Source organism: Lynx canadensis, chromosome D3, assembly GCF_007474595.2.
Source record: "Lynx canadensis isolate LIC74 chromosome D3, mLynCan4.pri.v2, whole genome shotgun sequence".
Taxonomy (NCBI): domain Eukaryota; kingdom Metazoa; phylum Chordata; class Mammalia; order Carnivora; family Felidae; genus Lynx; species Lynx canadensis.
Genome location: NC_044314.2, coordinates 91,759,156 through 92,020,702, shown reverse-complemented (window position 1 = coordinate 92,020,702; position 261,547 = coordinate 91,759,156). Strand labels below are relative to the sequence as shown.

Genomic DNA, 261,547 nt, shown 5'->3' with positions numbered 1-261,547 from the left:
AGCTTTAGTTACAGGTTTTCCGGAGACTAATCGTCATGCCACGTTCGGGTAGTGGCCTGGAGTGGAAAGGAGGACAGAAAAGGTGGCTCCGGTCTCAAGAAGGAAATCAACTAATTTTCCTTCTATATTTGAAGTTATCCGAGGCTCTGGGTTTCTGATGGACCGTTGGTTTAGGGGAGCCACCGTGAAAAGCCCCAGGCCTGGGTCAGTCCCTCCCAGGGACACGAGATAAGTTCTCTCATTTAGAGGTCCCCGAGGGCATTCAGGTCTCCAGTGATCGTCTCCATTTAAGGGGCACGGCTTGTGGGGTTTTCATTTTGGTTCTCATTTCACTGCTCCCAACGCCACATAAATGGCACCTGGTGCCAGGACCTCGGGAAGTCCAGTCTGGCAAAGTACGTAAGGTCACAACTAAGGCCTCAGTTTTTTTTAAGCCTCCTTTTTTTTTCTTTTTTTAAAAAAATTCTTCTCTTGATTTGGTTGTAATACACCCAGCTGGCAGCTCACAAGAGCACCTCCAGGGACCCTTCAAGGCCAACAGCCAATTTTTGCATTTTCTTTGAATATCTAGGGCTGAGTGAATGACAGATTTGTCCTTTAAAATCGTCTCAACCTCAAGGGTGTCAGGGGAGATAGCCGAATGTTTAGTGAGAGCCCCCCTTGCCTCTCCAGGAAGGCCATTGGGCTCTCGTATTCTGTTTGTAAAATAGTGGCTAATTTAGCATAATTTGAGGGCTAAATCTTAGATTTCCTTGATTTTTTTTTTTTTTTTTTTTTTTTTTTTTTTTGCAAAACATCTGTCTCATTAAGAGTCTGATTTAACAAAAGCATTATATCTTTCCAGGTCAGCTCAAAAACATATGTAATATTCTGAAAAGCCTTCATATACTTGTCTGATCAGAAAATTTACCTACATCTCCTTTTATCTGTACTAAACCCTGTAATGTCAAGGTTTCCTTCTGGCCTTCTAGCTTCTTGTAAGGGAAACATGCCTGTTGCATTACGGGGAGGGCCTGGATAAGGTGGGTAGCAGGGAGCAGAATTGTATTTATATATGTGTGTATATATATATATATATAGAGAGAGAGAGAGAGAGAGAGAGAGAGAGACAGAGACAGAGAGAGAGACAGAGAAAGAGAAAGAGAGAGACAAAGAGAGAGAGAGAGAGATTGAGGACCCGAGGAGGAGGTTGAGGTGGGAGGCTTCCCTTCCTCCTTCTCTAGGTCTGTTTTGGATACAGGTAAAGGGCCCTTAATTGCGTCCCCTCCAGATTGCCGGACTTCAGAAAGGGTTGCCATTAAATTAGGCTCCACCTCACATTGCTTACATATATCTCGATTTTTTCTTAAGGCCCCGAAACAATGAACATAGGGGAATTCTCCCCATTTCCCTTCACATTTGCAAAACCCGGTCCAGTTGTAGGATAGTATTGTCATTGATATTTCCCTCTGAAGGCCAAGTTCCCTCTTCCAGTTTGTATTGGGGCCAAGCCTTGGGGCAAAAGCAAATGAATCATAATGCATTCCAAAGGATCAGTGGCCTTGGTTGGGCAATTACCCATCCATAGGAAAAAGGAAGAAAGTTGTCCCTTGTCTCTATTTCCCATAGCTGGCCAGGAGAAACCTCATCTCCTGGCCCGCGTTTGGGCCGGCTGAGGGACTGGCTCCCAAAGGCCCTGTCAGTCTCTCGAGGGGCTGGGAGTAGTCACTCTTACCCAGGCTTGACTCTACCTCCGAGAGCTGGCCCGGCCTTTCCTGGTTTTTCTTACCCCTCTGTTTCCCACCTGTAGCACCTTGGGGGTATGGGGTGTGACCAAGCAAGATTTTCCCGGTTATCGGTTATCGTAGGAGGTACTGATTTGATTTTGGCCCAGTGGTAACTTACATACTGCACATTGGCCGTCGAGGGAGGGGGTTAAAGGGCCAGAGTCAAGGTCTATTCCCCTGCCTTTCTCAACAATGCCCACATAAATATGTCTCAGCCGTGTGGATATCCATTTTCGGCATACAGTGGGCCAAGTTTAGTAAAATGGCTCCCATGTATCTTAGTGAAAGCCCTTCACGTATCAGTCCCTCCCTCCTACGGCAGAGGCACCCAGTGCTCTGCTGCACGGGAACAACACGAACGCAGAGGATTTGGAGGCCGGCACCGAGGGTACTGCCGCCATTTTCCCAGCCTTTGGATCAAAGGATGAGGAGTTTTCATCTTAACCCCGTGTACTTTTAAAATCCATTTATGTTAACCTTAGCCCGTCCTGAGCACACATAAAATTTCTTTTTAAAGATTTTCCTTCACGAAACTTCCACACATTTTCTTTGCATTTAGATTTTGTCCCAAGCCATTTCTCTCCAAATAACCAGTCTCATTTAGGACTAAATTACTTTTTTTTTTTTTTTTACCTTTAACAAAAATGTATTTCCATTTCTTGTATCTTTCTTTCCTATCTCCTACTTTCCTACATGCAGCGTTGCTTTTCTTGTTTTTATCAGTTTTGACTACATTTAGCAGAATTTTAACTCTTCGAAACCTTAGTCTCCGGTGAAAACTAACTGGTAACCAATTGTGAACTCTGTGTTACATCAGAATTTTTTTTTAGACGGGAAACTTATGAATCCATTCAGCACAAAGCATGTATTTCCAACAGATCCAAAGATCCTTAGTTTTTTGCAACAAATCAGAAGCACAAACCTACATCTAGTTTAGTACTTTAGCCTCTTCTCTCATTAGATATTCAATCTCAATTTATCATGCAAGCAAAACGTTTTAGGTTACCAAGGACTTTGAGAGCTATCTTAACAATTACCCACGAAAACTTTGAGGCAGATGAAATCAGCCATCACTTTAAGCCATCCTTTTGCTGACAAATTGGGACGGAGATAACATGAGCTTATTTGACCCTCAGCAAATCTAGGTAGAATAAAAGTTTTTTGTTTTTTTGTTTTTTAATATCGGTAAACTTTGCCTATCTCAAACCAACAAACTCAAGTTAGCTTAAACACGGAATACGTTTTACTTGGGTCCACTGAGACAATTTGTTCCCGTTGTCTACTTTTCACCTGGGGCACCGGCGGGGAGATCTGAAGTGTGTGTGGTCTCACACGCGACCTCTGGGGGGAGGAGGGGCTGCCGGTGGCCTGGGCATCGAGGAACCAGTTCTGCAGGCCGCCCCCAAGTGGTGCAGAAACAGGAGGAAGGGAAGGAAAGGCAGAAGAGGGGAGGTGCCAGCAGAAGGCGGAGAAAGAGGGTTCCCAGTGGACCTACTAGGACAACTCCGGGAGGTGATCAGGCTCCCCTTCTGCCTCTTGTGGGGCGGGTCTGCCCAAACGAACCCGGTTCTTACCAGTCTTACGGGCAGTGCTCCCCGAGCTGGTTCCTGGGCCTCACAGGTTCCATTGGCGCACACGGGGTCCTCACCCCGGTGCCGGGAGGGCCAGTCTCCTGCGGATCAAGGGGTCCGCTGGCGCCGGGTGAGGCCACCTCACCCGGCGCCCAGAGGTTCGCATCCCTGGCGGCGAAGGAGGTGGAAACGCACCGTCCCTGAATCCCGGACGCGAGCCCCTAAGTAATGTAGCAGGATTCTCGCACAGAGAGTCGTGACACCGAGACTTTTCTTTCAGGAAGGAACTCTATTCCTGTCCGCACCGCCCAGTTGGGTTCGTACCCAAAGAACTGAGCCCCGAACGCCACGTGGCGTAGTTTTTTACACATTTTCCACTTCTGTGTCTCCCGTATACGGTAACACACGAACACGCGGTCCGATCAAGTGGTCTCGTGTTACGAGGTCGTGAGGGATGTTGTCACGTATGTGCATAACCGGGTTGGCTGGAGGTTTTCTTTCTTTCCGTTGGGAGGAGACCCGACCGCTGTACCATTTCCCACTCCTGCACGCGTCCAGACTCCGCGTCCTCACCGCGCTGGGTCAGGTCTCTGGAGAGGGTGTGTGTGCTGCCTCAGTGTGGTTTTCGTTGGCATTTCCCCACTGTTTCTCGCAGCCAGGCACCTTTCCGTGTGCTTATTAAGTCATTCCTAGGTCTGTTTGGGTGAAATACCCGTTCAAACCTCTTGCACGTTTTTAAAACTGGGCTGTCTCATTTTTTTTTTTTTAATTTTTTTTTTTTCAACGTTTATTTATTTTTGGGACAGAGAGAGACAGAACATGAACGGGGGAGGGGCAGAGAGAGAGGGAGACACAGAATCGGAAACAGGCTCCAGGCTCTGAGCCATCAGCCCAGAGCCCGACGCGGGGCTCGAACTCACGGACCGCGAGATCGTGACCTGGCTGAAGTCGGACGCTTAACCGACTGCGCCACCCAGGCGCCCCAAGGCTGTCTCATTTTTGAATCGTGAGAGTTCTTTGTGTAATCTGGTGAAATTGGTTTTCTTTTTTTTTATACAACTTGTGTCTTTCAAGGGCATTAAGAGAACAAAAGAGAAAAATGTGCTTAGAGCACCTTTGATATTAGCACTTGGGTTTACCATTTCTGGTGCTCTGTATTTCTTCCTACAGATGATCATCACTCCAAAGTCACTCTCAGCTCCAAGGACTTCCTTTAGTATTTCTTTTTATGTTTTATTTATTTTTGAGAGAGAGAGAGACCGAGCATGAGCGGGGGAGGGGATCCGAAGCAGGCTCCAGGCTTCGAGCTGTCAGCACAGAGCCCGACGCAGGGCTCGAACCCACAAACTGTGAGATCATGACCTGAGCTGAAGTCGGACGCTTAACCGACTGAGCCACCCAGGCGCTCCAGGACACGGAGTTTCTGTCCACTGTTTTTTTTTTTTTTTTTACCCCTGAGCAAGGACCTATCAACGTGAAGTGAATAAACCTTTATAAAACATTTAAAGAAAAAGGAAGAGAGTTTTATTCAAGCCCCAGTTAGGACAGCTGTCCAGGATACACAATCTTCATGGGGAAGAACGTGCTCTGGGGAACATTTGGTGCCAGGTTATGTGTGTATATAGGACATAAGGTTACAAATCATCGTGATGAAAGACATTCCAGAGAGTTGCAGACTATCTTATGTGTTTAGAATGTGCTAGGCTGCATCTTATGGGAACTTACCGAGCTTTTATCTTTATGCTTGAGCTTTTTTTTTTTTTTCTTTTCTTTTTTTTTTTAAGGTTATTTGCTCATGAAGCAGATGTTCAATGTGTGCCCAGGGCAGAAACAGAGCCCCTGCTTTGAAGTTAATGAGTCCGTCTGACCTTGGTAGATGTTAAAGGATAGCTTCACTGGGAGCCCAGGGGCAGGGCCCATGAACATAAAGTTGAAAGTTTCCTTGAAAATTTCCTTTGGGTGGGAATGCAAACTGGTGCAGCCGCTCTGGAAAACTGTGGAGATTCCTCAAAAAATAGATGTACCCTACGACCCAGCAATAGCACTGCTAGGAATGTACCCAAGGGATACAGGAGTGCTGATGTATAGGGGCACTTGTACCCCAATGCTTATGACAGCACTTTCAACAGTAGCCAAATTCTGGAAAGAGCCTAAATGTCCATCAACTAATGAATGCATTAAAAAATTGTGGTTTAGGGGCGCCTGGGTGGCGCAGTCGGTTAAGCGTCCGACTTCAGCCAGGTCACGATCTCGCGGTCCGGGAGTTCGAGCCCCGCGTCAGGCTCTGGGCTGATGGCTCGGAGCCTGGAGCCTGTTTCCAATTCTGTGTCTCCCTCTCTCTCTGCCCCTCCCCCGTTCATGCTCTGTCTCTCTCTGTCCCAAAAATGAATAAAACGTTGAAAAAAAAAATTAAAAAAAAAAAATTGTGGTTTATATACACAATGGAATACTATGTGGCAATGGGAAAGAATGAAATATGGCCTTTTGTAGCAATGTGGATGGAACTGGAGAATGTTATGCTGAGTGAAATAAGTCACACAGAGAAAGACGGATACCATGTTTTCACTCTTATGTGGATCCTGAGAAACTTAACAGAAGACCATGGGGGAGGGGAAGGAAAAAAAAAGGTTAGAGAGGGAGGGAAGCAAACCATAAGTCACTCTTAAAAAACTGAGAACAAACTGAGGGTTGATGGGGAGTGGGAGGGAGGGGAGGGTGGATGATGGGCATTGAGGAGGGCACCCGCTGGGATGAGCACTGGGTGTTGTATGGAAACCAATTTGACAATAAATTTCATATTAAAAAAAAAATTCCGTTGGGGCCACCTGGCTGGCTCAGTCATTGGAGGTGCAAGTCTTGGTCTCGGGGTTGTGAGTTCCAGCCCCACGATGGGCATAGAGATTACTTGAACTCTCAGAAAAGAAAAGAAAAGAAAAGGTCTTTATTTTATCAGCACCCACCTTAATGTTGCTTCACACGTCTTACAGTGTGTTGTTTAAAACCAGACCGGGCACCTGGGCGGCTCAGTCGATGAGGCGTCCTCCTCCGGATTTCAGCTCAGGTCATGATCTCATGGTTTTGTGGGATCGACCCTGTGTGGGGCTCCACACTGGCAGCACAGAGCCTGCTTGGGACTCTCTCTGTCTCTCCCTCTCCCTCCCTCTCTCCCTCTCCCTCTCCCTCTCTCTCTCTCTCTCTCTCTCTCTCTCCCTCCCCCCCCCCCCTTCCCCTCCCCGGCTTGTGCTATCTCTCTTTCAAAATAAATAAGTAAACTTAAAAAAAAAAGCTCAGAGATCTTAGATACTGTGTTTGTTCTCTCTGCATTTTGTACCCCTTCCAGGGCATCAGGTAACCGCGTTTTGACCCCACCCCGAGGTCCATGGGGGCTCGGCCTCTTTGCTGCCGACTTGTGTCGCTAAACCTGTGACATGTGCCCCGGGGTGTGCCGCTGCTGATATCCCCCCCCCCCCCCCCCCCGGCCAGTTCTGTTTCTTTACTTCTTGTTTTCCTGTCGAGCCTGCCTTCCCAAGGGCTGTTCCTTTGTCCGCTTGGGCTCCGGGCCAGCCAGTGACGGCACAGAGGTGGCTCAGTAGCCCGGAGCCAGGACCACCGTGGGCAGTGACTGCCAAGCTCCGGCTGTTCTCAGGTCGCCTCAGCCCTTCCTTTCTCCGCCCCCCCCACCCCCCAGGTAGTCCTGTGGCGGGCCGGGTGTACATGCCTGCAGGGCTCTGCCCACCCTCTCCTCTGCCCTCCTCTGGCCCCAGAGGTGACCCCCTCGGGCCACCTCACACAGCCTCAGGCCCTGTGATTTCTGGCCTGGTTCGGCCACTGGGAAACGCAGGGAGGAGGAGACGGTGGGGTGTGGCTTCCCCGTCCCCACCTTTGTTCAGGACCCCGTCTCTGTTAGCAGCCAGTGCAGACCAACACAGTAGACCTTTACTGTTCCCTGCTCTGGAGGTCGGAGGTCGGGAACAGGGTGACAGCGGACAGGGAGGGCCTCCTCCTGGTGGCCCACTTGGTCCCGTGGCCTCACGTGGCACGGAGGCCCCACCCTCGGGACGCGGTCACCTCCCGAAGGCTCCCCTGTGAACACCTAGGCGCCCCTTGCCTTTCATCACACACACACACACACACTCACACTTACACACTCACACACACACACACACGCTTACACTTAACACGAACACACACACACACACACACACACACACACGCACGACCTTGTTGATACCCTGACACCTTGCACATCCCAAACTGTGATATCCAGGAGAAGGCCCCAGACCAGGCCTTTGCCACTCACTCACTGGGTGATTATGGGTGTGGCCAAACCTCAGGGTCCGGTTTCCTTATCTGAAAATGTGGGGATTGGAAAGGTTGACCTCCTACCCGCCCCCCCCCCCCCCCCCCGCTCAGTTAGTTCCTGGGGGCTCCTGCACGTAATGCTCTGGAAGACCCCTCGGGAGCCTCCTCGTGGAGGGGGTCTATCACTGACACAGCTAGAACTACTAAAAAACCAGTTGAAATGACTTAAAGAAGGAAAGTTTAGGATTCCACAGAGTAAGAGATTTAGAGACAGGACAGGTCCGGATGGACTTAATTCTCTGAGTCCGTATCTCAGGCTGGCTCTCCTCATGGTCACAAGATGGCTGCCAGGGATCCAGGCACCGACTGATACGAAGTGTCCACGGGAACACATAAGATTTTCCCCCACGTCCCTCCTCCGCAGCCTTGCCCCGCAGACTTCCCCTAACGTCTCCGTGGCAGAATTCGACACATACCCCCCAGCCACGTCGGTTAGCAGGGGAAACGGAGTGGCCGTGGTTGGCTTTGATCAAACACGACGGAGCGGGGGCCACTGCCAGCCCCCGCACAAGGTCACGTTCTGAGGAGCGAGGCGGCCTCTGCGTTGGCGACCACACACGTGCAGGGAATAGGCCCTAACCGCATGGCTTCCTTGATGACTTTTCCTAGTTAAAATTCGATTTCTTTAATTTGTTGAGATATTCTTGGTGAGTTTGGTTTTGTCAGAGTCACTGTTTAGATTTCTTAAAAAGTTACCTCGAACATTTGCAAACTGGTCGGCTTTCACGTAGCCGGATTCCCGTTTCTCGCACGTCTGAGGGTCTGGCCGTGTGGGGTCGGCCGCTGCAGCCGGGAAGTGTCTGCCCCCCGGACGAGGCTCGGGCCTTGTGGCTTGCTGCGGTCCCCCCACTCCGCGTCATCTGTCGCGGTGCCCGCCTCACCCGGGGGCGTGTCCTGCCCGGCCCCCGCGGATGGTGCACTTTGCCGATGCTGGAACGGGCCGTGGTTTCGGGGGGCAGTGTGGTCAGTGGGCCGTGTGGCCACCACTCTTTGCTTCCCACTGTGCCGCCACGGGTAGGGGCTGCTTTACCAGTTCCCAGTGGAAGTGCCCTTGACCGTGGCCTGGTAATCCAGGCCCCCAGTCCCGGGCCCGTGACGATCCCAGTGATGTCCCGCCTCCCACAGGAAAGAGCGTCTTTTTTTACCCTCTTGAGCTGAAGGGTGATTCAGTGTCATCCTCAGCGTCTCAGACTTTAGAGCCAGACTTTGTGGGTTTGAATCCAGACTCTGCCACTCACTTGCTGTGTGGTGTTGAGCAAGTTACCTAACTACTCTGTGCCTCAGCTTTCTTATCTCTTAAATGGCTTCGCTAGGAGGACGAAATGAGCCATAAGGGTGCCGTGCTTAGGTGTGTGCCCGACACATAACGAGTGTATGTGCTATTATTATGATGTGCCTTTACTCTGTTTTTTTCTTTTAACTTTCTCATCGGGGAACAGGAGTTTGGTTTTACCTTTGTATTTCAACAAAAGGTCTATTAAAGTCATTTCCCCCAGACTGGGAAAAAGACATCCCTCCCGGGATGAATTCCTACAAGGGTTTCTCCCAAACTAGAAAAGATCACCGAGGGTGTGAACAGAAGAGTTGATCCCTGGTTCTGGGGACCCTATGGCCAGGGGCGGGTGTCCTGTCACCACAGCAGCACTGGGACACGACCCGCCTGCAGTGGTCCGGAGCTGACAGGTGGGGGCTGCGGTAGGGGTGCCGCCTTCCTGGGGCAGGGGGTCCCCCAGAGGGCAGCGGCCCTCCCTCCGTCTGCAGGGGACTGTCCGGGAGCCACACCCAGGACCTGGGAGATGAGTCCTGAAGGCAGAGGGGAGGTCGCAGGCACGAGCCTCTTCCCGGGCTCCTCGCCGCAGCCTGTCCCAGTGGGTTGGTGGACGCTCCGTGGCCACTTCTGGTGGCGTCTCTGCTGGAGGAGGTTTTGGTGGTTTCCATCTGTAGGTGAGGTCGAGGGCTTGCTCGCTTCCGTGGTCTGTGGCGGCCTGGCCGTTCAGTGGGAGGATACGGCCACGGGTCTTCCTGTGTCTCCGCCAAGAGGAGTTGTCACGGTCCCTGGACTGGGGCCTCCGGGAGCCTGCCATCTGATGGCCGCGATGTCCCGGGGGGGGGGGCGTGGAACTGGGGGCTCAGGGTGGGCAGCAGCATCTAGACTCCACGTGGACAGATTTGGGTGCCCTCCTTCCCCTGCCCTGGCTTCCGTGGATTCTTAGGAGCCACTTTTCCAGAGAGAAAATTCTGGGACACCTGTGATTCTGAGCGGCTGCGGTGGGCATCCGAACCGTCATCTTCGGGAAGAAGGGAGGGTGGGCTGCGAGCAGGCTGCAGGGGGAGGGGTGGGCAGACAAGGGAGGTGGGAACCCCCCGCCCCCCGGCTCACGCCTGCTCCCTGTGCAGAGGGAGTTTTCTGACTTTCCGTCTGAGCGGGAACCACAGACTCAGATCCTTCATCCGAAAACTTATGTGGTTTGTTTCACGTGCTTCTGAGCTTGTGGGCTTCTGACGTGAGAAACGGCCAGTGGTATTCTTCCCCCACAAAGAAACGGACATGCTCCCCACTCAAACATGAGGCTCTTTGGCCCGACAGGTGTGTGCAGGACGCCGGCCTGTCGGGCGGTATGGTGTGTGATGGGGACAGAGTGCTGAGCCGTCCGGGTAAAGTCCCTGTGCTCACAGGGCCTGTCATCTAGCGGAGGCAGACGGACAAGAACCAGTGATGAAGTAGAAAATGTAGCACGCTGGGTGTGGCGGAAGCCGCAGAAGGGGGTGAGGGGGGCTGGTGGGGACACCGTGCATTTGAATGTAGGACATTCTGGAAGGTCAGACTGAAAGGTGATACCCCAGCGACGGCATGAAACAGGAGCATCTGATCTGTTTGGATTCTGTGGGCAGGGGTTCCAGGCTGAGCAAGCAGCACGTGCAAAGGCCCTGAGGCCGGTGGCTGTCTTTGGTGTTGCAGGCCTGGCAGGTGGTGGGTCAGAGACAATAGTGTGTGTGCATGTTGGGGGCGAGTGGATGGGGAGCCCGTCACTCAGCGCCCCGCGGGCCTTCGCAGGAACCTTAGCCCACTGACGAAAATGGGAGCCTTGACGGTCACGTGCAGATGGTTGGTCTGGCTTTCTGGTGCTGGAGGCATTGCCGGACTCTGGTGTTGAGACCTGTCTAAGGGGCCAGTCGGGAGGTGATGGCAGTGCCTTTTACAGACTTCAGCAGAAGGACTGCTAGATCTGTATGCCGTGTAAGGAGATCCTTGGACACGCAGACATGCTGGCCACGGGCCCGGGGGCGGCTCCGAGGGCTCTGGCTCAGGGCACTTGCCGAGACCCTCCCTGCCGTGGGAGGCCGGTGCCCACGCCGGGCGGCTTGCGTGTAGGACACGCGTCTTTGCCCTCGCACCTGCCGTCTCCTGCTGGGGAAGGTGTCCTGCGGGAGCCCACTGTGCCGTGGACCTCTGCAGTCTGGCCCTGGGGGACATACGTGGCCGCACAGAATGGGACGGTCCCCGGTCCTGGGGTTAGCAGCTGGGCCGCTCTGTGAACAGGCCGACTCTCCCCACGTGCAGGGGAGCGAGAGCCTGGTTCCCACGGTGCACCTGCAGGAAGGTCCGGGGAGAGGTGGACAGAAAGAAGGAAACGGAGGGAGGGGCCCGCCCACCGAGGAACTGAGGTAGATGAGGCACAGGGAAGGGACAGGAGGGGCGTTGTTGGGGCCATGGGCCGTGTGGGCCTTAGTGAGAGCAAGGTTTCCAGATGCTCAGGGTCTGGGATGTTAGGAAGGACCCATGAGGCAATCGCCACAACTTCTCTGTAACTCTAGTTGCTCCAAAATAAAAAGTCAACTAAAAGAGGGGCTCCTGGGAGGCTCAGTCAGTTGAGCGTCCGACTTCGGTCAGGTCATGATGTTGCCATCTGTGAGTTCGAGGCCCACGTCAGGCTCTGTGCTGACAGCTTGGAGCCTGGAGCTGCTTCGGATTCTGCGTCTCCCTCTCTCTCTCTGCCCTTCCCCTGTTCACTCTCTGTCTCAAAAATAAGTAAAACATTTAAAAAATTAAAAATATATATATATAATAATAGGGGCGCCTGGGTGGCTCAGTCGGTTGAGCGTCCGACTTCGCTCAGGTCATGATGTTGCCATCTGTGAGTTCGAGGCCCACGTCTGGCTCTGTGCTGACAGCTCGGAGCCTGGAGCTGCTTCGGATTCTGCGTCTCCCTCTCTCTCTCCCCTTCTCTCTCTCTTTCTCAAAAATAAATAAACATTAAAAAAATTTTTTTAAAGTAGACTGAAAGCATTGCCACGGATTATGAGTCAGATACCCCGAAGGTGTTCTAAGAGGCCAACCCGGAGGCGGTGACAAAGCGTGTCCCCATGCGGCCAGCTCTGAGGGGCCGGTTAATGGCGTTTCTTCCTTCTATGACTTCCCACATTCTACCCTGTATTTGCCTTCAGAGGAAAGTTTGAGTGGCTCCTACCGAATTAGGACCAAACCACCGGTGACACAGCCAGGGTCACTGGCCTCGGTCACCTTTCTGGGGACATCTCTCCACCTCTTGTGATGCCTGGGAGGCCCCGAGAAGCGGTCTGAACCTCTCGGCAGTCACATAATTTTCCCATTGCCTGCAGGGTGGGCTCGCGGGTGGGTGGTGGCTGAGTCGGGGAGGGGAGGGGCGGGGGTCGGCGAGGGGCGGGCCAGATGTGCAGGTAGGGCCCGGTGAAGGGTATCGGGGGGACGTGCGGGGCCCTGGTTAGGTCTGGGGGAAGGCAGCCTAGGCCAGGGAGGCAGGAGGGGCCGAGAAGGATGGACGCGTCGTCTGGCCAATTCGGGAGCGGGGGGAGCAGCCTCGGTTCCGAGTCCGCTTTTACCTCCAGAAAAGCAGAGAAAGGAGGGGCCTCATCTCCAGCGGGAGAGGGTTTGGCAGCCAAACATTTTCTTAACATTGTGGTAAAACGCACGGGACGTAAAACTTAGCATTTTGGTTATTTCTCAGCGCACAGTTCAGGGGCGTTAGGCGCTCGTGTTGTTCTGTCGCTGTTCCCCAGCATCTCCAGGATGTCCCAGGCTCCCACGGGGACGCTCTGTCCCCCTGCATGTTAGCCTCAGACCCCCACCCGCTGCACCTGCACGGGGGCGGGGCACCTGGGACACGGGCCCCCACCCCCGCCCCTGCACAGTTGGGACACGCGCCCCTCCCCCCCACCCCCCGCACCTGCACGGGACACCCCCAGCGTCGAGTGCAGTACCCGCCACGGGACCCGTTCAGGGCTGTGCTCGTGGACAGCTCGGATGGATGGACGCAGGGCAGATGGAAGGAAACACCACTAAGCCTTCTCTCCGGTTTGTCTAGTTTTCGGCCCGTTTCCGCCCTCTGGGCCTCTGCCGGCTGGTGGGGAGGCCTCGCGGCAGAGCCCAGCGTTCCCCGGCCGCGCAGGTGCCCGGGACCCCGGCGGCTGTGGCTGCGCATCAGACGCGGGACGCGTCCACCACCACGCGGGGGCCGCCGGCAGCGCGGGGACCCCCGGGAAAGGGCAGGCGCGGCCTCTGTTTACCTTTCTGTCCCGGGCCTCCCCCCGCCCCCACCCCGAGGGAGCAGGTTCTCGTGGGTGGCGGGACAAGGAGTGAAACCACCTGCCGGTCCCCCGCGCTCCTGGGGCACAGCGCCACCTGGTGGTCCCCGCTTGTGTCTGCAGTCGCTGGGACCGGCTGTTCCTGGGGCAGCGCAGCGGGTGTGGGGTTCAGCTGCCCCCAGGAGGGCCCCCTGGACGGATGGGGCGGGACGCTGATGCCCACAGCCTGCGCGCTGGAGGTGCAGACGGACGTTGAGCCGTCACAAGCTGAGCGTCGTGCAGGATGCGGCCTCGGGATGCTTGTCCAGCGACGTCCCTGTTTTGCTGGGGGTGGGGGTGAGCAGGGAGGTGCGGGGACCTCTCAGAGCCGGACAGACCATCCGCCCACTCGTGATTCCCGGGGGTGAGGTTGGTATCAGCGCCACTGAGACCACGTGGATGAGAGGGGTTGGGGTGGCAGCAGGTGGAAAGTTTGGGGGCGAGTTCTAGAAGGGAGACTGTATCCTGAGTGGTCAGAAACAACACAGGGGAAGCATCGTACAGAAAGCAAACCGGTGCCCCACGTGGAGGTGCCCCCCTGACAGGCTGCTCTCTGCACAGACTGCAGGGGTCAGGGGTCTGGGCAGGTGGGGGCGGGGGCGGGGGTGGAGCATGACAAGCAGGAGGGAGCCCTCTGCCCAGTCCCTTTCCTCGGGTGCGACCAGCCGTTTACGTCACCGTGGTGCTCTGCGGGCGGCAGGACCAGGGAGGACAGCGAGCCCAGAGGAGCCCCTCACGCAGACGTCGCCTTCCCCACGTCCAGGCTTGTCTGGGATGGCTGGCGGGGTCAGGCAGGTGACGCACCCGGCCGGCGAGAGGCCCGCAGGAGGTGCCGCGTGGGCTCAGCTCCCGTGTCTGTCCTGCCAGAAGCAAGGCCGCCCTCCCGGAGCCCCGGAAACGGGGCCACCTGCCGGGGATGGCGGGGCCTCCGCGAGGCCCCACGCCCGGCGCCGAGCTCAGGCCCCATTTCATAAGGGAGAGACTGCTGGTCCCAACTCCAGTCCACACGACCAGGCACGGTCCACACCCAGCCTTCCTCCCTGGGGCCCAGCTCTGTCGCAGGGTTCGGACGTCCGGCGCCCCCCTGGAGCCCCCCATCTTCTCCTCGGTCTCCTCTTAGCGTCCTCCCTGGGGCGCCCCCATCCACACAGACACTCTGCAGAGAGCACTCCTTTCCCGACGGCACCAGCAAGTTCTGGGGTGACTCCCATCAGAAGACTTGGTGACGGGGAGGCGGGGCCGGCTTGGCCAGCCTGGGTCATGTGCGCGGCCTGGAGCCGGGCGGTGGGGTCAGCACCCCTTGCGTTCACGGATGGAGCGCGGCCGAAGCTGGCTCTCAAAGGGAGGAGAAGGAGGTGGGTACTGGGTGCAAGTTTGTGCACCCCAAATTCGTGTGTTGAGACCCGGCCACAAGTGTGATGCTCATCAGGTGGGGCCTGGGGCAAGGGATGAGGTCGTGAGGGCGGGGCCTCCCACCAGGGATTAGCGCCCTTGTCAAAGAGACCCCAGAGAGCACAGCGAGCAGAGGGCCGCCCCTGAGTCAGGAGGGACCCGCCTCTGGTCCTCGCAGCCTCCGGAGCCGTGAGAGGTCATTGTCTGCTGTCCTCGAGCCGCGCAGTCTGTGGGACGCGGTCCCAGCAGCCCGAGCGGATTAGGACGAGATACACACCCCGCGTGTCCACTTTGCTGTCTGTGACGACCCCTCCCTCGAGGATTTGCTGCCATGTGACAAGTAACCCATGATCCAGGGCTGACCGGTTCCCACCGCGCTCTCTCAGGAACGTCTGCGGTGGGGTCCGCGAGGAGGCCCCTTCCCTGCCATCTGGTGGTTCCTGGTGGCCGTCGCTGGGACCCGGTCGGGACAGCTGCGCGTGGCCTCTCTGTGTGTCCTGGGCTTCTGTGCGGGTCCCAGAGTGAGCGTCCTGGGCGGGGGGGGGCGGGCAGCCGCTGTTTCCCCTCTGTGACCTAGGCTTGGAGGTCACACGGCATCACTTCTGCGTGGTCGTCGGCCAGCCCGGGTTCGAGTGGCCGGAGCAGAGACCCCACCCCTGGATGGGAGCAGGGGCCACATCTTGTCAGGAGACCCTGGGGGGCAGGGGGGGCAGGGCCGGGCTTCCCGGGAAACAGGATCTGCCTTGTGTGCTCTCTGGTGGCCTGGTGGCCGGGAGCCCCCACAGCAACCTGCAGCCCCCAACAGCGTCTTCACGGCCCACGTTGGAGAACACTTGCTGGGGGGGGGTAAGTGGCGCCCCCTACCCGTGGAAATATATGTCCACGTACTGAACTGCGGGACCCGTGAGTGTGACCTTATTTGGGAATAGGGTCTTTGCACATGTGTTCATGTCACAGTGAGGTCCTGACCCAGGGGCTGGAGGCCTTCTAGGAAGAGGGGGTTTGCAGAGAAAGTCACAGGTGGAGAGGGGCCCTGCGAGGGCAGGGGCGGAGGGGACTCACCTCGAGCCAAGGAGCCCAGGGGCCCCCAGGGGCGGGGGGGGGGGCAGGGGAGGGTCCCCTACAGCCAGTGGGAGGTGCCTCCCACGTCCGGACTTTGCACTTTCAGCTTCCTGAACTATGGGAGACCATATCCTCCCTTCCCTCCTCCTTCCCTCCTCCCTCCCTCCCTTCCCTCCTCCCTCCCTCCCTTCCCTCCTGCCTCCCTCCCTCCCCTCCTCCCTCCCCTCCCCTCCCCTCCCCCTCCCCTCCCCTCCTCCCTTTCCTCCTCCCTCCCTTCCCTCCTCCCTTCCCTCCTCCCTTCTCTCCCTTCCTTCCCTCCCTCCCTTCCCTCCTCCCCCTCCTCCCTTCCCTCCTCCCTCCCCTCCTCCCTCCTCCCTCCCTCCCTTCCCTCCTTCCCCTCCTCCCTTCCCTCCTCCCTCCCCTCCTCCCTCCTCCCTCCCTTCCTTCCCTCCTCCCTCCCTCCCTTCCCTCCTCCCTTCTCTCCCCTTCTCTCTTCCCTCCTCCCTTCCCTTCTCCCTCCCCTCCTCCCTCCTCCCTCCCTTCCTTCCCTCCTCCCTCCCTCCCCTCCTCCCCCTCCTCCCTTCCCTCCTCCCTCCCCTCCTCCCTCCCTTCCTTCCCTCTTCCCTCCCTCCCCTCCTCCCTTCTCTCCCCTTCTCTCTTCCCTCCTCCCTTCTTTCCCTTCCTTCTCTCCCTCCCTTCCCTCCTCCCTTCCTTCCTCCCTTCTCTTGCTTCCCTCCCTCCCTTCCCTCCTCCCTCCCTCCCTTCCCTCCTCCCTCCCTCCCTTCACTCCTGCCTCCCTCCCTCCCCTCCTCCCTCCCCTCCCCCTCCCCTCCCCCTCCCCTCCCCTCCTCCCTTCCCTCCTCCCTCCCTTCTCTCCTCCCTTCCCTCCTCCCTTCTCTCCCTTCCTTCCCTCCCTTCCCTCCTCCCTCCCCTCCTCCCTCCTCCCTCCCTTCCTTCCCTCCTCCCTCCCTCCCTTCCCTCCTCCCTTCTCTCCCCTTCTCTCTTCCCTCCTCCCTTCTCTCCCTTCCTTCTCTCCCTTCCTTCCCTCCCTTCCTTCCCTCCCTTCCTTCCCTCCCTCCCCTCCTGCTCCTCCTCCCTTCCCTCCCCCCTCCCTCCGCTCCTCCCCTCCTCCCTTCCCTCCCCCCTCCCTCCCTTCCTTCCTTCCTTCTCTCCCTTCCTTCCCTCCCTTCCTCTTTTCCCTCCTCCCTCCCTTCCCTCCTCCCTCCCTCCCTTCCCTCCTCCCTTCTCCCCCCTCCTCCCTCCCTCCCTTCCTATAAGCAGCTCTGCAAAATACATTTTCACACGTGTCTTTGTTTCTTTTCTCCTCTTTTCTTCGCGACCCAGTGAAGGTGTTTGACGTGCTGTGAAAATGCTGCCGAGAAAGCTGTAAACTCACGTATCGTCTCCTGAGCAGCTCTGGTCCCGTTGGTGCCTGTTTGTGCTTCAGTCTTTCTTCTTCTTTCTTATTTATCCGTGTCCTTTGCCTTTGTCTCGGGTGGTTTTGCCCCGCCGTTTTCTTCTCCTCGAACGCCAGGGATCGCTCGTCGGTGCCGCCATTTGGTGCTGTTGTCTTTGGCTCCCGGCGCCTGAGATAAGGGCCTGATGCAGCTCTCTGTGACCGCGCCGAGTGCCTTTCGAGTGGCTTCACTCCTGACGTCCCCGAGAGACACGTGCCGTCGTCGTCCCCTGTGGTGCAGGCGGGCAGGCTTGGGGACGGTGGGCCCCGGCCCCTTGCCGTGTGCTCCTGGGTCTGGGGGTGGCCGAGCCGGGACCCCGGCCCCACGCCCTCGGCCTCCACACCTGCGTTCTCCACCACACACCCCTGCTCTGCCGAGCGGCTGCTCAGTCGCGTCCCCGTGCATGTACATGTGACGTGTGTGTGTTCACGTCCCATGGCCTGAAGCAGCCTCCCCGGGCGGCCGGGAAGCCGGACACCTTTGCCGGAGCGGGGAAAGCTGGGGTACGGTCTGCGGCCTGATCGGTGGTTCTGAGATCCCACTGGTTGATCTGTACTTTTAAACGCTCCGGGAATCGCACAGAGAGGGAAGGACGTTCCCGGGGAGGAGAACGTGGTGCCCGAGGGATGAGAAGTGAGCACGGACGAGCACCGTACCCGGGGCCACCCGACTGGACCTTCCGCGTTCTGCCCAGGACAGGGAACGAGTCAGGAAGAGCAGCCTGTGCAGACTGTGGCCCGGGAATCTCTGACACCCACTCGGGGTGGGGGGGGTCGAGAGAAGGGAGGGATTTCTCGCTCCGCGTCCAGGCGGGGCGGTCTGTCCCACGTTCCTCTCGGCCCTGCTTTCCTTTATGTCGACGGTCCTCAGCGTGGGGTTCCTGGGACACGGCCTTTACTTCCACATGGCAACTGTGTTTCCTCCCATTTTTGCTTCAAATACGTGGTCCTCTGGGGCTGCCTCGCCTCCCAATTTTGATAGATGTGAGTGTGGGAAACGTTTCATCTCATTCTAACCTGACGATGAGTAAAACCATCAGCTGGCAGATGGTCAGTGCCCAACCTCAGCGATGGGGAGGCAGCAGGGACTGGGGTGGGTTCCGGGAGGGGGGGGGGATGGCAAATGCAAGCCCCCTCAGAAGCTCCAGCTCCCTCTGCCAGCCAGCAATGTGGGATCGGTCCCAGCACCTCCGAGTTTCCAGAAGCTGGACATCGGGATCTTAATGTCAGCCCTCCTTGTGTGTAAATGTTGCAGCTGCGTTAATTTTTTAAAGAAAAACTGTCTTATATGGATCAAATGTGGGGCAGACTAGGGCTAACCTCTTTAAAAAAACTTTTTTAAATAACATTTAAAAAATGTTAAATTTTTTAACATTTAAAACATAAAAACATAAAAAACATAAAAACATAAAAAAATAAAAAACATAAAAAAACAAAAAAAATTTAAAAACATTAAATAACATTTAAAGAAATGTTTATTTTTGAGAGAGAGAGACAGAGTGGGGAGGGGCAGAGAAAGAAGGAGACACAAGATCCGAAGCAGACTCCAGGCTCCGAGCTGTCAGCACAGAGCCCGACGCGGGGCTAGAACTTGTGAACCGTGAGATCACCACCTGAGCTGAAGTCGGACACTCAACTGACTGAGCCACCCAGGCGCCCCTACTAGGGGTAACCTCTCAGATAGTGCCCTTAGCCCCCAGGGTGGGGAGAGTCCAGCAAAGGGATGAGTCCGTGGTAGGCAGGAGCGCGGGCCGTGTTGGCGGGGACACTGGACGTGGGAACTTGAAATGGAGTGGCCACTTCGGAGAGCGCTGTAGCTGTTTATCTGACCCAGAATTTACTCCTAGATATTTACCCAACACAGACTTGTATACAAACCTTTGTAGTAGCATTCATAAGAGCCCCAGACCGGAAACAACCCAAATGTCCACGGACAGGGGGAGGCGTATGAAGACGTGGCCCCTCCACACAATGAAACACTTCCAGCAGCCAGGGGAACGGAGCACTGGGACCCCAGCAGCACGGGAGCCTCGGAAGCTCAGCCCAGTGAAGGCAGCCGGGCACCAGAGGTCACTTGTCACAGATTTCCTGCACGTGAGGTTTCTTATCTCAGTTTCTCCATATTTACTTATTTAATTTAAATTTTAGTTAATATATGCTGCAGCGTTGGCTTCCGGAGTAGAACTCAGCGATTCGTCACTTACACACGCCTCTTCGTCAGGGAAATACGAACCCAAACCCCGATGGGACACGACCTCGCACCTGTCAGAGGCCAACAGCAACAACACAGGAAACGGGTGCTGGCGAGGATGCGGAGAGAGGGGACCCTCGTGCACTGCCGGTGGGAATGCAAACTGGTGCAGCTGCCTCTGGAGAACAGTGTGGAGGTTCCTCCAAAAGTTACAAATAGAACTACCCTACGACCCGGCAATCGCACCAGGAGGTGTTTATCCAAAGGATACAAAGCTGCTGATTCGAAGGGGCGCGTGCCCCACGTGTTTACAGCAGCGCTATGGACAAGAGCCAAAGTCTGGAAAGAGCCCAAATGTCCTAAAACAGGCAAGGTGTTTGCCTGAGGCTGGGGGTGGGGACTGGCCGCAGGTGGGACGGGGCCTTACAGAGGGTGAATTGTACGGTGTGCACATTACACCTCGACAGAAGTGCAGTTCAAGAAGCCACGTCGCCCCCCCACGCAGGACCTGGGAGTATGCATCGTCCTGGGGACACCTTCCGGAGTGTTCCCGGAGTTTGCTCGCGGCCTGCAGAGCACCGGATGGGCAGCAGAGGGCGCCCCACCACAGCCCCTGGGTCCAGGCTTTCCGCCCAGCTGTGGAATGTGGCTTCTTTTTGTCCTTGGCAACTGTTTTCTTAAAAACCTGGGGTTAATAGAATCTGTGTCAATCAAATCCCGTGTTCTCGCTGACCTGTGCGACCCTTTAAGAGCTGTTTATCACCGCTTCTGAAGGCGGCTGAGCCAGCAGTACATGAATAATTCGCAAACAATGGTTACCTGGAGGACGGCCCCGCGTGCAGGATCCCTGCTGCCAAGGCTTTTGTCGAACGGAGGCCATTCAGGCCCCGTGAGGGTCCCCGGACAGCGGGGACTCTGGTCGATACGTGGAATGAAAGGCTGGGTCTGTGCTTCAATAAGCCGGGCCTCCTGAGAAGGTGGCTTCGGGGAGTTTCCCACAATGCTCGGTGGTGCCCAGTGATCCCGCTGGAGATGGGGAGAGCGGGGCAGGGCGGAAAGGAACGCACAGGTGACCGTAGCGGGCACAGACGCGTCAGTGGTCGGCTTGTCCAGACCACTCCCTGTGGGAGCCTGAGCCACTCTAGAATTCCCAACGTGACAAATACAAAAACAAACCACCTGTGCCATGTCCATTTACTCAACGCCCCACAGCCGTCTTGTTAACGATCCTCCCTCCGTAAGCCCGGGGCCACCGGGTGGCAAAGATCGTGAGCTCCCTTCTTCGGTGGCGCCGGTGGGATGGGGCCGGGTGCCGGTGGTCATCTCCCCGTGGGGACCGAGGAGAAGCCGATCCAGGGCCGCTGCGGCATAGACGGCACGAGTTCCAAGCTGGAGGGAGAGGCCCAGGTGAGCCTGGACAGAGGGAGAACCAGGTTCTAGAAGACCACGTGATCCAGCTGAACTGAAGACGGTGGCTGGCGGTCAGATTCAAGGTGGCCTTGCCAAGGAGACAGAACGTGGTGGTGAGGGGAGCGGTGTGGCTGGAGCCCCCACCCCCTGCCTCGCCCCCAGGGTCGTCTTGCTGGAGGAAGCAGATTCATAAAGGGCAAGGCGGCCTGATTCCCGCGTTCAGAATCAGAGCAAAGAAATGAAACAGTGTATCAAAGCGGCTCCGGGTCTACCCTCTTCATGGCAACTTTCAAACATGTAAAACACGTGAAAGGATTGTACGCGAACAGAGATGTGCCCGCCGTCCAGATTCTACAATGAGCACGTCGCTATGTTTGCTTTGGCATAAATTTACCTACCTAGCCATCCCACTGTCCATCTGTGAATTCATCTTATTATTATTTAAAAAAAAGCTGGGGCGCCTGGGTGGCTCAGTCGGTTAAGCGTCCGACTTCGGCTCAGGTCATGATCTCACAGTCCATGAGTTCGAGCCCCGCGTCGGGCTCGAGGCCTGGAGCCTGCCTCGGGTTCTGTGTCTCCCTCTCTCTGACCCTCCCCTGCTCATGCTGTGTCTGTCTCTGTCTCAAAAATAAATAAAAACATTAAAAGGAATTAAAAAATAAGCTTTATTTATTTTGAGAGAGAGAGAGAGAGAGCAGGGGAGGGACAAGGAGAGAGAGGGAGAGAGAATCCCAGGCAGGCTCCGTGCTATCGGCAAAGAGCCAGACATGGGGCTTGAACTCATGAACCATGAGATCAGGCCCTGAGCCAAAACCAAGAGTCAGACGCTTAACCGACCGAGTCACCCACGCGCCCCTATTGTTATTTTTGATCAAAAACATCTTTTCCGATTCTAAAATGCCACACAATTGAAAGTTACTGGCTCGTGTCAGCATCCTAAAATCTTTTCCAGTCCACCGGGTCCAGTTTAGATCCAGTGTCCCTAACGGTAAATGTCCTGGGACCCAGTGTTGCTCGCAAATACATGACGCTGTTTCAGGATTGCTGCTGTGGGCCAGGGTAACGGAAGCAGCCCAGCTGAGCCGCGTGCTGAGAGAGCGCACGCCTCACCCCTGGCCGAGGGCCGCTGGGCAGGGCGGACATCCACCCAGTGCCACATACGAGGCCCTGCTCTCGGGCTTTCTGCGCACGGACCCATCTCAGGCTCATGCAAACTTGTGAGGCTGTCCGCCCATTTTACAGATGAGGGGACTGAGGCACAGATCGTTTCGGCGGCTTGCCCAAGTCTGCACGCCTGCCCGTCTGCCCGTGGCTGGTGTGTACAAGGCCCCCAACAGATGAACGCAAAGCAGTACCATTTCTGACCAGACTGGCTGCAGTTTTTGAAAAACGATGGTGCCAAACGTTGGCGAGGATGTTGGGGAGGAGGCGTCGCTCGTGGATGCAAACAGATGCGCCCTGGGAAGAGTTTGGCAAAGTAAGTCAAGAGCCGTAGAAACGCCCGTGTCAGTTGACCCAGGGGTTTGTTCCTAGGGACGCGTTGCGGTGAAATCAGGAAGGATATACAGCCGAGTTTACGTCCGGGAATGTCCACCGCAGGCTCGGCGATGTTCCGGGACGGCTCTATGAGGACCGTGTTCAAACGCCAGGACTGGAAAGGGAAGCTTACGTAACAAGTGAGTGTTAAGTAGGACAAATCTGGTTACAGAACGGAATCCAGGAGAAAGAAAGTAACAAGGATCTTCCTCTAATGTTACAGGTTGTAGAAAATAAGAGAATACACTTAAGAGAACACACGTAATAAAATAATAATACACTAATAATACACGTGACACATTGGAACAGTAGGTGCCAAAACCAGGAACAGTAATTATTTCAAAATGGGGCTGTCTGGGGGCAGGAGGTCACAGTACCGTTTATCCTTGGGCTTGTTCCTGTTTTCTGCAGCAGGTGCACGTTTACGCGCCACGTTAGGAATCGGATGCCGTCCCTCCCTCCCAGAATTGAGGTAAGAGAGAGGCAAGCAGCCCAGGCTTCGTTTGTTTTTTTTTCTCTCTTATTTTTTGAGAGTTAAGCAAGCTTCGGCAAGACGGGAGGGGAACCGGCAGGTGGCACCAGAGGGTCGTGAGGGTCTCCAGCTGTGACCGGTTCGGTGGGATGGTGTGCGGAGCCCCGTGGTGAGGACCAGTCCCAGGTCCCGGTGATGCGGGCAGAGCCAGGGATGGGGCCGACACGGGGAAATGCAGCTGGCAAGGGCCAACTCCTACCCTCACGCGCACCTGCGCGCGCCTCAGGTTTTATAAACCCTCACCTTTAAAAATCAGACAATCTTGGGGCGCCGGGGGGGGCTCAGTCAGCTAAGCGTCTGACTCTTGATTTCAGCTCAGGTCATGATCTCGAGGTTGGTGGGTTCGAGCCCCGTGTTGGGCTCTGTGCTGACTGCGGAGCCTGCTTGGGATTCTCTCTCTCCCTCCCTCTCTCACTCTCTCTCTCTGCCTCCCCCCCCCCCCAAGTAAATAAGTAAACCTAAAAAAATCAGATAATCTGAGGCAGGTGTGAAACAGTGGAAAAGGGAACTCAGGGTGGGGCAGAGCAGTGGTTCGTGGACATAAACAGTGGTGAGTGTTGCTCAGGATTTTTTGTTTCCGAGGGGAAGGGAGACGGACCCGGGAGAACCACAAGCGGACCTTGTTGGTCTAAGCCCTCACCCGGAGAGGACACCCAAGGAGCGGTAATAGTAACAGTCATAGCGGTCGGCAGGTGCGGTCAGAGCTGGAAGCAGGACCCGGAGACCTATGGGTCGGCCTCTGGGAAGAAATGGGACAGATTTCTTCTTCATTAACGAGCGTAGATACATCTGGTTCAGCTAGATTCTAGAAGCGTTCGCTGAATACCTTTGCAACGAAGGCGATGATGCACCATCATTTGCAGAAGGCCGTGCCGTGAGCTTCCCACATGAGTGCGTCCCGTTCCCGGCGGGCAGGCACGGTGTCGTCACCCCTGCACACAGACGAGGAACGGAATCCTGTCGAGGCGGAAGGGGGTTCCCCAGAGCTAGAATTTATTGCACGTGGAATCAGTGAGGATAGGTCAGCTCTTGCCTCGCCGGTTAACTCCGTGATTATTCCTCCCTCGTGCTGTGGGCCTGTCAGCCTGGAGGAGCGCCAGCTCAGTCACGTTCCGTGGGGAACCACGTGTGGACCCGGAACCGACATGCGCGCACGCACACACACACACACACACACACACACGGGACAAATCTGCACAGAGCGCTGGCCCGAGCACAGCACGTGTTCTGCCGAGTCATGGAGGGTGTTTAGCTGGTGCTTCTCCTCTTGTGAGAAAGGCAGGTGTATACTGTGCGGAGCTTGCACAACAGTGCTGTGTTAGGTCCTGTGAGTATTTCCGTTTTGTGCGAGAAGATGCCCCCCTTTTAAATTTTTTTTTTTCAACGTTTATTCATTTTTGGGACAGAGAGAGACAGAGCATGAACGGGGGAGGGGCAGAGAGAGAGGGAGACGCAGAATCGGAAACAGGCTCCAGGCTCCGAGCCATCAGCCCAGAGCCTGACGCGGGGCTCGAACTCACGGACCGCGAGATCGTGACCTGGCTGAAGTCGGGCGCTTAACCGACTGCGCCACCCAGGCGCCCCAGATGCCCCCCTTTTAAAACTATTTATGTATTTTGAGAGAGAGAGACAGAGTGCGAGCGGGGGAGGGGCAGAGACAGAGAGAGAGAGAGACACAGAATCCGAAGCAGGTTCCAGGCTCCGAGCTGTCAGCACAGAGCCCGACGCGGGGCTCGAACTCACGGACCTCGAGATCATCACCTGAGCCGAAGTCGGCTGCTTAACCGACTGAGCCACCCAGGCGCCCTGCCCAACTTTATTTTCTATCTAAGTATATGACACAAATATATCATTTCTTAGATATACGTTTAACAAGAAAATGTAAATTTTGGATCCCCCCCAAATTCAAGACAACATTTTGAGAAAAATAAGCGAACACAGTCTCAAATTGCACTGAAAGGTCAGTGGGCAGAACCTCGAAGTGGGTGTTTTGGAAAGGCTGCCCCGTGTCAGCAAAAGGGCTGAGCATCTCCGACATCCCGGAGGCACGTCCTTCAAAGCAGCCGTTACAAGAATTACACGACTTGTCGGACGGGAGTGATGTTTGATGAGGTTTTGCTAACATGACAGCTTGGTACGTCCTGGCAGGATTTCTGTTGTTTCTGAGTGACGTGGTGGGAACCCAGTTGGGGCATCTGGGTTGACGTGTAACCTGTAATACCTTTTCCCGTGTAAAATGATAGGAAATAGGTCTGGGGGGTACTTTGGCACAGAGTTTCTGACTGTTCCGGGAAGGGATTGTTGAGACGGTGAGTAAACGGCATCTATGCGGTGGTGTGGGCATTTGATGGGGCTGAAAAACCCGACAATCCGAGAGTCCCCGACTCCAGATAAAGGAGCTGAGACCACGCGTCTGGATGTGCTCTGGAGGCGTCCGTCCCAGCTCAGGAAAGAGGACGACCCGACCACTTGGAGGCCGAGGTCCCCGGGGCCGCAGTGGGCGCCCCGCGTATGCGGCCGTCCGGGAAGCAGCTTGCTGCCGCATCAGCTCCCATTGGGTGGCACACGGGTGTTCAGTTTATGAAAGTGTGACGGCACGCCCTGGGAAGTCACCACGCGAAGCGTGAAGTCCCCAGCGTCCCCACAGAGCGACTTTCTGCCGGTCCACAGGCACCGGGACTCGGAGGCACCGAGGAGGGCTGCTGTGCCCGAGGACAGAGCACAGACGTCTTTGCCCCCCTGCACAGCGCGGGCGGTCCAGCTCAGGCGAGGGACAGCGGCCGGTCAGCGGCCACCAATGGCGACTGTCACAGACCGGGGGCGGAGGGGGTTCCACGTCGACTCTCAGATGGGGGGTGGGCATGTGGAGGCCAAGTGCAGGTCAGCGGCGTGGCCTGGCTGCCCAGGGAGAGCTCTGCTGCACGCTCGGGGTCCAGGGAGGGTCTCTCCGCCTGTGTCGCTCGGGGGCGTGGGCCGAAGGCAGAGCTGCTGTCAAGGGCATGGTCCTCTTGTGACCGCACCGAGGATGCAAAGGACGGAGCTCGGGTGTGTGAACACCTTTCACGCATCTGACCCGGTCATGCCCCTGATGCTGCAAAGGTCACTGTCAGGGAGGCCCCCGCTCCCCTGGCGTCCCCCCGGCGTCCCCCTGGAACCCCCCTGGTGTCCCCCCTGGCGCCCTCCTGGTGCTCCCCGGTGTCCCTCTGGTGTCCCCCCTGGCGTCCACCATGGCATCCCCCTGGCACCCCCCTGGTGTCCCCTCTGGAGCCCCTCTGGTGTCCCCCTGGCCCCCCCGGCACTCCTGGTGTCCCCCTGGCGTCCCCCCGGCGTCCCCCTGGCGTCCCCCCTGGTGTCCCCCCTGGCGCCCCCCTAGTGTCCCCCCTGACGCCCCCCTGGTGTCCCCCCTGGCTCCCCCACGGCACTCCTGGTGCTCCCCTGGCGTCCCCCTGGTGTCCCCCCTGGCGCTCCTCAGGGTCTCTTAGGTGCGGTCTGTTCCCATAACCCCCACCCAGGCCCCAGACCTCTGCCAGTGACGCCTGTCCCGCTGACGCCACGGGAGTCTGTGCGATGAAACCTCCTCCACCCGGTACAGCAGTTGTTTTCCCACTTTTACCGGAACGTACCATTCTGTGCCCCGTTCCTCCGTGGTCAGCTCTGTGCCTTCTGTGATGAGAGCACTGGAAAGTTCCTGAGATCCCTCTCCTGTAATCTGTCTAGACAAATTCCCAATGATTTGGGCTTTCGGGGGTCGTAAGGTCTTAACCCAGATGAACACCCTCCGGGGGGAGAATTTTTGACCCACGAGAAACCAGCTGTTGCAGGAAACACATTTGCGCCGACGTTTCCTCGTGGGGCCCCCCCTCTGGCGTCCCCGTTGCCCTTCACGGTTTCTGCTCCCAGGAGTCCTCGGGCTCCGTCCCAGCCTCGTGTGTTTTAGTTACTCTTGTTCCTGGGTCACGCGGTATTGTCCGCGCCCCGTGTTGAGTCAGGCCACGGAGAATCCGCTTCTGGAAACAGCAGTCTTCCTTCTTCGCGTCTGTGTTGACAGCTTCTCGGTTGACGTGAACTCTTGTTATCCCCCACAGAGCCTTGGGCTCCTAATGTTTCTGACTGTGACCCTTCCTCCAGTCCTATCAGCCGGCTGGACAGACGGACCGGACGGGAGGACTGCCGGCAAAGTGAGACGCGTGTGCGAGAGCAGCTGGGCGGTCAGGGGAGACGGGCTCGAATAGCTCATTTTTTATTTATCAGCGTCATGGAAACCCTCGCTAGGGTTTTAAATATACTTTATGCCAGGGTCGCATCTTAAATATATCTGCAGCATATCAATAATTAAGCAGAAGTGGGAAATGTTCAGTTTGGGGAAGGAAAGTAGGAACGAAGGCTTAAGAATTAGTCCACAGTTTAGCTGAAAGTTCTCTTCTTGCGGCAGGGAGAGCAGGAAGGAGCCCTAGGAGAATATAATGCAGTGATTGCGATCACATAATAAAAAAGGAAAAAAAATACTGTTAAATGAATTGAAAATGGGTTTGACAAAAACAGTGCTCCGCTAACAGTCTCTTGAACAAATCAGGCTTTATTTTTCTCACGTGAGGAGACGTTTGAATGTAGCAGCTTCTGGCCATGATTTAACGGGTCAAGGATATCGGGGCTATCATCGTGGTTCTCTTGGCCTTTCTGTCATAATTGCAATATGGCTGCCACAGCTCCAGCCATTGCATCCGTATTGAGGACAGGAAATAGGAGAATGAGGGATAACACTGACTTCATCTGTCTCCCTTCGTCAGGAAAGCAAAGAACTTCCCAGGACGCCTCCTTCTTGACACCTGTCAGACTTGTGCTTACAGCTCATTGGCCAGAGTCACATAACTCAGCCTCCCCTAGCTCCAACAGAGTCTGGGTATATCGCCACCCTAAATTAATCAATGTCCTGCTTACACAGAGAAAAGGGTGAATGGATATCAGAAAGGATTCGCGGTGTGTGCCACACTGGCCAAACTTTGCACACCCCTGAGCGTCTCCCCTTGCTTGTTTTGGGAGAGCTACCTGGGGAAGAAGGCAGCCGCTCCAGGCGACTTCCCACCAAACCCGAGGTCCTGAGCCCTGCGGAGAAGCCCAGCCGTGTAGCGCAAGGATGCCGGGCCGGGGCACCCGGGAATCGGCGCTCGGCGTGGGGAACGAGAGCCTCCTGGCCGAGCCCCTCTGCGTTACTGGCCTGTCCTTAAACCCGACAGCTGGGACCACCAACAGTGATTCCAAGACAGGAGCTCTGTCCTTGCGGTGATGTGGGGATTTTTGTATTTTGTATTTTTGTGGGTTTTTTTTTTTTTGTATTTTTTCTTCTATTTTAGCATTTAAAAACCTGTTATGGCGACATGATTTAACATGCACAGCAAGAACTTCTTTGTTTAATGGTCTTTACCCTGATTCATCAATTGTTTGTAATTTGCCCCAGTTTCCTTATCATTTAGCCTCCCTACCCGACTATTGTCTATCCACGCGTAGGGAGACGGGGGAGGGAGACATTTGCCCCCAGAACCATCTACTTGAACATAGACTGCAGCTACTTCGACCCTTTATTCCTGAACATTTATTTTTTTGGGAACGAGGACGTTTTCTTACACAATCACGGTACAGTGATCGAAATCTGAAAATTTAACACGGGTGAAAAATGTTACCCGGTCTGCAGTCCGTGTTCTAATTTGATCGATTGCCCGAGAACGTCCTGCGATGCTACTGTGTTCCCGGCCCAGCCCCGACGCGGGACCCACGCTTCAGGCTCTCATGTCTCTTCAGTCTCCTTCAATCCGGAACGGACCCCAGCCCCTCCTCGTCTCCTGTGACCTTGACGTTTGTGAGGAGTACGGCTCAGTCCTGTGGACCGTCCCTTGGTTGGGGTTTTGCCCGATGTCTCCTCAGAGCGGATTTGGTGATGCCTTTTTGGCGTGGCTCCTGCAGAAGTGATGCGAGCTCTTCGGAGGCCATCGTGCCAAGAGGCACGTGGTTTCGGTCTGTCCTGCTTCTGGGGATGTTACTTTGGCTGCCTGGTCAAGGTGGTTCTTGCCAGAGGCTCTCCACCCTTACTATCCTACCCTTTGCAAGTAGGGAGTAATTTGTGTCTCATCCATACGTTAGGGTGATACTCACCCATAATCTCTTTTGTGGGGAGGGATATTCTATCAAAACAGTTGGAAACCTTCGTCCAGGGAATAGCAAACTTTTTCTTCTTTCTTTTCTTTTCTTCTTTTAAGTAGCCTCTACGCCCCAGTGGGGCTTGACCTCGCGACCCTGAGATTAACCTGGTGAGCCAACCAGCTGCCCCAGAACTTTTTCTGTCAAGGGTCAAACAGGAAACGTTTGAGGCTGTGTCGGCCACACAGTCTCTGTCACAAGTCTTCAGCCTTGCCATGACGGCGTGGAAGCCGCCGGACATATGTAAACAAATGGTTGTGGTAGCGTTCCAATAAAACTTTATTTACAAAAACAAGTGGTGGGCCAGATTTAGCCCGTGGGGCATGGTTGGTTGACCTACACCTTATACCATCAACTGGTCCACTCCTGAAAGCCAGGAGTTTTCTCTTATGGGTGATTTTCCTACTCTTAGAGGGTCTCACCTAGAAACTTTAGGGTCCCAGTTCTCAGTGCGTAGATTTTTCAAAGGACAAGTTGGATGGTGCAGTAGGCCGGTATATAATTTCCAAGGTGTTGAGGTCACAACGGCCCAGTCCCCTCTGGCTCTGTGAAGAGGTTTTCTCCTCAAGACTGTCAAGAGGAAGGACCCCAAGAAGAGCTCAAACGTGGGTTTTATTTGCTTTGCACAGTTTGAAATTAGTCTGGATTATTTTTGGTGGGGCTTGAACGCTCCTTCCCACATCGACGAGTTCTGCTTGACCCTGAAAACGTATTTATTTCCCACCCTTCAGTGAAATCTTGACAGTTAGAGGACCCCTTTCTAGAATTCCTCCTATCTCTTAGGCCGAGAATGCTAAATCCCAGATGGAAAATTCACCAAACCAGGATGTTCATATTTGGTGCTCCAATTAGCCACGTTCCAGGGACGGAAGCTTTGTCACACTCTGGGGAGCCTGCTGGCCTCGGAAGGATGTAGTCGTGAACTTAATCTGTTTAGTGTTTGGTTCTGCAGCACAGGCCGGCTCTGGACCACGGGGCTGTGCCGGCGGCCGCTTCTGGGTCGTTCCAGAGCCCAGGCTTCTAACCGCAAGCTGTTTGGGGACCGGCACCGGAAAGAAGGCAGCTGAGGGGAAGGCGTGTGAGCTGTGTCTTGGGAACAGGAGGGTTGAGTGCTGGCTGGGGACAGTCTGTTGGTTTATTTCGCAGGGAGGGAGGTTTGGGGAGCATTTGCACCATGGGATTAGCATGAGGTTATCATCCGTCAGGTACGTCCGACATGCTCTGCTAAGAGCGGGGTTCTCCTCCTTTTTTAAAAAAATTTAAATTCAAGTTAGTTAACATACAGTGTAGTCTTGGCTTCAGGAGCAGAGCCCAGTGATTCTCTTCTTACACCCAGTGCTCATCCCAACAGGTGCTCTCCTAATGCCCATCCCCCATCTAGCCCATTCCCCCCCCCCCCAGCAGCCCGCAGTTTGTTCTCTGTATTTAAGAGTCTCTTAGGGTTTGCCTCCCGCTCTGTTTTTCTCTTATTTTTCCTTCCCTTTCCCTATGTTCATGCGTTGTGTTTCTTAAATTCCACATACCAGGGAAATCATATGATATGTCTTTCTCTGCCTGACTAATTTCGCTTAGCGTAATACCCTCTAGTTTCATCCGTGTTGTTGCAAACGGCGAGGTTGCATTCTTTTTCATTGCCGAGTAATACTCCGTTGTATTTATAAACCACATCTTCCTTATCCATTCGTCAGCCGATGGACATTTGGGCTCTTTCCATACTTGGGCTGTTGTCGATAGCGCTGCTGAAAACGTTGGGGTGCGTGTGCCCCTTCGAACCAGCATTTCTGTATCCGTTGCATAAATGCCTAGTAGTGCCATTGCTGGGTCGCAGGGTAGTTCTGGTTTTGATTTTTTGAGGACCGTCCACACTGTTGTCCAGAGTGCCAAGTGGTGCAGCCTCTCGGAAGCTCATTTTTAAATGCTGCTTCGTTTTCACGTTCTGTGGCTTTGATTTTCGAGTTATTGGAATAATCCAGAAAAGGCTGAGTTGATTCCATTAAAAACCCAACTACAGGCTCTTCTCGCAAGGAAACGTGCTTTCTCAGGAGAGCCGGGGGCGTCCGGAAGGGAAGACTCCTCTCCACCAGAACTCGGGGAGCAGCTGTGTCCTCGCCGGGGGGCCCTGTCCACCTGCTCCCCACATCTGGGGCGTGGCTGTGCCCCTCCCCGCTCCGGCTGACTGCCGGTGCCCCACCGTGGTGGGCTTCTAGAATTGTGTCCCCCCCCCACATTCACATGTCGACGTCCTAACGCTCAGTCCCTCAGAACCCTGATTCAGGGTGACAGGTGTGCTGCTCAGATCTGACAGACACACGTGGGGGGGGAAAGACCACCAAGTGAGGATGTGGGGAGGGGGCCTCAGGACCTCAGGACCGCAGCCCTGCTGAGACCCTGCTCTCCACCTGCCTCCAGAACCGAGAGCAGAGCTCTGTTGTCCAAGCCCTCAGCCCGGGGTACTTAGTCCTGGCGGCCCCCGCACACCCATACCCTCGGCACCCCCTGCACACACCCCTGCCTGGGATCTAAGTATCCACACCATACCTGGTGTCCTCCCACCATTTTTATCACGGCAGAATTACGTGGCAAGTGACGTGGCCTGAAAAGTCATAAGGGAAGAGCCCCCTGGAGGGACCTAGGTTCTCACCCTCAGGCTGTTGCCCTCATTCGTTCCCTTGGTCGGCCCCCGGGGGCATCTGACTGGCAAACCCTGATTTAAGTCTTAGGCTGTTCTCCGAAGCCGCGTCTAGGAACAGTTAGCCCGTTTGATCTTAGCTTGCTGGGTTTCCCGGTTTGCTGGGCGAGCTGATGTTGCTTTCACGTCCGGGACCGTCTCTGCACTTGGCAAGACGCATGCAGATTTGAAATTCCTGGTGGAAGTTTCCCAACCAGCTAAAAACACCTGTCACGAAGTCTCTCCTCCAGCCCGTGGGCTGTTGGGTGGAACAGTCTCAACGCTCGTTTGTTTGTTTTTGCTTTTTGGTTTTTGTTTTCACGTGAGCAGGCGAGGCGGAGCTGAAATGATTCGGTGCTGCCCAAGACGGCCTGAAATGTCCCCGGTCCGTCCCGTGGAGGGCTCGCCAGTGCTGTGCTTGGTGGGCTTCAAGTCGCTCTTTCTATAAACTTCTGGAGACGTTCCAGATGCCGTCAACGACTCTCAGCGGCTGTGGACCGGGCGCCGCTCCTGATGACGCGCCCGGCGGCTGGGCTCCGGCAGGTTGGACCAGATGCCGGAACTGGCCCGTTTGCCACCCACGGCCAGGGCGGCGAGCACCGGAAAAGGCCTCCTGACTGTGTAATACCTGCGGTGAACACACTGAGGTGGAGAGACCAGCGTGGTCCTCAGGTGGACGCCGAGGGGGCGGAGATACTATCCTCTCTGGCTGCCTGTTCAGTCCGTGGCTCGGAGCAGGTGCTGGGACCAGGGCCCAGGACAGAGTTTCAGGCCCTGGGGTCCGCCCCGCAGCCAGGGTGGCTCTCCCGGCCCTGAGTCGCTGACCCGCCACCGCGCCCTGGGGGACCGTGCCTTCCCTAGCGCAGGAGGGGCCGCTGGGCCAGAGGCCTGCCCCCAAGAGCGGCTGGTGAGGTGGGCCCAGGGCTGTGGCTGCAGGGACCACGGGCCTCCCACCTGCCACGCTGGTGCCCACCTTCCAGACGCCGGCTGCAGGGGGAGAGGGGCCGTCTGAGGTTCCGGACCCCCAGGGCCGGTTTCAACTCAAACCTAGGTACCAACCTAGTGTGAAAAATTCACACTGTGCCAAAGGAAATGGGATCTCGAACACTCAAGCTCTTAGGTCCTTTGCCCCTCTCTCAAGAGGCCACCACTGTTACCATTGTGCGTGAACTTCCTGAAACATTAAGCATTCCTGTTTTATATGCAAACAAGGGAACACATACACACAGTCTTTTTTTTTTTAATTTTTTAATGTTTATTTTTTTTAAAGAAAGACAGAGCCTGAGTGGGGCAGGGGCAGAGAGAGAGGGAGACACAGAATCCGAAGCAGGCTCCAGGCTCCGAACTGTCAGCACAGAGCCCGACGTGGGGCTTGAACTCACGAACTGTGAGATCATGACCTGAGCTGAAGTCGGACGCTTATCCGACTGAGCCACCCAGGTGCCCCTGACAGTATTTGGGTTTTTTTTTCTTCTTTGTTTCACTTAATATGTATTGGACATTGTGTTGTAACAGCACCTCATTTTTTTATTGGGGTTGCTGTGCATTGATGTCCTTTTCCAATCTTTGTGTTGGATTGTTGGTCTCATTGATTTGTAAGAGCTCTTTATATATTAAGCAGTTTAGTCTTTAGTTTGTCAAGAGGCAGATTTATCATGAAACTGATGAAGTTCAGTTTTCAGAGACTCTCACTTGTATAAACCCTCACAGGACCCCGGAAAGGATTCACCCCAGTAAGTTATTGTCACTGCACTCTTCCAAGAGGATTGTACCCTCCTCCTGTTCTGGTGGGCGGTGGGCAGTCTTGAGATCCGGCCAAGAGGCGGTTCCGCTCGGGTTACGTTGAACTCGGATGACGTGGGATGTGTTTAGGGGGCTTTCTGTCACTTGTGGGTACAAAGATCACCGCTAGCCATTTTGAAAAGGGATGGCTTCCTGTAAGACTTCAAGCCATTTTGAAAAGGGATGGCTTCCTGTAAGACTTCACTCTTCTCTGTGCTGAATTCCCCTTCTCGGTCCTGCATGGCCAAATGCCGTACCACGATCTGGACACATATCCACGCATCTCGTGGAATTTGGCACTAGGATCACGTGGTAGTGGGTGAGGAGAGAGGTCTGAAGTGGTGGAGGCAGAAGCCAGTCCGTGGAAAAACCCCGGCAGCCCTCCAAAGTAAAACTTTTCCACGATGCCGTTCTCATCCACGTGTGGCCGACCGGGAATTCCTCCTGCAGGAACATTATCCCTGATAATCTAGCAAACACAGACATGATCCATCAGAAACCTAATTGACTTTTTTGCTGGTAATCAAATCAAATAGAATCTCTCAGAATTCTAGTACCTGGAACTTGTGTTCACACACCCAAGTACGTTTATTGTAATTTTATGTGAAAGAAATTTGTTAAAGAAAACTACCAATATTTAAAAGAACAAAATTTTATCGATTATTCTAAAATTTTTTTAATGTTTATTTCATTTTGAGAGAGACAGAGACAGAATGCAAGTGGGTTAGGGGCAGAGAGAGGGGGGACACAGAGTCTGAAGCAGGCTCCAGGCTCCCGAGCTGTCAGCACAGAGCCCGATGCAGGGCTTGAACTCACGGACTGTGAGATCATGACCCGAGCTGAAGTCAAGTGCCTAAATGAGCCACCCAGGTGCCCCATTTTGATAATTTTTTTAATGTTTATCTTAGAGAGACACAGAGAGAGAGAGAGACAGAGAGAGAGAGAGAGAGAGAGAGCACAAGCAGGGGAGGGGCAGAGAGAGAGGGGGGACACAGAATCTGAAGCAGGCTCCAGGCTCCGAGCTGTCAGCACAGAGCCCAACACGGGGCTCGAACCCCACGAACTGTGAGATCACGACCTGAACCAAGATCAAGAGTTGGATGTTTAACCAACTGTGCCATCCAGGTGCCCTGCAGCTAAAATAAAAAATACATATATATTACGGAGGTGTGTCAGACAGTTAATTAAAAAAACACAATGCCAGGAGCGCATGTGTGGCTCAGTTAAGCATCCGACTTCGACTTGGGTCATGATCGGGAGTTCGAGCCCCGTGTTGGGCTCTGTGCTGACAGCTTGGAGCCTGGAACCCGCTTCGGATTCTGTGTCTCCCTCTCTCTCTGCCCCTCCCCTGCTCACACTCTGTCTCTCTGTCTCTCAAAAAATGAATAAAGGTTGGGGCACCTGGGTGGTTCAGTTGGTTGAGCATCTGACTTCGGCTCAGGTCATGATCTCATGGTTTGTGAGTTCGAGCCCCGCGTCGGGCTCTGTGCTGACAGCTTGGAGCCTGGAGCCTCCTTCGGATTCTGTGTCTCTGTCTCTCTCTGCCCCTCCCCCACTGGTGCTCTGTCTCTCTATCAAAAATAAATAAAATGTAAAAAAAAAAATGAATAAAGGTTAAAAAAAGTTAAAAAAACCCACAGTGCCATTTTTGTGGATCTTGTGATGTTTGCAGGATCTGTTAGCTTTTTAAAGTGTAGGATTTGTTGCAGTTCATTTTCTCATTCTTTGTAAGTAATCGTGTTTGTGCTGTTTTGCATGGGATTTTTTCTTTTTCATTTTGTTTTTGTTTTTCTTAGACAGGGCTCCCCACGTGGAGTGAACTGCAGGCCCCACAAAACCCGGACCCACACCCGAGTCTGCAACTTGTGTCGCAAGTATTTTATCCCACTGTGTAAGTTACCTTTTGGTTTTGTTCGTGGCCTTTTCTTTACTGTGCAGAAGTTTTGAATTTCCACGTATCAGACGTAAAGGGGCTTCCCTTCCTTTATCTCTGGTGTGTCTGCTTTGCTTAAAATTCCCTTTTCGTGATTTCTCCTGGAAGTCTCATTTTTTCCCCCTTTTTATGTTTCAATACTTGATTCAGCTGAAATTGACTTTGAAATTGCATAAGAATATTTTCAAAAATTATCCAGGTTTATGAATATCATTTATTGAAGGACCAGTCTTTTCTTACTGATTACAAGCGCCACGCAGCACCCGGGAGGCTCAGGCAGCTGGGTGTTCGATTCCTGATTTCAGTTCAGGTCACGATCTCAAGGTTTGTGGAATTCCTGCTTGGGATTCTCTCTCTCCCTGTCTCTACCCCTCCCCTGCTTGCAAGTGTGCACGCTCTCTCTTTCTCTCTCAAAAATAAATAAACTCAAAAAAAAAAAGAAGTGCCACTTTATCGTACGTTAAATTCTCATCGGTAATTGGATCCATGTATCCAAGCCTGTCCTGTTGATTGATCTGTTCATGCAGCAGGACCAAGGACATTATTTACATACTGATAATATATGTTAATGTCTGGTAAGGCTAGCGCTCCTTCGTTGCTCTTTTTTTTAAATGTTTGTTTATTTCTGAGAGAGACACAGAGTGTGAATGGGGGAGGAGCAGAGAGAGAGGGAGACACAGAATCCGAAGCAGGCTCCAGGCTCCAAACTGTCAGCACAGAGCCCGATGCGGGGCTCGAACTCACGGACCGCGAGATCATGACCTGAGCCGAAGTTGTGTGCTCAACCCACTGAGCCACCTGGGAGCCCCTTTGTTTGCCATTTTAAAAGGGATTTTTTTCTTTCTTCGTCTTTTGTTTTTTAAATTTTTAATGTTTATTTATTATTGAGAGACAGAGCATGAGCATGGGAGGGGCAGAGAGAGAGAGGGAGACAGCATCCGAAGTAGGCTCCAGGCTCTGAGCTGTCAGCACAGAGCCCGACGCGGGGCTCGAACCCACAGACTGAGATCGTGACCTGAGCCGAAGTTGGATGCTCAACCGACTGAGCCCCCTGGGCGCCCCGATTTCTTTCCTGACTGGCTGTTCTTCTGTAAGAAAGCTATTGATTTTTACATGTTAATATATATAATAATACATAAATCATTTTTGCTGGTAAGGAAAATAACGTACGATTTGATTATAGAACATACACAGAGTTCTGTTCTAGTCTGTTCCATCCTCTGCTGTGCTGTGCTGTTCATTTGCAACAGGTTCCTGGGGCGCCTGGGTGTCCCCCCCGGATTATCGCACTGTCTCCGAGTCCCGCCTGCCTCCTGCCGTTCTGACTTCCCTGCACGCGGACAGGGTGCCGTGGGGTCTGTCCCAGACAGGGTCTGTCCCCGCCCAGTGCTGAGGTCCTGGTGACCGCCAGCCCTCCAGAGCCTGCTTGAAGCGGACGCACACACTGGTGGCCTTGGACTTGGCCTCAGAAAACTCGCTGTGCTTGGTGGAGGCTCAAGGCCCTGAGGCGCCACGGCGCTGGTGGTCGTGGTGGGTGCGGACCTGCTATTAGCGGTGGCCGGTTCTTCTGCTTTGACCTGGAGCCCTCAGAACCACGCAGCAGGCAAACGGCTGACATTTGCTCAGACGGCCGTCCGAAGTGGAAACTGCCCGGTCGTGCTTTCTCCGTGGGCACAACCGGAAAGCCCTCCGTGGCTGCCGTGGCTCCACACCTGGTGCGTCTCTGACATCTGGCAACATTGGTTGCATTCGTGGTTGGATAACCGCACGGCGCATTATTTATGGCAGCCTCGAGTAGCCGAGGAGGCCCGGCTAACAGCCGCGGCTTTGTGCGGTCTGTCTTCTGGTCAAGGGCTGGCGGGTGGCCCGTGACGGTCACAGAAAGGATGAGCTTCTCTGATTTCGTCAAGGAAGCTGGTCTCAGAGCCAGGGGCCCATTTCTCAGAACTGGGTAGCTCCTTGTCACTGCATTGGACACGTCCTTGTCCTTTACAGAGCGGGGACGGCTTCTTTCTCATTGTTAGTAACCCAAGAGCATCCCGGTGGAACCCCCTGGTCTGTTACATTTCCCAGCCTCTTATGCGCAACGTCTGCCTGATATTCATCAAACTAGAACATGACGTCCAGAGATGGAATCCCTGCTTTCCCTTTCTGATTTGACAGCGTGACTCCCAGCAGACATGGTTTCCTCTCCTGGCCTCGGCTTGCCTGGCCCACGAAATGGGCTCACACAGAGACCCTTGCGTGAGCAGAACCCACGAGCGTGAAATCCTATGGGAACAATTCTGTAGTCTTTTTTAATCTTTATTTATTATTGAGAGAAAGAGAGAGAGACAGAGCTCAAGCAGGGGAGGGGCAGAGAGAGAGGGAGACACAGAATCCGAAGCGGGCTCCAGGCTCCGAGCTGTCGGCACAGAGCCTGACGCGGGGCTTGAACCCACGGACCGTGAGATCATGACCTGAGCCAAAGTTGGACGCTCAACCGACTGAGCCACCCAGGGGCCCCTATTATTATATATATATATTTTAAATTTTTTAAATGTGTTATTTATTTTTGAGACAGAGAGTGAACAGGGGAGGGTCAGAGAGAGAGGGAGACAGAATCCGAAGCAGGCTCCAGGCTCCGAGCTGTCAGCACAGAGCCCGACGCGGGGCTCGGACTCACGGACCGTGAGATCATGACCTGAGCCGAAGTCGGACGTTCAACCGATGGAGCCACCCAGGCGCCCCAGATTAACCGTTTTGAAGTCAACAATTCCGTGGCGTTTGGTATGTGTGTGTGAACACTGCCTCTGTGTGGCTCCTGCCCAATGTCGTCCCCCAAGAAACCCTGTCGCCCTCCCTCCTGCCTCCTCCTCCCAGCCCCTGGCAACCACACCACCCGTCCGCTTTCTGTCGCTGCAGGTCTGCTGTTCAGGACGTCTACTCGGAGAACCACATGTGCCACGTTTACAAGACCCATCCATGTGGTAGCAGGTGTCAGGCTTCGTTCCTTTCGATGGCGGAAGGGTATTGCCCTGCACGGACCACGTTTTGTGGATCCGTCTGGCCATCAGCGGCCATCGGGCTGTGTGCACCTTCCAGTCGTCGTGACTAGCGCTGTGGACATAGGTGCCGGTCCCCCTCCGCGTTGCCATTGCGGGTGACAGCTTGCCCGCGGGAGGGACAGAAGTGCTGGGTGGTCCAGTACCTACTCCTGGTGTCAGCGCCACTCCTTGCTCAGCGGAGATGGGCTGGGGTTCCAGAACGCGGCTCTGAGAGAAGCCTCCACCTCGCAGGCAAATCCAGACGCTCTCCGTATTCGGGAAGCAGAGGTGAGTCCCGCCGAGAGAAGCTTCTGGTCAGCCCGTGGACTGTCGTGCCGGGGAAGTCGTCTGGGAAGGAGTCCCCCCGTGGCCATTTAGTTTTGGAGCATCGTGGCTCATTTGAAGCCCATTTTGGGACGAGCCTGTTTTGTGAAAGCCGTAACGTGAGTGTGTTAATTGGAGAAGCAACAGGAAGGTCCTCTGGGGAAGTCTCTGTGCGCAGTGGGTGTGCTGTCGCCCTCCTGGTCCCCGGACACGCAGGGACCAGGGCAGGTGGGGCCCGACGCCAGGGCTCTCCTGTTGCTGGGATAAATTCCTCAGCGCCTCTAAATAACACATGGTGGACTTTCTATCCTGGGAAGGGAGTGTGTGTGTGTGTGTGCGTGTGTGTGCACACGCGTGTGAAGTCCAGCACGTTCCTCGCCTTTTACTCTCTTGCACGCCCACGTTGCTAGGGAGCTGGTACATCCATGCAGCAGCCCCAAGTTCTGGGAGGAGGAAGGGACACAGCATTTTATTCTCTTTTTATCCTGGAGGCTCAGGGGCGGGGAGCCGGACCAGAGGGTAAACACCCAGCAGCTTGGGTGGTTCCACATAATCGCTTAATTCCTGGCCGCATTTGGGTCTCAGCTTCACGGGGGCAAACAGAGCGCGGCTGCCCAGCCCTGGGCCCTTGCGCAGGGGCCCCCGGGGCGCCCGCAGGGGAGACGCGCTGTGGCTCCCATCCAGGGAACACCACCGGCCCCCAGCCCTGCCCGGCTCTCCCGTCCCAGCTTTTGACCGCAGCAGCTCCGTGAAAAGGAAACTGACAACTGACTGACGGGGAGGGAGAGCCATCTTGGGGGTGTGTGTGCGCGTGTGCATGCGTGTGTGCGCGTGAGTGCGCGCCGAAACACGGACATTTCGTAGGCTCTGGGCATATATGCTTCATGGCGGCCGATCTCGGCTTCCTCCCGACCTGCCTGCCTGCGGAAAACTCATGAATCATTTCTGGCCGGATCCAAGCGGCACTGAGACACCGGTGCCCTCTCCGTCCCTCCCTCCCTCCCTCCGTCCCTCCCTCCCCCTCGCCTCCCCCCTCCGCTCCTCCCTCCCTCTGGCCCCCTGTTTGTAATCTGATACAGTAGACTGCAGTTGTCTGAGCCTGAACCTCCCCAGTCTTGGCACAGCTCGCTTCTAAGGTAGGCTGAGATTTATTTTTTTCTCCTAAAAATAGCTTCCCGCACCCGAGCCGCAGCGCGGTGATGGCAGGGTGGTAGCCGGAAACTCTCCGCCCTGACAAAGTTTATTTTCCAGCGGTTAGAGGATGCCCTTCAGCGTGGGGTCCAGGTAGCTGGGCTCCCGGCACCGGGGAGCCGCGGGGAAAGGAGAGACGTTTCCAGACCATTCCGCCTGCCCATGGTGGATGTCGCTGCTTGGTCTCTGAAGGGCAAGACCGGCTGCTTTCTCTCTCAGTGTGCGGTCACCTCACCCTTCCCACCCCCCCCCAGCGTCTTCGACAAGCCCCTCTGGGCGAAGGTTGACATCACACCGGGCAGTGCCTTTCCAGCCCAGGTGGAGGGGTGTGATGCGGCTCAGACCTAAGCCTCTGGGGCTTTGGAAGGGGTCTTGGCGGGGGCCGGGGCCGTGGAGGGGAAGGGGGTGTGGGCCCAGAAAAGGAGAGTTGCTTGTATCATTCACAGCTGGGCTCCGATTCGAGATGCTTTGAGCGAGGAGCCTCCATGTGGAGGGTTTGTCAATCCACGTCCCGTAGACTGACTTGAATAATTTGTTTGTCAAAACAGATGTTCCCGGCGGAATGTGCATGTGCGTGTGTGTGTGCCCATGTGCGTGAGCGTGTGCCCGTGTGCACGCGGCAGGCTGTTGGCTGGGGCGGGCACGCTCCCCACTGGAAATGCAGTGTTTCCGAGGCAGGAAGAGCTGCCAGCAGGAAGTTGGGTCTGGGAGAGCCGGGGCTGGGGGCAGGGGTGAGGCTTGCTCTCCCGCAGCCCAGGCCTCTGTGGAAGCAGGTCTGCTCCTGTCCCCAGGGGGCCGTGCTGACCGTCCCCACCGTGTGGGGCCCAGGGCTGGGTTCATGGGGCTCGCCACCACTTACGGGCCCTGGGGGAGGCGGGCCGCTGGGGGGTCCGGTAGGGATGGGGGGTGGGGGCTCCGCACGTCTTGCGCTGGGTCTTATCCATGCGGGTGCTTAGGGGTGAGTGAGGAGGGAGGCTCTTGGGGAGCGGGGCACGCAGGCTGGGACCTCCCTTCTTCCTGCGTCTGCCCCTTCGCTGGAGAGACCCCGCCTCACGGATGGACGGATGGACGGATGGGAGGTGCGGGTGGGAGGGGCCAAGCGCCGGGGGCTCGGAGGCTGGGAGGCTGGGAGACCAGGTGGCCTGTGTCCGCGGGGCACGGGGCACTCTCCTACATCCAGGTCCTGACCCGGAGTGGACGAGGCGCCCAGGGGAGGGACGCACGTCAAACCCACCACGCAGGCAAGTGAGCAGTGTGGGGGTCCTCGCAAAATAGCCAGCGCCCGCCCCCAGACACCTGGCCCCTCTGCTTTCTCCCGGCCCTGCTGGACTCGCCGGGACCTGGCTTGTGTCCGGCCGGGGTGCCGGTCCCTGGCGTTTGGGGTTCGTGTCTCAGAGTGTTGTGTGGGCAGCTGCGAGTTCGGGGCCTCCAGGCGGGACGGTTGTGCGGGGCCCAGCGCGGGCTGTGGTGTGGGGGGCGGGCCCGCAGCCGGCCCCACTCGCGGGGGGAGGTGACGGGGCTGTGCCCCACAGTCTGGGTCCCCCGGCAATTTGAGGTGACTCCAGGGGAGTGGCCGTCAGCTACTGTTTACCGCCCTCCCTTCTGAGAAGGTGACAGACCGGGTCGGGGAAGGGTCGGGCGTGCGCACCCCAGGGGCCCCTGCCCCCCACGCCCGTGTCCGCTTCCCCCTGGGGCGCGTCTGCAGGGACCAGGAGCCAGCCACGTCCGAATGATGCATGTGCGCTGGATGGTTTGCAAAGCCTCCCCGGTGAGGCCGAGCGCAGGCCGGGCTGTGAGGTCCTCGCAGTGGGGGAAAAGGGCAGGGAGCCACGGTGCCTTCCAGGTCCCTTCACTTTGCTCCCAGCGTGGCTGGCATGTGGGAGAGGACAGCGTGCGGTCAAAGGGGAGGGGCGCGCGGGGCGGGGGAGGGGCGAGCAGGGGGCTCTTCCCAGGCTCCGGAGCCCCCCTCCTTCGGGATTTCGGAATGAAGGCTGAGATTTAACGAGAGCCGTGGTTCTCAGACGCTGTGAGCATCAGGGTCCCCGGTGACAACAGAGGCTCTTGCCGAGCAGGCCTGGGCAGGGCCCGTGGTGCATTTCTCGCCTGCCCGGGGGCCAGGGCGGTGGTCCAGGGACCTGCTTTGAGAACCAGGGGGCTCGAGTGTGGCCACAGGGGCCTTACCTGTTCCGGGAGGCGTCCTCTGTTCTCTGGGGCTTGGGTTGAGGGTTAGGAGTGAGGCGTGACCCTCACAGAGCACCTGCCTCCCACGTGGGTCCAGACGCATCAGTGGTCAGACTTCCGTGGGCCACGGAGGCTTTTACTGCCGAGTTGCCTCGGCCTTTCCCACGTCTGTCTGCCGGAAGGCGGAAACCGTGTGGCTCTGGGAGCCCCGTGAAGGACCGGCCGCGCTGGCTGTACTGGTTGGTCTGTCTTGGCTGAGGCTGGTGGCTCACACCAGTTTCTAGAAAATTCCGTTCCTCATTTCTCTGCTTCCTTGTGAGTTAGATGGTCCTGGCCCACGACCTGTGTTTCCCTGTCCCCCCTCTGTGCTCCCACCTGTTTGGGAAGCTGTCGGTCCTGTTCAGGCGCCTGCCCCAGAACTCACCGGGGCTGCGTGCTGGGGAGCACGGATCTCGTTGGTGTCGCTGCTGCCTGGGGTGCAGAGGCCGCTCCTCGGTCCCCAGCATGCTGTCACCGCTGGCTCCTTGCCCTTCCCTCCCTTGGTCCTTCTGTCCCTCCCTGCCGACCGCCCACCTGCCCTCCCCTCTCTCCCCCCACTCGGCTCTTTCTTTCTCTCTCCTCCCGTTTACCACCCCCCGCCCCATCCTGTCCCTTTCCTTCTCTGTCACAGACCTTTCATGCTTCACACAGACCGTGGGTTTGCATTCAGTGGACCGCTCAACGCTGTTGTACTTGGAGGTGTTCTGAGGCTCACAAATCCAAGTGCCCTAGACCTTGATCTGAGTCCCGTGTTTCTCCATCCGCGCCACCGCATTCCCGGTGGGTGACGTCCAGGTGCCCCACGAGTCCCATGCTGCTCACGGCCCCCGTTTGCCCGCCGAGCCCCATTGAGGGCACCCGCGGTGGCCACAGAGCCGTGCTCCACGACCCAGGCTGTGGCCGAACCCGGGTGCGTGTGTCCCCTGCGGTCCCGTGTGGGAATCGTCCCCGATGCGTCTCAGAAGCGGACGGCAGGGCGAGGGGACGTGTCTGCTCCGTTTGGGCACGTTCCTCCCGTCGTGCCAGACTCTCTCCCCACCTTCTCGCCAACGCTCGGCATCGTCCAGCGCTCTGCCGTCACCGGCAATGTTCTCCAGCCCCCGGAGACCCACCCTCCTCCGCTGTCCCCTCCAGTGTCCCCAGGGTTTAGGAGACGTGGCAATTCCAAGTGCCCGGCTGTGTGGGAGGCAGCATGGGGACGGGGGAGCCTCCAGGTGAAGGGCAGGCAACTCTTTAGACATACTTGTCAGGTGTTGTGGGGTCCCCCTCATGGTCTGGGGGACCCCTTCATGGACTGGAGGCCCCCTCATGGTCTGGGGCGTCCCCCTTACAGACTGGGGCCCCCTTCATGGTCTGGGGGCCTCCCCGATGGTCTGGGCACCCCCCTCATGGTCTGGGGGCCCTCCTCACAGTCTGGGGGCCCCCCTCACGGACAGGGGGCCCCCCTCATAGTCTGGGCACCTCCCCTATCATGGTCTGGGGCCCCATCACGGTCTGGGGTCCGTCTGGCCATCCTCACAGTGACAAACACTCACACTAACCCTCACCTGTGGAACCTACGTTTTCATTCACCGAGAACGTCCGAGAATCTCGTGCGCCTTTACGCTTGGGCCCCCTGCCTGCGTGGGGCCTTCTCTCCTTTAAAACAATCCGTGTTTATCTTTGAACAGACCAGTGGCCTTGCAGGAGGGTTTGCTGGGTTACGAGTAATAACCCGCGACCTGGATGCCTGAAAAGGAGCATGTCATCCCAACACTGCATTTTGACATTTCTTAAGTTTCCACTGGACCAGGAACCTCGTAAAATGGAGGAAGCCGGGGCTCCCCCGGACTTCTGAGGGCCCAGGTCCTCTCTTCATCTTGCTCACCCGCACCGGCCAGGGGTGTGTCGTGACCCCCAGGGTCTATGCGGGGTCTGGGCCGTTGGGGATGATGTGGCCTGCGGAGAAGTGGGAGATCAGGGAGGTGCAGACTTTGATCTGAAATTTTGTTTGCTGACCCTGTTGTTGTCTGTCTTTCCACACAGACACATTGCACATAGTAGGTGGTCGGTAGAGATTTTTTCCGAAGGAACAAACCCAGGAAATGCGATGGTTTGCACAGTGTCTAGGCCGGGGTGGGCTCCCCGCCCATGAGTCCTGGCTACTAGCCTGCACCTTGTCTCCTCGTCCCCTTCAGGAAGCAGACGTGCACTTATCTGTTCCTGTGACAGCCCTTCCGGTAGAATTAAGCTTCCGGAAGGCAGTCTCTATCTCTGTGTGCCCAGTGACTAAGGCAGTGCACTTGTTTATTCATTCAACAAACATTTGAGTAACTATTAAATACTAAGTAGCCTTTTAGGTGCTAAGCATAGAGCAGGGAACAAGGTGCATGAGGTCCTTGCTGTCATGGAGATGACTGTGTGTGTGTGTGTGTGGCCACAAGCAGGTGAATAAATAACGCGATGAAGAGATGGCCACACGGAAGTAGAGGCAGAGGATTACAACAGCCTGATGAGAGCCTGGGACTGGGTGATCCTGGAAGGCCTCATGGAGGAGGTGATGTTTAGGCTGAGCCACGAATGGTGAGCTTCCAGCTGTGCGGACACCAGGGCAAAAGTCCTGAATATCCGAAGGCAGGAGGTTGCCCCCGAGGCTTCGGTTCCCGTAGAATGTGGTTCTGGAGGCGTTCACGGGATGCTACGGGGACAGGCGGGTCGGCCGGGACCCGTGGACCCTCAGCGTCAGCGTCTGCAAACCAGCCAGCAGTGCCCTGTGTCAACTCTGTCTACGGGGAGCCGGCCGTGGGGGTCCCTTCGTGGAGGGGCCAAGGTTCCCTCCCGCCACCCCCCCGCGACCCACCCCTGCCCCGCGCCACCCCGCACCCAGCCCAACGCCTGTTGCCGCCGCTGCTCTGGGAACAGAGGCCTTCCGCGTGGATCTTGGAGATGTTGGCTAACCTAGCAGATCTGGCGGTGGGACTTCGGTGAGATTCCCTCCGATTAGCCGCTCCTGTTGCCAAAACCCAGCATGTACTCTGTGATGACAATATTTAGAATTGGCGGCTGCAGTTGGTTCAACAGAGCGGGTGTGCACGGCGCTGTTATTCATGGTTCCTACTGACTTCCCGCCTCGGAGCGGGAGAAACACCCCTGCACGCCTGCATTGTTTGCCTCGGGAGAGCTGCAGAGAGCAAGCTCGGCAACAGGTTTGCTTCCTGGTTTCTGACACCTCCCTCCAAGAAGGGCCCCCCCCCCCCCCGCCACCGCCCCGGGCACCAGGAAGCCGTGTTTGGGCTGCTTTCTGGGGTCCAGGGTCTGCTCCGGATGCCTGCCTTGGTGAGGCCGCCCGCTCCGGTGAGAAGCAAGCATCCAGGCCCCCCCCCCCCCCCCCCCCCGCTCACAGCCCGGGCCCCGCGTCTCCAGCCTTTCTGTGCTCTGATCCTGAATCAGCCTTGCCGCTTTGCTGTGAGCGGGCCAGGAGGTGCGAGAAAAGCACGAATAACAAAACAATGTGCTCATAAGCTTGTCACCCGGAGACCCCATTGTTGATGCTGGTATTTTATTCCAGATTCTTCTCCGTGAGGATCTGAATGGTGTTAAAATTTCTCCTTGTGAAACTGCAGACACGCACTTTGTGGGGGCAAAACACCCTGACCGAGGCCGTCCCGCAGCCGTGACCCTTCTCGTTGTTCCCCATGGTTACAAACAACGTCTGGCCGCCATACCAGTCTGCTGTTTTCCTGCCTGAAACACGGGCGAGACGCTGGACATGGGCTCGGGCTGCATTTCACAGCAGGGTCCCCTGGGCGCAGAGCGGCCGCAGGGGAGAGGCTGGAGCTGGCCGCAGGCGGAAATTATGACGCAGCGACAGCCGGCCTTGTCTCCCCTCCGACCTCTCCCCTTCCTCCTGAATTCTCTGGGCATTGATTGCCTAGTCCCACCCCCCACCCCACACATCCCAGCTTGAGAACTGGGGGTCACTCTGGATTTCTCCTTGCCCACCCCCATCCAGATGAACTGTTGGAACCTGCGTGGATTTGTTCAGTGGCTGGCAAGTGGCTGGCACGTAGTAGGTGTTGAACAACGATGAGCGAAGTGGGCAGGCATAGCCAGCTCGGTCCAGCAATGGCTGAGTGCACTGGTCACCTCGGGATAGTCCCCAAGCGCCCCCCGGCCCTGCGTATGGTCCCTCTTCCCTTTCTGGGCCACTTCTCAGGCAAGAAATAAACAAGAGAATTTTGTAAACGGATCTTCAAGCCACGGATGTAGCAATACCGTCTGCCGTTGGCTCGGCGTCACTGAGGGCCCTCTTTACGCGCACGACACGGAGGCTTTGAGACGCGGGCATTGTCGCTAGTTCAGACCCGTTTTTCAGATGAGACAATCGTGTAAGAGATGAAGGGGCTCGTCCCAGGTCATGCAGCTGGGGTGAGATGGGCCAGGTTTCCAACCACATACACCCCCTGGGAGGAAGGGCCAGCAGGCCCCCGTGTGCAGAGGCTGGTGAGGGGACGGGGTAGCAGTGAAGGGGGGGGGGCAGGACCAGGTCTCAGTAAGAACGAGGGCAATCAGGAGGCTCCCTTGGGAGTGGCATGGCCTGTCTGGGTTCAGCAGGGTCCCTCTGGCTGCTGGGTGGGGGCTGGGCTGTAGAGTGGCGGGACCCCGGGGGCTGGGGGGGCTGGGACAGCGGGGTCTCAGCCCAGACCGAGGGGGCGGCAGTGGCCATCGTGAGGAGAGGTCAGATTCGGGACGTGGCGGGAAGGAGGGGGCACACTGGTGGACACGAGGCTGGGGTGCAGCCGGGAAGGGGCGCTCAGTGGGGGGGAGGGGAGGCGAGGCGTGTGCACTTAATGTGCGTCTCTGTCCGCAGCAGTGTTTCTCGGGGCTTTTGCACACCACTGATGCCTGCAGGTGGGCAAGCCGTGGTCTGTCCACGCGTGGGAAGGAGGAAGCGCTGTCACGGCTGCCACGTGTTGAGCACGGCGTTTGGTGGAAGGAGCCCGACACGAAAGGCCGCATACTGCGTGATTCCGTTCATGTGAAATGTCCAGGGGCAGAAAGTGGATTCGCGGCCGTCCAGGGCTGGGGGGGGGGAGCTGGGGGGACACAGGCATGTAGCGAAAGGTGCAGGTTTCTCTCCGAGGCGGCGAAAATGTTCTGACCTTGGCTGTGGTGGTGTGTACCTGGGAATATGCTCAAAACCATTGCATTGTAGACTTCACTTTGTGCTTTTTAAGTTTGCTTGTTAATTTATTTGGAGAGAGAGGCGGGGAGGGGCAGAGAAAGGGAGAGAGAGAGAGAGAGAATCCCAAGCAGGCTGTGCACTGTCAGCACAGAGCCTGACTTGGGGCTCGAACTCAGGAACCTGGAGATCATGACCTGAGCTGAAATCAAGAGTCAGACGCTAAACCGACCGAGCCTGATGTGTGAATTTTATCTCAATAAGTTCATTTAAGGCGTGTGGATACCCACACGCCATCCCAGGGCACCTCCTCCAAGAGGCTTGAGTGAGCCCTGAGCTCAGGGAGTTTTCGAAAGCCCCCAGGGCCCGCCTCATGCTATCTGCACCTGCAGGGCAGGGGTGGGCCCCCCATGTGCTCTGTGGCTTCCTCAAGGGGGCCCCTGGTGGGGGTGCAGGAACCCCCAGGCAGACGCAGCTCCTGCCCAGGCCGGCGTCCCCCGGAGGGCGAGGCCCTGACGGGTGTGCGGACGGCGGGCGCAGGGTCGGGAAAGCCAGCAAGGTCAGCGCACTGACGTGGGCGGTGCGTGATCCCTGCCGTGTCTACACCACCCGTGGCTGCCTTACCGTCTGCAGCTCAGCGGTTCCCGCTCTCTGCTTTTTCTCAAGAGCAGAAAAGTCAATCTTGTCACTTGAGGACAAATTCAGTTACTTGGTGTTTTCCTGGTCACTTCGGGATTTCGCACCGTTAATTTCTGTTCCCTGGCGTGGGCGGGGGGCAGAGGGTGGGGTGTGCGGCGGGCACAGGTGGCTGGGGTCAGCTTTGCCGGCAGAGGCGAGGTCGGGCATGTATGAGCTGATCCCGTACGTTCTGTCCGCCTCCCCGGGACCCCGGGGGTGCGGGGAGGAGGCCTCGTTAACATCTCAGAATGCCACACTGGGGACCAGTGGTGTTTTCTGAGTAATGGCATTGTGGATCAGTAATAATTCACTATCGATTAATAGTTCCACTAATGATCAGTCTGCTTGGAGTCCAGTAAGAGTAGCTGTAAGTCAGCCCCTGTTCTAAACGCGTCATGGCGGTCCCCTCATTTAGTGGCCACAACGCCCCTACAAGGCAGACGCTGTCCTCGTCTTGCAGATGGCGGACTGAGGCCCAGGGGGCGGAGGCTGGGGCCCTAATCACGCAGCCGGCGAGCGTCACAGCCAGGATTCGCCATGGAGCTTTGGGCAGAACCCACGCCAGAGCCACGGGGCCTCCGCCAGTAAGGAGGTGCGTGTACCCACTTCTCTCCCCGCAGCATCTGCAGGAGGGACCAGATCCAGGAGCGGACCTCTCTAAACGGCCTTCAGTAGGCGGCCTTTGGCCAGGTCGGAGGGCAGAATCGAGAGCCACACTGGCTATTCTGATGTCGGCTTGGCGATTTCTGTCTGTGTGACCACGGATGTGTTTCTTAACCTCTCTGTGCCTCCATATGCTTATGTATAAAATGGGAAAACAGGGGCACCTGGGTGGCGCAGTCGGTTGGGCGTCTAGCTTCGTCTCAGGTCACCATCTCACGGTTCATGAGTTCGAGCCCCGTGTCGGGCTCTGTGCTGACAGCTCGGGGCCTGGAGCCTGCTTCGGATTCTGTGTCTCCCTCTCTCTCTCTCTCTCTCTCTGCCCCTTCACTGCTCACGCTCTGTCTCTCTCTCAAAAAAACCCCAAAAAACAAACAAAAAAACCCAACAGTGGTATCTTGTTTCCTCCTCAAGGGGCCGCTGTTTTCACCAACCCGGTACTTAGCGGCTCTGACGCTGTTCTCCGTCAGACGCAGAGGCCGCGGATGGGCGTTTCGATGGTTAAAGGAATTAAATGATATGAACCATTTAGAACAGGGCCTGGCATACAGTGAGTGTTCAATACACGTGAGCTGTTATTACCGCCATTATTATTGGACTGCACGCAGACTAGCCTTTGAGATGATGACGGAGTTCGGGCGGTGATAGCAATAGTCCCAAATGTGACGGGATCCCATTCCCTTGGGAACCTTCTCTGTTCGACCGGCGCCCAGAGGGGGTATTTTCCGTATCCTCCGCGTCTGCGCTTTCAGCCGGCCCCGCGGTGCGCTCCCCACCCCGTCACCAGGGCCCTCATCTAGACCACGTTAGAATGTCTCACTGCCCCCTGATGTGCATGGCGTGACCTGTGTGTCCAAGCCCCCACGCTGTGTCCTTGTGACCGGCGGCCTGAGGGAGGAGCCTGGGGGCGCTGTGGTTGGCTCCCGCGTGGCTTCTTTATGAAATGCCAGCCGTTGCCTTAACCTGAGTGGCGGCTCCTTTAAAGGCCGGGACTCCGAGAGGCTCAGCTCGGGTCAGAATCAGGCTTTGTATTCTGGACTCACCAATTCCCGTGGGTCTCAATGGGTCTCAATGGCCCGGAGCACGGCCCTTTGAAGCTGGTTTTCCCTTCGTCTCCTGGGCAGGGCAGCCCAGATTTTTTGTAGAAGCTTCTGCAATTTATTTGTTTTTCCTTTCTTAGCACAGGACTGCCTAAAACGTGCAGGGGGAGAGCGGCCGTGGTGGGAGGAGACCTCAGTGGGGAATGAGCCGGTGCTGGATGAGAGGCCCGGGCAGCCGGGCTCAGGCCTCCCTTTGTGTCGGCCTCGAGCCACGGGGAAGACAGGACGTTTCTGCAGGCTGGGCGAGCCCCAGGCTCCGCAGCCCTCTCTGCCCATTCCGGCTGGAAGCTTGTGGCATTCCGGAAGGACAGGGCGGGGACAGGCAGGCAGCAGGCAGGCACGGAGGCCACCAGCACCGTGGAGTGTGCAGAAAACGCCCGTGTTGATTTTCATCAGTGAGGAGCACTCAGAACGGTGATTAACAGGGGCGCCGACTGCTTCGTGGGTGGGCCTGGCCCATGGGGTGGCTGCTCTCGGCCAGCAGTGTCCCTGCCCGGCCGCCCCTCCCCCAAGGATGGCTCTGTGGCTCCCGATCTTGGACACCCCAGTAGGAGACTGTGACCGCTTCCTCCCCAGGAGTACCGGCGCCCTGGGAAGTGCTGTTCAGCTGCCCCAGACTCCCAGGTTCTCTTCTTCATTTGAAATTAACAGTGTGGGGCTCTGGCAGGTCACTTCCTGTCACATCGGCGCTTCCCGACTCCGTGCAGGCAGCCCCCCCGCCTTGTGTGCTGAGCGGACGGGCCCTGGTGGTTTGTGGGGCCGGCTGGACCCACACTCCCCCTTTTCCCCGGTAACCTTCAGGGGGCCTTTCTGCCCCCGTTGTCGGGCCGAGAGGACTGCTGACTTAATATCTTTTCTCAATGGGCTCATTTTTCTTTCAAAAGACATTTAGACAAATGTCTGGAAAGAAAATAAAAGTTTAAAATAAAAGCTAAAAATAAAAGCTTATGAGATGACCGTAAGCGGACCCCTTTATCATCTTAGGTGACGTCAGCCTGAAAAGGGATATGGTGGATCTAACCATCTCTAGCCTCCCTCCTGCTTGCACCTGCCGGTGTGTCCTGGGGCCCGGCCTCTTCTCACAACCGGGGGGGGGGGGCGGGGGGGTGGTGAGCGAGCACCGGGAGGTGTGGGGACACCCTGGCACCTGCCTGAGCTTCCTCCCGGAGGAGCTCTCGGAGGAGAATGGAAATGACAGTCATTTCTCACTGTCTGAGTTAATGCTCTTTAATTCACCCTGAATATTAATAACAGACGACGATCACAGTGACGGTAACAGCCCACGCTCTGCCGGAGGACAGGGGCCTGCAGCTCTCACCGAGCACCGAGGGCGTTGTGCCGGCTTCTGGCTCCTGGCTGCATCTCCCCCGTTAAAGCGGCCGGAAGCGGCTGGATGAGGCCCCCAAGGTCCCAATCCCTGGCTCAGGGACTGTTACCTTTTGCGAGAAAAGAGCGGTATCGCCTGTGCAGCAGTAGATGTGGTTAAGTCAAATATCTTTGAGAAAGAGAGGTTGTTATCCTGGATCGTCTCGGGGCGGGCGGTCCTGGCTGCTGCCACACGTTTGTAAGAGAGGGCAGACGGAGCTTTGAGATACACAGCCGCCCAGGGGAGGAGACCACATGACCTTGAGGACAGGTGCAGTGATGTGGCCACAAGCCAAGGAGTGCCTGGAGGGCCAGAACGTGCAAGAAACAGGAAGGATCCTCCCGTAAGCCCCCAAGACCTTGATTTCAGACTTCTGGCCTCCGATCAATGAGAGAATGAATTTCTGTGGTTTTAAGCCACTGAGTCTGCTATAGTCCGTGGCCGCAGCCCCAGGAACTCACACAGGAGGCTTTTCTGTTATCTCTACTGCGTAGACGAAGGGCTGGGACACAGAGCGGCCAAGTAACTATCCTGGAGTCACGCAGCCAGACGGTGGCCAAGCTGGGATTTGAACCAGGTGGTTGAACCCCCACTTTGGGAACCCTAGCCGCCCCCCCCCCCCGGGCTGCACCCCCAGGCCTGTCGGGAGCTGAGGGCGGAGGCAGGTGGGTGGATTCTTCAGACTTAACCCAGGGAATTCTTCCAGGAAGCACTTCAGAAAATGGAAAGCACCACATGGCAGGTTTCTTCTGGGTTTAAAAACTGCTATTTGCGGGTAGCTTTGTTTGTATTTTCAAGCAGGAGGCTGGGGCTCAGCCTTTCTGAAAGCCTGGGGGGAAGGGGGGCCGGCCTGATCAGGAGACTGCAGGGGCCCTTCCACCCCACCTCCGCCTCCCGGCCCCTCTGGTCCCCTCCTGTGGTCCCACTGCAGGAAGCATCCGTGTGGCCGTGAGCTGTGTCCCCCTCCCCCGCTTGAAGCCAGGGCACAGAGCAGGAGCACTTCGGGCATAGAGGGGAGATGTTGCGGGGGGCTGGGAGCTGGGGACCTGCCCAGTGTGTAGCAGAGGGACCCCGTCCTCCTCCTCCCGAGGGTGGGAGGTCGAGTGGGGCCCAGGCCTCTGCACCACGTGAGGAGTCACCGTGGGATTTGGGTCGCTTCCCCTCCTGCATCCGGACCTCTTTCCCTGCCGCCCACTCTGCAGTCCTAGGCTGCCAGTCGTGGGTGCCGTTTTCTTTCCTTCTCCCCCCACCCCGGGAAGCCGCTTAAAAGCACCCATTGAACGGCCGAGCCTTATCAGGACGCAGGCAGACACTGAGCCCCGAGCAGGCAGCAGGCAGCAGCTTGTGTGTGGGCACCGGGCGGGAGGGGAGCAGGTCACGTGGGGGCTAATGCTCCTCAGATCCCGATTACACGGGGATCTGACTCAGCCCTGCTCGGAGCCCGGCTGCAGACCCCAGGCCGGCTCAGCGGGCGGGGGTCCGCCCTCCCCAGACCACAGGGACCGAGGGGGGGCCGGCTGGAGGAGAGGGTGCCACACGGCAAAGGGAATGTCCGCTCCGTGTATAAAACCACGATCACTTAGAAAGGCCTTTCCTGCCTCAATCCTCAGGGCACTTTTCAAGCCCCAGTGTTAAGCGTGATTTTCTCATTAGTGACTTAAGGATTCCCGAGCGGCCTGTGTTATAAGTGGAGGGTGACCCGAACACGTACGGGGCAGCGAGGGGCGCCCGCGGGTGATAATGGCCGTTGCAGAAGGCAGACGAAGGGGGGTGGGCGCTGTATTCCCGGTGGGTGGCACCGAGTTGGACGCCTTGGTACCCGTGGCAGTGATTTCAGGCTTCTGGGCAGACGGTGCAGCCGGGACCCACCGTGGTGACCCAGTGACCCGCAAGCATTACGGAAGATCCTATTAGAGTGGATTCCAGAAGCACAGCAGTGTTTCACCGCGGGAAACCCAATGCCAGCCTCCCGGCCCCGGGGAAGAGGGGAAGCATGTGGTCACGATGCTCTCGACCCGGAAGGAGCCTGGTCCTTCCTAAGCTCTTTGAGTTCTTGATTTTACTGAAGTCCCACAAAGTCCCGTTATTAATTCTGACGGTGTGGATGGAGCGGACGGAGGAAGCCGAGGTGCCGAGAATTTATGTAACTGGCCCACGGTCGCACGGTGCGTAACCGGGGGTCCGAGCTCGAGTCTAGGCCATCCGGTTGCACAGTCTTCCCCGTTGACCGACACGCGGTGCTTCTTCCTGGAGGAGACGAACAGTCGAAGACGGGTTCCGTGGAAGGAAGGGGGTCCTCGCGCTCTGTGTCTGTCTCTCTCTCTCTCACGCCCCATTCCTACCGTTTCCTGCTCCCGCACCCTGTGCGTGCTTATTTCGTTGTCGGTTGTGCTCGTGGCGGCTTTGGATTTTACCCCAAAGCACACTGCAGAGAGCTCTCTGTAGGTCGGGTCCTGCCGGCGCCTTCCTCTCTTGGGAAGAGTCGTTCTGGGCACTGGGATCATGGACCTTCCTTGCACCGGCTTATCGGCTGGAGCCCCAGCAGAGAAGCATTGTCTCCAGACCTCTCGAAGCCCGTGTGACGTTTTGTGGGGGCCCTTTGCCTGCCATGCTGTATCCTAGAGCTTCCGACCCCCTGCAAGGACACGGGTGAGGGTCAAATGTGCATCTCACGGGGCCAGGGATGTGCACGGCACGTCTCCTTTCCGTGGCTGGGAAAGGAGAGCTGACAGGACAGGGCACATGTGGGGACAGCTCTGTCTCCCTTCTATTTTAAGGTCACGCCGTTGGCTGTAGCCTGTCTTGCCCACTGGGCTCGAGGATCCGTTGTTGAAAGATGTGCTGTTATGTGGCCCAAGGACCTTGAAAAAACAAATGAATTACTGATTTGGGTCCTGCTGCTTTAAGGGGCTGGACTTGGCCGCCAAATGCTGTAACCACAGCCTCAGACCAGTCCTCCCCTTGCCTTTTATGGCACCGAGGTGGAGAGGGTCCCCGTGTGTCTAAAGGGAACCACCTGTGATAAGTAGGTTTTCTGGTTGACTCTCCCTGTCACAGCTTGTCATTCTCCCAGAATTAGTGTGTGTATGTGCACGTGTGCAAGTGTGTCCACGCACATATATGCACACACGTGCACGCACGCACACGTGCAAAGTGCATCTGCATTATGTATGTGTGTGTCCATGTGCACATGTTGTGTACGTACACACACGTGTGCACACTCAGACTTTTCCCAATTGTCTGCCTTTAAATTTTTTTTTAATGTTTTATTTTATTTTTGAGAGAGAGACAGAGCGCAAGCAGGGGTGGGGCAGAGAGAGAGGGAGGCACGGAATCGGAAGCGGGCTCCAGGTTCTGAGCTGTCAGCACAGAGCCCGACGTGGGGCTCAAACTCATGAACTGTAAGATCGTGCCCTGAGCCGAAGTCGGACGCTTAACCGACTGAATCACCCAGGTGCCCCCAAATTATTTATCTTTACAAAGAAAGTTCCAGGATCTGCATTTAAAAAAAACTGTGATTCAGGGGCACCTGGGTGGCTCAGTCGGTTGAGCGTCCGACTTCGGCTCAGGTCATGATCTCCCGGTTCCTGGGTTCGAGCCCCGTGTCGGGCTCTCTGCTGACAGCTCAGAGCCTGGAGCCTGCTTCACATTCTGTGTCTCCCTCTCTCTCTCTCTCTGCCCCTCCCCTGCTTGCACTCTCTCTGTGGCAAAAATAAATAAACATTAAAGTAAATAAACTGATCTCACGTGACGTCATCTGCAAACTGCTGCCTTGGGTGGGGATGTAAAGGCATCATTATGTGCGTCCCCTCAGGACCCCAGCTCTGTGATTGCTCGCTGTTTCAGGATTGAAGCTGCCAGAGAAAAGCGGAGATTGAATTGAGATCACTTTGCACTTTTCTTCACATTTTCTTCATTCATTCATTAGACCAGTCCTTTAATCACATTGTGGTGTGACTGCTGCCCGCCAGAGTGCGCGTCCTGTCGCTCGGAGCTGACGGGCAGGAGGGGCAGGCAGGGGGCGGGTTCTGAGAAGCGCTGTGGTGTACGTGTGGCGGTGAGCCTGGGGGCCCCGGGACACGGTTCCGGGTTCAAATCAGGTCTTAGGTGCCTGCCCACGGAGTGACCTTCACTCTCAGGGAACCTGCGTGTGAAGCGGAGGATAGTTCCTCGCTTACTGTAAGTGTGTGGTCTTTGTCATTCTAGGACACCATTCCCTTCCATTCCCTTCCATTCCGTTCTATTCGGTTCCATTTGGTTCTGTTTTATTTACAAACGGGTGTGGAGCCCTGAACTAATCCCACGCACCGGGCTTTGAAGTTCGGTCGACTCTTTTCCGGAATCCCACGCGTAGCAGCGCTGGGGCGACGTGGACGGTGGCCGGGTCGGGCGTCGGGCACCTCCCTCACCCCAAGGGAGACTGCCAGGGTCTTGGTGCGGCAGGGCAGGTGCCTTTAAAGCAGTTTTTCGTCACAATTTCACACATAAAAGGAGAACAAAGGGCTCATCAAATCCTTCTTCCTGTTTGCTGCAGCTGAGAGGTCCTGGTTACAGACAGGCGGCCGGAGGAGAGGGAGGCAGGCAGGAGGGGCTCAGAGACGGGGCGCGTGAGGAGGGGGCTAGGCGGCAGGTGGGAGCTGGGCCTGGGGGACCCCCGGGGGCCCGACCCACCCGGCCAGACTGTACACCTTCCCACCCGCCCCTCGAGGCCATCCATCTAGTGCTGGTCTCCTCTACCCGCGCCCACAGGGCGTCACTCCAGGGGCAGGACGGACCCCGGGGCCGCGGCCTCCCCGTCTGCCTGCTCACGGGTGGGCGTGTGGGGGGAGGCGTGGCGGCCTCTGTCCGTTCTGACCACTGCCGACAGGACGCTCCCCGTTTCGTGCCCGGAGCCCTCCGGGCCCCCACTGACCGCATCTCCCAGGTAGCTGCGAACCTCCACGTCTGTCGGCAGGAAAGATTTCCGGGCTCCCTGCGACGTTCCGGATGCAGCGAGGGGGCGGGGGGGGGGCACGGAGAAGGAGCCACCCTTCAGTTTCCAGCCGGTGTTTACCAAAGAGTGATTCTCTACCACGTCCGAGCTGGGTGTGCGGGCTCTCCACGTGCTTGCCAAGCTGCTTTTGTCCCTCGAGGGCTGCGTGGGCCTGAACGAGGACCAGCTTCTCAGGCCAACCAGGCCTGCTGGCAAGTCCCCTCCCCCGGCCTCTTAGGAAGGGTGGGAGGGGGGACAGACGGAAGGGTGCTGACGCCCCACTTGTCCGCACGTGGTCTGTGCCACAAGGGAGACCTGCCCACGGCCGCTTGCACGGCTCTATGCACCGTTGATGGCTCTGGGAGTCCCCGCTGGGGCGTCCAGCCTCTGCCCCCGATGTGTGAGCTGCATCCTGGCCAAAGGAACACTCAGCCCTCGAGGCTTCTGGATGGCGGAGCCCCCGGCGCCAGCCTGGAACGCGGTAACGGTCCAGTCATCTCGCTCAGGGTGGGTGACCGCAAGGGGACGGAGAGCCCTTCCTTCCCAGACCAGAGTGAGCGGAAAGGGGAGGGGCGGGCTGGAGCCATGGAGGAATCTGGGAGGGGAGGGTGTCCAGCACCCCCAGGGGCACCAGAAGGAAGAGTCTCCTTCCCGCCCCTGGTGGCAGAACGGCCACCAGCCCCGGAGCCCCGGTCTGTCAGGCTTCCAGTCGGCAGGGTTCCAAACGTGCCCCAGTGAGACCCCATGTCTGCTCCCCGGAACCCGGGCGTTGATGGCGATGAGGCACTGACGGGAGGCGTCGCGCACCTGCACCGAGGACTTGGGGCCGGGAACCCGGTGAGCCGCCCGGACCGGACGTCTGGCCTCCAGGACTGCTCGCTGGCTGTGGTGCGTCCACGGCCCTTCGTTACGAGGCGTGGGAAGCTTACGCGGCCTCTCTGCTGAGCCCCCCTGGGGCACAGAGACGGGCTGATTGGTGGGCTCTGTGGGGTCCCGTGGTCCCTGAATCCGTCAGCACCTGGGTTTCAACCTCGAATCGCTGGACGGTGGACCCCCACCCCCCGCCCCCCTGCCCCGAGCCAGCCTCGGTGGTACACACACGTCCACCTGCTTTGCTCACGCCCCTGTGGGCCCCTCTGGGTCCTGCTGCTTCTTCCTCTTCTCCCGCGGCCCCTGCTTCTTCTGCGTCGGGTGCCGTGCGAGGTCGGGGTGACTTTGTTGCACCCCTACACGCCCCACACTGCTCTGGCCCCGGTGTGTCTGTCGCCTCGTGTGCGCCTCTCGGAAGCCCCTCGGTCTGCTGGGGCCGTGTCAGGTTGCAGGGAACGTGGCTGGAGGGATTTGGTTCCCGAGTGAGGAGCAGGGGCCCCAGGGCTTTTCAGACTAGGTCACAGCCCATCACCGAGTCGGGAACCAGCACGCTTCCAAACGTGGGAGAGCCGGGAAAATGGCCACGTGCCCTGCACACGCTCTGGCTCACGGAACCCTTGTCTGTCTGGGTCTCACGGGCCTGCGTACTGCGTGTGTTGACGTTTTGAGTCGACTCAAGACGCTGAGACTGACCAAGGAAGCAGCTGGAATCGGGGTTTGGGGAAAGGCTGGTGTCTGTGGGCAGCAGGTGGTTCTGTGCTTGTCTGAGCCCCGTTTTGGGGTCTTTCTCTAGAATGTGGGGTGCTCTTTGCCCCTGCCTTTGTGGGCCACCTGCCTCCGGTCACGTTTCCTGGGTGACCGGAAAGGCCTTCTCAGCTTCCTTTACAGCCTCTCCAAGTCAGGGACCCCGAGGGGTGGTCGCTCAGGAGGCGAGCGTGAGTCCCGTTTGGAAGCGAGTTCCCCGAGTCATGTGGACACTGTCGGGGAAGCGTGCATTTGTGCATTCACTGGGTCTGTCCTGAGCACCTGCCGCTAGGCCCTGTGCGAGGGGGCCACTGTGAGCACAGGGATGTCTGGGGGTGACTCCAGGGGCTTGGCAGGGTCCCTTAGGTCTGGGGAACAGCGTTTGGACAGAGAGTGGGGCAGTGGGAGGGAGTGCTGTGAGAGCTCCCGAGTGCTCTAGAATGTTCCGTCTGCCCCCTGGTATCTGGAGCAAGCAGTGTGTTGGAAGGGAAGCTGGAAAGTGTGGTGGAGAGAGGTGGGGGGGGAGGGGAGGCCGTGGGTGGAAGGCCGCTGTGAGATCTGGAGGGACCGTGAGCCTGCTGCCAGGAGGACCCGCCAAGTCTGGGGGGAGGAGGAGGCGGAGGGGTCTGCCGTAGGAGACCTGGTGGGAGTCACGTCGTGGTCCAAGTTGGGAGCTGGGAACAGTGTCTGGAACAGCAGCAAAGCCTGAGGGAGGTGGGCCTGGTTTCTTCCGATGCCTGACTCCACAGGGCGTCCCTCCTCCCCTCAGCGTGGGTCACGTCAGGCAGCTGACCTGACCCGTCGGCTGGGGTCATTCGGGTCCTTGGGCTCTTCTCACTGGGTCTCACGGCGATGATTTTCCAGCATCGCATTTTACTTTGAGGGCTGTTTTCATTCACCCCTGGATTCGCATTCGGGGCCTCATTGCTGGACTCCTCAACCCCTGAGCCCCCCAGGCCCGACGCTTAACTGGAGGTTCGAGGAAGGCTTGTATCAGTGAATCAAAGCAGGCCGTTTGCACACCCTGTTGGCGAAGGCCCGCACGGTGTCCACCAGCGAATGTGGGTGCAGGGCGTCTGGACGCCTGACCCGTTTGCCCAGGTCACCCGGGAGCTTCCGAGAAAGAAGTAAACGAGTCAAACGAACACCATGGAGCCACGTGGAACTCGGTCCCCTTAACGTTCCTCTAGTTTGTGAAAAAACCCCGGCAGACTGAACCGTGCGGAGACAACGCAGGTGTTATTCAATAACCTGAAAGAGACTGCAACAATGTGTTCGCTTTCAGGAGGTTAGAAGATTCACGGGGAAGAAAGCGTGTCCTCTCTGCATGAGGATTTCGTCTGGAAACTGGTCTCCAGTCGGGACAGCATCCAGGCCGCAGACGCTTTGGAGCGGGCGTGCGCGTGTTCTGTGCCGCAGGGGGGCTGGCGCCGGCCCCCGGCGCCCCTCTGCCTGTCAGGGTCCCTCTGGGTGCCCCCGTCCTCTCCCGTTTCTGCTCCCAGAGCTCGTGCAGCCATCTGGTCCCCGGCCCCTCACGTGGCGTCCAGCCAGCTGGCAGGTGCACTCGGGCCGCGGGTGGTTCTGGAAGTGGCGGCCGGGCCCCGACAGCGCCTCTCCGCCCCCCACTGCCGTGCAAGCCGGCCCGCTAAACGCCTGGCCGCGGGCGCCCGTGGGCCCCGGGCCCAGCGCGGCTGCACCAGTGATTTGCTTCATCATCAAATCCTCGTCTTGGCAGATGGCGCCCCTCTCTTGGCACAGCCGTCTCATTTAACCTCGGCAGTGATTTAAATGTGTAACCGTCGGCGGCCCCGACTGCCACCCGTCAGGTCCGGCAGAACCGCGTGGCTCCGACGTCCCCCTTCCTCGTTTGCATTTCCTTCTCGTGTGGCCCGGAGGTGTGGTGGCCTCTCGGGTTCTGTGGGCAGGGTGTTCGTGGGGTTCTGGGCTCCGCGTAGCCGTGGGAGAGGGGTGGGGCATGTGCTGTCCCCTTGGCAAAGGACAAAGGGAGGGCGAGATGTTTGCTAACACCCTGATCCCCGGTCGCACGAGTTTGCAACGCGTGTCAAGTGGGAAACAAGTCTGGGCCTTGAAGGAGGGTCTTTGCTGGACAGGACTCCTGCCATGGGGCAGCGGGGGGGGGGGGGGGGGGGGGTTGCTGGGTCGAGGTGCAGGTGTCCCGGAGGAGGGCAGAGCGGTGTTTGCTTTCCAGGGAGGGGTGCACGAGGCTGGGAGGACGTGGCATGGGGCCGTGGGCTGGAAGGCCGGATAGCACACCGGACAGGGTTTTCTCCGGAGGCCGGCCTGTTCCCGGGGGAGGGGGGGCGGTCTGCAGGCCCAGCGGGAGGGTGGGGGGGAAGGGGGCAGGCCCGACGGGCGGCCGAGCAGCAGTTTGCTCCCCCAGATCAGCGGGTCTGGCGGCTCTTCTCGCCTCTCTGAGGCCCGGTTGTCTGTGCCGTGCGGCCGAACAGACACAGGTCTCCGGGGGGGGCCTTCGGGAGCGTCCGATGGAGGCGTCCAGGGCTCAGGGCGGGGGGAGGAGCGGGGACCCCAGGGCTGTCACTGCAGAGGGCACACCCAGAGAGCACGGGGACATCCCGGTCAGGGCCGTGGCGGGCGGCGTGGCACGGGGGGCAGGGAGCCTCTGACACGGTCAGGGCTGGTGGCAGGCGAGTGGGGAGTCCAGAGCAGCCCGGCCTTTCTGCCCCGAGGCCCGGCTGACTGAGGCTGCGGCAGCGGAACGGGCGCCACGGAGCTGAGAACGGGGCGGGACCCGCTGTCTCCTTTCGACGGCTATTTGGGGGCCGACCGGGTGGGGTTTCAGGGACGCCTGGGCTCCGCCCCGTGTGGTCGGTCTTCAGACCGCCGTTCTGGTCCCTTGGAACTTTGCTCCGTGTCTGCGGCATCTATGAAATGCGCGTAACAGGGTCGAGCCACGGAGGGGACCAGACGGGGCGTGAGCACAAAGCCCACCAGGTGCCCGTCCGTGCCCGACCGAGGGCACGAAGCATGTTCCTTCCTGCGGTGTGGACCGTGCTCAGCCACAAAGAGCAACAAAGCTCTGCCCCCACGCGGGTGAGCCTCGAAAATGCGCTCAGTGAGAGACGCCAGACGCCAAAGGCCACGTGGTGGGTGAAGAGCCCAGGGGGGCGAGTCCTTAGAGGCAGGAAGCAGATTGGTGATTGTGGGGGCTGAGTGGGGGGAGGGGGTCTGTCGGGCCGGTGCACGCGGGACTGGACAGCGGTGACGCCCGCCAAGCAGCGTGAGCCACGTGACACGCACTGAAATGGTTCAGGTGGTCGCTTCCACGTCGTGTGTGTTTTGCCCTAATTAAAAAACGACCCCTGGAGTAATGACACCAAATACACGTGGGGGGCGGGTCTGGTGGCTCGGGGGAGACACCACCCCCATTCTGTCTAACCTGGCCTTGCGGCTTAGAGCGGGGTGCCCCGGCCTGCAGGGGTGTTGCCCTGCCCTCCCCGCCCCCGTGTGGCCCCCACGCTTTGCCCCTGCAGGTCCGAGGGCAGGTGAACCGCCCGGGAATGTAGCGCAGTGAGAGTGGTGGCTCGCATCCTCGCTTTGCTTGGCGTTGGGTTTTGGGGTGCCGATCGCATGTTGAGGGCTCCCCCGAGTGGGCTTCTGGGCTGTTCGTGCCTAAGACAGAAGGAGGGGCGCCTGCTCTAGGTGGAGGGGGGTGGCACCTTCTGCAGAACTGGCCGGCCAGCCCCGGACACAGGACCGGGGAGGCGGGTGGCACCCAGATGGCCTGCCAGGCTGGTACCCAGCCCCTCCGCCAAGAACAGTCCCTGCATTTGCTGGGAACCTGCACAGGGAGTCATTCTGTGGATGTGCTAGCAGTTTGGCCCAAACCGTGTCCCCCCGTGAAGATCAGAACAGGCACTGGTTCTCAGATTCCCAAGTGGGAGCCGTGCCTCTCGGGAATCTCGTGTTCCTTTTCTAATACAGGCTGTCCTTTCCTTGGGGGACTTCCTTGTTTTCCTGAGGGCGGAACACATCCCTAGGTGAAAAGCAGACAGTCCCTTGAAGACGCTCTTGAGGAATGTAGGAGTGCAGGGAGAAACAGGGTGAAGGTCACAACGTGTTGGTCTAAACGCCCTGATAAGGTCTGCAGACATGTTGTGTTTTCGGTTTTGAGTTCGTCACCAGCGTTTAAAAGCAAAAGTGCACAAATTTCCCATAATATTCCAGCTCTCTGGCAGTCTTCTTGAAAGAAATCAGAGGTTCTCGCACCACCGTCTCTGCTTCTGTGTGGTCATAGTCACCCTGCACTGACGGCCGGCTGTCCTCTCTTCGGTTCTCTACAGCCTCCCCTTCCTACTTTGTTCATCTTCGCTCCTGGCCCGCCACGCTGGCCTCTGTGTTTTTGACCCGGCATAGGATTTGCCGTTAAACTCTCACGTTTTTGTTAAATCACTCATTTGGTGACTTAGCTGAGCTGTGGAAGCCCCCTTGGCTTCCCTTCCCGGCCTGGAAAAGGAGATATGGCAAGACCGTGAGGGGATGTGTGGCGTGCTGGACAGACCTGAGGGCGCTGGCAGAAGTGAGAGATGCTTCAGTCCGCCCAAACCGTGTGACCATGAACTCAGCTCACCCGCCGGTTCGGAGACGGTGTTTAGCTGATAGGACATGATTTCCTATTTCCATAAATAATCCTGCCAGGCAAGTGATGTAATTGGTTTAATGAGTCGTGCTGCGGGAGTCGGGCCTGGCTGAGGGTGCGTGTTTATTTCCGTCTCCCTCGGTGGAAATTTCCTGGGGACCGGAGCGTCGTGGCCTTAGTGCGGGATCTGGGGCTTTGACTGAAGTTGTCTCAGCACCCTCGGAGCGTGGACGGAGAGATGGAGACCGGTTCTGAGCGAGCAGCCGTGGAAATCCCATTGGACGTGCAGGATCTGAAAACGCGACCCTCTTCCAGCCTGAGGCCACATCATGTCACGTCCCAAATTATGTGCCAGGGCGAGCGAACCCAGATGCTGGCCCGATGGTTGTTTCTAATCGGATGCACTTGACAATAAATGGCTGTCTCCTTAGTGGCATTTTCTCTTGAGATTCTCTGTCATCATCTCTCAGAATGAGGTCATCACTATGTGCACTTAGAAGAGGGCCATCCATCCATCCACTCATCCGTCCACCCACCCACTTATCATCCCTCCCTCCCTCCCTCCTCCTTCCTTCCCTCAATCTTTCCATCCATCCATCCATCCATCTTTCCATCCATCCATCCATCCATCCATCCATCCATCTTTCCATCCATCCATCCATCCATCCATCCATCCATCTTTCCATCCATCCATCCATCTTTCCATCCATCATCCATCCATCCATCCATCATCCATCCATCCATCCATCTTCCATCCATCCATCCATCTTTCCATCCATCCATCCATCTTTCCATCCATCCATCCATCTTTCCATCCATCCATCCATCCATCCATCCATCCATCCATCCATCCATCTTTCCATCCATCCATCCATCCATCCATCCATCCATCCATCCATCCATCTTTCCATCCATCCATCTATCCATCCATCCATCCATCCATCCATCTATCTTTCCATCCATCCATCCATCCATCCATCCATCCAACCATGTGTTTGGCAAGCCCGCAGCTCTCAACCAGGGGGTTTGCCACCAGGGGACACTGGCTGTCACTGGGGATGGCATGCTGCTGGCATTTAGTTGGTAGAGGCCAGTGTTGCTGACAAGGGTCCTGCAGTGCACACGGTAGCCCCGAGCAACAGGTAATTACCCAGCCTCAAATTTTGATGGTGCTGAGGTTGAATATCAAACAAATCCTCATTGAGTGTGTCCTTCTCCACGGGCGGGCGCTGGTCTAGGCATCGGGGACAAGGTGGTGAATAGGAGGGAGGATGTCCTTGTCCTCAGGGAACCTATATTCCAGTGGTGGGGGGAGAGGATCGCAGATAGTAAGTTAACAATGTAACTTTAGTTCACGCAGCAAGGGGAATGAGTGAAGGTAACGTGGTAGAGATGTCTGGAGAGCACAACGTTATCGGAGTGTTTTGGAAGTCCTCTTTGGTGAGGAAATGTATCGGCTGGGAATTACATCATGTAAAAGTAAGAAAATGTGACTTGCTGTGGCTTAAATGAATGGGTGGAGGTGGGGTGGGGTTCATTTTTCATCAAGAAGCCCAAAAGTAGGGAGCTACTGGCAGTGATTCAGGGCTGGGGTCTCTGTCATTCTCTTGGGTTTTTTTTTTCCCCCCTCCAGGTCACAAAATGGCGGTTGTGGCTCCAGCCACCACATCTGTGCTCACGCTGGGAAAAATGGCACCAGCCCCTTGTAGCTCTCCTGTCCGGGAGGTAAAAGCTGTCATAAAAGCTCCCTCAACAGACCTCTTCTTATGAGCTGGTGGGCAGATCCGAGGCCAGTGATCCTTTGTAGCCTCTTCAGTGGAGGCAGGTGTGGGAGGAAGGCCCCCAGGGGGGCAGGCCACCGGTGACACTGAGCTGAGCCAGCATTGGTGGAGAGCCGGCCGTCTGAAAACCTGGGCAGGCGTCTGTGGCCTTCGATCACGGTGCCGGGAGGACAGGCCTCCCTCTGGAGGCTCTCGGGAGACTGTTCCTGGCCACCCCCAGCTTCTGGACTCGTGGCCGTGTCCCTGCAATGAGTCCCCTCCTCCTCTGTCTGTGTGTCTGTCCCAGGGACGGCAGTCATTAGGGGTAGGGTTCACCTGGGTAATTCGACGTGAGGTCGTCTCAAGAACCCCAAGTATCTGCCAAGACCTTTCCCCAAACAGCATCACGTTCGCGGTTATTCCGTGGATCGGGACGCGGATACGCGTATTTGAGGGCCAGCTTTCCAGCGGGCAGGTCCGGGAGCAGGTGTCTGAAGAACCACTTGCTACTTCCGGATGGTGGTCGCGGTCCGCGAATCCCTCGTTACTCTGACCACAGGGCCCGGGGCAGACTGCCGGCACTCCCGACGCGTGTGCCCTCGGATCCCACCCGCTGACGTCCAGCCCAGCGTCTAGGGTGTCAAACCGGGTCCGGACCATCTGCCCGCGCTTGCTGTGCGTGTTCTGCGGCCCACGCGCCGGTCAGCCCGGATCCCCGGCCTCGGCCCAGGCTGCTGTCTCGCTCCAGATGGGCCGCCTCTCAGCTCCGCGCCAGGCTCTGGGCCCTTCCCCGCGGAGGGTGGTCCTCCCCGTTGTCTCCGCCCACTCGCGTCCCTCCTGGCCACCGAGAGAAGAGCCGCGGGGCCGTCTGCCCGTCTCCGCCTTGTGTGCTGGGTGGGTTCGAATCCCAGATGGCCCTCTGTCGGAGACACAGCCTCCTCGCCACAGGTCTGGAGGTCGGGGCGCCACGGGGCAGCTCCCCACACGCGGTCTGTGGGGTGAAACTAGTGGGAAACAGAGACCCCCGTGGAAGCTCCCCCTCCCTTCTCCCTCCTCCTCTCCTCCCCCTTGCTCCCTCCCCTCTCCCCTTCCTGGCCCTCCCCTTCCTGGCCCTCCCCTCCTTCTCCCTCCTCCCTCCCTCCCCTCCCTCTCCCTCCCTTCCTCCTTCCTCCTTCTCTGCCCCCTTCCTCCCTCTCCCTCCCCATCTCTCCTTTTCCCTCCTCCCTCCTTCCCCTTCCTTTCCCTCCCTTTCCTCTCCCTCCCCTCCCTCTTCCCTCCTCCTCCTTCCCTTCTCCCTTCTCCCCTCCCCCTTCATCTGATAACCAGTGTGTGTGTGGGGGGGGGGGCTCTGTCCCTGATGCAGGGACCTTTCTCTTCCCTGCAGGCCTCAGGCTGAGCCCAGGCAGGCACCAGGGAAACAGAGATGGGCCAATGGGGTGTGATCAATATTCTGGGATCTTAGATCCAAACTCTTCTTACAAAAGTCCTGCCTCTTGGAACGTGAGGACAACTAAAGAGCGGGATGCTTGTGGCCAGCAGTGCCCTGCGGCCGGTGGGGACGGACGCGGGAGCCCCATGGCAGGACCTCCCGTCCAGGATGCCCCTGCCCTCATGCTCCTGCCGAGCCCTCACTTCTGTTTGTTTTAAAGCTTCTAGTATAGGGACACCTGGGTGGCTCAGTCGGTTAAGCGTCCGACTTGGGCTCAGGTCATGATCTCACAGTTCGTGGGTTCAAGCCCAGGAAATTTAGCACCGATGCAATCGCATTCAGGTTTTGCGTCCTGGCAGGAATGACGTTCGGGTGACGTTGCCTCCTGGGGCGCCAGTCCTCGCGAACACAGGCCGCGGGTTTGTCCCATCGTGGAGGATGCGTGTGCACGGGTCACTTGGCTGAGGGGTCGCCACTGAGTTCTTTGCAGTAAGATCGCCAAGGTCTCCTTTGTGATTGGCAAGTAGCTTGTGGGGAGGTCCACGGAGGCCACGTGGCAGGAAATAGCTGTTTTGCATCAAGCTCCTCAGGGTTGTAGCCTCGATTGCTGTTATTTGTATCAATTACTCTTACGACAGTTACAACGTGGCGATTTTTGTGTGAGTCCTTCCATCCTTGTTGGTTGGTTTTTCTCCTCGAGGAAAAGCTTTCCTCTTTCTCCCCATTCATATATTTATATTTATATTTACTTTTGTTAGTATCGATTAATAGACTGTTGCTTTGTTCAGCGGTTAGACGTATTACCGTCACGGATTTCAATGCCCAGAGGAAAGGGCTGAGGGGGCCTCCCTCCAGGTCCAGGCGCTCCGTGAGGCTCAGAGTTCTGGGCTAATACGATGCTCGAGGCTCATCTGCTACTTTCCCTGCCCCGGTCCCAGAATTAGCCACTTCGTGACGGACCCTCGTTTCCTCTGGTGGAGAACGACGTTTAGCCGCCAAGACCTGGGTGCTGGGTGTGAGCACAGTGGCTGGGGCCTCGCTGCTTCTGGTGTCCCGGCAGACAGAGCGGAGAATGTAGTGATGTTCCCTCCTGTCCGCGATGCTTTTCCCTCCTGTGGGAAGCCGGGAGCTCAGGGTGCCCGTGAGGGACCCTCCCAAGCGGGGACGCGGGCCTCTCCCTGCACAGACCCTCCCGGGAGGTGAACTGGGTTCCTTCCTGTCAGATGGTCGCAGCCTGGCCCCTATTGGACTAGGCGACCGCAAGGGGCCCTTACAGCGCTTGCCCATAAATATTTAAACGGCGGCTCAGCTTTCAGACAAAGTGCATCAGTGGTAAAGATCAAGCTTTTTGACCTTTCTTCAATTTACTCAGTGAAACATGATCCTCCCCGTGTCTGTTTTTTCCAAAAGGTTGACTCCTTTTTTCATAGTTGAAAGGGGCCGCGTTTTCTCCAAAGGCAGAGCAGAGAAGATTCGAGAGTTTTCTTGCCTCTTAGAAATATATCAACACAGATAAGAAAATTCCCATGCCTGCCCGCCCGCACGCACGAGCGAGACGCTTGTCACGCCTCAGGGACCGCGTGGCGTTTCAGAACCGGAGGCATCTGGCTGGCACCTGGTGCGGCCGGCAGAAGGTTGTAGAATTTGCTGAAGGGGGATGGGCGGGGGAGAGGGGCCAGCTGAAGTCACAAGGCGAGCCCTCGCTGTGCCGGCTGTGCCCACACCCAGCCTGGCCTCACCAGGCCCCCCTGCGCCCCGGGGACCGTGGCTCCTTCCTCTTGCAAAGTCTCTTGAGCCGTTAGTGTGGTCTTTTCAAGCGCTGGGGGGTCCGGTGCAGTAGTAGAGACAGGACGGGGAATAGAGCAAGCACCTTGGGCTAGGCATCCCGTGGTAACGCTCTCTGCTCCTAAATATATCCGCGTTCGAAATACGGTCTGGCTTATGACCAGCTCTTCATTCTCTGATTTTGAATATTCTCAGCATGGGCGTATTTGAAGCGAGGTAAAACAGATACCGATAGGGACGTTTAATTTAAAATTTGTTAACGTTTTATTTATTATTGAGAGGCAGAGCATGAGCGGGGGAGGGGCAGAGAGACAGGGAGACGCAGAATCCGAAGCAGGCTCCAGGCTCCGAGCCATCTGCACAGAGCCCGATGCGGGGCTCGAACCCACGGACGGCGAGATCGTGACCTGAAGCAAAGTCGGACGCCCAACCGACTGAGCCACCCAGGAGCCCCTGAAAGGGACGTTTAAAAAGCAGCACATTGGTAGCTCCTTCAAAGGAACATCACAGACTGGAGATCATGTTCTCGGTTAAAGACAATGAGAGAGGCCACACCCTCTCCTCCGGGTCCTTCTTCCCGGTCCCGGGGTTGCGGGTGGGGAGCCCGTGGGTGGCTGCCGTGGGTTTTTCCCAGATGGCCCCTGTCCAACCTCACGTAAGCTGGAGGCCTGTCCTGTCTCCCTGCAGGGCCTGATTTGGGTGGGGGTGCCTGAGGCGCGTCACACACGCTGGTCCCAGAGGGTCTGTGACAGAGAGAGACCCAGCTCCAGGCCGTCCCCGGAGAACTGGGTGTCGCCCGCGGCCACCATCACACCCCCTGTCTTGCACTTTGCCCCAGCGATGCCTTCATTTGGGCCTGACTTTCTGAGCCCTGGGGGCCCCCCTGGGGCAGCCAGTGTGACCGACCCCTCTGCGCCCCGCCCAGCGGCACTCCACGCGGAGGTACACGGAAGGTCTCTGTGGGACGCGTGAAGGCAATGATCCCCCCCAAAAAGCCCCTCTCGGCTGTGACACTCCTAAGTGAGAGGCCAGGGCTGGAGCCACAGCCCAGACCCAGGCGGGGACTCCTCTCTGCTCTCAGAAGCAGCGGGGCTCCGCCCAACCTTCCCAACCTCCGCCTGGCAGCCGCCCTGTGACATTTACAAAGCAGGTGGGGATTTTTTTTTTTTTTTTTAACAAGGCTGTGTAAATTTTGTTCAAGAAAACACTGCTTGAAATCTCTTTGATATTTTCCGGCAGGGTCAGGAGGCTCGCATTTATTCACGGCAATTTCCTTTTGGGGCGCAGGCCTGAATTATAAATTACAGGAGCAAATTGCTTGTTTTGAAGGGAACTATCTCTCCCCGTCACCCCCCCCCCCCCGATGCTGCGCCCCAGAAAGCAGTGATGGGTTCAGAAAACAAGCCCTCCCTGGGTTCCTGGGCTGCGGGAGAGGGGTCTTCAGACAGCTGGGTAACTGGGCTTTCCTGGGCAAAGGGTTGCTGTTAGCGTGGATGTTTGAGAGAGCGATGCTTTGGATTTGGGGTGCCAAGACGGTGCAGGGGGGGCACTTGGGCGCACGGGTCTGAATGTGCTGGTGGCAGGTCCCCGCCCGGGCCAGTCTCCGTGGGAGCAAATGCTCACACTTAGCAGAGGGCTGCGTCCAGTAGGAAGAGCACAGAGGTGGTGTCGAAGGCAGTTCTGTGTGGAGCCCGGACAGTGAGCTGGCGACACGCTGCTCCCACGTGCCCAGGGCGGGCGGGGGTTTAAGGACGGAATCGGCAACTGTGGGGGGCGGCGGGCGCGACATGGCCCCAGGGAGCACGCAGCACGGGAGGGGTGAAACACAGCCCGGGGACAGCTTGCCAGGAATCGCCCCTCACGTCTGGTGCAGAGGGGCAGACGCTCTTTTCTGCCTGTCTCCCCTCCCGGCACCCCGGTCTCCTCGAGCCGGTGATCACACCCACCGAGGGTTTGCCCACACCGCCCACGTGCTGGGCTCCTGTGCAGCCCCATCTCTGCACGGGCTTTGACTCGGTCCTGCTCCGTACCCGACTTTGGGTCATCCCGAGCCCAGGGGCACAAGCGGTGGCGGGGGGTGGGGGGGGTCGGCTGCACCTGCCGCTGTGGAGCCCCCGCGTGGAATCGTGGCATGCTCCCACGACCCCTGTTCCTCGTCTTGCGGGGGGGGGGGCGGGCAGCTGGGCCTCAGACCCTCCCCGTCGAGGCCGTCGCCTCGTTCGTGCCACCAGGACGGGAGCACCACTCACTCCCCTCGTTTCCCCTGGGTGGAAGGGACTCCCGGTCGCCATGAGGAGTCCACCGCTGGGGGTGGACGTTTTCTCCGTGGCGTCAGGTGGTGGCAGGAAGCTGCTTGTCAGCTGGGAGCTCCTTTCCCGGCAGCCCTGGTCCTGTGGGCTGAGAGGAGGGACGTGGTGGCTGTACCTCCCGGTCCAGGAGATGGGAGTGCTGACGCCTGTGGGCTCCTGGGGATGGGGAGCCGATGGCGGGGACCTGGCCCCCTGAGTTGCAGCCCTAGGGAGGGGCGGGGGGGGGGACCTGCACCCAACTGGGAGCACCTGCATCGATCGGTTTTGTAAGAAATAAGCGCCCATGACATCCCACCCCACACTCAGTGCCTGACGGGGGCCAGGAGCTGGTGTGGTGCTTCCTTAGCCCCGTCTGTCTCCCATTACGCCCTCGTCCGCCAGCCTACAGCTCACGGCCGCTGTGCGGGCGGAAAACCAGGAGGCCGTATGTCCACGGAGAACCACGGGGTCCACACTGCTGTGCCCTCAGCGTTAAAAACAGGTGCAGCGTCTTCACTGTTTAACTCTTTAAGCAGCAAAAATTACCACGCACGTTCTGTTTCTCTTTGTAATTACGGTAATTCTAGGCTGTTTTTACTTGACGAGTAACGTTTACCCATCGTAGAAATTATTTTAAAGCGTAGGAAATAACTCAGAAGAAACTTAAATCACCCGTAGAGACATCCCATCAAAGCCATCACGGGTAACATTCAGTGTTCGTAAGCTTGACTCTCGTGTTGTGGAGACAGTTGGGAAATGTGGTTTAAAAGGCTGACCGTGTTTTGGGGGGGTATTAGGTCGGTTCTGTTCTCTCTGTTATGCTTTATCTGTTTTCTTTTCTGTAAACAATGCCTACAGGACTTACCCCATTCTGCAAGAGGTGTGGATTCCGTCACATCTGTTATTGTTATTTTTTTAATTAATTATTTTTTTAATGTTTACTTATTTTTTGAGAGACAGAGAGAGACAGAGCACAAGCAGGGGAAGGGCAGAGAGAGAGGGAGACACAGAACCCGAAGCAGGCTCCAGGCTCCGAGCTGTCAGCACGGAGCCCAACGTGGGGCTCGAACCCACGAACCTTGAGATCACGACCTGAGCCGAAGTCGGACGCTTTGCCAACCGAACCCCCAGACGTCCTGCCGGCACCTCCATTATTACCCTTCCAGATAAACTTACAGAAGTGGCCTTTCTGGGTCAAACACCCGTTGTTGTGGCGTTGGTGATAAACGGGCCGGGTGCCTCGCACGGAGCCGTTCTCTCTCCTGTTGGAGGGAACGAAATGTGCTTTCTCGACTCTTCTCTTGAGACCCTTGAGGACACAAGGTGTGATATCTGTCATTACTTATTATAGAAAAGTTAGAAAGGCAACATGTGTCCAAACTCAGGACATAATGATTAGTGACGCATGCACTCTGTGCTCACTTCTGCCGGCCTGTGGACGGTGCGCTCGGGTCCACACGAACACAGAGCTAAGTGTGTGTGTGTGTGTGTGTGTGTGTGTGCGCGTGCGTGCACGGGCGTGAGTCCTGTGAGAGTCGCAAGGGCTAAGACTGGTCCCCGGACCCGGAGGTGGCAGTGGGTGTTGTTGGCAAACCCCAATTTCACTCTTCTGGGGGTGGGAGCACCTGGGCTGGGCTGCCCTCAGTCCCTGGAGTCAGGAGGCCCCAGGCCCGGCTCGGGGCGTTCGAGTTGTGTGACTGTCCAGTGACTCGTTCCATCCTGGAGCCTGTTTCTGTTTTGAACCCTCCTTTCATGCCCACTCCCCTTGTTTAGAGCCCAGGGCACCTGGGGGGTGGGGGCGTCAGTCGGTGAAGCGTCCGTCTCTTGATTTCAGCTCAGGTCACGATCTCACAGTTCATGAGTTCGAGCCCCGCATCAGGCTCTGTGGGTGGACCCTGCTTGGGATTCTCTCTCTGCCTCTCTCTCTGCCCCTCCCTATTTAATGTTTAAAAAATTTTTTTAATGTTTATTTATTCTTGAGACAGAGACAGAGCATGAACAGGGGAGGGACAGAGAGAGAGGGAGACACAGAATCCGAAGCAGCTCCAGGCTCTGAGCTGTCAGCACAGAGCCCGACGCGGGGCCTGAATCTGAACCGTGAGATCGTGACCTGAGCCCAAGTCAGACACTCCACCGACTGAGCCCCCCAGGCGCCCGCCCCTCTGCAGTGTCTTTTAGAAAAGCACAAATCCCCCGTTCACGAGGCCCCGCCCTCACACCCAGTCACCTCCCAAAAGGCCTTGCCTTGTGACACCACCACCTTGGGGGTTAGGACTGCAACACAGGAATTTTGGAGGGACACAGACTTTTGGTCCACCACGTTGCGGTGTCGGAGGAGGCAGCGGTGAGTTCGGGGTGCGGAGGCAGAGACCCCACAACATACTGCTGCAGGATTCCTAATTCTTGCCTATAGTCTCGTCCCTGTCGCACAAGTGGGCTAGGAGGGTGGTGTGCCGGTGGACCGGCTGGCTGGGGGAGAAGCAAACCGCTGCTGTGTGGTCTCTCCTGGTCCCGTGGGGTGGGACCCCCAGCACAGCAGATCCCAGGCCCCCCCTGGCCAACAGCGGGCTCGCTCCTGCGGGTTTCACCCCCGCGTGCTGGCGGCTGGCCCAGGCACACCCCCGGGAGAGTCTGTCCCAGGTCAGCTGCTCTACTGGCCAACCTGCAACCCGCGGGTCAGTCAGGGTTTGGGTCGGGCCAGACGTGCAGGCAGCTTCCCCCACACCTCGGCGAACGCTTTTCTGTGCGCGCTGACCGTGGCCGTCCGTGGGCAGAAGTCCCTTCCGTGACTCCTGGGCGCCACCCACAGGTGTTAGGTGGGGTGCGGGTGGGGCGCTTTGCACACATTAATTTGCGCTTGGTGTTAAGGCCCCTTGGAAGCGATACTGTTCATCTTCCCACCCCACGTGCGGAGATCCTGTCCGACGGCTCAGCCTCCTGGACTGGATGATGAGTAGGGCGACTGGCGGGTCTGGGTCAGTGTCAACCCAGGGCTGGGTTTACTGCCCTCTTCACCGAGGTTACACGTGTCTGCCCCATAGCTCAGACGCCGGCAGCTGTGAGGCTGCATTGGAGGGACGGGCCTCTCCTCCCCGCCTTCTTGGGTTTCCCATCCGGAGCAAGGACTTTGAGCCACTTAGAGGCCCTCAGAGTGAAGTCGGCCTCTGCACTTCCTCTCCTTTGTCTAAAAGGAGGAGGCAACAGACCCCTCAGTCCCACAGCCCAGCTCCTCTGGCAGTGAGAGGTGGAATCTTCAGTGGGAGAGTCTGCCTCAGGGCCTTTGCACATGCTGTGCTCTCTGCCTGGGACTCTCTCTCTGTGTCTCAGCCAACTGCTCCTCACTCATCACTTCAGCCTTCGTCATGGGACACCTCCTCCAAGAGGCCTGCCCTGCCCACCCCACCCCTTCCTCTCATACCCTCTTACGCTATTTTCCTCCCAGTGCATGTGCGAGCTGGCATGGTCCTATTTGTGGGAATATTTGTTGTCTCCATCTTGCCCACCGGAGTGTGACCTTGGGAGGGTTCCCGCTGTGGGTTCCATCAGTTTGGGGCCGAGCACCTGAGTGTGGAGGGCAGCAGACATCCACTTCCAGGATGTGACCTGGGCGGGCTCTCCTTCCGTCCACGTTTAAGGGGTGTGGTTTCCCGTCTGTGAGACGATTTCGGTAGAGACCCGCTTTCTTCCGCGCAGCTCGTGGGACGGTCCCCGGGCTTCCTTGTTGTGCACCGTGACCGTTCCCACGGGCTCCATCATTGTCTGCCGGCCGCCCGGGCCCTTACTTCGTGTTCACACCAGCCGCGTGGCCCTCACGGCCATTGGGGAGGTGCTGCTGTGGCCTCTGTGGCCGTGGCCAGTGAGAGCGTGGGTGCCACGAATCCCACGTGGTCGAGCGCCCAGGCAGGAGCTCTGCCGTCCGCTCGGAGCACGAGTTTGGTGCCCGGCAGCAGGCGGCCACCGGGGGACCGCTTCATCTTCAAGACCACCGGCCGGTCCACAGGCGTGCAGGTCACAGAGGTCTAGAGAACGGGGGATTTGGGGGTGGATCTGGTCCACGCCTCACACTCAGAAGCGAGGGTCAGGCGAGGGCTGTGGATGTGTGAGGTCGAGCAGGGTCTGCGAGCGTCAGTGGTGGTCCCCTGAGGAGGCTGCTGGCTTCCTGCCGGCCCCCCACCCGCAGGGGGAGGCCGCGTGGCTCCCGTGGTGGTCCCAGCACCGTCCGGCCGAGGGAGGCTGCCGGGCTCAGCCGTGTGGTCTCCAGCAAGGCCAAAAAATGGCCGTGATCACAGGACTCACTCGTTAGGCCGTCGCCCCCAGGAGTAAACGTGTTCAGTGGGGCCTGGCACTCAGAACACGTCTGTAGATGTCAGCTGATGTTGGCTGTTAAAGAGACACATGTCACCATTCGCCCAGGGACAGTCTGGCTTCCAGGACTGACCTCAGAGCTCCGGGCAGAGCAAGGGCCTCCCTGAAGTTCAGGGCTCCCTTGGGGCACCTGGACAGGGGCCCATCTTCTCTCTTATGATCAGACTTTATTTTTAATTTATTTACAACACGTTTCTTTCACTGTAAGAACACCAAACATGAGATCTACCGTCTGAACAAAATTTCTAGCGCACAGCTCAGTCGTCCACGCCAGGGGCACTGTGTCCGCAGCAGGCCTCCGGGACTCACTCACCCTGCACGGCGGACACAGGCAGGGTCCAGACATGAAGGCACGCACACACGGCTGGTCTTTGACGAGGGGGCCCGGGCTACGCGATGGGGGAGGGGCAGCCCTTCCTTCCACAAATGTTGGCAAAACCAGATCCCACGTGTCAAGACCGACTCAAAATGCACGGGACGGTGCGACGCGAGACCGAGAGCCGTCGGAGTGCTGGAGGCAAACGGGGAAACTCCATGGCGTCGGGCTCGGCCCTTGTCGGGGCACCAAGGCAGGGGCTGTGGGGTGCAGTGGTCAGACGCGGCTCCGACTCTGGGCTCTGCTCTGTCCGAGAGCCTCGGTGCCTCAGCCGTGGGGACGGGAACAGAGCAGCGCGTGTGGCCTGATGGGAACGGGCCCGGGGAACGCTGGCCGCTGCCAGAGTCGTCGGCCGTGGTGGTGGGAGGGCCCGGGTCTGGTGCGGCCCCTCCGAACAACCCTCGCTGTGCGGACCGCTCCCCCCGGGGCTCCTGGGAGGCTCCCTCCCCGCCATGGGGCTAGCGCGCGGAGTGAGCGTCCTCACGCGTGACTCATTTTCCAGTGCTCCCCCAGCAGGGCCACCCTCTTTGTTCCCCACGACTCCAGGACCAACAGAGCCCAGTTTGTTTTTCTGTTTCAGTGAATTCCCAGGCGCTAATGGGCGCCTCCCAGCCCACGAGGCTGATTGTAAGAGGAGAGCTGAGGGCCGCAATCACGGTGCGGAGGGAAGGAGAGGCGGCCGGGGTCCGGGCCAAACACGAGGTGGCGTGAGGTCGGGAAGTCGTCTGTCGGGAGGAAGCGTCCTCAGTCCCTGGGCGGCCTGTCCCCGAGGCGCGGGCCGCGAGGCCTGATCTGGCTGATGACTTAGCTTTCTGTCGGACGCGGCAGACCGCAGAGCGGGAAGCGGGACTGCTTGACCCGCTCTGTGATCCTGTACTGATGACGCGGCATCTTTCCGTGGCTCGGGACAAACCACGAGGGCCGTGTTGCAGCCGGTTGACACGGAGGGTCTTCCCAGCTTGTGGCAGCACCCCAGGGGGCGTCTCCCCACCCCTGCTCGCCACGTTCCCGGGAGCTGGTCCGGAACGTTCTCAGGGTAGCGGTTCCCAGGGCCCATGCGGGTATTTCTCACGTATCGGAAAGGAAATTTGATTTTTCCCTGAAGACACTGGCCGTGGGCGTGATACCCTTTTCCGTCGGTCTCCACGGACCGTCTGGCGTTCGGGGCGGTGCTGAACCTCCAGGCCGCGGCCTCGAACCCGGACCCCTCACCCCCCAGACTGTGGGACGCGCCGGGCGAGTGGCTTCCATGGGGGGGGGGGCTTCCTCACGGGTCGGGGGCTTCCGAGATCCAGCCATCGCTCCGCGTCAGACGCTTGGAGCAGGGCTGGGTATGGAATGGGCGCTTGGAGGCGAGCGGCTGCTGTTAATGCCAGTAATTGGTAATTAACACACAAACAGACAAGCGAATTCCTGAAGCAATTTCGTTTTAGAAAGTCACTCCATACTTTAAAGTTCGGTTTGGAGATAAAGACGAGGCAAGGCTGAAGGAGGGCCGCGTCCGTGACCGAGGTTTCCACGGGTGGCTCGTCTGGGGCCTTAAGCGAGAGCAAAATCGGTTTTCACGGAAGGGGATTACTCCGGTGAGATTGCTCGTGAACAGTAAATGTGTTTAATTCTAGGCAAGGCCCCGCCCTGGGGCCCCGATCGCTGGTACACGCGGTCCCCGGGGTGTGGGGCCCTGCTGTCTTGCCCCTCAGAGCCTTTGTCTCTGGGCGACGGTGAGGTTTCGGATGGCGGTTCCTGCCCCCTCTTCCCTCACGGCTGAGAGGCTAGGATCTGGGAGAAACTGTGAGAAAGCCCGCACGAGGGGGGCAGCACGGGGGTGTGTGATCAGCCCACAGAAACAGCAGGTGCTCAAGGTGGGGTTAACCCTTCAGACCAACGGGCATCGGGGACAGAGCGAGCGAGGTGGGCACATGGCCTCGAACCCGGGGCGGAAACGCCGGCCGCAGAGGCCCCCTCGCACACCACTAATTTATAGAGCTGTCTGCATGTCTCTGGCTCTCTAGAATTTCTTTTATTGACTTGCGTCTCTGGAGGACTTAGCAGACCTCACTACTCTTCCTGGGGGAGGTTTTTGAGCTCGGCTTTCAATTTTCACTTGTTAATGTTCTGTCATTCATGGCCAAGCGGAAACGCAGGAAAATGAATGTCTTTTATGTGACAGCTGGTTAGGACGCCCTGTCTGGGGGCCGGCTGCCTCTCTGGGGGCTGGGGAGGTGGCCGTGAGCACAGTCGTCCCACACGCCTGCCCTCAGACAGCGGGTCCCAGCCAGCAGGTACCGACGAGCTCAACGTGGCAAAGGGGAAGAAATCCACGGACCCCCCGGACCCTGGGTGGTGTAGATGCGTGTTGTCTACACAAGGATAGCAGTGAAGGTGGTGGGGTACTTTGGGGTCAGTTTTAACTTTTTAACTTAATTTACTTTTTAAATGTTTATTTTTGAGAGAGTGCACGTGCACACTTGAGCAGGGGAGAGGGACGAGGAACAGAGGGAGAGAGAGAGGGGATCCCAAGCAGGCTGCGTGCTGTCGGCTCAGAGCCAGACGTGGGGCTCAAACCCACGAACTGTGAGATCAGGACCTGAGCCGAAACCAAGAGCCGGGACACGGAACTGACTGAGCCACCCAGGGGCCCCTGGGGTCCGGTTTTTAAAAATTCCTTTTTTAAAAAGGCAAGTTGTAGAGTTACAGAAAACTTGATCAGAGAGTGAGACTCCCCACGTGCTTCGTGTCCCTTCCCCGCAGGGTTTCCCCACTGCTCACAGCTGGTGGGACCTGAGTGCATTTGCTACAATTGATGAGCCACTGTTGACACATTGTTGCTAAGTAGGGCTCACTCAGTGTTATCCATTCTGGGGGGTTGGACAAATGTATAATGACATGTATCCTCCATCACAGTATCGAGAAAGTGGCTCAGCGCCCCCCAAATCCCCTGTGCTCGTCCCTCATGGTTGACGGCTCATCTTGGTGCTGAATGAGATTCCACCGTCTGGTGGACCCCAGTCTGTTTATCTGTCCGCCTCCTGGAAGGCTCCTTGGCTGCTTGTGAAGGTACTTTTCAGCAGATCCGGACCAGTGGGGATTTTCCCAAGTGGGCAATTCATAAGTACGGATCCAGGGAGACCTTGGAGAAACCAGGAGGGGGAGTCGCTGGGGTGTCTATGCTCCTAGACACAAGGTGAATAACTTGCACGTTACTCATCAAATGCCATCTTGTAGCAAATAGACACGGGTTATATTGTTATACCAAGGAAGGCAAGGGTACATTTCAGGGGTCATCGTAACGTATGGTCGTTTTCTTACCACAGACTCGGTTTTCTCAACCTGTCCATCCCATGCTAACACATTAGCCAGATTCACCAGATAATCAAAACATTTTCAGGAAATACTAATAGCCAGAGTCAGTAGAGCTGACGTGACACAGGGCACTGATAATGTTTACGCTCATTCTCCCCCTTCTCGTGAGCTGTGCACTGAGAGGCCCCGGTCTGGGTGGGAAGTTTGCGGGATAGACCACGAATACGAGAACAGACACAGATCTCTTTGGGGGGTTTGCTCGGTTATTCGTGAGAATTGTTTCTGATCAAGTGTGATAAATATTTTCTCCCAGCAAAGAGTGCAGAGAAGACTTTGACAAATCCTCATTGTCATTAATTTCAGGATTCCTTATCCGAGCCCCAAAGCTTCTGTTATAATTGTGTTACTCTTACTACGTGATCTCAGAGCAGGGATTATATCATAGTGCTTCACATTTGGTGGGACTGCTTCTTGAACACGCTCATTTTATAATTAAAAAAATTTTTTTTTCTTATTTATTTTTGAGACAGAGAGAGACAGAGCACGAGTGGGGGAGGGGCAGAGAGAGAGGGAGACACAGAATCCGAAACAGGCTCCAGGCTCTGAGCTGTCAGCCCAGAGCCCGACACGGGGCTCGAACTCACGGACCGCGAGATCATGACCTGAGCCGAAGTCGGACGCTCAACCCACTGAGCCACACAAACGCCCCTAATTTTATAATTAATTACACCAAAATATTGTGGTTCCTCCAGTGTAATACGCTGTTTTTTAAAAGTTTATTTCTTTTGAGAGAGCAAGGAGGGAAGGGGGAGAGAGAGAGAGAGAGAGAGAGAGAGAGAGAGAGAGAGAGAGAGAATCTGAAGCAGGCTCCAGGCTCTGAGATGTCAGCACAGAGCCTGACGCGGGGCTCGAACCCACGAACCAGGAGATCATGATCTGAGCTGAAATCAAGAGTCGGACACTTAACTGACTGAGCCACCCAGGTGCCCCATAAAATGCTATTTTATTCATTCATCCTTTTATTGGACAAATGTTTATGGAGCATTTCCTCTGTCCCTGGGGGCACAGCGGGCAGTGAGACGGATGGGAGCCCGGCCCTCAGAGACCTTGCTTTCTAATGGGCATCTGATGGTGAGCATTTTAAAATGGTGAGGGTAGGGGTGGGCACAGCCTCCTCGGAGAAGTGATGTCGGCACCAGGACCGGAAGACAGGAAAGGAACGGGGTGGGCAAAATGGGAAGCTTCGTTCAGCCGAACATCAGTGCAGAACTCCAATGTCTGTGTGCTGTGGGAGTTTTATTTATACCGCTCCAAACTCTGTCCTATTTTCTATTTCTGGCTCCGTCAGTCTGGGGCCCAGAGTGAGAATGGTGTGAGCAGAGCCACAGCCGATGCCCCACAGATACAGAGGATGAGTGAGAAATAGAGCCCCGTCATTGTAGGCCACGGAAATTTGAGGGTTATTTGTTACTACAGCATAACCCAGCCCACCCTGACTGATGCGTATTCCAAGGCACGTGACGTCGCAGGCTTCAATCATTTGGTATTTCCGCAATTGTTTGAGGAGCTACTCTGGCTGGACCCTGTGCAGGTGCTTAGAATACAACACAGAACATTAGAGGCGCGGCGCCCGCCCCCTGGAGCCGGGGGACAGCGGCACGTCAGTGGCCAGCGGACTGGCCTGCCTCAGTGCCGGACCCTCTGGGCTGCTGGGGCCCGAGAACCAGGGGATATACCCGCGGGAGTGTGGTTCCCGGGGCCGGGTCCAAGCTGCAGGGGTGAGGGAGCGAAGAGAGGAAGGGGCGTGTCGCAGGGGCCGAGCGGAGGAGAGAGCGGGGGATGGTTAGCCATGAGGCTTCACGTGGCTGAGAGACAAGGCCGTCGGATGAAATGCAGGTTTTATAACCCCGAGAAAATGTTGCCAGGAGGCCGGAGCCTCCGCCAGGTGGGATGTGCGGGGAGCCAGAGCCACCGGCCCCCCTCCCGGCCTGGTTCTCAGGCCCTTCTTTGGAGTCGAGGGCTTAGTTAGCGCCATCATTTCCTGGCGCCCGAGCCCCCGCTGTTACCGTGATCTCGCCCGTGAAGCCCTGAACCACATAAACCCAGGCAGGGCTGGACCCTTTCCTCTGGCGTCCTCGTCCCGGAGTTTTTTCTTGCCGATTCCCCAGCGTCTCCGCCTTCTGTCTCTCCAGACGTGCCCGCTTCTGTCACGGGAGCGGGGCGCCTGTGTGGCCCCCTTACTCCTTCCCCCGACGGTACACCCCGTAGGTGATTCCCTCTCCGTCACGCGTCTCACTGGGAGTGTTCGGGGTGGGGGGGCTCGGGGGGAGACGTCGAGGCAGAGAAGGTGGTGCCCTCTAACAGTACCTGCTGTCAGAACATAACTTTCACCGGTGGCTCCGAAAGCCGTGTTCTTTTTATCTGCGTGACTCATTATGACAGATAGGCCCTGTGCTGAACAGGTCCCATTTGGAGATTGAATTACCGTCCTATTCAGCTGACACAAAGCAGTTCCTGGCCGGCTCGGGCAGCCCATGAATAAGTAATAGCCTTCCAGCTTCACGGCGAGCCCAAGCCTCGGAGGTGCCGAGGGGCTGGCATCCGGGGGGGTAGAGGCTGGTGGCGTCTCCGTGTGGGTGGCCCCAGCTACGGCATCTGACCCGCTCGAGCGTCCGTCCCTGGCGTCTTGTGAGTACCGCCGTTGGGCTGGGGGGGGGGGGTGTGGAGAATCTGAGGGGTTCGCGAGATGCGGCTTAGACAGCGAGGCAGGGAAGCCAGCCTCCTGGAGTCAGCCGGCTGGAGAACGGACAAGTGTCCTCACGCACTGCGAGGCCTCGGACTGTGTGACAGAGTCCCGGCCTGAGAGCCGCTGGGTGTGAAGGGTGGCTCAGATGGCCGCTGTTCCCCGTGGGGGCTTTGTTCCAAACCTGTCCCGGCCCGATTTCAGGTCCTGAAGGAGTCTCTGCTCCAAGGGTCAGTCCCCTGAGGGAGCGGAGCAGGACAGAGCACAGAGCGAGGTTCCCTTGCCACAGGCTTGGGCGTCCCCCCCCCCCCCGCCCCGGGCTCAACCTCGCTCCCTCCGGAAGCCTGTGCCCCTCGAAACCGAGTTCGCTTTTTGCCCGGTTAACCACCCCGTGATCGACGTTCAAAACAGCACGTTTTCAAAGTTATGATGTCTCCAGTGACAGTTTTCACTCTGGCTTCGCATAAGATCTTGGGGCAGTGTTTTCCAATTCTTTAAGCCCAGCCAACGAGACCAGGTTTAGTTGGCGTCGTGAAACCCTTAGGTGATGATGATGGACGCCGTTGTGGCATTTTCAGTGTGTAGATGTCCAACATTTGTCAAAATAATAACTGTGAATGTGTCACTAAGCCCATGTTTGCCGAATTCCCTTTCAACTGTTCCACGTAGGGAGAGCCTCGTAGGAAATGGTTGATGCGAACTGAGTTTATTCCTAACGTTCTATAGCACAAGGTGGATCTTCCCTCGGGGCACAAGGGTTTATTTTGTGCTCCGTGAGGAGCGTGTCTGAGCCTGCGGCCCAGGGTGCATCAGTAAAATCATTGCCTGCCTTTCCCCCTCTGCCCAAACAGCGCTGTTAATTAAAACTTTGTACGAAGTGACGGTTGAACCCTCCGTTCAGTTTTCCTTCAGAGTCCCTAGCATCGGTCACGCGCGGTCCCTCAAAGGCATCATCTTGCTGGACCACTTTTGGATTAATAATAATCATACTTCACGTGTAACCGGAGAGGGGGGTTCTTCATGCTTTGGGACCATTAACGCGTTCTCCGGTCAGGCTGCTCAGATGCGGGGGGGGGGGGGGCTCCCCGGTCCCTTTGACGGGGGGCTCCGGAGGAGGGCCAGAGAGCGACAGGTGGAGGGCGGTTAAAGCAACGGAGCCCCCGGGCCCAGAAAGACGAACGGAGAAAAAGAGGAGGACGGACTCGGTCTCCGCCAAGAGCACCGAAATTCATTAAATGCCGAGAGAGGGCGAGGGCTACTGTCCCACCTAAAAATGTGTTTCTTTTTTATGGAATTAGGAAATATTTTTCGTAAGTTGCAAGTTATCACACTTGTCCGCATTCTTATTTTTAAACGCCATCCTTAACTATTTCCCCGAGAGAACACTATTCCCTAGAGGGACAAGACAGGGTGTGGGTGGGTGGCCGTAAGGCCGCGGGGGATTCGTGTCAGAAGGAGGCAGTCACACGTGTGTAGGGTTCTTCTGCCGGGGGGTGGGGGGCTCCCATGGGAGGCCTCTGTGCCTTGACTCACTTTCCACTCGTTCCATCTGCTTGTGTGCCGAGACCTCCCTACGCTCTCGTGTCTTATTCATTCCCACAGTGTAGTCGGTGGATCAAAAATGTTACATCAACTGATGTTAGGAGGTGTCTTGATATTTTATAAAAAGACGTTATTTGATAAATGCGTTTCAGGTAATTTAGAGAAAAGGCATAAGCATATCGAGTAAGTTCATGTAAGAGTATAAGATTTCCTTACACAAAGACTTCAGTGACGTCCCAAAGTAGGCGTAAGCTTGCCGGTTTTTGTTTGTTTGTTTGCTTTGTAGCTTCAACTGCATGTTAAAATTTAAAGTGCACACACACAATTTAAAAAGTTAATGCTGGCCAAATTTCCCATCTTGGCACCGGTTCATTGCCCAGTTCCTTCACTCTCCTTTTCCTTCTTTAACAATTTTTTTAAAAAAATGTTTATTTATTTTTGAAAGAGAGTGAGACAGAGCACGAGCGGGGGAGGAGCAGAGACAGAGGGAGACACAGAATCTGAAGCAGGCTCCAGGTTCGGAGCCGTCAGCACAGAGCCCGACGCGGGGCTCGAACTCACGAACTGTGAGATCATGACCTGAGCCGAAGTCGGATGCTTAACTGAATGAGCCACCCAGGCACACCCCCCTTCACTCTCCTTTTAATACTTGCATTAATTTCTTCTTTAAATTACTTCAGTATTCCTAAATAATATGCCTCCTCTGCTATTGTTGACTTATCAATTTTCATAAGTCAAAAGTAGCACTTTCTGTTATGGTAGATAAGTGGTTCGCAAGCAGGGGGAATTCTTCCCCCAGAGGTCATGGCTGAGATATTTTTATTTGTCACAACTTGGAGGTGGGGGTTATGCTACTGACATCTGGTGGGTGGAGGCCAGGGATGCTGCTAAACATCCCACAATGCTCATGATGCCCCCACTAAAGCATTATCTAGTCCCAAATATCTATAGTGCTGAGGTTCAGAAGTCCTGTGGTAGATGAGGGTTTAGTTCTTTTAGACCCCACCCACAACATACACATATAGTTACATTGCTACTTTAGTTAAGTCAATAATGAGTGTTTACATTGTTATTATGTATGTGTATATAATATATGTGTGTGTATATATATGTGTATATATATATATACATACACACATATATAGTTTGTTTTTTCTTAATGAGAGTTTATTATTTTTTTAAGTTTATTTATTTTGAGAAAGGGAGAGAGAGAGAGAGAAAGGGAGATAACATGAGCAGGGGAGGGGCAGAGAGAGATGGAGAGAGAGAGAATATCCCAAGCAGGCTCTGTGCTCAGCGCAGAGCCTGACTCAGGGTTCCATCCCATGAACCGTAAGATCATGACCTGAGCTGAAATCAAGAGTTGGACACTTAACTAACTGGACCACCCAGGTGCCCCTATATATATTGTTAACTAGGACCAATTAGTGACTGTGATTACATTTCTTTCCTTGTGTAGCTTTTTGCTTTTCCTGGAGTTATTAATTGCCTCATTTTTTAATGGTGCCATTTGTAATCCACATACTGAAAATTCTTTCCCATTTCTTTGACATATCAAAAAGTGCTTTCAACTCTCCTTTTTCACATGATACTTTACTGGTAAAAAACCTCTGTCTTCTTGCTCCAAACTGATTACTCAAGCTCTGAGACTCAACTGTCACCCTGGAGTTTCTCTTTGTCACTGTTCAGTAGGATCTACTGTTTCTCAGATTCTATGGCTTTTTCTTTTAGGTTTTCCCCACTTATTTTACTGAAGCTTATTTATTTTCCCCACTTATTTTACTTATCCTCTAGTAATTTCCTAAGAAAGAACACATTGGAAGTAAATTTTATGATCCTTCGCATATATGGCAATATCTCCTTTCCCCTCCCACTTGATCAACTGCTTCTCTCTCCCTGTCTCTTTGCCCCTCTCCCCTGCTCATGCTCTCTCTCTCTCTCTCAAAAAAAAAAAAAAAGAATCTTAAATTGGAAATGATATTCAATCAGACTTTTAAAGGCATCCTGCTGGCTTCCAAGATTGCTGCTGAGAAGTTTGATGCCCTAACCTATTTTTGGTTCCTTTTAAAAATTTCATTTCTCGGGGCGCCTGGGTGGCGCAGTCGGTTAAGCGTCTGACTTCAGCCAGGTCACGATCTCACGCTCCGTGAGTTCGAGCCCCGCGTCGGGCTCTGGGCTGATGGCTCAGAGCCTGGAGCCTGTTTCCGATTCTGTGTCTCCCTCTCTCTCTGCCCCTCCCCCGTTCATGCTCTGTCTCTCTCTGTCCCAAAAATAAATAAAACGTTGAAAAAAAATTAAAAAAAAATTTCATTTCTCTCTCTCTCTCTCTCTCTCTCTCTCTTTCTCTTTCTCTCTCCCCTTGTATTTAAGATCTTTGCTTTATCATTTATCTTCTCAAATCTCATGATGCTCTTTGGTGTGAGACCTTATCTTCCACATCTCCCATTTAAGTTAAATTCCGTTTTAGCAACCATCTTTTTTCATCTGCAAGAACCCTTTTTATCCTTCACTGCCCTTTCCGTGGCATCTTGTTCTCTTTCTGTTTGTAAAGCTTCGTTTGGTTGCCTGCACCATTTCCTTCTTCTGGGTTTTATTCTTGTACACGTCGATTATAATCTTCCATATTGGAGGTTTTGTAATGTAGTGAGTAATCTTTGGTTGGTATTTGGTTTAGCAGGAAGGTCTCGATGGCTTGGGGGACGCCAGCGGGGCTTCTTTGTGGTAGGCTTACCCGCCACTAATTGCAGGGAACTGAGCATTTTGTGGTGGATGTTCCTAATGTTGTCGTATGAAGGTTTTTGCTTGTGATTATTTCCTACCAAAATGAAATTTCCAGTCTCCTGCCAAGTTTGAGGGTCGTGGGGCGGGGGGGGAGGGTATGTCCAACCACCTGCACTATGCATGTGGGCTGGGGAAGGGTCTACACAAGCAGACGCTCATTATGGTGCTTCACTGCTCTGAGCCCTACCTGCTGCCTCTGTGTCCTGACTGTCTCATCAGCTGCCTCAGGAAATAAGAGTCCAATCTCCTGTCTAGACATCTTCCCCTCGTATCTCGTCTGCACATCATCCTAAATCTTATTAAGGTCTAGCTTGAATAAAGTTATACATGCATGTTCCAGCCTCTGCTGTCAGACTGTGGGTCCTGGAAAGACTCGATCTTATTTACTTTGGGGTCTAACAAGGGCCAGGAACTTGATAGGTACTTAGAAAATGCTTGCTACTTTGAAACAAATTGAATTTTGCTCATACAGACTGTTTTCCGGTTCCAAATTGCAGGCTGCAGCCCAAATTACTTCCACGTGTTCTCCCCCCATCCATGTGGTTACTCCGAACACTGGACACTTACATACTTTTGGATAAAACCTAAGATAATTCAACCTCTCGTTTTATTCTGTGATTCTAGGAGGTTTGAAAACATCTTATTAACAAAGCAAGAGAGAAGTAAAAGAACTTCTGATATTTTGATGGCTTATGTCAATTGAAGGTCTACTGAAATATGAGAATTTCAATTTTTAAATATTTGGTGGTAAGATGGGAATTCCTAGAGGGGCGCCTGGGTGGCACAGTCGGTTGAGTGTCTGACTTCGGCTCAGGTCGTGATCTCACGGTTTGTGGGTTCGAGCCCCGCGTCGGGCTCCTTGCTGAGAGCTCAGAGCCTGGAGCCCGCTTCGGATTCTGTGTGTCCCTCCCTCTCTGCCCCTCCCCTGGTCACGCTCTGTCTCTCTCTGCTTCTCAAAAATAAAGAAATGTAATAAAAAAATTAATTTAAAAAAAGATGGGAATTTGTAGAGAGTCTGACACAAGCAGTGCGCTCGTTGGTTTTTATACTGATTTTTATTCATGAATTTGACTTCTGGTAACACTTCTCCTAACCCACAGGGCATCAGTCACGTTTATATAATTAAGGATGTGTCTAGAGCAAGCCTGCATGGCTCGTGGTCTCCATTCTGTGCCCCGTTGCCATCTGTGCCCCACTTACGCAAGGAGGACAATTAGCCCTCGCCACCATTTCTCTGGGCACCTTTGGGAGCTTGGAATTTTACTCAGAGCCTCACGGAAGCTTTGTGTCAGGGTGTGCATGTAGCTGTGTGTTGTTCTACCCCAGGACCTTTGGTTGAAGGGGAAGCAAAGTGTCAGGCTGGGAAGGCTGTGTGTTCGGTCTCGCTTACTTAGCCCTCAGTGCTGCGGGCTGGAAAGTGATAGCGTGTTCCCTGAGTTTCCCTGCATCTTTGGCAGAGAGGGGTCTGAATGAGGCAGAAAAGCCAATTTACAAGCCATCCTTTTGGGATGGAAGATCATGGATATTTATTTATTTATTTATTTATTTATTTATATTTTAATTTAATTTTTATTTGTTTACAGTTTAGAAACGGCCCATCGTTCCCGAAGCCCGTGGGTCCGGAAGACACAGTTGATAAGACCCAGCCTTTGGAGGGTCCGCTTGGGAATTTCCCACTTTGTGTCCTGAGACTAGGAGCCCAGTGGTGGGGACTTTGTGGTGAGTTGTCCTTTCTTCCTGCTGAGGCTCTATCCCCCCGTGCCAGTCGGCGGCTGTGTCCGTTGCTTCCTTGTTGAATGGTCTATTCAAGACGTGTTTATCAACGCCAGCGATATGTCGGTTCGTTGGGGAGGGCCGAATGCCGAGCAAAGCAAACGTCTGTACCTTCGTGGAGGTTAGCGGTCTCACCAGGGAACAGCAGTGCAGAGGCCCAGAGGCACGGAAGCGCTGTATGCGTGGAAAGTGGGCATCCAGCCAGAGGCTGGGGCAGCCCATCGGTGACCTTATGGGCTCTGGGTATGGAGTTCACATCTCATGAGCAGTGGTCAGGTGGCAGTGACAGATTTCAGGGAGAGAGTGACGTACTCAAATCTGCCTCCTCAAAGGGTCACACCAGATCTGGGTGGGGGTGGAGGCAGCGTGGAAGCAAGGAGCATCTGGAGGCTACCGTGTAGTCCAGACGGGGGGCAGTGGTGGCTTGGCCCAGGGTGTTAGTGGCGGAGGTGAGGGACACTGCAGAGCTTCTAGATGGATTGGAGCAGCAGGGGCGGCCCGCCGTTGTGTTGGGCTGGAAAGGAAGAGGCGTGAGAAGCGGTGACGAGCACGGCTTTCGGATTTCGAGTGGAGACAACACAGCGGAGGGGGGAGTCCCATTTCCTCAGATGAGAAAGACTGAAAAAGAAGCATGTTTACGGGTCAGATCCGGATTCAGTGTTGCACCGAGGCTCAGCTTTGGGCTTGGGTTACACCTAAACACGGGGAAATTAGCAGATGGCCAGGTCCAGAGCTCAGGAGAAAAATCTGGGCTGGCTTGCTCATTCTTTTCTTCGTTGTTCCCATGTGGAGGCATGATCTAAACACCGGGCAGTAATTCGCGTCGTGTCATCGTGAGATGATTTTGGGCGGTAAGAATAACAGCTGGTTCTTTCTGCAAAAGGCTTCCGTGCTGTAAGTGGCTGTCCGGGCACTGGTCGCTGTGGGTGTTAGTCACGCATTTTGAGCACGAAGCAGAAGGTGAACCAGGTGAATCGTTCGTGAGCCTGGGTAGGCTTTGTATTGGGGTTGGTGCTGATAAAAAAAGTGGGTCTGGGTCTCATATTCCAGTAAACAGGATGGTAGGGGTGGTGGTGATGGTGGACATGGTGATGATGGGGGTGATGGTGATGGTGGTGATGATGGTGATGGTGATGGAGGTGATGGTGATGGTGATGATGATGGTGATGATGATGATGATGAAAATGTTGGTGATGGTGATGGTGATGGTGATGGTGATGATGATGGTGATGAAAATGTTGGTGATGATGATGGTGGTGATGGTGATGGTGGTGATGGTGGTGATGGTGATGGTGATGGAGGTGATGGTGACAGTGACAGTGATGGTGATGGTGGTGATAATGTTGGTGATAATGGTGATGATGATGGTGATGATGAAAATGTTGGTGGTGATGGTGATGATGGTGATGATGATGATGGTGATAATGTTGGTGATGATGATGGTGGTGATGGTGTTGATGGTGATGGTGATGATGATGGTAGTGATGTGATGGTGGTGATGATGGTGGTGATGGTGATGGTGGCGATGGTGATGGTGGTGGAAGTCGCAGTCATGGTGGGGTTGGTGATGATGGTGGTAGGAATGAACCCAGCCGGTACGTGTTCAGTAGATTGAAGTTCGCACCCAGTCCTCTGATTTCTATTTTATGTGTTCATTTTCCTGGCAGGAGGCAGAAAGAGTCTGTGTGTGAAACTCTGCTGTTTCAGATACAGGGTATGTGCTTGGTAACCATTTGTTCTCGTTACTACAGAGCCAAAAACATTTTGTCATTCAGTTAGTGAATGCAGGGCCCTTGCATGTGGGAATGTGCCTGGAAAACATTCCCCAACCTTTTCTTTCATCATTATCAATATAACGGTGTCTGTTTCTTCAATTGATATCATTTATAGTGAGAGATACTTATCTGCATGGCCTCAAGAGACAAATTGTGTCATTAAGAACACTTTCGTAGAGGATGTGTCTCAACTGAGTGATGGGGGTTATTACTGGTTGTGTGAGTTTGTCAAATTCATTTATTCTACACGGCTTATGGGACTCAGAAGTTACTCTGCTCTCTGAGGGGTAACAGGTGGGTTATTTCGAGAGCTTATTACTTTTTTGATGTTTTTTTATTTTGGTCGTTCTGGGGTTGAAAGCGACAGAGGGGAGTGATATGCATTTGTGTGAATCTTTCCTATATTTGGAATGGGCTGATCTTTTTTTTTTTTTTTTTTTTTGATAGATTGTTGGCTGCTTGGAATTGCAGATGCATCATTAAGTTATTGCATTTAAATTTAGCTCTTCTTGTCACTTTGGAAGGGAATGGAACGTTTGAATTATTTCACCATGAAGGGAGAGCAATTAGAAAATAGATCCTCAGGGCTTTTCAAAACGGGGGGTGTAGCCAGTGAGTCTCAGTGGCGGCTGTGTATTTGACTCAGAGGAAGGGGTTTGCTGAGAGGTCCTTCGGTCCACAGGGTATTGGAACGACCTTAAACATAGCTTAGCGATCACTGGGGTGTAAGCTCTCCGAGGGCAGCATTTTATACCCAAATCGTGATGATCCTTATTCTCAATACAGCTGTGCCCATCCCTGTGACAGGGGTCAGGGCCTCTCTGTGTCAATAAATCATTAAACTGTTTATGTATACACCAAGTTGGAGAAGTGATGTCACCAATAACGCTTCCCCAGAGGCTTGAGTAATGACAGCATCTTGGAAATCATGCTCCTTTGTCCCGTTTCAGGGGCAGCGGTACTTGTTGGGGTCACATCTCACCGGGACGTGCAAGGTCAAAAGCTGAAACCCATGTATAACGTTCCCATTCCAAACCCGGTTGGCCGGCACCGGTAACGATTGGGTGTTTCCTTTTCTCAGTTTTCAGGCTCCCCCCCCCCCCCCCCACGCAGACACAAACACACGCGCAGACGCGGCGTGTCGGTTTGTGGACGCGTGTGCACGCAGAGCGGGGTCTGCACGCGTTTCAAGTGCTTACAGACGCTGTCCTGCAGCTTTCACAATCGATTTTTCATTCCTCAAGCTGTCTGCTGATACTTCGGATTTGCAAAAACTCAAGTGTCTTTTGACCTTCCCTTGCACCGAGCTAACCACTGTCAACAGTTTGGTCTCCTGGACCCTTTTCGACATACGTGTGCGCGTGTAGCCGCAGAAAGTCTATCGTAACTTTGCACGTGCTTTAAAGAAAACCATGTGGGTTTTCCTGCAGACTGGTATCTTTCTGTTTCCAGAATATTTGGTAGAGATCTTTCCACGGGAGTATTTTAGCACACTGCCTCATTCTTTAAACATTTCTACTTGTTATCCGATGGTGTCCCTGTACCACGGGGTCTTGGCTCGATCCTCCCGGAGCAGACCCAACATGGGGATTCCAGTCGAAGTGGCCTGTTTGCCAAGCGATGCCAGGAAACTTCGGGAGGTGGCGGGGTGCCAGTCAGGGAAGGGCACGCCATCCAGCCGGTGTCCGCTGGGGCCAGCGGGGCTCCTCTGTCCTGGAGACGGTGGGGCACCCCCTGGACCCACCCCACTCGAGGGAGGAGCGTCTGGGGTATTTACCCACCGCCGTCCCCCTGCCGCTGTTTGCCGAGGGGGTCCCTCTAACACGTGCGTGAACATCCCGTCAGCTCTTGCCGCGGGCGTTGGCGGTAAGCGGTTTTACTGCGTGTGGGCTTGGAAAGCAAGGGGCTCGGGGCGGCCTGTGCCTCCCACCGAGGGCCTGATGGTGCTTGCTCGTGTTTAACAACCCGCTGACATTGAACCGTTTATGGCCAGTTAACCAGCCGCTACCCTAACCACGTGTAAGGTTACCAGCATCGCTCACCTGTGTACACGTGACTCTAGAACATTCATAGAAAAGTTAAAATTTTAAAAAGGGGGGAGGTGCGTGCGTGTGTGTGGTCCAACCACCTGACTTTGTACGTCATAGATGTTCAGTCAATATTTGTAGACACCACGAGCTGTTGACACGGGAAGGAAATGACCTCTCCGTATCTTGGAAGCGTGGCCCACGGCATCTGTTCTTTTACCGCGTCTCACAGAGAAGTTACGTGGCTCCTTCTGCCTGGGGCTGGCGGGCAGGACCTGTTTCCTCAGTGCCGTGAGCTCTCAGAGCAGAGAGTGGCTCAGAGAGAGCGCGACTTTGTCTTCCCTGCCTTGGTGGAGAATTTTGTCTGGACAGGCTCAGGACAGGCCCTGACTGTCAGGCTGGTGAAGGCGGTGCCTAAATCCATCCACCAATGCAGTATTTCCAGAGCGTTCTGCAGGTTACGGAATAGACAAAAGCGGCTGACGAAACCCAGATACAGACATATGTTTACTGCGAAAAAATAGGATCATGTATTAGAAAACAGATTTTTATTATGTTTTGATTGAAAAATTTTTTAGTGTTTATTTCTGAGAGAGAGGGAGAGGGAGAGGGAGAGGGAAAGAGAGAGAGAGAGAGAGAGAAAGAGAGAGAGAGAATCCAAAGCAGGCTCCAGGCTCTGAGCTGTCAGCACAGAGCCCGACGCGGGGCTTGAACTCATGAACCGGGAGATCATGACCTGAGCTGAGGTCAGCCACTCAACCGACTGAGCCACCCAGGCTCCCCATTAGAAAAAATTTAACTATCACATAACCAATGATTTCACGGTGGCAACATGAAGTTTCCTTTTCAATATCTTCATGTCCATAAAACATGTGTGCTTGTTTAAGGAGAAAGAGTGCGTTAATAATTGGGGCACAGAAATGGCAAAACTCACGAAGTTTGGGGAAACCCAGTTCGCTATGGCCTCAGAGATGCACCCTGTGAGCTGCAGGCCGCTCCTGGGCCCCTGGACTGAGCCCAGGTCAGTCCCCAGACGTCTCCGCCCCACCGATTCTGGGGCCTCGCTTTCCGTCAGGGCTGCAGGACAGACCGTCTCCGCGTAACGTTGTTTGTGTGGAAATGTCTAGTTAAAACAGCTCTTAATGTCATTATGCTTCATGACTAAAGTAATTATTTTAAATTCCTCGTTCGTTCGTTCTTTCTTTCTTTTTTTCTTTCTTTCTTTCTCTTCCTTCCTTCCTTCTTTCCTTTCCTTTCCTTTCTTTTCCTTTCCTTTCCTTTCTTTTCTTTCCTTTCCTTTCCTTCCTCCTTTCCTTTTCTTTCTTTCTTTATTTCTTTCTTTCTTTCTTTCTTTCTTTCTTTCTTTCCTTTCCTTTCCTTTCCTTTCCTTTCCTTTCCTTTCCTTTTCTTTCCTTCCTTCCTTTCCTTTCCTTTCCTTTCCTTTTTTCCTTCCTTTCCTTTCCTTTCCTTTCCTTTCCTTTCCTTCCTTCTTCCTTCCCTTCCTTCCTTCTTCCTTCCCTTCCCTTCCCTTCCCTTCCCTTCCCTTCCCTTCCCTTCCCTTCCCTTCCCTTCCTTCTTCCTTTCCTTCCTTCTTCCTCTCCTCTCCTCTCCTCTCCTCTCCTCTCCTCTCCTCTCCTCTCCTCTCCTCTCCTCTTTCCTTCTTTCTTTCTTTCAACAGGCAAGTCAACATAGAATGGGCTCTGTTGAGCTCGAAATCTCAGTGCCAGTTAGAGTCAGACAATCCCTTCGGTGCTGCTGGGCCTGTCAGGGCACGTGTGACACTGGGGGGCCATCGGCACACGCGGCCGGTGCGGTAATGGCCCTCTGCTTGCCCACAAGACCAACAAAAAGCGAAAAGGGAGTCCACGTGCATTTGGCAGGGTCTTCGGGAACCGCTGTGGAACTCACACTTTCCGCCGTGGCATTCGGGTCTTGGTAGTGTCTGTTTCTCTCCGGTGTCTTGCCAAACCCGGGCCCTGGAATGAAGTTTACGTGGCTCCTTTTTCCCTACAGAGGAAGGAGGCTGTGGACGTAGCTGAGGAGGGTCTTTGGGGGAGCCCAGCCCTATGCCATTGTGTCTGTCAGGGCGAGTTAAGGGACCGGTGTAACTGAGGAGAGAGTAGTGTTAACTTCAGGAACGGCTTGATCCAGAAGCTCAAGCAACGTTTTGGGAATCCCAGTTTCCCCTGTGTTGGTTTCACTTTGAAGCAGGGCCCCTTAATCGTGTGCTTTGTACCATCACGGCTTGGGCTTCCTGCCTTGCGCTCTTGGAGGGATCCACCTGGGGTCGGTCACGTTGACGCTCGTCTTTCGGAAGTCCCGTTTCCTGAAGCCCTGATCAGGCTGAAGAGATTCCAGGTTCCCCTACGGTTGTTACTCCCCGTGTAAGGATGACCAGGCGCCCCGGGAAAGAGGCCTCCTTACCGTGAGGCTGCCTCTTCCTCCCCTGGCCGTGTTTGTGCCCTCGCAGACGTCCTGTGCTCACCGGACTGTCTGGGGTGCCCCGCTCTGGATCACACAGACCGTTGTCTGCTGTGGGTTGAATTGTTCCCGCAAAGATGTCGGAGTCCTAACACCCGAGACCTCAGAACGTGACTGTATTTGGAGACCGGGTCTTTACAGGGGTCGAGTTAAAGCGAGGCCATTTGTGGGGGACCTAATCCAGTGTGACCGGTGTCCTCATAAAAGGGGAAACGCCACCCAGACAGGTGTGCAGGGAGAGCGTCACGTGAAGGGAGAGCCAGCGGTGCTGCATCTACAAACCACGGAACACCACGGACTGCTGGCCACTGCTGTCGCTGGGAGGGAGGCCTGGGCCACACCCTCCCTCGTGGCCCCCAGAACCTGCTGAGTCTCCGTCTCAGACTCGGGGCCTCCAGAGCTGCGGGACGGTTCGTGTCTGGGGCTTTGTTAAGCAGCCGCGGGGCACGAATGCAGGTCCCTGGGCACCAACACCCAATCTGATTCTGGCTCAAGAAGAACGATTTCCCAGGGGAAACGATGGGAAGGGGAAGGCCCTGGGAACCCACGGGGCAGGTGGACAGGGATGGCCCCTCTGTGAGACCTGCCGGGGAGAGTCCGCTCCGAGCACCGGCGTTGGTCTTTGAGTGCCTCCGCTCAAGACTGAAATTCAAGGTGCTGATCGTTTCGTCGTTGCCTGACTTGGCTGGAGGACCGAGGGCGGGCGCCTAGACCGCCCCTCCCGCCAGACGCTTCAAAGCGAAGCCGCTGTGCCTGGCCGGAAGGCGTGTGAGCGGGGCCCCCTCAGTCCTGTGCACCTGCCGTCGGTCGCGTGCACCCGGGAGCCTGTTTCTCCTCGGCTGCACTGAGTCACCGGGTGGGTGCAGGTTCCAGAGGAACGCGGCCACGCCGTGCGTCTCCGTGAGCCGGCCCGTGGCGCATCCCAGAGCCCACGGCGCTGACAGTTCTGTCCCACGTGGCCCTTTGTTTGCTCCTGGGAACAAAGGGCCAAGGACAGCGAGCTCGCGCAGGGCCACCTCTTAGTGACAGCGTCAGGTCACCGTGTCCGGCGTTCGGGTGTTTTGGACCTGCCGTCCGGTCAGGGCTTGTCCCTGTCACTAGTTAGTAACCAGGCAGCAGGACATTTGTCACCACAGCAGAGTGCAGCCGAACGAACAGAGGGGCTTTGGTTTCGAGAGGAGATTGATAAGGGAGCATTAGCACAGGTGGAGCTTAATTTTTAACCCGTGGCCGCGGAATATGTCTGGTTCCCATGACGACACGGCTTTGTTAGATTCAGGATCCTGGCTAATCAGTCACCGCAGGGAGAAGTGCATTTCCCACGTCACATGAGAGCCTCCCGGGCTCCTTAGTGCGGAACGGTGGCTCTCTACAACCTCCCCTCGGTCTCGTTCCCCGCTGGCCCGGCGGAGGGGACCACTCCCCAAACCGGGCAGGGCTGGGGTTCTTAGGACTTGGCGGGTGTGTTTCCTGGGGAACTAAGAAACCCGCAGGGACACGGTGGGCAAAGGGCCCTATTCCAGTCCCGGAAGAGAAGCCGACAAAGGCCCTCGGTCGTGGGCCACGGCGATTGGTTTCTCGGAGCCGTTGGCTCACTTCACACCACGTCCATCTGTCCACCTGTCCGCCTGTCCGTCTGGTGTGTGGGACCCGCTGGGATGTAACCCCCATGAGGGCAGGGGTTTAGCCTTATTACACCGTATCTCCCGCAACCGGGATGTTTCTCTGACACCCAGGAAGCCGGTTCCATACTCGCTCGGTCGACTGTAACCTAGTGGCAAACATGTTTCTTTTTCCAGTTTTGCCAACTTGATGTGCCATAATTTGCAGGTAGCTTCCTACAAGGTAATTGGTGTTTCAAACGTAGCAGCTGCATCAGCAAGAAGTCTGCTAACCTGTGGATTTTAGACAGACTCCTCTCTGATGGAAGTCTGGGTGGACGTTCAGATGGCTGCTTCCCCGTCCCCAGGCGGGCTGCATGTGACCTTGGGACTGCCTGTGCCCAAGGGTCTCCCCCACCTTCCCCCCCACCCCCAGCCTTCTCCTTGCTTTGTGTTGCTGGGATTGTCCCTTCCAGGTTATTTACATATTTACATTACAAAGCTATAGAAAATAGTCCCATCTCAACGCTGTTGAAGAAGGATGTTTACCTGAACTCCCTTTTTGAAACTCTATCACCTTCAGGATGTTTGTTCACGTGGCCTCGAAGCCCCCTGGGGAGGGGTGGGGAGAGCCCCCTGGGGAGGGGTGGGGAGAGCTCTGGGAGAAAGCAGTCAGCTCACGCTCCCCCTCCGCCCCCTTCCGGGGCTGAGCAGACCCCACACCCCACACCAGACAAGTGCAGGATGGAAAAGCTAACTAAGCTCAAAGAGGACCCGGTCTGCGTGTCTCACTGAGAGGAGAGGGCAGGTGGCCTTGGGGTCCCCGTCACTGTGCCCAGAACCTGTCCTGCTTTGGGGCTGCCTTCCTACCCTCCTGAGATCTGTACCTTGGGAAACTCCATGCCCATTTTAGTTACAGTGCTTTTTGCTAAAAATAATAGAAAACACATTCAAATTGGCGTCAATAAGAACGACCACTTTGGGGGGCAAAGGCGAGGGAAGTCCAGGTGTCTCCTTCGCCTTGCAAGGTGCTGGCTTTGCCCTGAGACTTACGGTCCCAGTAATCACAAGATGGCAGCTGTAAGCGGTTGAATTTCATACACCTCTATCCCCAAATAAAGATATATTCAAATCTGAACCCCGGGACCCGTGAATGTAACCTTATTGAGAAATAGAGTCCTTGCTGCTATAATGACGATGCGAGTTAAGATAAGGTCGGGTGGGCCCCAGATCCGGAGACTGCTATCCCTCTAAGACGGCCGCGTGAAGACAGAGTGGCCGTCTCTGTTCACATGGTTAAGGACAGACAAGATGGACTTTCGGGGTTCAGAGGTGGTTAGCCACAACTGTTTTGCTTTCAAGGTGACGAACAGTCAGCCCATTCTGGCTTTGGCAAAACAGGCATTTGTTGCAGGGAGGTTTTCAGGCATGGTTGCATTCAGAGGCTGAAGTGATGCCATCAGGAGGTGGTCGTTTTCCTTTTCTTGACCCCCTTTTTCTTGCCCCAGCTTCACCTCAGCAGGCTCTTTCCACGTGGCTGCCACCAGCACCTCTCTTTCTAGCAACTTCCGTGGGAAGAAGAGAAGAGCTTGCCTCTTACTGGTAGGCCAGCAGAAGCCCCAAGATCGTCCCTGATGGGACGAGTGTGCCCATCAACACGAGACACAGTCTGTTCCTTGAACAGTTATTTGGCTGAGGGCAGATGGCACTTTGGCCAGGCCGGGGTCAGGTGCCCACTGTGGATGGAACAGAAGCGTGGTAATTTCCCGGAGGGACTTTGGGATATTAGAGCTGGAAGGAAGGGGAGTGTGTGCGGAGCAAACCAAGATAGATTCTTCATGGCGATAGAGATGTTATGGGTCCGGGTGATCAAGGAGGGCTTCCTGGAGGAGGAGGAGGAGCAGAGGCCCTCGGGAGGAGGTTGAATTCGCAAGGGTGGATAGAGCGACTGAGTTATCCCACGTTACCTGGTGCACCTGCTCTGTGTACTGGGGAAGATTTAGGAACGGGGGAGGCATCACCAGCTGCTGAGTGAATCTGAAATTGTAGGAAGGCAGCGTGGGTTCAGAAAAGCGGTGACCAGACACGCTGCCCGTGCACGAAGGTGGGAAGCCAGCAGGATCGTGCAGGACCCTTGGAGCAGGGGGCTGGGAGCCTGTGGGCTTGGAGGACAGATCCTGTGTTCACTTGGCCCCCAGATACTTATCTGTGAGAACCACCGCCTCCCTGGAGGCAGCCCTGTCTGCCCCCAAACTCCCCCCCCCCCCACTTACGATACTGTTCTACGTTCTCCGCATTAGCGCACTGCTTAAATCTACTTGGAAAAGAAACAGTCTGTCACTAGATTAAGTAGGAAATCCTGCTGGAAACAGAAGGTAAAACATAGTAGGAGAAGGCAACACAGGGAAGGCAACACTGTTACTCGGATCCCGCCGGATTCTGGGGACCGGCTTACACCCCAAAGGACACAGCACCAAATATTACGGGTATCAAGTGCGTCACCACCAACAGAGCCCTCGTCGTTGAAAAAAGTAAATAAATAGGAGAGAGAATACCAAGATGTTGGTGGTCATACGCTCTATAAACCGATGATCGATGAAGTATCTGCTGGGTGTGCACCTGAAAACAACCTTGGGTCACGAAGGGCCATCCTGTGCCCACCGGAGGTTTGGTGACGGAGGCGGAGGGGGCTGCACGTCACGCCTTCAGGTTGGGTTCTACGCTCTGCCAGTCATAACGGGCGCCTTCAGTCTTCCAAGGTCTACAGAGAGACCCAAATTCCCAACGAATGGGAGGTGCACACATTCAGTCACGTCAGCGGAGCGGACCCCAGCTTAGCTGTCTGGGCGGCTTGGAGATGTTGTCCGATGGTCAGAAAGATGTGAACTTCTCAGCGGATCTCTGGGTCTTTCCCGAACCCCGAGAAGCTCGTGGGATCCCTAAAGCTATTTTGCAGATGAAGAGTTAAGGATGTTCTCCGGGGCCCTGAGTTAACAGTTTGCCCATGTCTGTATCGGTGACGGGGCTTAATCCAGCGACTAAACAATCATCTGTGCCTCTTTTGTAATCGGCACTCAGTGCTTCCCTTAATCACATTCACTGCTCGTGGGATCAGGTCAACGTGAGACCTTCTCAGAGAAAAACCGGGTTCAACGTTAATGACAAATACCCTTTGAGAAAGGACATATAGAGGCTGGGTCTATCGTAGGGCATCTTGTCTCCCTCCACGGGCCGGGATCCCTCCATTACTGCCTCCGTGCCTCCACGGGCTGGGTCCCGCGCCGATGACAAACGTGGAGACCAACTATGTAGGGATGTCAACCTCCTTCCTCACGTTCACCCCCTCTGTCTGCAGAGGTAGAGATACGGAGTAAAGGAGCCAAGAGCCAGAGAGGAGGGTCTCCTGGGTTCTGCCCCCACCAGCCCATTTCATGCACGGGGGTGCCGGGGGGGAGGCGCCGTGTCTCACGCCCACATTCTCCTGGGCTGGGTGGATAAGCCTCCAGGGGAGCGGTGTCACATGCTGGGGGTGGTGCCTGTTCACACCCCATTAGTCTTCCCATGGCTCCCTGTGGTTTCTCGATTCACGAGGCAGGAAGCCGACTTTACCCCAGTCTAGGGATAGAACATGTGGCCTGGGCTGGCTGTGAGGTGCCTTCTGCCTCTGTAGACACTGTCAGAGCCATACATGTGGCCTAAGTCAGTGCAATCAGAGCGGCTCTGGGGATCGCTACCACCCCATAGAGGTATTTTCCATCTCTGGCTGGATGTGGATAAGAAAGCTGAAAACACATGGGCCTATCAGCAGCTAGCCTGGAATCCTGTGGGGAGTCAGGTACCGAAGCCCACTCTGAGGAAGGCAGCCCAGAACCATGGGGAGACACTGAGCAGCGTCATCTGAGCGACTCGATCTAGCCCTACCTGAAGCCCTTTGCACTGCCCTTTGCAACCTAAGATACCCTAACTGATACACATGACGCTCCTCGACCCCTGGCCCACGGCCCACGGCCCACGTCACTGATTCTCCGCGTGCCCTTTCCTGCCAAGCCTGGCCTCAGCCTCCGAGTCCCCAACGCTGCGCTCCAGGCCGCCTCTAGCATTAAGTGAAGCTGACGCAGGATGAAGCCCGTCACTTCGGCCCACAGATGGAACTGGCATGTCCTTAGAGCCAGCGTGACCAGAGCTTTTACTGAACTCCCAGCTCACACCCCAGGGCGGTGTTTGCGAGGAAAACAGTGCAGTCCGGTGAAGGGGGAGACATGCCATTTGGGTGTGGACAGACCTGGGTTTAAACCCTGCTTGCAGCTCTCACCAGCTCAGGGACGTGGGCTTGTGCCCCAGCGTCCCCGAACCTCACACCTGCATGTTTACCAACCCCTGCGTGTTTACGGGCAGGGTTTCCTTCTTCTCTCGGAGGAGGTGGACGCCACAGGGCCCGGAACCGCCCCCGGGTGTGGGCAGGCAGCCGACCGCAGGTCTGGGGACCAGAGTCCATGGCGGCTGGCCCTACGGTCCTTCCTTACTGGGCGGGGTTTCTGTCAAGCTCGGTGTGGCTTCCACTCTGGGAAAAAAAGACCACCCTTTCTTTGCTTCTCCTTCTTCGGGTCCTGTTTCCTGCCCAGCTCTTCGCTCGAGAACAACCTTGTTGCGTTTTCCCGCCCCTGCGGGCTCGGCCCTGTATGAACCGAGCACGGCCGGTCCTTGGCCTCTGCGGGTCTTGTTTGCTGCTGCCTGGAATAGCATCGGGCACAGAGTGGGCGCTTCCCCTAGGCATGTAGTGACTGGCTAATGGGTTTTTCCTGCGTCCGTTTCCTTGGATGTTAACAGCGCAGGTCTAGGGATTTAACAATAGTGCTCATCTCAGAAGGCTTGAGAACGAAAGAGCGACACTCAGTAGACGCTGCCGTGCTGGTATTCCGGTGATTCTGCACCAGCTTCAGGTGTGAGGGCCACTGACGGTGCAAGAACCAGAAGTGGCAGTGAGGGAAGGGGCAGGGGGGAAGGAGGAGGGGCGGCCAGTGCCAGAGACCGAATGTTTGTGCGTGCACGTGCTTGTGTGTGCACGTGGGTGTACGTGCACGTGTGCATGTGTGTGCGTGCATGTGCTTGTGTGTGCATGTGCTTGCGCGTGTGCATGCATGTACGTGCAGGTGTGAGGGCATGTGCTTGTGTGTACGTGCACGTGTGCATGTGTGTGCGTTCATGTGCTTGTGTGCATGTGTGTGCATGTGCTTGTGCGTGTGCATGCATGTACGTGCATGTGTGAGGGCACGTGCTTGTGTGCATGTGCGTGTGTCTGGCCCCCTTCAGGCGTCTAGTATGGAACAGGACACCCTGGATGTCCCGCAGGGCGTGTGCAGAGTATCTAGTCTGTAACAGTACATAGGCTCTGCTCTTGGCGACAGAATACAGCCTGTAGTTTCGTTTAAAAATTGACATGTTTCAGGGGCGCCTGGGGGCTCAGTCGGTTAAGCGTCCGACTCTTGATTTCCGCTCAGGTCACGACCTCACCGTTCGTGAGTTCGAGCCCCACGTCGGGCTCTGTGCCGACAGTGCGGAACCTGCTTGGGATTGTCTCCCTCTCTCTCTAAGTAAATAAGGTAACTTAAAAAACAATTAACGTGTTCGTGTGAGTGTTCTGCTGCTGGGCAGTAAGACGCACGTCTGTGGAAGGGGAGGAAGCCGACGCCTTCGTCCGGAGCAGGGGGCAGGGGGGCCGAGGGGCCGGGGGCCTTGCAGGCGTGCGGGCGGAGGTTTGACACCTTTGCGTCTCGCCACAGGGGGACGCCTGTCTCTGTTCGCGAAGAATGCTGCTCCTTGTGTTTCTGAGGCCTGTCTTCCTAGTTCCCCGTCGGAATTCTTCCCTCCGACTCCTTACCCTCAGGTGACGCGCGAATCTTCCTCCACGCTGTTCCCCCCATTATGTAAGCAGATGCGACCCCTGCGGTTCATTCGGGCCCTGTGGGGTTTTGTTGCTTTGTGTATTAAAAGTAAGACCGGCTGTGTTTTTTCATGCGGATTATGGAATACGCTGCGCGGACTATGTAGAGCGGGAGGCGGGGCATTTCCGGCCGCCCCACTGGCCCTCGCGCCTCCGTGTTGGTCCCCGCCCCCTGCCCCGTGGCGCCGTGACACCCAAATTCTCCCCAGTCGCCTCTGACGGCTTGTTTTGACCCGGGTGCTGACAGGTGCAGCCGCGTGAAGGGTTACTGCACCTGTGGGTCGGGAACGTGGGAGCCTCGCTCGCCCGCAGGGGGCTGGCACGTGGGCGTGGGGATGGGGTCAGACCGAGCAGGCCGGCCCCACCGACCAAGTCACGGGCTCGTGTCCTCATCCGGGGTTGGCGGTAAGTTCTGGGCTTGGGCGAGGGGCGAAGGCGGGCCTCTGGGCTGCAGGGGGGCGGGGGGCAGGAGAGCTAGCCTGGCCGAGCCCCGGCCCCTCCCGGACGGCCCTCCCCAGACCTTGCCCTCACGCCGCCGCGTCTCTCCCTCGTTGTCCGAACTGTCCCGTGAACACGGAGACGTGAAAACTCTTGTCAAAACACCCCTTTCTCACGACGCGCCCCGGGCGGCCCTCAGTCCTGCTTCTGGCCCGCCGCGGGTCCGTTGTGGGGGGGACGGAACGAGTCCCGGAGGGAGCAGGGGATACCTGGTGCATACAGATCACCCGCCCCGTCCAGGTGCGCCTGGGGCCGGAGGGGGCGGGGTCCTTTGCAGACTGCGGGGCGCGCGTGTTCTCCCTGAGACACTGGGGTCTCGTTGCTGTAGAGAACGAGGTGACAGTCAGAGTCTGAGACAACAGTGTGTTTATTAAACCCGCATAGAGGGGACACAGGAAGGGTCCCTGAGTGCCCAGAGCTGGTTGCCAAGGCAGCCGAGCGGACGCCGTTCTCACAAGCAGGACACATGCCGCGAGGCTTTGCTTCCTCGCGTAGCTTGCGGCGGGCGTGGCGTGCGGGACACGGGAGCGCGCGTCTCTCCTCTGGGAGCCCTGGCAGGGCAGGGAGGGGCCTGTGCACAGGAGAGCTCCCTGCTAGGCCCGAAGCTGTCAGTCCTGAGCAGACAGGCCTGCTGGTGAGGCCGGCCCGTGGCTGGCAGCTGGGACCTTGGATTCTGGGAGCCCCCCACTCCCTAAGAGAGAAGAGGGCCCGCCGCGTCCAGGCTGCACGACCGTGGTTTATGCCGACCACCTGCCTCCCGGTGGGCAGTCTGGAGTCCCGGATGCGCCAGCAGCTGGTGCCTATGTGACCGCCCCACAGACACCCTGGGCCGTGTCCGTGGGCGTCCCCGGTGGCGGCTTCTCACGCGTGTTGTCACAGCTCCACGTGTGACTCCGGAAGACTCTGGAAGCTTGCTCTGGTCTCGCTCGGACCTGCCCCCACACCTTTGCCCTTTGTTGACTTTGCTTTGGGTCCCTTTGCGGCGGGAACTCACAGCCACGAGCGTGGCTGTGTGCGGAGTCCTGTGAGCCCTGCGGGGGTTCCCTGTACCCCAGGGTGGCCTCAGGGACCCTGACACAGGGCTGCTTTCCATCTGCGGAGAAGTTGGCCCGAGCCGCTTCTGGAGCAGAGATTGGTACGCAGCAGAGAAGCCGGCATCCGGAGACCCTCACTCTGTGCCCTAGGGTTCGTCAGAAGCCAGTAAACAGAGGAACAGGAGAAAAGGTGGCACTTTATAAGAAATCCAAATAATTGTTAAAAAGTCATTTCAGTGCAGATGAGAAAAAAGCCTCCCCCCCCCCCCCCGGCCGACTGAGATACCCTTGGGCCACACTCAGGCATCAGACCACGGGAAGGTGACCGCCTGGCCTGCAGGCTGGACCCCGTTTGCCGTCTTCAGTCCACAGGCGTGAGCTGCCTCCGCCCCCTCGAGCCGTCTAGGGAAGGCTTGGGTGTGAGTCTGCTTTGCTGCAGGCCCCACGGCCTCTTGTGGCCGGAGGCCCGTGACTCCCCGAACCCTCCGGGACTGGGCTTCTCAGAGGACACCCTGCGCCTGTTTTGGGCGTCAGAGGCCAGCCCTTCTGTCTTCCCTGGCTCCCTCCTTCCTCTGGTCTGGAGTCGCTCCCTCCACCCCTGGTCTGGAGGTGCCCTGCAGGACAGAGAGCCTCTCAATCAGAGCATTTAAGGAGGCTGTGGGTAAGCAGTGGGCAGACACGCCTCCTGGCTCCTGTTTGAGGCACGAGCTGTTCATCAAGTGTGCAGTTCGTGGCATTTTGAGCAAGAATCCGGGACCTCGTCTCGTGTGTGCCGGGTTGGAACAGAGCCGTCTGAGGACACGGTGGTCGATGCATTTGCAGACTAAGGGCCTTCTAAAATCACGCCGGTGTAAACCTCAGAACTTTCCACGGTACTGCCCCCTCCCCGCCCTCCCAGCAGTAAGCCCTGCCTCTCTGGGTGGCTCCACTCCCAGCACCGTTAATATCTGCAACTTAACACCTGCAGGGGAGGCCTGGGACCCACAGTCACGTCTGCCAGCCGAGGACCAGAGGGCAGCGCCGGGGACAAATAAAGCACCCGGACGCTCAGTCTCCTGGTGTGCTGGGGGTTGCAGGGACCGTGGAGCCGGCCCCGGGGTTTATGCGTGTCGGGGCTGTGGCCAGACGGGCCGAGGGGAGAAGGCTCCACCAGAGCCCAGTGCTGACCGCCTCCTTGATGCTCCCCGGGTGAGGGGAGGGGAGCGAGTTCCAGGAAGTCTGGCGTCTCTGGGCCCCCGTGCGCCTGGGCACATCACTGCCCCACTGGCCTCAGTGAGTGAGTGCTTGGATTAGGTGATTCTGACTGTGCTTTGCTTGAATCTTCTATGAGCCCGTTGTGCCAGAGGCTTTAGGAATAAGTGAGCCCCCAGTCATGGGTTGACTGAGACTTCTTTCTTTCTTTTTTAAAAAAAATTTTATTTATTTTGAGAGAGAGAGAGAGAGAGAGCATGTGCACAGGGGAGGGGCAGAGAGAGGGAGAGAGAGAGAATCCCAAGCAGGCTCCGTGCTGTCAGTGCAGAGCCGGACTCAGGGCTCGACCTCAGGAACTGAGATCATTCATTACGTGAGCCGAAATCAGGAGACTGAGCCCCCCCAGGTGCCCCTCTTGTGATGAGAACTTTAAAAAAAAATTTTTTTTTAACATTTATTCATTTTTGAGAGACAGAGAGAGACAGAGCATGAGTGGGGGAGGGGCAGAGAGCGAGGGAGACGCAGAATCAGAAGCAGGATCCAGGCTCCGAGCCATTAGCACAGAGCCCGATGCGGGGCTCGAACCCACGAACCAGGAGATATGACCTGAGCTGAAGTTGGATGCTCAACCAACTGAGCCACCCAGGCGCCCCTCTCCCTCACTTTTTTTAAATGTTTATTTATTTTTGAGAGAGATAGAGACCAAGTGCAAGTGAGGGAGGGGCAGAGAGAGAGGGAGACACAGAATCCGAAGCAGCTCCAGGCTCTGAGCTGTCGGCACAGAGCCCGATGCGGGGCTCGAACCCACGAACCGTGAGGTTGTGTCCTGAGCCAAAGTCGGACGCTCAGCCGACTGAGCCCCCCAGGCGCGTCTGTGATGAGAACTTTTAAGACCCACTCGGCAACTTTCAAATATGCAAAACACTATTATTAACTATGGTTGATGATGATATCATTTATGGTTTATGAGTCCCAGAGTGTTCATCTCTGGTAGACTGCAAGGAAATATTACTTGGTTTTGACCCTTTTGTTTTTGCTTATCAAAGAGGCAGGTGTTCACGGATTTAAAAATTGTATTAAGTATAGGTGAGCATGGTGAGGTTTTAAAACATCCGACTTTGGGTTCACACAAGACGGTGTAGACCCTAACCCACTACGTACAACTAGAAACCCCAGAGAGGAAGCCAGAGGCAAGCAGAGCGGGACCCCGAAAGGAGGAGGAGGAAGCGGGGCTGGGTGGGGCCCCGGGAGTGGAGGGCATTTCATGTCCCCCCACCCGAGGGAAGAAGGAGGCCCAGATCTGGTGTTTCCTGAACCTCGTCAGCAGCAGAAGGCAGCCAGTGAGGGTTCAGGGGGCCAGCTGTCCCTCCTGCGGGGCCTGCAGACAGGCGTGTGCAGAACCTGGGAGAGGCGTGTGCCCGCGAAGGGTGTAAGGAGGCGGTGTGTCCACAGCTTTGTCAAAGAAACTCACAGGCCACGAATGAGCCGGGCGTCCACGTGGAGTGTGTAGAAACGTGGTCCTGGGTATGGAGACGTTGCAGGAATCCTGGGGAGGAAGTCACAGGCGCTCAAACAGGGACGCTTAGCTGGGCCGTGTCGGCACATCTCCGGAAAGCCACGGAACGGAGGTCTTGTGATGTGAGCGCACGCGGGGACGGCGTCCAACACCCCGTCAGAGTTTTTCGGGTGCTCGGGCTCATGGCTGAATGCTGTGCACGTGCCGATTGCGGGATTTAAACTGTGCCTACAGACCGAAGTTAAACTTCCCGCATCTCCTGAGTCGGGACAGGCGTGTTTACATCAGTCGTCTGCTGTGTTTGGCTGGACGATCTCTTGTGGCCTTTCTGCACTTCACGTTATGTTTTGACTTTGCTTAAACAAAAGCCATCCTCTGGTAGCAGGACCAAGACCCGCGCAGGTCGTGATTTGGAAACGGGAAGAAAGTTCTAGAGTATCTTACGTCTGTGGTCCGTCGAGGGCTCTGGAAATGTGCCTGTCACCAAGTGCAGGCTTTGAGATGAGGTTTGGGCGGGAGCTGAGACCCTCCTTGCTTTGGAAGAAGAATAAAGAGACGCTTGGCAGGGTCCGCTCCGGAGCGGGCACTTCCAGCTTCTGCCTGTCTGTCCGCACATCTCCCCAACCCCAGGTTCATGCAGTTGGGGAGCTAAGAGGATGAAGGAATTCCTTCCCACGAGCCTTGCTTCTGCAGAAACGCGGGGCTTCCCTTGTGCGGTGAGTGGTGGAAAAGTGTTGAGGTGGTGTTCCCAGGAATACAAGGTTCTCGGTGCTGTTTTTAGGTCGGCTTTTTTTTTTTGAAAAAGGAACGTATAGAGAAGAAAATAGCACACGTGCGTTTCCCATCACACAGAATCACAGGGCCGGGATTTTACTGTGTCTGCCCCCAGTCATTTTGATTGTTTGTGCTTTCAAAAAGTGACACGTTGCCTTTACCTTTTAACTTTTTCTTATAGAAGATGCCAAATGTATTGAGAAAGTGAAACCATAGTGCAAAGAACCTTCACGCACACACCTCCTGGACTCAATCATTTAAAAAATTCGTCATGTTTGGGGCACCTGGGGGGCTCAGCTGGTTAAGCGTCCCACTTCAGCTCAGGTCGTGATCTCGCAGTCAGTGAGTTCGAGCCCCGCGTCGGGCTCTTTGCTGACAGCTCAGAGCCTGGAGCCTGCTTCGGATTATGTGTCTCCCTTTCTCTCTGCCCCTCCTCTGCTTACGCTCTGTCTCTCTCTCTCAAAAATAAGCGAACATTAAAAAAATAAAAAAAAAAAAGTAATGCAGCATTATAAAAAAAAGCTAAATTCCTCTTTAGTTTATGGAATCTATCCCTATACCAGCCTCAGAGCCCAGAAGCGTCCATTGTATCATTAGGATATTGTTTCCATATTTTAAAATATATCTTTGCCTGTATCTATATACTTACAAGCCTGTGTCCACCTGTCTCGTTAGAAAATATGTGGTGTTTTCACGTAGGTTTTTTCGTAACTGTAACGTACTGGCTCCAAGATCCCATAGCTAGCTGTTCTCCCTCTCACTGTGTCTTTGAGATGGAGTTGGGCTGATGGGCTGTCCTTATCCAGCTTCGTACTGGGGCTTCTCCCTTTCTCTGTGACGGACCTTCTCACACCCGCCTCCTTAAGCACACGCGTGTGTGAGTCCGGCTGAAACATCCGGGGACCGTCACAGGGCCTGCACACGTCTTGTCTAGCAGATTCTGCCCCCGGCCCTCTCGTGAGTGGACCAGTCTCCTCTCCCGCCAGTACCCTGTGAGCGGACAAGCTCCCCACCTCGCAGCACCCGACGCAGTCAGATTTGTGTGTTTTTGCACATCCGATGGGAGGTGCATTTGCAGATCCTTGAGGAGATGCATGGGTGAGGGTGAACGTCTTCGTGCATTTATTAGTAATCTGAAGTTGACTTGTGCCCATCGATTTCCATTTCTACATGGAAGATGTTTTGATAGACTCTGAATATGAATCACAGTGTCAATTTTGGCTTTAAAGTAATGACAAGATAGACAAGTGACTGTTGTGTCAGCTGAACGATGCCACAGCTGGAGACCTCGTCTGTGTAAGTGAGAACCACGTCCTTCCCCTTCCTCGGGAGGTAAATTGCTCCCGACCAACCACCCTTGGCGGGGGAGGGGGGGGATTCTCATATTCTCATAGATAAAAACGTATAATTGCAATCATTCCATTTCTGATGTGCCAGATAACACTTCCCCGTCGGTGCTCAGAGAACACCGAATCCTATTAAAAGTGGACACAAGTCCTTACCACTGTCCATCACCATGAGACCGTCTGGGAATTCTTCTCTCATGGCCGTCTCCCTCGTTTGTTTCTCCCGTGGCCATTAGGTGTCCACGCTCGACTCAGCGGTCACAAAGCATCATGTTTGCCAAAAGCAAAGAAAAGTTAGCGGGAGTCCTGAGCCTGAGTCTGCTCCCCAGAATGGAAAGAGGGCGTTAAGGGACCTCCCTCACGTCTCCAACGCTGTGTCTGGAATGTGAGGAGCCCGGTTCATGATGCAGAACGCCCCCTGACAGCAGTAGGTGACTAGGGTAGATGCGGTTGTGGAGGGAGATGGGCAAGACAGTCCCCGTCTTGTCAGGTGCAGGATGAGACCAGTACGATGGGAGTTAGCAGTGAGGACGTGGCTATTAGCTCGTGTAAACGTGGCCTAAAGAAAGCAAGCAGGACCTCCCTTGGCCAGAGGCTATGCGGGAGTAATAACCTGGCTCACTGGCGCCCCTCAGCTTGGCGGACCACTGCTCGTTTTCCGGGGGACGTGCCGCGCTCGTTTGCGAACCGAGCCTGCAGTAGCTGCTGAATTAAATGCTTTGCTTCGTGACCGTGTTTCTCCAGAGGCCGGCTGTCCCACGATAGGACCGGGCTCCCCGTCTTCCCCTTTGGAGACACGTTGACCAAGGGCGTCTTTGAAGATCAGTTAACTGTATTCCAGCTCCATACGCCTGAGGACCCAGGGCGAGTTCAGAGTGACCCTGGAGAGAAACTTTCTGCGCATGCCGGGGGATAATCGGGTCACAGAGCTCATCAAGCTCGCCCCAGACGCCGGGGCCTGGAGGCCGGACTAAAGCTACGCCTCGGAGCTCAGCTCCGCTGTCACAACAAAATTCAATTAAGGCATCAACGCTGGAAGCCAGGCTGGATGGTAAATGAATTTTTAACCCATGGACGTAGCTTGCTTTTCAGTCTGATGGATGTGCTGCAACCCAGGGGCGGCCAACCCAACGAGAAATAAAAAGACACAATCACATTTGCCAGTGAGTTTGCTTCCTGCCCCTCGCCCGGCCCCCCCCACCCCTAGCCGTTGATGGGGTGTGTCTGGTTTCACACAGGTCAAGGGCCCTGGCCACCTAGACCGGCTCCGTTTGGTCAGTGGCCTTAATATTGCTGCTGGTTGTTCTTGGAGTTGGTCAAATCTCACGGCGAGTGGGCCTCGGCACGAGGGCCAGCCTCACCCCCACACACGCCCGCCCAGCGGCCAGGGCATCGATTTTTCGACGACGTGTGGGCTCCGTTAAGAGAACCAGTGGTGGCTGCTGATGCAACCCGGCTCTGGCGGCTGGAGGCCGCCACCATCCCTGAAGGGAAGGGGAAGCAAGGGTGAAGGCTCAGGCTGTTGACCGTGGAGCTGAGGACAGGGCGTGATGCAACAGAGCCGTGGCCGCAGAAGCGAGAAAGCAGGACGGTGCCCAGGCAGAGCGGGCGCGGGAAATGGGTCCTCCGCCCTGTGTGTCCACCTGTGATCTGCTGGTGCCTCCGGCCGACCTGCCAACCCCTGTCCCCGTGGGGTCCCTCTCGGTAGGTCTCCTGCAGGGCGAGGGTCTGCTACGGAGCCGTGGTTGTGAACGGGAGTCTAGAGCCCCATGGTTTGGGCTCCCATCCCAGTCTTGCAACTGTGTGGCATTGCGGAGGGGGGGGTCCCCCGAGCCTGGTTCCCTCGCCCGAGACATGGGGGCTGACCTGGACCTGTGAGTATTCTGCGAGGCAATGCAGGCGGTGCCCGTGGCATGGTGACCAGCACACAATAAGTGCTCAATAAATGTGCTCGTTGGTGTTATCGTCCTCGGCTTCTTTGCAAATAGATTCTTGTGCGTCTGTTGACTGCTGCCCCCGCTGCCTGCAGTCGGCCGTGAATTCAAGCTGAATCAGCGGAGTAGGTAGGACTGTGTGTAGGTTAAGAGTGAGCGGGTCCCGAGGGAGGGTCTGAGGGGGTCCTCAGGAGCACACGCTGAACGCAGTCGGGGCACAGCTTTGCCACTTCTGCTCTGGTGATGCAGAGGGACTTCTGGCCGCCTTCTCGGCCAGAGCAGCGTATTCCGGAGAGGTAAGGTCGCCCTGAGACAGGTTTTCCGAGAGGGGAGGTGTGAGGCACGGGGGAGGTGTCAGGTGTCTGTCTGGGTTGGTAAATGCCACCAAGTTTTCCGTACCTGCACGCCAGCCCATCTGTTCTAAAGCCTCTGTTGCTCTTTCTTTCTAGAACTCCAGCCTCTTGGAGCCTTAGCTGCGAGGGCGTCTGCCCTCCTCAGTAGCAGGGGGCCCGGTTGGAGCCACAGTCTTGTTTTTTTTTGTTTTTAGTTTATTTTCAGAGAGAGAGAGAGAGCGAGCCAGCAGGACAGAGAGGGAGAGAGAATCCCAAGCAGGCTCCACACTGTCAGCGCAGAGCCTGATGCAGGGCTTGAACTCACAAACCGTGAGATGCTGACCTGAGACCAAACCAAGAGTCGGATGCTTGACCGACTGAGCCCCCGGGACGCCCCGGAGCCACAGTCTCGAAGGTGGTATTTTCATTTCCTTCTTCTGGTGTATGAGCACGTACACCTGTCTCTAACACAAGCCTCTCTGCCAATTCCAAAGCGATCACAGCTGTTAACTCTTCAAGGCAACTCGAAAAGTTTGTTAAAGGCTGTGATTTTAATAGGCTCAGTTTAGCTGCAGGGCACAGATGGGGACTCTGGCTGGGTTTGTCTCGAGAGGCTGTGAGAGCTGGTCGTGAGGTCGGGCTGTGCAGCTGGGCTTCCTGGGGCCGAGTCCAGGCCCTGACCCCAACTAGCCACAAGCCTTTGCGTGCATTATTATTATTTTTAATGTTTATTTATTATAAATTTTGAGAGAGAGAGAGAGAGGGGGGGAGCTCGTGTGAGCAGGGGAAGGTACAGAGAGGGAGAGGGAATCCCAAAAAGGCTCTGCACTGTCAGCACAGAGCCCAGTGCGGGGCTCGAGCCCACAAACCGTGAGGTCGTGACCTGAGCCGAGATCAGGACTCAGACGCTTAATTAACCGCCTGAGCCCCCCAGGCGCCACCCAGTGCATTATTGAACTTCGCTGTGTTTGCAGGGGCTCACAGGTATGCCTGCGTGTGCCTCATAGGGTAGTAACAGTTGCAAAGGCCCTGCTGACTCCACGGAAGCGTTACAGCAGCCCCTGTGGTGCCCAGAGTTTTCCTAGCTGCGGCTGCTGTCGTCATTGTAACCACTGGGGCCGTGGATCAGCCCTTGTTACTACTGGGGAACGTCGTGTATCAGTTGGTCGCGTTACTACTGGGGAACGTCGTGTATCAGTTGTGTTACTACCGGGGAACGTTGTGTATCTGCTGTGTTACTGCTGGGGAGCGTCGTCATGTACCAGTCGTGTGACTATTGGGGAACAGTAGCTTTCTCGGGACATTATCTCCCACCCAAATGAGAGGGAAGAGGTGAATCCAAAAGTTCTCGGGATTTGTAACTTCCGCAGTGATTTTTCAGGCATTTTTGCCCCTGAGTCATGGAAGACGCACACAGGGGGTACAGGGAGGTGGCATTTCACGTGCATGCACACCTTGGAAGGCAAGTCCCCCATCTGCCCTGCTCAGTGCATTCACGTCTGCAACCTCTGTTCCACTCTGTTCTGTTCTGTCCTTGTTTGTCTGCAAAATGCTGCTCACGACCCCTCAGCTGATACAGCTGGCCCCAATGGGCCATGTTTTCCTCACTTGGAGGAGCCCCCCTGTGGTATCGGTCGCGTGGTGAGAAGCTGGGACTGAGGGTCGGGCCCCTTCGCCGAGGCCTGGCCACCAAAGAGCTGGCACTTTGGTCCCGGGCCCTGCCCCTGACAGATGCTCGCTCTGCTTGCTAGGTGAGGGAAGGAACAGATCACGCGTGTCTGAGGGTCCACGACGGACACCCATGCTTTCTTCACTGCCCCCCCCCCCACCCAAGCTGTTTCAGGGATACAAGGGTATTGTTGCTGTCGGGGCTTTGTGGATTACAGACACAGGCTTTCGGTATTATGGATTATCGCAACCACAGTGCCATGCAGGTGGGGTGTGGACCCCGCAGGAGTCCACGCCAGCCACGCTGCGAACCCGCCACGGGAAAAGTACCGTAAGTGGAAACCCCAAACGTAGAGGTTGGGGCAGGAAAGCAGGAGGCGCTCTGGAGATGCCGGCCGGACGGAGCGGCTCGTGACGAGCCTGCGCCTGTGACTGCTTGTCCTACCCACCACACGCACCGGGGACTCCCATCCAGCCGTCCGTGAGCGGGGTCCTGCCCTCCGACAGTGGTGCTGTCCTTGACACGCACAGCGCTTGAAAGAGAAAGAATGCTCACATTTGCACGTCGAGAGACTTCACAGAAACGTCAGCATTTCCGGATTTCCTCGAGAAGTGAGAAGATCTGACACGTGCCGTAGACGGGTCCACACACATCACGGTGCACCTGCCCGTCACCACCCACCGGGCTCCGCTGCCTGCCGAGGACGGCGTCCCAGTCTCCCCGCCGCAGCCGGGCGAGGTGGCCGTCCTGTGGTCCGTGCTCTGGGCGATCCGGGAGAATGGGCTCGGTCTCTGAATTCCGGTGTGTTCATCCAGCACCTGCAGTGTGCCCGCCGCTGTGCCCGCCGCCGTGGGATGCCCTGGGGGCCTGAGCAGACACAGCCATCGTCTGCTCAGCTCTTCCGGGTTTCTGGTGGCTGAGCGGTGTCAGCGCAGCCCCGTCATATGGACCTGGTTGGCTCTGTGATGCTGAGCATCTCAGGCCGCCCTGAGCGAGCGAGACGCGAGAGATTACTTTAACAGGGGAAAACCCCCCTCCTTAGGGAGGATAGACCTTACGTGATTTCACCACCTGCACAAAAAGGTAACGGTGAGGTGGTGGCGATGCCCGTCAGCCTGATCTGGTGATCATTTCACAACGTACACACGTGTCAAAACATCACGCTGTCCACCCCGAATGTATATGGTGTTTACTTGTTAATTCCATAAATGAACCCTCCTTAGGAGGTACCCCCTGGGCTCGCACATCAGGCACGGGTGGGAATCGTCCAGGCGGAGGGACTTGACAGGACAGGTGCGCTCCAGGGGCCGGGGCCCCGACGGCACCTGTACTCAGTGGTGACAGAAGCGGGTGTGGAGGGCTAGGCCGGAGGGTGAGGTGGCCGGGGCTGGCTTGTGACCTTCCCTCCGGCTGCAGAGACGAGGGGACCCGGGTAGCAGCCGTGGGCCTTGCTCCAGGCAACGCGGCATCCCGGCGACTCCGCTCCCCGGATGGGCCCTTCTCACAGATGTGCCCGACGGGCCGGCACGTCGGCCACGGCCCTGTTCTCCATGCCGCCTCTGTGGCGGCCGGAGGGCACGCTCACCGCGGAAGAGATGGGGGCCGGAGAGGCTGGGCTGAGAACAGAGGGGAGAGTTCTGTTCCCTTCTGCTTCCTTCCCTGTGCTCACCGAGACTCAGGGACGATGGGGACTTTCCAGATAACCCCGCGGGCTGACGGTGGCAGGTGGGAAGGGAGGAGCCTGTGCCGGCTCAGCTTTGCAGGTGCAGCAGGTCACCGACACACCCAGATCTGCCCCCTCTTGTGACGCAGTCGCGTGACGGCACGGCACCCCTCGCGTCCTGCTGGCGGAGACACAGCTGACAGCCAGCCCCACAGCCCCTGGCCCGGTGCCGACCGAGTTCACCTGCAGACACGGTGGCGAGTTCCTGCGCGTGGTGCTGGCCGCCGGGCAAACACAGTCTTCTCCCTGCTTCTCCGCCGCTCGGCCCCCGGGAAATGCCGAGACTCCTCACCTCCGTAGGAGCCCAGCTGAATCTGAGTTTTAGAACAACAGATAATTTTCACATGTCTGCAGTGGGTTGAATGATGGCTTCCCCAAATCTATGTCCATGCTCAAACCCCAGAACTTGTGAATTTACCTCCTCTGGGAAGAGGGTCTTTGCAGATACAATTAAGTCATGGCTCTAGATGAGCTCACCCTGGAACGTCTGGGTGGGCCCTCGATCCAGTGGCGATGTCCTTGTAAGAGATGAAGAGAAGGACACAGGCAGAGGCTGGAGCTGTGGGACGAGGCAGGAATGACTCTCCCCTGGGGCCTCTGGAGGGAGCGTGGCCCTGCCCCGCCTGGATCTCAGGCTCCTGGCCTCCCGAATGGGGAGAGAATAAATTGCTGGCTTTTTTCAGCCACTACGTTAGAAGGTACGGCAGCCCTGTACCTTCACAGAGAAGTGACCTTAATCTTGGGTTAGGACATGATTTAAAAACCATTTTTTTAAATGTTTGTTTAGTTTTGAGAGACAGAGGGGTGGGGAGGGCCGAGAGAGAGGGAGACACAGAATCCAAAGCAGCTCCAGGCTCCGAGCTGTCAGCCCAGAGCCCCACGCGGGGCTCGAACCCACGAACCGTGAGGTCATGACCCGAGCTGAAGTCGGACGCTCAACCGACTGAGCCACCCAGGCACAGGATTTTTATTCTCAGATGTCCCCCAAATACTCTGGTTGTGGGAGCTCCGATGTTCTCTATTCTCCACTTCTCAACGCTTCAGAAGAGTGGGCAAACCGCGAGCCAAATCCAGCCCAATAAAGTTTTATCGAAACACAGCCACGCCTGTCTGCCCACGGATCATCCACAGCGGCATTCGCCGGGCAACGGTGGCATTCAGTCTAGTGTGCGCGATCTGGGAGTACGTACGTCGCCCGCCGTTTCCAGGGAAAGCTTGCCGACCCTGCTCTGCACGGGGACGCGCTGTCTCTGGTTCACGTATGCTCTGTCCGTGTGAGAGCCGGCAGGAGTCGCTGAGCATTTCGTCGCGCTGTCTGTTAACCTAGAGCGAGTGTCTGTCTGTACTCAGGACCCTGGCGCATCAGGCTTCAGCCACGACTCCGTGCGGACGCCGCGTGCGGGGACCTGCGGCCCTGTTTCCTCGGGGTGGGAGCCTGCCCCCCACATGGGGGGCTCGTGCGCCTGGCGCCCAGGGCTGCGGCTCACGGGGTGAGGGACGTCTTGCTGGTAAAACGGAAGCTGGAGCCCTTGCGATCGCGGCCTTTCCAGGATGACGTTTTCGAGCTGCGTTGCTTGAAAAGTATCAGAGACAAACTGGAAGGTGGAATCTTCTGACTGTTCCCCCAGCAGGAGGCGGTCTCCACCAGGAGCGCGGACCCGGTCTCTGTCCGGGAGCATCGCAAGCCCCTCCGTGTGGAAACTTGGTGTGGATGTGCACCTTTCATGTCTGTCTCTAGCCCAAAGACGCACGCCTTCCCCTGCCGGCCAAGGGCTGCAGGGAGCCTCTGTGGTGCCTCGAGGGGATTATTTCCCCGGCAGGGGCTGAAGCGCAGGGGACGGGCGGTTGCTCTGGGCTGTCTGGCCTCTGTGCGTCCTCGCAGGGGAGTCTATCACCCGGTCTCCGGGGGGGGGGGGGGGGGGTGGCTGCTAATTAGGAACAATTATGCGTCTTCTCCGCCAGCGAATGGGAATGACCGAGGCTTCAGCCGAGGTCAGGACGACGCTCTTCAGTCGGGCGTCTATCTCCTGGGTGCTCGGTGTCGCTGAGAGCCCTCATTACCGAGACGGTTTCTTACTGGGCGAGTCAGCGGTGAGCCTCCCTTGTTTTTCGGTGTGGGGTCTGCCATCCCGGTGCAGGTGCTTCTACGTAGAACATCTTTCCATGAGTTTCCCGTAAAGACAGGAAGGCCCAGTGGGCTGTGTCACAATGTCAGAGCCCCAATCCTTCCCGGAAGGCGACTTGAGAACAGCGTTCCTGAGCAGGCCCGTCCCTCCCCCCGCAGCCCGACTGAGCTGGGCTGGGGTGTGGCCGGGGCCCCCCGTAATTCCAACGTGCGGGCGAGTCTGGGGTGTCCACAGGGAGGACATTTCTTCACGGAGACGACAGAGCCTCGTGGGCTCAGACCAGACTCACCTTCCCTCTGGAGCGCCCATCCACCCCTGTCCCAGCCTGCTCTCCCCCAGACCTTCCCCCCCACCCGGGCCTTCCCTCCCCTTTGGGGGCCCTGGGTTGAGATCCGCTGCTTTGAACTGTCTACGCTTCAGTGTCCCTGCTGATAAAACGGGGTGAACCACGCATAACCGTGTATATGCCCACCACAGCCTGGCACAGAGCACGTGTTCAGTAAAGGCTGCCTGTTGTTAGTATTAGCTCACGGACGAATTTGGTCCCTGGGACTGTTTCATTTCAGATCGCTGGTGAGACGAACGCGGTTCCCTGCACGGAGCTGGGCGTGAGCACCTGTGTAACCGATCTGAACAACACGTGCTGTCACATTCCTTCTCCAGACCTCACAGCAAAACAAGTTCCAGATGGACTAAAGGTCTGATGCTACAAAATAAATCTCTAAACCTATAAAAATGCTGGAAGACTTCGCAGGGACTTTTTCCAGAGAGGAGAGTGGGTGCTGTCTGCATGTTTTGTAACAGGAGGAGAGTTGCCGGGGGGCGGGGGGGGGGGCGCGCGGTGCCGTTCGTGGGCCCTCTGTCGCGTGCAGGCAGGACGGGGGACCACGCGGGTCTGACTTCCCAAAGTCCCTGGGAGGCGGATTGTAGAGCCGTGAAAGGGGCCGCAGGCCAAGGCAGAGCAGGGAGCGCCCGCTGGTAGGAGGGCTGGTTTGTGGGGTGGGGCGGGGGGTGCGGTCGGTGAGGCCCAGTAAATGCAGGGCGGGGGCACAGAGGGTGTTTCGGGGGGAAGCAGCTCCCGCAGAGGCAGGATCTCCGGGGGTGGGGGGGAGGTTCGTGTTGTTTCCCAACAGGGAGGGCCCCCCTCAGTCCCAGGCGAAGCAGGGCGGTGGGCAGGGGCCCGCTGGAGCGCATGGTGGGGGTCGGGGAGCTGGGTGGTTAACGCGTGCCCCGTCGGGTCCCGGGCCGTTGGGAATGACTTGCTTGTGAACAAGGGGCTGAAACGCACAGCTTGCCCTGGTCTCGGGGCCGAGGCTTTCCTCCAGCTGACATTTCAGAGGACCCTCGTTGGGGCAGCTGGGGAGCTTTGTTTGCAGAAAGAAACCTGATTCCTTGAAGCATAAATGAGGGCTTTTCACCGGGAGCTTTTTTTTTTTTTTTTAAAACACAAGTCTGTTCCTACTCGTTTTAGCAGAAAGCAACGCAAAACAGAGCCAAGAAGTGTGTGCTTGTAGGCTTGTGAAGGTGCGTGTGAGTCCGCCTCACCTTGCTGGGGTTGATGGGGTTGGTGGCCCCGCCAGGGACTTCCTGAGAGGGATCGTGTGTTTCACGGCTCCGGTCGTTGACGGTGGCTGAACAGCATGGTACAGTTGCTGGGGACGAGAACATTGCTTTTCCGTCACTGGTGAGCAAGTCTGAGCTCCGTAGGTCACCGACCTTCTCAGGGAGGGCATAGGACTCAAGGCCAGTCTGCACAGTGTTGAGCCCAGGTCGCTCTGCACAAAAGTCGGAGGGGATTCATTTCAGACGAGTCCCCGATCCCTTCGTGGCAAATGCCCCCTGGGGCTTGCAGGTACCAGAGACGAATTTTAATTGTGTTTGGGACGCCCGTGTCGTCAAACTGTACACGGTATTGAGTATCTTCTGAGGGCTCAACCGTGTGGTTGCCTTGGAGGACGCCGGGTGCCGGGGGTGGGGGGGGGAAGCCGTTGTCCGTGGTGCTAACGGTTTCATTTGGGAACGAAACAAGACATCCATATGTTAAACAGGTGACGGAATAAAATGGTGTGTGTACCAGGTGAGGCTATGGACGTGGCCCCAGACACTCTGGGTGACATTCGGTCACATGGCATCTAGTCTCCCGCAACCTTTCTGTTTCTGAAAATGGGGGCGTCTGGGGTGGGTGCTGACGCGTCTGTACAGGGTCCCTCTCCCTGTGGCTCTTGTGTGAGGGGAGGTCCCGGGTGCAGGGACTGGGGCGGAATAAGGTTAGCTGAGATTGACCTGAGGTGTAGCTGGTGTGTGTGTTTCTGGTCACCGTTTAGAGTCCAAGATTCTCCATTTCAGTGCCGTGAGAGCCCGTCTCCTTGAGGTGGGTTTGTTTGCAGAAGCGTTAAAAGCAAGTGACTCGATTTGGATGAAAACCACTTTCATATGAACAGAGTAGATGGTATGTGTCTGTGGCACAGGGGGTGAAGGGGAACCTTCACCGGAGCTCGGGGCACGAGGAGGGACTGGAGGCTCAGCGGGGACAGGAGGGCTTCCTGGAGGAGGTGGGGCTCGTGCTGGGTTTTGAAGCTTGCAGAGGCGAGAATGGGGGAGGGGGGGAAGGCATTTCAGACGGAATGGGGGCGGAGCGGGTGCGGAGGCTTGAGACCCCGGGGCCGTGCCAGCGCGTTCCGCGGGCACCGCTGATGGGAGGCCCTGGCCGGTGGCGTGGGATCACCCATGGCACGCTGCGATCCACGTGGGCAGCCGCCAGCCCTCCGGGTGTGAGACACTGTAGGGCACCAGTGCCCCCGACCCTTCCCTGTCTTAATTTATGAATTCCCCTCAGGGCCAGACGGGGTTATGAAAAATAACGATTTTGGAAGAGACAGGCTAATTGCATATTCCCTGGCTGAAAGCGCTCGTGGTCATTTTAATAACTACTTTCCCAATACTTTTAAGCGACTGAAACACATCTCACCAAGAGTGAGGAAATCAATAGCAGAAAAACAATTAGCCGCGCCCACACTCTTTACCGTGGTCTGTTTCCTCTCGGTCTTTTTTTTTTTTAGTATGAAATTTATTGTCAAGTTGGTTTCCGTGCAACACCCAGTGCTCGTCCCAGCAGGTGCCCTCCTCCCCCCTCTCCTCTCGGTCTTTTCTTACTGACATGGGTTTTGTGATGTCAGACCTTGCAGACTCACAGGCCTGCTGGGGCCGGGTGGTAACGAGCGGCCCGGGCAGCGCTGGCGGGACAGGGGGAGAGGGGCCCGCTGGGGCCGCCACGGGACTTGGCCGGCCTGGCGTCGCTGCATCTCCTCAACCCGAGGGTGTGGACCCAGCTCCGGAGACAGCGACGGGGTGGGTCATCCTCCCAGGTCGCCTGGCCCGTCCCGACCAGGTGGGCCAACGCAGGGCTGGGCCTCCCTTCAGCCTCCCGCGAGGTCTGGGCCGCCCTTCGCTGCCCTCTGTGTTCATTGTTGTCCTCAGGCTGCTGTGTGGCCTGTCCACACCCAGCCGTGGTTTTTAGGCTGTTTCGACAAGAGGCTCTTGGCCCCCGGGCCCCGCGCCTCCCCTCACTGGGATGGAAACAGGCCATCCCGCCATCTCCCTCCTGGCGTGAGTCGTTCAGGACGCGGGGCCACCAGACAGCCCCACATATGGTGGCGCACGCATATGCCTCTTGGCTCCCGGGCCGGGCTCCCACGTGTGGCTCCGGGACGTCACTCCCGCCCTGCCAGCTCTCTCTTAATCCCCAGCTCGCTCTGTTTTCCAGGCCCAGTGAGACGAAGGCTTGCCCACCACTTGGCAAGGACGCAGGAACAGTTTGGTTCGATTCTCTTTTTTGGGCGATGGCTGCGGTCCTGGATATGAGCAAGCGTGCAGGCACGTGCACACGCGGGGACCGTCTGCTGCCTCCCCGGGGCGCTGCTCAGGGCGGAGGCACCGGCCGCTGGGCTGCACTGGAGGCGGGCTGCTGAGGGCTCGGGGGGGGGGGGGGGGGGGGGGCCACCCTGCTGGGCCCCCAGACACAGGAGCCCGGTTCGCCTCTCGGGCAGGGCGGAGCCCAGGAAATGCTCGTGTCCCTGGACCTGAAACCACGTTATCCTCTCCTGCTGCCTTGCCTTTCTTTTCTTTGTTTATCCTCTGACTACTGCCGGCTTCCAGTGGAAGGCGTTCCTGGAAAGATAATAGGTAACTGTTACACATAAATACATACAGTGCAGCATTGTTTGTAACAGCGAGAAAACAAAACCGCGCCTGGAAACATCTTGGGTTTTTATTGAGAGAGGATGCGGCTGTGACCGAAACTTCACACGCGTGTTGCTGCGACTTCGGGGTAGTAGAAATCTCAGGCTGGAAAGCTGAGATCACACTGCAGGAACAGGTGTTTCCCGATCTCGGCGGCTGATCTCCTGCTCAAGCTGCACGGCCGTCCTGGGTTCGCAGCGCTCTCTGCTCCCTGCGGCACCTCGGGGCCCGGCAGGTCTGGTAACCAGCCGCCGACGCTTGCCGGCTGCCTCTCCGGAGGCGTGTGAGTGTGGAGCGCCAGCCATGAAGTCCTGGGGCCCAGAGGTGCCTCTGCTCGCAGCTCATTGGTCAGAGCCGGTCACACGCTGCCACCGGATGCAGGGACCTGGGCGGGTGTGTGTGTACGTGTGTGGGTGTCAGTCTTCCCTGTGAGTGGAAGGAGCGGAGAGCCAGTCCCCGTGCGTGGCGTGGCTGAGAGAGGGCCGTGCCCGTGCCCAGGAAGTGGCATCAGAATGATGCGGGAGGCCTGCGTGTCGGGTGGGGCGGCCCCCGGGTGTCCTTCCTAGCATCCAGGCGGGAAGCCACAGGCCACACCCTGCGTGTGCCCAGGCGTGTCCCTCCCCGTGCGCCACAGATGGTCCAGCCCACGAGCCTCTGTGTCCCCAGAACTCTGGGAACGTGCAGCTGTCTGTGGGCTGCAGCTTAGACCCCGCGGTCTGGCCTCCGAGGGCGCACCTGCGAGGAGCGTCCCAGGCGGAGTGGCACAGACGTCCTCACGCGCACACACTCAGAATGGTGTCTGTGCAAAAGATACAGTGACAGAGCAGAAATTCCGTTAAAGGAAATACTTTGCCACAGAAGCCCCTTCTCTCTCTGGGAGCAGAACAGATGTGCCCCGGGCGCTCTCGCGTGAGGATTTCCTGACGCTGACTGGGGCCGAGGGCGTCGCCCTCCCCGTCTGCGTTTCTGGGTGTTGGTGGCTCTCCCGCGTGGCACGTTCCCTCGGGTGACGCGGGGCAGAGGCGTGTGTGTGACGGCCGCCCGCCGGGGCCGCGCCTCGGGCTTGTCTTTCTACGGCCTGAAACCACGTGCTGTGTGTGACGGGATTTTACGTTAAACTTTCTGATGGAGGTTTTTAGACCCCATTTTGGCGATTTCCTTGTTAGCTGGTTACGTTTCACTAGAAATCCTCTCGAAGGGAGAAAAATGAAAGCCCGGCCGTGTTGCACGAGCACCACCTCAGTGGGAGGAAAATCCACGTGAAAGAAAATTCGCGAGGAGGCCGCGGCCCCAGCGGCTTGGCTCCCTGCTTGCGACTTTTTTTTTTTTTAAATTTTTTTTTTTTTTCAACGTTTATTTATTTTTGGGACAGAGAGAGACAGAGCATGAACGGGGGAGGGGCAGAGAGAGAGGGAGACACAGAATCGGAAACAGGCTCCAGGCTCCGAGCCATCAGCCCAGAGCCCGACGCGGGGCTCGAACTCACGGACCGCGAGATCGTGACCTGGCTGAAGTCGGACGCTTAGCCGACTGCGCCATCCAGGCGCCCCTCTGCTTGCGACTTTTAATTCCCTTCAGGAACAGCAGCCCCGCTTCCTCTGGGACGTCTGAGTCCCGTCCTGGGCCTGCAGGGGCGTGGGCGTGGCTGGAAGGAGAGCCGAGAGGGAGTGCGCGTGTGCGTGGGGGGTCTCTGCACGGGACAGTTGGCCCTGAGGCCTGGAGCGGCCGCGGGAGGCGTCAGCACCACTCACGTCTCAGAGGCCTGTGGGCTCGAGGAGCCGCCTGGACCTCCCTGCCCGTTCTCGCTGCACGAGCCCCCCCCGCACCGCGAGGCCCCCTCACGCCTCGGCCAGGGGGCCGGGAGGACACGGGTCGGGACCCAGATCCTCAGGGTCAGGCACCGGTCTGTACCTGCGTCACCTGTGGACGTCACACCTGTGCACGCACGGGCCTCTGCGTGATCCTGCTGATGAGAAAGAACAGTGATTAAAAATGGTTTTTAGTATTAACTTTGAGAGAGAGAGAGAGTGAACGGGGAGAGGGGAAGAGGGAGAGAGAGAATCCCAAGCAGGTTCCGCACTCAGCACAGAGCCCCACGCGGGGCTCGATCCCGCGACCCCGGGATCATGACCTGAGCTGAATTAAGAGTCAGACACTTTACTGGATTGAGCCACCCAGGGGCCCGATAAAGGACATTTTAAATGATTTCTTTACACATTTTATTTATTTATTTTTTTTTGAGAGAGAGACAGAGCACAAGTGGGGGAGGGGCAGAGAGAAGGAGACCCAGAATCCAAAGCAGGCTCCAGACTCCGAGCTGTCAGCACAGAGCCCCATGTGGGGCTCGAACCCACGAACCGTGAGGTCATGACCTGAGCCAAAGTCGGATGCTCAACCGACTCAGCCACCCAGGCGCCCCTATTATTATATATATATATATTTTTTTAAACGTTTTTTTTTAAATGTTTTATTCACTTTTGAGACAGAGCATGAGCAGGGGAGGGGCAGAGAGAGAGGGAGACACAGAATCCGAAGCAGGCTGTAGGCTCCGAGCTGTCAGCACAGAGCCCGACGTGGGGCTCGAACTCATGGACTGCGAGATCATGACCTGAGCTGAAGTGGGACGCTTAACCGGCTGAGCCACCCAGGCACCCCTTTTTAATTTTTTTTAATGTTTTATTTATTTTTGAGACAGAGAGTGAACAGGGGAAGGGCAGAGAGAGAGAGGGAGACACAGAATCCGAAGCAGGCTCCAGACTCCGAGCTGTCAGCACAGAGCCCGAGGCGGGGCCCAAACTCAGGAACTGTGAGATCATGACCTGAGCCGAAGTCGGACGCTCAACCAACTGAGCCACCCATGTGCCCCAAGAACATTTTTAAATACAGGAGCGTAGTAACTTCTGACCCTGCCCCAATCAATCTATATATTCATATTTTAATGTATTCATATATTACAAAATAATAAAGTTATATAGTATGTGTTGCAAGAACAGATATTTTTATACGTGTATATTTGTTGTGATTTGCTTTTCCTGACGAGGCCGTGGCCCCGAGCACCCAAGTTGCCGTCTGGCTGGCCCTCGGGTGCTGGTCCTCACCTCGTGTCTGAGAGGCGCTGAGTGGCCACGGGAGCCCATGTGCACGGCCAAGGTGCAGCGGCAGGTGTATTTCCTGCCCCGGGGCTTCCACACCGCCCTCCCGGTCCCGCCCGCTCCCCCCTCCCTTCCCATTGCCCCAGGTTCACAGACAGGCCGCTGGCCGCTCTCCCGGCCTGTGGAAGTGACCACAGTCGATTTTCACTTCAGGCGGTGTTTTTGTCCTCCGTCTCTGCCACACGTTCAGCCCCAGGCTGCACAAAGGCGGGGGGGCTCGGCCTGTTTGCCCCCACGTTTGGTTCCCGGTGAGTCTGATGGTGGCCGGCACCCAGTAGGCACTCAGCAAGTGTTTGCCGAGTGGATCATCACCTTTTCTCCGGACTTGACCACACCCGTCTGCTGTTTGCTGCTACTGCTCCCACGTAACCGCTGTGGCCGCCAGCACGTGGTCATCGCTGTCCCCACGCGCTCAGGGGTGAGCCGCCCTGCCCAGCGCCACCCATCGCCTCGCGGGGTCTCACGACGCCAGTGGTGGGCACCGTCAGGGCAGATACAAGGACGTGGGTGCTCAGACGGGCTTCCGAGGCCCCTCCCGGGACGACAGCGGGAGCTGGCACCTTGGTGGAGCCTCTCGCGAATCGGGGGGTCCCGGCCCCCCACGCACGGCCTTACGCTGCATCCCGGCCCCCGCTGCCGTCCTTCAGGTGCTGACACGCCAACCTTTCTCTCCTTCCTCGTGTTCATGCCAATGGGAGGCTTAAGACGTCAAGTTTTAGTGAGTCACACGTGGGGGACGGACAGGAGGTGTCCCATGCCTTCCCTCCCACAGCATCCGTAATTGTAGGAGCGACTGAGAGGTGTCATTTTGAGGCGAACAGAGCGGCGGTCCTTTCCTGTTCGGTTGTGCCCCAAGTGGATTTATGTGGGGAGACTGGCGTTCTTTGAGGTCGTTACTTATAGAAATGCTTCTGTCGATGCCTTCTGAACGCCAGCCATGCCCGGTCTACACAGACTGGATTTCTGTGCACGCTGGGAACCAGGCCTGCAGGTTCTGTGGCCTGGCCGTGGCTCGTTCAGGAGAGTGGACGGAACGGGGCGGGCTTTGTGCAGAACAAGGATTTAGTCTGTTAGGTGGCCCAGGGGCTAAGATGACAGACGTCCCCTCCCCTGCGGGAGGGCCCTTCCTGATCCCGACCGCCTGTCCCTGTTCCCAGTGGTTCTCCGTGTGCGTGAGGCGTCCCGCCCGGACCTGCGGTCAGAGACGTGCAGGGACGCCTGCCCGAGCTGCTCGGTGCCGGCCGCTGGCAGGGGGATGGCCACCGGGGGTTCCCGTCGCCCATCAGCAGCTCAGGGGTTGAGGCTGGTGGTGCAGGGAGGGATATATGCACTTTAGAAACCAACCCTAGGGATTTCTACGGTTTTTCTCATTGGATGACACCCTCCCGTCCAGCAGTTTTTACCCCTCTGTGAACGCCTGTATGATATTCAGGATGATCTTCCTGCCTCGTAGGATCTCGCTGAAAGAAAGAGGTCGCGAAAGAGCGTGTATCAAATCATTTTATACATTAAAAAAAATTTTTTTTAACGTTTATTTATTTTTGAGACAGAGAGAGACAGAGCATGAACGGGGGAGGGGCAGAGAGAGTGGGAGACACAGAATCGGAAGCAGGCTCCGGGCTCCGAGCTGTCAGCGCAGAGCCCGACGCGGGGCTCGAACTCATGGACCACGAGATCGTGACCTGGCTGAAGTCGGACGCTTAACCGACTGAGCCACCCAGGCGCCCCTACATTTCTTGATTTAAGTATATTTATTTATCTTTGAGAGAGACACAGTGTGAGAGGGGGAGGGGCAGAGAGAGAGAGAGAGAGAGAGAGAACCCCAAGCAGGCTCCACACTGTCAGCACAGAGCCCCGCGTGGGGCTCAGTCTCATGAACTGTGAGATCAAGACCTGAGCTGAAATCAAGCGTCAGATGCTTAACCGAATGAACCCCCCAGGCGCCCCTGCAGCAGATCATTTGCATGGGATTTGACTCTGGGGTTGGAGAACAGAAATGTTTGTTTCCAAGCAAAGCGTTTAGCTGTAAGCACTGGGGAGGGGCAGGTGCACAAAGCCTGAGAGTGTGTGCGTGTGACAGGTACCCTGAGTGGCCCTGGCGTCTGGGGGGCCGCTGAGCAGTCTCCTCGCTGCTCCCCAGCTTCCCGCAGAGGGCGTGACGTCTTCGCCTGGTATTAGGAATCAGGATCAAAGGGCCGAGTATCTGGTTTCCATTCTTTGGCTTTGGCTCCAGGGTCCTGTGGTCACCATGAGACCCCGCCCACTTGTAGGGGCTGATTTGAGCAGAGACGCCACAGATCCGAGCCTGGCCACCCGATTCGGGCTCCTGGGAATTTACTGTCGAGAACCGAAGGTGTTCAGGAGCTGAAGCGCAAGAATTGCAGCCTTCTGGAAAGTTCTCAAACTCGTCCGGTGAGCCCCTGAGATATCCCGGGTTTCCCCTGTCGCCAGGTTGGCTGCTGAACTCTGCTTCGGCTGTTAGGAGAGGCCCCGCCAGCCTGCGGGGAACTTGCCTGCAGCATAAGATCGCCCACGGCCATTTCTGTTGCCTACAACCCTCAGAGCCTCACCTGACGTGCCAGGCAGGGAGAGGCCAGTGTTAGATTTCAGATCCCCGGGAAATCTCCGGGAGGAAACATGACACATGATGGCTCTGTGACGGCCGCTCCCGTCTTTCCTCCTTGACGTGTGGCAGGCGGTGTTGACAAGATAGCTCCGAGGCACCCTCGGAGAGGGTAGGAGAGACTGAGGCTTGTTTGAGAGACCCAGGTGCGTCCCTGGGGCCGAGGCAGGAGACTGAGACCACGCCAGTCCTTCTGCAGAGAGAACGTCACGTGTATACGCAGAACTGCTACTCAGACGGCACAGGGGTGCCCAATGGTTAGCCCCCCCAGTGCTGGGTTGTCAGAGCTCACACACATGGTGGGTGGGCCCGTGAGCGGGATGCTGGCCGCCCCGGGAAGAATGGGGGGGGGAAATGCACATGGGAGTCAGCTGCGGCCACTGGGCTCTCTGCCCCTTCCTGGTTGTGCCCTACAGGGACCTGGGTGACAGGAAACTCAAGGGGTGGCCCCTCCCTCCATCCTTCCCGTGCCCTAGTGTCCCCCCTGGCAGAGTCAGAGAGGGGGCCGAGGACAGACTGGGGGGGGGGTTTGGGTAAGAGGTGATATCCCCCCCCCCCAACCAGGGGACATCGGAAGACCAATGAGGGGCAGTCACAAAACAGTGACGTTATAGAACCCAATTTATAAGAAACAAGTTGGTAAATATTAGCCCATTTAATCGGTAGAAACAGAGCTGCTGTGGGGCGGTGACCGTTTTCATGCTCTTGTATTTCAGAACCCACGCCTGAAAACCTCACGTCTCAAGCCTGCTTTTTTGTATTTTTAAATCACTACTGTTTTTTATGAATCTGTAGGGAATAATTATACCAATACATTCATTTTAAAAAAAAATTTTTTTTAACGTTTTATTTATTTTTGAGACAGAGAGAGACAGAGCATGAACGGGGGAGGGGCAGAGAGAGAGGGAGACACAGAATCCGAAACAGGCTCCAGGCTCTGAGCGGTCAGCCCAGAGCCCGACGCGGGGCTCGAACTCGCGGACTGCGAGATCGTGACCTGAGCTGAAGTCGGACGCTTAACCGACTGAGCCACCCAGGCGCCCCTACATTCATTTTTTTTTAACGTTTATTTATTTTGAGAGAGCTAGAGAGAGAGCGTGAGCTGGGGAGGGTCAGAGAGAGAGGGAGAGAGAGAATCCCAAGCAGCCTCCACGTTGTCAGCACGGAGCCCGACATGGGACCTGAACTCACGAACCGCAAGATCATTGACCTGAGTTGAGACCAAGAGTCCGACGCTTAACAAGCTGAATATATGCTTCTGAAATTTTCAGCAGTTTAGATATTTCAAAAGTGTCCTTTGCTCTAGAGAATTTTAGTTTTCCTGGACTATGTTCTGTGTTTCGGGCTTCCCCAGAGGGAACCACTGTTCACATAAGCCGGTTCAATCTGGCCTCTGCTGTATTTACCAACTTTCTCGCTTGTGCTGTCTTTACACATCCCTCACTCTCTGCCTTTAGAGAGACTTTATTCTTTTCTGTCCTATCTCTTCACCCACCCAACCACCCACCTCGTGGGTGTGGCCGCAGCTCAGGCCATTCACAGAGGCAACCCTTTCTGTTGATGACGAATTTCTATCGCGTGGTTCTCACCGAGAGCTTTAATAAGACTGCTGGACATGGGGCGCCTGGGGGGCTCAGTCGGTTGAGCGTCTGACTTCGGCTCATGTCATGGTCTCACAGTTCGTGAGTTTGAGCCCCACTGTGCTGACAGCTCAGAGCCTGGAGCTGCTTCGGATTCTGTGTCTTCCTCTCTCTCTGCTTCTCCCCTGCTCGCACTTTGTCTCTCTGTCTCTCTGTTTCTCTCTCTCAAAAATAAATAAACATTAAAAAAAAAAAAAAGACTGCTGGACAGAAAGTGCATCATCTCCAATGTGGGTTTTCAGATTTTTATCTCTCCTTTTTCAGAGTAAAAACAATATTATCCAAAAGACAATTGAATGTCCCCACTCCCACTTTTCCAGCAAAGTCGGAATGCTGTATGGCTACGACTTGGAAGTAAATGGTTTCGATTCATTGACTGTTAATTTTCGCCTTAGCTTTTATGCTGCTGTGTGGACAAGTGTGGCTCCAATACTCTAAAAGATCTACTGAGTCAGACACTTAAGGGACTGAGTCACTCAGGCGTCCCCTCATCTCAATGATTAAAAAGTGTTAACAAAGTAAAAGATGTTGCATGTTTCAACGTGAGATGCTTTGGGAAAAAATATAGTGTTAAGAAGGGGGGGGTGTGCCTGGGAGGTTTAAAATTTTGTAAAAGGGGGTCAGAGTGGCCTCCGTGAAGGATGAAATTTGAGCAAAAGTCTTGGGACAGAGAGAGACAGAGCATGAACGGGGGAGGGGCAGAGAGAGAGGGAGACACAGAATCGGAAACAGGCTCCAGGCTCCGAGCCATCAGCCCACAGCCTGACGCGGGGCTCGAACTCACGGACCGCGAGATCGTGACCTGGCTGAAGTCGGACGCTTAACCGACTGCGCCACCCAGGCGCCCCGAGCAAAAGTCTTGAAGGGCGGGCGAGCGCACTGAGTAGGTACCTGGGGAGGAACTTCCCGGGGGCAGGGACAGCCAGTGCAAAGGCCCTGAGGTAGGGACCACAGGCTCACTTTGAGAACAGTGAGAGGAGTGCAGCTGCAGCCGGTGAGCTGGGAGAGAAGTAACAGGAAATGAGGAGTCGGATGGATCACATAACGCCTTGGAGGCCTAGGAAGGACTTTGGCTTTTTTTGTATAATTGCAACAGAAAACCATTGCAGGGTTATAAATGCAAGAGGGACATAAGCTGACTTCTGTCTCACAAGGTCCCTCTGGAGACTGAGCCGTGGAGGGAGAGACAGTGGTGTGTGAGCTGGGCACCCCGTCAGCTCGTGTGCAGGGTCACTTAGCCAGCGTTTTGCAACGGCGAGCTGGTGTAAGAAAACATCACAGAAGGGCTCCTGGGGGGCTCAGTCGGTTGAGCGTCCAACTCTTGACTTTGGCTCAGGTTGTGATCTCAGGGTTCGTGGGTTCAAGCCCCGTGCCGGGCTCTTCGCTGACAGTGCGGAGCCTGCTTGGAATTCTGTCTCTCCCTCTCTCTCTGCCCCTCCCCTGCTTCTCTCAATCTCTCTCAAAATAAATAAACATTAAAAAAGAAAAAAAAAAGAAAACATCATGGAAAAAAAATAATTGCACGTCAATAAAGCCCTTGCCGCAGTAGGGTGTATTTGTTTATCCTTTCAAAGGATGCTGGCATTAAAGTGTGAGTCCATTGGAGTCTCAACCAGGAGTCTCCCTTTTCGAGTTCTCGCGCTCATCGCTCGCGGCAACTTCATTACTAACTGGAGACGAAACCCGAACTTTCCCCGTTAACTTCAGATCTGGAAATTCAGCCTCCCTGACATTCAGACGCACATTTGACCTTCTCTTCCACTTTGTGTTTGAACCAATTTACCTTCCTCACGTTTGAGCTGATTACCGGACTTCGAGGTGGGGACGCCGGCCACCCGAGCGTCTCATGGGGGAGAGGGGCTCAGCAGGACACGGGAAAGTGTTTCAAATGTCTGGCAACTCATCCATTTGCGGGAGGAAAAGGTCGACCGGCCAAAAGGACAAGGCAAAGAGTTGATGGGGCGGGCCCTTCGGTGGCCCTTGCACCCAAGACTTTTAAACGGTTCTTGAGAAGGCCTCGTAGACCTAGAACCGATAGCGGGGTAACCGTTTCCCACCAGATACACTCGTTCTCCGTGGCGAGCGTGGGCTCTCGGCGTCTGGCGTGGTCCTCAGCTGGAGAGAAAGAGTAGATCAGTCAAAAGCTGTCTCCCCCAGCCATCAGTCACACCGCGTTATGCTTTCAGAGATTTCTGTTTAGACTTTATTTAATGCACCGTGAGTCACTCCTGCTCAGTCCCTGTCACTCTCCAAGGTGCCCCGCGGAATTCTGACAAGCTGTCAGACACAGACAACTGCTGCAGAGTCGAGGGGACAGTTGGCCGTCTAGGAACATCCATCTTGCTCCCGCCAAACGTAGCCCGGTGTTATTTAGGTAGCCACTGCTTTCCCGGTGGCCCGCGGCCGGGGCGCAGCTCCGCCGGACTCGGAGACGCCCTCCGCCCTGGGACAGCGCGCCCTGGACGGCGGGTGGGGTGTCCGAGGTCAGGAAAGGCCTACAGGTGGCTTCTGGAAGAGACTTTCCTTTCTCCTGAGCGAGCTTCGAGAGGTCGCCTCCCTCTGGCTTCCCTCGGACGCCGTGTGGGCAAGTGGAGTGGACGGAGCCCGTCTTGATTTCAGATCAGGGCAGGTTTGGGACTCAGGAGAGCAGAGACGCAGGCCTGCAAAGCGTGGGGCCCTGGATCAGGCCGGCCCTGAAGGCCGCCGCATCTCCCACTGCTTGTTAGGTGAGCTCCTCATTTTCCTGTCTGCGTTCAGTTTACCAGAAAAATCACAGCTGGGAGAGACCAGCTCTGGGCCCCGAGAGAGTAAGGGCTCAAGCGTCCGCTCCGGAGGAGAACGTGTTGATCAGGGTCGGGATGGCTTGTACCCTTCGGTCGGATTCCCAGTTCATCCCACCCTGCTGTCTGACCGCCTTGATGCGGGCCCGGGGCGTCCCTACCTGTGTTCAGGTGAGCCCTGGTTGGCGGCAGGAGAGACGTCGGTGAAGATCACAGCATGCCGGGCCCCGGGCCAGCAGGGCTCCCGTCCACCGGCGTCCTGGGGCTGCCGCAGCACAAACTCCTGTGAGCTGCGCAGGTCCAGTTTTCTCTCACGGTTCCTGAGGCTGGAAGGCTGGAAGGCTGGAAGGCTGGGTCTGGTTGGGTTCCTTCTGGGGTCGTGGAGGATTTACCCTTGTTTCTCTCCCGTGTCTGAGGGTCCGCTGGCCGCCCCTAATGTTCCGGGGCTTGTAGAAGCACATCCCGAAATCTGCCTCGTGTCCCTGCCCCTGTGTCTGCACCCACTGTTCCCCCTTTTCTTTATTTTTTATTTTTTTATTTTTTTATTTTAACGTTTATTTATTTTTGAGACAGAGAGAGACAGAGCATGAATGGGAGAGGGTCAGAGAGAGAGAGGGAGACACAGAATCTGAAACAGGCTCCAGGCTCCGAGCTGTCAGCACAGAGCCCGACGCGGGGCTCGAACTCACGAACCGCGAGATCATGACCTGAGCCGAAGTCGGACGCTGAACCGACTGAGCCACCCAGCCACCCCAGATTGAATTATATTTCAAACACTCAATACTAAGTAGCATTTATGGCAATGTTTAGTGGAGACTCTCTTGAAAAAAACAAGTTTTGATTTAAGTTTAGAGTTTTCCTCTAATTCATCATGGTCATAGAATCTCTCCCGAGATGCTGTTTTCTTTTGGATCACTTGCCTCATATTTCTCCCTGGGATCTTGCACTGTTTTCTGGTCTTATGGAATTCTTGGTCTTCAGTTAATGTGGAAGACCAATCATCCATTATGAATCTTATCATTTTCACTGCACTGGAGGATTTTTCCTTACAAATATTCTGCTTAAGAGTGGAGTCTTTTAAGTTGAATTTACTAGACTGGATAGGTGCCTTGGAGAATTCGCTTTGTCATAGTTTATATATATATATATATATATATATATATATATATTTTTTTTTTTTTTTTTTTTTTTGAGACAGAGAGAGACAGAGCACGAGTGGAGGAGGGGTAGAGAGAGAGGGAGACACAGAATCCGAAACGGACTCCAGGCTCCGAGCTGTCAGCACAGAGCCCGACGCGGGGCTCGAACTCACGAACCGTGAGGTCACGACCTGAGCCGAAGTCGGACGCTGAACCGACTGAGCCACCCAGGCGCCCCCGCACTGTTCCCCTTTTATGAGACACCAGTCACGTTGGATTCGGGTTTGCCCTACACCAGTGTGACTTTCGATTACCCCCGCGGGGGCCCTGTTTCCAGGTAATAAGGTCCCATTCCGAGGCTCAGAGGGTTAGTGAGGATTTCAACTGCGGTTTTTGGGAGGACACCACTCAACCTGGAACACCAGATTCCAAAGAAATTCCAGTCTGTTTTCTTCAGGGGTGGGAAAGCGACGAGAATTTCTGGGCTGTCTGAAAGACTGACGTATCGCACTCGAGCACTTCTTGCGGACGTAGGGCTACACTTGGTTTAGACGAACGTGATTTATGAGTTGCTCCCCTAACTCGTTAAAGTGGATCACGGAAAAGACAAGTCTGGTAATGGGGACAGTGGCTCTAGGTGAGTCCCGGGGTTCTCAAGGTGGGGGTGGGGAGGCTGTCTGTCTAGAGACAGTTTGGTTGTCGCCGCTGGTGGGGGAGGGGTACCGTGCACCGAGTAGAGGAAGACCAGGGATGGTATGAAAGGTCCTGGGCTGCACCCCACAGTCGCTCCCAGCAGAGACTCACCCAGCCCAGGTGCCAGCAATGCCGAGGTCAAGAAACCCAGAGTTAGATGCTCCCCTCTAAAATATTAAATCTGCAATGAGGGGTGCCTGGGTGGCTCGGTCGGTTGAGCATCTGGCTTCGGCTCAGGTCGTGATCTCACAGTTCGTGGGTTCGAGCCCCACGTCGGGCTCTGTGCTGACAGCTCGGAGCCCAGAGCCTGCTTCGGATTCTGTGTCTCCCTCTCTCTCTGCCCCTCCCTCGCTTGCCCTCTGTCTCTCTCTCTCTCTCTCTCTCTCTCTCTCTCTCAAAAAATAAACATTAAAAAATTTTTTAAAAAATCTGCCGTGAAATTAGAAAGGGAAATAAAGTTTAGTTGAGGAGAGCGGTTGCTAAGGGTAACGGAGCCTGGAATCTGGCCCCCAGGAGCTCTTCCGCACATTGACTGAGCATAGTGGGGAAGTGGAAATTCTACCTGCGGCAGCTCTCTGCACCTCGCTGGCTCCGTCTGTGAGGGTCGTAATTCCCACGTCTTGTATTAAACAAGACCCCAGGCTTTGGCATCGGGTCGTATTTGAATTCCACGTCTGCCGTGTGCCAGCCCTTTGCTCTTATGCAAAGTATTGCTAAGAGCTCTGCGTAGACGTGCACACACGGGGGGTCGGTAAACAACCTCTTCAGAGGAGTATTATCATCCCTCACTTTACAGTTGGCAAGTCTGAGGCACGGAGCGGTTAGGTCGCCTGCTTGAGGCCATCTAGTTAGAAAGCAGCGGAGTCGCCGAGCGTCTGTCCGCCTACGAAGGGATCGGTGTCTGTACGTGATGGAATAGCGTCCAGCCGCGAGAGAGGAGAGCCCGCCGTTTGCAGCAACACGGCTGGACCTTGACCTTATGCTCAGTGAGGTTAGCTCAGCTCATTGTGGTAATCATATTGCGGGATTTACATGTATCAGATCATCACGCTGTGTGCACCTTAAAGTTGCACAGTGTTTCGTGTGGTTAACTGTATCTCAGCAGAGCTGGGGGGAAAAGAAGGCGGCACCAGGTGGGATTTGTGGCTTCCAAGGCAGGATCCTGGTCAGTCGGTGAGTTGCGGGTGCGAGGCCTGGGAGCTGCCGGGTAAACGGGGACCTCGGCGCCGTGCCCCGCCCACGGTCCGCCCTCCACAAGCAGGTTCTGGCTTACTTGACAGTTTCAATGTTGTGACCAAGTAAATACGTTATTTGAAAAAACACCGTGTTGCCAGTAAAATGCAACCTCGCGTCATGTCCGCAAGGACAGATGTTCACCTGGGAGCGTGTTGGAAAAGCAGAATCACAGGCTCTCCTTGCAAGACCTGCTTGAGGAGAATCTTTGTTTTCACAAAGCAATTCGAGAGCCTGCTGAATCCTGGACAGGACCCGCGAGGCCGGGGTGTTGGGGCACCTGCCTCAGTCCCGGGCTGGCTCTGGGCCACGTCGCTGCCCACACACTCCCGAGCAGGGCCCTCCTTGGGAGAAGGGGCCCGGGGCTGATGTCTCTGCCACCGTCTCTGCGAGGAGACGCCCGTGCTGAGTCTCAGGAGTACGAAAGCACAGCCCCACCCTGGCAGCTGTGTTTGTTTGCACGGAGAGGTGTGTCTGTTGGCGATCGCAAAATATTATGAGCCCATATGTCCAAGCTGATCATAACTGCGGAGACGTTTATTTTCAGATTTATCTGTGGTGCTAATGGCTCCCGTGTCATTAGGGAGCTGTTCTCCCAAGACAGCACGAGAGCGACCGGGTGGGCGTGGCCGGGAGCCACCGGGAGCACCCTGTCCTTGTGAAGTTCGGTTGGTGGGCAGAATCAAATACCCCTAACAGTGGCAGTGGTGACAGGAGTAATCCGGGAGCAGGTGAGTGAGCCCGGGGTGGCCTCCTGACCTGCTCGTGGGCCCTGGTCTGGGCATTGCCCCCTGCACACACTACACCTGTTCGCTTACTTCTCCCAGCAACCCGATGAGATAGATGCTGTCCTCGCCCTCACTTTTCAGGTGAGGAAACTGGATCATGGGGTGAAAGTCTTGCTCAGACCAGCCACTAGGTGGGCGGAGGCAGAAACGGGGGACACGTCTGACTCGCGTCCACGACGATTTGTTCCCAAATGAAGGTGGGTGTTGAGCAAGGTCACAGTGCTGTGTACCCGCAGCTCCGGGGTCAAAACATGATTGAAATTATTTTTCATCAGTCTCTCAAGGTAGCTTTATTAGTCACCCAGTGCCTAAAATCAATGGCATGAAACAGCACACATTTACTGTTTACTGTGTCATAGTTTCTGATGGTCCGGCATCCGGGTACAATGTAGCTGGGTCCTCGGACTCAGGGTCCACTGTGAGTTTGTAGTCAAGGTGCCCACTGGGGCTGGAGCGTCTATAGGGGACCGTCTGCCTTCCAGCCCGCTCACCTGGCTGCGGGCGGGTCAGGAGGTCCCCCCCAGTCCCTCACCTGGCTGTGGTCGGGTCAGGAGGTCCCCCCCAGTCCCTCATCTGGCTGCGGGCACTCCTAGAAATCACGAGTCTTTGCTGGGGAGGCCACTGCCCGGTGGCCCCTCAGGAGCTCAGGCTGTGGGGTTTAGGTCTCCCCCCCACCTGCTAGTGTGTGCATTGGGCAGGGTTTCTCTCTGTGTCTGGCTTTCTCTGTTGATGAGCTTTGGATAATGATAGTGCCCTCCTTGTTGTGTCCTGCAGATTTCGACAGATAAGAATAAAAGCTCAGAACGGGACCCACGTAGGGGCCCAGCTCCTGTCAGGCGCTGTCCCGCGTCTCCAGGGGGACGAGGGCGGCAGCAGAGGGCTCAAGGGGACCTGCCATCTCTCCTGCCGTCGGAGAGAAAGGGGCCTCTGGAAACATCCCGTGTCGTTTGGGGGGAGGGGAGGGTGGTAAGTCGTGGAAGTCTGAGTGCATTCCGTGTCCCGCCCCCTCTTCAGACCTTCCAGTCGACGCGGCTTAGCCCGCAGAGCCCACGAATACAGCTCATGTTGCCTGTGCTTTCCCGTGGGTGCCTCGTACCCTGAGCCACAGACCCGAGGCTCCTGTGGACAGGCTGCTGGCACGTGTGTTGGTGCACAAGGTGGGGGCTCACTCACGTTCTCCCCTCCTCCCGCACGACCTCGTCTGAACTGGTTATATCCGCAGGGGCCCCATTGGAAAAAGAGCATCACAGGGGCGCCTGGTGGCTCCGCGGGTTGAGCGTCCGACTCTTGATCCCAGCTCAGGTCTTGATTGCAAGTTGTGAGTTCAAGCCCCGTGTTGGGCTCCACTCTGGGCATGAAGCCTACTTTAAGGAAAGAAAAAAGCAGCACATTCTGGGTTTCTGGGGATTAGGGCTTCTGCATAAGGATTTTGAGGATACAATTCAACCCACAACACGATTTGGCTACTTCATCTGGATCAGGTCACAGAGACTCACGGAGGAGGGACGGCTTCTGAGCCCGTCTCTCGAGTCCTCGAGTGAGTGCTGGCTCACACTCTATGCACGGTGCCCCAGCCGCGTCCCCACCACCCCCCCGACTACTCTGTGTCCTTGTCCATCCTGTCCATGTCCCGGGGGGGGGGGGCTGGCCCCATGCACCTGCCCCCCCCACCCGGGCACCTTCCCGCTGGGCTCTGCTGCTGGGAGGGGCCGGGCTCGTCCCCTCCCTGTCCTTCCTGAGTGTGGTGTTCCTCAGCTCCACCTCATCCCTTCCCACCAGGCAGCCCCCCCCCAATGGTCCTGGGCTGCACCCTGCCCACCCTCCTCCAAACGCTTCCCTCCCTAACTCTCCGCACTCCAACCTGCGGGAGCCATCTGTTCCCAGACAGCACCCTGATTGATACTGCTCCCGGAGTTCCAGTCGTTTGTCTTAGACAAAGGGTAAGAGGAACAGTGCGGAGAGCTGGGATGGATTACAGGTCTCCGGGGGCCTCTTGGAAGCCACCTTGATTCATTGGCAACGAATGGATCCTGCACAAGCCGAGTGAGAGGAGGTCTCCATTCCACTGCTCCCTATTCCTTAGCCGGTGCGCGCAGATTTGGCCGGACAGCGTGCGTAGCCACACCACCAGGGCAGTCCTGCTAAGGTGTGGTCCCCCCCACCCCCTGCCACACACACCTTTTTAAATTTTTTTTTTTTCAATGTTTATTTATTTTTGGGACAGAGAGAGACAGAGCATGAACGGGGGAGGGGCAGAGAGAGAGGGAGACACAGAATTGGAAACAGGCTCCAGGCTCCGAGCCATCAGCCCGGAGCCTGACGCGGGGCTCGAACTCCCGGACCGCGAGATCGTGACCTGGCTGAAGTCGGACGCTTAACCGACTGCGCCACCCAGGCGCCCCCACACACACCTTTTTAAAAATAGAATCTCTCGAGGCCGGGAACCAAAGTACAGCAGGCTTTGAACCCTTGTCAGAATCAAACACAACGCTGTTGATTCTGTTCGCGTCCCCCCCTCCCCCTTTCCCGAAGTACGAGGGGGCAGAGACTCACCTGCCGTGCCATGCGGTTGCCATGACAACCACCGTGCTCCCGTTCTTTGTACGTCGCAATGAGCCTGGCTCCTGGAAATGTACTTCTGTGAGCTGCCCGCACAGTCACCTTTTATGATTATTGCTCAGAACGGAACCAGATGATTATTGAGTTTCGCCAGACGTGGAGCATGGCTTTCAAGGTCTCAAACGACCCCCCCCCCCCCCCACTCCTCCAGGTTATGTGACCGGCTTTTTGCATGAGCCGCTTCACACCTTTGCTGTTTTGTGTAGAAATCCTTCCAAGGTCAAAGTCATGAAAACATCCTAAGAATTCCTCTCGTGAGTCAGAGGTGGGCCTGCTGGTTGACGAGCTCACTCCCCGCCCTCTTAGATGGCTTCCTTGCTAAATGTTAAGACGTTTAGATTTTTTTTTTCCTGGGCAATAGACATCTTTACAGTTTCATTAATTGCCACTTCATGCACTTTCAGTAATATAATCATCCGTCTGCCCTCAAATGAGATGCAGTGTTCAGAGCTGCATTTACGATGCTGGGGTTCATTAAACGGAATAACCTTTAGAGGCACAAATAGAAATGTTGAAGGTCATTTGTGTCCAAGACGGTGAGTGGTGCATGATGTGAACTCCATTCCATCCCTTATTTCAGCGAACAGCCCCAGAACCAGAAGCTGGCGTCAGCTTTTGGAAGCATTTTTTTCCTGCTAACCCTTTATGCTGAATCTGTGTCTGGCAGAAGCTGCTTCCTGAGTTATCTCCGCAGGGGCAGGCGTTAGCAGAGGGCAGCTGAAAACAGGGTAGTGGGTGAGCGCCCAGACCCTGGAGCCGGGTTATGCCCGTGTTCAAGTCCCAGTGTGGGGACGCAGGCAAGCCATTTAGCCAATCCTGCCTCGTTTTCCGCTCCATAAAACGGAGGTAACATGACAGCTACTTCATATGATCCTGGAACAGACCAATGTTTACAAAATGTGCAGAACAGCACAGGACAAGTGCATTAAAATACTTGTTAAAGGAAGAAAATAAATATTTAAGAATTCTGTCCAATGGTGCCTTCACTAACAACTTCTCCCATTTTTAGTTTTATTCTTTTTAAAAAATGTTTATTAATTTTGTGTGTGTGTGAGAGAGAGAGAGACAGAGACAGAGAGACAGACAGAGAGAGAGAGGGAAAGAGAATCCCAAGCAGCTTCTGCACTGTCAGAGCAGAGACCAGCATGGGGCTTGAACTCATGAACCATGAGATCGTGACCTGAGCCGAAACCAAGAGTCAGACATTTAACCAACTGAGCCACCCAGGTGCACCCAGTTTTATTCCTGAGCTTAGATAACTGTCACTGAATCATGACAGTGATGTTAATATGGGCATGTTAGGAGGACATGATATTGTATACATTTCCCACAAATCTCATCCACAAATACGAGATTTCACACCTAGTTTGTATTCTTTCTCTCTTTTTTTTTAACCTCAGGAGAGTCACCAATGATACCTGAATGATGGGACAGAATGGTAATAACTTGTAGCATTTTTCTGAGTACTTGGTATGTGGCTGGGCACTGTAGCAAGTGTTTGATCTGAATTAGGTCATTGGGGCTCCAGAAAAAGCCTATGAGGTGGTTAAGAATTGAGGGGACTGAAGCTCACTGACCCAGGATCACCGAGCTAGTAGGTTGTAGATCAGGGATGTGAAATCGGGATTACTGTGTCTTCTCCCAGAGTCCCTGTTCTTTATTGTTACATATATTTCCCTGTTTGGGCTCAACTCTCTGCTGCCCCAAATCAATGCATTAACTGACTGTCACCTGTTTATACTTGGAACACAGCTGGCCCACAATAAGTGCTGGATATATGAATGATTATTGATCCCTTTCCTTCTTGAAAGTTTTACTGTGACCTCATAAATCTGAAGTCCTGAAATCCCATGTATTGTCAATATTCTTAGATCCACCACCAACCAAGGGAATTTATGTATGTTTCCACTCAGCTTCTCCATCTTGCCGTAGAGTTTGGTGGGGGGGAGAGATTTTTAGTTGAGGTCTTAGAATTACCACTTGGTGGGGCGCGTGGGTGGCTCAGTCAGTTAAGCGTCCGACTTTGGCTCAGGTCATGATCTCGCGGTTCATGAGTTTGAGCCCCGCGTCGGGCTCTGTGCTGACGACTCGGAGCCTGGAGCCTCCTTCAGATTCTGTGACTCCCTCTCTCTCTCTGCTCCTCTCCCGCTCACGGTCTGTCTCTCAAAAATAAATAAATGCTAAAAAGAAATTACCACTTGGTAGCTCCATGACTTTGGCCAAGTTATTTGGCCCCCCTAGTACTCAAGTTCTGTGTATGGAAATTGGGATAATGATATTAGCTGTCTTATAAGATTATTGTAAATGTTAAAGAAAAAACGTGGGACACCTGTTGGACACAGCAGCTGGTACACAGAGACATTCAGTAAGTGTTCATTATTATACTAATGTGAGTTATATCTTGTTAAAAGCCTCTTTGGTGTGGAGCTGGCCAAATATATGTCGTCCACTATTTTGTGGAATGTTTGTATGAATCCGAGATGACCTGTATCACTTACTCTGAGGTAACTCGTGTCATGGAACGGGATGGCCTCGGTTGTCTAATCAGCACCTTGGACAGCACACGAGGCTCTGTTGTGCATGGGGAGCACAATCTCACACTCAGAGAAAACGAACGTGATCCTTTGTAATCACTGATTTGTCTACTGATTTTATACTGGTAGAGCCAACAAGTTGTTCTGTTATGAAAATATGACCTTGCTGTATTAACTCCTAGTGTCAGGACTAATGATGCCCACTTCCTTATCAGCTCACCAACAGCTTTCAAGATGTCATATTTTAGCAGAGTATTATTTTGGAAAACAACACGCTCATTACTGTTGTAGTCATTATTTTCATTGACATTATTATTACCCCTTACGTTTCGGACACAGATCTTGTCCTAACTTACCGCGATTGTGTGGTCATCTTGGAAAATATATGTATACGCTAATTTTAATTCCTGAATTTTTTTTTACTTATCAAGTTACTTTTGGAAAGAAGAGATAATTTGTGGCAGAGGTAGCTCTGTTTAGGTAATTACTGCATCAAAGAAAAAAAATGTGTTTTTTTTTTAAACTGAGCCTGTGTAGACTTCCCACCCCCCACCCCATCTCCAACTAACCAAAATTATTCCAGAGAATGTGGACTTCATGGGTTCTCCAGTAAAGGACACAGACAAGTGTTACTCTTTCATTTATCAGAAGCTCTCTTATTGATTTTTGCTTTACCATTATGCCTTAGCCTCATGTCAGTGAACACATTTATAGGCATTGAAGCAATTAATAGCACAAGCAACCCATTACTCAGTTTAAGCCATGCCTTGGAACCTACTATAACAGCAGTTTAATGATTCATGGAGTTAATGTGGGATCTGAAATTCCTGAATGCCCTTCTGTCAGTTGGAACCTTTTCTTTTCAGCTTGTAATTCATACTTAATTCTAATGTTAAATGGAATTGCTAGACTGTTTGTTATGTTGGGAGGCTAATGTTTGAATACAATGCTTAGGATAACTGGAATATCCCTTTGTGGAAAAGAATCGACTTCACCCGGAAATTTCCCTGGAATGTGCTCTGCATCTTTGCGACACTGGAGAGACCTATTGGGATGCTTCCATATTGAGTTCCTGCTCTGTTTTCTCCGGTTCCCATCTCCCCTTACTATATGTATGAATTTCCTTTTGTCAAGAATACATACTTATATTTTCAAGTTTATTTATTTTGAGAGAGAGAGCAAGGTAGGGGAGAGGCAGAGAGAGAAGGAAGGGAGGAAGGGAGGAAGGGAGGGAGGAAGGGAGGGAGGGAGGAAGGGAGGAAGGAAGGAAGGGAGGGAGGGAGGGAGGGAGGAAGGAAGGAATTAATTCCAAGCAGGCTCGGAACACTCAGTGCAGAGCCTGATGTGGGGGCAAACTCACCCTGTGAGATCATGACCTGAGCCAAAGCTGGTTGCTTAACTGACTGAGTCACTCAGGCACCCCGAGAATGCATACTTCTATTAATTGGACAGCGATAACTCATCAGGCTTACAACTCACTGTTGCCTGAGCAACCCTTGCCAAAGCAATAAAAGAAGAAAAACAATTACGAATTATAAGAATTGGTAAGAAAAAAACAGAATTATCATTATTTGTATTCTATTACTTTTTTAAATAACAAGCTAAGCAAAAGTTGTTTATTTTTTAAATTAACGTTTCTTCATGCCGCATTTGAATGCCTGTGAACACGTACACGTGAACACAGGAGAGATGAAGTGAGAAATATTTCGTATGAATTAAGCCATGGGAAACATATTGTGAGGCTCTGGGGAGATGGCACAATTATATAAATTTTCTTCCCGGGATTCCAGCCCCTCTCTCCTCTGCTGCCGGCATATTCCCACTCACCTCTGCAAATGTGATGTGGCAGGCACTCCGGCAGAGACTCTGTTTCCCAGGTGTGGCTTGAGTTTCCACACCTGGAGTTGCCCCTCAGGTCACCCCTTTTTTGTCACTCCTGATTCATATCCAGTCACTCACTTAATAAAGATGGCCTCAGTGATTTTTGTGGGTCAGGCAAGGTAAAGGTCGGAAATGAACAGCACATAAACACAACCTCCGGATGGTCACAGCACAGCAAGCTGTCACTTTTAGCGTGTGCACACATGCTTTCTTTCCATTGAACGTGCTACATCCACTTGTCATCTCACCAGTGACTCCTATGCAGCCTTGTAATGTCACTTATGTTCCATACATATCACTTAAAATGTTACCTGTATTTGTGGACTCTGTTTTTCCAAGTAGACCATAAGCTCCTTGAGGACACAGGCTACCTCTCACGTCTTATAGTATCTCCCACAGAACTTAGTATCTTACCTTCGGACCAGTAGGAGAACCATGTGTATTTGTTAAATCAGGGACTAACTGGCAGAGAACAGCCCATGTCCTGTCTGGTGTTTTGTAGTTTAATTTTTAAAGACTTGTTTTGGAATAAGCTTAGGCTCGCGTAGGCATCACAAAAATAGTGGTGAGCTCCTGTGTACCCTTTACCCAGCTTATCCCAGAGACTACATACATCCTTCATAACCGTGGCCCACTTACCAAAAGTTGACATTGACACAATACAGTTAACTATGGCACAGATATTTTTCAGAATTACTTTAATCTGAGTTTAAAATTTTCAGCCTATCTTCATCTTTTCTATGAGATCATTTTTACCATTATCCAGATGCAAATGTTCCTGGGTCTTTGTGTTCATTTTGAGAAGCCTCTGAACACCCTTGCTTTGCTCTCTGAGTGCCTTTTACGCTGAAACTTTCGACGGGGGCAAGTTGGAGGTCTCTAGGAGTCGGACTCCGAGGTGCAGCGCGTTCACGGGCATCGTGCAGAAGTGGCAGTCGAGACGCACACGTTCCGCCCCACTTGGGATAAACATGCTTACTTATCCTCTTTCTCTTACCCTTGTCCAAACGTAAATCATAGCTGCACGTTGTTTCAAGGGGCACTTGAATGGCTTTGCTGTCATAGTATGCTGTGCTCGCTCATCATTGTAGCTGCAGACCAATGATAAGTCCCAAGTGCTCACGCTAATTTAGGAACTATTGTCACATCAGCCCCCAGGAGGGGCACAGGTGCCAGCTCAGTCTGTAGATGAGAGGAAATTTTGGATTTTGTTTGGATTGGCCTGTCCTCCCCCAGATGGCGATGGGCACTGAATAAAATGTATTCTACTAGCATTTCTTACAAGTTTGCTAGACTGTTTGATGAGGGGGGAATGAAACTACTGGCACAGATGTGCGTTTTCTCAGAGATACTTTAGCAGAACCATCGGTACCCGCTCAATTTTGCCAAGGTCCTTTGAGAAATAGCCCACCACACCCTGCCAACCGAGAGCCACTATCCCAAGAGGATAGAGCGCTGATTAGAGCTAAGTCCAAGAGGTCGCATGGGCCAGAGCAGCATGGATCCCAAGAAGGGTCAGAGATGGCATCCTCAGGGCAGTGTCGTGGAAGTGATAGAAAGCTTGTTCGAAAACATCCTGAGGTCTGATAGGCAGGAGATCAAACTCTTAGCTTCCACTGTGGCATTGAAAATAAAATAAGGCATTGGAGTAAGATACATAATAAGTAAAAGGCATTGAAATAAGAGACATAATTTTAGGGGCGCCTGGGTGGCTCAGTCGGTTGAGCGTCCGACTTCTGCTCAGGTCATGATCTCACGGTCTGTGAGTTCGAGCCCCGCGTCGGGCTCTGTGCTGACAGCTCGGAGCCTGGAGCCTGTTTCGGATTCTGTGTCTCCCTCTCTCTCTCTGCCCCTCCCCCACTTGTGCTCTGACTCTCAAAAATAAAATAAATGTAAAAAAAAAATTAAGATACATAATTTTAAACTGGCCACCGTATTTTGCCCACAAAGACAGGACGCGGAGATCATGCCACAAAGTAGTGGCACGGGTGGCAGACCAGAAATCACTGAGATCAGGAAGGTATTCCAGCACGCTGCCTCAGTTTACATTCTACCCCACCCTTCATATTCCAGACTGTATCTGTGACTCACAGCCAAATTCTTAATGTCACAGCGCAGCGAAATGAGTCAGACTTCTCGTCTTCTCTGGTGTCCAAGATGAGTGTGCTCTTTAGTCTGATGGTTCTTGGGTGGTGGCCAACCACTGGGGGGGGGGGGCGACCAGCCAGTGATTCTGTCCACGGTGGTTGCCACATAAGACATGAGTGTCTTTGGCCTTGTCACAGGAAGACCGGAGGCACCGACAACACAATAAAGTTACTCAGTAGGACGAAGGAGATAGAAGGGAGAGATTAGGTCTTTCTTGGTAGAAACCTCCTGCTTAGCGACTCAAATGGTTATTTCTTAAAAAAAGTGAGTTTCTCTTGGGGCGCCTGGGTGGCGCAGTCGGTTAAGCGTCCGACTTCAGCCAGGTCACGATCTCGCGGTCAGGGAGTTCGAGCCCCGCGTCAGGCTCTGGGCTGATGGCTCAGAGCCTGGAGCCTGTTTCCGATTCTGTGTCTCCCTCTCTCTGTGCCCCTCCCCCATTCACGCTCTGTCTCTCTCTGTCCCAAAAATAAATAAAAATGTTGAAAAAAAAAAAAGTGAGTTTCTCTTGTCTGTTCACTGAGAAGAAGAAGAACAAGAAAAAGGTTTCGGACCGGGAAGCAGCTTGCGCAGTTTTCCGAGATCGTGTTTTTCTCAGCGATCCCCCCTGGCATCAGGAAGAGAGTTACTGAGAGCCAAGTTGGCAACGGCTAATGAGGCAGCCACGTCTTGAATCCTCCCTGTTCCGGGGTTGATGTGAGAGAGTAGCCCAGGCATTCATTTCCCTGGTGCAGCGGGGAGCCATGTAATCTCCCGCATCTTGTTGCCGGCTCAGGATTGCTTCTGTTGGGTTTTATTACGTCCCAAGGCCTCCAAATGGAAACTGCTGGAAAGCAATTTCTGCAGCCAGTGTTAGCATGAAGTGTAGACCTTCAATTAACATTATACTAAGTCCACTAACAAAGTCATAAACTAGGGTAGTGAGGAAACAGTCTGCCTCTGGTCTCTATGTTACAACTGGAATTTATACCAATAGCTCAAGAGTGGGTGTTTCTACGCAACGCACGGAACTGGAGTCAGGAGACTTTCCCCCGTTTTTTGGCCTGAAAATCAGCTATGCGAAGTCATGTTAGAGAAGCCCAAGGCTTAGCGGATCCTTTGCATATGAATAGACACAGGCTTAAAAATACGTTTTGTTATCTTCAGTGGAAAAAGCCTAACCATCTCGGATTTTGCTGTATGAGAGGAAAACAGACAGAAGTATCTTCATTCAAAGACTATAACAGAGAGCACACAGACGCAAGAAACAGATTTCCTGGTCTGCACTCTTCTATTCACAAGCTCCGAGGAAGGATGCTTGGTGGGAAATGTGCTCATAATGTGAGAAACATAACTGCACGTGTGCTGAGGATGTTGGTGGGGGTTCCCCGCTGCAGACCCAGCCCAGCAGGTGCCATTATGCGGTGGGGGGGGGGGTGGATCTGACCACACCTGCTAACACTTCCAGTGTTTCGAGAAGTCAGAAACTCGGGGCGCCTGGGGGGCTCAGTCGGTTGAGCGTCCGACTCCGGCTCGGGTCATGATCTCACGGTTCGTGGGATCGAGCCCCGCGTCGGGCTCTGTGCTGACAGCTCGGAGCCTGGAGCTGCTTCGGATTCTGTGTCTCCCCCTCTCTCTGCCCCTCCCCTGCTTGCATTCTCTCTCTCTCTCTCTCTCAAAAATAAATAAACATTAAAAAAAATTAGAAGTCATTAACTCAGGTAGATGTGTTTTTTTTTTTACATGAATTGTTTGGATTTTGAAATATTGGCAGATAGCTCCAGTTAAAAAATGAACAACCAATAAAAAAAACAACAGGATGCCAGCCTTCCATTCTTAACTGTGGACATAGCCAACTTCGCTTTGCCCAAAAAGGAGGTTGGTTGCCTCAGGGCAGAACAAGAAGAAATGATCACGTTTTCTTAATCCTGAGCCAAAGAAAACCTTGACAGGGAGAAACCAGGAGTGATGGGTCTAAGGGCTCAGCGCCGTCCTGGAAGGCAACACGACTCTGTTCCGGCAGGAGAACGCGTCATGTCAAAGCCTTGTTGCTTAGGGGCGTTTTATTTATTTCTTTACACAAGCTGTGTTCAATTTTGTTTTTTCCTACCAAGACAGTGTGCTAAAGAATGGAACTAAGTCCTTTTTGATGAACCCTGAATCCTGCAGCTTTTTTTTTTTCCCCACAATGTCATAAACTAGAGAAAAAGGATAAGGGCACAGTGTATTTTTAACATCTGTGTAAAAATAAAATTAAGACATCCACGTCCTAGCCCGCCTACACTGGTGATGAGATGGCATGAATTGCTGATAGAGATGGGGGGGGCTTTTTCACAGGGGCTGCAAAATGATACTTTCCTTTCCTCCCACTGATGCGATATTTTATGGTCGTTCTGAATTGGGTTTGCCCCCCTGTGACATCCTCCCAGCCAGGGTCTAGGGGAGCACTGTCTGATAAAAATACAGCAGAAGCCCCGAATGTGAGCGGCAAATATAATTTTAAATTTTCTAGTAGCCGCATCACAGAACGTAGGGAGAAACAGGTGAAATGAATTTGAATAATATATTTGTACTTAACCGAGCATACTTAAGTATTATCACTTGGATATGTAATTGGTATAAAATGGTTAATACTTTATTTTACCTCTTTTTTTTTCTTTTTTGCTTAAGTCGTGAAAATCTGGTGTGTCCTTTACACCTAGAGCACATCTCAGTTGGGACTGGCCACAGGACAAGTGCTCAACAGGCAGAGGTCCTTAGCGGCCACCGCCCTGGACCGCAGAGATTCGCATGGGGTTCGGAGACAGGCCGAATCTCTCGCGATCCACATTGTGCGGGGTCCTGGGGAGTCTGTGGGAGGAGATTTTGCTGTTATGGACCTTGTAGTCTTGTGGGTTCTTTTTTTTTTTTTGTTATTACAAGTGAAACAGTTGGAGACCATGCTAAATACATACAGCTCGGTCCCAGGAACCCCTTCCTGCCACACCTGCTTCTCCCAGTTGTTCCTGAGACAGACGGACATGCAGGGGGCAGACGGGGTGCCCTGGCCCAGCGTGGTCACTGCCCCGAGTCTTGACTCCACGGCCCAGGACCCTTTGGTTCCAGAGCGTTGCCCCCTCTCTGCAGCCACTGTGTATATGCTGAGGACACAGCGGGCACCTCAAACCTGCCACAGGCTGCAGATTGTAGTTATTTTATTTTATTTTATTTTATATATAATTTATTGTCAAACTGGCGAACATACAGCGTATACAGCGTGATCTTGGTTTTGGGGGTAGATTCCCATGGTTCATCGCTTACATACGACACCCAGTGCTCCTCCCCACAAGTGCCCTCCTCGGTGCCCATCTCCCATCTGCCCATCTGCTCTCAGTTTGTTCTCTGTATTTAAGAGTCTTTTATTTTAGGAGGATAGTTTACAACCTAGGGGAATGCTTCTGGGATTTAAATGTCTTTTTTTAAGTTTACTTATCCATTTTGAGAGAGAGAGAGAGAGAGAGAGAGAGAGAGAGAGAGAGAGAACAGGAGGGGCAGAGAGAGGGAGAGAGAATCCCAAGCAGGCTTTGCACTGTCAGCCCAGAGTCTGATTCGGGGCTTGAGCTCATGAACCGTGAGATCATGACCTGAGCTGAGATCGAGCGTTGGACGCTTAACTGACTGAGCCACCCAGGCGCCCGCTAGTATTTTAAAACAGCTTAAACAATATGACCTTAATTTTGTAAAAAAGAGTATTAATATTTAGGTGTCTGGAGAGAAAAAGCACTGACAGGAAGTACAATTTAATGTTAAGAATGTTATCACCAAGTGGTGGAAATGCAGCCGACTTTTCTACATTTTTCTGGATTTCAATTTTGCTTATGATGAAATGTGTCATTTTCAAAAGAAAATTTGTTATATATACTTTAGTGCGTTTGCTCCCCGGCTTACTTTCGACAGGTCTTCCAAGAAAGAAAGAAGTAATTTCTTCATTGACAAACATACGGAACTTCTCCGAGTCAAACAGCGGCATCCCGTAGTGTGTGTGTCACATCTTATGATCTTCAGAGTGGCTTCGTGTGCCTCCTATGACCCAGGGCCCAGGACCATGAAGGGTTTCAAACACAGGCAATGCATTCAGCACGCGGCCACTCTGTTAGGTTTAGCACGTAGGTCCTGGGCTGCTTCTGTGGGCCGGTTGCAAGGACAATTTGGTTTTTCAGAACACTCACCGCGCTGTTTTGGTCTGTGTGCTTTGCCTGACGTCCCTTGGGCAGTGCCGTTGGTATACCTGCTGGGTGGAAGTGGAAGGACCTTCCCTGGCCGGGCTGCCTGGTGTCTCTTGGCCAGGTGTACTCGGGTGAATGGTGTTCCGTCAAAATTCGTGTCCACCAGAGCCTGTGAAAGTGACCTCATTTGGAAATAGGGTCTTTGGGGCGCCTGGGTGGCTCAGTCAGTTGGGCGTCCGACTTCGGCTCAGGTCATGATCTCGCGGTCCGTGAGTTCGAGCCCCGCGTCGGGCTCTGTGTGCTGACAGCTCAGAGCCTGGAGCCTGTTTCAGATTCTGTGTCTCCCTCTCTCTCTGACCCTCCCCTGTTCATGCTCTGTCTCTCCCTGTCTCAAAAATGAATAAAACGTTAAAAAAAATTTAAAAAATAAAAATAAAACAGGCTGTTTTTCCCTTTTGCAATTTAAAAAATCCCCTTGGAAACCTGGGGTCTCATCGGATGAAATTCATTGTCTCTGACATTAAGGAGCGTTCAAGTCAGATCATGTCCTGGGGCCGCGGGGAGCTGGCGGTGGCCTCGTGGCGCTCACTTCTGGCTGTGGGAGTTAGGATATCGTTGTCCTGCAGAGGACATCCTTTTTGATAAGAATGGCATCATTTCTGTCATACTTCTTTCAGACGGTGTAGTCCGGGAACTCCCCTTCATCCACCACCCTCTCTTCTCAGCTTCAATTTGCCAGTTTCTTTTTCTGCAACAAGAGTATGGGTGTTTTCTAAGGCAAGGGGTCAAGCAGATACTCTGATAAAAATTCACGTTGGGCTCCCGGAGCGTCAGAGAATCGAGGGAGTCGGTTGGGAGTCTAGCGGGGTGCCTTAGGCTGGAGACCTGCTTCCGGGAGCGCACACACACGCGGGGGGCCTCTGCCCTGCTCCGGGTCCCAGGTGCTTCGTCCCTCGCCCTCCCCCAATCCTGCGTTTTTCGCTCTTTCTGTTCCGGTGTCTCCATCTTCACCCTTTGCCGCGCTGCCCTGTCTGCCTGGCATGCCTTCCGGGACCTTCCGGGACCTTCCGGGGCATATCCACATGGCTTGTTCCCACTCTTCATTAGGTCTCTGCCTACGTGTATCATCTGATACCTTCTCCGACCTCTTTTTCTAGAAATCTCTATATCTGTTTCCTGCTTTACTTTTCTGCATACACAAGGCTATGTAGACAAATAAATACTATACAAGTTATATATATCCAGAATATAGTAGAATACACAAATTCTCCCCAAAGCTCCGTAAGATCGGGATTTTTAGAAGTGAATTAGCATGGCTGTGTTCCAATAAAACTTTATTCCCAAAAACAGGAGGCAGGCTGGATTTGGCATGGCGGCTGTGGTTTGCTGACTCCTGCCGTAGAAAGCCACCAAAGACCATTAACTCGCCCCCGGGCACGTGCTGGGTCGATCCCCCTCGGTCTCCGCCTGCCCAGCTCCCTGCCACCTGCTTCCTCTCCCCTCACTCGGTGCAGCGTGTGCACAGCGGTGCCCCCGCACCCCCTGCAGCACATATAAGAACGGGAGGGAGAAGCCCCGCCTGCCGCTGCCCTCGGTCTGAGAGCCTGGCCAGTGGGAAACAGGCCTCTCTGGGTTCTCGGCCGCCCGGCCCAGCAGGTCTGCACTGCTCGTGACTCACTGCATCAATGCGAATCCTGCAAAGTCTACTTTGCCACTTGAGAAACCACGCTTGCTTATTATAGCTCAGATGTTGAAGAGCTACGGCGTGTAGACTGTGGTGTGCAGGGCGTCACAGAGGCTGTGCACAACCGCATGCTGATGCGGTGTAGGGCCAGCCTCACACCTGGGGTCGAGGCGGGAGGGGGTGCGGGAGGAAGGGCGGCCAATGCGCGGGTGAAGCTCTGGGCCCTGGAAGGGGTCGCCTGTGTGCGTCCACCCACCCGGAAATGAGGAGGGACAGTCAGGACCAGAGACAGAAGCGTGCAGGTTTATGGCTAGCTGTGACCATTGGCATATGGGGCTGCCAAGTTTTCTGATTTTTGTTTTTAACCAGGAAGTGTAAATCCTCATTTTTACATAAAATTTCCTATTTTTATTTTTTTAATGTTTATTTATTTTTGAGAGAGAGAGAGAGAGAGAGAGAGAGAGAACGACCGGGGGGGGGGGCAGAGAGAGAGGGAGACACAGAATCCGAAGGAGGTTCCAGGCTCTGAGATGTCAGCACAGAGCCCAACATGGGGCTCGAACTCGTGAACCGTGAGATTGTGACCGGAGCCAAAGTCGGGTGCTTAACTGACTGAGCCCCCCAGGCGCCCCTAAAATTTCCTGTTTTTAATGTTGATAACTACTTAGATATCTTGGGGCCACATAAAACATAGTGTGGGGGCAAATCCACTCACATGCCACCGTTCTGAGTAATCTCCCTCATACGACACGGGGAGAAACGTAGAAAGTGTCAGGTTTTATTCACATCGAGGGATTCTACAGATATGCACTGCTTTGCATTTGTCAGCTTTCGGGGCTCAGAGATCCTGCATGAATGAAAACGGAAGCAGCACATTTGTTGACAGCTCCGTCCGGAGAGACGGAGCAAGAGCGAGCGCGCTTTTAAACGGATTTCACCCTGAGTTCAGCCTGCGTGGAAGCACCAGTTTTTAAAAAGGACCCGGGCTTGGTTCTGAGCACTCGATGCAGACCTTCTAGTGACTTCTGCGCGCTGGGCAGAGAGGCAGTCTCGTTTCCTCCCATCAGAAGGAATCAGGATGCTTGTGCTGGTCCCCGGGGCTGACGAGTTTGTGCGAGTTTGTGCGAGGGAAAGGTTTTCTTGTGCAGATAGAGACGCCTGGGGGGAGGGTTCTGCGGGGGGAGATCAGAAGCTTACGTGCGCTTTCTTTCCAGTATGTGCCAGGATCTTTGACACGGGCTGCTGACTTCAATCTTCCCAGCTACCCTGCGAGGGTGGGGGTCGTGGTGCTCATTTCCGCAGGTGAGATTAAATAATTTGCCAGCCAGCGGGAGAGCTGGGGGCTTCCAAAGCCGAGTCTCAGCCTGCCTTTTCTGGAGCTTTGCCGACCTTGTACTTTGGACACGAAACGCTGCCTTCTTCCCGGCCCTGCGCCCGGTGTCTCGCACTTGCCGGTGGCAAAACGGGATTCACGGATCCTAAGTTCTGTTCAGAATGTCAGCTACGGAGGCGGAAAGTAGAACTTCCGGGGCAAAGCCCACGAGGTAAATCACGGCCTCGTGTCAGCCCAGAGAGATTCCACGGGACCGATCTCCGCATTTGCAGACGTACGGCCCCAGCTCACTAGTTAGAGCTGGGAATAGAATAGAAAAGGCACCGTACTTGTGTCCCAGGATCCCGTCCAGGACGCCACACCGCAGGCATCCGCCGACCTGGATTTGCCAGAGTTTCTCACTTCCTCCTTGTCTACTGTAACCTTGACGCTTCTGAATAGTGTTGTCCAAATCTCAGATGGTCTGTCTCCCAGTTGGGGTTGTCTGATGTCTTCTCATGATTCCACTGGGGTTATAGATTCTGGGGGGAAAGAAACACAGGAAAAAAACACCATGTCTCATTGGCGACGTTGACCTTGTTCACTTGGTCAAGGTGGTGCCTGCCACGTTTCTCCTCAACTGTTACTTTTCTTCTCTTCCCATATTCTAGTGTTTGGAAGCAGGTCACGGAGTCCAGCCCACACGCAGGAGGAGGGGACTAAGCCCTCTGTGCTAGAATCTTGTTTGGTTTAAACCAACTTAAATTTAAAAAATTTTTTTTTTTCAACGTTTATTTATTTTTGGGACAGAGAGAGACAGAGCATGAACGGGGGAGGGGCAGAGAGAGAGGGAGACACAGAATCGGAAACAGGCTCCAGGCTCCGAGCCGTCAGCCCAGAGCCTGACGCGGGGCTCGAACTCCCGGACCGCGAGATCGTGACCTGGCTGAAGTCGGACGCTTAACCGACTGCGCCACCCAGGCGCCCCTTTTTTTTTTTTCTTTTTTTTTTAAACCAACTTAAATTTTAAAATGAAACAGCCAGTATGGTGGCTACCGTATTATACGGAGCAGGCCTAGAGCAACTTCTGAGTTAGGGCTCCGGTATCGGGGCTGGCCAGGGGATAACTATTGCACAGTCAGTCAGTCCACAAGTGCCCCGAAGAAATGAAAGTCCAGATACTATCGTATAATTGGGGTGTGATGGAGAATTTTTTTTCGATGCTAACCTAGGACTCCCAAGCCCTTCTGGAAACTGTTCCCAGAGGATTCATAAAATCAAGTAAGAGCTGGCTCTTCCTTCCTGAGCTTCTATTTTGGGTTAGATAGAGCCAATCACTCTGACAGATAGGGATCAAAAGTGTCAACCTATTCGGGACCCGTCTGTGTTTCGGAAGGCAACAGCCACAGCATGATTTTTTTTTTTTTTTTGACCCAAAATAACATGTAAGTGGGTGGCGATGTTCTCCCAGCTCCGTAAGCCAGTCTGTCTGTCTCATTCTTCTACACATCCCTGGCTCTGTCACATGGTTGTCCCGTGCCTCAATTTCCCCATCTGCAAAACGGGGGCAGAAATAGTGACCCATTTAAGGGCTTGCCGCGAGGCACCAGTGAATCATTGGCTGGATTCACGTCCGGTGCCACCTTAGTCACTATTCCTATCGTCCCAGCTTCACTGTTTGCGCGGCTTCAATACAACCATCACCGTCACCCTCTCCAAGACACATTGTCAATGAACGCGTTCAAGTCGTTTCACCCATAAACTAAATGTCATTTTAAAAGGACCTTCGTATCGTTATTATAAAATGGAAACCCGTATTGCTTTTTGTATATTCAGTCTAACTGGAGAAATGAAAAGGAGACAGAAGGCAACCTTTGAAGTTCTGTAAGCGGTGGCCTGCCCATGGCTCAGAGCCTGCGGCCCACTTTCTATTTGTAGATGCGCCGAGCCAGGAGCCTAGCACCTGCTGAGACACCCTGCGGAAGGACTTCAAAGGGTTGAGGACAAGGGGGAGCTTTCTCAGGATGTGAGTCAGTCGTTTAAGGTGCCGGGTCCACGCACCACGTAAAATGATCGGAGAGACACGCTCAGTCTGGGGAAAGCTTTGCTAAGTGACCCTGAGGGCGGTTTTGCCAACTCACCCCAGCCTTTACCTGAGTCCGAGCCCACGGGAGGCATGGGCCCTGCAGACACGGCCAGGCTTGTACGGAGACGGAGCGAAGGCATCAGACTGTGCAGCCTGGACTCCGACCTCTGCTTCCACGCTTCCCAGGACCCTACGTCGTGTTGAGTCGTATCTGTCTTTCCACATCCGCAGAGGGTGTGCTCGCTTGAGCAAGGGGATTCAGGCAGATCCTTGCAGGGGCGGGATATGGTTCACATAAGACACCTTAGTCTTTAAAAAATAACCTTCGAGTTAAAGGAATTTGGAGATGCGAAGTTTGGAGAGTCAAAACGAGTGGCATCTGATCTCTGACTGAGAGACCAACCGCTCTGCCTGCAAATGAGACGGTCCCACTGAAGAGCTGGGCGGCGGCCGTTCATGACGGAGGGGGCTGGAAAAACCCAGAGCCCCTCACTGAAGGGAGCCTGTCTGAGGTCCTGTCGACGGTGAGGTGAGCATGAGTTGGTGTGCAAACTGTTGAGCGGAGCTGGTGGCGTGTGGTCCGTGGCCACCAAACAGGTCTAAGCAGGTTCTCTTTAGTTGCCTTCACATTCAAAACTTCAGATTTGGGGAGATTTTACAAAACGCTGTCCGTTTCTAATAGAAGACTTGGCAATGCCAGCCCACGTCGGCTGTTGGCGGTGGTCGCTTGGGGCTGCGAAATGGCACCCTCCCTGAGAGGCCACACACCCTTCTCTTTGCCCCGGTCTGAACCACCACTGATCTTCAGCCCCGGGCTGCTTCACGTGCTGGTGTAACTCCTAGGCTTTTGGGCCATCCGGTGTGAGGTCTGCCTTGAAGGTCATCTCTACCAGGACCTCTGAATCCACTGTCCGCTGACTTCTAGAAGAAGAGCTCTGACTTCGGTGAGCTTTGCTGTCGTCATCCATCTGAAGGGCACCACCATGCCCCACTGGCATGGCCAGCCCGGAGGAGAACCATGGGTGCCACGTGTTGGTGAGGACTCCCGACGCTCCTCGCTGCCCAGAACTGTCTGGCGGTTTCTATAAAACCTGAACGCCCGCATATGCCACGATCCAGCAGCAACATCCCCAGGCAAATATTCGTCAGGAGATACACACATCCGCCAAGAGACATGTTCCAGAATATTCTTTGCAGCATTATTTTTAAAGGCTCCAGATCGGGGTCAACCTTGGTGTTCAACAGGAGCCGAATATGAAGAAATAAGTTTTGGAATATTTATGCAAGATGTGAAGTGCTGAAGCAGTGTTTCACAGCCATGGGTGAATCGTGGACAAAATATTGAGAGAAATACCCAGACGCCAAAAAGATGTCTCTGTTCCATTTACACCGAATGAACAAAGAGGCATAACAGATTTGTGGACCTAGAAATCACAACAGTGGTCACTTTGGGGGAGGGATTGACTGGGAGGAAGGCAGGAGAGAAATTTGGTGCTCCTGGAAATGGTCTCTTTCTTGGTCTGGGTTATGCTATGCTGATGTGTGCCCTTTGTAGAAATTAACAGACTTGTACGCCTATGGCATGTGCTCTCCTGTGTATGTATGCTTTTTTTTAATCTAAACAATTAACTTAAAAATACCTGAAAACATCCACGTGGGAAAGGAATTTGGTCTGTTTTCCATGGTGTCAGATGTACCGCGTTGTGAACAGAAGACAGATGTGGATCTAAAACTAAGGACATATTTTCTAACACCTGGAGGGCCCTGAGTCATGAGGCGAATTCTGTCAGTGTTAATGGAAGTGATCTGTCTTTGGGGAAAGAAAGTTAGTCTTACTGAGTCAATGTTTGGGTAACACAGAGAGCTCCTTAATTCGTCCAAATTTATAGCCTGACTCTGCCTCGTTGGGCCATGTTTCAGAAGAACCGTTTTCAAAGAAAAAATTTTTATGTGTATTTATATTTTGAAAGAGACAGAGAGACAGAGAATGAGAGGGGGAGGGGCAGAGAGAGAGAGAGAGAGAGAGAGAGAGAGAGAAAGAGAGAGAGCACGCAAGCAACAGCATCTGAAGCAGGCTCCAGGCTCTGAGCTGTCAGCACAGAGCCCAACGCAAGGCTTGAACTCATGAACCACGAGATCATGACCTGAGCTGAAGTCGGATGCTTAACCGACTGAGCCACTCAGGCGCCCCTAGAAGCACCATTTTCATTTGCTCATATAACTCAAGGTTCCTGTGATCAAGAATTTGAGACTTGGTGGAGGAAGGTCTCTGGTTGGAGGGAGAGAGGGAAGCACTGACATCCTCAAGGCAATAGTGCGTGTTGTAACAATACTGATAAATCATCTCTTGAAAAAGCAAGACGCCTTTTTTAAAAGGCACTTAAATATTTTACATTGCTGGGTGATTCGTGGAAGGATCCTAGGAGGCTCATCCTTTACATTAACAAAGTTATAATTGATACATTTTCTTTCTCGCATTAGCAGCTGGCGAGCTCAGTACTCAAATGTGATATTCAATCAATGGGTAACAATCTTCTTTATGTGATTTCCTTGGCATGTAGTTTTCCACATATTGTTCTCTTTTTCTTTTTTTAAAATCATTATTCTTAACTGCCTTATTGCATAAGTATTTTCATTACAGACATTCTCAAACCCTTTTTTTTTAAGAGTAGGTGAATGCAGTTTATAAGTTATTATGCATTGCACACACTGAACGAGCGTATGGTGGAGACAGATTTTATGCGGGATTCGGTTCTGAAGTCAGCAGGTTATCCTGAAATCACGTATGGGAAAACTGACCCTGAAAGTCGCCTTCGGTAAGAGCTGTACTGGAGATAGACCTTACAAGTGCTGGCCTTGCCTGCTAGCCTTGGAGAGACTGCTGTTTCTCGGTTGAGGACCAGATGTGCTGGTAGTTTGCCTCTGGGGACCAGTTGTCCCACGTGGCACTCGGAAGAAGAAGCTCTTGGATGCGTGGCGGGGACATGTTTGCCTCTGTTCAGGCTCTGTTGCAGGAGACATGTGTGACACCTTTTGCGTCATAAAACTAGCCATTTTACAGTGAACAATCCAGTGGTGGTTAGCACATTCAGTGTTTTACAGCCACCACTTCTGTCCCGTTCCAGAACACTCACCCTACCCCAGAGGAGACCCCATACCCACCAACAGCCACTGTTTATCCTCTCCTCCCTCAGCCCCTGGCCACCATCAGTATGCTTTCTGTCTCATTTGCTGTTTCTGACATTTCCTATCAAATACAGACAATGGACACACAACATTTTATGTGGTGAAAAGGGGCTCCTTTCACTCAGCATGTCTTCAAGCTTCGTCTGTGTTGTAGCAGACATCAGTCCTTCACGCCTTTTTATGGCTGACTAGTATTCTGTTGAATGGATAGACCACTTTTCGTTCATCTGTTCATCAGACGATGGACGTCTGGGTTTCCACCTTTTGGCTGCTGACAGTAGCACTGCTCTCAACACTGATATACGAGTATTTGTTTGTTTGAACACTGGTTTTCAGTTCTTCGGGGGTAAATACCAGGAGTGGGATTATTGGGTCACATGGTAATTCTGTTTCACTTTTCTCAAGAATGGTCAAACTGTTTTCCACAACAGGTGCAGCATTTTATATACCCCCCCTTCCCCAGCAGTGCACGAAAGTTCCAGCTTTTCTGCACCCCTGGACAGGTGGCATGATAACTGTTCTCTTCCTCTCTGCTTGCTCCCCAACCTTGTGAATCTTAGGTAGAAGAATTCTGGGGGCACCTGGGTGGCTCAGTTATTTAAGTGGCCGACTTCTGTTCAGGTCATGATCTCATGGTTCATGAGTTTGAGCCCCACGTCGGGTTCTGTGCTGACAGCTCAGAGCTGCCCCTCCCCCCTTTCAAAAATGAACATTAAAAAGAAGAAGAATTCTTATAGGTTTGACCCCATTGTTTTTGGTAGAGAAGAGCTGAGCTGTCTTTGGGGCAGCCTGTGTTCTGATGAGAGTGAACAATGGGAGGCAAACAAATTTTTAACTGTATTTATTTTCCATCATTAGGACAGAGCATATGTTGCAGGTACATGTAAGTTGGTGAAATACTTTTATGGAGAGCAGCTTTATTTAAAATTCAGATGTGTCTGGTTCATGAGCTAGCATTAGAACCTGCTTTGTGTGTTATATTTTTCTGCTTAAGCTTGTCTCTAACCTGTGTTAGAAAAATACCTTTTAAATAGCACAGTGTGCTTCTCTGTAATTGCATTATCGGCGTATGTATTATGCCTGAATGTCAAACAGGTCTGGAAGAGCATGTGTCTGTCACAGTTAAAGCAAGTGCACATTTATAGATTTTTCTGAATATAGAAAGGAACTTAGGGTTTGACTCTCCCCTCCTCAGACCTGAGGATTACAGGAAACCAGATACAGTTATTTCAGTAACAGTCTCTTTATTGGTATAACAATCTTTCACACTCAAATGGCCCTTTCCAGTTTGCAAAGTGCATGTATACACATTCCCTCATTTAAATCACTCTTGGTGATTTAGTGATTCAGCACTTATATTACACTATATTACACTATGTTAACTAACCAGACTTTAAATTAAAATTTGAAACAAACAAACAAATGGACACTTGGTAAGTGTTAGAATTAGGCCTCAAACCCAAGTCCTCCAGGCCCCAATGATTTCTCCATGTAACATGATGACTTAACCAATTGTCCTGGCCTTGAGTGCAAGGGCAGGAATGGGGCTCAGACCCTGGACAGCACCCCAGACAGCAGCCCCCCAGGCAGCACCTTGGACAGCACCTTGCCCAGCACCTTGGACAGCACCCAGGGGGCAACTCACTCCTTCCATTCTGTATTTTTCACCTTCTTCCTTTGCTTCAAATGCTGTCACCCCAAGGAACCCCCCTCCCCTGCACATACACATGCACACACACCCACCCACACACACTCACACACTCAGACTCCCTTTTCCTTCCTTTCCTCCGTCCTCCTGGTCACTCCTCTAGGTGAGAACCACTCATGAAGCCTTTTCAGAAAGAAAAGCACTATCAAGCACATCCCAGTGTTGACTTAAATTATTTTTATTATATTTTATTATAGTTAATAATTATACCCTCATTTTACTAGACTTGAATATTATAACTACACAGTCTATATATTTGAACATAATATTATATATTTATAATTCATAGTTACATGTGCCCAGTGATAAAACTGGTTTATAAAATTTTTACAGCTTTCTTAAATTGTAAAGCCAAAGTGAATGAACATATTTGAGGGAAACAAATGTGTGAGGCCAATACAATCCAAACTCAAACTTGTAATTTAGTATGTCAGATATTATTTTACTTAAATTTTCCTTTGTAGTGAAGATAGCACCATTTGACAGTTGGCTGAACGGTGATTCACTGAATCTTTCAAGGGAGAGAGTGGCCGTCTTGAACCATTGAAATGTGGATTTAATTACAGTTCCTGGTGCGGATGAGGTGGGGCTCCTGAAGACCCAGGTACCCCCTCGCTCGGCCCTGGAGCTGCTCTTGGGAGCTTTGTGGAAACTCTGGCTGTATCTCAGTGTTTCAGGCAGGGGCTGTGTCTCAGCTTGGGAAGCCGTGACAAGATACCACAGACTAGGCAGCAGCAGCTTTATTTTCTCATGGTCCTGGAGGCTGGAGTTCAAGGTGCTGGCATGGCCTGTGTCTGGAGAGGGTTCTGCTCCTGGTCTGTAGGTGGCCCCCTTCTAGCTGTGACCTCACATGGCCTTTCCTTGGCACGTGTGTGGAGAGAGAGCTCTCTGCTGACTCTTCTTATAAAGACACCAGTCCCACCAGATGAAAGCCCCACCCCGTGACCTCATTTAATTACTTCCCTAAAGGCTCCATCGCCAAATGGGCGATTAGGGCTTCAATATGTGAATCTGGGGAGACACGTTTCAGTGCATAGCGGGTAGGTAAGGCAACATAGTGGGTAGGTGTAAGTGGGCAAATTTATCTTTGGTGAACCTATGCTTCTCCTTTCACTTCTTGCACCCAGGGAATGCACTTCACCCCCATCCCACCTCCACCTCAACCCACCCACCCTTCATTCCAATCAGGTCTGACTTCTTTCACAAAGTGCCCCATTTTTAAGCCAACATTTTTAAGACCTATCTGTTATGGGAAGGAGCACACAGTGTATGTTTTTGTCTCAGTTAAGAGCCAACATTTAAAAACAGGGATGTTTCAGATAGGAACCCGGACCTCCAGTTCCTAAAAACCTGGAACAGCTGGGTTCTCTCTCCTGCCTTGCATCAACAGGTTGGGGACAGTTTGCTGCTGACTTCTTTAGATGGGGGCATGAACCTTGCCAATCTCTGCATTTCTTATCACTCTAGAATGTTCTTCTTTCTGGCCCAATCTACCCCTTTATATTGCCTGCTCACTCCCTGGGGTGTTAGAATTTGTAACTCTTGCAGGGACCCTTCTCTTTCGGCTTTATCCTTATCAGGATTCGTTCCCCCTCCCCATATTTTTGCTAAACAAGAGATAAAAAATCAAATACAGCTATTTCAGTTTCGTGCATTAGTGGGTATTAATGGATTAAAAAAACGCCTCGACTGGCACTTTCTGTAGTTGCCCTTTGAGGGAGGCTTCAGGGGTTACAGGGTGCCAGCAGTTCCTCAGATCGGATCCCAGAACTCCGGTCGGCCCACCGGGAGCTGGTCCTAACTTCTGTATGTCCCTCTATGACGCAGAAATAGGACTGCGCCCCTTCCTTTCTGTGTTTGCAGGCAGGTGGCACTCTGACTCTTGCAGGGGAGGCCCTCTGTCACTAGGCATCCACCGTCTGGCAAATCCGAAACCCTCTTCCTTTGTGTGGCTTTACGTTTAAAGGGTCTAAGACTCAAACTGTTCCCTTTGCAATACTCAAGCCCTCCCGTGGAAAGGACAGCTGTGACGTTTGTGCAGGAGCGAGCAGATACACAGATGCGGGTTGTTCTCTCTTCACGCCGTTATTTCAGGTCAGGAGTGCTGAGCCAGAGGGTGATTTCATCCAGCAGTGCTCGGAAAGTTCTTCATTATCTCAGTCCTGGTGATGCGTGAGTCACCAGATCCCTGTCTTCAGGCCGTGGGTGTGTGTCGTCAAACTCAGTTCCTGGCTTTCAGATGTGGTCCACGGTGCACAGTGTCCAACCCGCACAACAGGGGCCGCGAGCGGGGGCCCTGCTTCACCATCGCGTGGAGCGGGTGTGTGCACCTGGCACCCCAGGCGCCGCTGTGGCTGGCCGCTTACCCCAGGCTGCGGAGAGCCTCGCGACTCAGGCAGGCCTGTCAGGTTATGTTAAATCCACTCCGTCCTCCTCCTCCTCCCCCTCCTGAGAACTGTCATAGCTGGAGCCACCCGCGCGCCTGTTGGGAGACTCTCATTTTGTCGTGTTGCGACCACAAGCCCACATCTTTTGGGGGCCTGCTGGTCTCAAGCATGCGACCAATACACAAGGTGATCTGTATTTTGCTTGGTGGCATTTCTTCGGTGGTGCTGATTAACTCAGAAAGGAGTCCTCTAGTTGGAGCGGGGACAGCATCCCTGGGTGGGCGGCTCTGGTCCTGCACAGTGTCAATGATGAGAGCTTCCAGGGTAAGTCTTCTTACTTTGCAGCATCCAAATAGGACCCGAAGCACGGACAGCAGGCATTTTCTGAATCTTCCCTTAAGTACTGCAAATACATGCATGTCAGAGCAGCACCGTGCCCCGGGGCGACAGGGGGTGAAGTCTGCAGGAACTGTAGCGCTTGGGACAAGACCCCCGGACCCGCCCTCCCACCCCCACTCCTGCAACCGGCCCCATCGCTCCCCGCCCCCAGCCACCTCTGCACTTTCTCCGGGGGTAAACAGCAAGCGTGGATAAAGTGAGATACCCATAATTTGGAGAATAAATCACATAGGTTTGCAGGTTCAAACTGGTATCTTCTTTTTTCTTTGGGCCTTTGCTGGGTGTCTTTGCCAATGAATAGGCTTCTGTCGGCATCATTGTGTGGAGGGCTTTGACACGCTGCGCAGGTATTTTGTGATTATCTAAGTGTAGGGCAGAGGATTGTTTGTTTGGGAATGGTTTTGTTTTCAGCAGCTCTTTCTGTGGTTGGCCTTCTTGCTGGGGGCGGGGGCGGGTCACCAGGATAGTAAGTGGTGCCCAAAGTGCCAACTCATGCTTCAACCGATCTGGAGAAATGGCATTGGGAAGAGACGGTGGTAATTCTTTTCTTTTGCCTGGCGACATCGTGAATCAGTGCTTCTTGGACAGCATTTAGATCTTGAGCTGTTTCTCTTGGGAAGACGGATTTCATCAGGTTAAGCGGCTGACCTGGAGTCACTGAGAAGGAACATAAAATAAGTGAATGGAACTTTTATGTAGCCTCCAAAAAATTGGGTGAACGAGCCAGTGCTGTTTCCTTCCCCTGAGTTTCCTTTTCTGCAGTCAACTCTTCCAAGTGAGGTGCAGAGAGGTGATGTCATGAGCGAAGGGGTCATTTGGTGGTAGAAAGTAGAAGATGGGAAGATGTAGGCAAAGGTGGTCGTGCTTTCAATAGGGAAGGGACCACCTTTTTGAGCCGTGATTGTGTGCGGGGGAGTGTGCTTAGTGTTCCGGGAGAATTACTGCACTTAAATCTCCACACCGTCTGATCGTGTAGGCATCTTTACATCCTCAGACCTCAGAGAGCTGTGCAGCTGTCAGACAGCCTGCGCGAGGCCACACGGCTTACGAGGGGAAGGCCTAGAGGTTGTATTTAGGCAGTTTGACCTCAGAACCCATACTCCTCTCCCTATAGCCCCAATGTTTCTCCTATGATCCTCTGAGATACTGTGCCTTTGTCTACCGTGGGGCACATAAGGTCTCCAAGGTCAGGACCCTGGTGTTTCGATAAGTACACCCATACCCTTCAGATCGCCGGTGTTATGGGGAGTATCCCCGAGGAGGCAATGTGACTGCTATATTGTCAAGCTCATTCCCATAGGTTGGGGAATCATTGTTCCCAGAACAAAGCACCATTGATATGGTGTGTTGGGAAGGCGTGTAGGGTTGCTTCCTTGTGTTTTGTCACCATGGAAACAAGGTAGGTACCAAAGAGCGGAGAAGCTCCTGATGATGGAGAGGAAGGGACGTTGACTGAAACATGGGACCTGAAAATAGTCAGGAGGAGACTCCTTCCTGTGGGAAGTGTCTGAAACCACAGGACTCTGCCCTTTTCCTGTTGGGAGGGTGAATGGAGTGTAGAGGAGAGTCACCAGATCAGTTCCAGACGTGGGTGGCCTGCAGATATTGACTCACTGAGGAGTGAATGGAGGACAAACCTGAAGGACCAGGCAAACAAGAAAATTGCAGACTTGACTGGTGGAGGCTGATGAATTGCCAGGCACCTTCCACTGTGGCCATTAGTTGTCTCTATTGCCTCTTTCTTGTTCTTTTGGATGGATGTCATTCCTTCTCCCTCTTTGTGAGAACCCTCAACATACGTATTGAAGTCATTTTCAGATTGCTTTATTATTTTTATTTCCTCTGGTGTCAATGCATCCTGATTACTGATTTTGTCACATCCGTATAGTACTGTGAGTTTTTCTTTTAAATGTGTTTTGGCATTTCCATTTTCAGGCTTTTCTTTAATGGGGAGAATTACCCCCAATTTCTCTTTCTGTGCTCAGCCCCACTCTATCTTACCTCTCTGCAGTTACTATGCTACACCCTGAATGCCCCCAGTCTCGAATTAGGTTTGGTGACTGGTAGCTCACAGTTCTCTTAGTAGGTGATACGAGGGCATAACACAGTGCACACACTGAGCCAGCGGGCCTGCTCCCTCTCTGTCTCTGGGTGTGTTACCTTACATAAGCTGGAACTCTGGGCAGACGTCACTTATATTCAGCTTTCTTTGGGGTCTGGGGCTGGACCGGCCTCAGGGCGGGTGGTAAGCTTTGCTCAGATATATTGCCTCATGCATGAAATTCCAGTCCCACATACACTGAAAACAAGTAAACAAACAAACAAACAAACAAAACCTGGACTTCCAATTCTGTGCCTGAGAATCTGGCCTGAGTGTCCCACTCACCATGGGTGTTCCAGTCATTTGTAGTCCTCATAGATTTTTTTTACCCCATTTTTGAGCAGGGCAAAGCCTTTCAGATCTCCTCTAATGTTATTTTGGCAATGTGTTTGGACCGGTGTTTGTGAGGAAAGGGTCAGTTCAAAGCTTTACTTACCAAGATTGCCTTGTTAGGATGCAAACGTGCAATACAGGTCAACGTGCCACATACTGTGGGTGATTTATCCGCTGGGAATCTCACTACACCCTTAATATATATTATTTTATTATAATCTTATAACGCCATGTGGAGGAGTGTTACTCCCGTTTTATAGAGTAGGACACTCACGGCTCAGAAAGAAGAAGGAAGCCGCTCCCACATCACACGGTGTTTGCAGAACCACCTCTCATCCAGGGGCTAACTTCCTAATCAGAAACCTCAGCTACCATGCTCTGCCGTGTCCCTGAAGTTGGGGAGTCATCTCATGACGCCCTTTCCTTCTGTCCTAGGAAAAGGAACTGAAGGATGCCATCCAGGGGAAGCACCACCTGAGACCCCACTATGCAGGCCTTCCCGCACGGGGCTGGCAGCCTCACAAGGTAACTGGAAGCGGGGTGGCAGGGAGGGGTCTCGGGGAAGGAGGGGCGGGGGAGAGGGAATCACCCAACTCCACCCAGTGCGTGGGTGGCCAGTTCCTGGGTCGCATCCCTTTTATTCCTCTGTGCGATGCCCGTACCCAGCACTTAGCGGCATCTCGTTCACCGTCCACTAGTTGTCTCCACGTGGAAGTCTGTTGGGATCATACCCTTAACAACGAGCCCAGAGCAAACCAGTTGGGGTCCCTCAAACCTGCCCACACCAGGTCCCCCGCCCCCAGCCCCCTGCCGGCTTCTCTCAGCCCAGCAGATGGAAGGTACCATCCACACGACTGCCCAGGGCAAGGCGCCACCCGGATCCTTCCCTCACCTCATGCCTACATCCCGCATGCCAACAAGCCACGTCAGAACTTCCTCCCCGTCACAGCCTCCAGGCCACCACTTTCTCCTGCTGCTATCGTCCCCTAAGTGGCCCATCGCCCTTCTGATCATCCTAGGTCATTTTCTGGCAGCAGCTAGACTGGTCTAGTGACAGGACCAGGTCACGTGGCTCCTCTGAGCAAACTTCCGATGCCTCCCATAAACGGCAGCGGCAGTCCTTCCCGTGGTGCCATCTTGGTCAACCTTACCAGCCACCCCACCTTTGGCTCATCAAGTTCTGGCCACTCCGAACCTTCTGTTCGTCAGACCACCAAGCTTGTCTCAGCGCTGGATAATTTTCCCTGCTAAGAATTCTACTTCCTCGTCTCCAAATACCCGGCAGTTTCTGGGCATCCATTCCTAAGAGGTACCTTCTCGGCAACACCTCTATTGCTGCACATTGGTGGCCCTCTCTCCCCCCTCCTCTGGTCTTGGCGACCTCGCTGGGTTTGGTTTTCTCGTATCGCTTACCACATGGTCGATCACACGTCTTCATTTCTGTGCCCGCCTGTCTTCCTGCGACGAGAACGCCAGCTCCAAGGGGGCACAGGCCATTGCTGTCACATCCAGTAGTGTTTCCCCAGCACCAGCAACAGTGCACACAGTAGGTGCTCAAAGAGTATTTGTTGACGATTGGCAGTTTGCAGCTGCTAATTTCACAGGTGTACTAACATGTATTTCAAAGAACGGAGTTCTAACAGTTCACAAAAAAATTAGAGCTTTCTTGATTTGACACTTTTCTGCCTTCCAGTTGGCCAATTTTTTTTTAAAAGATGTGCTTTTCAGAAAATAAGTGTTAGCAAGGATGTGGAGAAGTTGGAACCCTCGTGCACCATTGATGGGAATGGAAAACGGTACAGCTGTTGTGGAAAACAGGACGGTGATTTCTTAAACAATGAAAAATAGAACGACCAGATGATCCGATACTTCTGCTTCTGGGTATATATCCAAAAGAACCAAAAGTGGGGTCTTGAAGAGATGTTTGTGTAGCGGTGTTCACAGCAGCACCATTTGCCCTGGCGAAAATGTGGAAGCAACCCAAGGGTCCGTCACCAGACACACGCATCAACAAAATGCGGTCTCTATGACAACGGAATACCATTCCGCCTTAAAAAGAAGGAAATTCTGACACCTGCCACAACCCGGATGAGCCTGGAGGACACGATGCTTAATGAGATAAGCCAGTCATAGAAGACAGATACTGTATGATCCCACTTAGGTCCCCAGAAATTCAGGAACCCAGATCCCCAGAGTCAGAGAGTCAAAGGGCGGGAGCCAAGGGCTGGAAAGGGAGGGTTAGTGTTTGATGGGGACAGAGTCTCGGTTTGGGGAAGATGAAAAGAATTCTGGAGACGGATGGAGGGATGACTGCATAGCAGTGTGAATGTATCTCGTGCCACTGAGCTGTACTTAGGAATGGTTACGATGGTTCAGTTCTACGGGATGTGCGTTTTACCACTATTCTCTAAAAAGACGTGTGCTCAGTGCATCCCAGCTTTCCAAGCAGTGCCCTTCCCCTCATATTCCCACCGGCCCCCACTCTCTCTGCCCTCTTTCTTTCCAAACCTCTCAGGAAAGACTCTGACAAACTCAATCTCGCTGAGGCGTCAATGCTGAATGACGCTTAGCGGCCCCCTCTGCCCAGGAGTATGTCTATTTCAACAGGAACGGCCGTGTAACATAATGGTGGTGTTTCAGGCAGCAGAGGCAGGCTGAGCAGGGCGGTGGGACCTGGCTGTAGGGAGGACTGAACTTGGGGTGGCTTTCTCGTGCACTTGTGTCCCCTCCTAAGCGGGGCTCCTGTGCCTGGAGAGGTGATTCCAGCTTTGGAGGGGCTCAGAGAGACAGCAGGAGCGGGGACGATGGTACTTCCCGGAGGCATCCGGCCAAGCCAGTGCTGGTCAGCAATGGGTTAGAGTCCTGGTTCTTGGCGTCACCATCCAGGCAAGGGCTCCTGTCCGGGACCTGGCTGGATGGCTGTGCTGATGGGCCACCCTGGTCATCCTAGGGGATCCTCACAGAGTCCAACACTTTTTCACGGAAGGTTGGAAACGTCTTCCTGGGCTGCATCCCCGCCTTGACTTTTTACACAAGGCTGCTGGGCACAGACGAGAGCTTACGTTCCTTCCAGCTTTGCAGAGGTGTGTGAGGGCGCCCAGTGACTCACCGGCACAGACGGGAATAGCAGAGCTTTGAGAGAGAAGGCAGGGAGACTGGCAGGGCCATGCAGCTCTGTCCTGCCCCTCTACCAGCTTTGCAGGCTCAGTGTGAGTTCAGAGTGCCTGGGCTGGCTGGCTGAGATGGGGGTGGGGGTGGCGGTGGAGAGGGGGGTGGAGGGGTGAGGGGGTGGGTTGGAGGTTGATCGGGGATGGAGAGGGACCGAGGGAGGGAGAAGGCCTGGGAAACAGCAGTTCTCACAAGACCGTCCTTGGAGCCCGGGTGTGTGTCCAGCGTAAGCAGGGGAGGCGGAAGGGACCGGGTTGGTTAAATGATGCCCAAGTAAGTATTGAACCCCAGCACCAGACTCCTGGATGGGGGAGCTGTCCCTGTGACCCTGCAGAAACACAAGGAACCCTCCTGGTTGTCGGGACGATGCCCGGAAATTCCCAATTCCCCCATCTGATTCTGGCCTGGGTTTGCAATGTGCTTCTCAGGATCCCCGATTAAGGAAGCAGTAGTAATGACCCGAGCTCTTAATTGTGGAAGCAGAAAGATGCATCGTCACTGTCGTCCCCGGAGCCTGCCCAGAAATGATTGCCTCTCGGGTGCAAAATCTGACGTGGGCTTCTTGGGAAAACCGGGTTGAATATCGGACTGGGGCAGGCAGCCCTGTGCAAGGAAACGAATGAGCTGGGAATCCAGGGCACGGGGCACAGAATGTGTTCAGGGTCCTTTACGCTGGCAAACCCGACTTTTCCCCGATTGAAGAAAAATAATTCAGATTTCCCATTTGCCTCGGTCCAAGGGGGCCTATGAAACTCCCCCCACCCCAAACTGGGCAGCTGTTCCTGGGGCCAGTGGGAGGTTCGGGCGCATTCCCAGGGCATCACCAGATGCCTCAGGCTGCACTTCCCCCTGGTGCCCCTGGTCTGCCCCCAGGCCTGTGTTCTGAAATGGAAATGAGTCAACTGGCTGGATCTGGTGCCCCAGGTGTTAAGGGGCTGCATCCGTGTGCAGTGGGACGGTCCCAGGGCAGCGTGGAAACCTGGCATCCCCTGCGTCCTGCAGCCAAGTTCTGGGCAGGAGGTGAAGTCCATGACCTATGAACCCATCACCCGTGAACTCCGCTTACCTCCTGGCCAGAAATCTGAGGGTGGCAGGAATTCTGGGTCCGGTTATGAATCACTGGTACGAACAACAGTCATCCTACTTACTAGCTGTTCTCACTCTTCGTCTAGTAAGAGAAAATTATGGGTGTTGATAAGGACAACACCTGTAGACATCCGCGGTTTGTGAGGCTAAGAGCCCTGGCTGGAAAGAGAGGGCCCTGGCCCCGGGCGGGGGTCACACCTGTATATCATCCGTTTTTCCTCAGAACAAAATCCGCTAGGAGTGAGCACATTGTTAGATTTCTATTCGACCAGAACAAAAGAAGAACAGTCCGGGCTCCCGACTTTGAACATCTCAGAACCTTTCCCAATGCGTTTCTTTGTTTTTTTGTGGGGTCGTAGTTTCTGTGTCTTAGTGAAAAGCCCTTTATGTCCTTTCTGCTATTCTGAGAACTCTTTCTCCGCGCCTGGCTCTGTTCCCGGGAGCACGTTCTTGTCCAAGTGCAGGGACGTGGGGGGGATGTGGGTCGGCCCCGGGAGAGCTCTCTGCCTGTGGGAGTGCCCGGCTTTGAGCTAGACGGCAGGCAGCGGGATCCAGGGAAGTGGTAGGCCAGGGGGCTTCTCCACGGAGGCTTCTGGAACCATCAAGGGCTGGGAAGGCCCACTGGGCAGCGTGGTGAGGCCTCAGGCTCCAGCCCCACGTACCCGCCCCCAGCCAGCTGACATTTACGGTGCTTTTTGTTTGGAGGCATCTGTTTCCAGGCGGGATCAGCTACTACCGAACCAGAAAGAATGACGCCCTCTCTGGGTTTGTCAGCTGGGATTCTTTCCAGCTGCCTGTAGCAGGGACCCAAGCTTGGTGGCATAAACACCCGGGGGGCATTATCGCTCTCGTGCACGAAGATGTGAGGAGCCCGGGGCAGAGGCAGCTGCGGAGACGCAAGAGGGCCCGGGCTCTGCTCCTCCCCAGTGCCGTCGTGCTGGGGCCGTGATGTGTCATCTCCGCGACACGGTGGCTACTCCGTCCCTCAGCGTCACTTCCTCGCTGGAGCTGGAAGAGGAGGAGCAGACCGAGCCTCTCTCAGGAAGTGTTGTGTTCAGGAAGGGTCACCGTCCCCCAGAGATTTCTGCTCAGTGTCATGTGGCGTCTCCACTGGGGGGCCCGGCGGGGAAGAGACTGCACCCCCAAGGCTGTTCACACAGGTGTGGCCAGTAGGGGAGCCGGCAGCCGGCCCCAGCCGAGGCCTCGGTGCTGGGGACAGACAGGAGATTGTCAGGCAAAGGCATCTTCCAGGGGACAGCTTGGTGTTTGCGGTTTCTGAGACGCTTTTTAGCTTACCGTCGCCTTTGTTCTCCTTCTTTGGTCGTGGGGTCTCTGGAGCCAGGCTGCCTGGGGTCAGAAGTCCTAAAGCGAAGGTGTGGGCAGGCCGCACTCTTCCTGGAGGCTCTAAGGGAGAAGACGTTTCCTCGCCGTTTCTGGCTTCTGGAGGCGCCCCCATCCCTTGGCTTGTGGGCCCTTCCTCCACCAAAGCCAGAACAGCGTCTTCAAAATCTCCCTTTTAGACGCTGATGCTCCTGCCGCCCTCCTGTAAGGACCCCTGTGATCCCACCGGCCCACCTGGACTGTCGGGGACGAGGCCTGGACACTCAGTCACCTCTGCAAAGTCCCTTCTGCTGTGTAAGGTTCCGGGGACTTGGGTGTGGACAGCCTGCTGCAATCTTCAGTCACGCCTTTGCTTACCTCCCCTCCCTACCAACAGACCCTCTTGCCCTCCTCGGAAAGACCGGAGCGATGCCCTTAATCATTCTGGTAAACATACGGGGGAGACTCTGGCAAGTTTTAGGTGCGAGAAATACCGATCCTGGCGTGAGGTGAGGTCTGTGACAGAATCAATGCCAGCCACTTCTAGAACCTTCTAGTTGTCCAGACGTCCCCTGCATTTTCTTCCTCGTCCATTTCAACTTTCCTTCAAAGCACTGACTTCCAGACCGATAAAACTTGTTCCCACCCCCCCCCCCAACGTTATCGCTTTCTCTCGTGCTGCTGTAGTCACCTGCACTATTTTCAGGAACCAAAGTACAGCAGCCTGGCTCCACGTGGGGGGAGGGGGGTTACGGCACACGCGGGCCTCGCACATCTGCCCCAACCTCATCTGCAGCATCCCGGCGGGAGGGCGGGGGTCTGGCGCCTGCCAGTAGGTTCCAGACGCACAGCTGGACTGTGACTGTCCCCAGGTTGGGGACTGTCCATTGTCAACCACGGCCCCCGCTCGGCGCCCCTTGGGGCGTGATTCCCGACTGCCCCAGCTCTTGTGGGGACAGTTCACGTCGCCTTCCGCACAGGGAGCCCGAAACCCACCCCGGCTTCCCGACAGAGCAAACGTGCTTCTCGGAAACGCCTCACTCATGTTGAACCCTTTGTTCTGTGTCTCTACTGTGGGAACGTTGTCTTCTTTCGAGAATTAGTCCACTGGAGTCCCAGTAGGAACAGTTGGCCCCTTCGAGGTGGGGGACGGAGGAGATACTGCTCACAGAGCTGTGGGTGCGGCTCCGGGAACCAGGCGGGGTGGTGGGGGCAGAAGGCAGCGGCGGCCAGGCCGCTGGGCGAGCAGCCCCGGGGACCAGGGCAAGAGCGCAGCTGTAGGCAGGGGGACACCGCGTCGGGTCCCTGGGACCGCCCAAGGTGCCGCGACTCGCGACGGAGACTCGTGGGACTCCGTGTGCAGACGCGCTCGTGGCCACGATTCATCACGGCGAAAGGATACGAAGTGCCGTCGGCGCAGGGAAAGCACGTGAGCAACACCCGGGGGCGGGCGGGCTCCAGCCTCCACCAGTGACACGGGACGCGCTCCGTTCTAGCGGCACGTCGTCACGGCGCGTGCGAAGGGTCGCCGCGGGAAGCCCGGCAGGGACTCGGCGTCCAGGGTCACCGTCTCCCTGGCGCGTCCCAGAGCCCCGCCCCCTCGAAGGAGAGCGGGGTCGGGGGGGGGGGTCAGCAGTAACCACGTGGTTTGCGCAGAGTCTGGACACGGGGAGGCCCTCCCATCGGTGAGAAACGGGGAGGGCGTCCTCCTGCAATCCACATTCCCAGCCGCCAGCCACCGGCCAGCCTGGCCAGCAGGCCCCTTCCAGGGACAGCAGCGTCAGGCCTGCGGACAGAACTCTGTGTCCGAACAGCCCCAGCCGTGGTGGCGACGGCGTTAACCCCAGCCTATCTCTGCTCCAGCCCCCGGCTTCCTGCTGGCATCTCCCGCGGCCAAACTTCACTAGGAAACGGACAAGCTGGGAGAGCAGCGATGGGCGTGTGGGTGGCCAGCAGACCTGGGTGGACCCGCAGAACTGATTTCCCCGGGAACACAGCCACCTTGCATTTGACCGTCTTCCCCTGATGCCTTTCCATTCCTGGAACCCTGGCTGTGCCAGGCAGCCTTCCAGGCACTGGGGACAGAGAACTGGGTCACAGGGACAAGTCCTGTGCAACTGGGACTTAGACTCTAACAAGGAGCCACCGCAGGGAAATGTAAACAGCTACGCAGGATCATTCCAGATAGTGAGACAAAGCACCGCAAGGCACTGAGGGCGCTGGGGGCAGACGAGGGGAGGAGCGTTTTGTTATCTCAAGCATGCTGGGAGGGCCTGATGAGGAAGTGGCATAAATGATGAGCAGGAGCCAGACCCACCAGGATCTGGGGTGGAGGGAGGGGTGGGTAGGGGCTTGCTGTGGTGCAGGCAGCACGTGCAAAGGCCCTGGGGTGGGTGGGACTGAGTTCGGCTTGTTTACAGGACAGTCGGAGCATGAGAGTGGTGGTAATGGGGCCTCAGGTGAGAACGGAGAGCTGGCGGGTCAGAGGCTGCAGAAGCGTGCCGACCAGCCAGGAGTCTGTATCCCATTCTCATTTCCACGGCAGCTATGGGACATCTCAGTCGGAGAGAGGCAAGCCTTGAGTTACATCTGGGCCTGTGCTGGCTGCCGTGGGAGACCGGCCTTAGAGCACTGGACGTAACTCACGGGTCACAATTTCTTGATGAGTCAGAACATGGGAAGTGGTGGTGTCACCAAGGCTGTGCCCCGGTGCTGGGGTTCAGGTGTGAGTTCTGTTTAGTTCCATTAGGTCACGACTTGTTCACCTGGTGCGTCTGAATTTTTTCCCTAAGCTCGCGGCCTGACGCTTCATGCTGTCGCAAAATGGCACAAGAACACTCCTGTGAGTCAGACCTCTGTACGACCTCTTAATAACAGCCTCCCCGTGACCCTGTGCCGTTCAGGAGCTCCAAGTGGGTGCCTTTCTTTCTCCTGGTGTCACGGAGATTGTCAGGTTAAACGCACACACTGCACAGAGGGCGTGTGAAACGGAAAGGACCTCTTTTAAAGCTGACAAATACGACCTTGTGACAGCCTGTCATCGAAGCCCTAATTCATGCTGTAACATCTGGGGAGGAGGGAAAGAAACGAAAAGGCCGCGTTTCGGTTCAAGTATGCCGCACAACGAAAATTAATGGGGAATAAACCAAGGTATCTTCCCTCATCATGGCATGTCCTTCCTGGTTTCCAAAAAGCCACAGGAGAGATTGAGAGTAACTGGTGCCCTCCACACCCCCCCCCCCCCGCCCCAAGTAAATTCAAAACTTGGTTCTCAAGGGGTCTGTGGTCTGAGACTGGACCTGGTGTCTGAGGTTCTTAGAGCATCCGTCATCATAAAGCACACAGAGCCTTGTGGCCATTTTTGTCCACTTGTAAAACAAAAGTGGAATTTTCAGACAAAAGAATTCGCATCCTGAACAACTTGGGTAACGCTTTGTATCTGTTAGGGGTGTCTGTTCAAAGGAACAGAAAATGATTCAGCTTGGTGTAAGCAGACAAAAGGAATTGGGCTGTGTGACTGGAAAAGAAAATATTAGCTTCAGGCACAGCTTGATCTAGGTGCTCAAATTATGGCGTCAGGATCCTGCTTCTCTCTCTGCTTCTCTTGGCTGTCTTGTTGGCTCTGTTCTCAGATGGACTCTCCCTTCCTGATGGCAACTGGGGCTCCAGACCCATCCTTTTGTCTTCAGCTTTCCTAGTCCGGGGGGCAAAAGAGGAAGTGTCTTCCCAGGCTTCCATACCAGTCCGGTGTCTCATTCTCCACAGATGCAACGGGGTCTCGTGGCCCTTCCAACCAGTCGCTGTATCAGGGGGTGGGATAGCACTGATTGGCCAGGCCCGGGTCACATTCCCATTACTCCTGAGCTGCTCACTGTCACTGTGGTGGGGAGGCAGGAGGAAGAGGGATGTTGTGTGCTAATTCTCCAGCCTGGGGCACATGCGTTCACCCCGACGGGGCTGGACCCGCCACGAAGTCCGTGATCCAGGGTGAGGGAGGGGAAGGCTCCCTGAAGAGTCACGGAGGAGAAAGTGGCAGACGCCAGCTGAAGACAAACCCCACAGATGGGGTGCGTGTTACAAACGGCCCCCCTCTCTCTCCCCCTGCTACTTGTAGGTGAAAACAGAGCATGCCTGGCTGCAGCACGTGCTCGCCATAGTGACCAGAGAACGCGATTTGGCCGTGAAGGAGAAACGCCAGCTCCAAGCCAAGCTGGAGAACCTAGAACAGGTCCTAAAGGTAGGAGGGGACCCTCTGCCTCCCTTAGGGTCAGCGCGAGGAACGAGGCTGAGGAGCGGAAGGCGGATGAAACCCTGTTTGAAGCCATCATCCAAATTCAGGGCTCTCGGGGCTGTTTTTACCCTTTCCGTGGCATCAAGAGCGATAAATAAAAAAAATTCAAATGTTTCTGGAAGCGGTCCCGTGAAACCAATGACGCATTCCCATCTCTTAGGATGCTAAACACAGCTGAGCGAGAGACACCAGGCGGGGCTCTGAGCAGAAATGGAGCTTCCTCGCGGTGAGGACCAGGGGCGTCTACGCCGGTCCCAAACTTCGTAAATTTTAAGCCGCTCCTCAGAGGTTGAATGACCTTTGTTATAAAGAGAACAGCTAAGTTGGAAAATGGCTTCATCAGGGTGCAGGGAACTGGACAGTCCTCGTGCATTTCTGACGCACTGGGCACCCCGTCAATGTTTAACGGGAGTGGGGGGGGGGTTGCTACCGATGGTGCGGAGTGAAGCTGAATGAATTCTCATTGAAGAAAAGTGTTGTAAAACGTAAAAGAATAAATTAGTCCTCACCCGCGGTCCTGCAATGTGGCACCTCCGTGGCCTGGGTCCTTTGTGGTTCCCACGCCACGCCCAGCACCCACTGCCCCCGCCCCCAATCAAGAAGGGATTGTAATTCTGTCTAGGGCCCCGTCTGGGGAAGCAGTTGGATCTCCAAGGGAAGCAGATTGGTGGCTGGGAGGGACTGGGGTGAGGTGGGAAATGGGGAGCGGCTGCTTTTCTTTCGGGGTGACAGAACGTGCTGGAATTTGTGTGACGGTTACCCACCCTCGCGAATTTACCGAAACCCCTGCTCTGTACGCGTCCGAGGGTGAGCCTGATGGTGTGGGAGCGCTGTCTCACCTAAAGGTAGAGATGGCTGGGGGCTCAGTGGGTTAAGCTCTGGGTTTCCGCTCAGGTCATGACCTCGTGGTTTGTGAGTTCGAGCCCCACACCAGGCTCTGTGCTGACAGCTCGGAGCTTGCTTGGGATTCTCTCTGCCCCTCCCGTGCTCACACACTCTCTCAAAATAAAAATAAAAAAAAGAGACGGCCTGCTCGCCGGTGGTCATAAGGGGTAACCCAGCTGCATATGTGGCGGTCAGCCTGTGCCCACCTCGCCTTCCCTGAAGGACGGGCCGGGCTGGCTCGGACCTCCTGCCTCCCACCGTGTGTCGTACGTCGAGAGCATCACCCTGGACAGATGAGGCCCTGTCGGGCAGTCGTTCATCTCCACAGCGCAGACTACCGCCTGAGGTCTCTGAAGCCACGAGGCGTGCTCTGTCCCACTCTGCCTTTGGTGCGGGACAGAGTCGGTGTTGGGTGAACCCCGTGGCGGCTGGGCTGGGAATCCCCGGCCATGCCCTGGGGCTCTGCCGACAGCCTGCTGGATTGGCGTCGTCGTGAAGGGTAGTGCAGAGCAGCGGTTCTCAGCAGCGGTGACTCTGCCGCCCAGGGGACGTCTGGCGGTCTGGAGGCGTTTGTGATCGGCGCGACTGGGGAGGGGGCTCTGGGTGTCCAGCAGGCACGGACCCCCACGAGCACAGGGCAGGCGATCAAGTGGTGCTGAGGCGGATAAACCCCGTGGGTAAGCTTCCCACTGCTGGGGTAACAGAGGCTGCGGCCCGAACCCAAGTGTCCTACGGTCCAGGGGGCCCGGCGTCCCAAATCCGGGCGTGGGCAGGGCACTCCTTTCCGAAGGCTTTGCGGGGACTCTTCCATGACTTTTCCACCTTCTTCTGGCTGCACACGGCCCCTACCGCCACCTGCAAACCAGCGATGGGGCGTCTTCTTTGCTCTCTGACACCCGCCTCCCGCGTGCACGGACCCTGTGGTCACGCTGGGCCCATCGTGTGGTCACGGTTTCCCCTCAACACCCTTCGTTACACCTGCAGGGTCCTTGTGCCGTGGGACGCGACACACTCCCGGGCCCCAGGGACTGGGAGGGACGCGTCGTTGTCGGCCGACCCCACCCACAATAAGGCCGGTCCTCTCTGTGGGCAGAGGAGGCCTCATTTATGGCTTCAGGTGTGTGAAATTCCCAAGTGTCCAAACCTCCGTGTGTCCCCGCCTGCCTCTGCAGCGGGTGGACGGTCCTGGGTCTCGACAGCGGCGTGGAGCCCGCCGCCCTTCCCGCCTGAGCCCGGGCTGAACCTCGGCACAAGCCTTGCACACATGTACGTGTCCCGGTTCTGTCCCTCGTCCCGTCCCTCGTCCCTACAAACAGCCCTCAGTTTGGCGGCCCTGCCTGTCGGCCCTGCTTGCCGGCGTGTCCACCCTGCGTGACGGCATGTTGGCCCTGGTGTGGGCGCGGCCGCCCTGCGTGTGGGTGTGTCGGCCCTGCGTGTGGGCGTGTCGGCCCTGCGTGACGGCGTGTCCACCCTGCGTGACGGCATGTCGGCCCTGGTGTGGGTGTGGTCGCCCTGCGTGTGGGCGTGTCCGCCCTGCGTGACGGCGTGTCGGCCCTGCGTGTGGGCGCGGTCGCCCTGCGTGTGGGCGTGTCGGCCCTGCTTGCCGGCGTGTCCGCCCTGCGTGACGGCATGTTGGCCCTGGTGTGGGCGTGGTCGCCCTGCGTGTGGGCGTGTCCGCCCTGCGTGACGGCGTGTCGGCCCTGCGTGTGGGCGCGGCCGCCCTGCGTGTGGGCGTGTCGGCCCTGCGTGTGGGCGTGTCGGCCCTGCGTGACGGCGTGTCCGCCCTGCGTGACGGCGTGTCCACCCTGCGTGACGGCATGTTGGCCCTGGTGTGGGCGTGGTCGCCCTGCGTGTGGGCGTGTCGGCCCTGCGTGACGGCGTGTCCACCCTGCGTGACGGCATGTCGGCCCTGGTGTGGGCGTGGTCGCCCTGCGTGTCCGCCCTGCGTGACGGCGTGTCGGGCCTGCGTGTGGGCGTGGCCGCCCTGCGTGTGGGCGTCCCGGCCCTGCGTGCCTGCGTGTCCACCCTGTGTGACGGCGTGTCGGGCCTGCGTGTGGGCGTGTACGCCCTGCGTGATGGCGTGTCGCCCCTGCGTATGGGCGTGGCCGCCCTGTGCATTGCGAACTGCCGTGTTCCCATCAGGGGAGAGGGATGGATTCGCGCATCTCAACGGCGACTGTGTGGACGAGACGCACGGCGGATCCCAAGCCCACCGAGTTACGTGACAGCTGCGTCCCCCGTTCACCCCCAAGTGTCGACGGAGCACTGACCTCGTCCCACCTTCCAGGCCGCGGGGACACGGCGGCCGGCAGGGTGGCGCCAACAGAGAGCGTCGAGAGCGGCGTAGGTGATAGGCCGTCAGGCGGCGGTGGGTGCTCTGAAGGGAAACGGGTCAGGGTGCAGGAGCGGGAAGGGATGTGGGGGCCCTGCGGGGTGGCCTCTCCCGGACGTCTCGCTGCGCGGAGGGCCTTGTCAGTGCTCAGGGGAGGAGCGCTGCGGGCGTTGGGGAGCACACAGGGCCTGGCGGCCGCCGCCGGACACGCACCGGGATCGGCGGGACGGCGCGCAGACGGTGGGGGAGGGGCAGGCGGCGGAAATGACCCGACTGGGGTCAGCTGGGGCAGAGGCCTCCAGGCCGAAGCAGAATTCCAAGATAACGGAACGTGTCCTGAGGGTCGTCGGACACTGTATCGGTCACGTATTGTCGCAGTACTGCCGGGCCGCAAAGCACCCCAAGGCCTGTGGCTGGGAACAGCCCCCCGCGTTGCTCACGAGTCCGTGGGTTGGCTACGCGGTGCGTGTCCTCTTGGCCGCAGTGGCTGAACGCTTCCCCGCGGCCGGCCGGCTCTCGGCCGGTATCTGCTGGCTCCGGGCAGGTCACCGGCTCCGTGCCTGCTTGCTCCGTCCTCCGGTGGGCTCCCTCGGGCTCCCTCCGGCTCCCGATCGCCGCGTAATCATGACGTTGCAAGGGGCGGAGTAACAGCCAGGCTCGTGGGGCTGTGCGTCCCCCGCCAAGCTCGTGGGCTCAGGGCAGGACAGGGTTGGGGCACACTGCGTGGGCAGCTCACCGCAGAGGCCACCGGCGTGTTGGCGGGTGACAGAGTGCATCTGCTGTCCCGTTTGTGAAAGGGCCCCTCCTGTGGCCGTGCGAAGCCTGGCGTGAGTCGCGGGAGACGGATGGGGAGCCGCCCTCCAGCCCGCCGGAAGGGCGGCCTCCCCCGGGGGGCGCAGGGCAGAGCCAGAGGTGGGTTTCCGAGGTAAAGTCAGACTTCGCGAGGGCCTGGATGTGAGGCGGGACAGACGGGGTGGCAAGGATAACGGCAAGGGCTGGGCTGTAAGTTTTCGCTGTGATGCAGCACACCGGCTATGGGGGCCGGGCGTGTGTTGGAGATGGGGTGCCCGGTCGCCGTGGGATCCTTTGTGCGGAAGAACCCCGTGGCCTCACTCCAGAGACCATGCTGCTGATCGTCCAGAAGGCGGCTCCGTTCAGTTACAGATGACGCACGTGGCAAAAACAGTTCACTGGGGTTCGAGTGTGATGCTCGGACGTCACTGTTGGCACCTTGTCACCTGACCACCTGCTGGTCCCAGTCGGCTCGTGCCTGACGCCATCGTGAAAGCCCTCGAAGTGACGGGCGGCAGAGGGGACGTGCCGCTCGGTAAATGAGGCCCACTCGCTGGATGTTAGCGCCGTGTAGTTACGGGCCCTGGCTCCGTGCCCGGGGTGTCTCAACCGATAATTAGTCCGTCGGTCACGTTCCTAAGTTGCCTCTTTTTGTTTCCAAAGATCACCGATCTTCCGCTGGCCTGGGCGCTGGTGATTCCGTCTAGCTAAAGGCGCACGTGACTCTTCTCTGATGGGCTGTAATTGGCTGTGTACATCACGGGTCCACTGACACACGGCCCTTCCAGAGACCCGTCTGCCGTGCCAGGGGCTGCCTGGTAGCACAGGCCTCAAATGGCCAGAACAATACGACCCCGTGTGCCGATTGGAAGGGGAAACGGGTTTCGGGGTGCCCCAGACACTTCAAGAGCTCCTGCAATCGCCCTGCTGAAAAACCCAGCGGGACCCACACCCAAGGACACACGTGTTCGTTCAGCGGAATTTAACGAGCACCTAATATGTGCCAAACGCTCCGGGTGCTGGAGAAAAGGGACCTAAGTCCACACCCTCGATTCAGGCCAAGTTTATCAAGAAACTAATGTTTATGTCGGGTGGGGAGAAGAACGGGGGGTAAAGACGCAAATGCCCGTTTGTCTGCAGTGCTTGGGGAAGCTGCGTGATGCTGTGACATGTGGGCAGCGACCTGGGGGGAGGGAGGGAGTGTGCAGAGCAGGTACCGAGGCTGAGTCGGGTGGGTGCCTGACGTGTGTGAGGAACGACAAGGGGCCCGGGTTGCAGAAATAGGAAGCAGATGAGGTCAGGGAGGCAGGGAAGAGCCAGGAAAGCTCAGGTCTTGAAGACTGAGCCACACTGGCCTCCTAGCGCTTCTCTGGGCACGCTCCATCCACCCCAGGGCATTTGCACTTGTGGTGCCTGTTGTGTGATGGCTTTTGTCCCGATCACCCACAGGGAGACGATAGGTGCCGTGTGGGCCGCTTCCCTGTCTTTTCTGCTCATCGGTGAATGCCTGGTGCCCACGCAGGCATACAGAAGCCACATAATGAGCGTGGGCTGAGTCACACACAGGCGTGGGATATTCTTGAGTCTGCCCAGTGGAACCGGTCGCTTGCAAGCGACCTGCTCACAATGGCCAACAGCGTGAGGCCCTCAGCTTTCGGAGGCCTTCAGGTGTGCCCTCCCCGCGTTATCCCCCAGAGCCCATTCTCCACACGGCAGCCACAGCCACGTTGGCAAAAGAACACAAGACTGCTGTTTACACCTAGCAAACGCTTCTTCTTGCCCAGACATTAAAATCTGGACTCTTACTACAGACCCCAGCCTCTGCCCCCCCACCTAGTCCTTTACCCCTGCTCCTATCCAGACCCCCTTCACCCTGTGCCTACCCATGCTGGTCTTCTCTGTCTTTCTGGAACGTACGACACCTGTTTCCACCTCAGGACCTTTGCACTTGCCGTTTGGAATGCTGTTTCCCTCAGCACTTCGTTTCTGTCTCGGTCTCGTGTCCCTTCCTTGGCGATTCTTCTCCAGACCCTCTTCTCCACAGGAGCTACCGTCCTGCCCGTCACCACCACGTTGCCTGATTACGTTTTCTTCAAGACACCCCGTCTTGTTTGTTTTGTTTACTTGCGTGCTGTTGGTTTTCCCTCCCAAAAGTAGCACACTTGAGAGAGCCTGTTTCGGTGCCTGGGACAAGATCTGGCATATGGTGGGCACGCAGTAAATACCAGTCGATTGAGTAGATCGGTGAACGAGTGAATGCAGCGTGAGCGTCCCCGTTGCCAACGCTCTCTGTGCCGCGGGGGATAGCCGTGGACTTGAAGGCCGGCAGCCAAGGGAGCTTGTCGGGGCGGATTGCTTCTCTGGGGTTTGCAAGTGCTCTGCAAACACGCAGCCGCAAATCAAGCCCTGTCTCCTCCTGGCACAGACAGAGCGTCTCCAAGAGGACAAGACGCTGCAGCGCTCACGGCTCCTGGCCTGCGCGAGCCTGGCCGGGGGGCGGGGGGGCGGTCTGACATGGACGCCCCGTGCCGAGCTCTGCGCCCGCACGGCCAGCGGTCCTGGCAAGCGTCTGACCTGGTGGCAAAAGGGAGCAAACCCACGTTTTCTTCCTCCAGCTTCTCAGGCTCTAGGATATTCTGCAAGAGTTCCACGTGGACTTCCCGTTGCCCGACGGTCACGGCCTTCTAGATCCTAGCGTGCCACCAGCTCCCGTGGAAAGGGAGAGCCGCTTGTGGCATCACGGTCATGCGTCCAGCCAGGCACAGCCGCCTCCGTCTTCTCTGGCTTCTGGTTCAGGGCCCGGGAGGTGGTTCTGTTTGTCAGACAGAACAGAGATGTCCCTCTGTAGTCAGGAGAGGACGAGAGCCCTGGCAGGGGACCGCGTCCCGTCCCAAGGAGAGCTCAACACAGACACCGCTGAGGAGCCACAAAGCAGGGAGGGACCACTGTCCCCCCTGAGAGGGCACGGCCACCGTCCCCTCCCAACCTGGGGGCAGTTCCTGGGGGCGGGGCCGCAGCCGTGGAAACTGCAGGGCGGCCCAGTGGGGTGAGCGGTGTCCCCCACGGTCACGTCTGCTCAGAGCCTGGCTGGGGGACCCTGTCTGGGAAGAGGGCTCTGCAGGTGGAACCCAGCAAGATGAGACCACACGGGAGGAGGACGTAGCTTACCCGAGCCTGCCGTGTAGAAAAGGGGGTTTGGAGACACAGGCGTGGGAGGCACACTGAGGGAGGATGGGGCACAGACGGGAGTTACGAGGCCGAGGCTCGCCAAGGGCTAGTGGCTATCGGCAGAGGGGCCCTGCCCTGAGCCCCTGGGGGGGAGCCTGGCCCTGCCCACACCTGATTGCAGGCCCCTCCAGAAAGACTGCGGAGCGAGGCTGGGTTTTATCCTTCTTTTATTATTTTTTTAAATTTTTTTTTAATGTTTATTTATTTTTGAAAGAGAGAGAGAGAGATCGAGCGCGAGCAGGGGAGGGGCAGAGAGAGAGAGGGAGACACAGAATCGGAGGCGGGCTCCAGGCTCCGAGCTGTCAGCACAGAGCCCAACGCGGGCCTCGAACTCACAGACCGTGAGATCGTGACCTGAGCCGAAGTCGGACGCCCCACCGACTGAGCCACCCAGGCGCCCCCTACCCTTCTTTTAAAATCATGGCTTAGTCGAGGCCGTCCTGCACGCGCTTGGTCCGACACGCGGGACGCCTGCGGCAGGTTCCCCGTGAGCCCGCTCAGTCTCCCTTCGGTGACCGGCCGGAATTCACGGCACCCTGTGCCAAGTCCGCAAGTTTGACCTGAGCGCGCAAAAATGGTTTTGATTAATTAAACTCAGCGTGTTATGGTTTATGATTCAAAGGAAAAGGGAAAAAGCACTGGGGACCAGATTTTGTTGTCGTAATCAACAGATTAGTCCATTTAAACGTAGGTAATCTGAGGCCTGTTTTGTTAACGAACAACTGATTATCTGGGATTAATAAGTGATCCTCAGAGTAACAACTAATCTTCCTCATCCGCGGCTCCTTCCCCGTGCCCCTCCCGTGTCCGCGCACCTGCCCGTGGACATGCGTCCCTGGACCTGCTTCCGTTATCAGCTGTATTTAACGTTTTGTGGCTCCTTTTCTAAGTTCTGATTCTCAAACACCAATAACACCCTCCACGGTTTTTCTGCAACGTGAGAATAACGTTTAGGGCTCCGTGTCCAGCAAAGCCCTGGGTGGGCCTGACCCAGACAGCGATAGTGTTGTCTAGACGTTCAGACACTAGCCGCAAACAGGAAATTTGCTGCTCTGGAAGCTTCCCTGCCCACCTCCATCTCCGTGGGGAGGGGCTCTGCAAGCGGCCGCGTGCTCGCTGGCTGGTGGTGTGGACGCACACGTGTCCTGCCCCGTTCTGCACCAGCGAAGGGGATACTTCGGATCAGCGTGCCGTCCGTGAGAACTGAGTCAGGTCCACACTGGCGGCCAAAATGTGTATTCAAGTGAGGGCTGCGCCATGCCGGTTTGCGTGCACACTGACCGTGCCAGGGGGATTGCCTCATTGGCTCCAGATCTGCCCGCTTCCCTCACCTCTAACCACCCGGCCCGTGTACCCCCGCACCACAGAGATGCACGCCAGGCCGGCTGCTGCCTCAGTGAGCTTTCCCTGAAGCTGTGCTTGACTGGCGCCTTGTCGTCCTGTGGGTCTCGGCCACACGTCACCTCCCGCACCAGCTCGAGTAGAGTCTCTGCTCCCTCCTTCTCCCTCTGCACACCCCCCGGCCTGGCTACCAGCTTTTATCGGTCCCTGAAACTCTGACTTATTTGCTAGATTGCCTGTTTATTTCCTTCACCTCTCCTCCACTGTGGAACGTACGCTTCACGAGAACAAAACTCATCTTTGACTTGTTCGTTAGCGGAATAAGTGTCCTGTAATTATTTTTGGCTAAATGAAAGCACGTATCCAGGAGGTAAAGCACGTCTCAGCAGGAGCCCACAGCCCCTAAAATGAGAAGTCCAGCCTCACTGATTCTCCGTTTTCCCGCCCACCCAGCTGCTGTGTCCAGAAGCACGCAGCCCTTCTCCTTCATCCTGACCAGGCCACGGTCACACCAGCGTTCCTTTACCCTCACGCTCTCTTCGATTCTTTCTACCACGGGACCTTTGCACACACCATTCCCTGTGTATGGAATGCCTTGTTCCTACCCGTCCCCCAAACCTCCACTCATGGGTCACCTCCCCAGGGCTCATGTACCTGTGAGTTTAGACTCTCAACATTGAGCACCTCTCCGTGGTTTTTCGTGTATTTGGATTTAGTCATACCTGAGACAACCAGTACGTAAAGCGGGAAAGTAAGCTGTGTTCCTGTTTCTACACTCCACCTGGGAGGTGCATTATCGTTCCGAGTAGACTTTTTTTTTCTTTAATGTTTGTTTATTTTTGAGAGACAGACACAACACGAGCAGGGGAGGGGCAGAGAATGAGGGAGACACAGAATCCGAAACAGGCTCCAGACTGAGCTCTGAGACCTGATGTGAGGCTGGAACCCACAACTGTGAGATCATGATCTGAGCCGAAGTCGGACGCTTAGCTGACTGAGCCACCCAGGCACCGCTGAGTAGGTTTCTTAAACATAAACGTGTGTATTGAGATGCCTGGAGCCACCACTAAAAGTTACATAAAAATTTATAGCCAAACACTCAATAGATATGTTGAAGTAAAATGCTGGAAACCGTCCAGACAACCCACAAGAAGGCAGGGAAGGGGAAGTAGAATAACGAAAAGGACAGAAAAAATGGAAACAGGTAATAAAATGGCACACTTAAAACACGCTGGTCGTTACATTAAACATAACTCTGGGTAGGTCCCCTCGAATTAATAAATACTTCATCCGGTCCTCGCCACAACTTGGGAAGGCGGGGTCTTTTCTCTCCATTTGATAAACAGGCGTGTCGGGGCCCAGGGAGGCCCCTTCCCGAGAGCCCCCTGCGTGCAGTCTGGCTGACCGTACCCTCCGCCTGCCGCAGTTGGGGCCGCTGGGCACCGGGAGGAGGGGCCCAAACTACTCTGCTCAGGTCGAGTGCCCCTGTCCCTGTGTCTCTGCCTCCTCTGGGGTCCCATGGGGAGCGGGGGCCAGTCCGCGGGACTAAGGACACGTGGGGAGTGGGGAAAGTACCAGGGTTTTGTCAGAGGGGCTTCCCCACCTCCCAGTGTTTTGCAGCACGAGACTCAGGTCCTCCGGCTAAGACCCGTCTCAGCTCCCAGAACGTACGCGGCCCTGTGTCCGTGCTGGTTCTCGTCATGAACGAGTCTGAGTTGCAGAGATGGGACAGGACGTCACGGGACCCGGGGGACAGACAGCTTCAGGTGCTTCCCCTTCCTCACGTCTGAAGACGTGAGCTCAGGAGATGGTGCTTTTCTCGCCGCCAGGTGTCGTGTGGAAAGAGAGCGTGTGCAGAGATGCCACCTTATTGCCGCTGTGCGTCCGGGAGCCCGAATGTGGTGGTCAGCGCGTCGCCGGTAACTCTCGTGGAGGGAAATTGGTGTTTCCGTAACTTCTTTGCGCAGGCAGGGAGGACCCGGAGCAGAAGACGAATCCGCCTCTGCCCTGACACCGAAGGGATAGCGCGGTTTGCTCCACGCGTGACCGCGCTGTCTGGCGTCCAGGCTCCCGCTGGGAAGGCGGGCCACTTAAGTGCTGGCGCTGATGTCGACATCCAGCTGTAGCGTCGCCACCTGAGAAATAAATCGCGCCACAGGCAGAGCGCTTTCGACAGGCGTTTCCTGCTGTGGCGAATAACCCTTGGTACTTTCTAGATGCGAAACGTTCCGGTGGAACGCAGCACGTGGCCTTGCCGTTGGGAGGCTGTTGGTAAAAGGAAGTGAGGGCAAATATTGGGAATTTGGCGGGAGCTTTGTCTTCGGGGGAGGGCCGGGGTTTTCAGACTCCGTGAGAACTCGTGGCCCCTAGCGCTCCCAGGGACGGCCGGAATCATCTCGGCTCAGGAAACGGGAGGGGTGAAAGTGTGAACCGTCTCCCGGGAGACGTGCACGTGGGTCCAGCGGCCTGAGAGCTTCGGAGGCGGTGCGTGCAAAGGGCTCCCTCGGCTCCTCTCGCAGGGAGCCTCCCACGGGCACGGGAGGGTCCCTTGGGAAGCCTCCCGGGGAGCGGGGAGCTGTGCTGTCTGGGTTCAGGTCCTTGCTTGATCATTTCCTCGCCGGGCCACGTCGGGCAGGTTGCTTCACTTCCCTGGGCCTCAGTTTCCCTCTCTGTGAATGGGAGTGAAAATACTGCCTGCTTCGGGGGTGGTTGTGAAGAGGCAGTGGGTCGTGTGTGTGAACCGCTTAGCACAGCAGTCCTTCCAGAACTTGTGCTTGGCTGCGGCGAGGATGCCGATGCCGGCACCGGATGCCGATGTCTGGGGCTGGGAAGACCAGGCCAGCAGTCTGCTTGCAGGGACAAGAAGGGCGTATCCGCACAATCTACGGTACAAGGAGGGCTTGGTTGCTGTCCCCCTGGGTCCCTGACCTCCAGTTTATACTCTTTCTGCTGCGGAGACGGTGTCAGTTACTTCTGGAAAGCTCCTTTGGCTCTCTGGCTGTTTCATACCCCAAACAGGGAATTGAAACAGCCCCAAAACTGTCATGATCCACCAGCTGTCTCTTTATTTTGAGAAGCAAGACTAAAAAATCATGAAGCGTCAGTGCATAATGTGAGACATTATGGAATTAAATTTTGTGGCAGCCGTAAATGCGTTGAAAAATATTTTAGTTTGGACAATTTGGGGTAAAGTTCACCGAAACTTATGTCAAATACTTCGAAGAAACAAAAGAGGAAAAGCATTAGTTTGTAAAGTAGGAAACAGGAGAGAGAGGTTAAGCCTCAGGCATGGCTGAATCACGGAGCTCTGATGAGGTCACCAAGAATAGTCTGTCTTTGTCTTTTGTTGCTGCTTGCTTCCGTGTCGGTCCAGAGAAGGTGAACTTTGATTGGGCCTGGGGCACAGGTGGGTGTGTGAATAGTTAGGAGGGAAGCAAACCCCCGGGCACAGGGACCACCCTAATCGGAGTCAGGGAGGCGGAAATGACCTCGAAGTTGTTCCTGGGACACCAAAGCTGGCCGCCGTGGGGGCACTCGGTGGCCTGCCTGGGGGCTCATTGAGAAGCCTGAACGGTAAGGGAAACGGGGAAGGCCACGATGTCAAAGCCGCTCGTCCGTCACCCGCCCGCCGAGGTCTCCGTAGAAACCGGGAAGACAGAGGCGAACGATAGACCCGAAGACGTGTGTGCTTCCCTTTTACCTCGTGTCTGGAACGTCAAGTATTGAGTCGAGGGGTGACGTCAGAAGTAAAACGGGAATGTGTTTGTGGCTGTCCCATTCGTTTGTAGCCTTCGAGAAAGTGCGACTGGCGCAGAAGTGGAAGGGCACGAAGCAGATGAGAGCCGCCACGCAGAACGTTGCAGATGGCGCGTGTGGGGCAATGATACCGCGTATGTCCCATTCGAGGTGGTGCCGATGATGCGCTGGGAGTGAGGGTGGTGCCGCGTCACGTCACGTGCAGAGTGGTGACGGAGACCTGCCAGCGGCGCGGGCGGGGCCGCAGGGGAGGGGCTCCCACACAACCTTGGATTCTGGACGTCGCGGGCCAGGGACGCCGCTAGGCCCTGCGGGTATCAGTCGACTGAGGTGTGTCCGGCAGCCTCGGGACCTCAGCACAAGGCGGGAGGAGGGAGGACAGAGGGGAAACATACAAACGCAGTCATCTCTGGCCGGGATAAGTGCTGTGGGGGGGGGGGCAGCCGCGGGGGGACACGGGCCAGCATCTCAGGCGCTGAGAGTGGTACGCTCTGTGATGTGCGATGGCGAGCTGGGGGGGAGGCCAGTGTGGCCGACGCGGTGAAGTGGGGGAAGTAAGACGTGAGGCAGAGAAGTGGTCCTGTCCCAGAGGAGCCCGTCGGCTGCGGGAAAGAGTTTGGGTTTTGTCATAGAAGCCTGTGGCACCCACTGAGTGCTTCAAACAGGAGCAGGTGCGTCAGGGTCCCCCGGAGAAAGAAGCGACCGGATATTTATAGGTCCGCGGATGTGAGAGATTTAGCGTAAGAATTGGCTCACGCGGTCATGGAGGATGAAAATCCCCTTGATCTGCGGTCCACGAGTCTGAGTCTGGAGGTCCGACTGGAAGTCCCGACCCGAGTCTGGAAGGAGGAGACCCAGGAGCACAGGAGTCCGAGGGCAGGAGGACGGATGTGTCTCCACACAGGCAGAGAGAGCGAATTGGCCCTTTGCCACCTTTTTGTCCTTCAGGGTCCCCAGGGGGTTGGATGGCAGGATGGGCTCCTTTCCTCTCCCACCCATTCATAATGCCAGTGTCTTCTGGAAACCCCTCCTAGAAGCGCCCAGATGGAACGCTTCCCCAGCTCTCTGGGCACGCCTACGCAGTCGGGTGGACACATAGAGCCGTGGGGTGACTTCTGTCCTAGAGAGCACACCCTGGTCTCGCTGGGGGGGGGGGGGGGGCAGGAAGACCAGCCAGCCGTGTGTGTGGTTACGACCCAGGTCAGAGGTGACGGCGTCTGGCCTGGAGGTGGCGGATATGGAAGATCATGCAAACGGAAGGATCTCGCAAAGCTCTGGATGTTGAGTGGGAAGGGACGGGACCAGGGACGACAGCCAGCTGTTTGTCTGGAGAGACAGGTGGATGGTGGTGCCATTGCCGAGATGGGCAGCCTGGGGTGGGGGGTGGGGAGGAGGAGGGTGGTTTGGGAGAGAAAACCCAGAACTCAGTTTTGCACAGGCTAAATTTGAGATTCCTCCTGTCCGTGCACGTGGAGAGGGTGAGTGGGCAGTTGGCTACGAGCAAAGACATAAGCGTTTCCTTTGGAAGCGTGAGCTTATAAATGGCAAGTCCAGCTGTGATGCGGGACGGCCACACGGGAAGGAGTCTGGCGGCCCCCCCTGTGTTGAGGGACCACGCAGGAGGGAGGGAGGCGGGCAGGCGTGGGGCTCCGGGCAGGAGCGGAGCGGGGCCGTCCTGGGGGATGTCAGGGGGGGATGTCAGCAGAGGGGTAAGGAGCAGGGAGCGAGGGGGTGGATGCCTCTGGAGCTGCGTCGCTGAGAAGGGAGGCAGCCGGGGGGGGGGGGGGTTGAAGGGACACGTGCGATCCGAGTCCCCGCCACTGTGTTCTCCTGCCGTGGCATCACGGTGAGCCTCAGACGCCGTACCCGCGAGGGACACGTGTTTGTCTGCACGTGTGTGTTCCGGACAGCTCCTCCAGCTGACTGGTTCATCAGCCTGACACGCGTGGAAGCCCTTTCTGTCCCCGTGGTTTTCGTGCCCTGGGCGTCCAGGCAAGAAGCCCATGGAGGGGCCACGGCCCCGCCTCACCCCGTGACCCCGGACCCCGCACCCCGCACCCCGCGGCCGCACGCTCGGACCACCTCCGTGTTCGCTCCGCGTTTCTCACGAAGCCTTGAACCCTCGTAAGCAAAGTGGTTTCCTCCTTCCACTAATCGCTTCCTTCCCGGAGCTAAATAAAGATTACACAGGCCGCACGTGGCCGTGCCGATTCCAAAATAAACAGAAGCGCAGAAATTAGCTGGAACAATGGTGTCATTAAACAGCCGGGTAATTGTTCATGCAAAGCAGGTTGGCGCCGGGAGCCTAAAAATGCTCCCGAGCCCCCGGGTGGAGTTTCACAGTGGAGACGGCTCTTGGTAGCGGCCCCAGGCCAGGAAAGGCCCGTGAGTAGGCGGGGCCGTGACTTTGAGGCCTGACACCCCCCGGGAAGGGCTTCAGGCGCTGCCGCGGCCCGGCCGTGCTGTGCGGCCCTGGGCAAGTTGTTGGGCTTCTCTGGGCCCGTTGGCTGCCGCCAGCATCAGACGGGGCGGTGTGAGCACAGCGAGTGCTCTGTAGACGGCGGCGAAGCTGCTTCTCGGCCGCCGTCTTAGCGGTGCCGTGGTCCCAGCCGCTTGTCCCGTGGGAAGAGGCCGTGCTCCCTACAGGCTCCACGGTTCCCCGTGTATCTGGAGCTGCCAGGGCGGCGGCACGGGGCTTAGGGCCGCGCCACGTGCATGAGGCTGGTGGCGCCGGATGGGGCTCAGTGATGCTCCGGGCGGCGGGTGACCCGGGACATTGTCAGGCGCTGCTCCCCACTCGTGAGACGTGCGCCATAGCTCTGAGGGGCGGGGGCTGACTCGTAACTGACTCATCAACACCAGTCACGTCACTTGTCGGTAATTGGCCGCCGACAAATGGCTGATGCTCGTGAGTAATTGATCCAGGAGAAGAAAATGCACGAAGTGGTTAAATCACCAGCCCAAGCTCAGAGCTGGGATTTGAACCCTGGCAGTGTGGCTGTTCAGTGCCGCGTGCTGCCCCTTTACTGCCCCGAAATGCAGAGGCGCGTCTGCACCGCCACCGCGGTATCTGTGCTGTCCGCACAGGCACCTGCCAGAGATGCTTGGGAAGTTCCAGCAGCTGGGAGGAGGCCAGTGTGGCTTCACCAGCAGACAGTGCCCAAACCCGAGATTCCCAGGCTCCCTCGAGCCTGACTTGAACCCCGGACGGCCACTTGCCAGCTGAGTGATGAGCGAGGACAGCCTCCCCGTGCCTCAGTTTCCCCCGTGTAGAATGGGGCCCGTGATAGTGCCCGTCTCCTAGAAGATTAGGAGGATTACAGGGCCCACGTCACCCTAAAAGGCTCAGAACCAGACCCACCGTGGCGGCAGAGATCTCTCACCCCTGGCTGTCGCTCACGGGAGACGGGGGAGGAATTCGCCTCAGCTCGCGCGCCCATGGCACCTGAAAGAGAAGGGAGGGCAGGGGGGAGGGCTTGCTGGCATCCCAGGAAGGGGAGGGGGCCGGGACAGCCAGAGCGGGACTCCCAGCCCCCGCCCCGACCTCACCCTGTCCCCCTGCAGCACATGCGCGAGGCCGCGGAACGCCGGCAGCAGCTGGAGCTGGAGCATGAGCAGGCCCTGGCCGTTCTCCACGCCAAACAGCAGGAGATCGACCTGCTGCAGAAGGTGAGCGGAGGGCGCGCCCGGGGCGGGGGGCGCAGGGGGCACGGGGCGGGGGGGCTGCCCACCCGAGGCTCCCTCCCGGGCCGGCAGAGAGCGGCTCCCCTCCTTCCCGCTGCGGGGATGTCTCGGGCATCTGTACTCCCGAGTGACCCGGGTTCCCGTGCTTGCCCGCGAACGCGCGATGCTGGCGGGCTTGTGGGGAAAAGCACGCTCCCGTGGCGGCTGCGGGTGTGAGTGGCTTCAGCCTTGGGCACGAGCAGCCTGCCAGCGGCGGTGATCTTGACCCTGCGACCTTCCGTTCAGGCAGAATGCCCTGTTCAAGTCCGTTTGTTTGTTTTGTCCGCACTGCTGTGTGGGCTGCGGGTGGGGAACCCCCCTCCGAGGGCGGGGGTTTGCACTGTGGTACACCCGGACCGCGGACCAGGACGGCGTCATCTTGAAAGGAGTAATTCAGGTTTACATCCGCTGCGTTGGGGACAGTTTTGTGACGTGTCTGACGTTAACTGAGCAAACCAAGTCTCAGGGCGATATTTACAGCATGGTCTTATTAGCAGAGGAAGAGAGAGGGAGAGAGCACAAAGACGGAAGAGAAGGAGAGGTTAAGAAACAAAGAGGAAAAAGAAAAAACAAGGGAGGACTGAGCAGATCGGGGGGGGGGGGGCGTCCCCGCCTCATCTCCGTCACTGGCGATGGTCCTCGTGTCTCTCTCCACGTGGGGCTTGGGGTCCCAGGGCTGGGCCTCGTTTCCTTCCCGAGGCCCCGTGTCCCACCCGGCCGGCGATGGGAAGGAATCTGCCGGCACGGCCTCTCCCCGCGGAGCCTGGGAGCGTGCTTCACACCAGGTGGGGAACTCCCGAGGCCGCTTCTCCACTCGTTTATTGGGACCGCGTGTCGAGGATAGACGTCACGAAGCCGGTGCTGATGGGGACGGTCGGCCGTACTGCCTGCCGTGATACGTTGGCCGGCGCACTGAGAAGCGACGTCGCGTCACACGCCGTCCAAAAAGGTATCGCTCGTGGGCGTCCGGGCAGCGACATTGCTCTCTCCTTTGCTCTCCGCACGGAAGGGACTTTGGGTGCCCGGACACAGCTGCCCTGCTGGCACCTGCTCCCCGCGGCCCCGGATGCCGCGGCCCCGGCCCGGCGCCTCCTGCACACACAGGGAGCCTGCGGAAACACAGACATCCTGCCAGGAGGGCGACAGGTCGCTTTTTCTCAGCAGCGCATTCTCCGGGAGCCTGGAGTTTTATTTGCGAAGCATCTGATGCCAGGGAACGTGCACCAGAGCCGGTCCTGTTATTCCTCTTGCCCGGCACCTCGTCCGCGTTCCTGTGTCCTTCCCCTGCATTCATCTCAGTCTCTGTTTTGGACCCACTGATGCCTCACCGGTGGTGGGAGCAGAGGAGGAGAAACTCGTGCAAAGCACGGTACGGATCTTGTAACTTCCTACCGCTCTGAGTGTTAGAGCATTTGAAGAGCAAGGTCTTGAGGGCAGGGCTCCGGGCAGGGCCCCACCAGCGTGAAGCTTAGGTCAGTGGGAGGCATGGGTCGTATGAGTGCTCGGGTCCCCTGTGCCCGGGGAAGGAGGCCCCAGGAGGACACAGGTCATGCCCGGCAGGCAGGGGGCGCGTCCCTGGCAGGTGCCACGGAGCCCCGGGTGCTCTGCAGGAGCGTGACCTCATTCCGAGGCAGAGGGTTGAGGCAGGGGTTAGCGGGTCTGATGCACCCTCCTTGAGCATCGCGCTGGGGATTGGTGTGTGGAGAGGCAGGGAGGCCCGTCAGCCGCGGCCATGAAGCCTGGTGTCCGGGACTGGGGCAGCAGCTGCAGAGGGGACACGCAGACACATCCCAGTACCAATCAGGAGGGTGACCGGTCTGCTCATGGGCCGTGGTAGGAGGGGGAGGGGCGTGCGGGGATGTCCAGGCTGGTCCGGGCCCGTTGGGCTTCAGACATCGGTGTGGATCTGGAGAGAAACTGCCGTGGCTGATGTGGTTCTGGACGTGCTGAGATCCAGGCTCAGGTGCATCGCGATGGGAGGAGGGGCTCCGGGTTGTACGTGGAGGAACAGCCGTGGACGTCGTGACGCCCTCAGGTGACCCATCATCCGTGTTTTCATTTTCTGGGAAAAAGACCGTGGAGGGGGCATTTCCTCTCCACGTAAACATCGCAGGGCCGCAAAGACCTGTGGACAGGCTGGGCCAGTGTCGGGGGCGGGGAGGGGGGCCACCGGGGCTGGGACGTCGCGGGGTCACATGTCACAGGAATGAGAAAGGGCTAAGGAAACAAATGGCGTCTCTACCCTAAAGGAGGCCGGGGACGGTGTTTAACAAGAGTGATCTCGGTTCGAGCCTGTCACGACCGTACAGTGTGTACCATCATCATCCCGTTTCGGAATCGAGGAAGTTGAACTCCGTAGAGGTCAAGGAACTTGCCAGATGCCGTACGGCTCGTAAGCAGTACAAACGATTTGCGCTGAACCCGCCAGGGCCGGATGCTGCCCCGTGAGGCTCAGGGCCGACTGAGGTCTGGCTCTTGTCCCCCTTCCGCAGTAAAAGTACCAGAACCATCTGCGGTCAAGGCTGAGTCCCGGGAGACAGCAGAGTGGTTTGGGTGTCCTGTCTGACTACAGCTCCCCGGCTTTCTTGAGCCAGCTCCCCACCGGACCCCCACCTTCCTCTTGCCGATGAAGTGGCTCTCGCTGTCACCCACAGAGGGACGTCGTGCCAAGGGCCGGTCCTCGGTCCTCGTCCTCTCTGACCCGGAGCAGTTTTGGGTGGTCCGTCCCTCCCTGCTCCAGGATACCACCCTCTCTGGTCATCTTCCGTCCACGCGGATCCCCCGTGAACGTCCCGGGTATTCCCCACAACTCGGCCCGCAGACCACATCTCCTCTCCCGTCTACGCTGGCTCCCGGGGCGACCCCGTCCGGTCCTGGGGGTCTCAGTACTGACTGTGTGTCAGCTGCCGCACTGGCTCTCCGCGCTGGCTTGTGAACCCGCTGCCTTCATCCAGCCCTCCTTCTGACCCCTCAGTGCCTCGGCGCAGGTTCCAAGGTGAACGGCGGCCGTGGCAGGACCTGCTCTTCACCTGCCCTGCCCGGCTCTGCAGATGGCGGGGTGTCCTTTTGTGCCCGGCCTTGCCTTTTCCCTGGAGTTAGTTGGCTCTTTCTGTTGGTCTGCTTAGTCCTGTGTGTCCGCGCCTCCCTCTCCCCCAGACTCTGTGACAGAGCTGCCAAAGTCTCTCGGGATGGCCACCCGTGGGGAGGCGCTGACCCCACGCGCCCCAGGAGTCCCCTGCCTGGAGCCCCATCCTCCCTCCACCCACACCCGGTTTCTCCCGGGGATGCAGAGCTGGGGATGCCTTTCGCCCGCGTCTGGGGGCCGCCCTTCACACCTGTCTCTGCTTTGTCGGATGGCCTGCTGTCCTGGGTCCTGCCGTGTCCCTTTCTTTGCTGGGCAGCACGTGCTGGGGGAGGCAGGCGTATCATTTCCCTGGAAACACGGCGGTGCCTGGAGGCTCACGCGTGGCTTCGGCCTCACCTCTGGCGGGGACCCGGGACCCACACCTTCCCTGGGGTGCCTCCCTCCCCCTGGAAGCTCAGCTCCTCCATCTGCCCAACGCGGTGCTCGAGAGAAGGAAGCGGAAACGTTGTCGAATCAACGAAAGCGAGATTCAAGTGCCCAAGACTGTCGGAGTGAGAATCTGGGTACGGTAAGGCCATCCGGCCGGCCCGTGGCTCTGGTAGCTGGGAGGAGGCAGACTCTAAAAATACAAAAGGCAGCCGAGCAGGGCACAGCCTCGTCTCTGGGCAGCCCGGGGCCTGGGCTCTGCTGTGGGACACCTGTCCTGGAAATCGGGGGGCCGAGAGCTCAGTCCAGAATCCTTGCTTTCATCCATTCCACGAACAATTCAGGAATCATCGAGCACCTTGCGTCGGTGATGTTTCAGGGGCTAGTGACACAGTAGTGAGGGAGGCAGGGTGTGAAGAGGCCAGGGACAGCGACACTGAACGTTCTAAATGTGCAAAGTCCTGTTGTGCGTGGATGATGGAGGACCACCCACTGACCCTGACCCACTGCCCGGGAGGCCTGCTCGCCTCTCCTGAGTTCCGGCTCCCGGCCTCCTCGTCTCCCGCGACCCCTGCTTCCCTTGTCAGGCTGCGGCCACGCTGGCCTCTCTGTTCTTGGCCACACCAGATCGGCCCCCTCTCGGATCTCCGCCTGGGATGCCTGGTCCCCAGATGATGCAGAGCTGGCTTACCTTTGTGCCTGAAGAGTCTGCCCTGCCAACTTGCCCGAAACGGGCTCCCCTCCCTGCCCCCGCCCCCACGGAGCCATGTGTCATTTGCTCGCTGCCATAGACTTGCCGATCGTCTGTCTCCAGAGAGGAGCGTCTGCACTCCCAGGACACCGCCCCGCACGTAGCAGGTGCTCAGCAAACATGGCCAGCGAGGCGCCGAAGGCACTGGACGGGGAAAGAGCCGTGATCCGTAAACGCCTGTGGAAGGGATTGCTGAGACGTGGCTCCACCCTCCCCGCGACCTGTGAGCGTCGGTCCCCCAGAGGTCTGGTTCCCAGACCCCGAGCCCTGTCTAGGTGACCGGTGCCCAGACCCCAGCCTCTCTGCTGCTTCAGACTTTGGAATTCTTGTGCAGGGGACGTCCTTGCCTGATTACAGTAGCCGTGACGATAGTCTAAGGGCTTTTCCGTATTTAAAATTCATCTGTAGACCTGACCGATTTTCCTGTGGTTCAGAGCTGCTCCCACGTGTGAAACGGTGGCTTTCCCTGCGCTGTCACCGGATTGTGCCGTGAGAGAGGCTGAGCCCACCATGCGCGTCGTGACCCGTGCTGTGCCTACGGTCCGAGTGCTTTCCCTGGACGCTTGGGATCTCGCTGTCGTGGATGACGGAGGACCACAGACTGACTGTGACCCTGCGTTCAGTCAGTGGGGCCCCTGCTCCAGTCCCGTGCGCTCCCGCAGTGCACGCGCGGGGTACCCGTGTCTGTTCATCTGCTTCCTCAGCTCGGATGTGAGGCTCCTTGTAGCCGCCAGCCCGGTTCCATGACTGCCGGCCCCTTGTCCGCAGCACCCGCGGTGCCCTCACCTGCCACGTCCTCACCAGCACCCGCCAGTCGCCACAGTGGCTGGACGTCAGGTGCGCGGTCCGTCCCAGCCCAGGGTCCAGACCTTGACCTCGGCACGTCCGCACCTCTGTGCCTCCCTCGAAGCCAGCGCACGTGCCGCCGTGAGAGCCTACTGCCCTGGGTGCTCGGTCTGCGGGACGACAGCCCCCTTCCTCTGACAGCGGGCCCCTGGGCCCCTCTCCAGAGTCACCATGTTCTGTAGGAGACGGTGCCTGCGTGAAGGTCGCAGCTTCCCCGCAAGCTCACGGTGGCCCCGAAATGAGCTTCGCTTAAGCTGCTGCTTAGATGTTTTGAGAATTCAACGCTGCCAATTTTAACTGTTAATTTTAACAATCTATTCTGATTGCCCAAATGGCCCAGCTCGCGATAGCCTATGAAAACGAACTCCTGATTCTCTCTCGAAGCCGGAAACCGAGTCATTACCGCAAACTTGGCGGAGTTTTCACAGACCGCCTTGGGGTTTTTTGTTATTTTTCATCCTGCCAGTTGGAAACTATCTTTGACTCAACTGGCTCAACGGTGGGGTTATTTATATCATCTCTGTACGTTCTCCGGATGGCTGTCTCTTTTACCCTGTTTTGTTATTTATCGCGGCCCTCGTTTCTGCCTTGAAAGGAACGGTTTTCAGCACTCTGAAGATTGCACCGAATTCAAGAACAGTGTAATTAATCCGGGAGTCTGTTCGCTGCCCCAGCTCTTGAAGCCCCTCCTGGGGCCTTGGCGCCCAAGAGGTGCCTGTGGGTGGAGTCGGCAGGAACCTCAGGCTGCCTCATGGCGTCCGACGTGCCGGGAAGCCGGGCTCCCGCCTCCTCCCGAGAGGCTGTTGAGATAACACTGTCTGGATTCCTTGAGATGTTGGGTGGCCCATCCCCATTTACTCTGCCGGCGCCTGGAGATGACGTTGCTCTAGAACCGAGAGCTCTAGATGTGAATCTCAGTTGAACACACGGATCCTTCACTAGTGCTCGAAATTCTGAGGCAGGTGCCTGTAGTGGCGGGAGATGAACCTCTCCAAAGACCCACTTCTCAGTTCCTTTGGGAATGAACCCAGTGCGAGGGGGCATCCGTGCGGCCACAGCGGGTGGGGACAGGCGTTCCCTCCCGGTGTGGGATTCAGCCTCGGGCTCTCACCGAACCTCAGTGCTTCCAGCTTTAAAGCGGGAAATGTTGTATTCTCAAACGGCTGATGGTTGCGTCCCTTAGGACTCTTGGTTTTGAGGGACAGAAAACAGAAAGGGAATCTTAGTCGAACACGCAGCCGAGATGGGCTTCAGACGCGGCTGGATCCAGCACGCTCCTGCCTTTGCTCTCCTCTGCGCTGGCTTCATTTTCGACGTCCAGCTGGAGGCCACCGGCTGCTGCAGCCTCGCCCCTCACGTTGGCCCGACAGCTGTGGCGCTCCACACTGTCCTTGACTCCAGCTCGGGTCCAGCAGGCCTGGAGTGTCTGTCCCCTCTCCCCCAGCATCCCCAGGCAAGGCGTCTTTGCTGTAACCTGGCTGCACACCTGCTCTTAAACAACCAGTGGAGTCCAGAGCTGTTATGCTCACGGTCCGGGGGCTGTGGCCCCAGAGCACTCAGGACCCTTCCTAGGAGAGGGGGCCGTGAGTGCCGGGCAGGCAGGCGGCAGACATTCGCTGGCATCGCGAGGCCGGACCCGGGTCCGGAGGGGACGAGGGACGATCACGTTACGTTTCGGTTTTGCGTGAACTCCCCACTTGGCTCAGGCAGCAGCCGTCCTGGGAAACTGGTTTAGTGAAACTCGTAACATTTCTCATTCTGTGAAGCAGATGGCTCCGCTTCAAGTAATTTGAGGAGGCCGCCCCCGCCATAGGCTGAGCCGCCGGGAGCCTGCCAGATGCCCGGGGCCCCCGTCTCTGCCTGTCCTTGGGGCCCGGGGACATTGTAGCTGACCTTCAGCTACCTGCGGGTCAAGTCTGCATGACGCTGAGGGCAGTGAAGGGCAGTGAAGGGCATCTGGGGAGACGGTGATGCCATCCGAGGTGTCAGGCCGGGTTGTCCTGCTCTCCTGGGTCCGGCCACCTTTCGCGTGTGGCCGCCTGCCAGGACCGGGGCCTTCGCCCTGTGCTCCGTCCGGCCCGTCCCTTCATTGCCAGATCGGGGCACGCTTTCTGGTTTTTCCGAAGAGCATCACGGCCGGCCAGAATGCCTTCCGTCTTTTCCGGAGGCGAGAGAACTCAAAACTGACCTAGCTCCTCACAACTGGGGGGGCTTCTTCGGGGGGAAAAGGCAGTGACTCGTGCCTTGATGATCCAGACATCGATCGGAGGGTCTTTTCTTTCCCCTGCGTTAAGCCTTGCCTCTTTTCTCTTTTTGCCGTAAAAAGGCTCAGGTTGAAGCTAAGAAGAAGCACGAAGGCGCCGTGCAGCTGCTAGAGGTGAGTGCCGCGGTCAGCCGGCTGCCTTCGGGGGCGGGCGGGCTCGGGGACAGGCATGTGCGCTCACGCCTCCCAGAAGCGGGCGACGGCTCCGAGCACCCGCTGGGAGCCGGTCAGTAGCGCTGTGCACCTGTCCCTGCGTGGGGTCCGCACGCACAAGCGGGCTGAAGCCACGTCCCCGCGGCCACGCCGCCCGCCTCGGAGCCGGGGGCCTCAGATGTGACCTGCTGTCCCCTGCGGGCGCCTCTCGGGTGGCGCGTAAGGAGGATGAGGTCGCTCTCGCACGCGGGAGTAAGGAGAGAGAGCAGGTGGGCCACTCCCCTGGGCGCCCTGCCCGCAGGTGAATTGTGCAGGGCACGCTTTAGGGGACGGCGCTGATCCTGGGGAAGCGTTCGGCAGGTGGTATCTGGGGAGGCATTTGCAGAGCTAGGAGGGGGACGACGTAGGGGATGAAAGCGGTGACCGGCATCCGAGGTGCCGCCTCAGCACCGCCCCCGGTGAACGCGGCGTGGGGGCCTCTCTGCAGCCGGTCCTGCTGGCGCCGGGGGGCTCGGCAGCGAGGTGTGCAAAGTCCCACCCGCGTGGGGTCCTGGGAGGAGTGACCGCACCTCTGTCCCTCGCGTGGAGCCCCACGGCTCCCCAGGAGTGGCGGATGGGCGGGTCTGGACGGAACTCAGACTCCCCCCGAGGCCCAGCCACCTGCACGCTCTGTGCGTGATAAATGGGAGTAAGGACCACGCCAGGCCTCCCGCCTGCGCGGACGGAGGTCAGACAGTTAGCGACCCCCTCGCTGCTGCAGACGCGCGGGCGTGGGTGACGTCGGGCCTGCCATCCCCAGGTACGGGACGCGGCTGTCCCCCGAGGTGACCTCGTCCTTCACCCACAGGGGACCAGCGGCCACGGACAACCGCGTGCACACCTCTTACGTCTCTCACGTTGCCTTTCAACGTCTATTCCTCCCGCAGGGAAAGGTTGCTTCGCTACCATCACGTGTGTTAGAATTGATTTTTTGAGAGCGTCCATTAGCTAACGAGTATCTGGAGGGGTGAGTGTGACGAATGGCAGTGGGAGATACACAACCTGAGAGAACGGACACAGACCCCAAGTGGCCCTGCTGCTCCCTGACAGATGATCCCCGCCCCCGCCTGAACCCCCCCCCCCCCCCCCCGCTGCCATTCACATCATCTCCTGGCCGCAGGTCTGCTTCCTCTGCCGTCACCCGGAGCCCGCTGATTTCGTGTCTCTTGTTCTAACCCGCATTTGGAGCTGCCCGCCGAGGCCCCGCCACCCGGCGCCGGTGGCCGTGCATGCTTTGGGATGTGGTAGCATCGTAACGTGCTTTGGGTTTAACGAATGGAAAAGGCCGTGCAGATGTGCTGAGAATCCTCTGTCTTCTTTTGTTCACAACACCTTCCTGTGATTGTGTCCTGCTTTGCGCTCCGCCCAGAACGCCTTGGACAGCATGCAGGTATTTGAGGGAACCTCGCGTCCCCGTGTGTGCGTGGCGACGCCTTCCGCGTGCATGGGGCGCCCGCGGGTCCCTGGGCCGGCTCAACCCAGCTCTTCCTCCGGAGCCGGCAGCTGGAGGTTCCTCCTGGTGCAGTGGGGCTGGGGGCTCGGGGAGCCGCTTGCAGGGGGCTCCACGGGGGCCCCGGGGGCGCGAGCTCTGGTCTCGCACGTGTTGAGCAGGCCCAGCGAACCTGGTCTCCCGTTTTCCGCGAAGGCTGTAACGGTCAGGCTGGAAGGGCATGTCGGAGCCCCGATGACCACTGGGGGTGGGGGTGGGAATTGGTGGGGCTCGTTCTGCCCTCGGGTCGTTCACGGGACCCGGGGCCCAGAGCCCAGGATGCAGCTTCTCTGTCGGTCATCGGGGATTCGATCCTGGCCCCTGAACGCTCCGCCTTTGTGTTTGTGCTGGGGGCTTACCTTCTTCCGTGAACAAGCTGCCACGCTTCTCACTGACCCCCCCCCCCCCGCCACCCCCCTTCCCCCCCCGGGGAACACGAGGAGCCGCGTGTCCCTCTGATCAGGGTTTTGAGTGTTTTCCGAAACTCTGACTTGGATCACGTATTCACAGAAGGGACGCTTTTCCCACTTTGGGGGTGAGTGGTTCTCAGAGTGGGGTTCCCAGGATGGCCGTGTCAGCATCACCTGGGGGCTGGCTAGAAATGCGGGTTGTCGGGTCCTGCCTAACCTGTGGAGTCAGACGCTCTGGAGAAGGGAGCCGGGAACCTGGGAGGGACCCAGTTTGGATGCAGCTGGCGTCTGGGAAGCATTGGTCGGTGTCTGCGAGGCTAGTCTGGAGAAGGGCAGCATGTTGGACCAGCCAGCCCTCTGGGGTCTTAGCCGATCCGTGGCTCGGCACATTAGTGACCCGAACCTCCACCCCTTCTGCCCCCTCACCGTCACCAGAAGCGTCGACAAGGAACATCTGTGGCGTGCCACACGCTTGTGCTGGAACGTGTCTGTGTCCCTGGAGGGTCGCACACTGGTCACTGCCACTGGCCAGGTGTTCTACTCAGCAGAGCAGCCCAGAACAGCAGCCCCCCAACCTCACCCAGTGAGACAGAAAACAGGAGTAGTAAGGATCGCCTCCAGAAACACGTTAAATAAAACCCCTCAGAACACCGTCGTGCTCGGAGCCGGCTCTGTGGGTGTCCCAGGCCCCGTTTTCTGATGAGTGAATGGCTAGGATGTTTGGGGACGGCAGGAGGGGAGCTGTGTCTATTCCCAGTCAGGACGTGTGCAGAGTCCCAGCACCCGCAGAATCGTCGGGACTGGCTTCGGGGCTTAGCGAAGATGGGTGTCGGGAGTTAACACAGAGCAGAGCTTTTCCAGAATCCCGACAGAGCACTCTGTACGCCCAAGAGCAGGTAGTGTCAGTTAATCCCTCCGTGAGGGAGTTCTTTCAAGACACAGAAGCAAGAAAATATTTTAAAATCGATTAACAGTAATGACAGTATCAGCAGGGACTATAGCGTTTATTGAACACTTACTCCGTGCCAAGTGCCGTTCTAGGGAATGCATCTAGGGACATCTAGGGCTTGGTGCACACGTTCACTTCATCTCCGTGACGACCCAGGGGAAAATGAGGCACAGTCAGTTTAAGTGACTCGGCCAAGGCAAGCTAGTCGGAAGCAAAATCTGGACTCAAACCCCAGGAACTTGGTGCCGGAGCCCCACCCTTCAGCCGCTGCGTTGCAGCCTGGCTTCCCGGGACCTCCCTGTCCCGTCGTCCCTGGGAGCCGGGCTCAGCTCTCCTGCCAGCAACACTGCGGCGAGAGTTGAGTCGTGAATTAGTTCACACAGTGCGGGACTCAGAAGCCCCGCCTCCCCTGGCGGGTGCGTCACAGCAGGAGACGGTCCCCCATACCACGTGGCCACTACCCGCCGGGCACCGGACCCGGTCAGGTGGCCACCACCGGCATCCTGTTTACCGGTTGGAAATCAGGCACAGAGACTGAGCCAACTGCCCGGGGATACACAGCTCGCAAGGGCAGAGCCGGGCTGCGAGGGCAGGCGGGCCCCCTGGTGGCACCGTCTGGGGCGGCCGAGGAAAGTGTGCAGGGGCACGGCGCCCCTCCGTGGGGTGGGAGGGGACAGGCTCTGGGGTCCGTCGCAGGGGGAGCCTCCCCCCCCCCCCCCCATGATGAGCTTGCTCTCACCGGTGTCGGTGCCTTGTGCTTTACGTGTGCGTTTGGCTGCTTTGTGGCTTGTTCCCCTGGGGCGTCTTCCTAGCGCCTCACTGCTTTGCCCCCAGCTTGCTGGTCGTCCACTCCCGGATGAGGCATCAGATGGCCCGCGACACCAGACACTCGTCACAGCCAGGAAGGAACCCTCGCGGGCTCCTTTCGTCCCTGGGTCGCATCTGGGGAGACTTTCCAGAGCAGACCGCGCTCCCCCAACCCAGACAGGCATGGGGTCCCTCCTAGAGGTGGGACCCAGCATCCGGGCTGCGTTGTGACTTTCCTGGGCCCCGTGAAAATATCAGGTGTCACGTTTTACGTATATCCGCGTGGGCGTAAAGAGGGCTGTAGTCTAGGTTGGAGTCGTTCTTCCCGTATTCTCCTTACTCCTGGTTTCCAAGGAAACTGAAACGAAAGCGTTTCCGCGGGTCCCTGAATGTGCCGGCACCGTGTCGCGGGGCCCTCAGGGAGGCGTCGTCACCCTGCTGGGCGGGTGTTAGGACACCTGGTTAGTTGGTGACCCCGTGGCACTGAGTGCGCGTGTGGGTGAAGGAGCACACGGGTTTGGTCCCGTCGGAATGCCGGAGCTGGTTGTCAGGTGAAGCGTAAGGCCGGCCTCCCCAGCGCATCGCAGCCTCACGCCGCACACACAAAGGTCGTTTCCTGTCGGCGACACCCGCCGCCCAGCTGGGAAGGCCCCCGGGAGCGCCCCGCCCGGGCTCCCTGCCTCCCGTGGCTGTGTCGTCCGGAGCACAGGGCTTCCTGGTGACTGCGGCAGGGACGGCTCCTACGTTCTCTTCTGTGTCCACTGTGCACCGGCCGTAGCCAGTGACGCTTCGCCACGGGAGAAACCGGGACAGCGTCACAGGCCCAGGAAACGAAGCCGAACGCGGTTGAGCTGTGGCATCGTCCCTGCCCCGCCTGAATTCTAGCATCCTCAGGACGTCGCGGTTGTGATGCTGAAGCGTGACAGAGGATCAGCCACGTGGAGAATCTGAAGATTCCTCATTAACGTTTTCCATCCTCCGTGTCTTGAGAAGCCTCTTTGCCCCGGGAATCGTGGTCGGCTTGGGGTCTCTGCCCCCCCCGGAAGAAGCTTCGGCAGCCCCGTCCTACTGAGTCTCCGCTGGAAGGCGACGTGCGTGGGGACGAGGACGCCACGCTTGCTCCAACGGTGGGGAGTTCGGCTGCCCCGGGACTAACCCCCCCGAGTCCAGCTCTGTGTCCCCGATGCCGCCGCCTCTGCTCACTGTTGGTACCCCTGAAGGCGATTCAGGAGTTCCGAGGTCCCGCCGGCGATCGGTGCTTATCTCCCCCCGTAAAACCACGTGACAGAGAGTGTCCGTACCGAAGCGGGAAAACTCCAGTGGTCCAGACCCACCAGCTTAGGATCCAGTGCGATTTAAGTTGGACAGTTGGGGAAACGCTCGCTCGTATGAACCAAAGCAAATGTTTAAGACACTTGTGTTTTAGCCGTGCTGGGTCCACACACTGTAGGATGTGAGACCTCAACTGGAGAGACGGCTTCCCTTACCGGAGTCTCCCCTTGGCTACGACGCGGTTCGTTTCAGTGTCAAGATCGCGTCATCCTGCAGAGGTTCTGGAACTCAGCCCGTCCACGCACTTCTGTGGATTTTCCCATGGGCTCCGCTTGCAGGCAGGAGCCGACCCAGACGGGTATGAAACTGGCAGCAGAAGGCATTCCTTCATTCATGGGGTCACGGGGACGACGGCACTGAGTGTCCCCACTAATGGTGAAATCTAGGGGATTCTGATAGACTTGCATGGGCTCCAAGGTGCTGAAAGGAGACGTCCGGCCACGGGCTTGGGTGACTGAGTTACTAGGATACCCGATCCCCCACCCCCAGCAGTGTCCGTGCTGAGGCTTTGCCCACGGAGGGTAGAAGGTTTCTAGCTTCTGCAACGGAGTCCCCACCCTGCCCCCCAGGGTCTGGCTTTGCAGTTTGCCACTGGGTTCTGGAACACGTGCTTCGCCCTACGTTATAGGAGAAGGCAGCGAGGCCCACTGAGGCTGTGTGATTGACTTGCCTCCAGGTCCCCCGTGAGTGAGCGGGGGCCCCCCCGTGAGTGAGCCAGCTCAGAGCCTGGACTCAGGGGCCTGGCCTCGTCCGGCCACTGCCTGGTGGTGTGACCCTGGCTTTTGTGCACCTTGGCCTTACTTCCTTACTGTGCCTTGGGCTCCTACCTCCTTACCCCGTGGGTCCCCCTGATGGCCCGCGAGAATGCGTGAGAGCCCCCGGCAGCGCCTGGCACGCAGCAGGCGTGTGGCGCTCACAAACGGCTCCTGAATCCTGTTTGCACGTCAGGACGCCACACACAGCCGCTGCTCCCAGGCTGCCTGGAGCGCTCCCTGGTTTCGCCTGCTGTTCTGATGATCCACGGCGGCCCTGCTCGGACGCCGGTGACCAGGCACGGCACCCCACGTGGCTCTCCTTCACGAAGGCCGAGCGCCAGACGTGAACTACCCAGTGGCCGAGCTGGGCCCGCTAGCGATCGTGCTCATGGTGTGTTTCCGTCATCTTTATAAGTACCCGCATCCAAACGTGCAAGTCGCTGCGTTTCTTCCAGGGATAGTTGACTTGCCTGATGACTGTGCCATCTGTTCCCGCCGCGGTCAGAACACAGCCGCTTCTGAGCGGCCCCCACTCCCGATGCCTGCAGGTGGCCGGCTCCCTGGGAGGCCACCCACCCAGGAGGCGACAGTGCCCTGAATCCTGAAATAAATACTTTTGTTCAAATACGCCAGCCGGGCGGATCAGCGGGGTCACTGCTGCCTTCCTGTTTGCGGGGAAGTGGTTCCTCCTGCTGGTGACTCTGGGACCCTCAGAGGCACCTCCCAGCCGCTGGCCCGCATCTGCCACCCGTGCCGCCCCTGCCCCTGTAGCCAGGCCAGGACGCTGTGCTCCCGGAAATCCTTCCTGTCTTCCGGGAGGGGGAGAGCCTAATGGAGCTTCCAGAGGGAGTGTCTTCCCGTGCAATGCACGTTGGGTGTCACGGGTCCCCAGCTCCCATCTCCTCGCTGTCCTGAGTCTCCACCCACCCAGGCTACAGAGAACAGGCACCCGAAGCTCCTGGGTTCCGAGGGTTGACGTCCTGCTGCCCTACAGCCGTTGCCCTTGATGCCCGGAGGGGAAGCGAGGCCGCAGCGGGAGAGGCAGTTAGGCGTGGCCGGCTCGACTCCTCCGTTCTCTCTGGGAGCACCTGGAGGTGGGAGAGGCTCGGCCACCCCCCTACACCTTTACCCCAGGTTATGATGGAAGCAAGGCCCAGACCAAGTGGCCTCACGTGGACAGATGTGGATCAAGCAAACGCCCTGACAGACAGGCACAACACGGCACACCCGTGTTTGTCCTGTAGCCCAGCAACATCCCGTCTGCACCATCAGGACCTTCTGCCATCAGCTCCCATGGAAGGTGTGCTCGAGGGAAGATGTCAGCCTGACGGAGCCTGGTCCCCGTGGCCTTGGGCAGTCAGACGTCCTCTGATCAGTGTCTGGACGCAGGACCGTTTAGAGGCTTGGGGCCTGCGGTCTTATGCCCTGTTCGCTCGAGGGTGGGATGGTACCTTTAATGTCACCGGTAATTGTCTGTTTCTCCCATTCATCATGCTTAGGGAAAAGCTGACCATCTCATCAGGGTTGTTTCGTTTTTCCTGATTTGGGCCGTACCGGTGAGCGTGGCTGGCCGATAGAGGCACAGAGAGCAGACGTGTTCGGGGCAGGCGGCTCCGGGCCACAGCCGTCCTAGCGTCATGCTGCCCACCCCGGGAAGGGCTTCTCAGTGGTGCCGGCCGATTGCCCTGGAGTAGAAGTCCGTGCTGTAGAAAGACTGTCAGCTATCCATCTGACAGCCTGGAGCCCCAGGCCAGCCTGAGCTGGTGCCGGGGACACTAGCCGGGAGTCATGGAGCCGCCGTGCCGTCTCTAGATGGGACTCGTCAGCCCGGACCGTTTGTTGGCCTCTGAGATACTTGCCGGCATTTAAAAACTGAGACGTTTTTCGTTATACTGAAGACTTTCTGCTGCTCTCGGGAGACGAAGTTTTGCCCACGGTGGGTCTGGACGGTGCTGAGTGGATGCAGACAGGACACCCATGCCCTGGTTCGCTGTGTCCCCCCCCCCCCCCCCCCCCGCTCCCGTCCCCACTGGCATTCCCCGCCAGCCTCCGTGGGCGCCCCAGGCACCCCGATGCTCTGAGGTCCGCTCCCAGCAGAGCCGGCCGCAGGGGAGGCGGCGTGTCACCGTCCCCGTCGCTGAAGGGGACCCTGGACACAGGAACACACCCCGGAAGGACACACTGAGGGCCATTCTCAGGGGGCTCAGGTCCTGGGCCTGCCGGCAGTGGGTGCCAAGGACGCCGTGGTCACAGCGGCACAGGAAGGGTGCTGCCACTGGGTGCCTCCACGTGCCCCCTGTCTCCCCGTGTGTCTGAGTCCTGCGGGGCCCGGCCAGGGGAGCTCGGTCGCCCTCCTCCACCTCTGTGCCCCGCCCTGTCCCGGAAATCCCAAGCCAGACAGCTCCGGCCGGCCCCACGTGTGTCTCAGGCGCCAGGATCCAGCGGCGACCCGTCAGGACCTCGGCCGCGCTCCGCACGCAACACCGTTCACGCGCCACGGAGACGTTCCTGGCGCCTGCAGGCCGCCTGCAGCATCATTTCTTACTTACGTTGGATCTGCTCATTTTTAAAACCTTTTTATTTTGAAATAATTTGAGACGCACAAGAAGGTACATAAACCGCTACGATCCTTCCCACGTTCCCTTCGCCCGGCTCCCGGGGCCGTGACGCACTCTCAGGCCCAGAGCCCGTGTTGGCGCAAGCCGGGCCGCCAGGCTACAAGCCGTTACGTGGATTTTGCCCGTTTCTACGTTCATCCTCTTCCCCGTCTCGTGTGAAGTTCCGTGGGGTCGGTTGTACGTAGAGATTCGTGTCGCCACCGTGGGAATAGGGATGCCCCATCGCCCCAAAGACACCCCCTCCTGGTACCCCTTGGGAGTCACGCCCCCCCACGGCCCCGGCCCCGACAACCGCTGATTTGTTGTCCGTCACTATGGTTTTGTCATCTCTAGAGTGTCGCATAAGCAAGGAATCCGTTTGCTGGTTTTAGCAAGGTCACTTGTCACGTGCACACAGTGCTGAGGATTTGATCTGCCGGAATTTGTCGTGACGCACGTGAAAATGAACTCACGGCCATCTCAGTGGTGCTCGTGTTCTCCCACGAGCCACCTGATACCCCGCACACCAGCGCCGGCACCTGGGAGCCCACCTGGATAACCCAGGGGAGCTCAGGCCTTCCAGCGCCCCTCGCCCGAGGGGGGTAGCCCGCCTGCCTGTCCCCCAAGGGCTCGCGGCTCTGCCCTGGGGCAGATGTTACCCCGTACTTGGGTCCCAGCGGCCCGGGGTTGGGGGCGGGTCTGACGCCGTCCCAGTGTCCCCCGCCCGCGCCTGGGAGCACTGGCTGATGTATCTTCTCTTCCTTCCTCGCTGGAGACAGCTGTCACAGACAAGCTCATTCAGCTTTTTAAAAGAAGCCTGCTGCTTTTTTTTTTTTTTTTTTTTTTAATGAATCAAAGAAATTAATTATAGGCTTGGGGTTTGTTAGGTTTATTTTTAGAAATCCCCGATCTCAGACATAAATAGCACTTCATTCTATACTAAGGAGCTGGAAAGCTTAATGCCAGAGGAGGGGAAGGGGGGGAGGGGGAGGAGAAGGAGGAGAGGGAGGAAGGAGGAAGAGGGGTAGAAAAGGAGGATGAAGGGGGGAGGAGGAAGGGAAGGGGGAGGGAGAAGGGGAGGGGAAGAGGAGGGGGGGAGGAAAGGGAGGAGGAGGAGGGGCGGGGGGGAAGGAAAGGCACCTCTGTTGCTGGCTCTCCACAGTTGCGGGCCATCCCTGGCTGTCCCCACCCTCCTGCGTGCACACCTGTGTGAACCATACGCCTTCTGAAGGTGGACTCGCCACCGAGCTCTGTTCCGAGTGCTGGGGACGCCGCAGGAAAGCCAGCAGCTGCTGCCCTCGTGGGGCTGGCACGTTAGTGGGGGAACCGGGCAGTACGGCAAATCAGTAACACAGTAAACGGGATTTTCCGTTTATCGTGGAGTGAGGAACGGAGCGAAGGCAGGACTTCTGTGCAGACGAAGGAAGCCCCCCGCACAGCAGATCGGTTCCCCCTTTCGTGGATTCGGCAGATGTGTCGAGCACCTACTGTGGGCCTGATTCCGTGAAAAGCACTGAGGCTGTATCAGGGAGGGAACCAGAGAGGCTTGGAGCTCACGGTGCGGGAGACAGAGGAGAAATAGCCCAGGAGCTAATGCAGCAACGTAGGGGGGCGGTACCGCAGGGAAGGGGCGGAGCTGACCCCGCTCGCCTCCCTCCCTGGCTTGCGCCCCCCCCGCCGCCGCCGTGGACAGTGCGGGACGCTCTGGTCCCCATGGCAAAGCCTTGTGTCTGCACCGGGATGGGAAGTGTGGTCCGTGAGTGGGGAGCGGGGAGTGCGTCTCCAGCCCCCCGACCAGAGAACCGGCTGGGACAGGAGCAGGCAGTCAGCAGGGAGCTGCCCCTTCCCTGATGCGTGTCTGGGGGAGCCCCCCGCCCTCCCCGGTGCTCCCGAGACCCCTCCGGATGTCTGCAAATGGCGGCTATGTTGCTGACCGAATGCAGCAGGTAGAAGTTCCCTGTTATTGCCAAAGCACTTCTTTGGGGTTAGGTTCCTTGAACGGGTCGGCGGGTTAGTAGCCGAGCTGCCCCCGTGTCTGGGCTGTGTCACTGCCTCGCACTCCCAAGTTTCAAATGGCTCCGGTGGGGCGTGTCCACCACCAGTCCCTGGGCTGCACGCACAGCCCAGAACAATCCACGGTTGGCTGGGAGCTGACCGTCCGTAGGGTTTCTCTGCACCTGTGGTTTCCCGCGTCTGTCTGGTGAGGAACAACGGCCTGGCCGCTCAGGACGTTTGGTTTGATGGGACACTGTCCTCCTGTGGAGGTGGGAGGCAGCACACGTGTGCACACACGCGCTCACACGCTTTCACACGTAGACGCACGGACACACGTGTCCCCCACCGCCCGCCCCTGACCGCATGTCCGTGCGTCTGCCGTGCAGAGCAAGGTTCGGGAGCTGGAGGAGAAATGCCGGACGCAGAGTGAGCAGTTCAGCCTGCTGTCGCAGGACCTGGAGAGGCTCCGGCAGCACGCCGGGAAGATCGACCTGCTGGGAGTCAGCCCTGGCGTCTCCGTAGACGTCCCCGCGCCCGGCAAGCCTTTCCCGCAATTCATGAACGGACTCAGCCCCTCCATCGGCAAAGGTGAGTGCGTGGCGGAGGAGGGATGGCCGGTGACCCCGCATCTGGGCATGCGTAGTGAGCGTCTGTCTGACCGGCGTCCCAGGGCTCCGAGCGACGGCGGGCCAGCCGCAGTCACTGCGCATGCACGGTGCACCAGCCCCCGTTCTGAGCACGCGATGCCGTCGGCAGACACGCTCCTCGCGCGGCCGGCAGACACGCTCCACGCTGTCCCGGTCCCGCTGTGTGGAGGAGAGAGACTGGGGCGAGGCCGGGGTCCGCAGAGGTGCACCGCTGGGCTGCGGCCGCCTCCCGCCTTCGTGCCCTGCCCCCTCCGTGTGGGGACCGATTCCCGTTCCTGCTCAGGCGGTGACGGTGACGGCAGTGAATTGAGCCCCCCCCCCCGTCACACCGTGCTCAGGACGCAGGATGGGGACTGACCTCGCACGTCGGGGGAGGGATCTCGTCTTTGTATCCAGCATGGAGATCGCAGACGTGTGTCCTCAGGCCTCGCCGTGGCTTCCAGCCGGGGCACAGAGGCTGCCCTGATCAGTCGGGACTGTGCTCCCCGCCCAGGGGCGGCCGTCCCTATGGACGCGGGGGTTGCAAGAATACCCGCCTGTTTAAAAGTTACTGTTGTTTTTAGTTTGGGGAGATGAGTGTCAGAGCCCCCCCTTTTGAGTTCCGTCGGAGAGAGAACGTCCAGATTTCTCCCTGTTGGCATCAGAACACGTGATCGTTTCTTTCTGATGCTTCGTGATATTAAGACAAAGCGAGACTGCCTTTGTCTCGATAAATGATGTGCCCCGTCCTTCCCACTCAGTCATTAGCTATGTGCCACGTGGCTATGAGCAGTAGGGCAGAGGGAGGAGGGTCTGCACACCCCTCCAAGGTGTTCCGAGGGCATGGTGCACCTAGCCCGTGTGTCGGGGCTGCGGCTGTGAGGTCAGCCAGTTGGCCAGGCCCCTGTGGAAACGCCTCTCGGTGGCTGGAGACAGACAAGGGGACAGATGCGTGAGGACAGAGTGACAAGCTAGAAAGTGACCCAGGACTGCTTCAGACCAGGCAGACAAAGAAGCCTGGCTCTAGGAAAGGATGTTGGGCTGTGCCGTCTGAAGGATGAGAAGGGGTAGGACAGTTTCAGCTGTTACTAGATGAGACAAACATTCTTAGGCCGGGTGGCCGCATGAGGTTGGCCGGTGATACTTTTCAAGATCCCGACACGGGACGGGGACACGTCAGATCCTCAGGGACAGGGTGCCTGGAGGCCATGCAGAACGCCCGCGTGCACTGAAAAACGCAGCCTCTGAGTGCAGAGTTACAGCCCAGGGAAGCCTGTGGTTTCGTGGCACCCGGGGTTTAACAGGGGCCCGTCACGTGGAACCTCTGAGACCGCCGGGGCAGGCGGGTCCTCGCCCACGTCGGGTCTGCAGGCTGGTCACAGCAGAGCACCCGACCCACCGTCGCGTGCCCACCCCGGCCCACATGGCCAGCGGGCCCTTCTCCCCATGGTGTCTCGGGCTGCTGTGTGCGCACCTCCGTGAGGCATGCAGACGTGCGTCCGGTGGGAGTGGCTCGGTGTTGAAACAATCTGGAGAACAGGGTGTGACCCGCGGTGGTGGAAGGTGGGCACTCAGACCCACAGCGGTTCCGGGTCGCCACCAAGCGGATCGATGAGATCCTGGTGTGCGAATAGGTTTGTAGCAAGCCTTCCACACAGCCGCCTGGATGGACGTAGCTCATGTAACAGTCAGTGACCTCGCCCCACGAGGGGGCGCCATTGGCAGGGCCCACGCGCCCCTGGCTTCACCCTTGCCCTTGCGGCATCGCCGACCGTGGCTCCACGTTCCTCTGAGGCTGGCGTAGGGCACTGGCCCCACTGTTCTCGCTCAGGAGTGCTGGGCTGGAGGCACAGCCTCTCTGTCTGGAATGTTCCTTCAAAGAGGAAACAGTCGACTGTGCACCTGCTCAAACAGCTTCTGTCCAAAAGCGGGACTCGTGACTTCCACTGCCAGGGGGTCGGACCGGCCGTGGGTCAGAGGTTGGCCTTTCCTCCTTCTCAGCTGGTGCCCCGGGGCTCCTGGGCGCGCACTTGCGCAGCATCACTTTGCACCTGCTGTATGCCGAGCGCTGCCGTGAGCGGTGGGGACAGACGGCAGTGACCAGGCCACACCTCTGCTCTCTGGGATCTGACGCCCCAGCAGGGCCCTGTGTCTGTTCTGGCCTGATTCCATTTTAGGGGTGTTATCCCACAGTTCCTTTAACCGGGCCGGAGCTTCGGGGCCCCTGGCAGGTGAAAGCCTCTGTAGGGACGCTTCCCACCTTACTGCGAATCATTTGGCCTTTCCCAGCGTGGACTCGGCAGGTTGAATCTTCGGTGAGATGATCCCGAGGTCTGGCCACTTGCGGACAGAGGCTGGACAGAGAGGTCAGGGAGGGAATCGCGGCTCCTGTGCTTCTCCTCGGAATTCTAAACATTCCCAGCCTCTTGGCCGCTTTGTATGTAAATTAGGACACTTTGGGTCGTAAATGACAGCGATGCTGACCTAAATGGGTGTGAGCCGCAGGGAACTTGCTTATCACCTGGAGTAGATGAGCCAGTATGTCTGGCTCCCGCACAGCTGGATTCGGGGGCTCCAACTGCGCCCCCAAGATGCGTTTCCTACCCCTCTGGCGGCTCCCCTTCTAGGAGCCAGTTCCGGTGGGACAGACCTTCCGCCTCCTGGGGGCAATGTGGCTGCAGAATCACCAGGCCTCACAGCCTCTCAGTTTGCAGCCAGGGAAAAGGAGAGGCCCTTTCCCTGTGGCTTCTTTTAATTCCCCATGGCTGGACCTTCCCACCGCATGTTTAACACTGCCATCGCCACCAGACCATCCTCACAGCCAGGAGTGGACTCTGCCGGGGGGATGGCCTGGCGGGGCATGGGGTCAGGCGGCCAGTGGGGACTGAGGGCAGGAAGCAGGCAGCTCCCAAGATGAAAACCTGAGGCTGGTGCCAGCGAGGGGGACGGGCACGCTGGAAAGTCAAAGGACCCACGCGTGTGTCACCTCACTGGCATCCTTGTTCAAATTGTCTCGATGTCGTGGCCAGGTCAGGAGAGCACCGTCGGAAGCCGCACTGTGACTGGGGACTATATCCGGCCCCTCCCGCTCCCTGGTGACAAGCCGGAGCCTCTGCCCATCAAGCCCACCTTTCTGTCGAGATCCGCTAGCCCAAGATGCAGATTTGAATCAGACGTGAGTTCTGGCCCGCCCGTGCGGATCCGTCTGGTGGGAACACGATGGTCCTCTCACCTTCCTTCCTCCCCCCTCCTCCTCCCTCTCCCTCCGGGCGTCTTCCCTTCCTCCCGTAAATTCCCATATCTGGTCTTCATCGGCCCTCGTGTCACCTCCTCCATGCAGTATTCCCGGTTGTCTCAGCCCCACAGCACCAGGCACCCTCTGACACGCGATCGCGGTGGACGGTGTCTGTCTCCCTCGCAGGGCCGAGCCCCTGTGAGCAGAGGCCGTGGGTCATCGTCCGTCTCCGTGTCCACAGATGCCCGGTAGGGCCTGGCAATCTCGCACGGTCTGCCCGGCGAGTCCCACACCCCGTGTTGGGGGGCCCCACCTCCGGTCCACTCTTGGTTCGGGAAGATGCGTTCCCTATAAACGTCCTTCTGTGTGACCAGGGGGCCCACACTGAGGGAGCCGCTTCATCTCCGGGCCGGTGCCCAAGACACAGAAGTTGGTCTAGTCGGGGCTCGTGGGAGCTCCGCGGTCTGGGGCGAGAAGGCTCAGCGAGACTGAAGGGTTTCCTGTGTGCTTCCCGCAAAAACGTGACGCCCGCCGCTGCGTAACCTGAACGTGGTTTGTGTCTTTACCAGATGGATAATGAACGCAGTTCCAGTACCTCCAAGCAGCAGAGGCACTCGGGGAAAGTCCACCTGTGTGTCGCCCGCTACAGGTAAGCACGGAGCTCCTCTCTGCATCTCTGAGCATCCGTGGACGTGCGGGGGGTGCCTTGGGGCTGATGGGGCCGCGGGTCTGGGCGTGCTCCCCTCCCCACCCTCCCTGGGTCCTCGGCCGAAGGCAGGCGGTTCGGCCAGACTCGGGAGACGGGGAAGGTTTGTTGTCGGTTCTGATGGAAAGCGAGTAGATGGTGGATTTGTTTCTCAGGACGGCCGTTAACGACTTACGCAAAGTGGGAGACTTAAACCAGCAGAAGCACGGTCTCTGGCGGCTCTGGAGGCGGGAAGTGCGGGATCGGGTCAGCAAGGCTGTGCTCACTGGGGGCTCTTGTAGCTTCTGGTGCTCCGGGCGTCCCTGGGTTATGGGTGCATCCCTGTGGTCTCTGCCCGGCCTCACGCGGCCACATCCCTGTGCATCTGCTCGTTCTCTCTCTGTCAGTAAGGACACGAGTCACTGGATGGGGGCCCACCGACTCCAGCACGACCCCATCCTGATCGCATCTGCAAAGACCCTGTTTCCAAATAAGGTCATGTTCCCCACGCTGGGGGGGCTAGGACCTGAACCAACATTCAGGGGGACGGTTTAGCCCTCGGCAGGTGGCAAGCTGAAACTCACAGGGGCACATTCTTGTCCAGAGCCCCCGTTTACTGCCTTTCTGGGGTCCTCACACTTGCGAGGCGCCCCTCGCTAATTTCTCGCTGGGGTCCTGTGGTGTCCACGCTCAGTGGGAACTAAGGAGCCATCTGGTCTGAACGACCCTCAGAGTCTTTGTGGGGAACGACCCCCCCAATTCTGAGACGGGTGTGGGGTAGCTGCCTCCCCACAACTCCGCTACCCGGGGACAGTGCCGGCAAGCCCGAGACCAGATTCTGCCACGGGAAGGAGTTAGCCATAAACCACATAGTTCACGTCTCCCGTTCCTCACGCTCGATGAGGACCCAGCCTCTCGTCCTTGGTTTCCGCCGGTCGGTATACCTGGCACGGGTTCCGTTTTCTCCAGCGGGAGCCCTTCGTAACGGCTCTCGCGCTGAACTGGGCTCTCGGGGCTGGCTCACTTCCCAGCTGGCCTGCGCCCTGGCGAGCCACACTCCCCAGCCTCCCCAGCCTCCCCGCGTGCCGTGTGCCCTGGCCTCGCAGTCCCTCCGCTTCCAGGAGAGGCGAGGTCTCATTCCGGGGACAGGGGCCCGACAGCCGGTGCACCCCGTGGACGCATTCTGTAGCCAGCGTGAAGTCGGGCACGGAAGAAGACGGGCTGACCAACCGGCTTCCGTCTGCCGTTGCCGTCACCAGGCACGGCCCAAGTGCACGATGTCCCCTCGTTCGTTCTCTTCTTTGTCGGTGCCCTTGATGTGGCGCTGGTGCTGGCTTTGTGACTCTTTCAGCCACCCTGCCAAAGAAGCCCGAACCACGTGAGACCGAATAGCGCAGAGAGGACTTTGCACGTCTGAGTTCCCTTCGTACCTTACCACCCCCGCTGGGGTGGTTCTGAAGGTAAAGGCAGGAGTTTGGGGGGATCCCCTGGGACCAAACACGGACATCATTCAATAAGCCTGTGGAGGTTTCCCCAAACCTGAAACGAGACAATACCTGCCTGAGGCCGCCCCCCTCAGTGGCTGGCGCAGTCACCTCCTGGGACGGTCGCCTGCGGTCCGTCTGCCTCTGCCCCCACCTCTCCTGCCCGCCCGAAACCACCATCGCTCTGTGCAAACGGCTTTGCAGACACAGAACTCTGAGCTCGCGCGTTCGGTGCATCACGCGAGACACCCCGAGCTGACCCTCGCCCCGCTTTCTCGGTGCAGCCGCGCCTGACCGTGGACCCGGCTCAGTACGTGTGACCCCATCTGCCCACCCTGACTCAGCTTTCAGCCTCCCCCGCCAAAGCCCGTTTCCATCACCTCTTGAGCCACTCGTGATCCAGTGTCCTCGCCCCACCTGCCACCTGCCGGCTCCCCATCCCTGGGGCGCCCGAGTGTCTCTACCGAATGCAGGTGTGGTCACATCACTCCCTGGCTTAAATCCCGATACCTCCCAGCACCGAAGATCAAATCCACACCCACGGGGACCCTGCCAGTCCCTATCCCTCGACGCTCCTGCGGCCAGCACCCTCCTCCAGCCAGGCTGACTCTTGGCGCCCCAGAGGGACCCTGCTCCTGCCTCTGGGCCTTTGCACGCGCCATTCCCTCTGCCGGGAGCTGCTTACTCTCCTCATCCGCCCGCTGGGCTATCACATCAAACATCCATCTGTGTCTCTTCCTTACGCAGATGGCCCCTGGCAGTTACTGACTCAGTAAAACCATCAGACTGTTGCAAAACTTCCCTAGACCCTGGACTCGGACAGTGAGGGGCACGGTGACTTGGTGCCGTTAAACCTGCAGAGGACGGGGGTCAGGAGACCTTGATGTTGGTCCCCAGCATCCCCACCCCGGGCCTCTTTGTGAGCTTGTGACTTTGGGCGGGTGCCCCTGACCTCACTCTGTGATTCAAATCGGGAGAAATAGGATGTTCTCTGCTCGCCTCGCCGAGATGGAACGCTGATCTCGTAAAACGTACACGGAAGTGCTGGTGAGCTTTCTGGTACTGTTGGCGTGCGAGTCGCTATCGCCTCGTTATTATATTTCTACCACACGTGCCTATCGTCTTTGACTCTCAGCAGATGCTGTTTTAATTTTTATTGGGGCTTTCTCCGTTGTTCTAAACTAATTTAAAAAATCCCCATTTCGTTTACTATATGTCTTATTTGCACAATCCGGCATGATTGTAAAAAATGTCACGTTTACGAGGATATTTGACGCAACGGTGCGTGTATTAACCAAAGGTTAGAGGCCACATCGGTGCCCAGTGTTAGGACATCGGTTAAGTGAAGTATGCCAGTCTGTTCAGTGGAATATTCCACATCCATTAAAAAAGGTCATGACAGAGGGGCGCTTGGGTGGCTCAGTCGGTTGAGCGCCCGACTTCGGCTCGGGTCATGATCTCGCGGTGCGTGAGTTCGAGCCCCGCGTCGGGCTCTGCGCTGACAGCTCGGAGCCTGGAGCCTGCTTCGGATTCTGTGTCTCCCTCTCTGTCCTTCCCCCGCTCAGGCTTTGTCTCTCTCTTTCTCTCTCAAAAAGAAAAACCTTAAAAATTTTTTTTTTTTTTTAATTTTTTTTTTTTCTCAACGTTTATTTATTTTTGGGACAGAGAGAGACAGAGCACGAACGGGGGAGGGGCAGAGAGAGAGGGAGACACAGAATCGGAAACAGGCTCCAGGCTCTGAGCCATCAGCCCAGAGCCCGACGCGGGGCTCGAACTCACGGACCGCGAGATCGTGACCTGGCTGAAGTCGGACGCTTAACCGACTGCGCCACCCAGGCGCCCCCTTAAAAATTTTTTAAAAAGGGTCACGATAGGATATTTCACGAGCTAGAGGGAGGGTCACGCATACTGGAAAGTGGAAAGAATAAGCAGATTACCGCCAAGTAAATGCGCCGTGGTCCTACCTTTGCTAAGCGGTACGTACGGAAAGATTGTAGGGTTAATGATTCTTCTTTGCTTACTAACGCGAACACTTACGGCAGACGTGACGGGTACGAACCGAGATCAGGGTCATCAGTGTGTCATGTGGACGGGGACCCCGAGCGTCCGCCTCAGTTTCAGAATTCTCTCTCTGTTTTGAGTGTGTGCGAGAGCGCGGGTGCTGCCGCCGTTCCTGGCGGGCACACGGCTGGCGCGGGGGTGCAGGTGCCCACCGCCCTCCGCGTGCAGCACCTGCTCCACGAGTGTCCTTCTTCCTCCAGTTACAACCCCTTCGACGGGCCGAATGAGAACCCGGAAGCTGAGCTGCCCCTCACGGCGGGGAAGTACCTCTACGTGTACGGGGACATGGACGAGGACGGCTTCTATGAAGGTCTGTTAGGGCGCGGGGCGGTGGGTGCCGGGGCTGCTCCGCGCACCTGACTGGTCCCCGCGGACGGGCCAGGCCCCCAGCTACGCCTGCCCGCCCCAACCCTCCGCCCTGACCCTCCGCCCGCCCTCCTCAGCTTTCCCCCTCCTGACGACCGAGTGGGGTGTCCTGACCCCGCAGACCTGAGGCACTGGCGGAGGTTTGCAACGTCCGTCCCCGCAGAGCTCGCCGGGTGGCTGTGCGGACACACCGGGCCGACGGACTCCTGTTCCCAGAGGGGATCTGTTGCGTCTTCTATGTTACCGCCCCAGGACCCCCGGACCCCCAGCTGACCTCCTTCCCGGCAGGACAGATGACCCCGCCCGGCTCAGGGCGATCCCACTGACCTCTGGGCTTTCTGGCCGTCTGCCCCACGTGCTGCTGGATCCCTCCCTTCAGGGTTACCGCCCCGCCCAGTCCGAAATCGGGAAATGCGACCTCCTCCCTCCCTCTGGGACGCCTAACCCTCCGTCCCTTTTGTAACCCGAGCATGAGCTCGGGACAGCACCAGCGGCTTCACGAGCCCGCGAGACTCCTCAGTCCCCAGTCGCTCGATCACCCTGGACGAACGGGACGGTCTTGGCCTCTTACCTTGAGCTGTAGGACCGGTTCTTGCTAAATTAGCGGGCTCCTGTTTCACGGCCTTGCCGAGTGTTCCCAGGGCCGATAGACGCAGTTGGCTTTCGAGCTGGTGTTTGCTGGACGTGAGGTTGGATTGCTTCCGTTTTTTTTTTTTTAATGTTTAGTTTTGAGAGAGAGGAGTGGGGGAGGGGTAGAGTGAGGGGGGACGGGACCCAAAGGCTCTGCGCTAACAACAGAGAGCCCGACGTGGGGCTCAAACTCATGACCTGTGAGATCATGGAAGTCATGCTCGAACGACCGAGCCACCCGGGCGCCCCACAGGTTGCCTCTTGACGCTGAACAGCCGCCCGGCCGTGGGCTGCGTCGCTCGCCACCACGTGCCACGGCCAGGCGGGCACGTGGTAGCAGAGCCGTGGGCCGTCCACGCGAGAAATCCGCCACGGCTGGTGGCAGCACAGCCCGAACTCTTAACCGACGTTCACGTCACCGTCACTGTTTTTCACATCTGTAGAAACAGGCGCCCGAGGCGGCCGCCAGAAAACCCTTGTTGGAAATCTCTAGAATATTCACAGCAGGCATCTTGCCCGCATCAGCTTTCTGGAGGCCTGATTCAAACAGGGCTGCGAAGCTCGGGAATTTCCCTTGTCTCTGTGCCTTCCTCTGTGTAGAACGGAGAAAGCGAATTCGACTTGCGGGCAGCCTTGGGTAAATGAGGTGCGGGGCGGGTAGGACAGGACCCGGTGCACGGTGAGTGCGGTTGTCACTGTCGGCGTCACCCGAGCACCGGCCCTCGTGAGAACATCCTGGGGGTGCCAGCTGACCCACACCCTACGTGGGGCCGGGAGCAGGCCGGAGTCCCCCTTTGCTCTGGGGGAATCCACGGCCCATCGTATGGTCACGTGCCCTCCTCTGGGTCCACCACACGTCTCCCGAGGCCAGGGTCTACTGGGAACGGGCACCTCCCCGCCACACCCTGCCGCGTACCGGGCAAACGGCCCGTCCCGCTGGTGCTGCGAGATTACCCAAATCTCGGCATCTTTGAGGCTCCTCAAAACGCTTCTGTTTTTTAGACCTCTGCTGCCAACGGGTTTTGAGCCCAAGTAAAAAGAGAGCATTTCGCAGAATAAGAAGAGGTTCTCCCTGTGGCCGCCAGTAGCCACGAGAGCTGGTGTGATGAAATTTTTTTGCCACTCAACCTACAGGTGGTCTGGCACCACATGGGCAGTTTCTTTCTCACAGCAAACGGGCATTCTGGGAGCTTCCTTAGGACATACACAGTGTGCTTTGTAAGGGGGAGAGGTCACCTTTAAATCCTATTCATGTGATCATACCCTCAAAAATAATAGTAAGACGTTTACTTTCTTAACCTCCCAAACCCTCGTCTCACGCACGTTTGTTCGTCCATAAACAAACATTTACTGGGCACCTACTGTGTGCCAGGACTCTTCAGTGTGATGAAAGGAAAGAGATCTCTGCGCTCATGGGGTGTCCGTGTCCGTAGGCAGGTGTTGGCTAAGCAGGGGGCCACGCTGCCCGATGGGTTCGCGGGTCGCAGGGGGCAAGCGGTGGGAGCAAGGTCCCGAGGACGGGACGTTTGAGCAGGTGTCCGTGACGACCTGTGGAATCCCACGGCCGTACCGCACGGCCCCGTCGGGGAGCCGTGCGGGTGCGGCAGGACCTCGGGGCCCCGATGCGAGGGCGGGGTGATCTCACTGCCTTTGTACCAACAGGCGAGCTCCTGGACGGGCAGAGGGGCTTGGTGCCCTCCAACTTTGTGGATTTTGTCCAGGACAACGAGTCGCGGCCGGCAAGCACGCTGGGGAACGAGCAGGACCAGAATCTCATCAACCGTTCGGGCGTCGGCTCGGAGGGGGAGAACGTTCTGGACCTGCACGCCCCCACCCCCATCGACGCCGGCGTCGCGGACGGCGGTGCGGAGACGCTGGGCGTGAGCGTCGACGACGTCGGAGAAGACATCGTGCCTTACCCTAGGAAAATCACCCTCATCAAGCAACTCGCCAGAAGTGTCATTGTGGCCTGGGAGCCGCCGGCGGTGCCGCCGGGCTGGGGGACCGTGAGCGGCTACAGCGTGCTCGTGGACCGGGAGCCGCGCGTGAGCGTCACGCTGGGGAGCAGGACCAAGGCCCTCATCGAGAAGCTCGACACGGCGGCCTGCACCTACCGCATCTCCGTGCAGTGCGCCACCAGCAGGGGCCACTCGGACGAGCTGCGCTGCACGCTGCTGGTGGGCAAGGACGTGGCGGTGGCCCCCTCCCAGCTGAGGGTGGACAACATCACCCAGATCTCGGCCCAGCTCTCCTGGCTGCCCGCCAACAGCAACTACAGCCACGTCATCTTCCTCAACGAGGAGGAGCTCGACGTGGTCCGGGCCGCGAGCTACACGTACCGGTTCTTCGACCTCAGGCCCAACGTGGCCTACAAGGTGAAGGTCCTGGCCAGGCCCCACCAGATGCCGTGGCAGCTGCCCCTGGAGCAGCGGGAGAAGAAGGAGGCCTTCGTGGAGTTCTCCACGTTGCCGGCAGGTGAGCCCCGTCCTCCCGGCGGGGGGGGGGGGGGGAGGGAGGGGTCCCGGGGTGGCGGGGGGAGAGGGCAAGGGCTGTCACCTGTACGCGGGGAGGGCTGGGTGAGAGGGGGCAGGCGGGGGAGACCACGTTCAGTCAGCGCTGTCCTGGAAAATCCCGTAAGTCAGCAGGAAGCAGGGCGTGTGCGTGCGTGTGCGTGCGTGTGTAGGTGAGTGTGTGCACTGTGTGTGCACGCGCACGTGTGTGCACGTATGTGCATGGGTGTGTACGTGTACACACGTGCATGTGTGTGCACACGTGCGCGTGTCTCTGGGTATGTGTGCACGTGCGTGTGAGAGAGGGAAAGGGACTACTTGGAGTTTGTTTAGGGACCGTGGTTTTGGGAACATCGCTTCTGACACTGGCGCGTGCACGAGGCCTAGCCCGGAACGGACGGGAGGAGGCGAGACCCCCTCGGGGACGGGCGAGGACGTCTCCCCCACGGCGTGGCCGCCACACGCGTGTGCTCGTGGAGGGCAACAGCGAATGAAGCGCCTACATGCCTTCGCGACGGTTCTTTCCGTCTCAGTTTTTCCTTCGGACGCAAACACGGGGATGGATTTGCGTAGAAGGCGTGACGTCCCATCGTAGACGCCCTTCTGGGTTCTGGGCACGTCTGCCATGGAGAGCCCGTCTCCTGTGCGTCCTCCACTAGGAAGAATGGCAGGAGAAGTGACGCGCCTCCCTTCCCACACACACCCTGGGCGGTTGTAGAGAGGGGCTCAGGTACACGTGCCTGTGGGGTCAGCTCGTCGCCGATCCTCCAGGGTCCCCGTGCCGCTAAGGGGCAGCTACCCCCCCCACCTCCAGAAACGTCTGCTGTGCTGCTCTTGGCTGTGGGGCCCGTCCAAGGCCGCCCTTCCACGCAGGTCAGCTGTGCCCGGTGGGGGGGAGCCTGGGGACCGGCGGGAAGAGCAGCCTTCTTGGAGCCAAGAACGCGATTCTTGGAGAACGTTCGAGGGTGTAATCTGTGTCCTGCGGATCGTCTCTTAGTCCCGAGTTACTCGCGAGATCCCCCGGAAGTGCCGTCTCAGCCGCCCCTTTGTCGGACCTCTGTGATCCGTTAATCCCGTCCTGCCGAACCTCGCTTGTCGGTAGTTTTCGCAAACAGTTCGTTTCTTCTCCGGGATCATTTTATTTTATTTTATTTATTTATTTATTTTTTTAAATTTTTTTTTAACGTTTATTTATTTTTGAGACAGAGAGAGACAGAGCATGAATGGGGGAGGGGCAGAGAGAGAGAGGGAGACACGGAATCGGAAGCAGGCTCCAGGCTCTGAGCCATCAGCCCAGAGCCTGATGCGGGGCTCGAACTCACGAACCGTGAGATCGTGACCTGAGCTGAAGTCGGACGCTCAACCGACTGAGCCACCCAGGTGCCCCTCCGGGATCATTTTAAGCGGCTGCATAAAGTCTTCCATCCCACACAACGTGGGCTTTTCAGTTCGTGACGGTTTACTTCCGTGTCGTCGTGTTCTCCAGCGTGTGCCAAGCCTGTAATCAATGGGTCCCTGACCGACAAAGCAGCCTGACCCACGGGCAGGGGGGCAGACTCTACCCGACGGCGGGAGGCGGTCTGAGGAGGAGCCGAGTCGTAAAGGGTCAGCGCCTTTGTCTTCCGTGCTGACTCGATTCCCTGCCCGGCCACCGGCGTCGGTCATGAAAACTGGGATAACGAGGATCCCCCTTTCCCCTGAAGCCTACCGTGAGGTTGTGGGTCAGTGCTGGGGGCACAAGAAACAAGACACGCCAAGTTCAGGGCTCCGTGGGGGCTCAGGAGGGACGAGGGGGCACACGCGTTGGTCCCCCCCGGAAGGCTTCTAGAGAAGCCCAGGGTGCGATGGAGAGGACGGGGTCCAGGTGGGGCGTGAGCACGAGTCGTGTGCCGCAGCTTAACTTCCCGTCACCGATGTCTTCGTCCGTAAGCCTGAGGGCTCACGCAGCGGACAGTCTGGCCTCACAACTCTGGAGGCTGGATGTCTGAGACCGAGGCACCGGCAGATTCGGGGTCTGGAGGCGAGGATTTGAGCCCGTGAATTCTGGGGGGTAGCGGACCCAACATTGGGTTTGTCGCAAACGTTTCTGTCTCCTGACCAGAAGGAGCGGTGTCCTGTCCGTGGTGAGTGGAGTGAGTGGAAGGCCTGGGGGGAGCTTGCCCTGCGTGGGAGGAAAGGGTGCTCCTAGACCAGCCCCTCTGAACTCGTGTCGGGTATGACTTGTTCGAGGCACCCCGACGTGACGGACATGAGCGCCGCTCCCGCTGGTCCGCATCTCTGGGCCCGTGTGTGGGGAGCTGGGCCGGGGGTGGCGGAACGGCAGTTACCAGCCTTTCTTCACCCACAAATCCTGTAGTGTGATTCCACTGTAGGTAGAAGTGAGCACCGAGGCAGATCCCAGACCGGTTTCCCCTCTTGGCCATTGCCCTTAAGAACAATGAGGCCTGATAGCTTAATCGACTTCCAAAGTGCCAGAGCCAGGTGGTCAAGGGAACAGTGGTGACCCTGAACGAGTTAATGGGGTTTCTGAAGACAGGTGTTAGCTACAGGCTGCGGCGCAAACCCTCAGAAAACTCTGGTCTGGATAGAGCGACCCGCTCCGCAGAAAGGCTGGCACATCACGAGTTCCAGAGTCCCTCCTTTACGAGAAGCCACTCGCACCCCAAGAGACAGATCTCGTGGGTCCCGAGCAAGCCAATACCGGATCTCGCAGGTGGGATTGCAACTGTCCCTGCATGTCCCAGGGACAGTTATCAGCAGCGGGATGGGCAGTGTGTGTGCTTTGGGACAACACCAGCCATGTGAATGGTTTGGGGCAGGAAACGTTTTCAGTGGTAGCCGCTGTGATACCTAAATTCTCGGTGTGGAATTTAAAGCTGGCGTTCACCGGCAGGTTTCAGATCAGAATTTGAGATTATCTTTAGGGTTTGCAACACTGCATACAGCTTTTCCTCAAAAGGACTCTGGCAGCTACGGGACCCAGCAGGGCCTAGACAGACAAGGCACATCATTCCCAGCTGGCAGCGCCAGGGTCCTGTGGTCCCTGAAGAGGCCAGGCCTGCGCACTGGGAGCGGCCTGACTTCCTCCCTCCAGCCTGGGCCAAACATTGCCCTGCGTGACCCCCACCCTCCCAGTGCCAGGTGAACTGCATACTTGAGTGAGGACAGGGGGGCTGGCATTTCTCCAGAGCTGTCCTGTCCCCCTGCCTGCTGGGGCTGGCTTGGTATTTGCAGCCTCCAAGATTCAAAGCAGATCGTGACCAGGAGCCTGCATGCAGAGTCCCCCGTCGCTGCAGGAAGGGCAGGCTGCTTCCCAGATGGGCCATGAGAGACCTATCGATAGAACTTATAAATTCCTCATGTCCTTCCTGGGTTTTGTCTGCTTGGTCTATCCGGTCATTGAGAGTTATTGTCTGTGTGTCTAATTTCTTCTTCAGTGTTCTCATTTTAGCTTTATGTATTGTAGAGCTCCATTAGTAGGCACATACACGTTTTTGTAAAATTTTTCTTAATGTTTTTTTTAATGTTTATTTATTTTTGAGAGAGAGAGAGACACAGAGTGTGACCCAGGGAGGGGAAGACAGAGGGAGACACAGAATCCAAAGCAGGCTCCAGGCTCCGAGCTGTCAACACAGAGCCCGACGCAGGGCCTGAACCCACGAACCATGAGATCATGACCTGAGCTGAAGTCGGACGCTTCACCGACTGAGCCACCCAGGCGCCCTGGCACATACACATTTAAAATTGTTAGTTTTTCATGATGAATTTACCCCTTTCTCGTAATGAAACGCACCTCTTTGTCTCTGATAATTAGTTTTTGTCTTGAAGTCTGTTTTGTCTGATACTCATAGGACTACCAGCTTTTCCATGCTTAGTATTTGCATGTTATATCTCTTCCTAACCTTTCAAATTCTTTGTATTTTTATTTTTTGTATGTCTCTTGCAAATGGCCTGTGATTGGGTCTTGGTGTTATAACAATATGACAGTCTCTGCCTTTTAATTGGAATCTTTAGTTCCTTCACGTTTAGTACAATGATTGATATGACTTTATTTAAGTCTGCCATTTGTTCTTTATGTTTCATTTGTCCTGTCTGGTTTTTTTCTTCATCTTTCCCTGCTTTTGTGTCTGGGGGGGGGGGGGGGGGGGGGGGGCGGGGATCAACTAAGAGTTTTTTTCTATTCCATTTTCTCCTCTGCTGACTTTTTTGTTGTTGTTGTTATAACTCTTTATATTCTTGTTTTAGAGATTGATGTAGGGAGTAACACATGCCTATTTAGCTTATTAAGAATTAGTTTACATTAATAACATAACCTTATTTATAAGGGAAGAATAGTACCAGTGTATAATTCCATTTATGCACCTTCATTTTCGCTATTGCTTTTATACATTTTATCATATGTTTTATTCTGTTATAATAATGTTACATCCCTTTTTGGTCCACATTTCCATCTGTTATGATTTCCTTTTAGCCCTGAACAATTTCCTTTAGCGTCTCTTGCAGAATTCTTTTGCTTAGGTAAAAAAAAAAAAAAAAAAAAAAAAAAAAAAAAAAAAATCCTCATTATTTCACATTTATTTAAAGATAATTTTTTTCTGGATATAGAATTCTAGCCTTTTTTTAAATTTCAGGACTTTGGAAATGTCATTCCTTTTCTCTTGGCCTTCCCTATTTTTACAAGGAGTCAGCTGAGTTTTCTATTGTCCCATTCATTCCCTGACTGCTTTCAAGATTTTTCTCTTTGTCTTTTTTGAAATTTACTGACAATCCTTGATCTAAGGGTGGTATTGGTGGTAGTTTTTCTGCAAATTTCAAATTTTATATCTCCACATTTTTTCTACCTTATTCTGTCTTTCCCGTCTGAGAACCTAATTGTACATGAGTCAAATTGCTTGCTAATGTCATACAGATGTATGAGCTCCTGTTAATTTTTTAAATCATTTTCCTCATTGTGTTTCAGTTAGGATAATTTCTATGATAATATCTTCAACTTTATTAGATCTGTCTTTTGCAGTGTCCAATCTGCTGTTAACACCATTAAATGAAATTTTTATTTTGGCCATTGGAGTTTTCAGTTCTAGGATTTTCATTTGGTCCTTTTTTTTTTTTTAACTTTCTTATCACTCTGGGGATTCCCATCTCTTGGCCTATCCCATTCATCTTTACCTATACATTTTTAACCTGTTTGTAATAATTGTTTTAAAGTCTTTGCTAATTGTAACACCTGAGTCACATATGGGCCTGTGTCTACGGACTGTTTTTTCTCTCAGTCACATATTCGCTCATTTCTTTCCACATCTGGTGACTTTCATTGTGTGTTGGACAGTGTAGATTATGCACTGTGGAGACTGAATTCTGTTACCTTTCTCAGTAACAGCTATAACAGCACCTCTGGAGGGTGTTGAGGTGTATCCTTGCAGACAGTTATAGTACTTGTGACATATCTACGTCTTGTATATGCTTGTTTTAGCTTTATTTGGGTGGGTGTGTTTCATTTTTGCCTTTAGAATGCAGCCCTCCATCCTGATGTATGACCCCGGCTTCTGTGATTTGGACCTTCCATGTCTCCAGTGGAAAACCCAGTCTCCTCTAACTTGGCGGGACTTGAACCCCAAATCCTTCGTCTCAGCGCCAGGCAGCCCTCAGAATCACCACTGAACTCTGCAGCCGTCTGGCTGTTTCCTTTCCTGTATGTTGCTTGCATCCTTGTCTGCCCTGCACAGGCACGACTTAGGAGTCACTGCGTAAATAGCGCGAGGGGAATGGGCTCACAGAGGTTGGGGATCCTGTTGCATTGCATCTTCACTTTCCGGGATTCTCTTGTCGATTTCTGTCATCTCTGCCATCACCGGAGGCCAGCTTCCAATTCCACGCCCTAGCAAGACCGCCTGCCACTTTCTGCTTGGACTCTGTCTCTCACACGAGCTAGCTGGGCAGTGCCCTAGGGGAGAATGAGGAGGAGTCTGGTTACGTGTGGGGACTTGCTATGTGTTTCCCGTCTTAAAAGGTGCAGACCACACGGTGTCCGCCCTCTCTACCCCGTAGCGCGGGGTGAACCGCGTAGGGCGTGTTCACGGGAAGCATTTTGAAATGGGTTGAGAGTCTTCTCTCCGCCATGAGGCATGGGCTGCTTCTCTCCCTGCTGGGTGTTCCTTGCAACCAAGGAGAGCAATCCGGCTCTGACGAGAACCGCTGATTCCTCTCATCTTGTGAACGCAACCAGGTCACGAGGACAGTGTTGGGGAGACTCGGGGAGGTGGTGCCCCACGGTGTTTCCGAGAGCCCTGGCAGCCAGTCAGCTGTGAGTGGATGAGAGCCCCCGCGATCTGTCCCGTGCTCTGGGGGTGAGTCCGCGATGGTGACCAATCACAGGGGAGGGAGACAGACGGCACTCGCGGTTGATGCGATTAGCAGTGCTTGAGAAGGAACAGTCACCCTTGGAGACTGAGAACAGACTCCTCCCGCGAAATCCCCGGAGTCTGGTCAGACACCACCCAACTACCAGCAGCCGCTGAAACAGGTGATTCCCACCCAAAGGACTGTTCCCTCCAGAATGGCCTTCCACTTCTGATACAGAAGGTGGGCATTTCAGTGTCTTTTATGGGCGGGGGAGGAGTATCGTGCCCTCGGGGTCAAGGTGAAACGACCGGTAACAACAGTAAGCATACAGATGGCACTTACTCCGAGCCCGTGTGCTCTTATGAGCACTTGACGTACATCTTAGTTCCGTTCGTCGCACAGCTTGGTGAGCTTGGTGATACTGATCGTTTGTTGTCTGTCAGAAACTGTGATTTCTCAGAGGCTTGCGCACGAGTCGATCCGACGCACACGTCCCTGGTGGGCAGCTCTGTTCCAGCGGCCATCTGGGGACCCGGGCACGTCCATCCCGTGGCCTCACCCTCTCCAGCACGTGGCCTCTAAGGTTGCCCCCGGGGGTCATCTCCTTCTCAGACCACCACAAGGGGCAAGGCCTTGAAGGTTCACCTGGGGGGTCTTTGGCGGGCTGCTGTGCGGAAGTCTGTCACATGGCCACGTCTTACCGAGAGGGAAGTTTGGAAGCTGAGTGTAGCTGTCTGAGCAGAAGCAGAATAGTAACATGACGACGATGTTCTAGTGAGTACGTAGCCGTCGTTGCCGGTAGGTGCTGTCTTGCGTCTGTCTTTGGATACGCTGACTAAATAAAGACAGGGAGGGCGAGCAGTCGTCCAAGGTCCCACGCCTTCATGTGGGACTTGAACCCCGGGCGGGCAGGCTCCGGTGCCCTCTGATCTGCGCCCCGTCCTGTCCGTCCTGCCTCCGGCTCGTTTGCATTTCTAGGAGGATGTGGTTATAAAGCGACAGGTCTGGCATCCAGGAGGAGCCAAGTCAGTGCCGAGCGGTGAGTGGATGGGGGAGCACAGAGGAGAGGACGTCTGCTCTCTGGTCAGGCCCTCGGCACGCCTTCCTTTGGTAGCACGTCACGTGCGAGGGAGCTGTCCGGGTGGAACTTCCCTCCTGGCCAGGCTGCGAAGACAGCGGGAGGACCTTCCTCACGGCGGGTGTTTGACAGTGGACTCGAAGCTGCCCTTGCAAGTGGGCCGTGGGCAGGTGTGGGTGTGAGCCCCGCCTCCCACACTTGATGGCTGAGCGACTTCTCTTGAACCTTGATCGCCTCGTGTGCAGAGTGGGTGCGCGCGGCCACCCGAGGCCTGTGTGAGCACCCCGTGGCGAGTGGAAGAACGTGTGGCTCACGGAGGAGCCTCGCCGGACAGCTGGTGCCCTCCCACCCGGAAATTCATGCCTTGGGGGGACGGTAGCAAGGCGTGTGGGGCTCAAGGCCTTCCTCCTGGAAGTTATAAATACGTTCCCTTCCAAGTGAAATGCCACGCGCGTCCCAACAGGAAGATGTGTGGTGGGGGGTTGGCACCAGACCCACGGGAAAGGAGGTCACCCGTGGGTGACAGGCAGCACTGGCGATCCTGTTGTCACCAGGAGCCGCCAGAAGGACCGGGGACACGGCCACTGCCTCCACGTGGCTTGAACCGGCTGCTCAAGACCAGTGGGCACGTCCAGACCGGCTGAGGCACGACACGAGCTGTCCACTGGTGCGCCTGTGTGCACAGCTGGGCTCTCAGGTTCAGATGGTGTCCTCGCACCCGTGTCTTGTCGCTCAGCTCTGCCCCCTCCCTGGGGAGGCAAGATACGTGGCCCACGCCTGCATCCTGTCTAGTCTGACGGACCGGGAGAGGAAGGAGAGGGGGAAGCAGGGGGAGGGGCAGGGAGAGAGGGAGGGATCGCCTTCGTCTCCCAAACGCGGGTCTCTCCTGGCGCGACCCGAGCCGATCCCGTGGCGGGTAATCGCATCCACCTGGTGGGCTGGGAGCAGGGCGCAGGTGGCCCCGGAGGGCGGGTCAGCGTCCAGGTGAGCGGCAGAGCCGCGGTGCACGCTGGGAGCTTCCGCCCTCCCGCTGCCTCTGCCTTTCCTCGCCCTCACCTCCTGCCCTGGCGACCTGGGCCGGCGCTGTCCTCCCAGGTGAGAGCAGTGGGCAGAGCGGCCGCCCGCCTGCCAGAGGGCCGTGCCCTGAAAGTGCTGCCTTCTGCGCCCCCAGGCCCTCCGGCGCCCCCCCAAGATGTCACCGTCCACGCTGGGCCCACCCCAGCAACCGTCCAGGTCTCCTGGAAGCCACCCGCCCTGACGACTGCCGGGCTGTCCAACGGGGCGAACGTGACCGGCTACGGCGTGTACGCAAAAGGGCAGAGGGTGAGTTCTGGTTGGGTGGCGCGTGGGGGCGGGGCCTGCCCGCACCTGCTCCTGGAGGGGTGAGCACTCGGGGGCGCCCTCCCTCTCCCCTCTCTCCTCCACCCCCAGGACCACCAGCACTTCCTAAACAGCACCCAGAGGGGTGCCCACGGCCCCCGGCAGAACACCGCCAGCCCCCTTCTCTCCTGTCCTTCCCCCTTTCCAGAATCTTCTTTGCCCGCCTCCCACAATGTTTGCCCTGCCATGGGCGGTTCTTGCAACTCCCCTCAGTGCTGAAAACTCACTTCTCCGTCCCCGCAAAATCGGCACCCCCCCCTCCCCACCGCCGACGGGCTCACAAACTCCACAAGGTGGTACCAGCGGCCAAGGGGAGCCCTCCTTGGGAGCACCGAGCAAGACAGCTGCACCTCAACACACGAGGCCCGACTCTGTCCTGGCCCATGACACAGACGTGGCTGCCTTGGGGGAGGCTTGGGAAGCTTCTGTCCATCCTGCTGTTCCCCCGAGGACCCAGGGTGACCTAGCAAGTGCAGCCTCCTCTCTGAGTTCGGCCTGCCTTGTCCTTAAACGCTGCCACTTGCAGGCGGTATGCTCCCCTGCACCCTCCTCCCCTGGACTCCCCTCTGCTCCCCTCCTCCCCCAGGACTCCCCTCTGCTCCCCTCCTCCCCTGGACTCCCCTCTGCTCCCCTCCTCCCCAGGACTCCCCTCTGCTCCCCTCCTCCCTCAGGACCCCCTCTGCTCCCCTCCTCCCCAGGACTCCCCTCTGCTCCCCTCCTCCCCTGGACTCCCCTCTGCTCCCCTCCTCCCCCAGGACTCCCCTCTGCTCCCCTCCTCCCCCAGGACTCCCCTCTGCTCCCCTCCTCCCCTGGACTCCCCTCTGCTCCCCTCCTCCCCCAGGACTCCCCTCTGCTCCCCTCCTCCCCCAGCTCCCCCTCTGCTCCCCTCCTCAGGACTCCCCTCTGCTCCCCTCCTCCCCTGGACTCCCCTCTGCTCCCCTCCTCCCTCAGGACCCCCTCTGCTCCCCTCCTCCCCAGGACTCCCCTCTGCTCCCCTCCTCCCCCAGGACTCCCCTCTGCTCCCCTCCTCCCCCAGGACTCCCCTCTGCTCCCCTCCTCCCCTGGACTCCCCTCTGCTCCCCTCCTCCCCTGGACTCCCCTCTGCTCCCCTCCTCCCCCAGGCCCCCTCTGCTCCCCTCCTCCCCCAGGCTCCCCTCTGCTCCCCTCCTCCCCCAGGACTCCCCTCTGCTCCCCTCCTCCCCAGGACTCCCCTGCTCCCCCCTCCCCCGGACTCCCCTCTGCTCCCCTCCTCCCCCGGGCCCCCCTCTGCTCCCCTCCTCCCCTGGACTCCCCTCTGCTCCCCTCCTCCCCTGGACTCCCCTCTGCTCCCCTCCTCCCCTGGACTCCCCTCTGCTGCCCTCCTCCCCCAGGACTCCCCTCTGCTCCCCTCCTCCCTCAGGACCCCCTCTGCTCCCCTCCTCCCCTGGACTCCCCTCTGCTCCCCTCCTCCCCAGGACTTCCCTCTGCTGCCCTCCTCCCCCAGGACTCCCCTCTGCTCCCCTCCTCCCCTGGAGTCCCCTCTGCTCCCCTCCTCCCCAGGACTCCCCTCTGCTCCCCTCCTCCCCCAGGACTTCCCTCTGCTGCCCTCCTCCTCCAGGACTCCCCTCTGCTCCCCTCCTCCCCAGGACTCCCCTCTGCTCCCCTCCTCCCCAGGACTCCCCTCTGCTCCCCTCCTCCCCAGGACTCCCCTCTGCTCCCCTCCTCCCCCAGGACTCCCCTCTGCTCCCCTCCTCCCCCAGGACTCCCCTCTGCTCCCCTCCTCCCTCAGGACCCCCTCCGCTCCCCTCCTCCCCCAGGACTCCCCTCTGCTCCCCTTCTCCCTCAGGACCCCCTCTGCTCCCCTCCTCCCCCAGGACTCCCCTCTTCTCCCCTCCTCCCTCAGGACCCCCTCTGCTGCCCTTCTCCTCCAGGACTCCCCTCTGCTCCCCTTCTCCCTCAGGACCCCCTCTGCTGCCCTCCTCCTCCAGGACTCCCTCTGCTCCCCTCCTCCCCTGGAGTCCCCTCTGCTCCCCTCCCTCCCCAGGACTCCCCTCTGCTCCCCTCCTCCCCCAGGACTCCCCTCTGCTCCCCTCCTCCCCAGGACTCCCTCTGCTCCCCTCCTCCCCTGGAGTCCCCTCTGTTCCTCTCCTCCCCCAGGACTCCCCTCTGCTCCCCTCCTCCCCCAGGACTCCCTCTGCTCCCCTCCTCCCCTAGGACTCACCTGTGCTCCTCCCCTTACTCCCTCCTCCTCTCTGCTCCTCCTCCCCAGGACTCCCCTCTGTTCCTCACTCTTCCCCTCTGTCCCTCCTCCTCCCTCAGGACCTCCTCTGCTCCCTTCCTTCCCCTCCTTCTCCAGGACCCCCTTCTCCTCCACTTCTGTGGGGAAGCCCACAGGCAGGCTATGTGCATAAGAGGAGCAACAGGAGGTCCATTGTGGCCTTTGCCTGGCCCCCTCCCCCATCCCAGCTTTCCTGGTTTACACTGAGCTTCTCATGCCCCTGGGGCCCCTGCATCCGTATCTGATTGGTGCCGACTCGGAAGGAAAAAGTGTGGCCCTAGTTTGTGCCCTGGAAACCTCCCACAGCTGGCAGGTGCAGGGTTTGTAGAAGTCCCCAGCCCCCAGTCCAGGAGCCTGACTCCTGCCTGGTCCCCTCTGTAAGGCCCATCTGATCTCCGGGCCGGGCAGTGCGTCTAGCTGGGCACAGATGGGCCCCAGTCCCTGGGCACGAGAGGCTGTCTCGCGCTGGTCAGGGTGCAGGGGGACAAGCTGGGGGGACGCGGGCAGCCTGTGACCGGCACTCTCTGTGCACAGGTGGCTGAGGTCATCTCCCCCGTGGCGGACAGCGCGGCCGTGGAGCTGGTGCGGCTGCGGAGCCTGGAAGCCAAGGCCGTGACCGTGCGGACCCTCTCTGCACAGGGCGAGTCCGTGGACTCTGCCTTCGCTGCCATTCCCCCCGACCTCCTGGTGCCTCCAACCCCCCACCCGAGAACTGCTCCCACACCGAAGCCATTAGCAAGTGCCGGAGCCCCTGATACCAAAGAGGAACACCCGGGTCCCCACATCATGGTGGACGAGGCCTGGGAGCAGAGCCGGGCACCGGCCCCCGCCCACGGGCACATGCTGGAGCCACCCAGCATGCAGGGCTCGGGCCCGGGGCGGCGGTCGCCCTCGCCCAGCCGGATCCTGCCGCAGCCGCAGGGCACCCCGGTCTCCACCTCCGTCGCCAAGGCCATGGCCCGGGAAGCCGCGCAGAGAGTGGCCGAGAGCAGCCGGGTAAGGCTGGGTGTCGTCTCCCTGGTCCCACTGTCCCTCGGCCCGGCTGGGAGCCATGCCCCCCTCCCTGCCAGGGACAGAACCCCATCCCTTCCTCGGGTGCATCGGTCTCCTGGGGTGCCCAGCATGTCTGCTGCGGCCTGTGGTCAGGGCTCTGGCACAGGGACCATGGTGGTCAGTGTCCCCCTCCACTCTGCCTGTCCAGCCTGTACAGTCTCCAGGAGCCTGACCCCTGACGGCGCCCTCTCTGAGCTGCCGGATGGAGAGATCCGTGCCAGTGCTGGGGAGCCCCCACTTCCGGGATGTCCCCAGGGCTGGCCAGCCTGCCTCCGGGCTGGGGACCAGGTCAGGGCACCTCCGGAAGGGTGCAGACCCTGAAGGTCAGAGCTGAGAGACACAGGGACATTCAGAACAGCCAGGAGGGATGAGGGGTTCAGTGACAGCCTTCAGTGTCGCCTGAAACACCACAAATCCAGGCTTTTACGTGACATCTCCTAGTTGATTCAGTATGGGCCTGGAATACTTAGAAAAAGAATTCAACGTTAATTTGTGACTTGTGACGAGAACGGTCCTGAATACGCACACTGGCCAGGGGGCCCCCCGCCCCCGTGCTGAGTCTCACAAAGCAGAAGCCCAGGCCCGGAATGTCGGGTGCTTTCGGCGAGGCTTTGTGGGCAGGAAGGGCCTGGCAGGTGAACAGGTGCCCCTCTGCTCTCCTGGACGGCAGCCGCACATCCCGCAGCTCTAAGACCCCCAGGGAGGGTCCCCGACAGCAGGCGGGAGCCAGAGACTGGGGCTGCTGGTTCCCTGGCCAGCTCGCTTTTCGGAAGGCATGGAGAGAAAGCAAATGTCTGAATCTCGTTTTTCAAGAAAACGTTAGTTAATCAGATCGAGAGAGCCAGGCAAATGGGACACACGGAGAGAGAACTTTCCGTTGGTTTCTGTAGGTTACCAGCAAAGACTGGAAGTGGTTCTGGTAAGGGAGGGGGGCAGCGCACCGGAAAACCTGCCCAAGCCCAGGGGCCAGCGCTGGGCCGCTTGACACAGGCCCCTGCTTGTGGTGGTCCCCGGGGGGACAGGGGGCTGGGCCAAGGAAGGGCCGAGCCCAGGAGACGTGGGAGCCTGGAGGCCCCCTTCCCCTCTGCAGCCCTCCCGACCGCTTCTTTCCTTGTCCTTCCAAGTTAGAGAAAAGGAGCATCTTCCTGGAGAGGGGTGGCAGTCTGTATGTAAACTCAGACGAGGAGGACGGCTACGGCTCCCCGGACGTCAAGAGGAGGGGCGCCTCGGTGGACGACTTCCTGAGAGGCTCAGAGCTTGGCAAGCAGGTAAGCGTGGACTGGGGTCCCCGCCGGCCTCCCCTAGCCTCAGTGCCCTGGCCTCTGCAGGGCCAGGGCCATCCCCGTCCCTGGGGGAGGAGGAGGCACCCGGCCCGGTTACGGCACTCGGTCGGTTTGGGAGCTTTAGATGTAACGGTGCCCGTGCGGTTGTGACCTCACCTGGGGATGGTTCCAGAAGGCTTCCACACTCCCCGACTGCCCTGTCCTGGCGTCTGGTCATGGGGGCGGTTTTGTGGGCCAGGTAAAGCCACGGATAACCACCTGGTCAGGTTGGGCAAAACCTACCATTTATTCACTTTTACAAATGGGAAAAATGTTTGTTGGGTATCTGCCATGTGCCAGGCATCGGCGGGGGGAACCAGAAATTCAAGGGTCCGCATTCCGCCCCCAGGGCACAAAACATCCAGACCAGCCTCTTGGGCAGCAGGTGCATCCAGTGTGGGTTTTGGCGGCAGTTTCTGGACGTGTGCGCTCTAACGGAAGCGTCCTTGATTGGTGTCAGGCCCTGCAGTGGGCGGGGGGGGGGGGGGGTGTCAGGGCGTGAAGACACCGCAGGTCATCCGCCACCCACGGCACACACAGGGCAGGGCAGTGTCACGGCCTCGGGGGCGGTGTTGGACTCACACACTTGGGGTCACATCCTGGCCCTGCCTGGCTGGCGGTAGCTCCACAGGCAAGTTCCCCAGCGTCTCCAGCCATCGGGGTTCTTTGTCTGCAAGGTTAAAAGAATTCCGCTTGCCTCGATGTTAACATGAGAAACAGAACACCCAGCTAACGATGACAGAGGGGATGAAGATACTTCATTACCCCACCATACAGGAATAGGAAGCCCACGCAGGAGGAAGGTTGATTCAGCCTTCCAGGTGCGTCTGGGCTCTGGCTTCTCAGGCTTCGATGCTTTTGGCCTTCCTCTCGTGGTTCCAAAGTGGCTGCCATGCTCCGATAATCACACCCTCATGTGGCAGCCCCCCAGGGACGGAGGGAGGAAGGAAGGAAGGGAGAAAAAAGAAGGGGGCTTTCTTTTCAGACACTTTCTGTCTCTTTTTTTTTGATGTAATTTATTGCCAAGTTAGCTAACATACAGCGTATACAGTGTGCTCTTGGCTTCGGAAGTAGATTCCCATGATGCGTCACTTACATACAACGCCCAGTGCTCATCCCGGCAAGTGCCTTCCTTAATGCCCATCACCCATTTTCCCGTCTCCCCCCACCCCAACCTCCCATCAGCTCTCAGTTCTCTATATTTAAGAGTCTCTTACGGCTTGACTCCCCTTCAGTTTGTAACTATTTTTTTTCCTTCCCTTCCTACGTGGTCCTCTGTTAAGTTTCTTAAATTTCACGTATCAGTGAGAACATACATCTGTCCTTCTCTGGCTGACTTATTTCACTCAGCATAATACCCTCCAGTTCCATCCACGTTGTTGCAGATGGCAGGATTTCATTCTTTCTCGTTGTCGAGTGGTATTCCGTTGCGTGTGGTGCAGTTGTAAGTGGGACCAGTTCCTTGATTTCTCTGCCGATTCACTATTGGTGTATAGAGGTGCAGCCGATCTCTGTGCGTTAATTTTATATCCCGTGACTTTGCGGAAGCAGCTTTTTGGTGGAGTCTTTCAAGTTTTCCACTTAGGGTATCATGTCGTCTGGGAAAAGTGAAAGTTTGACTTCTTCTTTGCCAATTTGGGTGCCTTTGATTTCGTTTTGTTGCCTGATTGCTGAGGCTGGGACTTCCAACACTATGTTAAACAACAGTGGTGAGAGGAGACATCGCTGTCGCGTCCCTGATCTCGGGGAGAGCTCTCCGTTGTTCCCCGTTGACGACGATAGCAGCTGTGGGCTTTTCATAAATGGCTTCTATGGTGTTTAAGTATATTCCTTCTATCCCGACTTTCTTGAGGGTTTTCGTCAAGAAAGGATGCTGTATTTTGTCAAATGCTTTTTCTGCATCTGCCTACGGGACCATATGGTTCTTATCCTTTCTTCTATTAATGTGATGGATCACATTGATGTGCGAATATTGAACCTGCCCTGCATCCCGGGGATGAATCCCACTTGATCATGGTGAATAATTCTTTTAATGTACTGTTTATGTTGTTGAGAGTTTTCACATCCATATTCATCAGAGATACTGGCCTGTAGTTCTCCTTCTGTGTGGTGGGGTCTCTGTCTGGTTTGGGAATCAAGGTAATGCTGGCTTCGTAGAATGAGTCTGGAAGTTTTCCTTCCATTTCTACTTTTTGGAACAGCTTGAGAGAAGGATAGGTATTAACTCTGCTTTAAATGTCTGGTAGAATTCCTCAGGGAAGCCATCTGGTCCTGGGCTCTTACGTGTTGGGAGATTGTTGATAACTGATTCAATTTCTTCGCTGGTTATGGGTCTCTTCAAATTTTCTGTTTCTTCCCGTTTGAGTTTTGGAAGTCTGTGGGTGCTTAGGAATTTGTCCATTTCTTCCAGGTTGCCCAGTTTGTTGGCATATAATTTTTTTATAGTATTCTCTGAGAGTCATCTGTATTTCTGTGGTGTTGGTTGTGATCTCTCCTCCTTTCATTCATGATTTTATCTATTTGGGGTGTCTCCCTTTTCTTTTTGAGAAGTCTAGCTAGGGGTTTATCAGTTTTGTGTATTCTTTCAAAGAAACCAGCTCTTAGATTCATTGATCTGTTCTGGGTTTTTGTTTTTTGTTGTTGTTGTTGTTGTTGTTGTTGTTGTTTTGGATTCTGTATTGGTTATTTCTGCTCTAATCTTTATTATTTCTCTTCTGCTGATGGCCTTGGGATTTCTTTGCTGTTCTGCCTCTAGTTCCTGTGGTTGTGTGGTTAGGTTTTGTATTTGGGATTTTTGTTGCTTCTGGAGATAGGCCTGGATTGCAGTGTATTTTCCTCTTAGGACTGCCTTCACTGCATCCCAAAGGGTTTGGACTGTCGTGTTTTCATTTTCATTTGCTTGCATATGTTTTTTAATTTCTTCAGTTTCCTGGTTGACCCATTCGTTTGGAGGTTTTCCAAAATTTTTGTGTGTGGTTGATTTCAAGTTTCATAGCATTGTGATCCGAAACCATGCGTGGTATGATTTCAGTTCTTTTATATTTATTGAGGGCTGTTTCGTGGCCCAGTGTGTGATCTATCTTGGAGAATGTTCCATGTGCACTCAAAAAGAACGTGTATTCTGCTGCTTTTGGATGAAAAGTTCTGAATATATCTGTCAAGTACGTCTGGTCCAGTGTATCATTCAGGGCAATTTTTTTTTTTTTAACGTTTATTTTTGAGATATAGAGAGAGAGACAGAGTGGGAATTAGGGGAGGGGCAGAGAGAGAGGGGTACAGAATCCGAAGCAGGCTCCAGGCTCTGAGCTGTCAGCACAGAGCCCGACGTGGGGCTCGAACCCATGAACCATGCGATCATGACGTGAGCCTGAGTCAGACGCTTAACCGACCAAGCCACCCGGGCACCACCAGGACCATTGTTTCTTCGTTGATTTTCTGCCTAGATGATCTGTCCATTGTTGTAAGTGGAGTATTACAGTCCCTTGCAATTACAGTATTCCTGTCGATAAGTTTGCTTATGTTTGCGATTATTTGATTTATATATCGGGCAGGCACTTTTCTCTTAACTGGGAGAAAAGTCACTCCCTGCTACATCTCACCGGGCATCATGTGCCCAGCACCGAGAGAGGAATAGGATTCCCACCAACGATGTCCCTGGCGAACAGTAGACACCTGCTTCCATCCCGAGTTAACTCCTTCCTCACGGGGTTGGAATCCGATGAGACCGTTCTCGTGTAGGAGGGCACTTTCTGTACACCTGGGGGAAGACCTCCTTAAAAGCAGCCTGGTCTCTGTGTGTTTAAAGCCATTCATTGTACGTCTTCTCCTTGGTGCCTGACTGAAAGAATGACAGCTGGAACAGCTCAAGCCCCGAGGTGACAGAGGCTCAGGCCGAGAACCTTCCCGGCCACTGCTCCCCGCCGATGCAGGCAAAACCTTAGGCCACGAGCTTAATGTGGCTGGAAGTGCTTGCATGTTTTTATCTAGGGTAGTAATCGGAAGCTGGAGTGTTTTTAATAAGTGTGTCGCAGGATGCGATGAAATGCATTTGTCTTGTCGTCCACCAGGAAGATAAAGAAACCTTTTTTACCGCCATCTAGCGAAAGCAGAACGCGTTCGTAAATCTGAGCTCGTCAGGGCGTTCAGTTTCGGGGGGTTGCAGTCTGTTTTGCTGTCAGTGCTGGGGGTGTCGGTGACGGACACTCCGTGAGTGAGGACGTGGCGCTGAACTGCAGCTGAGATCCTGGCCGGGCTCTTTGTGTTTCTGTTTGCGTGTTACCAAACCCGCAAGGAGGCTTTCCTGTGAAACCGTTCACGCGGCCCCCAAGCTGGGCGCAGGGTGAACACAGCCCGTGGCGGGGGAGTCCACTGCCTGCCCAGGCTGGGCTGTTCTCCAGACGCCCCACGGTGCGCGTATTAGACCACATGATATTTGTAAGAGCCTTCAGTGCCTTTATATGGTGCGTACACGCCCGCTTCCCACCGCCCTCTGCCCTGCCCGCGCCGCGTGCCCTAGCCCTGCGGCCGCCTGAGCCGGCAAGGGTCTGCGCCTGTTCCCACTGGGCTCCGAGCGGGCAGCCCCGGGCCGTCTCCCTGCCCTCCTGGCTCCCTGCGCTCGATGGGATGGACACGTGCAGGCCCTTGTCACTGCTGATGGGAGCCACACGCACATGTGCACACGCACACACGCATATGCACACACACGTGCACGCGCACGCACGAGTTGGGGGCTCCCAAGGCTGCAGGGCAGGGAAAGGGTGGCAGCACAGCCCGGGGGCCCCGACTCCGGGGGCCCCACGGTGTCCCCTGCTCTCGGCCCCCAGCCGCACTGCTGCCACGGAGACGAGTACCACACGGAGAGTAGCCGGGGCTCCGACCTGTCCGACATCATGGAGGAGGACGAGGAGGAGCTCTGCTCCGAGACGCAGCTGGAGGACGGGGGCAGGAGGCGGCCTGGCGGCACATCCCACAGCGCCCTCAAGGTCAGTGGCCCGGGGCACCGGCTCCCTCCGCGCGGCCTGGGGCCCCCTTTCCCTGTCCCTCCGCTGGGGCCACGCCCTGCCGTTTCGATCGGCTTCTTCCTTGGTGCTGAGCCCATGTTCAGGCACTCCTCCGGTCTCCTGTCCCAGGCTCGCCCCAAAAGCCCGGGAGGAGGAGCTCCAGAGCGTTTCACCCCTGGGGTGCACGACTCGGTACGGGGAATGGAGTGGGATAGGAAAACGGCACAGGGAAGATGCCCGGCCCGGCCCTGAGTGCTGACCGCAGACCCAGCAGCCGGGACACAGGTGTCTGAGTCAGACAAGGGCCGGGGATGAGCAGAGCCGGCGGAGGTTTTGCAGATTTTCCGGGAAAGGAGGAAGCTGGGGAGCGCGATGCTCCACGGGGCATGGCGGCCAGAGGAGGGCGGGGCAGCAGGGGCCACACGGGCTCCGCACACAGGCCCCTTCTCAGACGCCCCCAGAGCCCCGCGTCCTCGGCTCCCACCTCCAGTGCGGCCGCCAGTGACAGGCTGGATGGGGGTCACCTTCACGGAACGTGAGCTTGAGGCCTCCGGAGAGCCCAGTAGGAGGCCTGTCCCCGTGCGCGTCCCCGTACCCTGACCGCGTCCCGGGGCATGAGCCGCCCGCCTCTGCACCAGGCCCTGCGCCAGGCCGAGCCAGCAGTGCGGCCGTTCCCAACCCCGGGGGAGATAAAGGGCCGCCCGGCTGCTGGGACCCCTGTGGGGTTCGCAACTGGAAAAGGCCACGGAGAGGAACGTTCTGCTGGGGGATAGCACACCCCGCCACCGAACTCCTCTAGGACACGCAGCCAGGCATTTTGAGTGGTGGGTAGAAGGCAACGTCCGGTGCTGGCTGCCAGCTCAGTGCCCGCCTGCATAGACAAGACTCAGATGTTCTCCCAGCAAAGGCCCCCGGCAGAGCCTTGGAGATCCTCTGTCACCAAAGAACGTGCCAGATGCGCGTGCAAATCCTGCATGGTCGCAGCTCCCGGCGGTCCTGGTGGCTCCCCCCGAGCCTCTTGCCAGCTCCCAAGGCAACACTGGCCAGCGGACTCACAGCAGCCTTCCTTGAGGGAGGCGGGCCCCAGGCTGCCCCCTGCTCCGCCTGACTCCCCCCAGACTCCCCCCCCGAGACTCCCCCTGCTTGGCCCCAGAGCTGCCTGCAGGTGTCTGTGGCCGGGCTGGGCGAAGCCTGTGTCCGTGTTTCCAGGATACTTCTCCTTTGGATGGAGAAAGCCCCTGGGATGGCACTTTCTGCAAAGAGTTTAGTAGAGAAGCAGAGGGAGGCTTGGAGAGCGACCAGTTCCTAGGAAACTGATGGCCCAGTGCCCCTCCCCCCCATCCCCTGTGTGCCTGGGAGCTAGCTGGCAGAGGGCAGAGCTGGCCTGTGGCGGCCACAGGCTCACTTACTTTGTTGTGCCCACGGCACTCTTACGGGTTTTTAAATCAGGAGATTTCACGGGCTGGTGTGGACTTGCAGTTCTCTAGAAAGTCCCACCAAGTCTGGCACGCTTGGGCTCTGCTGCCCACCTCGGCACAGTTCCCTGTGGCTGGGCCAGCTTCCCCCACGGCAGCCTCGCTTTGGAAGCCCCGGTTAGACCCCTTTCTCCTGCTCCCAAACGGACTCTGGCGTCAGGTCAGCAAAGGGGAGAGGTTGGGTCCAGGGCAAGGGCGCGCTGCCCAGGCCCTCCCTGCAAGCAGTGAGCTCCGGCCACAGCGCCGGGGAAATGCGCCAGGGCCCCCAGCTTGTGGAGCCCCAGGTGGGCGTCCCGGAGGAAAGGCCTTGCCTGCAGGGGCAGGGAGGGCCTCCGGAAGGAGGAGCTGTCTGGGTGGGCTCAGTGGGTGTGGAGGATGGGCTCGAGGATGCCCCCGAGGACAGAAATGTGTGTGACCTGCGGGCTCGCAGTGGCCAGGTCACCTCCGGCGTGGGGCAGCTTCCTGGGTGGCGCTGTGCAGGCAGGCTGGGCCTGAGACTGGGGGAGGGGTGGGGGCGGAACGCGGCTCCCCGCGCCAGGGGCCGGGATCCAGACGGCCAGGCCCACCAGGTCCTCTGCAGACACTGGCGGAACAGGGCTGTGCAGCCGCACTGCCCCAGCCAGGATGCGCCCAAGGGCCGAGGCCCCGCCGTCCCACAGGCGTTTAGCGGCAGCGGAGGGGGGTAGAGGAGGGGGGGGCGCCGTGGGGACCGCCTCCCCGCACCGACTGCCACTTCCGAGTTCAGGCCCGCCCAGGCCTCCGGCTGTTCGCCCACCGCCCCCCACACTCGCGGCCTCCACTCCACTCCGAGCGCGCCTCCCGCCGGCCCCGCTCCAGGCGCCGTCCGTTAACCTTCTGTTCTCTTTCCAGAACCGGGCCAGAGCATGCCTTTCGCCCCCGAGTGCACGCATGCTTGCCCCTCACCGCGTCTGAGACTAATCCTGTCTATTTTCTTTCCTTCCCCCATGTCGCTTCGGTCACACCCCGCGTTAACACACCACCCTTTAAGGAGTGCTTTCAGAGTAGCCGCACTGAAGGGGTCTTCCCGGAGCGCCCCGACCACCCCCAGCAGACCTACCACAGTAAGGGGCTGTTCAGTATCCCCGAAGTAGCCGAGGACGGGGAGCAGCTGTGGTTATTGCACAAGCAGGGCTTAGGGCACTCCGCCGGGGCCAGGGCCCGCGCCCGCAGCGGGGACGAGGCCCCCCCGGCGTCCTGGCTCCCGGCAAAACCCAGGGGCCCCGGGGTCGGCCCCCACGCCGAGGACTTCGTGCCGGAAGACAGAGGCTGCCGGTTGGGCCGCTCGGCCAGCAGGAGCCCGGACAGTGGCCTGGACTGTGGGAGCGACGAGGAGGAGCTGCACTTCAGCTTCCGGAACGCGGCCAAGTGCAGCCCGGGCCCCGGGCACTGTCGCTGTAGGAGGAGCCTGAGGCCTCTGCTGGCCCGGCGACGGACGCTGACCCGGCAGAGCAGCGTCGAGGAGGACTTTGGGGAGCAAGCGGTCCCCCGTGACGCCCTCAGGAGCGATGGCGCCCCCCCGAGCCCAGAGAGAGCCACCCCCAGGAGGTCTGGCTGGGAGGAGCCCCTGGCTCACCAAGGCTCGCGGGATGTCTGCAAGAAAAGCGTAAAAGTGGCCGACAGTAGGGCCACTGGCCGCCAGGCACAGCCGCGTCCCGGGCCCGCAGAAGGCCCCTTGGTGTGTGAAGTACGCTTCCTGCTCACGTCCGCTTGCCAGGCCAATCCATTTCCATTCTCTCCCCCGGTCGATTTATTTTGGTAGCCATCCCTGGGGAGCCCCTCTGCTGGCTGGCTTTGGTTTCCATGCATTTTGATTTCCGTCCCATCGCTTCCTGATCTTTGCCCACGCTGACGATCCCTTTACTTTGCTGTCGAATACTGACCCCCTCCCCCACCCCACCCCCCAGAATCAGCGATGATTATGGCTGCTTTAATTCAAGGGCAACTGAATCTAAATTTTAATTAAGGGTTAGCTGAACTGTGATTATCCAAAAGTTTGGCAACACTTTTTTTTTTTTTTTTTTTTTTCCAAAACGAACCCCAGGGACCTGTTGGTGACCACCACCGGCGGTCCTTACTGATGCCTTTGGTGTTTGCTTGGTGTTGTGTTTTGGTCTTTATCCATAACTGGGGGAAAAAAAAAAGAGCAGTTATCGAAGAGATCCATTTCTATATATTGTTTCCAAAGTGGTTTTGTTTTTGTTTTGTTTCCTCCCCCTTTCTTGCCTGTGTCCAGTTTTCAGAATGGGTTTTCCATCATCTGCTGTAGACGCACCCCCTGCCTTGTGTTCCAGGCTTGCAAGCGGGCTGTGGAGAGTAGGGGCTCATTCAAGGCTTCGTTCATGTCTATATTGTGCCCTCTTTTCAGCACATCTGCTCCTGTCACGCTGAACTTTTCCATGAAAACAAGGGCGAGACGCGGCCGGGCGCCAGGCCTCCGGTCTGAGCCCGTGCAGTCGCGGTGTGTCCACCAGAGGGCGCCGATCCGTACCCCGCTGAGTCACCTGCCACTTGCAGCCCCCCCACTACCTGCCCCTGCTTGTCACAAGCCGCCTAATTCCTGGGACTCCCTCACCACCGTTCATGCCCCGTGTCCCTGAGAACTTCCTGACTCAAATTACTTCCCAGTGAGCTGGAGGTTTCGCTGTGACTCTCTCGTATGATTCTGACCTTTAGTGCAAATTAGGAGTGAACCCGTCCATAAAGGAGAACCATCCGAGTCAGCCCTGCAAATTGGTTGGCGCCTTCGGATTAGGGCCAGGACGTTGCCGTGAGTTTCACAGCCGATAATGCGCAGAAACTTCTGTCTTTGAGTTTTTGGTAACCTCACGCACAGCGCGTTCCAGGCGGGATGTTTGGAAATGCAGTCATCTCCCCGCCTCCGTGATCGCTGCCGGCGGTGGGCGGTTCTGGGACCAGGCAAGGGTCGTGGGTGGTCAGAGGTGCCAGAGGCATGAGGTGCCTGTGTCAGCCCCTCTCGCTTTGGTTCCAAGATTCCGGCTTCCGCAGCAGTAGCCGCAGGAAACGGTGCCTCCCGAGGAGTCCCCTCTTGCCCCCACCCCCGTGAGTGTGTCGCAAAGGGACTCTGGTCTGGAAGACGGGGCGCCTGGGGTGAGCAACCTGTTTCTCTTCCAGGTTATTCAGCTAACCTTTCAGTTAAAAGCTAAGTTTAGTTGCCTTTAGAGCTTCCGCTTCTAAGTTGACTTGATTTGGCTGACTTAGTTCTTGTGTCCCCCAAGGCTGGCAAGACTTATGACTCCGTTGTTTTGTCTTTAGATTTTAGGAAACCCGGTGTCTGCAGGACGGGCCGACAGGGCGGATCACGCGGGCCGGAGGTTCCCCCACGGCAGTGCTGGCCCTCAGAGGTCGCGGCCAGTGATGGTCCCATCCATCGGTTAGTGGGCCTGGTTGACACCTTTCTCTTTCTTCCGAGCACAGAGCACATGGCTGCTTAGTCCTTGATCTAAACACGTTTAGAAACTTACGAGAAATAGCATTTCAACCACACGCAGGAAACTCTCCATTGCTTACGGCAAAAAGAAGGCAGAAAGCACAGGGTAGATAAAACCAAGTACCATATTGGCTTCTTAGGTCTGTCTTCTCCCTGCCGATCTTTATTTATGTTTTCCCGGAGCGGCCGGACGGCATGAGCCCCGGAGAGATCGCAGTGCGCTGCCTCCCACGTCCCTGCTCGTGCTCCCGGGACACGCGCGTGGTCAGAGCGGCACGGGAGCGGGGATGGCGGCCAGTCTCCAAACACAGAAATAAGCCCCGAGTGACGGAGAGTTGTCCGCATGCACAACACGCTTTGGCAGCCGGGACCCAAAGTGACAGAAACGCCAGGAGGCCCAAATGTGTCCTCGGAGCATGTGCCGCCCTCCCCCATCCCGTCACCTCCCTGCTCGCGAGTCCCCGTCTGGCACCCCGTGTCCGTTCTTTCCATTCCTTTTTGGGATTGAGCCAGTCTTGCTGACATCCGTCATTTTCGTCCCTGTGACCGACCCGCTGGGCCAGGGGGACGTGGTGGGCGGTCGGATGGGAAGATGTCCGCCAGGGTCATCAGCCCAAATAAACCAGCCTTTCGTGAAAACGCACGCACACGTGGGAAACAAAGCAGGCGGGACTGGGGACGGGTAGAAGAGAATGAGACCCCTTGGCCTGGCAATTCAGGGCTCCAGGAGACAAGTTAGGGGCCTCTAGACGTCCGCACACACGGCTCTAATCGCAGCCAAACCGCTGACATTTGCTAGACTGTCCTTTCTGTCACAGCAGCTGGAAAGACAGACAGACGTGATAACACAAAACAGATCCTCTAAGTGTCGTCCTCCTTCTGGACTTCTCTTCCTTGTAAAGTCCAGACAGCAGGGAAAAAAACGTTTCCCCTTCGACCTTCACAGCCTCAGGATGTTTTTATTTATTGGCAACAATTTCACGGGATAGGGTCTTTTCCGTTAACTGGAAAATAAGCGGATGCGCAGTCTGACTTGGAAGACGCTGGTCTCTCCCGTAATCTGCGCGTCATCCCCCGTATCCGTTTCCGAGCCCAGCCGGCTTCTCCTGGCGTGTGAGCGGCTTGTGGGGGACTGACGGGCCGTCTGTGGAAACGAGGCAGGCCTGGGCCAGACGCACGCCCAGACTTGGCTCTTCTCTGCGGTTCTGGGTGTCCGGGTCTTCACTGGGCTGTGACTGGATGCGTGGAGAGCACGGCGAGGCTTGTCACGGAGCCGCTGCCGTTCCCGGGGTGGGAGCGTTCGTGTTGTGGGTGCTGGGGTGGGGTGTCCTCTGGCCCCGGTCCCCTGGGACAGGGAGGGAACGTCTGCCCGTGGCCGTGGACTGCCGGTGGGGGCGCACAGGGGAAACATCAGCGCGTCCGAGTCGGGCCAGCGGACGCTCTCCCCGGGATGGGCCTTTGAGTGGCTGTGTCCTACGGTAAAGGATTGAAAGGGCTGCACGCGTGTCTTGATCTCAGTAAGACGCTAGTGACGTTCACGGAAAGAGTAACGCTAACGTTTTAACGACAAAAGCTCTTGATAACGTAACTCAAAAAAGCGCTGCATAAATTTGTGATTTATTGCTTTAATTGTACCTGACTTCTTACCGTGTAGCAATGCAAGAAACCACGTAAAAGCACGATTGGTGTCATGCACGTGGTACGTTCACACACACACAGAAATGCCTAGTATACTCTCAAAGGACAGAAGTGTCGTGCACTCGGAAGCTGCCAGTGACCCTCGGGAGCTAGTGGTCAGTGACGCGCCGGAAGACTTTCCCCCCAGGTCCTCTTCCATTTTTCTTGTGCAAATATCAGTTGTTATTTTAGGGGTCTGCTCTACTCCAGAAGCATCTGTGGTCTTTTCCAGGGGACCCTAAGTCTACAGACCATACGTTTCCCCAGTACATTTTTAAGAAGCAATGCACTCACCATTGAATTAAAATACTGTACCTTTTCGTATTATCTGGGTTTTCCAAAATGAAGGAAACAGCGCCCCTCCTGATGTAAAAAGACAAGAGTTGGGGAGCTACAGCTGTAGTGTCGATCTCACAGTCAGCGTGAGGGGGGCCTCAGGACACGGATCGGTGACTCCACGGGTGGATTTCCCTGGGCCCGGCTTCTGGCTTTCTCCTGTTTGGCGTTTGTATTTACCCGCGTACCCGGAGGGTGCCCCTTCTCCTGGCGAGGATCCCGTTCTAGGAGTCTGTGGCCTCTCCAGGTTTTCCCGTTTCCTCGGCTGTCCTGGCTGCCGAGCTCCCAGAACGAGGAAACACAGCACGTTCTCTCTGTGCGCAGAGAGGAACAATTGAAAATGAATACATGAAGCTTGGCCCTTTAGAACAGAGATGCCTTTTCCACGGGTTTCCCGGCGAGGAGAAAATGAAACGTCGTGAAGTATGTTTAACTCACGACTCCCTCTTCCCCTGTACAAATGACCGCGGACGTTACCGGTGAAGGCTGCTGGTCTCAGGCAGGGAGGGCCGGGTCTCACCCGTACAAGACGATGCTTGTTGGCACGGCACGGCTGGACTCAGGAGGCCTGTCCGGGCGCATGGTGTGCAGACCCTTTCTCCCTCCTGAAGAGACCCCCCTGAACCCGCCAGGGTGACCCGGGGTCATGGCCTCAGGACAGAGGGGGAGGAGTGCCCACACCAGGTCAGACCAGGGCTGGAGGGGAGTTCCTCCTCCTCGGGCCGGACCCCCGGCCGCTCCCTGCGGTCTCTGGGGAGGCCCGGGCCGTGGCCACGTTCCACGTGGACACAGTCCTTCTCTGCAAGGAGAGGCAGTGAAGCCCCCCCTCCTGCCCACATTCCCACCCCCTGCCCCACCGGAGAGAGCCCGTGGGGCAGGTGGGCAGTTCTGCCGTGGTCTCCCCCCGTTTCAGGAGACTCCGGCTGGAGCCTTCGCTGGGACCCAGCCTCGGATGCCTGCCCTGGCCTCCGCGCCTCGGGCAGTGTGGCCACCGTCAGGGTCCCTGAGCCGGGCCAGCTGCAGAGGGTGTGCGGGCCAGTGCAGACCGCAGGGGTGGCTCGAGACCCTCAAGGACGATGGCCGTCGTGGCCAGCCCCCGCCTAGGAGCGGACCTAGTCCCCGGCCCTCGCGCTGTCTGGCCATCGGAGACGGCCGAGAACCCCTGGGAGTGAGTCTGCCTTCCCGGCCGTTCTCCGTTGTCCGCCCAGGGCAGGGCGCTGCTGGCTGTGCTGTCGCGGGCACCGGGCCCCTTCTGCGCACCAGCCACCTGCCCGGAGTAGAAGCCGGCCGCCTTCGTGCCGCTGACGGTTTTCTCCGCCTCCCCCCTGCACGTGCTCACCCGAGATCCGCGGAGGCCACGGGGTGGCTTATGTAGCTTCCCACGATTTCAGTTAGGTAACGTTGAAAAGTAGGGGGAAACGCCTGAGGTCTTTCCATTGACCATAAACAAAATAAAAACTTAGGACACGAATGACGCCCCCCGTTGACAAGCTTTGTTCCTTGGCAGAAGAGAAATCACTGAATTTCTAGATTATCTGGGCGTCCTTAAAGGGTCCCCAATTTAAATAACGTCAACAGTGCACTGCATTTTAAAAGTCCACTTTTTCGGCTGCTAAAGTGCTTTTTATTTATTTTTCAACTAATTTTTTTCTTTTTTTTTTTTTTTCTGGTGAAGGAAACCGAGTGGCTTGGTTCTTCACTTGGTCTCCTGTCTTTCCTGCGTCCCTGTGGCGTCCTCCCGTCGGGGTCCTGGTCGCCAGGGGCCTGGCTGGCTGTGTGAGCCGCCTATGCTCTGCCTCAGTGGCGGTTCCCATTCGCTTCCCGCTGCCGTGGGAGCGCGGTCCCGCTACGATGACGTATACAGCGACATCGACGACGATATCTGATATATGCGAACATAATAGGATTTCAAAGAATAATTTTTAGCAGCTGGATGATAGGGGAGTTTTGTGAAGAATGCATTTGTTGCTGCTGAAATACTTAATTTTTTAAACATTTTATTCATTTTTGAGAGACCGAGCATGAGTGGGGGAGGGGCAGAGAGAGAGGGAGACACAGAATCGGAAACAGGCTGCAGGCTCTGAGCGGTCAGCACAGAGCCCGACGAGCCCGACACGGGGCTCGAACTCACGGACCGTGAGATCGTGACCTGAGCCGAAGTCGGCGCTTCACCGACTGAGCCCCCCAGGCGCCCCTCTGCTGAAATATTTAGAGCTGAGCGGACAGCTCAGCGGATGACCCCAGACGCACACACGAATGTGTCTCGGTCACGGGAGGAAGGCGCCGTCCTCGCCTGCTGTGGACACGGGTGGCGCTCTGCATGGTGGCGGATGGCCTGTCCATCCCCACTGACCCCTCGCTCGGGTCTGCGGCCGGTGAGGCCGCCCAGCATCACCCACCTGTCACGGACTCACACGGGGCGGGGCTTCATACTGGTGCTTGATGACAGCGATTTGCCACTCAGACCCACTGGTGTCGGTCCACACGTTAACCGCAGACTTCTTTCAAAAGACGAGTTCCAGTGTCTCAGCCATCCTTATTCCCTGAGCCATATTTCATATTAACAGCACACGTTTCTGAGTCAATGAGGGGCGGGGGGGGGGGCATGGAGGGCAGTCATCACCTAGCATTCTGTCTTTGTCCCCACCTGCGCCCAGATGAATACAGTGAGCGAGACCACCTTTCTCCAGACTTCTATGAAGAGTCGGAAACAGACCCTGGTACAGAAGAGCTCCCAGCCCGAATCTTTGTGGCTCTTTTTGACTATGACCCCCTCACCATGTCCCCAAATCCGGATGCTGCAGAAGAAGAGCTTCCTTTTAAAGAAGGACAGATCATCAAGGTGGGGGCTTGGCTGGGGCCACCGGGCTGGTGGGGCACTTGGGGGGCGGGGGGACAGATCACCAAAGTGGGGGCTCAGCTGGGGGCCACTGGGTTGGTGGGGCACCCAGGGGGACAGATCCTCAAGGTGGGGGCTCGGCTGGGGGCCACTGGGCTGGTGGGGCACCTGGGGGCTCGGCTGGGGGCTGTAGGGCTGGTGAGGCACCTGGGGGGACAGATCATCAAGTTGGGGGCTCGGCTGGGGGCTGCAGGGCTGGTGGGGCACTTGGGGGGGACAGATCATCAAAGTGGGGGCTGCAGGGCTGGTAGGGCACCTGGGGGGACAGATCCTCAAGGTGGGGGCTCGGCTGGGGGCCGCTGGGCTGGTGGGGCACCTGGGGGGACAGATCCTCAAGGTGGGGGCTCGGCTGGGGGCCGCTGGGCTGGTGGGGCACCTGGGGGGACAGATCCTCAAGGTGGGGGCTCGGCCGGGGGCCGCTGGGCTGGTGGGGCACCTGGGGGGACAGATCCTCAAGGTGGGGGCTCGGCCGGGGGCTGCAGGGCTGGTGGGGGCACCCGAGGAAGGGGGGAGCGGTCTCACCATACCTTAGCTCCTTAGTTCGTCCCAATGGCTGGCTGTTTTCTGTTGCATTAAACATCCAGCCTGCTGAGCAGCAGAGAGGAGGGACGTCGTGAGTCTGAAGTAGGAGCTGGAGAGAAAGCCTGGTGCTCAGTAGCAGAGGGAAACAGGGAGCCCTTGAGCGCTAAGTTTTCGGGTTCCCCAGAGGGCATGCCAAGTTGCGTTTGAACGTGGTTATGATACGTGTCCAGTAAGACACGCCCTTAAAGCGTGGTGCTGTGACCCCAGAGAGTGATGAACAGCTCTGGGTTAGATGAGATTCCCAACTTCCGGAATCCTGACACGCCACGCCGTCTGGCGGAGGAAGCCACTTGCTGCGGGCGGAGACACCGCCACGTGGGGTCTAGACGTCCTCTCCGCGGGTGGGGTCATCGCACGCGGCTTTCGCTGTGTGGGTTCAGATACGCAGGCCGCGCGCAGAGTGGAGCCAGAGCCCCGACTTGTGGCCCCACCGCCACCAGCTGATGGGGAGAGCAGTGTCGTCCAGACCCTGGGGCAGAAACTCGGGGCCGAGGGCAGGAGCGCAGCTGTGCAGGGCGCGCGTGGGTGACCGCGGTCTCGTTCGTTCGAGCGTGTTCTGACGACGTGCCGGCAGGGCTGAGGCGCTTGTGAACCCACGGTCCTGCCGCCTTGGCCTTTCACACCGGCTCCAGGTGTATGGGGACAAAGACGCCGACGGCTTTTACCGGGGGGAGACCTGTGCCCGGCTCGGCCTTATTCCCTGCAACATGGTCTCGGAGATCCAAGCCGACGACGAGGACATGATGGACCAGCTTCTGAGACAAGGGTTCCTTCCTCTCAACACGCCTGTGGAGAAAATAGGTAAGAGACCGGCCCCTGTTCACCTGCACCTCCCCCCATCCCCGCCCCCCGCCCGGCGGTCCGTAGCCACGCCACGGGCTCACGGGCGCTCAAGGCGTGTGGGTGGGGTCCAGTCTGTGCCTTTAAACATCACGGGGGAGGGGTGCTTGGGTGGCTCAGTGGGTTGAGGGTCCGACTTCGGCTCAGGTCACGATCTCACAGTTCGTGAGTTCAGGCCCCGTGTCAGGCTCTGTGCCGACAGGTGGGAGCCTGGAGCCTGCTTGGGATTCTATGTCTCCCTCTCTCTCCCACCCTCCCCTGCTCACCCTCATCTCTCTCTCTTTCTCTTGAAAATAAACATTAAAAATCAAATGAACGGCCCAAGAGAATCCGAAAGTTAACCATCCACTTTTTGGGGCAAAATCCACTCTACAAACCAGGTCATAACAGTCCTACACGCTTTATGGGTGTACGTGCTCGACATATCCCTGCAGACGCAGAAGATTTTCTAATGGAAGATGAAGTGTAGCCTTACTTACTTAAAGTCTGTCCCGTCTAGAAAACAGACTGCCGCTCTGAGGGTGTTTTTGACTGGATGTTGTGTCCCCCTAAAATTTTAAGTTATGACGTGAACCCCACGGCGATGGCGTCTGGGGGGAGCTGAGGTCACGATCGTGCAGCCGTCGGAGGGGCATTCCTGCCCTCTGAAAGACGCCCCGCAGACGTCCCTTGCCTCGTCCACCCTGTGAGGACAGGGCGAGAAGATGCCATCTGTGAACCAGGACGCCGGTCCTCACCAGACCCCGAATCTGCCGGCGCCTTGGTCTCGGACGTCCAGCCTCCAGAGCTGTGAGAAGTGACCGTGTTTTGTCCCGGCAGCGCGGACGGACTGAGACGTCGGTGACGTGCCTCGAACATTAGCCCGTCGGTGGTGAAGTCCCAGAGTCTGATGAGGTCTTGCCACGCTCTTCCTTGCTTCTCCAGAAGCCATCAAGGGTTTGCACCTGTAACGTGGACCCGATGACCCCGCCTATCACGAACCAGTCCGCGAGCACCCGTGAACACACAGCAGACTATTTTCAGTGCCTCTAAGCAACATTACGTGTGTGATCTGTGATTTTGCCCACGTGCAGGAAAAATCTACTCATTAGAAGCGCCTTTGCTTTTTCTAAATGGGAGACAGATCCGTTTGATGCCATTCGTGTTTAAGGTTTTAATACTTCAAAACATAAGGTGAACTTAGCTCGAAATGAGATTTCAGAGACAAAACTGAACGACTCAAAGAATACGCATATTTTTAAGGACAGTCACAAAATCACATCAAACGCGTTTCAGTCTCTTTGGTGGGAACGAACGCACCATTTGAAGTTAGAACCCACATCTGACAGTCGAGGCCTCCTGTGAATGTGCTGCCCGGGTCAAGTCCACGAGGCTGAAGCCGTCTGAGTACACGCCGCCTCTGTCCCCGGAGCCACGTGCCCGGTTCAGAGGGGGAGCGGGCTCCGTATGCCGCGGACCGGAAAGCCGACAGGCGCTCTGCCAGAAACCAGCTCGATCCATGTGATCGGTTAGATTAAATGTCTGTTTTATTCTGTTTTCCTAAACATGACTTTTGAAGGAACCAGACTGAGATGCCACGTGCGTTTCTAGCACTAGGAAGTATCTAGTTGCTACGGACTGAGTACGCCCCTCCCGCGGCTGGGGCTGGACGACGGTGTCTGCCTCTCAGTCCCTTTCGGGCACCACGCGCGGGGAGACAGGAGGGAACGGTGCACGGACCGGAAAAGAAGACGTTCAACGTTTTCTACTCACAGGTGACCTGAAAATCTAGAAAATCTCAAAGGATCCCGTGAATTAACTAGTGAGTTTATTAGCAAGGTCACTGGATACAAAAGCAGTTGTCTTTCCAAATGTTAGCAGTGAAAAATTTGAGATGGAAATTTAAGAAGTAATACTATTTACGGTAACGCAACAGAGCCACGAAAGGGGGAGGGGTGAGTCTAACGAGATGGGTGCGGGATCTGTGTGCTAAAGATCCCCAAGTGCATGGAGGCGCCGTGTTCCCGGACTTGGGGCGGCGAGACGTCCCGCATCCCCAGACTGTCCTGTGGATGCAACACAACCCCAGTCAACGTCTGGGCAGGGATTTATTTGGAATCGATACGCTAAGCCAAAAACGTGTCTGAAAAGGCAAAGGAACTACCGTTGCCCAAGCAGATTTAAAAGAAGAGTGGACGTTAACGGGATTGTAAGACCATACAGGGAGACGAATCCAGACAGGGTGGAGTCGGAGGACTCACAGGCACACAGATCAATGGAACGGAACAGAGCCCACAAAACGGACCAACACATAACACCGTCCACGGATTCTCATCCACGGTCAAGAGGCTGTTCAATGGGAAAGGACAGTCTTTTCCATAACAGGTGCTGATTCGGTGGGGAAATGAAGCTCGGGCCGTACTCCCACCAAACCAGAAGAATTAACTTAAAACTGAACACGGTCTTAAATATAAAAACTAAGACCGTGAAAGTTCTAGAAGAAAACATGGAAAAAATTGGTGGTGGTCAGGCAGCACTGTCTTTGATGTGACACTAAAACCATGCCACGGAAGAGGAAAATTCTCATGTTGGACTTCATGGAAATCGAGTCGTTCTGGGCTGAGAAAGACACCGTGAAGAGAAGGAAGAGAGAGGCCACAGGCTGGGGGAAAAGATTTGCACGTGACCCAGCTGAAGGGGGACTTGAATTCAGAGGGCACATAAGAAGCTTTCAAAACTCAACAACGAGAAAGCAAATGACCAATAAAAATGGGGACAAAAGATTGAAGAGATCTGGGGGGCTCAGTCGGTTAAGTGTCCAACTTTTGGTTTCGGCTCAGGTCACGATCTCACAGTCTGTGAGTTTGAGCCCCGCGTCGAGCTCTGAGCTGACAGCTCGGAGCCTGGAGCCTGCTTCGGATTCTGTGTCCCCCCCCGCCCCCCGTCTCTCTCTGCCCCTCCTCTGCTCACTCTCTGTCCTGGTTTCTCCCAAAGTAAATAAATAAAAGAAAAAAGATTAAAGAGATCCTTCACCAAGGAGGACACATGGAAACAAGCACGTGGAAAGATGCTTCACGTGATCAGTGAAATGCAAATTAAAGGCATGGCAGGGAGCCAGGACTCCCCCACGGGCACAGCCACGGGGCACACCACGCGTGGGAGGGACGTGGAGCCAGCACACCGTCCGCCGAGGTGACCCCGCGTGGGGCATCTCTGCAGTCAGTGTGCAGGTCCTTCCGAGGCCAGACACACTTCCGGCACAGTCCCCCCGCTCCCCCTCTGAGTGCTCACCCCACAGGAATAGAACTTCCCACTCAAATCCTGCACAGGGTGTTCACAGGGGGCTTGCCCGGGCACCACCCATAGCGGGACACTCAGGTGCCTTTCCCCTGGTAGGCGGATCGGGTAACTGGTGCGTCCACACGGGGGCTGCTCCTCGCGCGGGAGAGTAGGACAGCTGATACACGCGGTCACACGAGGGGGTCTCAGGTGCACTGTCCCCATGAAAGAAGCCACTTTCTAAAAAAACTATATCTGGGATGATTCCACTGAAAGGCTGTTCTGGAAAGGTAAAAGTCTCGGGACAGAAAGCAGACCGGTGGTTACCTGGGGCTGGAGGTGACATCAGAGAAGCACCCGGCGATTTTGGGGGGTGACAGAACTGTCCACCTTGATTGCTGCCAGCTGTGGTTATAGGACCCTGTGAGCTCCTCAAAGCTTACCCAGCATATGCCGGAAGGGGTGAATTTCATTGTTACTGCCACCTGCAGGAATTCATACTTGCAACTTGCCCTGGAAAACTAACAAGCCCGGGAGTGCTCTAATCGATCCCTGGAATAACTCTCCTCTCTGTTTCAAGGAAGCATGTGCACAGGCCCTACAACGGTGCCCTGCTTTCTCTAAATTAAGCAGTGCCTCTTGGGCAGGAGCCGAGGTGTGGGTGATCTCTGGACCTTTGCACAGCCGGGCCCTGTGCCAGCCGAAAACCACTGACAGGGCACAGGACCAACTTTAGGTGCTTTCAAAATACCTGCCTTCCATGGTTTTCATTTGTACGAATTCCAGAAACCAATTCTAGGCGCAGAGTGGCTGTGTTTGGAAGAATGCACAAATGCCAACTTCCTCCAGGAGCAACGTTCTGAATCGTTTAGATTTATTATTCTGGAGAATCCCTGCTTCACCTGTCTCCTGGCCTGATGGATACGCCAGGGAAAGGAAAGTGTCCCTGGCACTGTGTGTGTGTGTGTGTGTTGGGGGTGGGAGGGCTGTGCCCGAGCAGAGATACTAGAACATGCAGCCCAGGGCGACCGGCCCCCTTGAGAGGGTGCGGGTCTGGTCCCAGCGGCCAAGTGCAGCCTGCTGTGCTGCTTGGGGCAAGGGAGGGGGCACCTCTCCTTTTGAAATAACCACACGACGGCTTTCTTCTTGTGTGTAAACAGAGAGAAGCCGGAGAGGCGGCCGGCACCCGGGGGCGACTCGGAGGGTGGTGGCCCTGTATGACTACGACCCCAGGGAAAGCTCACCGAACATCGATGTCGAGGTACCCGGAGCGCGGTTTCACTGCGGCGCTGCCCCGGGAAACCGGGATCTGGCCTCCCGCCATCGCTGGAACCGTCCACAGGGGGCGCTACCAGAGCGGTGAATGGTGCTAGGGAGCCAGGAGGGAGGAGACAGAGAGAGCACAGCAGGTGCTGACCCAGGTCACTGCTGTGGCTGGGAGGTCCCCATCCGGGATGCTCCGGGCAGAGCAGCTGTGATCCTGGTCTGCTCGGGGTGGCCCCGGAGGGTCGTCTTGATGAGCGAGATAAAGCCCGAGGGAAAGCAGAGCAGTACGTCCCCCCTCCCGCCGCCCCCCCCCCCCCCGCCCTGACACGCAAGAAGCCGAGGGACAGGCCCGGTGTCCTCTCTGCACGTGGCCTGGGCCGGCGTGGCCACGAAGCACCGGGACTCGGGAGGGGACCCGCCCCCAGCTCGTGGTGCAGACGTGGAGTGCGACTGACTCACCAGGCACTTCCGTGCAGATTGATTCGTGCGCCAGGCCCGGTGGCGCTTAGATGCGCGCCTCCCTCCCTCGTTTCCAGGTCCGGAGATAAACCGCATTCACGTGCCCCTGTTTTCTCACGCCCTCCACCACTGCCTGGCACTGAGCGGAGTGGCATTTAAGAACTGAGTCAAGATTGTTTTGGTGCTCAGGGGGGGGGGGGGGGGGCGGTAATTTATGTAACGGTCCCCAGTCTGCAGAGAACGTCTCCCTGGAGATCAGGGTTTTTCCAGTTAACTATTTGACTACTTTCAAAGAACGGCGACCGGGGGAGCCCAGCAGCGGTCTTGAGTTGTGGCCTCGGACCCAGCGCCGGGGCGCTTTTCGTTTCGGGGGGCCTCACGTTGAGCTGTGCTTACCGGCGCTCGGCGGCCTCCTGCCTTTCTTCCCCGACGACGGAGGGAGTGGCTCCACACCAAAATAACGAGAAGAAAGAAGCCAGTAGGGCAATCGTGAAGAACCTAGAATAAACAAAAACCCTACTGGTTTGTGCGGGAAAGTGTCACTAACTTGATGTTCGTCTCTACAGGCGGAGCTTACGTTTTGCACCGGAGACATTATTACCGTGTTCGGTGAAATCGACGAAGATGGCTTCTATTACGTAAGTTTCCGGAGCCCCCAGGAAGCACCGCCTCGCGATCGATACTCTCGCCCCTGAAGTTAGGTGCGCGCTGTGTGCTCGCCCCCCCCCCCCCCAAGGCCCGCCTGCCCCGTGTCCCTTCCGCAGGGTCCCGTCTAATGCAGAAAGGCCGTGCTGTGTGCCGCACTGCCCCTTCCCCTCTGTGAGGGGTAGTTCCCACGTGTGTAAGCCGTAACACGGCACATGTATTCACGGTCTTTGTCTTTTAAAGTTTACTTATTTTGAGAGAGAGAAAGAGGGAGCAGCGGGGAGGGGCAGAGGGAGAATCCCAAGCAGGCTCCGCGCTCCCAGCACAGAGCCCGATGCGGGGCTTGAACCCACGAACCGTGAGCTCGTGACCTGAGCTGAAACCAAGAGTTGGACGCTCAACCGACTGAGCCGCCCAGGCGCCCTCCCACATTCTTGTATTTAAGATTTTCTTCCATCCAGACACATACCAAACAAGTTAACTTTGTGATTATTTGTAAGGTAACAAATGTGTTTTCACACAGGAGAAGAAAGAAATACAAGTGAGCAAAGTTAATGATTTCACACCGACAGAATGTAGAACTCCTCCCCGACCGTCCTCTGGGCTGATGGCTGTTGGCATTGTTGGCCCGGGCTCTGGGTCTCCACCCAGTCGCCTTGGGGGCCCGGCCTCCCTCCTTGGTGCTCCTGGCATTTGCTGAGGAAAAGAGTTTTATTACAATTACTTTATTAAGAACGCCCACCGACAGGCTGATCTTAGTGTTTGTGCACTGGGCGCCTCCTGTGAGAGCTGCCCTCCGAGCCCACGGAGCTGGCAGGACCGCGGGGGGCCTGGTGCAGTGGTGGCTTGGGGACAGGGCCCCCATCTTGCACCAGCCTCCCCACCACCCCCTTTATTTTATCAGAATAGTTGGGAAACCATCAAGTCCTTTGTGAGGCAGGTTTCTCTTTGAGTCCAACGAGTTCACGGCTTCAGGCACGTGGGACTCAAGGGTCCTCACTTCGTGCAGGTCCTGATTAGTGAGGCCTCTCACGCTTTGTCCCGTTTCTTCTGGATGAGACTCTAAAGGGTCTGTGAGTGGGACAATGCCAGGCTTCCTGTCCTGCAGGTGGTTGAAGGGCGGTGGGGGCCCCAGAGGCCAGGGCACAGGTTGCGGGCTGGGCCAAAAGACGGAGGAAAGTGGACAGAAGCTGGCGTCTGTATCACCCGGAGCTCAGGCCATTAGTTGGGGTAAGAGTGTCGTCCGGGGAGGACCCCCAGATTCTGCCTCAGGTGATGGGTGCCCTTGGGAACGTGGGCGTAAGGACACGGCGGAGAGAAGAACGTGCTTTGGCAAATAGCGAGCTGGAGGACATCTGACCCTCTCCAAGACGGAGCGGCCTCCGTGCCGTTGATCCTGGAAGATTCTAGTGGCCATCAGAAGGTCAGATGCAGCAGCACGTAGCAGAGAGGGCGACCATGAGGGGGTCGTGAGCACTTGCGACGCGTGCGTTCCTAAGACGGCCTGTGGGAGGCCCGGAGCAGGGGTCCGCCTGGACGCCAGCGTGCACAGGGCCGTCCTGGGTCGGGGAGCCGCAGGCCTGCGTGAGGTGAACACGGCACCACCAGGGAGCTGAGCGTGAGGCCGTGCGTTCCCACGGGACACGACACGGTCCCACGTCCCCCAGACGCGAGCCGCCCGCGGCCTCACCCGAAGGAGCCGAGTTCTCTGATGCTGCCGGGGAGTCTGGTGGGGCCGGGTTTCCTGAGAGACGTCTGGGCCGCGGAGACGCTTGAGTGCCCGCGTGGAGATGTGACTGGGGACCCTCGATGTGAGCAGAGGCCCGGGGGCACGTGTCCTAGAGAGAGTCTAAGGGACGCTGAGGAAAGTTAGCTGAGGCCTCAGGAAGGAGGACTGGGGGGTCGCCAGAAAGGGGAGAGGGGTCTCCAGGGTCGAAGCCAGGGCAGGTGCCCCCGGGCACGTGCGTCCCGGGCCCAGCGAGAGTTCTTGCTGGGGAGACGTGGGAGGTACCTGGGGCCGCCTCTCTTGCTTAATTAAGTTTTATTTTTAATCGCAAAAACCGTACCATTGGCCGTCCTCGTCGTCAGGCGTGCCGTTCAGTGGTGGTGGATACGTTCCCGGCGTGACGCAGACGCCACACGGTCGCCGTCCCGCAAACCCGAGACTCCGTCGCCACTGAACACAGCCTTTACCCTCCCCCACCCCCCGACCCCCGGTCCCGGCCCCCCATCTGCCCTCCGTCCGCGTGGACCCGCCTGCTGTCGGGGCCTCGTGGAAATGCGGTCACCGCGTGAATTCTGTTCCGCCCGCCTTCACCAGGCACGAGTCCCGCGGGGCCGTCCGCGTCGTAGCACGTGTCCGCCCCCGAGTGCTGCTCCCCGGTGGGGACACGGGTTGGCTCCCCGTTCACCCCCGTCAGGGGCACGTGGCTCCCGTGAAGTACACAGTCGTGAGCGTGCTGCACGGACACGTCCCTCGGACCCTGCTTCCAGCTCTCGGGGGTCTGGGCCCAGGAGTGGAGTCGCTGGGTCGGGTGGTGCTTCTGCGTTCAACTGGGGCTGCTGGACGGTTTTGCCCCCGGCAGCCACTCCGTTCCACGTCCCCACCAGCAAGCGCACGAGGGTTCCGGCTTGTCCGTGTTTTCGGCAACGCTATTTTCTGGTCGTTTTTTTCTTTAATTGATTTTGTTTTCTGTCCTGTCCATTTAACGGATGTGAGGTGGTATCCTGGGATTTTGACTTACGTTTCTCTAAGACGTTCATGTCGATCGATGTTGTTGAGCATCTTCTCATGTGCTTGGTGGCCATTTATGTGTCTTTTCTCAGGGGAAGTGTCTATGCAAGTCCTTTGTCCGTTTTTAAAAATGTGTATTTAGGGGCGCCTGGGTGGCGCAGTCGGTTAAGCGTCCGACTTCAGCCAGGTCACGATCTCGCGGTCCGTGAGTTCGAGCCCCGCGTCGGGCTCTGGGCTGATGGCTCAGAGCCTGGAGCCTGTTTCCGATTCTGTGTCTCCCTCTCTCTCTGCCCCTCCCCCGTTCATGCTCTGTCTCTCTCTGTCCCAAAAATAAATAAACGTTGAAAAAAAAAAAGTTTTAAAAACGTGTATTTATTTTGAGAAAGCGTAGGCAGGGGAGGAGGAGGGAGAGAGGGAGACAGAGAATCCCAGGCAGGCTCCGTGCCGTCAGTGCAGAGCCTGAAGTGGGGCTTGAACCCCCACACTGTGAGATCATGACGTCAGCTGAAATCAAGAGTCGGTTGCTTAACAGACGGAGCCCCCCAGGCGCCTGTGCGTTTTTAATCGGTTTCTTGTTGTGGTGTTGAGAGCGCTTGACGCGTTCTGGATGTTAACTGCTTCCTAGATAAATGGCTTGCAGATACTCTCCCATCCTGTAGGTTCCCTTTTCACGCCGTTGGCCGTGTCCTTGGGCGCAGTTTCTGGTTCTGAGGGAGTCGGCTGCCCGTCCCATGCCGTCGTTTCCTAGACTTGTGAAGAGGGACGCAGATTCCCATGCATACCGGGGGTCACCAGTTTGGGACTTGGTTCTGGGCACCGCGGGGGCAGCTTTGTGTTGGAGGTGGTGGGGAAGAAGCCACTAGGTGGCTGTGACCTGCTGGATACAGATGTCCCGTGGATGGCGACCTGTGTAGATACGGAAACGAGAGAACGTTCTGGAAGGGAAGCAGTATCGTCCGAGGAGGGGTCAGCAGGTGCTTTCATTTGCCCACGTTGTTTGGGTTTTTAGAGAGATGACATGTGTGGACGGATCAGTAGCTCCCCGTCTTGCCCGCACGTCACATCGCCCCGGATGGGTTCGGTCCGTCTGGACCCGCGTGCCGCACAGATGGTGTTTTTCAAGGCTCCGTAGGGATTCTGAGGGCAGCCGGGGTCGACGGCCGCTCCGTGAGGGCATCCCAGCCCGTGGTGCCCAGGAGTGGCCCCGGGCCCCTTGCCCCTCGCCCCTCGCCCGAGACACAGCCCAGACCGGCCAGACGGAGACCCCGGGGAGCTCGGTCGGCGTGTCGTGAGGCTGTTCCCGTGACCAGGGTGGGTTTGGACACACCGGGGCCCCTTTGGAAGTTCCTCCGCTGTTGAACCAGAACAGACCCAGCAGGCCACGCGGCTCGAAGCTTCCCTCCCTCGGCTGGAGCAGGAAGTCGGGTTCCGGAAAAACAGGGTAACTCGTTCTTCTGTGCTTCCAGGGGGAACTTAATGGGCAGAAAGGCCTTGTCCCTTCCAACTTCCTGGAGGAAGTGCCTGACGACGTGGAGGTCTACCTTTCCGACGCGCCCTGTCACTACTCCCGAGACGCACCGCCGCGCTCCAAGGCCAAACGGGTAAGCACACGCCCCCAGCAGTTTTGACTTGTGTCCCGCTCTGCCACGTACGGCCTGCCACAGTCCTTGTGCTGGTATTTTTGTATCTTTTTTTGTCTCCGCCCTTCCCTGGGGGTTGTGCCTCGAGATTCTTACGCAAGCTTATTTAGTTCGCCAAAACAGACCCTCTCGATTCTTCCAAACCCGCCTTTCCTCACCAAGGGAGCCCCCGTCCTACAGCATAGACGCACATTCCGGTTCGGTTGAGAGCGAAGGGGTCGGCTAGTCCTTCCGTCCAGGGGGCACTGGCGGCCGCCTGCCCCGCCAGGGTTTCAGATCTCTTACCGCAGACCCGAGGGCTCCTTGAGCATAACTGACTATTAGATTACATTCATGTGTAGTGTCTCATTTTTATTTTTTTCCATCACTGCCAGTTTTTATATATTACATTTTTATATATATATATTTTTATTTCTTTGCTCATCTGCTTGGAAACAGAAGAAGAGTGTTCATTTCACACCCTAATCAGGCACTGTAGCCCTTCACGTAAGTGAGCAGCTGAAGATACCTATAAAGATACCAACTTAAGCTACCTTACACGGACGAGTGCAGTAGACTTAAGGCTTCACTGTGGGGTTTAAAAAAAAAAAAAAAAAGAAATATGTCTCAAAAACTCATTGGACCTAAAACTTCAGGCCGTTACTGGCCTCAGTTGTAAAGCAACTGAATCTGTAGTAGAATAATCATCTTGAAAAATCATTTCCTACTGTCTCCATTAAGAACATTTCAAAGGCCAACATTGGGAACATATTTCTTAACAGGCTAATTGTTTGTTTACATAGAGAATGTTCCAATGTCTCCTCATAACTGAAGCTGCATATCGCATCGTTAGCCCCCCTCGGAAAAAGCACAAGCTCACAACTCTGTTTACTCTAGGAGATCTCACTCTCAAACACGTTAACTCGAGATCAAGCAGATGAGTAGTGGGCGTGCGGCCGCCTAGCGTTGGCTCCGAACACGCCCCGGGCCGGCTGGCGTGCCAGGCGAGCTTCGCTCGGGCCACCGTACCTCTCTCTCGCGAGCGAGCCGAGGCTCCTCGCCAAAGCACAAACACGTGTTCCGAGCACACGGGCGGGGGCCCCAGTGCAGTACTGAGCTTTGCGACACATGCAGCTCCAATGATTGCCTCAGACGCATAGATGGTATCTTCAGGTGTCCTTTGGGATGCTTTACTAGGTGTTTTCCATTGGAACGAGACCTTGATTTTAAATCCAAGCAAGCGTCAGGCCCTTGGCGCCTCTCGTGTGCCTGCGGGCTCCCGAACACCCGTGCTAGGCAGAGGTTGCGGCCGGGGAGGCGAGGGGTGCGGGGCGGAGGACCCGGGTCTCCGGCGCGTCGAGCGCGGGGACGGGGACGGGGACGGGGTTGGGGACGGGACGCACCGGGTGCCAGCGCGTGGAGGACCCGCAGGCACCGCGGCGCGCGCTGTGTTGGCAAAACCTCATCTCCAGTCGCTTGGAAATGGTGAAAGGCGACAAGGGCTCGACGCTTCCTTTGATTGCAATTGAGGTTCATTTTAGTTTTTCTTTTCTTTCAACCGGTGTGCCGTCTGCTGTAGCCCACTAACCCCCCCCCCCCCCCCCCCCCCCCCGGGGACGTCCCCGCCACGGTCCGCACTTCCATAGCCGAGCCCCCGAAGCCCCCTTTCAGAGCGTTCGCTCGTACGATGCCGAGGGGTCCTCGGCCACTTCCGCTCAAAGCGGCACCCCCACCTCCCACGCTCCCGCATTTGGTCTTGACTTACAAAGTAAATTACTACCCAGCTTTGTTTTGCCGAAGCAACGGCCGCCCCCCAGCCCCGAAGACAAAGTGACGGCAAAGCAGCCGGTGGTGGCCAGGCCGTCCCCCTCGGGCCCGCTGCGGGGCCCCCTTTCCACCCCGAGGGAAGCCGCGGGCCGCCCCTTGTCTTGCCTGGTGGGAGACGGGGACAGTGTGATGTCACCGAGTGGATGGATGTTGTTGGCGCGCACGCACTCAATAAACTGTCACACTGTACCTACTAGGTTCCTCCCGAGGGTTCAGGTACAGCAAGGAGAGCGTCATCCCCCTCAGCCCATCTCCATTCGGGGTCACCTACGTCATCTATGGGTACTGGTAGTCCTGGGAGAGGCAGGGAAATGTCCTCGAAAAAGAAAAAGGGGCTGCTTTCCAAAGGCAAGAAACTGCTGAAAAGGCTGGGTGCAGTGAAATGACCCATGTGCTTCTGGACAACTCCCACACCTCCGTAATTCTCCTTAATTCCAAACTAGGGCTTTCATGACTCAAGTACCTTCCTAAACAAACACTCTTCTCCCCTGACACCAGTAGAGAAACGCTCTTTGCGCCACCGCGCACTTTAAGGCCACCGCAAGGACAAAGAGCTGCTGGTGCCCCTCCCCCCAGCCTCCCCCCCCCGCCCCCTCCCTCCCCCCCCCCTTGCCCGAGGGCTGCCTGGAGGCCGGGGGAGGGGGGGGGGCTCCTCCGCACACACGCGGGGGGCCAGGGGCTCCTCGGGCTCCTCCGGTCTCTGTGCATTTGTCATCCGCCCTTAAAGGAATGGTTTCCACCTTGACCCCCTTTCCAGAATGCTTGCCTCATGACGCATAACTCACTCTAACTCTGGTCTTGAGACTCCTAGTTTAACCGCCTTGATGTTCTGCCTTATAAACGCACAATGGTTTGTACTGTCCAATAAAATCTACGGTGTGCACTTCGTACGTGTTGTACATTCGGCGCTCGTCACCCCCACAGACACACTGCTCTGGAATCGAGTTGTGCATTCCGAGTCCCGGCTTCTCGTCTTTCCAAGCCAGCCGGGTAACACAGAAACACAGAAAAGAAATGTTTACTTACTCAGATCATTCAAAAACAGAGAGAGAGAGAGAGAGGGAGGGAGGGAGGGAGGGACTTTGTTCGGACAAGTCCCACTCCTCCAACCGGCCAGGAAGCTGACCAGGCTCATGGCTTTCCGTGTCCCCTCTCGTGGCAAATGCATTTCTGTTACTTCCGTGTTTGTCCAGTGCCCGCCCCCCCCCCACAGCCCCCAGCAGCGAGCAACACACAGTAGAGCAGCCCCCACGATGCACAAGCCACACGTACAGCCCCCGAGATCTCAGTCTGTTCACATCGATTCCACACCACTCTCCGCCACTGGCACTCGAACAAGAGACTTGCAAAGTTGCCGGCAGATGTATTTGATGGTTTCTATTTTGTAATTCTTGTCCACTTGTAAATTGTTTTTACTCTTTATACATACTTTTCAGACTGCCTTTCTTTTGTAATTTATGGAAGGTTTATAAACGAATGACCAAGCTTTCCCCCATTGTGTTTTCAAAACCTCTATTGTAAATTGTAATATATTAGTATGTGGTCCATTTATTAAAAGGAAATTACTCAGCGTGTGGTTACGTATCGTGTGCGTGCGTGCATGTGTTCAGTTAGTGTAAAATATTTTCTAGGAATAAAATTTGTTATTTTATACAAGGCCGTTTACTCTGTGTCTTTGTTTCAAGCGCTTTTTAAAAACATCAGAGCAGCCTCCCAGAACTCCTTTCTCCCGTGCGCACAGGCGACAGACGGCCCGCTCGGGGAAACGGAGGCAGTTGGCGCTGAGTGGGTGTCTCTTGTGCGCGAGGACCACTCTCGTACAGCCAAGGCTTCGAGGGTGAACCCCGACCATATTTGTAACCTTTCCCTTGGCGGCTTTACACTTCAAATGATGGGACTAGAGAACACCGCACAATGTCGTGTACGTGTGAGATCCAAGACCGACCCACAAGAGCGGGGGGAGGGGGGCGCGGGAAGGTCGGAGGGCACAGAGCTTTAGTTGCCCAAGATGAATCCACCTTGAAGAACTAACGTAAAAACAGTGCTAGATTCAACGGCACGTCTGAAGTTAAAAAAAAGAATTCTAGTTCAAGAAATGCTGATTTTAGAAATTAAAGTCTACGCAACGGTGTGAATGCACTTTGCGCCACTACACAATTAAAGGTGGTTGAAATGGCAAAGTTTCCTGCGTATACTTTACCACAGTAAAAAAAAAAATGTTGACAATTTCTCAAAAAAAAAAAAAAATGAGCAAAAGTAGCCAGAACTAATGTTCCTCTACATCTTTGAAAAAATTTACAAATTTCCCAAAATATGTTGGCAAACCCGAGACAGTACGAGCTGCGCTTAGCTTTGGCGAATACTACTGAACGTTTAAGGAATAAATGATGCCGGCCGTACACAACTCCTGGAGAGAAGACAGATGCCCAGACCCCTCAGGTCAGCCGTATCCTGATACCAAAACCAGACACGGACGTTACAAGAGATCTACAGACCAAGAGCACCGTGAATTTTTTTAAAAACCCTAAACAAAATATTAGCAGATTAAAACACCTGTTCAAGAAACTCGGCAAAGAAAGGAGTTGATCTCAACTTCGTAAAATTAACGGCCAACCCCATACTTAATGGTGCAAACACTGACCGCTTCTTTCTTTCCATCAAAAACAACGCAGGCGCGTCCATTTGACTACTTGTGTTCAACATCGTACTGGGCTTCCAGGCAGCACAAGCAGGAAAGGAGGGGAAAGAAAAATCACACCGTTTGGAAAGAAAGGAGCAAAATGGTGTTTATGTGCAGATGATATGCTAAGTCAGCTACAAGATGCTGTTGGAACTCACGTGCATTGGGCAAGAGAACAGGTACAAGGTCAGCGTACACGAATCATCGGTATTTCTACAAACCAGCAGGGAACAATTCGGACCGAAATTAAAAGAGAAGTGGTACAGTAATAAAATAAAAATACATGTGATTAGTTATATTAGCATCAAAACTGTGAAATACTTCAGGGTAAAGATAACAAAATGTGAGCAAAACCTGTATACTGAAAAATAAAGAACGTCACTTAGAAATTAAAAGAGCTCTTAAATGGGATCTGTTGGTGGTGTAGAAAATGCAATGTTAAATTTCCAATTTCTCCCAAGCGGATCTGTTGATTTAGTGAAATCCCAGTCAGAATCCCAGCAAGCTTTTTCTAGAAATTGAGGAGCTGGTTTAAGTCCTGATACAGAAATGCAAAATGATCTACAACAGCCGAGACAGTTTTGAAAAAGATT

The 261,547-nt window shown here is 56.4% G+C and overlaps 1 protein-coding gene across 4 annotated transcripts; it reads left to right on the top strand.

Moving 5' to 3' along the window:
* Positions 1 to 115,068: 115,068 nt before the first annotated feature.
* On the top strand, positions 115,069 to 258,855 carry RIMBP2 (RIMS binding protein 2). 4 transcript variants are annotated; one of them, XM_030336590.1, is made up of 22 exons: positions 158,633 to 158,834; positions 161,779 to 161,868; positions 171,032 to 171,154; positions 187,107 to 187,211; positions 194,700 to 194,750; positions 205,549 to 205,750; positions 208,818 to 208,963; positions 209,593 to 209,672; positions 213,454 to 213,563; positions 215,912 to 216,724; positions 225,348 to 225,499; positions 228,348 to 228,809; positions 229,991 to 230,134; positions 235,012 to 235,170; positions 237,673 to 238,359; positions 239,958 to 240,075; positions 244,803 to 244,987; positions 246,259 to 246,427; positions 250,885 to 250,985; positions 252,016 to 252,087; positions 256,295 to 256,429; positions 258,472 to 258,855. In XM_030336590.1, the coding sequence occupies exons 1-22, from the start codon at positions 158,679 to 158,681 to the stop codon at positions 258,658 to 258,660; spliced, it is 4,449 nt and encodes a 1,482-aa protein (XP_030192450.1). In that variant the 5' UTR covers positions 158,633 to 158,678; the 3' UTR covers positions 258,661 to 258,855. The 4 variants fall into 4 exon arrangements, with proteins under 4 accessions (XP_032451291.1, XP_030192450.1, XP_030192452.1 ...); XM_032595400.1 differs by lacking the exons at positions 158,633 to 158,834; positions 237,673 to 238,359 and adding an exon at positions 115,069 to 115,195; XM_030336592.2 differs by lacking the exon at positions 237,673 to 238,359 and having other exon boundaries at positions 158,635 to 158,834.
* Positions 258,856 to 261,547: the final 2,692 nt, after the last annotated feature.

Coding starts and splice junctions, on each gene's coding strand:
- RIMBP2 (XM_030336590.1), top strand. CDS start 158,679: ATGCGACCAATACACAAGGTGATCTGTATTTTGCTTGGTGGCATTTCT. Junction 209,673..213,453: donor CTGTGTGTCGCCCGCTACAG/GTAAGCACGGAG, acceptor TTCTTCCTCCAG/TTACAACCCCTTCGACGGGC. Junction 235,171..237,672: donor CATCCCACAGCGCCCTCAAG/GTCAGTGGCCCG, acceptor CCACCCTTTAAG/GAGTGCTTTCAGAGTAGCCG.